A 288,358-nucleotide genomic window follows, 5' to 3' on the forward strand; every position below is an offset into this window, starting at 1 on the left:
ATCAACACTCTATTGCTCAAATTGCGGCGGAACTTGGCTCCCAATTCATCGTGAAAAATGCATTGCGAAGGGGAACACATGTAATAATTGCGGGCTACCAAACCACTTTGCGAAGGTCTGCCGTAAACAAAAGAACACGAATACAAAGCCACAGGACCCCAAGAAAAAGATGGTACGTAGGGTAGAAGAAGAGCCACACCCGGAGGACTCTGTTAATTTCCTTCAACCAGCTAAACTCTACGAATCGGACTACAGTATTGGAGAGGAGGACACTACAGTCGCGATGATTGAAACTGCTGTAGCAAAAGTTGAACCTCTCAACATGTCTCTCAAGATCGGTAATGTCAATACCACACTACTCGTGGACTCCGGGAGTGCATGCAGTATACTCAACCGCTCACTCGCGTCGCAGGTGGTACAAAGCAGCTCTCGTGCATTCTGGATCCATGAAACGACGCCTCCTCAACTACGGACCTTCTCAAATGAACCTATACAAGTCGAGGGGAAGATTCAAGCCCCAATAACAAGCAAAGGTTGGGCATGTGACTCAGCCACTTTCACAGTCGTAGCTGACGGTTTAAAGTCCTTAATAGGTCGTGATCTGTTTGACCAACTTGGACTTGCTGTAACTCAATCTACATTTCTGAAAGGTAACCGTGTCATTAACATTGCATCTCCTGAATTTAAAGAACAGATAGCCAAAACTTTTCCTGGTTTGGTATCACGTATTGGAAAATTAAAAAATCATGTAGCAAAATCTAAATTTCACAAAGACTTTCAACCTAGATATCAAAAGGTAGACGTATCCCTATTAACCTTCAAGACAAAATTAATACTGAACTTAGGAAATTGCTAGCCGAAAAACTAATCTTAAAACTTTCAAGTTGTCCCGACAAATATTTCATATCGCCCATTGTAGTTACGGTTAAGAAAAACCAAACGATAAAGCTTGCACTGGATTCAAAAGTATTAAACAAAGCCATTCACAAGAATAAATATCAGATGCCGAACAATGATACGCTAATTGAATCTATATCTCAACAAATAAGTGCTCCAGCGCCGCAAAGCACAACATATTTTTCTACAATTGATTCGAAATACGCGTACAGTGAGTTAAATCTGGATGCTAATACAGCTAATCATTGTAATTTCAATATCATTAGTGGTGATATGACTGGAACTTATAGATTTCAAACATGATTTTACGGACTTACGGATATACCAGCTGAATTTCAATAAGCTATGGATTACACTCTAATTGGCGTACAAAATACATATTGTTTTTTGGATGATATTCTGATAGTTAGCAAAGGCTCTTTGACTGAACACAAAATTTATGTAATGAAATGCCTACAACGATTAGACGACAAAAATCTTAGGATAAACCTTCCCAAATGTCATTTTGGAAAATTAAAAATTGATTGGCTTGGATATCATAACTCACAATCGGGTATCTCGCCCCTCGAAACTAAAACAGCTGCGATTTTGGCTCTTGAGGCTCAAAAACTCTAAAAAAAACTCCGTTCCTTTTTGAGATCAGGTCATTATATTGGAAAGTTCATTCCTAATCTTGCTCAAATAAGTCAACTTTTTCGTCCATTAGTGAAAAAGTCTTCAAAATTCCTCTGGACAGCAGAAGATGAGAATTGCTTTATAGAAATTAAGAATCGCATCGCGAACGCAACCGCAAAAAGCCACTATAACCCGCAACTCGAAACACGCGTAAAATTTGATGCGTCCTGTTCCGGCCTGGGTGCAGCTCTTGAACAATTAACTGTAGATGGGCGGAAACCAATTGCATTCGAGTCTCGGTTTTTAAATTCTTGCGAAGAACGTTATAGTGTAAATGAACTTGAACTTTTGGGTGTAGTCTGGTCAACAGAATATTTTAAAAATTATGTGTATGGAAAGCATTTTAAAGTGATTACGGGTCACCATGCACTTCTCTCGATGATGAAAGAGAACAGATCTAATAAGTCGTATAATAGTAGATTGACCCGCTGTGTCGACCGTCTTCTTCCTTTCCAATTCGACATTGAACACCTCCCTGGGGCGAAAATGGGTTTGGTCGATTATATTTCCCGAAACCCGTCTCAAAAAGCTAAAAAGGTTTCTGCATACGACGAGGAATTTATTGTTGAAAAACTAAAGTTAGTTTCAAAATCCATTAACGCATTAGAATTAAATATCACACATTCCGCATCCCATTTACATTAGTTGTTAGCAAACCACACTCTCGCTTTGCAAAATACACCTAAAATTGAGGCACATGATTCCGTATCGCAAATTAAACCTAAAGTTGAGACCAGCACTAAATCAATAAAATCAATTAGCACACACGCCGCTCGAGTAAGCGAACATGTCTTTAGCAATTCACTCGCTCCGCGAAAACAAGCCTCAAATATTATTTGTGAATTAAGCAATTTAAGATATGCAATACCCGCGTCGCAAAATCCAATTCACACTTCTCTCGCTCTGCAAAATACCAACAAAAGTAAACAATTAATCCAAATTAGGAATAAAGTAGCATTCACGCAGCGCGAGCCTCAAATTATTCAATCACAAATCCCACCAATTAAATCACATTCCACAAATATCTCTAAAAGTCATCACCCAAAATTAAAATCAGTGCTTTTTGCCTCTTGCTACTCTACAATTCAGTCGCATACTCTGCAATCTAAAAATTCAAATTTAAATCACTCATTGCCGGTCTTAAAATACATCAATACAATAAATAAAATGCCTTCTAAGAAGCGAATAACTCGTGTCCGATTTAATGATGCCTCCCGCGTAGCGGAACAGCAATCCACAAGTGGAAATGCAACTCGCCCCGCAAGTCAGCGATCAATTTCGCCAAGCACCTCCCGCGCGGCGAATTAACAAGTCGAATTTTCAAGTAATCCTCGCGAAGCAAGTTCACCACTCAACGTAAACCCGACATCCCCGACCCATTCATCAAACGCTAGCACTCCACTAACCCCAAGTCCGCATGTTCCGACATTGGACTACATAGTGTCGAAAATCTTCAACAATTCGTTAATCGCTTTTTTAACGAGTAAAGATGCCGTATTAAAGGAGGTATTAAAGGAGACTGCATCCTGACAAATAATGAGAGCCGCTTAAAAGCTCTCAATCCTTATATTCATTCGTACTGGAAGAACCTCCACGTGCGCTCCGGGTGCGTTTGCATTGACGAGAAAGTGGCAATACCAAACGTATTTTGCGAGGCGCTAATCGACGATATCCACGCAAGTCACCTGGGCACTTTGGGAATGATTTGTATGGCCACACATTGCTAGTGGCCATATATACACCGCGAATTAATCGTCAAAGCCACTGAGTGTAAACCCTGCACGGTAATTGGTAAGAATCTTAAATCTATTATTCCCGCCAAGCAATTCAATCCTCCCATACCATGTGTAGAACCAAATCAAGAAATACAAATTGATTTCGGGGGTCCAATTTTTTGGGTTAATGAAGTGTACTTTCGGGCAGCAATTGATAGTTTCTCTAAATACCTTACTGCATATATCTATGATAAAGCTAATGGACCAAACGTTTTGAAGTTTTTGGACATATACATTGAAATTCATGGAATTCCAAGATCCATTCATTTAGATGAAGCAAAATGTTTAGTCGGAAATCAAGTAAAGACTTTTTGTGATAAGAAGAATATCGACATCATTGAAGCTTTGGTGGAAAGACTTATTCAAACAATTAAGAATAGACTCGCATGTATTAAAGAGGAGAAATTGCCTACACGCGACATTCATGTAAAGCATGCATTAAAGATAATAATACACCAATTGCGAATGTGTAAACAAATAACAACAAAGACCTCTCCTTTCGAAGCACATTTTTGAAGAAAGCCTAACACCCCGCTAAGCGTGATCGCAACCAGGCCTAATTTGTTAAACCTAACGTATAAGAATATTATAAATCATTATTTAGACGAGGACACAGTGATGCCGGAAGAAATTCTCCCTGACGACAAGTGGGTGAATGGATATTGTAGTGATATCGAGGTGGAGATCGGCATGTCCCGGGCATCCACAGAAGCGAGGAATAGAGAGAGGGCCAGTACGGACGGAGAATCCCGGTTCTTGAAGACAAAGGCGATCCGACCCATTCCCCTGAAGGAACGTGCGGTGGAGCTAAATCTTGCACGGAAAGTGCATGGCAAGAGACGCTCCAAAAAGAACCTTGAGGGACTATATGAGGTACTTGCGCCGGGATCTCATATTTTAAAAGTAAGCCCTACAACATCCACTATCATGGAGTCCAGTAAACCGGTTGTGACGGTACGCAATAGCGATATTGCAAAATTCGGCACACAGATGGAACGACAAACTCCCCTAAAGGCCTATGCAGACCGAAGAGGGCCTCGATCCGGCGAAAAGATACTGGAAGAACTGATACACAGCCACATCAAGGAATTTACCCGCAAACAAAAAGGGGACAAAAAGATGAAACACAGGAAACGACAACCGGGCAGCGGGGTCTCGTCGACCAAATCGAACATTTCGCGCGCGATGCGAGGACGAGTTCCAAAAGTGCCCAATTTTCTCGCCATGCGAAATCAGCAACCGACAACTGTAACAACCTCGCATAGCGAACATCACGCATCGTCTTCATCCACTACTCCGGCCGCGGCAGCTCAACACACGCGCACTTCCGATCGTACCCGACGCAGCCCTTCCTATTACGGATTCAAAAGTTCTCCACCTAACTCCACTATTCTGCCTCCACCAAAACTACCCCGCCGAGCGGGAGCTGCGGAAAGCTTTCAACCACTACCCGAATCAATCGTAGAGTCAGTGCAACATATAGCTGAAAATCAGCCCGAAGAGCAGAATATATCTCCTCTCATTGGTCAAGTGTCACCACCCGCCCCTCGGAATCCACCATTAATTGAGATTGATACTCCCACTCTCGTACAATCAATGACAGCACTCGAGGCGGAAAAACAGCATTCGGACAATGATGAGTGGGATATGTAAACTGTACTCAAACTGCAAAACATTTCATATTTTATTAATCATCTGTTTTTTAGTTATGATAACCAGTAAATATATCGCTATTATTTATTTAACCGGGCACCTCGTATTAATTTGTAAAAATTGTTATTATTTATGCTTCGAAAATTGTTTTTTACAATTTTCTTTCTCGATGTAAGGGGTATGTGATACCTGATGTATCTTTATTTTATTAATTCCTTTGATGCAGTATATTTTATATGATGCCTTAAATTTAGTTCATTTATTTAACCTTCATATTTTGTTCAGTTCGTGTCTTGTGATCTGCCGTTAACTTTCTGCTTAGTTTCCCGCCCCGTGATCAGACATGTCTGATCACGCATTCACGTTGTTTATGAGTGTTCATATTTCCATAATTTCATTCACTGTAATTTTGCAATTCAAATCAGTTCACTAAATTCTCTTATTGAATTCCGCTCCGCAAGTAAGTGCAAGCAAATTGAATCAGGATTTCGCATCGCAAATCACCAAGTATTAATTTCTACGTATACTTGCACTACGAATCACTACTCTGAATAAGTAGAGTACGACAGGTGTCATTACAAATAATCCTTCGTTACATTGGATTTTAAAAAGTGTAGATTTTCATAACACCTTTAAAATCAATCAGTTTGCTGGCTCAATTTATTTATATCGACTAACTCAATTTACCTATATTGTCCGCCATAAAAAACTTACTGCTGCAAAGGCAATAATAAATGTTGTCTCTTAAACTTCTGGCAGAAAAACGGCTATCTTGCAGGATTCCGATAAAATTAGGACTTCGTTCCGGATGAGCTGTATTTATCATTTTCATGGTGATAAAACTTGAATATTGTTGATATGTTTGTTTTGCGCACTGTATTTTGCGCACTTTTTTGTTCAAGTTTCGTTTTCTTTTTTTTGCAATAAAGGCAGACGAACTTATTCTGGCTCCGATAAGGGAAACCCTTGAGTATTTAATGTTTATTCTTCCTTATTGCAAAATTTCTTAAAATAGATTCTGTCTCAATATTGTTGCGGGAATACTCCAAGCTCATTTAGGGCCAAGTTAGAAGACACTGATTAACTGTGACGAAAGGATTATATAACAAGGTTCCCTCTGAAAGACACAATTTGGACACTTTAGCAGACAAACTAGGCATGTTACAGAAAATATTTATTTTGCAGGAATATGATAACGTTAGCTTGTAGGAATCTGATCAACGCATGATTCACATAAGAGGGAATATAAACCATTACATTTTTATTGTTAATATTTTTCTACTATTCGTTCAAAAGATTTGATAATAATTTAATGTTCATCATTTTATTATTCGATAATAGGGTGTTTTGGAATTATTTTTGGGCAGCCTGTTTTTGGGCAGCCATGGTAACACGAGTTCTTACTAGAGACACTAAAGGCTCCCGGGTCCAATTTCCATCAACAAAATTACTTGTAAGATTATCAATGTAATCCGGGCAGGCTTCATATAGCATATTCAAAAGTTATTAGTATTATTTGTGGTTGAATTTGATGTGCGAGCAAACTGGGGATAATAATTCCTATAGGTGATAGTTACTCAACTAACTTTGTGCGTAAGATATAAGAACTGATTGCATACGGACATTCATAAATCTTAATTCTGGATTGTATTTTACAGCCCTCACTCACAGTCCATTCACGCACTAAAAGGGGCTTTCTACAGCATAAAAATACGAACACGAAACAAAAAATTGAGGGAAGTGCTGCCACCAAAAAACGACAAATTTTTACCATTTGAACAGATTAAAATGAGAAACGACAAACCTGCAAAAACTGACCGTTAAATAACAATTTTGTCAATTTTATAAAATTTGTTAATGCAAAACTTTAAAACTTTTGATAGATAGCAGAAAAATTAATTAACTCAAATTGCAACTAGAACAGATATTTATGTGTTACTTCATTTTGTTATCAACGAAAGGAACTAGATAACTAGTTGACCAAAATTTTCATAGGATAGCAGTTGTTTTTCGGTGGTCAGATCAAACTGCAAAACATTTCATATTTTATTAATCATCTATTTTTTAGTTATGATAACCAGTAAATATATCGCTATTATTTATTTAACCGGGCACCTCGTATTAATTTGTAAATATTGTTATTATTTATGCTTCGAAAATTGTTTTTTACAATTTTCTTTCTCGATGTAAGGGGTATGTGATACCTGATGTATCTTTATTTTATTAATTCCTTTGATGCAGTATATTTTATATGATGCCTTAAATTTAGTTCATTTATTTAACCTTCATATTTTGTTCAGTTCGTGTCTTGTGATCTGCCGTTAACTTTCTGCTTAGTTTCCCGCCCCGTGATCAGACATGTCTGATCACGCATTCACGTTGTTTATGAGTGTTCATATTTCCATAATTTCATTCACTGTAATTTTGCAATTCAAATCAGTTCACTAAATTGTCTTATTGAATTCCGCTCCGCAAGTAAGTGCAAGCAAATTGAATCAGGATTTCGCATCGCAAATCACCAAGTATTAATTTCTACGTATACTTGCACTACGAATCACTACTCTGAATAAGTAGAGTACGACAGGTGCCATTACAAATAAACCTTCGTTACATTGGATTTAAAAAAGTGTAGATTTTCATAACACCTTTAAAATCACTCAGTTTGCTGGCTCAATTCATTTATATCGACTAACTCAATTTACCTATATTGTCCGCCATAAAAAACTTACTGCTGCAAAGGCAATAATTAATGTTGTCTCGTAAACTTCTGGCAGAAAAACGGCTATCTTGCAGGATTCCGATAAAATTAAGACTTCGTTCCGGATGAGCTGTATTTATCATTTTCATGGTGATAAAACTTGAATATTGTTGATATGTTTGTTTTGCGCACTGTATTTTGCGCACTTTTTTTGTTCAAGTTTCGTTTTCTTTTTTTTGCAATAAAGGCAGACGAACTTATTCTGGCTCCGATAAGGGAAACCCTTGAGTATTTAATGTTTATTCTTCCTTATTGCAAAATTTCTTAAAATAGATTCTGTCTCAATATTGTTGCGGGAATACTCCAAGCTCATTTAGGGCCAAGTTAGAAGACACTGATTAACTGTGACGAAAGGATTATATAACAAGGTTCCCTCTGAAAGACACAATTTGGACACTTTAGCAGACAAACTAGGCATGTTACAGAAAATATTTATTTTGCAGGAATATGATAACGTTAGCTTGTAGGAATCTGATCAACGCATGATTCACATAAGAGGGAATATAAACCATTACATTTTTATTGTTAATATTTTTCTACTATTCGTTCAAAAGATTTGATAATAATTTAATGTTCATCATTTTATTATTCGATAATAGGGTGTTTTGGAATTATTTTTGGGCAGCCTGTTTTTGGGCAGCCATGGTAACACGAGTTCTTACTAGAGACACTAAAGGCTCCCGGGTCCAATTTCCATCAACAAAATTACTTGTAAGATTATCAATGTAATCCGGGCAGGCTTCATATAGCATATTCAAAAGTTATTAGTATTATTTGTGGTTGAATTTGATGTGCGAGCAAACTGGGGATAATAATTCCTATAGGTGATAGTTACTCAACTAACTTTGTGCGTAAGATATAAGAACTGATTGCATACGGACATTCATAAATCTTAATTCTGGATTGTATTTTACAGCCCTCACTCACAGTCCATTCACGCACTAAAAGGGGCTTTCTACAGCATAAAAATACGAACACGAAACAAAAAATTGAGGGAAGTGCTGCCACCAAAAAACGACAAATTTTTACCATTTGAACAGATTAAAATGAGAAACGACAAACCTGCAAAAACTGACCGTTAAATAACCTTTTTGTCAATTTTATAAAATTTGTTAATGCAAAACTTTAAAACTTTTGATAGATAGCAGAAAAATTAATTAACTCAAATTGCAACTAGAACAGATATTTATGTGTTACTTCATTTTGTTATCAACGAAAGGAACTATGTAACTAGTTGACCAAAACTTTCATAGGATAGCTGTTGTTTTTCGGTGGTCAGATCTGGAAACTTTTTATATCTATTGGGACAAATTTTGGAGGTATAAAACTGTAATTCGTCAAAAATGCCCAGGCTTTGCTGGAAGCGCCAAATAAATGACAAAAACTATGCAGTAATATCAGTTAATGAGGTAAAAATTTTTCAACAAGAGGCTAAATGCGCTGAAAAGAAAAAAGTAGCTTTTAAGCGTTTATCTCGCATAACTAAACGCTCAATATAGCGTTGACTTAAGAGAAAATTTTTGCTAAAATTTTTGAGTAATTTGGCAATAGTTGTACATAGTTAAGCGCTTAATTTAGCGTTGAATTACTCCATTTGTCCGCCTTAGAAGTGCACTCAGTAGTATGATTCATAAAGAAAACAATTTCATTGAAAGCTAAGGTTGAGTGACAACGTATTGGGTTTCAACCATCAGGACAAAAATGTAAGTTGACAGTTTTTCTGACATAATTGTTGAATAATACTTAAGCTCTGTATTCTCTGGCAATTATATTATTAAACGATAGTTCCTTATCTTACATTTTTTTCATAATGCTACCTGGGTAACCATTTCTGTAGATGAAATTTTTGCGAAGGTAAGATGATGAAAGTTTTGCTCGAAAGTATTTTGGTCCATAAGAAGACTATTCACCTGGAAAGTGTTGGTATTAACAATATCAATCGGCCGATCACCCACATGATACCAAGTTGCAATGTATCCAAAGTTAGCATCAAATTTTGGATCTTGTAGCTTGAATATTACAGTTGACAAGTCATTATCCGACATCCGTCGATATGAGACCTCGGCACCATCAATATCTCGTTTCTGTCGCGTACCCGAGACAAATTTGTTCTGAATCAAAGCCGGCGCAATTATGTACTCTCTCAAGTCGAAAAAATCTGAGGGAGTGATTGAAATTGCAGACGCATTTTTGCAATCAAGCACAACATAGCCATCGTTGCATATACAAACTTTATTAAATTGAATGTCGAATAATTTAACGTTGTTGCTCAGCTGGACAGGATCCGAACATATGCCATCAGTGAGTGGATTCAAACTATTACCAGCGTCATCACCAATCGGAAAATCAGCGCAGAAACTGTCCGGGTTAAGAGGTATGATTGGGTCACGTGATCCCCTTTGGTCCAATTCAAACAACCAGGTTCTAGTGTAATCGTTATTATTTGTTGTCGGCAAATGTGTCACATTCTCTGTTCCAGATCCCTTCACTTCCCACAGTGTTACTAAAAAAATAAGATTTCAATCAAACAAACAGAAATAGAAGCTCTCTAAAACTCTCTCGTGTAAAATCACACGATTTCTTTCGTGTGATCAAAATTCATGCAATTTTTCGTGCGGAAAAAGCGTCTTGTGTAATTTCACATGAAAAAATCTTCCACGTATGATGAAAAATTACATGAACACTTACTCTGCTTTAAGTGTTGAAATATCATTCCATTTGAAATGTCATTCCAAGTGCAACAAAATCTAAATCTCACAAAATACAAAGCAATCAGTATGCCTGCCCATAACAATTCAAATATCACACTACAAAACGACATTCGACAAACAATCCAACCACCCCAATCTGCAACAGAACTATTCTTGAAATTTTTCAGGTGGACAGCGAATGATCAGACACCGGAAAACATTTTTAATTGATGGAACGGAGGCCCATCTCCTCTATAAAACCGACGATTTAGATGACATCAAGAAAGTAAATGTGAAAGATATAACAAAAAAATAAGCGCAATGGGAATTAAGGGACTAGATAATTGGTGCTGCAAACTACAAAACAAACAGTTCAAAGTAACAATCTAAAACTTATATGATTGCTCACAATTTTAAAGAAAAGAGCAGAAAGAAAACAACGCAACCGGGTTGTTGATAAACAGCTTCACATGACATAATTGCAATAATTATGACAACTTTTCAGCCCGTTAGACCGTAACACTGAGTGTTATTTGACTACTGCTCACCTGCAGAAGAACACTGACTGCAGCCTAACTAGTTTCAAAAAGACGTAAGTTGTAATTTATCAAACTTTTATTTTAAATAGCATTAATAATTGAGTAGAAATATTAAGAAACGGTATTTACTGCTCTTCCGAATCAGTCAAAAACTTAGCTTTGCTTTTTTTGTTTGAAAACGTCAGCGCAATAATAACAGCGTCAAATCCATTATGCAATCTAACTTTTAAGTAATGAATTTGTTTAGAAAAACTAAATATTCACAGACGCATCTTACTTGAGTCTGTAACACAAATTTTTAATCTGAATTTTATTAGACATCTTCAACTATCTTTAATCCTGTTATCTACCATTTTTCTCCAATTACTTCAATGAAATAAATCAGTTATATTATTGTTCAACCCTTCCGTTTTTTTTACCCTGGTGGCACTTTATATGTTGTTATATAGCACACCCAGGTTAAAGTCCAGACCAAAATGGCCTCTGATCAGACCTTCCCAGACGAAAGCGACCTCTGATCAGACCGAACCAGACCGAATTGTCCTCTGATCAGGCTAATGTGCGCTTGAAAGTCACTCCCTGATCAGACTAGTGTGCGCTCAAAACCACCTCTGATCAGACTGAAGTGCGCTCGAAATCTACTCTAATCCGACTGAATTGCGCTTGGAATTGCCTATATGATCAGACTAAAGTGCACTAGAAATCGCTTCTTACCAGACTAAAGCGCGCTCAAAGTGGCCCCTCATTACACTAAAATGCATTCAAAATAGTCCGACCAGAGGATGATTTTGAACATGAACAAATCTGGGGCACAAAAGTTATATGCCCAATAAGCTGAGGGGCATATATATCCACTAGTCAACTACTGCAGCGTTTTTCATCTCATGTTTTTCTGCGTTCTACAGAAACAGATTTCAAGTACAAAATTTTTTGAACTAAAATTAGAGCATTCGATTGCAATGTTGCAGAACGTAACTATGTAACAACTGTTGAAAAAACAATTCTCAGATTGCCAAATTTAATCACATTTTTGTAAACCGTGAAACTAAAGTTTGGTGAAACAAGACTTCATTGTCGAGGCCTTAATAATTTTGCTAGTCCTAAAACGATATAAGCTGAAACATTGTCAATAGCTTGTTGATGTTATTTTTTTCCTCTAGAGTTATGAAACTAGTAAAACACGTGTTTTGACAATGCCATAAGATAGTGAACCAAACTATGATTCCCACATCCTCTGAGCTCATTGCAACTTTCGGCCAAGTTGCACACAGTATGCTTTCTAACAAATGTCCGAAAATTCATTGGTCGTGAAACCAATTTTTTTGCTCAAAGCGAAAGTATTTCAAAACGTCACTTTTCGGCAGCAATGACGGTTTGAGCGGTCAATCTACTTTTTTTTCAGAAAACATTTTTGTTTTTTCTGTTTGCTGTATCAAATTGAAAAATGATAAGATCAACTTTTTTTTAAAAAAATTGAACTCACTGGATCATATTAACAACCAATTCGGAATAGTTTACGCCAAAAAATCGTAGTTTAAAGTTTTGAATGAATCGCAACACCACATTTTTTATCAAAATATAGGCAGCAGTGTAGAAATAAGAAACGGATGTAAAACTCAAGTAAAATATTGCAAATTTTTTTGTGAATCACCTGAGATAGTAAGTTCACCCCAAATCACTTTTCAAAATGGCTTTTCAAAATGGCAAAATTTTCCAAGCCAAACGGTCGAGAAACTATTGACAAAACAGTGGTTTATAAATAAAAAAAAAGGTTATTGCTGTTTATTTTCAACTACAAAAAATTCATTGCTCACAATTTCATAATTAAGTGCTGTCATGGCTTTCCAATTCATTTTCAGTCGAACTCTAGAAGCTCAAATCATTTTAATTTAAAAATATGTTTAAAGAATTGAAGGTTTGCTGGAGAATCAGAAATAAGGATAGCTAGGAAAATACAACTTAAAAAATTATCTTGCAGCTGTTTTTTAATCCTTGTGGAAAAATTGACAACACTTTTTTCAAATTTCAAAAAAAAATAAGAAATTGTGGGAAATTTCTACTGGCTTCTTTGGATTTTACACAGTGTTGTTTTTAAAATCTTTGAAAGAAAATCTTCGGTTTCTTCTGGCTAAAAAAAACTATAAGTATACGCAAAACTGAGGGTTGATGTCGTACATAGAAGCACTGTAGATTTTCAATGTGCAATCTATAAAATAATAGAAAAAGGGACAAAAACTATTGTCTAACTGTCTGGTCCGTTCATTCCAAAGCGCATGTATTGTCCATTATCAACTATTTGGGTAAGGCTGGCGATATCGAACTCAAACAAGCACCTCTTCACGCCCATACCATCAGTGCCACAAGATATGAAAATTTGCCTGTTCCCACTGGTAAAATCCCACACAGCTCCGATCTCGAACCCGTAATTGTAACAAGGTATCGCATCTCTAAAGTAATTTGGATTGTCAATTGTTTTCAGTACAGCTGATTTGCTGTCATCCGAATCAAACAGAGCAGCCGCAATAACTGTGGTTGGAGGGTCCAGCAAATCATTTGGGTTCTTCAAATTGGCAGATTGCCCGGCGACTGTTATGTAGCCATCGTGGCACAGGTAGATTGAAGTTACAGTCGTGGTTCCCACTTTGAACGATTCCGGTAACACGTAAGGTTCCGAAGCACATCCTTGAGCGTTTGTTACAGTCGCTACAATTGCGTCGTCCGCAAATGCAGTAGCGATGACCAATGCACTGAAGGCCAGCTTTAGAAAATTCATATCGTTTCAGTTTATCAGCAATAATTTTCTTCAATAACCAACTTTTGCGTGCTTTCAAAAGCGTTTCTACGATGATTCTACAACTATTTAAAAATGCTTTAACTGCAAAATAAGTAGACCTGCTGTCTCAAAGTATTGTAACAAACTGGTTTTTCTCGAATGGTTTTTGTCTTTTTTCACAATTCTTCGTTTATCAAACTGCCGGCCAATCACATTAGTTCCAATTTCTGTAGTAAACTGATAGCTAACAAAAACGTTCAAATTTTGCATTATTTTCATGTTGATCAGAAGTATAATTTTACATATGGTCGGTCTGGTTTATGAGCAGCTGCCGGCATTAAAAATTAATTTGCTGAAAGTTTTCTGTTGTTTACTTAATTTTCAACCAAACGGTGAACTAAAATTTTTGTGTTTGTCGGCTATATCACAAGCCATGACATGACCGTGCAAAGATAAGAACACTTCTTTTTAATGTAAGTTGTCTTCAAATCGATAGAACGATAGAAAGTTTTCTCCTGTTTTCCTTGTGTTTTTTAAATCGTTTATATTCAACTTCTGAATAATGAAAAAAAATTAAATTTGTGTTGTCTTTGTCTCGAAGTCAAATTAATATTGTGGCGGAATAGGGGAGGGGATGAATTTCTTCTCATTGCCCATATTTTTCCAGTCAGCAATTGCTGTATTTCCCATTGAAAAATATAAGCAATATAAACTGAAAAGCATATAGATCAGATAATAATTAATTATAAGGGTTTTTTAGAAGAAGCTATCCAGGTTTTTTGAAATATTTACTACTGATCTGTTACTGGATTATCTGCACCAATCAAAAACTATCCTACTTGCACGCTCAAAAATGATAGTGAGTGTTTTGGAGACAATAAGGGCTACAGTTTCAGGTTCACTTCGTATTTCCTCCGACTGTGTCAAGCTAATTTGCCCGTTTGTTTAAGATATACTTCCCATTTAACTTATTTCGCGCAAAGCAGGTAAAAAAAACCAGAATTGAGGTTGTTCTTCAAACGGAAGTTGATAGGTTTCTGCAACTTTTCACCTATTTTGGTTAAAACTCATGCTGGTAGCACACACCATTAATAAATGTGGCAGGCAGAACATCTGGAAGCTCTCACTCAAGTATTCAGACGTGAAGACCGTTTTCCATATTGAGCTACTTACAAAGTTCAATGACATTGCTTTAATATGAACGAAGTGACTGTTAACTTTAGACCTTTTAATCTTTGGTATGGATAAGACGGAAAAGAAAAAAAGTTCATTTTTCGTATTCCATTCTTTTTTAAAAATCTTCAAAAATAAAACTGACAATATTTTCAGGAGAAAATGCTTGTTTTAAAATGTTTTTTCGTCCCCTTATTGTAAAATAGACATTCTACGGGTTTGTATACTCTGATTGAAGCCAAATAGAGACATGCATTACTACTTTGTCAAAAAGGTTAAGCAGCGGACGTCAAAATGGCTTGTTTTGTGACTATGTCGAGTAAAAAGATCTCATGTTCAGCACATAAAGTTGTAGCCTACAAACTAAAAGGTATCACAAAAAAACGATACCCGCTTTGATTACCTTAAGAGTTAAAAAAGATAGACAAAAACCAAAATTAAAACCCAAATTTAAAAAACTGTTCCCTGTCGGTGTAGAACTAAAACTAAAGAACTTCCAAGTGATGATATGCATAGATTTTTCATTGAATTGTGGGGGAAATCTTTTGCGTTATTTTTGAGTCATAGAAAGATAAATTAGACTAAACTATTCTTTTTAATACATAATTTAATTAGTCTGATCATCCGTCGTTGTGACATTGGAAAACGACCAATGGAAGCAACCTTAGTGTTTGACAGTGGGCAGAAACTGAGAGATTTTAATTTGGAAAAATTTTAAATCTCTCAGACTCTAAATTAAAAATCGGCAGCCTTTTCTTTTTTAATGTCTAATCAATCATTGACACCAAAAAATCTCACAAGTAGAAGTACAGCAAATTTATTAAAACATTTTTCAGTGACAAAAGTAGACAAACAAATCAAAAGCTATTTATTGAAGAGTTTTCGAAATTTACTTTTTGAAATTGTCTCCAAGTTAATTATTAACGTTATTGTGAACGTACAAAAAAATTTAAACCACGAATGACTTAGATTACAAAACCTAGATTAGACGCAGTATTACAAATCTAGCCAATATATTTTTGATGAATCAATTCTATGAGCACCAATCAAAAACTATCATACATGCACACTCAAAATTGATAGTGAGTGTTTTGGAGACAATAATGGCAACAGTTTGAGTTTCAGTTCGTTTTTCCTCCGACTGTGTCGAGTTAAATTGCCCTCTTTTTTAAGATATACTTCCCATTAATAAACTTATTTTGCGCAAAGCAGGTAGAAAAAAAACAGAATTGAGGTTGTTCTTCATCACTCTGTAACGGAAGTTGATAGGTTTCTGCAACTCTTTACCTATTTTGGTTAAAACTCATGCTGGTAGCCAACACCATTTATAAATTTGTCAGGCAAAGCATCTGGAATCTCTCAATCAAGTATTCAGACGTTGAGAACTTTTTCCATATTGAGCTACTTACAAAGTTCAATGACTTTGCTTAAATATGAATGAATTGACTGTTAACTTAAGACCTTTCAATCTTTTGGTATGGATAAGACGGAAAAGAAAAATTCATTTTCCTTATTCCATTCTTTTTTAAAGTCTTCAAAAATAAAACCGACAATATTTTCAGGAGAAAATGCTTTTTAAAATGTTTTTTCGTCGTCTTAATGTGAAATAGACATTCTATGGGTTTGCAAACTCTGATTGAAGAGAGACATGCATTGATATTTTGTCAAAAAGGTTAGGCCGCGGACTTCAAAATGGCTTCTTTTGTGACTATGTGGAGAAAAGATCTCATGTTCAGCACATAAAGTTGTAGCCTACAAACTAAAAGGTATCACAAAAAAACGATACCCGCTTTGATTACCTTAAGAGTTAAAAAAGATAGACAAAAACCCAAATTAAAAACCAAATTTAAAAACTGTTCCGTGTTGGTGTAGAACTAAAACTAAAGAACTTCCAAGTGATGATATGCATAGATTTTTCATTGAATTGTGGGGGAAATCTTTTGCGTTATTTTTGAGTCATAGAAAGATAAATTAGACTTAACTATTCTTTTTAATACATAATTTAATTAGTCTAATCATCCATCGTTGTGACATTTGAAAACGACCAATGGAAGCAACCTTAGTGTTTGACAGTGGGCAGAAACTGAGAGATTTTAATTTGGAAAATTTTTAAATCTCTCAGACTCTAAATGAAAAATCGGCAGCCTTTTCCTTTTTAATGTCTAATCAATCAATGACACTAAAAAATCTCACAAATTGAAGTACAGCAAATTTATTAAAACATTTTTCAGTGACAAATATAGACAAACAAATCAAAAGCTATTTATTGAAGAGTTTGCGAAATTTACTTTTTGAAATTGTCTCCAAGTTAATGATTAATGTTATTGTTAATGTACCAAAAAATTAATACCTCGTATGGCTTAGATTACAAAACTTAGATTAGACGCAGTATTACAAATCTAGCCAGTATATTTTTGATGAATCAGTTCTATGAGCATTCCTACTTCATTTGAAGTATATATATATATATATATATATATATATATATATATATATATATATATACAATTATAATAATGATAAGAATGATTATAATAATAATAATAATAATAAAAATAATAATAATAATAAAAAATAAAAAATATAATAATAATAATAGTAATAAAAATTTTTTTATTATTATTTTTATTATTATAGTAATAATTATTATTATTATATATTTTATTGTACATATATTGTAATCGAAAAAATTTAGCCTCTATAAATTTTTGGTTTGTGGGTACAAAAATTGTCTAGAACGGCGAGCCTCCCGCTCCCTCGCCAGCTGGACTGCCCATTTGCCTATCAGGCTCTTCCTGTTGCTATGCTGCAATCGGTTTCATTTCAGCAACATGCTTTACTTCGGAGTGAGAGCAATAGAGATCACTCAAAAATGAAGAACCAAAGCGTAAAAAATTCAGTTGAGAAGTAAAAAAATGTTCGAGAAGAAAAGCGCAGAAAGCTCAAGCAAAAAATTTGCATAAATAAGACCAACACGTTTAGACTAATTGCTACGAACTTGTGCGTTTCTTGATTTGTGCCGTTTCTTTTGACGCCATTCAAGTGCATAAAATTTATGTGGTATCTTTTTCTCAGCTAGTATTGAAGTTTCATAGCAATAAGCGAAGAAGGTGAATATTAGCTAAAGTTGCAGCTTCTGGAACGAAAGTTCAAACTTATCTGCCAGTTTCTACCTTCCGGTAAACACTAAGTTTGCATGAACACATTAGTCATTTTCTAAAGTCACACCTATGGATGATCAGACCAATTAAACCTTGTAATCAAATTCAAAAACGGTAAAAATTGAGCAAAGAACGCTCAAATTAAATTAATTATTTTTGAATTCCATGTTCTAAATTATTCAATTTATTTCAAACTTTCCATTATGGGCTCTTGTGTTTTTATTTCATGAAGGAGACTACGTTTTGTATTAAGTGGATTAAAATTGACCTAAGTTCTTCAAGTTTGCAATTTTTGGTACATTTCGTATCAATTTTAAACTATATCGCATTTGAAAGCTCTACAAGAGGAACAAATTTTGTTCAATTTAGAAGCTCTTGTTCGACAACTTCTGCAGCAGTTTGATATGAGGGCCTTCAATGAGAGGATAATGAAGAGATGGTTGCCAACAACTCACTTCAAATAACACAGTTCTTGCCTTTTTGTTCTAGTACCATTTGGTCAAATAGATTGCAGCAACATAGAAAACAAAACTTAAATTCGAAAAACCTAATTTGTAATTTTTCATCAAGTCTATCATCAATTTCAATTTTCTAGATATTACAAAATTCTAGAGGCTGGAAATTTCTTTTGACGGACGTTAGGGTTCTTTAGAAGGGTAAAAAGGTTCATTTGATGTTTGAATGTCATATTTGCCTAGATTCTAATTTGCACAAAGACACCACCAACAACACATCTTTTCTGAAATCTTCTAATTGTTTTAATTTTTTTATATGAGGCGAGAGATCAAAATTTTTTAGGTTCAACTTAATTAAATTGCACAAAAATGAAAACAATAAACTCATAATAACTGCCTCACTTATGTATTATGGGAGTTTATGTTAGAAGTGTAAATTTTTAGTTCTAGATACAGAAAGATCTATTTGGTTAGTTCTACAACACAATTAAAGTCACCTAGTAACAATTATCGCCCATTTTTTTTACCTCATTATCATCAATTCTGATCAGTTTTCAGGATAAGTTGAACTGAAAAGGCAAAAGGACGGCTTGTGAGAGACTGTACGTATTGTCGAATGTTCCAACATACGTCTCAAGTTCGTCAAAAATTATTTTTTGCTGAGATGAAAGTTTCTGTTGCAAAGTTTTTTCAAATTTGCAAAACTCAATTTAACCACTTATTCGGATTAAATTTGAGTACAATTTTCATAAAACATTTTTAAAATCAGAATTCTTATTGTGTCATAGTTTTCCCAGATGAAAAAACACATGGACTCACAATTATTTTGCCTTGTAAAACAACTTTTTACAGAAATTTAAAGCTCAATAAGAGCAATCAGTAACAGAAATTTTATTTTTAAAAATAGCCAGTAAGCTGCGAAACAAAATGCTTTGATCAGTTTAAAAGCTAGGAAACGCAGACAATTGAGTTATTGGACAAGATCTTAGCGATTCCGATAAGAGCTGAAAAAGAGTAATTGAGAATTAAAATCACAAAATTGAATAAATTTTCCGATTTCCTTTTTTTCATAGAAAATATACCATATTGATAAAACTTCGAATCGAGTGTAGCAGTGGAAATACTGAATGTGCACCTTCAACCAATCAGAGACTGAGAAGACACTATTCTCTTTTATATAGAGAGAACTGAACTAACTATAGTCAGTCTTTTAATTAGATACACCATGTGTATACCATTGAATCCGGTGCTATACTTCTTAACTACCGTATTAATAGAAGTTTACTCTCAGTGTTTTTCAGAGTCGGTTAGTCTTAGAGATATAGGTAAGTCTACGTCGCGGGCACAAATAAGTAGCCCTAGATCTTTATACTTTAAGGCTGTAAAAGGAGCCCACATCGGGTCTGCCTTAACTGGTGCGACCAGTGATATAACAAACTCTAACCGTACAAAGAACTCACACAGAACACCCCTTTCTCTCTTGAGAAAGAAATCTAGAACCAGATTACATAGATTTTTAGTCTTTAAATACTTAAAATTTAAGAAAAAAGGGGACACAATCCCAGCAAAACAAAAACAACTGATATTTAAACAACAATATAACCAAAATGGATCACTATAATGATCAGCCCTTCTACCACGTACAAACACACTGGGACGAAATACAACTAGCTGTTCTGACACAACAGAACAAACGCTTGACACGCGAAATTTTACCCTTTGAAGTTAAACACTATCAACACCAAGATGAGCTAAACATACTCTTAAATGCAGCAAAACAGCTTAAATACCTCTATTTTGCAAAAGAACAACAACCTCACCTTTCTTTACCAGAAAAAGCATCACAGGTTTCACGAACCGCCTTTCTTTCATACTTAGTTGAAATTTACGGAACTCAACTCACAAAATGTTCAGTTCTTTTCCTTTGTGATCCACTCACAAATAGTTATATCTCGCTAACATACGATACTCTGTTTCACCCCTTATCAGACACACTTTTTGAATTCGTTAACGGAATAAGGTCTGAAATACAACCCCCAGACAGAGGAGGAATATTTAAAAAATCTTCATTCTAATTTCATAAACGCCTTCACCCGCACTTAATACTAATGCTTTCCACTCTCGAAATGAAAGCATACAGAAAATTGCCCGGCAGGAAATAAAAGGATTCACTCAACTTCTCAAAATAAACATAAGCTCTGTCACAGATGCAGACTTAAATGAGGAAGAGATTTTTGACTCTCTCACACTTTTATCTTGGTATATACACAGATTTTGGAAAAGTCTGGTAAGACACATTTTTCCAGCCACCAAACTAATAGCAGAAATTTATCCACAAATAATCACTAAATTACAGGAAACACTTCATTATATATGACCCAAATTGGTTTCCACAAAATTTCGTAAACATCACGGAAATTCCCTCCGACACAGACAGAAATCCGTACATTTTAACACAGAACCCATCATTCTTAATAATTCAACTCAACCCACACAAGGGACTACTCAAAATACACAAATCACTCCACAACAATTAGTAAATATTGTTAGGCAAACAAATTCACAAAGTGCGCAATAAAGTACAAGCGCACCGACTCCTTATTATCTATAAGTGGCGTCTACACAAACGCCATCACTTGTAGTTCGCAGGAGTACACAAATGAAGTACCCCTACTTAGGCGGCTCGGTGCCAATGCAACTTTCTTTAAGCACATTTGACGGTACTGACCCCACTTACACTACAGGAGATTCTTTAAATGCTATCAGAGCAAATATGGTACAGACAGCAGGACCAGAGCAGACTGATTCACCATTTCATGAAGCCTGGATTTTGAAACGAATTGCCATGATCTAAACGGCCCTAATAGGACAAGCACAACAATGGTATTCACTTTTTGACCTAGACATGAAAAAGAATCGGCAAGCATTTTGCCGTGAATTTCAGAAAACATTCGATATCCAACATTCGCAAACACACGCAAAATTATTACTAGAAAGCATAACACGTGCTTCTGGTGAACAAATTAAGACGCTAGCACAAATGAATGACGCACTCGTCAAAGCACTTGATCCACAACTTGTTAGAAAAGCACTTAAAAAGATTGCTAATCACAAATCAACCGCATTGGAACCACAACTTCCATTCGCACAACTTGCTGAAAAAATACAGCAGGAAGACATTACATTGACAGGCACAAACTAAATACAAAATCTACTTTTTCACCCTCAATTAATAACCTCTCTCTTGAGATAGATAATCTCACCGTAGATGATATACACCAATGGAACAAGATATTGCCCACGGAACAAATGTAGTACAACACAAGTACTCAAACGACCCTAATTTTTTGAAGGAAAACCACTCTTCCTAAAATTTTGCGAAAATTGTTCCCGTTCAGGACATAGTATTTCTACGTGCCCTGAGAAAAGGTATACAAAACCACTTGATAAACCCAATTTTTAAAAACAAACTTTCAATCAAGCAATGAAAGGTAATCGAGACCTTCCTAACAGACAATTTACATCGAATAATATGACAAGTAAACCACTACTATTTTTATATCGCTCCCGTAGCAATAGCAGAGAAGATCGAAATCACTCAAGACACAGAAGTCCAAAAAAATTCTTACAAATTAATTCAAAACCCTATTACGGAAATAGCCACTTCAAACCACCCCGGAGAAACGGTTCACCATACCCAACACCAAATTTACAAACTAATTCACAATAAAATTCTAGACCACAATCACCTCACTATAATCGAGACGGAAATCGCTCACGACAACAGTTCTCACAAAATCGACTTCGTATTGTTGGAAACTATATTAGTTCATTACTAGAGCAAGAACAATCAGACAACACTATGTCAAATACCGAAAATACACACACTACAAATGTCTCCGAGGAAACACTCCTCGAACAACTATTTAATGATTTACTTTTAGAATTAAATGAAGACACACAAGATGAATATTTCAATTGCCATGAAGAATGTAATAATCTCACAGAAAAATACATTCTCTCTACCTCCTGTAAAAATAATATATGGGTACTACCACTCTTAATCTATACTCAAAAAAAACTTGATCATAAGAAAACAATCTCCCCACCACATCTAGAAATAGATTTTCTACTAGACTCCGGTGCAACACTTAATGTATTGAATACTGACACTTGGAATGAAATCAAAGACTACCACAAATTACAGCTGGAAGCATCAACATTTGTTCTCTCAGCAGCAAATAGTTCTAAATTACAGTCAAAAGGTACAGTAAAACTTACACTCTACCCAGTTGTAACTGAGAGTCCAACTCTCAAAAATACTTCGTTTACACTCATTTTTTATGCATTAAATACCAAATTTAATATTCTAGGTACACTTTTCCTTGAAAAATACGTAGATTCAATTAAATGTTCATCTCATACACTTGAGCTCAAACATAAAAATGATGTAAAGTCACTAAAATTCCACGATTCATCAATTTAACCACCCCTTATTATTCATGCTTATTTCCACTAATTGGAGATCACTCAGTAATTTTTACACCATCTGAACACCGTATTTTAACGTATTGGTTAATCGCATATGAATGTAAAAATAAAAAAGCAAGCGGTACCATCCTCTATGCATCTGATTTCTCATTTACATCACTACGCAAAAATATGTTTTTCTCTATAATGGATATAAACAATCTCGAATATCCCTATCAATCATTTATTCAAATTTTAATACGAAATCTTTTGAATCACCCATTAACACTCGTAAATGGAATAATTGGATATGCACTAAATGATGTATCACTCAACAACTACCAAACCATAAAAAATTGCATAAAAGAACTAACATAATTCATGGATGCTTATACTTTAAATTACCTCACTCAAGGTACGTCAGAAACACTTAAAAAACTTTATTGCTTAAATCTTAGTAAGCAAAAAGAGCGCGAATATAAATCACAACAGAAAAAATTCACTATACCCTTTGATGTCTCAAAATTCACCAAAACGGGTAAAGCATTTCTCACCATGTTTAATTTTGAACAAACACAATTAACACAAACACAATTTGAAAAATTGGCACCATTTCTCAAACAATTTCAAAAGTGTTATGCAACTTCCAAGTTCGATATTGGAAAAACTAAAATAGAACTAAATCTTCTTCTCAAAGCAACAGCTATCTTTAAAAAAACAAAGAGCTATTCGTTTTCCACTCCAATTACAAGATAGAGTACAACATTTACTCGACATCTTAACACACTTTGATATTATAGCACCCGTGAATACAGATTCTGAATCTGTATTCGTGAATCATAGCACCCGTGAATCACCGGAAATACATTCATTAACCCAGTAATCATCCTTAAAATGAGAATCCTTAAAAATTGTCCTAGACGCCCGTCAATTAAACACAATGATTGACAAAACAAAATGTAGTTGGCCCATAGAACCAATTCAGATTTTTCTAACACGGATTTACGGACCAATTTTCTCTATAGCTGATATGAACAGTGCATACAGTCAAATGCCACTTGATAAACCATCAGAAAGACTCACAAATTTTGTGATTGCTGGACAACAATACTGTTTTTAACGCCTATTCTATGGTATTTCTATTGGCCCAGCAGCTTTTTCATCCTTCATGAGAAGTATTTTTAAACCACCAGTTAGAAAAAACAACATAATCACTTATCTGGATGACATTTTCATCCAAGACAAAACAACAGACACAATGTTGCAAACAATTACTCAATATCACACTACTTTAGAGAATGAAAACCTCAAAGCGCTCCGGACAAATCGTTATTTTTCTTAGACTCAGTTAATTTTTTAGGACACCAAATTCAAAATAATCACATACACCCACTCAAATCAAAAATAGACGGATTTTTAAAACTACAACCACCCAAGAATAAAAAATAATTTCAAAATTATGTCGAATTTCTCACCTTTATTTCAAAATATATATACAACCTAAAAGTCATTCTTCGACTTTTTTTTATCTCCAACTCAGAGATACAGCAGATTTTAAATGGACTCCTGAATTACAACAAACACAAAGAGTCAAGAACGAACTTGCGGACGGAACACTCCGCCTCGCAATTCCGAATTCAGAAAAACCTTTCTATATTCTTTGCGATGCCTCTAACTGTGGCATTGGAGCAGCACTCCTCCAAAAAAAATGAATTTGAAAAAATGGAGCTAGTGCCGGCAAACTCTCGTCTATTTTCAACCACAGAACTTAGATTATCAACCATTCTTCGCGAATGTTCAGCCATCATATATGCACTTTCAGAATTTGAAGTCCTTATTCAAGGATCTAAACACCCAATAATATTATACACTGACCATATACCAATTTTATTCTTAATCATACCAAAGAATCAAAAGAATAAACCAAATCACAGAGTTTACAAATTTCATTTAATACTAATGAAATTTCCAAAACTACAAATAGTTTGGACGGAAAGAAAAAATCTTTCACTTCCAGATCTACTAAGTCGCTCACTGACAACAACAACACAAGACGAACACCATCATCGCACAGTCGAAATACCAGATTCTCTTAATTTCTTTATGACGCACAATCAAAAAACACAACCTATACAGTGTCACTACGCAGTATCAAAAGAATACATTAACACGATATCTACAGACACTCATGTAGAATCACTTTCCAATCTACTTACAGGTTGAAGATAATTATTTGAAAGTACAAATAGAAAATGATCTTTATCCCCCAGTCTCACATTATGAATTTAAAACCAAAGCACAGACCTTAGAGAATATGCACCAACAGAAACTACAACAGTTTAAAAATAATTACCCTCTCCTAGAAAATTATCCTATTATACAACACAGAGATGTCACACTAAACACAAACAAGACAGAACCTTTCATACAATTCAACCACAACGCAAATTACGCTGAATTAATATATAGTATAACACTTCCAATCCCAGCAATGGACGACTTTATACCAAAGTCCCCAACCCTTTACAATTACATCTACGAGGAACGAACTGAAATAAATGATACACTCCTCTATCAAACACAACAACAAGACCCTGTTCTAAGACAACATCTACTTTGGAAACACTACAAAAATTTCCCCCCAACCTCTTCACTAACTATACGAGCAAAAGAGGATTACTACATTATTATCGACGTTTTCAAAATCTAAGCATTAACGAAGACAATAATCTCCTGTATTACATACAAGAAACAACGTCACCAAAAATGTGCCTACCACTCTTCTCCTAGTTTTTTTTTATAAAGCACACTCTCATGATCTTTCAGGACACCCTGGTCGTGAAAAAGACACGCAACAATCAAGGAAAACTATTTTTTCCAATCATTAATACATGAATAGCAATACTTACACAAGATTGCTTAAGTTGCCAAACTAGCAAATCGATGCCAAATCTCTTAATGGCATCACAACAGCCATTCATTGAAGTTTCACCATACTTCAATCAACGTATTTCAATGGATACAAAAGGTCCAATCTCACCGCCTTCTGACGGAAACTCTTACTTCTATGTTATTGTAGACGCATTTACGCATTATGTTATACTCCACCCTTCTCCCAAAAATGATGCCACTAATGCACTCACAATTTTATTTGACCACTCGATTGTTAAATTCGGCATTTCAGATATTTTGGTGACAGATAACGGAAATGAATACATTAAGGGAGAATTCACGCATTTCTGCCGTACACATAATGTACAATTCAAACCACGTACGCCATACGCACCGTGGTCTAATGGACGGACACGTTGAAAACAGTAATCGCCAAAAAAACACATTTCCCCGTACAGTCTTAGACTCACAATATGACACGTGGTCACGCAAAGTGAAAGTTTTTTCGTTTGCATTCAATTCACAGGTCAGGACAAATTTGAACCTTCTACCATATGAACTTGTATTTGGTCAAAAACCAAAGAAACCTATAATGTTCAACCTATTTTCCACTACAGATAGCTTAGGAAACTGTAAACCTACAGACAATTCACCTTGTAATTCATTCCCTGATCATACACATAGTGAACACTTAGGCCATCACCCACAAATTAAAAAGTTACAGAAAGGAACCTTTGCACACTGATTTCTTAATCGTGAAAAGATGCACTCGGAAATTTATAACGAAGTACATAATTATTTAAACCAAAATAAACATTTACGCACATTTATAAATCGCCGCTTTGGAATGGCACAAACACTCAAAATAAACACTTATGTTTTAGTCGTAAATAAAACCACACAAATCGGAGTATCAAAAAAATCCAACCACAAAAAATTGGACGTTATAAAATAAAAGATACTCCCACATTGGTCACGTATAAATTAGAAGATATCTCTGGCAAGCAAATCACCCGTCATAGAAGTAATATAGTACCATATTATCCCAAAGAACTCTTCGTTCAAGAGCAAATGGAGAAATACTTCTCGGATAGTTCACTTTTAAAACTCCATCCAAAAAAGCCACCACTTACCAAGTCGAAGACTGTCTCGTTCAGTCTAGACAATTTAAAAGTACCATCCACAGATGACCTTCCCCCAACTACCTTGTAACCCGTCTGAAATACCCGAACACACTTCGGAAAACTACACTACAAGAAACAGTCGTCTTCACGAACAACGCACACTTAAAATTTCGGCTTCAGGAACAACGCACATTTAAAAGCATTCACACTTCACTAATAGAACACACGTTAGATCAATCTTCTCGCTTTATATAGCCAAATACAAGCTAGCATAACACGCTAAATATTTAAATCAAAAATTTCGGCTCCACAAACAACGCACACTTAAAAGCATTCACACTTCACTAATAGAACACACGTTAGATCACCCTTCTCGCTTTATATAGCCGAATACAAGCTAGCACAACACGCTAGATATTTACTAAAAATATTCACGATAAAAATACAATCCCCTCGTTCTCTTATACGAGAGGGATATTTCGAATAGTTCCTTCACCCCTCTCCCCCGTAATACATTACTTTCAATAGGAAAATTAATCAAACCTCTTAGCCCAGTAAACAAAGCACACGGACTTTCTCTTCACCAGCTTCCCTAGCAGAACCACAAAAACCCTCATTCAGGAAAAGAAAAAAAGGGAATTACAGGCCCTTCCCCACGATAATAATAAAAAGGAAAATAACTAAAAATTAAGTTAATAACCGACCTACAGCTCGGTCCGGGAAAAATTCCCCAATCTCATTTATTTGCCAAGATATTACTCGGTAATTTTTTGCACCCCACTAAAATGTCGTGGTCAGGCAAAATCATATCGTCTAAAATCACTTTTCAGTCCACCACTCTTGAAACTTAGTTGCTCCTCTCTTCTCTCTTATTCTTTCAACAATATTCAATAATCTACTACTGAACTTCTCTTCTTCACTCTTTTAAATTTTAAGTTAGAAAATCTCTCACTTTTGTAAGTAATTTTTATTTCTCACTTCTTCTCTCTCTATCAAGAAAAAACTGTCTCACAGTACAGTTCTTTAGCTCTTCTAAACTTTAATTTCCTTGACTTCACTTACAGCTCACAGAAAGCTCTCAAAAATCTGAGCAGGGAAGCAACAACGACTACAACACTCAAATCATAACTTTCAGTCTCACAGTACTGAAAGCATCCTTTTCGACAGATTTTTAACAGGTATGCACATAACTTCTCAACACAGACTAGAAGTACTATTTAAAAGAACACCCTACGCTGATACTTTAAGATGTATCCAAAATTTTAAACCTAGACAGGTCCGTTTTCAGGATATTTTGTATAACCCTGATCACATTCTATATTCGCATACTTGTTCTGAATGGGGTTTTACATTACAGATTTTAATAACGAACACATTTCTATTATAACGAAACTTTCTATCTTCCTATTTTTTCCACCATAAGCTACGCCAAAACTCTCTGAAATTCTATATACAGATATTGTCTGCACTGTTAATCTCGACGCTATCCCAGCCTCATATGATATTAAATACATTAAGGAACTCCTAAGATTGGATGAACAATACCAACAAATTGTCAAACAACAACAAATCAACAAATGAAATTACATATCCGCACGTTATTTTTTTCTTTGAACGAAAAGAATACCTAATTGCTGAAATCTTAACAGTTGTTCTGCTGATTTTTTAGATCTCATCTATCTCCATAATTTCATCCCACCAAAATCACCCTGCGCAGCAATCCAAGTAAGTATACCCACTATAAATCTCTTAATAATTGTTATACCCACATCTACTGATTATAAAATCTATTATTGCGATAATTGCCCCAATCTGGGCCAAAGATTATCGTCACAATTGCGTCCTCTAATCAACAATCAAACACTAACCCAAGTGCTCCCCCCGTCTCAGAATCGCCTAGTTGCTCATGCAGCGAAGCAACTAAACAATCAACAGCCAAAAAGTCATCATATAAACTCTTTAATAAAAAACCACAAACACAAGAAACCGAGGAGCCCTCATACTCAGTCATTACTACTGCCAAATCTACAGATAGACCTCGTCCTACTGGACACTCCCCCCACTTTTCCCCACAGTCGGTAATCCCATATCCCCCATCAAAGTCAAACGCAAATACACCAAACGCAAGCACAACAACAACAACAACAAATAACTGCACAAACTTTATTGCCATACACTGGTTTTCTTCCAAATACGACACTCCCACCACCCACACTTATACCAGCTCCTCCACGAGCACCACAGCCTGAATTACTAAATTATTCAAACATTCCACAGTTCTCCACTCAACCAATAAATTTTGCAAACACTGATAAAACTAGTAGCTCAGATTTGCCACAGCCAATTCAAACTGTCTCAAATATTCACGATACCCCACATGCTTTTAGCCTACTTTCTGACACTTCTAACTCTGATCCAATTAGTTCTCATTTTTCTTCACCGACTGCATCACAAAATGCGAATAATCCTTTTAATTCGCCACAAGGACAAATAACTAATTTTGAATGTTTGTTATCACAAGCACACTGGAACCACTCTTTTAATTTTTCAATTCATCACCTTCTTTCAAAACTCGCAGCCACCCAGTTTTCCGGGTACACCACTCATTATCACTTTAAGCTCAAATTCACCGACACCAGATCCGGAACAACATTCTCATCACTGTATTGGGAAACAACCCGACACAATACGAACTTATCCAACTCTACCATTTAAATTAGATCCTAAATTTATTGTTCCCCCACCCGCCCTCTTTGGAGACAATAATAACGGAGAACAATTACATAATTGGGCTAAACAAAAAATCTCTAAATCATAACATTTCCACACCTAAAACAGGCATACCAGATGTTGTCGTCACGCATTATGACTGTTCACCAAAGCATATCACAAATATGCAGTATTATAAACTCAATAAAATTGGCGAGTGTAAAATTAATCCGGCCGACTTCAAAATCCTCGCCGCCCAAGTACAAATTTTTCACAAATCCGAACACTACAAGTAGCCGCTTACGCCGTACACGCTAAACTTAGTGATAAGGAAAGCTTTTGTCACAAAATTGCACTCAAAAGTGGTTTTCGGTTTGATCACGATAATTGGAATGTTAATAAAATGGAACGAACTTTCTTTCAAACAGAAACTGAAGGTCGTCGAGAACTTGCACGAGTTGGTCTAATAAGTAAAACCCAATATCGCCCTCTAATGATACAATTCGACGTAATAGACGACCCCCGCTGGCAAGCTAATATAGAAGAAAAACATGTCCGTTTTTGTTTAGATCGTTATAGACCCTTTTCTTTCCAACACGGAGGCATCTTTTATAACCCACGTGATACTAATTGGATTCCTAACGCCACAAATAATCCCTGGGCTAACTGTCCCGGTAAAAACGCAGAACACGAATATCATGTCATCCACACACTAGGAGGGTCATTTCAATTAAATAACATCACTCACACCTGTGATTTTACCTCAGAACACATGTACTATGGCAAAATTCGCAGTAAGTGTGATCTAGAACGAGGTCACTGCCCTCCAAATCACGCTATTAAAGCCACAGTAATTTGGGAACCCGAACACCACTGCCGTATTTTTGATGTTGGAAGATCACATGCACGTATGATTAAATTTCAAAAAAGATACTTCATTGAAACACTCGAAAATAATGAAACTAATTCTGGTCATAAACACAATGCACACATGTATTGAAGTCGCTTTCAAAAACACCTTTGCGATGAATCCTCACTTTCTCGTTTTGAGGTTCTCACAAAACACCTCTACAAATGTAATGAAGACCACCCATATTACGCCACTCAATATCAAGACATTTTTATACAATAAAAAGAAGGTTTTAATTTTGTCTCAGGAAAACCGTCACCCGACTTTGATATTACACACATTACAGTCCCTGACGGACCACCCTCTTTAACACCTTACACAAAAGCAAATATCCGTGATGGATATTTTATTCCTCAAGAGTCACAATTATATCACAAATCAAAAAATTACGAGTTAATTAGAAAACAAAATTGGTTTGGCGCTGTTCACCTTGATGTCCAAATTGATGCAAAACATGATTACATCATCAGTCGAGTCTTGCTCGGAATGGATCAAACAAGTTTGAACATTTATAAGAAACTCTGCGACTTAGACCCGACTTGAACAAACCGCTTTCATTTTACTCACACAGAAATTTTCTTTGGTTGGTTATATAATTACAGGACAGCGACACACATTCGCTACACTTAGAAGTCAAAATATAATTTCACTCTTTCAATGTAAAGTTGTTTCATCACCCCTTTATGTATTAGAAAACCATTGCTTCGAACGTACTCCTATATATTATCAAAAAAAATTACAATTTGTAGGCCAAGTCACCCGAAAGACCTTCCCCTGGTCTAAAAAAGCATCGTGTAAATCTAAAAAGTTTGATCAACAAATCTCACTCGACGCAGACGGCGATGACACATATCGCTTAACACCCTATGCAATTAAGGCGCGAAATTGCGTTAAAACTTTTACGCCTGACGAAGTTGAAAACCGCTTCACCCACGCTGATTTTACCGCGCAACAACTTGAATTTACCGTCAACACGACTGGACTAAATCAATAGATAAGAAGAAATTTAATCAATTAGTTGATGACGCGGCTGAAAAATTTGATGTAGCACGCGCAGTAAAATTTGCAGATATTGCAAAACAAGCACAATTACAAGCACAATTCTCACAATTACACATAGAATATAATGATTAGTTTAACAAACTCTTTATTAACGGCAAAGAATTAACCCTCCGCCGACTCGATTGGCGTGACTTGATTTTTTACAGTGTCTTTAATTTTTAATTTTAGTGTGTTTTTAATTTTTTACAGTGTCTTTTTTGCCTATTTTGTAGTGCATTTAACACGTATAATCTAAAAAAACTTTTAGGACCCAACATCACATTGGCTAAAATTATAACCTCCGGATTTTTTGGAGTATTTTCACAAACAATATTCCATGTGCTACAATCCGATTCCACGCAATATAAACCACCATCACCTAAGAACGACGTAGACACTCAATTGACAGTTGCACTCCACACTCTCAACATGAATTGAATTTATTAAACAAAAAATTCGAAAATTTCTATAAGAAATTCTCGTCTCTTGTGCAAAATAACTCAAATAAATGATATACATCCACTCTTCCAGCCTCTATTTATCAATGCTATGAAACACCAATTGATTCTTGTACGAAACCAGACTTTCAATCTCTACACCTACACACCTTTCAACCTAATAAGCGTAAACGCTCACGTGTAATTTCTCTTTCACGCGACTCTCTTGACAAAGATCCTGACTATCAGGAAATTCCAGAGGAACTTTTCCTTAACCTCCCAAGTTCTCGTCTTTAACACCTTTTTGTTTTAGTAACTCCACTGCAGTTCCTACCCACCAAGAATGAGGCTCACCAATCCCCCCAAATGTCGATCCTACAGCATACGACCTCACCATGCTGGAGGTTGATGACGTTCTGCCATCACCCCTCACTCCATTGCTACTGGCACCCACAGTACCCGGACCAGTTTGCGAAATGCAAACACCAGCCCTCTTCACGATGGCGCAATTTTCCCCACAGCCACAGTCTGTGGACACAGTCAAATATGCGCGGGTGAACCCACTGCCTTCACCTGCCACTTCTTCCTCCACTCTTTTCTACTGCGCACACTGCAGTATCCACATCACAACCACCAATCCAGTCTACGAGCATTCCATCTTGGGCTGATGAAGTCGCCACAGCGGAGGAGTCAGGCAACTCCACACCAGAAACGGTTGTCCCCAACTGGGCGTACTCCGGTAGGCTTTGTGGAGCACGACCACGATCACAGCAACTGGTCTACACACCGCCAGTGATGCCAACACCGCATACACAACGCCCGCCGGTACCCTCACCGCGGTACGGCACGGCTTTACCACCTCTGAGACCACAACAATCTTTCCCTCAGCCAATCCCCTACAACAGACCCACGTCAACCGACAATTACCCGTGTACTGATCCCTCAACAAAGAAGCTCCCACGGCCAACAACACACGAAATATATATCCCGTTCGCTCTTCACCGATACAGGCTTCACAGTCGCCTGCTCGTCACACAACGAGCCCTTCCTGAGGCGCTCAGCCCTCATCTTCTCGCGGAAAGCCTAACCCATTCTCACCAACACACGGCATTCCACGCAGGTCACAACGACCAAATTTCAGATTCCACGAGTTTACAAACCCTCTCGGCATTAATACCATCCAGGGTATACAAGTGCCAGAGAGAATCGATTATACTTCCACTCCCCCTCAGCACACGCTGAAAGCAACAACCAGTTCCTGGACAATTGGAGAACGAATATGTTCAAGAAGGACGGAACAAGGATCTGCCCCTTGAATGCATGCACTTCCCTCTAAATCCTTGCTTCACGGAACAATTTCGGCATCTCTCAAAGTACTTCTTTGCACTTGCAGATCGACCAAACGATTACCTTAATTCTTTCTTTACTCGTGACACTGCAGCCTACAAAATATATGCCAAATACGACCCCCTCTATTTACAATTTGGTTTTTTACATCCCACAAAGTTGGATGTAAATAACACCACTCATGAAGTAAATCGGGTGAAAAAGCTCCACACGATGCACACCTACTTATTTGTGCAGCATCATTTTCAACACACAAACCCGATCATCCACATGAACTCGCGTCTTCAGTATGCTAACACAAAGCTGACTTCACCATATTATATGAATTACAGCTACATAATAAAACCCAACTATTGTGAAGGCACCCGTCGTAATTCTGACCCGATCAAAAACTATTTCTCCACTCTATGCCAAGACTATTCGCCCCATCCTCGTCCCAATCGAGTATCTACAATGTGTAGAAGGAAGCGCCACGAAGTGTGCCTATAGACACACTTTGAACCTCCTCTACAGGGACTGGATGGCCGATAAGCTCGACAATCGACAGCCTTCACCAGAAGAAACACAGATATTCAATCACCCTCTTGCGTTACAACCACACTGTAACGCTGATCTGTATCCCCGTGCCCTTGCTGCTTGTCTGGCACGTGATCCGGAATTCCTCGCCTTCTTCCGTGATCCAGACAACCGAACTCCGGATTTCGATTTCGAATACCGGACGTAGGCCACCAACCTACAGCACCACTTTGGGCTCACAGACCCACAAAACGAGACTCACTGATCTCAAAAACTCAATCTAAAATTATTTTTCTCTTTTTCTTATTTCTCTTTCTCTATTATCTATGTCTGAAGATCAGGATCAGTTCTTTTCTTCTTCTTCCCGGTCGGGACTTACAAAAGAAAGTATTAAATCTCACTAATAGATTTAATAGAAAAAGTAGCTCACGCATTAGCTAAATGATGGATTTCCACCAGAAGGTAAGCTGGTAAATCCGACTGGTTCAAACCTTATACCAGGTGGAGATAAACAGAAATTTCCTCGTGCAAACCAGACAGAGACTACGGACTACAAGCGATCCTCAAACTTGGAATAAATCCTCACTACAGGACAGTGAGAGCAGTTGGGCATACTCTCAACAGGACTGAAGTTACTGGCCAGCAGACCCTGTATCGGGCAGTCTTACTGGTTACACAAACGAACCTTTTTACTGACGACACTAGTCACTACTTCACTGACAGGGACTCCAGACGACGACACAAGTCACAATCCACTTCAGAGAGGACACAACTCATCACTCACTTCAACCTACCCTTCAACGAGGATGACACATTCAATGTATTTCTGCTGCACTTCACAAATTCGGATTTGAAACTCTCAACCCCGGATGGATGGAGCAGTGGAAATACTGAATGTGCACCTTCAACCAATCAGAGACTGAGAAGACACTATTCTCTTTTATATAGAGAGAACTAAACTAACTATAGTCAGTCTTTTATTTAGATACACCATGTGTATACCATTGACTCCGGTGCTATACTTCTTAACCACCGTAATAATAGAAGTTTACTCTCAGTGTTTTTCGGAGTCGGTTAGTCTTAGAGATATAGGTAAGTCTACTTCGCGCGCAGAAATAAGTAGCCCTAGCTCTTCATACTTTAAGGCTGTAAAAGGAGCCCACATCGGGTCTGCCTTACGAGATTCAGTTACAGACTTTAGTTTAAAAAGTGTTACCGAGTGCCAGAAATTGCACAAAAAGAGTTCAAAATTATAATGACTTTTTTGCAACAACTTTGTTTCGAGTTATTTTCAACTCGTTTGTCCTATATTCAAATAATTATATTTTGTTCATTTTCTAAATGAGTTACTGAAGTCTTTTATATACTCAAGCTGCTGGTTTTTGTAAATTGGTGTCAATCAAACGTGAATTCCATAGAGGAGGTGTAATTCAAATACGGTCAAACATAAGTCGACGAGAATGCTGCAGGGTTTTTCGATGACTGCGGTTTTAAAGGCAAGAAAGGTATAAATTGAAATTCGACATTCCTTTTCTTATTCAATTTATGTTTTTGATTATCCCCTAAAAGACACTCATATTCTGTTCATTTGCTGTCAAAATGAAGCTCTTAAATTTAGGAGACACTGTGACAAAGTATTTAAAAAGTGCTCGAAACAGTTCATCAAGAAAACTTGTTGTTACATTTCCAAGATTTTTTCCCTTCTGATCCGAGTTGTTTTAAAGCGGAATTGTACCGGCAAATTCATAATTTTCACTTTCAAATTAAGGGTAAGTACCCGGCTATTACAAATACAATTTTTTCAAACAACTGTTTTTTTTCCTTTTTTTTAATTCAAAGAAATTATAAAGATCTTCTGATAACCTTACAATTCAAAACAAAATTTCTGATCACGTTTTACCTACTAATTAGTTTAAAAAATCAGAGAGATCAACAGAACAAAGATAAAAAGGCTTCAGTTTTCGTTTGTTTCTTTCGCGCTCTCTAAAAATAATTGTATATCATTCCTTCATTAATTGTTTTTTCCTTTTGCTTATTTAAAATCTTTGTCAGTTTAGAAACTTCGATTCACAAATTTAATAAAAAACTGTTTTCTGTTTTGGTATTATGGCAAAACAATGAAAAAAAAACTATTTAAAAAAACTAAAAGAGAAACGACGTGGAAAATGAAGAACCTCAAAGAAAGTTTTTTTGCGCTTTGAACACTTTTTCATGGAGTTATATTTTAATTACCACTTTGTTTCAATTTTCCGCAATTTAGCGTAACTATGAATTCTTAATTTATTAACTTAATTTTAAAAAGTTTACAACAATTTTTAATATAAAGAATTTTTTTTACCCCAACCCCCCAAACACCTTCATGACTTTTTTTGTGTTATCCCGCCAATTTTTTTAAAAAAAAAAATCAAAGCACCGCTTTAAACCTGCAATAAAAATGTAAATAAACATCAGAAGTAGACTCTGAGGGCTACAAAATGATGCTTACCATTTTTGTCTACAGTTCGTAATCAAAAATGTTCGAACAAGGAGAACATAGCCGACAGATTGCCGGAAAATAGCCGCCGTTGACGCTATTGATGCATATCTGGATTGAAACCGAAAAAAAAGAAGAGATACACTGAACAAAATTTTTTCTATTTTTTTTTCAGTGTCAAAAGAGTTCCATTTCGGCGTGCAGTTTTGGTTGGATTCTAAAACTATACTTAATTCAGCTTCTAAACTAAAACCTAACAAGTTTAATACCAATTTCAGCTAGCAAACACTCTAAAGAACTTTGATAACCCAATTCTCAATGAAAAAATGACCGGGTTTCATTGGTTTATCCCGTCTCTTTTGATTTTGCTCTTTTGCTATTGAATTTATTCCCTATCTTGAGTATTTCAATGAGTGAATGGATTTAAACGACACTCAGTTGAAACAGTGAGTGAGGTAAGTCAGAAGTCAAACGTGAAAGTCGTGACTTATGTAAAAGAAAAAACGTGATCAAACGGTAAAGCGAAATAAAAAAACAAAGAAGGACAAGTCCTGAAATACATTTCAATGAATTGTTTTAATTTACGACCTGACAATCAGTTAGTCTGCTCTAAAAGGCAAATGAGAGCTGATAATAATGAGACTAATACAACAACACAAGAACAACAAATACAAGCAAGATTTAAAAAAGTTCAACATTTAATTTTTGAAAAGAAGTGATCAATACCAAAACACAATTGCTATGAAGTCAAACTTCCAACTATACCTCTCCACTTTTCATAAATCAGATGCCATTGAATGACAATGGGTCCTCCCACTAGTAATATTAAATAACAAGCCAAAAATAACCAAAAACCAAAAAAATTCGCCTACATTTTTTGAAAACACTTAGTATAAAGGTAACAGATCGGAACAGCTACTGAGGGATACAATTACACTAAATAGTTTAAATCCCAACTACCAACGTTGAGGCCTGTCATCAGTGAATTGAAGTGATAAGACAGCAATAACTACAACAAACACTAGCAAAACAAAAAAATCAGTAAGATTTCTTTTTAGAAAAACGAACCAGCGATCCAGTGTATAAATCACAAAAGGCAATAGCTATGAACTGAATTGATGAGCTTTAATTGAAACCCTTTTTTAGGAACCGATGAATTTCGATAAATATTTTTGAGAACAATTAGTTTCAATGTCATAGAAAGCTCTAGCTTTGAACGAAAACAATTAAATCTATAATAGTAATTCCTATTAGCAGCGTCAGATACCTGTCCCAATTAGATTACAAGATAAGACATCAAAAAATACAATAAATACTTGCAGAACCCAAAAAATCAGTCATGTTTTTTTAGAAAAAGTAGTGTCGAAGTCATGAAAACCACTAGCTATTAATTCGAGCCATTAATTAGTTTCTTTTATGCCTCATTGGCAACCAATCAGACCTGTCATTGATAATACTAAGTGATAATACAACAAATATTACAATAGTATTTTGATATAAATCACGCCTCAAACGTACTCGATTTTTCGCACCCTTTACTGTTTCAGTTTCACCAAAATCACCCATCTAATTTGACTTCTCACTGACGTGAAAAAGCCGAAAAAAGCCTGAACAGATCTTAAAAAACATACCAGGACAAGTCCTGGCGTACAATTCAAAGAATTTTCATTGACTAAACAAAAAATTAGACTAGAACGGACTATGATTGAACTGGAAAATCAGATCAAAGTTAAAAAAAAAACAGAAAATCAATTTCAAAATGCCGCATGTGAACAAAAAACCACCCGCGAGAAGTGGAAATTTGGTTCAAACTAAAAAGTAGACCCAAAATGAACTATGAAGAGGCTGGGAAAACTATTTAGAAAAAAAATCCGATCCAAAAAATCGAAAAACAGTAAATATCACAGTGAAATTGCCACACGTGAACAAAAAACCACTAGCGAGAAAGCGAATTTTTTTCTCACTCTATTTTAAAATTAGAGCGAAAAAATTACCGACGCAAAACCACTCGCTTTTTCGCTCCACTTCCTGTTTCGGTGCGACCAAAATCACTACTCCAATTTGACTTCACAAGTCTTGAAAATAAGTGAACAGATCTCAAAAAATAACAGCGCCCGAACACAATTCAAATTATTTCAATTGTAAAAAAGTAGCGCACCAATAAAATTCAAATTCTTTGAATTGTAAAAAAGGACAGTGCCTAAATAATAGTCGTTTGAGAGGCTGACGGCGGCTGTTAAAAAACCATTCACCTAGCAAACAGCAAAATCAAAGTGTTCATAAATTTACAACTGCAGCTCTATTCAATAAATAAGATCAGATAATGACCGCATAATCCATTCGATACTTTTATTCTGATTCTTACATGTAAATATCATCATAATTAATTATTATTAATCTTTACAGCGCATTTATGCAATTTGTACAGGTGGGCTGCCGCATCACACAATTTTTATCCCAATTTAATCATAACCACACCAATTATGGAAAGGAAGCAAGAGATCATCTGTGGTCTCATTTCTTCGACACCCGACGTGAACTTGTTACGGTCAAATCTGGCCACAGCTTCTACGTCATCACTCAGATGTTCTCGCAAATCCAACAGGAATATTCCAGTGTTTCCAGTCAAGTAGAGACTGATGTTTTCAGGCGGTATATTCTCAGGGATCAAGGTGTAATCGATTTCTGAAACAGTTTTAATTATACACAATTAACTTTACGTGTGACCCATTAGTTTGATTTTCTCAGAAGCATTTTTTTTCTGAAAATCAATTATTGCTTTATAACTATACAAAATAATTATCTTTGAGATAAGAAAACAATGTTAACATTAACAACTGTAAAGCAATTCTCATTGTGTGTGATGCGCTAAAACCATTATTTAGGAATTTGCGTAATTTTTTGATAACGTAGAGTTTTCTACAGCAGCTATACATCAGTAGCAAGGATAAATGTTACAAATCTGAAAAGCATCAACTTAAAACTGCCACGGTAGTTACAAGCAACTAATGTACCTATATAAACGTATTTTCAAAGAAAATTGTTGCAACTTACCGATCAATTAAGATAATTTAAGGTAAATAAGTGTAGTCAAATTTTGCAATGTATCAATCGGCAAAAGGGAGAAATCAGCTACAAGAGTTAGGAATTTATTCAATAAGTTGGTAAAAGGTACCGGAGGACGTTTTTAGCGTGAGAATTTGATTGCTTACTGTTTCCCGGTCCATTTATACCAGCAATGAGTTGTTCACCAGCTACAGTTTGAGTGTATCCCATTTCGAAGTAGTAAATTATGGCCACACAACGCTGTCTGTCAGTGCCATCATAGCCATTGTCACATACAACACTCAACTAAAATCATAGCCCGTGAAAAAACATGCTTTATCTTGCCAAGATCTTGCATGTTCCATGTCGAGAAAATATCAATATATGAACGAAAGGATCTTTTCAACAATCGCCCCCTTTTGTACCTAGTAGAGAATCTCCCCCTTCTCTGCTATACTTTTTACGACAATATTACTCGGCCTACGGTAATGTAGCCGAATATGGGTTTGAGCGCAACTGCGTACCGCTGTTCACGGCCATGCTTCTCATGCGCTGTGGGATGTAATCCGGAAATCGCCGGTCAGTTATCGCGGCAAAGCTACGACGCGCGTGAAGCGCCGCCACCAACCCACCAGTCGGAAATTCAATTCGCTTTGTATTCCAATTCGTTTAATTGGCATAGCATGGCGTCTTTTATTCTATTCGGTATAACATAGTATGCGCATACGTGGAAAGTTATTAGTTGTCTCTGTTTGGTTAATGAATTGCGCGCTTAAATTCCATTCAAAAATAGCCCCCCTTTTGCAAAAGGGGCCATTGTTGAAAAGATCCAAACAAACTGTAAGATCTCCCCATGGGTATGAAAAAAACTGGATCTCGGCACCATACACAAGAAATTTTACCTTTCTGAGTTGTAGACATTAATTTTCTTTTGCCAAGATTTAACAAGATTTTGGCACCATGAACTTTTCCTAAAATATCTTACCAAAATCTAACCAAAGTGTTCCGAGTAGTAATGTCCTATCAAAATAAAAAGTCCGAGAGATCAAAAGTTCAACAGAACGATGATCAAAAAGTTTCAGTTTTCTTTTGTCTCTTTCATACTCTATGTAAAAAAATAATTGTCGATTCATAGGTTTAATAAAACTGTTTTCTGTTTTGGAATTATGGCAAAACTATTTTTTTAGAATCTGGCCAAGATTTAACTAAGGCGTTCCGAGCATTTTTGCCCTATCAAGATCTTGGCAAAAGATTTCAATTTTTTGCCAGATTTATAATGATCTGGTATGAAATGACAAGGCATATCAAGTTTTGATTCTCTGACTAACTGAAGGGTTTTTGTCGAGCTTAATTCCAGAGTTTTTGTGTGAGTCATAGTAATAATTGAGATGCACGCTGTTTTTGCTCTCATTCTCCTGATATTTAATTTACCATTTGATAGCGATTTACCCTGTCCCTTTTGACACCAAAATCAAGCAAAGTTAAACAAAGGAGCTTTATAGTGTGGCATGGTAAGCCATCGTTTCCACGGTAAGTGACTCAGCTTGCTACTTGGTAGAAACAATCATTTTCACTCTAATAACTCCAGATGTTAAAAAATGTGTTGATCATAGAGGAAATGGAAATCTGTCCCTTAAGATGCTGAAATCATATAATTTTCGATTGAACGACTGCAGCAGCCAAAATGACACTTTTTGCATGTCAGTTTTGTATACGTCAGAAACATCTGCAACAAAAACTTTTCGAACTGATGGCTGCATTGAAAACATAGAATATGACAGGAAAATAGAAAGATTTAGTAGTTCCATTTGTTTTTCGGTTTGCGTGCTCCAGTGTGTCTGTTTTACATTACCATGGAAGAAGTTTGAGGTTCAACTGTTAACTTGAATGCAAATTGATTGCAAAAATTTTATACTCTTCGTGTTTGCATAGAATAATAAATTTGAGCAGCATGAGACTGTTTCCTTAGTTTCTAAAATCCACATTTTTGATCCCTTTGATCTGACAACGTGAGTTTTTATCATAAATAGCTATTTCAATGTGCACTTATAGTTTATTATACCTATTTCCTTGTGGATTGCGATCTAACTTTGCCAGCTTTTGGATTTATTTGCCAGAATAAATGATTTACTTTTTTCTACTCACTGTGCTCTTCAGACCTTTCACTGGACGTTACATGAACCGTGAAGGGTTAATTGCTGAAGTTTTCAGCGAATTTCATAAATTGTTCACTAGATCAGGGTGCCAAATAATTCGTTATTGACTGCCACTTCTTTAATAACCGGCAATCAATTTTTACAATTCAGCTAATCGGCAATTAACACTCCTATTGAATTTACTTCACTGATCTCCTATTCTCTTATTGGTTCCATTTTCAAGTTAGTTCGTAGTTTTTTCTGTTGGGTCAAACTCTAATCTTCAAAGTTTAAGATGCAACTTGTTTGGCTTTAAAAAATTAAGGAATGAGATGTCAAGTAATAAGATGAACTTCCTTCCAAAAAAATGGGTGGGTGGGTTCTTCGCAATACAGATTTTAATGCAATTTTTTCATTGATGTCGAGTTTCTATGGAAGGAATATTTACGGCCGAGCCTTAAATCTTGTCTTTAAGGCGATAATGTCCCAAAAAAAATCTCACTGCTGCTGCCGCAAGATGCCCCTTTCATCAAAAAAGAGAAATACAAGGAGAACGAAGAAAAAACAATGTTCATGCGGTTAAGTCCGGTTAAGTCAGTGAAAGTAGATTAATAAATGGAACAAAATAACGAAACTCCGATATTTTCCGTTGTTTTATCGGTAAATTTCAACTCTTGGTTTCTTTCTTCCAAAGCTACTGTTAAAAAACATAGGTCGTTTTATTGGAGCAAATTTAAAAAATCTTTTTTTTTTGAACTTCCAAATATTTCACAACAAAAATTGTTTAAATTAGGTTTCGGTGAGAAAACGGTGTTTGGACAAAAATTCGTTTTCTCGCTTGTGGTTCTTTGTTCAAATGCGACATTTTGATACTGATTTTTACTATTTTTCAATTTTTCTATTTGATTGTTTTCTAAATGGCGTTCCCAATCCATGCATAGTCCATTCTGGTTCGTTTTCTTAATTAATCAGTGAAAATCGTGTCAAGTTTGTTTAACTTCAGCTTTACCTTAAGTCACAGCTTGTTCAAAAGTTTGACTTCTCTAGTCTAGATTCATTCTCTGCTCAAAGTGTTTTTAAACAGCAGTTGGTTGCTCAGAAAAGCAATCTAAAGTGAACAGAATCAGTACCAGAAAACGAAATCAAAATGATCTCAAATTCTACAGTTTTTTTCTGCAATTTTCGGCAGGATTTTTTTAAATGGTTTTTTTAATGCACTCAGAGTCCTTGTCCTAGTCCTTGTCCTTGCTTCCGGATTTGTCCTGCTATGTTTTTACGTTTAGAACGAGAATTTTGAAAAGTCACATCATTAACACCCATGTGCAAACATATTTAACATCACATATCATCACGTCATTGCTATGGAAATTAACCTCTCTCTTACATCTTTTTGGTTGAATTTTTGAGGGGTCAATATTCTAATACTCGCTAAGTAAACGCCATTACCTGCGGCTCAATATCTGCTTGAACTGATTTTTCGGGTTTACCTTTTGAATAAGTTCTCCCTCATATCCTGTCCCTTATAAAATTTACTCACCTGAAAAGTGTTAGTGTTAACAATATCATTCGGCCGATCACCCACATGATACCAAGTCGCAATGTATCCAAAATCAGCATCAAACTTCGGATCTTGGAGCTTGAATATTACAGTTGACAAGTCATTATCCGACATCCGTCGATATGAGACCTCGGCACCATCAATATCTCGTTTCTGTCGCGTACCCGAGACAAATTTGTTCTGAATCAAAGCCGGCGCAATTATGTACTCTCTCAAGTCAAAGAAATCTGAGGGAGTGATTGAAATTGCAGATGCATTTTTGCAATCAAGCACAACATAGCCATCGTTGCATATACAAACTTTATTAAATTGAATGTCGAATATTTTAATGTTGTTGCTGAGCTGGACAGGATCCGAGCATATGCCATCAGTGAGCTGATTCAAACTATTGCCAGCATCATCACCAATCGGAAATTCAGCGCAGAAACTGCCCGGGTTAAGAGGCATGATTGGGTCACGTGATCCCCTTTGGTCCAATTCAAACAACCAGGTTCTAGTGTAATTGTTATTGTCTGTAGTTGCCAAAAGTGAGACATTTGCTGTTCCCGATCCTTCCATTTCCCAAAGAGTAACTAAAAAATTATATATAATCAACTACATTTTGGATAGAAAGTCTAGATCTTCTTGCAGTTGGTTAATTTCGATTTACAACACACAATTCTTTCAAAACACTTTTTGAATATTTGTTAAGAACTTAAAATGGAATTTTTTGTTACCAAGAACTTTGTGATGGAACTTTCACACGATACAAGAGGCTGGGTTATGTGTTTAGGAGTATTGCATACTTTCCTTAATTTTAAATCCAAATGGAAAAAAAATAGAAAAAAAAGGATAGCAGATAAATTGCAAGAGAAACAATACAAAAACAAAAATATTACAAAGTTATTGACGTGTAAGAACAGGCAAGTCTATGCCAAAACGAACATGTTCCTGCAATACAATCAATTAAGATATATAGCAGTTAGTCACTTGACTCGGAAGAAACTTACAAGTCAACATTTTGGTCAACAAGAGGCACACACAAAAATCATTTGACTCAAAGTACTAACAAATTTGTAATTTATCATGAGTTAGCTTTCTACTTTAAAGGAAAGTACGCAAGATATCTTTAGAACAATGTCGCCTTTTGAAAACAAAACCAAAGAGGCAATGCTCCACGTAAAAGATTTTGCTTTTGCAAAACCGCCAACTATCGACTTTTGCAGAATAAACAAAAAGCTGGAAGCGCACGATATCGTAAAAACATCTCAAGAACATCACTGATTACATACTCTTAGCGCTAAAAACAGAGTTCTAGCGGGTGTTGTCGGCAAAACATATTGTAATTTAGAAAATTTGAATTGACAATTAACTTGGTAAACATAACTATGTGCATCGATATAACAGATCAACAGTTTAATTAATCATCTTTCATCAGTCCATTTCAATTCTCCGCAAAAGAACTTTTGTTTTTAGTCTCCCCACTTTGGCCAGGAAAGATAAAAAGCTTGTGTTTGAAAAAATTAAAATATCCTGAGTGGTTTCTCTGGACTGGATCAACTACTGAAGTTCCACCTACTTGATCAGGTAACAACACAATGACAAGAACAAGTACTACGTTATTTCAGATGCCTTAGAAGAATTTTTCTTTCCTTTGGTGAGCTTGGAAATTCTCTCAAAATCAGCAAAGACTTTAATGGCGCCCGGGCTCGCAACATTACCGCAGACCCATAAATTACATTTACTGAGAAAAACCTTGACAACCTGTCGGGAGCAATAGAAAACACTTCCAATAGATAACTTCTGCTGCCTGAAACTGTGGCTATCCTTTCCAAAGTTTTTTAGAAGATTGAAAACAAACCATTTACTAAGAATTACACAGCCAGTAGCACAAATAGTTGACTGCCTTGACTTCTTAGCCCTATTTCAATGACGTTCAAAGAACTCAGCACAACACCAGGAGCAGCCGTACGGCTCAATATCTTTGATGGCAGAAAAATGTCTTCTGGTAAAGAAAAGCTTTGAGTCATAAGGTTTTGTTCTTCCAAAACTGGAGGCAATTTAGCCATTGAAAACGGTGTTACGATTCGGTCTCAATTTCTATCATGTGTTGCAATTGAGTGCTCCAAGTCCGTGATACACAACAGCATGGTCACTTAATGCATCCAGAGTTCTGTAAAAGCAATATAGGCATATTCTCTTAAAGTCTTAATTTGTTTTCTGCAAGTCTGTGCTTTACGCTTATCCCAAATTAATTGTTGGACAAAAAGAGACCTGAAGCAGGTACAGGAAATGCAGATACTCGTGCGCTGGATTGTGGAAGTGACAGCAACGAAAGTCTAGCATTCTCTATCACTGAATTTTGGTCATCTTTCGAGTCTGCAAACTTCTGAAGATCTATAACCTCAATTTTTTTGTTTCATAATAGCAGACAAAATGAATCAAAAGTCTCATAGGGAGCTGCAAAACCAGGTTCCTCTTTGTTAGACAGACCTGAGATTTTTGTAACCAAAGCACTTGATGCTGTGAGGGATCCCACGTAACAAGCTTGATGTTTCTGTTGAGGTTGTTTGATCCCTTAATAAGACAGTTTTCAGGAAGACATGCGTGCTGCCATGTGATATAGGAAAAAACTGTTCCAAGATATTAATCTAAAGTCTCTGTTTGAAAATTGTCGAAAATTTTCTTCAACACATCTTATTCAATTGTTGGTGTTTTTTAAGGGAGAGAAAACAAATTTTGCAGAACTCAGAGTGATGTCAAATAATACCCACTGACTTTTATATTGTAGAAGTAGCTCAATTTTTCAAGTATTTCTGAAGATCTTTAAAATCGTTTTTCTCAAACATGAAACATCGTTTTAGTTGCTTCATATTGCAGCCACAATACACTCAAAAACATGGCTCAAACCCAGTTGCACTTCCCATTCTAAAAATGGCTCATCGGTTTCCGAAAAACTTCACATTCGTCTTTTCTTAAAAAGAGACCTCTTTCAGGCCATCCTTTCAGGAGGATTTGTGAAGGTTGGTTAAGTTGGTCTCACACTACGGCAACTCCGTCATGTAACTTTCAGTTCTCTTTTGTGAGTTCGGTGTGCTGTGCAATGGAACCCACCCCGCACCCCGCTCGTCTTTTTTGGAGTGCAAGGTGGCACCTAAGAAATTTCCTCTGTAGTCTGCGTTTACAAATTGTTTTTTTAAATTCAACGCTGAGTCCGATTGATATAGGGCTGCGCATTGAACTCAGTGTCGTTAAACACTCAAAAATCGTTTTGCTGCGTCAAGCAGCAGTCTGTCTGTTGAAAGTGATATGTTTTTTGTAAACGTCTTCATAACTAAAATCAAAAATATTTGACACCAGATTGTTTGGGGATGTAACTGAAGGCAGAATGTTTTTTTTCTGTCGAGATGCTAGTTTATGCTAGCGGTTTAATTGTGGCTTTATTATCAAAAACGAGTCCATCAGACGCTATAAATTTAGCAGTTTTTTGAATATAAAATTAGAGGCACAGCTTTTTTGCTTTTAACCAATTGCTATAAATCACTTTCTTGTTTTCTTTGCGATTATGTCATGGAAGTTGCATTCGACCAAAGACCACAAAACTCAACGGTGCTCCAGCACCCTAAAAGTTTGGAACTAGATTACGTTTGTTTTTTTCCACCTCTGTTGCTCAATGTAAGAGTAAAAATGCTCTTTGATACTGAAAACAATTTTTGAGAATTTCAGGTGAACATCTGGACTCTAAACGCAGTCATTTTACTATAAGTGAAAAAATGCGATCACCTCTTTTGCAACTCTTCAGGGATACAGCAACAAGGCTGCACATATGTGCTCAATTTTTTCATTCTGCACCCCCGAAAAAGTTGGTCATTCTATCTTAAAATGAACGATGAAAACATCAGATTTCACTGAGAGCTCATCAATTTGAGCTGAATTTGCTTGAAATGTTTTTCTAAGTGCTCCTGGGTTGCTTAAAATTGGAGTACGCCCAAACTTGCATCAACTTAACCCAATAGACCTTATCTGAGCCCCATGACAGTGTATAAAATTCTGATATTTTCCTAAAATTTATAAGCACCCGCATTGTATAAAACTCTGCTTGGGAAAATTGTATTGTGCTTGGTATTATGTGATAACGATTATCGATGCTCACCACAGTTTCCTTTAAAAAACTGCAAATTGCTTGCATTGGTAATGTGCTCACTTTTTGAGTAGCTGTGATCGCCTGTTTACGTTGCCTTTAGATAGTATTTTGGGTTTTCCATCTGTTGAGTAGATCTCAAAAAAGTAATTTGATAACCTGGGATGATGAGGATAAGTAAAGAGTGATACAACTAGTTGTATATTGTTTTCGTTTCATCGTTACCGTTTTACGGCTCCACCCCAAAATTTTCGAAAAAAGATATGATTTATGGGGTCCTATGAGTTGTAAATTAAAATTTCTCAGTAATTTGTGTAATTGATTTAGTTAAATGCTGTATAGTTTGTCTTCGTAGCTTTTTGTGTTCTTTGTATGTCTCTTTGAGAGGAAACAACTTTTGCAGTATTCAGAGCGATGTCAAACAATATCCATTGACTTTTATATTGTAGAAGTAGCTCAATTTTTCAAGTATTTCTGAAGATCTTTGAATCGTTTTTCTCCAACATGAAACATCGTTTTAGCTGCTTCATATTGCAGCCACAATCAACTCGAAAACATGACTCAAACCCAGTTTCACTTCCTTTTCTAAAAATGGCTCATCGGTTTCTGAAAAACTTCACATTCGTCTTTTCTTAAAAAGAGACCTCTTTCAGGCCATCCTTTCAGGAGGGTTTGTGAAGGTTGGTTAAGTTGGTCTCACACTACGGCAAATCCGTCATGTAACTTCCAGTTCTCTTTTGTGAGTTCGGTGTGCTGTGCAATGGAGCCCACCCCGCACCCCGCTCGTCTTTTTTGGAATGTAAGGTGGAACCTCAAAACTCAGATAACTGCTCTGCAGTCTGCGTTTACAAATTGCTTTTTTTAATTTCAACGCTGAGTCCGATTCATCTAGGGCTGCGCATTGAACTGAGTGTCGTTAAACACTCAGAAATCGTTTTGCCGGGTCAAGCAGCAGTCTGTCTGTTGAAGGATATATGTTCTTTGTAAACGTCTTTATAACTAAAATCAAAAATGTTTGACACCAGATTGTTTGGGGATGTAACTGAAGGCAGAATGTTTTTTTTCTGTCGAGATGCTAGCGGTTTATTTGTGGCTTTATTATCAAGAACGAGTCCATCAGACGCTAAAATTTTAGCAGTTTTTGAAAATAAAAGTAGAGGCCCAGCTTTTTTTGCTTTTAACCAACTGCTCTAAATCACTTTCTTGTTTTCTTTGCGATTATGTCATGGAAGTTGCATCCGACCAACGACCACAAAACTCACCGGTGCACCAGCCCCCTAGAAGTTTGGATCTAGATTACATTTGTTTTTTTCCTCCTCTGTTGCTCAATTTAAGACTAAAAATGCTCTTTGATACTGAAAATATATATGAGAATTTCAAGTGAACATCTGGACTCTAATCGCAGTCATTTTACTATAACTGAAAAATTGCGACCACCTCTATTGCAACTCTACAGGGATACAGTGACAAGTCTGCACATATGTGCTCAATTTTTTTCATTATGTCATTAAAACACTGCAACCCCCGAAAAAGTTGGTCATTCTATTTTTAAATGAACGATGAAAAGATCAGATTCACTGAGAGTTCATCAATTTGAGCTGAATTTGCTTGAAATATTTTTCCGAGTGCTCATGGGTTGCTTAAAATTGGAGTACGTCCAAACTTGCATCGAATTAACCCAATAGACGTTATCTGAGCCCCATGATCTCAGTCCCATCCAGTGTATCGAATTCTGATATTTTCCTAAAATTTTTAAGCACCCGCATTGTATAAAATTCTGTTTGGGAAAATTGTATTGTGCTTGGTATAATGTGATAACGATTATCGATGCTCATCACAGTTTCCTTTAAAAAACTGCACATTGCTTGCATTGGTATTGTGCTCACTTTTTGAGTCGCTGTGATCGCCTGTTTCATTTGCCTTTAGATAGTATTTTGGGTTTTCCATCTGTTGAGTAGTTCTCAAAAAAGCAATCTGATAACCTACGATGATGAGGATAAGTAAAGAGTGATACAACTAGTTGTAAATTGTCTTCGTTTCATCGTTACCGTTTTACGGCTCCACCCCAAAAGTTTCGAAAAAAGATATGATTTATGGGGTCCTATGAGTTGTAAATTAAAATTTCTCAGTAATTTGTATGATTGATTTAGTTAAATGCTGTATACATTGACTTCGTAGCTCTTTGTGTTCTTCTAGAAAAGAGTAACATGCAATGACGAATCGGATAGTTTTCACAAGACAGGAAATCATTTTGTTTTCATCGCCCTGTGTGAACAAGTCACCCTGCGTGTTTTGCGCTAATATTGGTTTGCTGAGTCTATTAAGAAGAGAACTAGCCCAGAAGTTTGATACCGAATTTTATCAATGAGATGGGTTCATAACATTACTGAGACTAAAAAATATATCAGAAAATTGTATTCGCCAATACAACAGGTGAAAATCAAAACAATTCAATTTAGACTTACTTTCTGGTCCGTTTATTCCGAAGCGCATGTACTGTCCATCATCGGCAATTTGACCTAAGCTGTCGACGTCAACCTCAAACAAACACCTCTTCACGCCCATGTCATCAGTGCCACAGGCTACGAACACTCCTCTCTTCCCGTTGTCAAAATCCCACAGCGCTCCGATCTCGAATTCGTACGTGAAGCAAGGTACAGCACTAGCGAAGTAATTTGTGTTGTCGAAAGTTTTCAAAAAAGCGGAACCAGTATCATTTGAACCAATCAGACCACCCGCAATAACCGTGGTTGGAGGATCCAGCAAATCATCTGGCTTCTCCAAATTGGCAGATTGCCCGGCGACTGTTATGTAGCCATTGTGACACAAGTAGATTGAAGTTACAGTCGTGGTTCCCACTTTGAACGATTCCGGTAACACGTAAGGTTCCGAAGCACATCCCTGAGCATTGGTTACGTTTGCAACAATTGCATCGTCTGCAATTACAAAAGTAACTAACAGTGAGCTCAGGGCCAACTTTAAAGAGACAATCATTGTCATTTTCATTTGACTGAGCGTTAAAATTTATAACTTTTTTATAACTAAGCACAAAAAATGCATATGGTCCAATTAAGAACGTTTGTGGTCTCAAAGTTGAATAATAAGAAGCCTTTCGTAAATAGCTTCTGCTCTTATTTTGATTATTTTTGTTTATCAGTTGACCAAAATTTAAGAAAAAAATAACTTTTTGTTATGCAAATATTTAATCAATACTATTAAGTGTCTCATTATGTTTATTATTTATTTAGCAAAATTGCAATTTTATGTATCGTTGAGTTTATAAAGAGCTGACTGCTTGAAAATTGCTATTTAGAATGCATAAGACCATTTTTAATTAAACCATTCACACCTGCAGTGTGGCTTATTAAAGAGCCGTAGAAAAAACAGCCGAAGTAGAATACAGCTAAAAATGTTTGAAAAAAGGTGAGGTCTTTATGCTACACCAAGTTGTTCAGACATGTTTTGACTTTTTGGGAAGCATCACAGACTAACATGTATGGCATCAAATAAAAGCTCTACGCCTGCAGAATTTTACTAAAAAGAGTGAATTCAAGAACTTCTTTTATTTTTTAACAAAGTTTTTGAACAAAAATTGGTAGCTTTTTATGTCAATTTGGCCTAAAGTTTAGCAAATTTGAAATTAATTAGCAGTTTTTTTCTAAAGATTTCGACAACTTATGGCCTCTTTGGTGATCTAACAGACCAAGCACTTTGCTTCTTACCTAAAAAGTCTGCGTAAAATAGAAAAAAAAATTGAGCTGAAATTCATTTCAATCAGAAGAAAATTTTGACAGGTTTCTTCTTAAATGAGTTCCCTTTCCAATCAATGCCATCTCTAGGCAATACCTCGAGGCAATGTCTGCATGATAACTACGTCACTTTACCAACAATGGCACTATCTAGAAGTTTATAAAAGACGTAAAGACAATGCGTATTTGATAACAAAAAACATGGGAACAGAAATTTCTCACTTTTAGCTAATTGGGTTCAGTTTTTTCTTTGTTTTGCCGCTCCTTCTGCAACATAATTGCAACCTATTTTGTGACCTTGAAAAACAAGAAGAACAATAGCTGTGGCGCTTGTTCTTAAATAATTAATTCTTAATCAATTTTTGAGAAAAATCATGAAATATATGAAGATAAATTGTATCAGCAATTAATAAATTTAGAAAAATAGCAGACCGATGAAGAGAAATCGCTCGCTTGGAAACCTTCAAAAAAAATTTTGCTGCCTTTTAGATTTTTCAAACTCAACCTTGAAAATCGAAAAAAATTCGATAGAGACTTTTTCGTTTGGTCTTATTTCTTCAACATTGTAATTGATTTTTGTCAAAATTTTCTCTCCAGATGAAGAAACAAAAAGAATTGCAAAAATTGGCAGCCTTTCATGTTAATTTAGCCTAAATTTTCAAACTATAACATAAATTTGCAGGTTTTCTGAACAATTCTTCAAATTATGGCCTCTTCAGTGATCTCACAGACCAAAAACTTTGTTACTTGCCTAAAGATTTCTGTGTAGTGCAAATAGCATATCAAACAAAAGGAAAAAATTAATTTGAGCTGAAATTCATTTCAGTTAAGAAAAAGTATTGACAGATTTCTTCTTAGATGAGTGCCTTTTCCCATCAATTCATATATCTAGGGACTACCTCGAGGCAATGTCTGAACAATAAGTAAGTCACTTTTCCAACAATGGCACTATCTAGAAGTTTACAAAAGACATAAAGAGAATGCGTGTTTGATAACAAAAAAGTGGGAACAAAAATTTCTCACTTTTAGTTTTTTCTTTATTTTGCCTCTCTTTCTGCAACCAATTTGCAACATATTTTGAGACCTTGAAAAACAGAAGAACAATAGCAGTGGCCTTCAGTCTTAATTAATTAAATCTTAATCAATTTTTGAAAAAAAAATCAGGAAAAATATGATGCTAAATTGTATCAACAATTAATTAATTTAGAAAACTAGCAAACCAATCAAAAGGAATCACTGACGAAAAAACTTTCAAAAAACTTTTTGTTCTCATTTAGATTATTCAAACGCAACTCTGAACATCGAAAAACAAATCGAGAGAACTTTTTTCTTTTGGTCTTTTTTCTATAGCCTTGTATTTGATCTTTGTTAAAATTTTCTCTCCAGATGAAAAAACAAAATAAAATCAACAAAACTTTTAGCAAGAGGCGTCATCATTATTGTTGCCTAATATAGTTGTGCCAATTTTACAATACAAAAATTTGGATCTTGCTTCAACGTCCTTTTTTCATAGATATGATCGCACATCTTGTATTGTTTGCAGGTGGAAATTGAGGCGTGCTATAACGAATACAAATGTGCGAAACCATTTTTGGTTATGTGAGGTATTTCGGCTACTATTTTTACTGTATCTTTTCACTCGACCAATTCTTCATAGCTGTTATGAAAAATAATGATTAAGAATAAGATTTATCAATAATAGAATACGATTAAGAATTATCAATTAAGATGTATCATAACTGCAATTAAGATAAAAATTTAGATTAGGATTCATCAGTTACTCACTAAAAATGCATAAAATAGTCAAGAAGGTTCGGTTAAGATGTATCAATTATCAAGAATTCGGTTAAGAATTATCAATTAATATGTATCATAATTGAGATTAAGATAAAAATTTAGATTAAGATTTATCAATTACTCACTAAAAATGCATAAAATAGTCAAGAAGGTTCGATTAAATTCCTTCCATTGGGCGCCATTTGTTTTGCCTCTATTCATAGTTTTTCTTGTTAAATTGTTTGAAAATCAACCGAACAGATTTGCAATCATTCAACCTTCTGTTTGTCCACTTTTTTTGCAATTTTTATCAAATTTGATCACATCTGTTCTGAGAAAAATTTTTGTATTTTAGTTAATCGTGTTTTAAAACATATCTCAAGTCTAATCATTTGTTAAAAGAGCACGTCTAAGTTTCACGTTGTTGGACAAAAGAGTCAAGTTTTTGTTGCAATTTTGGCGGTTTTTGAATCATCTTGAAAGTTGCAATAACATTGGCAACATGCTGCAAGGGCACAAAAGGGGCATCAAGGGTTGTCGGAGGCATCAATTGATTGAAGTCTTTTGTCATCCTCTTTGAAATTGGCTCTGAAACTGCAGGCTGAAATGTTGTCAATATGGTCAGTACATCAATTTGTGGGAAAGTGGTAACTCACGTTGCCTAAAACCGGAGCGAGAAAAATCCAAAAGAAAAAAACTACGGAGAAAAAGCGCGTGCGAGACCGGAAACGGGGCAAACGAACGTGCCGTAAGCCGTTTTTACCTTTACGACTCGTGTTTCTCCATCTCGTCCTGGCGTTGCCTCCATGACTCTTCCCAGTGGCCAAATGCCCCTTGGGTGTTTGGTCTTCCAACACCCAAACAATGTCGTCCACTTTGAGAGGTCGATCGTTGTTGTTTGACCATTTCGATCGTCGGCTAAGCATTGGCAGATACTCTTTCACCAAGCGTCGCCATATATGGTTCATCAGCTTCTGCGTGTTCTTCCATGTCTTCAAGCTTGCAGGTTGCTGGTCTCCAAATTGTCCTGGTGGCAAGCTACTGAAGGGACGCTGGATAAGAAAGTGGTTTGGAGTCAAAGGTTCCTCGTTGGCAGGCTGCTCAGCAACGTTAGTCAGTGGTCTGGAGATGAGGATTGATTCTGTTTCCACCATAATTGTTAGGAAAGTGTCCAAAGAGAGTCTTCTGGATCCTAGAATGAGGAGGAGCGTTCTTTTGGCGCTCTGGATCAAACGTTCCCAGACACTGCCAAAATGAGGGCCGTATGGGGGATTGAATTTCCACGTTGTATTGGCTACTGCTAAAGCTTTGTAGATTCTGTCATTGTCCAAGTCTTTAGCAGTTTTCTTCAGTTCTTCAGAAGCGCCAACAAAAGTTTTGCCGTTGTCGCTGTAGAGAAGTTGGGGCTGGCATCGACGACTGTAAAATCTTCTTAAAGCATTGAGAAACGTATCTGTATTGAGGTCTGGACACGTTTCTAAGTGAACTGCTCGTGTCACCATGCATGTAAATATTGGAATATAATGTTTTTCTAAAATCCCTTTGGAATCTTCGATGTAGAAGGGTCCAAAGAAATCTACACCAGAATTAGCAAAGGGGAACTGTGTTTTTGCTGTTGGAAAACGAAAACTAGGTAATGGTGCCATAATTGGTTGAATGTTTTTCGTGTCAAAACGTCGACATAAAAAACAATGAAACCGTACGCTTGCTAACGCTTTACGAAGGCTAATCACATGGTAACGTTGTTGAATGAATGCTTTTGTTGGTTCTGTGGACTGGTGAATACATATTTGATCGGCATGTTCCAAGTACAAACGAACAATTTTGTCCTTGGCGTGCAAAATTACTGGACGTTTTCCCAAATCCAGTTGTGTTGGTGCATACTGCAATCGACCACAAGATCTGAGTAATCCGTCCTCATCCAACAGCGGATTTAAGCATCGTATTTTGCACTTAGAATCTAGTTTGATTCCACGTTGTAAGGAATTAACGGTCGAATGAAAAAAACTGTCCTGAGATAATTTCAGGAGATAATTTCTTGAAAATTGAATGTGTTCAGTTGTGTATTGGTGATTGTTCGTTCGCATTTTCTTTCGCACGATTAATTAAGTTGAAAACTGTTGCAACTGTCAGAAGAAGTTTGTTCCATGTTGAGAATTTACTCGGATCGACTATAGGTTTAATTGTCTTGGGACTTCTCGTGACTGCCGCACATGTTGCGCGTGGTTTGTTTATCTCATTCCAGGTCGACTCGCTTTGGCAAAGAATTTGGGGCGGATCTAACCATTTCTGCTGAATTTCGTTTGTCTCAAGACCGCGAGTTCCGTGATCGGCGGGATAGAGATAATTGAGATGTGACGCCAGTTCTGTGGTGAATAACTTTTATGAATTTCTCGCAATCTGTGTGAAACAAAAACGTTTTGCTTCTTATTTGAGGCTATCCAGTCCAAAACTACTTGACTGTCGGACCAGAGAAAAATTTGGTCGAATGTCAGTGTCATTTCTCTTTGGATCAGTTGTAGAAGGCGCACTACTTTAACAGCGGCTTCTATTTCCATTTTCGGCACACTTATTTGTTTAATGGGAGCAACTTTGCATTTTCCCATGAGAAAACATGCTTGTGGCGGAGTGGTTTGACTATTGGTTGTACGGAGGTAAGCAACGGCTGCCATAGCTGCCATTCATGCATCCACAAATATACGAAGTTGGCTTGTGATTTTACTGAAACTGTGAACAGTTCTTGGTATTCGGATTTTGGGCATGGCAAAGTAGCTGTTTAGAACTTTCTGGAGGTCATGGTGTAGTTCATGTGGTATCAAAGCATCCCATTTTCTTCCAAGTTTCCAAATCTGCTGCAAAACAATTTTGATTCTAATTGTCAGGGGAGAAAACAGACCGAAGGGATCGAAGATTGAAGATACCAAACTGAATATGTTCCTTTGTGTGTACACTGTTGCATCTTTAGGAAATTGTTGTAAAGGAAACGTGACAAAATCTTCAGCTGTTGTGTTCCATTTTTGACCAAGGACTCTTATGATCTCTTTTGTTTCGTCTTTGTCGTCGGAAGAGATTTCAGCGAGTACATCTTGTTCGTTCGAAACAAATTTTGTCAACCTGAAGCCACCATTTTTCAGGCATCTTGTTGTCTGTGATATGACTTTTTTGGCTTCTCAAATTGTTGGCAGGCACTGGATGAAGTCATCCATATAAAAGTGGTGTTTAATAGCGTTCAAGGCGGCTGGAAATTCACTTTTGTTGTCTTCTGCACATTTATTGAGCACATGAATTGCGCAAAATGGTGAATATGTTGTGCCAGAGATTAATCTAGTGAATTGGAATTGTCGAATGGAGTTGTCTATCATCCAAAGGAAACGAAGAGCAGACTGGTCTTCTTGTCTCACGGCAATCTGCATAAACATTCCTTCGATGTCTGACAAAACAGCAACCGGGTGATCTCTGAATCTCAACAGCACTCCAACTAAGTTATTTAGCAAATCAGGTCCAGTTAAAAGATTTGGGTTCAGTGATTCACCGCGGAATTTTGATGCTGCGTTGGCAACTCTTCTCACTTTTCCGGGTTTGTTTGGATTAGTGACTGGATGATGAGGTAAGTACCATATTGACTCTAGGGATGGTGCTTGCATTTCGACTGGCTTGACAAAATTTTCATCCAAGTCTGTTTGGAGTGTCTGGTTGTACTTCTGATTGACACCGGGATCGTTTTGTAGTCGGTTTTGTAGAATTTTTAGTTGACTGACTGCTGAAAAAAAGTTATTCTGGAGCTTCTTTACAGGTTTCCAAGGAAGGCCAATCTGATATCTTTCACCGTTGTGACAAATTGAGTTTTCCATTGTTTGCACTGCTAATTGGTCTAGTGAGCTGTCTTCATTCTGTTCGGGTAATGTGCATTCAGCTTCTATTTTCCAGAATCTTTGAACCAAATTGTCCAATGGTTCTTCTTCAATGTCTTTCCGGCAGACAAGGTAAATGAATGGTTGGCGAGGGGGCTTGTTTGCGTTCATTGTTTTAGGAGATAGCTCGTACTCTCCAGCGAGAGTCCATCCAAGCTTTGTTTTTACGCCAAATGGGCGCTTTTTGCTACCTTGGTTTTCGTCGACTGGATATGTGAAGGCAAACGTATTGACACCTATTTTAAGGGCGCCTATTGCACCGTTGGCTATGTCAGGGAAATAAATGTGACTAAGTTCCTTTAAGGTGTCGCATAATTGATTGAGTTCAAGAACGTTAGCGGGTGATACATTGAGACATGGCGTGCTATAGGCTCTTGTAATGCTGAAGTGTTGATTGATTTTGTCATAAGGCGTTACTGTCTCTGTTTCACTAATTTTGGACAGTGGCATTTCATGTTCAGTGTTTAGGTACTGCAGAGTTGTTGATGCTTGTGCTTCGCAGGGAAGCTTAAGAAAGCTAGCAACTTTATCCAGCAGGAAGGTGAACTGGCTTCCGGGGTCAATCAAGGCGTAGGTATCAAACACTTTACTTCCGTTTACAAATGAAACTGGTATTATTTGTAGTTGTTCATACCATTCAGTAGGAGGAATTGTATTTCGGTTGATACTGAAGCTTAGGGTCGGATACGAAGCATTTAAACGGGCGCATTGAATATTTTGTTGCTGTGATTGTTTTTTACCAGAAAACGATTGACCGTATCTTGTCTGCTGGCTCTTTGTACTGCTGACAGTGTCAGTTTTTTGTTTTGATTTTGTTGTTGAAAGGATGGCTGTGTTCGGGGGCTTGCTAGATTTTGTGTCGGCTGATTGGGATTGCTTGTTGAGAAGGCAGCGGTGGGCCGCTTAACTTGTTTCGAAGGATCTTGCAAAGTTGTGTGGTGAAATCCTTTACATGTTTGGCATCGTGTTGTGGACGGGCATGACCGCTTAAAATTTTTGTTGCTAAAACAGTTCGAGCAAAGATTGTTCTTGCTCACAATGTCATACCTTTGGTCTGGCGCACATTTCTGGTATTCAGGGCATGTTGCGAGTATGTGACTTCCGTTGCATTTCTCGCAAGACTTGTTTGACTGATCAGCATCTTTACGCGGAGGAAAGGGTGGTTGTTCATGCTGGTTTGCAGGGCGACTTGAGTGCAATGAATTCCGTTTCCAATTGTTTTGTGAATTATTAGAAAATTGATTCACAGCATTGCTGTTCCTATTATCATTGTTGTTGTTAATTTTGCTAATGCTATTACTGTTTTGACCGAAAGTGTTCCAATTATTAAACGGCTTATGAACATTTTCTCTGTTGATTTTGTCGTACACTTGGGCCTCTACTTCAAGCCACTTCTGAAAATGAGAGACGGTCTGTTGATTTCCAATTGATGTTATTGTATACTGGGCCCATTTTATCAGAATATTATGTGAAATTTTTTCTTTTGCCATTTTCATCAATGTTGAACTTTGCAAGTCGGCTTTGAAGCCTAAATATTCAAAAGCTTGCACTAATCGTTTGAGAAAAGAAGCAAAAGATACGAAACTCTGTTTGTTGTAGTCATTGTTCGGACGTCAGGCTTCCAGTTGATTGATGAAAGCATTCACAACAATGCTGGAAACTCCAAAATGATCCATGAGCTCTTTCAAAGCAATCGCGTAGTAAGCTGGGTCACACGAGTAGGCTTGAATTTTTTCTTTGGCTTTTCCTCCGACCGAGTTCTGTAAGTATGTTATACGGTGTGTATCCGTAAGGCTAGTATTATTGTGAACTAGTTTGAAAAAATTGTTTATCCACTCATGGTATTTCAGTGGGTTACCATTGAAATTTGATATTGTTATTGGTGGAAGTTTAATGGAATTTTTGTTTGTGGTTTGTAAATTAAAATTATTTTCAAACGGGATTGTTTCTGTTTGTTTTTCAGTTCGTGGCTGAAACAACTGCTTTCCAGAGAAAGACCAATTTGGAATTTGTTTCGAATTTCCCGAAATGTTTGGTTGGCTAATATGTTGAGTAAAGGGGGGAAGAATGGCTGTTTGGTAGTTTGTAAAGGGATTTTCCGGAGTAAGCGGAAAATTAGGTGGCTGAGATGATGTGCAGCAAACAAGGTTGGTACCTTGGTTGTTGAGTGTTGTATTGGAGGGGAAAACAATTCCATCTTTTGGTTCTTCCGTTCGATTTCCATTGCTAAAAAGAACTCCAAATGGGTAAACTGGGTTCTGAAATTGTTGGGAAACGTTTGTTTGCGCTACTGTTGGTAACGGCATTGCTGACGCCAATTTTCCGCTGTTCTGGTTTTCACATATTGGAACCGCTGAAAACTGAGTGTTTGAAACAATTTGAGCAGTTGCACTTTGATTGTTGTCAAAAAGTAGGGGATTGTGACGACTGTCTTCGTAACAATATGGATTTGGCGTGGTCTCATTTGTCACTCTGTTTGTTCCTTTTTTTGAATGAAATTGACGCTGAAGCATTTGCTCATTCAAATTGCACGAACTTGATGTTTGGTATGTATTGGTTTTGTTAACTGAGAAGTAATGTTGAAATGTGTTTTGTAAATCTAATGCAAGACGTTGTATGCTTTGATCTTCTCGTTTGTTATTTAAGGGAACAGAAGACTTTTCTTTTGGTCTAACTGTGGCATTTGCTGGTTGATTCATTGGCATTGCGGGCAATGTGATTAGCTTTGAACTAGAGAACTGGTTCAATTCTCCAGTTGATGAGTGAATTAATTCCGGCTGGTTATCAATAGATTCAACAGGAAATAAGACTGCAGTTTGATTCATTGGATTGGAGGGTTGTTGAATTGAAGCAAACTGGTTGAAATTGTTCTCTTGCTCTCTGAGAACAACGTTGAGTTCTGGGGATTGAGCATTACTCAGAACAAATCTGTCCTGAATGTTTGCTCTGGATATTAGGGTTGATGCTGGTGTTGGGGTTGCTAACAACGACATTGATTGATTTATGTGTTCAACCGTTGTAAAAATTTTTTACTGATTCTTCAGTCAATTCTCTAGTATCCTGCGCAAATTGTCTGTTGCTCTGACTGAATTTGGAGAGAAGGTTGGGTTTATTTTCTCCTTGCGGAAGGAAAAACGATGTTTCGCCGGTCTTGGGGCACTGGAGAGACATCGCTGGCAGGGTTCTTTACTGTCATGTTGTTCTGCTCTGAGTTTTGGGAAACCGGTGTCAATCGATGCGAACCGAGCTGTATTTTTTAGGACTGCGAGACGCTGCTGATGTCATCGCGCACTCGAGTTGATGATTGACTCAATTGACCATCATCGTCGAGACTGTTGACTTCTAGTTCCAATTTTTCTAGACGAGAGATCAAGTTCGATTGACGTTTCATGACTGAATTTATGCTACTAGAGCTTACTTTTTCCATCATAATGCTGTCAAGTTTTGTCTTCAGCTCTTCAACGCTCTCTTTGATTTTGTTGATCAACAAAGAAAGAGTGCGGAAGCTTTTTCTCTGCTCAACGGATGTCTGTAAGAGATCAAGCTGATTTTTCAAGTTGCAGTATGCTTTCCTAAGAAAACCCGACATTTACACTTATAGTCAGTAGTCGCAGTAGTCACCAATTCTTATGAAGTTAAGGACAACTGCTACCATTAAACTGCTTGTATTTGTTTCTGGATATTATCTGCCACCTATGAATTGCTCATCTTTACTTTGGTGACTACTGCGACTACTGACTATAAGTGAAAATTTCGGGTTTTCTTAGGAAAGCATACTACCCCATTAACTAGGCTCGCGGTTAGTCGTATGCAATTAAGATCAAAGAATACACAAACCTCTTTGTAGGTTTTTTTTGTCAGAATCTTTTCAGTAATTTTCTGTCTGTTCTTTTCGGTTTTGCAGAATGGTTATATAGTTTTTCAGCTTGTTCTGTAATGAACTGCGGAGGTATATAAAATAGCTCTTTTTTTGAAAATTGATTGATTTTTTTCTTTAATCAGAAAAAAAACGTTAGAAAAAACGTTTTTTGATTTTTATATAACAGAGAAACAATTTTGCCACTTTTCTGTTGCTTCTTTGCAGTTTTGCAAGGGGATGAAATAAATTTTCAGATGGTTTTCAAACAAACAGAAGGAGCCATTTCGAACGCTTTCTTGTTATCTACTGAAAATTTCCAATAAACATTAGAAAAATGTTTTTTGAGATTTTTAAGTAAAAGAAGCAAATTTGCAAACTTCAAGTTGCCTCTTTATAAAATTTTTACTGAAAAAGTTTTACTGAAGTGTTTTTTTTGTGTGGAGTTTTAGGAACAAATAAAACCTAAAACCAAACAAACTAAATCTATATTGATACTTCTTCAAAATAAGTAATTTTTTTTAGAATTTAAAATGCGGTGCGACCAGGCAACGTGAGCTACAGACAAGCAGAGAAAACTGGTTGCTTAAAAACTGGGTCTACTTTGAAGCTCTTTTCCAAAAAATTCTGTTTTGCGGTTCTTATGAAGTTAAGGACAACTGCTACCATTAAACTGCTTGTATTTGTTTCTGGATATTATCTGCCACCTATGAATTGCTCATCTTTACTTTGGTGACTACTGCGACCCAACGGAAACACACTCCTCTTCAGTGGGTGACTACTGAGACCAAAAGGGGAACAGGGACTTCTTTCGGCAACTTCTGAGACCGCGGACAAAAAAGAAGAGACGTTTGAGTTTTCCTACTTAGTGGGACTATATGCGTGAATGAATTTAAGTGGGGAATTATTCGAGAGCTTTTGATTTACTTCTTTTTGAGAAAAAAGGAAAATAGATCTTATCTTCTCTTTTTCTTTCTCTTGAGAAGGTATTTTCAGTGTATACTACTCAATTAACTAGATGCGCGGCTAGAAGTATGCAAAATGAAAACAAAATAAGTGTAAATGTCGGGTTTTCTTAGGAAAGCATACTACCCCATTAACTAGGCTCGCGGTTAGTAGTATGCAATTAAGATCAAAGAATACACAAACCTCTTTGTAGGTTTTTTTTGTCAGAATCTTTTCAGTAATTTTCTGTCTGTTCTTTTCGGTTTTGCAGAATGGTTATATAGTTTTTCAGCTTGTTTTGTAACGAACTGCGCAGGTATATAAAATAGCTCTTTTTTTGAAAATTGATTGATTTTTTTCTTTAATAAGAAAAAAAACGTTAGAAAAAACGTTTTTTGATTTTTATATAACAGAGAAACAATTTTGCCACTTTTCTGTTGCTTCTTTGCAGTTTTGCAAGGGGATGAAATAAATTTTCAGATTGTTTTCAAACAAACAGAAGGAGCTATTTCGAACGCTTTCTTGTTATCTACTGAAAATTTCCAATAAACATTAGAAAAATGTTTTTTGAGTTTTTTAAGTAAAAGAAGCAAATTTGCAAACTTCAAGTTGCCTCTTTACAAAATTGTATATTCAATCAATTGATTTTGAAGCTTATTTTCCAACAAAACCAGGGGGGCTAATCAATGGGTTTCTAATCAATGTTTTATTCAAAACGTTAGGAAAACGTTTTTTGAATCTTTGATTCAAAGAAGCAATTTTTGTCAAAATTGAGTTGCTTCTTTACAAAATTGCAAAATCGATAAACTGATTTTGAAGCTTACTTTCCAACAAACCCAGGGGGGCTAATCAATGGGTTTTTTGGATTTATTAAAAGGTTTTCCCTAAAACGTTAGAAAAACGTTTTTTGATTTTTTGTAGTCAAGGAAGCAAATTTTGTCAAAATTGAGTTGCTTCTTTACAAAATTGCAAAATCGATAAATTGATTGTGAAGCTTCTTTTCCAACGAACCCAGGGGGCTAAACAATGGGTTTTTGGATTAAATAAAAAGTTTTCATTAAAACGTTAGAAAAATGTTTTTTGATTTTTGACGCTGTAAAAAGCACTTTTGCGACTTTCTCATTTTTTGAGCAAAAATTTTACATAAGGTGTTCAACCAAAATAAAGTTGATTTTAAGTCCAACTGAAGTGTTCTATTCAAATGAAAATTTTACTTTCATGTAGAATTTTTGCGACAAATTGAGAGAATTGTTTTTGAGTTTTTCCGATGCAAAAAACGCTATATCGTTTTTTCGGGCAATTTGTGTTTTTTTTTCGTTAATTGCTGACTTGTAGTTGCTCACGGCTATTTCTTTCATAAACCATCTACCAAAAGCTCGTTGGGGGACAATTTTTGTGTGTTTGAGATTTTTTGTCGCAAAAAAAATCACGTTTTTTTTGGATACGTCTATTCGGGGAAAGGACTTCTAAGGTGACGTCTGGAACCTCGGGCGATCATCTCTTGGTGACGTCTGTAACCAAAAAAATGTCAAGCTTTCTTGATCGGGTGACGTCTGAAAACCCTTGAAAAAAAACTCTTCGTCTTTGGTTGGCTCGTCTGCAATAAGAAACTCTTCCTCTGTCGTAGTCTTGGATATTAGTCTTGGGGTGTGCTCATGCCCCCTCTTTGTTTAAAAAAAAATTAAATTTAATTCAGAAGGCTTTATGTCCTCATTATCAAGGCGGATGGTCGCCAAAATTATGTTTTAAAACATATCCCTAGTCTAATCATTTGTTAAAAGAGCACGTCTAATTTTCACGTTATTGGACAAAAGAGTCAAGTTTTTGTTGCAATTTTGGCGGTTTTTGAATCATCTTGAAAGTTGCAATAACATTGGCAACAAATCGATTTTTTTACAAAAACAGGTTTGAAAAATCTTACATATTGTTTTTTAATATCCCTCAGAACATAGACTAAAACTATAGCAATTTGGATATGTATTTGTTTACAAATGCGTGCAGTTTGTGAGTGGAGTGCGAAAATTGTGATATATGTGCTAATTGGTCTGATAATTGTTATACTATTCTATATAAAAAACTTAGAAATCGTGCTTTCTATTTGTAATAATATCAATTTGTTGAGTGTAAATCACAACGTAAATGTATTTTTTTTATTTTGACACCATTTTCCTCAAAAACCATACTGAGTTACTTCTTTCTTGCCAAATTTAACAGCTTTCAATTTGTACATTTATAAGAAGTTCAAACTGGCGCCGAAATACTTGTGTGTTCAAAGAGTTGGACAACATGAAAAATTTAAGAGGCAACGTGTTTCTTGTTATATTTTATGTCTTTTCCAAATTGTTATTGTTCGATATCTTTATTGCAAAATAAAAATCTACTTTTTTATTGAAATCAGCAGAAAATCTGCAAAGGTGTTTTTTTCTCGAGTCTCTTGAATTGTAACGCGAGAATTATTTCACAATGATTTGGGTGCCGTCAATTGGATTTTTTTTCGTTTTATTTGCTCCTTTAGCATACTGCTAGAATTTTTGAGCGTGTCAACAATCTAATTTCAGTCCAACATTTTGAAATAAATAAATTGCAGGCAACTGGGCAACTTTGTTATTACGTTTTTAGCTTGAGCCATAAATGAAAAAAACATAAAACTAACAAAACGAAAGTAATTGTTTCACTGTTGTATTGCTGTACAATAATCAAAACTTTGATGATGATGTCAAAACAATAATCAAAACCTTCCTTAACTCACCTTAATTAACTCTAACTTGCCTTAAAATTACCTTAACAATACCTTAACTCCCTTAACTTTGCCTTAACTAAGCCAGAAATTTACCTTAAAACTACATTAACTTCATTTAGTGTGTGAACACGTGGCTAAATACTAGTTGTTAAAACAACTTTTTAATTTTTTTTGGATTAGCAAGATAAACTTGAAAACTGTAGCACTCTGTTATACTCGATCGTATTGAATACTTTAGGATTCGCGTTGCGAATACTTGTGTCGAGATTACGATAGGAATTGCTAGGCGAATACACAATAACTTGTGTAATACGAATTCTGATTATTGGAGACGCGGCGCGAATCCGTTGTTAAGTCTAGCTTAAGATTATGAAGAGCGTTTACAGAGTAACTTGAATTCAGATAACTAAATGAAATTATGATTACTTATGATAAACTAGTATGAACAAAATATGAAATAATTTAGTAGACTTACGGGAATATTAATATAGGTGAATAAATAGAAGTCATAACTTTTAGTTATAAAACGCATGATATAATTATAGATATAGAGGATAAATAATTTAGTACACATAGAAGTTTCGATATATAATAGGTATCCATACGTATCACATTTCCCTCGTGACAAAAAAAAATTTTAATGTATTTACAATATTTTAGATTAACACAAAACATGTAACCGACTTGGATGAACAAAACTGAACTCAAAATTGTAGAAGTACTACGAATGTGAAATTTAAGAATAATTAACAATGGAAATTTTTAGCATATGCGAGGCTTATACCTCTAAGAACATTCAATTGCACATAAGCTGTGTGAGTTAATGCATATAAATTATCATCACTTGACGGATAATTACAGCACATAGCATTCTCAATGTTTTAATAATTTTGGAATTGCAAAGCGAATACGCTTCAAAATTCTGAACATGGAAACTGAGTACATGAAATGAAATAAATTTAGCGCACATACATTAATGAAAGGATTCACAGGGCAAATACTTGAATAAATGTAAAACTGACAATAGGAAAGCAAATGTTGTAAAATAAAGCAAAGTTAACATTAATTTTAGATTAAAAGTGGAAACAAGTTTAAATAATTGAATTGAGTTTTTGACAGTTTTGTTGAGTTTTTAACTTAAATCTCATTTTCTGCATCCCAAACAGATAGTTCTCTCTCTTGTTCGTATTCATGGTATCGAACTCCAGAATCTGGTGGCGAAACTTGGCCGATTTGAATTTCCGGTCTTGGGGGAGATGGGATTCTTGAATGTTCCGCATTTTGAATCATGGCTACTACTGTATTTGCGGTTGCTGCCTCTTGCTTCTCTTTTTTCGATTTACGTTTTTTCTGTTTACCGGAACTGGTAGAAGTCAAGGAACTTGTAGGCGAAATATCCGCGTCCGTGAAACCGTAGAATTGGGGTCGATTTCGTTTTCGGGTTCCTTGTTGTTTTTGTGGTTCGGGATGTGTGTCTTGAGACTGTTGGTTTTGAGAGGAAGACGTTTGCGGAGCGGGTACTATTGATATTAATTGTTGTTCCTGAACTGTTGCGTTATCATTGTCGTTGATTGGAGCTGCATTTCGACGACGTTTGGGCTGTGGTTTTGTAGGTTTGCGTACAGTGAGGGCTCTAGACACGTTTGAATTGACTGAGGAAACAACTGAGGTGGTGTCTCGATGCCGATGTCGAATTTTGATTTCCCCTCGCTTTTGTTTTTTGATGTCGTTGCTGTGCTTGGCAATCTTTATCTCAGTTGTCTGTTCATAAGGCGCAGGACGCCTTTGTGCGTACGTCCAGAGATTTGTAGATCTTTCAGCCTTGGTGCCAAACTTTGCCAGATCACTGTCTCTGACTTTGACTGGCGTTCGCCCCGGTTCATTAATTATGGTTGTCGTGGGGGAGGATTTAGTGACAAATGAACCGGGTTTTAAAACTTCATAAAGCCCAGCAAGTTGTCGTTTCGCCCTCTTTTTGTTTGGTATCTTTCTGGCCAGCTTCACACTGAATGATTTTTCTGTTCTCGGAATGGGGTTCGTAAGTTTGGGGTGGATTATGAACCGCGATTCCTTGTCGTCTGAGTCGCGGTACCGGAGGCCTGCGTCTTGTTGTTCTTTATTCATAGCCGTCTCAATTTCCAGATCGCTTCTCTCCGGGTTGACCCATCCAGCATCATCGAGGTATTTGGCGACAGGAACTGTATCAGCATCTAAATAGTGATTAATAATTTTTTCATATGTTAAATTTAAACTTGATGGACATGTGCTAATATTACGCAACGGAGTATTCACCAGACGACCAAAATGAGCTTCGAATGGAGTTATCTGTGTTGTTTTCTGTCTTGTTATTCGTAAGTCAAAAACTATCTGTTTAATTGCTTTAGATGTAGAAAATGAATCTTTATTTTCAGTTTTCATACAGGATAACCGCCGTTTAATTGTCTGTACCATTCGCTCCACTAATCCAATTGCTCTATGGTCTCCGACTGGCGCATCGAGAATGTTAATGTTATTTTCATTACAATAGTTTGTAACTTGTTTACCTACTAAACAAGTAGCTTGATCTAGGCGGATTGTTCGCGGGATCCTATGAGTATAAGCATAATCGCAGAGAAATTTTACTACATTTGTCCCATTTGCATGTTCAAAAATTCGAGCTGTTGGATACTTTGAATAACTATCTATACATGTCAGAAAGTAAATATCTTTATCTTTATCATTTGTTATCGGGCCCCCAAAGTCAATTTGAATTTCTTCATTTGGTTCTTGACAAGCCTTGTGAGGATACCATTTAGATTTTGGTATAATAGGTTTCAAATTCTTACCAATATCGGTACACGGACCGCACTCTGATGCTTTGGCGAGAATCTCTCTATGCATATATGGCCACCATGCATACTGAGATAATGAAATCATGCCCCAACTACCAGGGTGGGTCATGTGTATGGATTCCAGTACCGCGTCCTTTATCGAATTAGGTATGGCGACGCGCTCATCCACACACAAACAACCGGACCTCACATGAAGGTCCTTCCAGAACGAATATATATAGGGGCTAACTTCCTTACAGCGGTTCTCGTCGTCTTGGAGGACACAATCTCTAATTTCTTTTAATACTGCGTCCTTACTTGTTAGGACGGCTAAGAAGGATTTTGTGAATAGTTGGTTTAAGTTACTTTCAAAAATTTCCTCTTTGGATAATTCAATGTCTTGTATTTCGGGTGATGATGAAATTGGGGTGTGAATGTTAGGGCTTGTACTGGTTGTCGCTATAGGGGTTGATTGGGTGCGGAAAGTTACTTTGGGAGCAGTAGTAGGAGTTGGGGGGTTAGATTGAGGCACTTCTTTTGCGGACATTGTTATGTGGTTCACTTTATTTTCTGTTTTTGCGGCTGAATTACAATTAAATTTTTTTGGCTGGATTCGTGATGCGGATGCAGTAGTGTTTTTAATCAATTGATTTGCAAGGCAATTAAAGTTGGAAATGAATTCAGAATTGTAATTGTTTACTTGTGCTCGAGGAATGAGTGGATTAATTGAGGTATTTGAGTTATTCGTGCTAATGTTAGCAGGTTTGCAACCGTGGACGCGCGTCTTGTTTACTTGTTGGTTATAATTACTGGTTATGTGCCGCTTTTGGAAAGGAATTTTATTCGCGTGACTAAATAAAGATGTAATTGCGTCGCGAATACGGGAAATTGTTGCTACCATGAATTCCTCATCGTATTGATTGACACTTTTAGCGTTTTGATTTGGTTGACGCGAAATATAATCAACTAAACCCATTCTGGTACCAGGAATATGTTCGATGTTAAAATCAAATGGTAACAAACGATCAATCCATCGTGTTAATCTACTGTTGTAGGATTTATTAGAACGGTGTGATTTTAGAACTGAAAGAAGTGCTCTGTGGTCTGTTAAAACTGTGAAAGTCATCCCAAATAAATAATATTTAAAATATTCAATGGCCCACACCACCCCAAGTAATTCGAGTTCATTTACACTATAGCGTTCTTCGTTGCTATTAAGAAAACGAGACGCAAAAGCTACTGTTTTCCACCCTTCACAATCTAATTGTTCAAGCGCAGCGCCTAAACCTTGGCGAGATGCATCGCATTTGATTCGCGTTTCCAGTGTTGGATTAAAATGAGTGTTTTCCGTAGCATTTGCAATAACAGTTTTGATGTGTTCAAAATGTAATTGATGAGTTTCATTCCAAATAAATTTTTCGTTTTTCTTTAATAATGGCCGAAGGGGATGGCATATTTTGGCAAGATTGGGTATAAATTTGCTTAAGTGATGAACACTACCTAAGAATGATCGTAATTGTTTCAATGTTTTTGGAGCTTTGATTTCCGCAATTGCCGCTGTTTTAGATTCTATAGGTTTAACACCACTTTGTGAGAATGTGAAGCCAAGCCAGTTTATTTGATGTTTTGCGAAATGACATTTACTCAAATTAATTCGGAGGTTATCGGATTCGAGTTTTTGGAGACATTTGTACACGTATTTGAGGTGCGATTCCTTGGTACCTTTGCTAACTACAATTATGTCATCCAGAAAACAGTATGTGTTAGTTAGTCCAACCAATGTGTAATCCATTGCCTTTTGAAACTCAGCCGGCATATCCGTAAGGCCATAAAATCCCGTTTTAAAACGATATGTGCCAGTTGCATCGCCGCAAATGATATTAAAATTGCAATGACGTGCGGTATCCGGATGCAGTTTTAATTGACTATAGGCATATTTTAAATCAATCGTTGAAAAGTAGACATGATCTCCTAGGTTTGAATTATTAATATGTTGTGAGATTGAATCGATAAGACTATCTATATTTGGCATTTGGTACTTGTTTTTGTGGATCGCTTTATTTAATATTTTTGAATCAAGAGCTAACTTTACAGATTTGTCCTTTTTGACCGTGATTACAATGGGGGAAATGTAGTTTTTATCCGAACATTCTTGTAATTTTTCGATGTGTCCTTGTTCAGAAAGTTTCTTCAGCTCAGCAGATACTTTGTCTAGTAAATTTATAGGAACACGACGGCCCTTTTGGTGGGATGGAGTATAGTCTTTGTGGAATTTTGAACGAACTGTATGTACTTTGGACTTACCAATTCTGGAGATTAGATCGGGATAATCAATAGCAATCTGTTTTTTGATTGGGCAATATTCTTGATCTACCTGATTAATTGTTACATTGTTACTTGATTGATGTATTGAGAGTCCAAGAGCTGGAAACAAATCTCTACCCAATAGAGAACGATGTCCGTCTGCCACTACTTGAATTTCTATTGGATTTGCGTACCAATTACTGCTTTGAATTGAAGTTTGAAGAATGCCCACCGTATGAATAGGTTCGTTTGAAAATGTTTTCAATTGTTTAGGATTCGCTTCGCGTATCCACTTCGATTTTGAATCATGTGAAATGATGGAGTTTGCCAAGGATTCGTTTATTATTGTGCATACGCTGCCCGACTCCACCAAAACATTTGTTGATGTTTTACCAAGGATTACGGGAAGATTGATTGCATCCACTGAAGTTGAGGAATCTGTTGAAGATACTGCTGCTACACAATTATCTTCATCTGAAGAATAGTTTGATTCCAAATCAGGATCAAAATTAGTCGAAATCTGATTGACATCTTCATTTTGATCGTCCTTTTCTACGTTATTGACCCGCGGTTTAGGTTTTGGGTAGGAATTGGGATCTTTAGGTTTTCGGCAAACTTTTGCGAAGTGGTTCTCAATACCACAGTTATTGCATCTTTTTCCCCGAGCGGGACATTTATTTCGGTGGTCAGAGGTCCAATTGGATCCACAGAAATGACAGGTTGTTGGCTTTTTCCGTGCTGTTGTATTCATATTGGAGAAAGGGGTAGCATTTGCGATGCGCATCCGTTGTACTTGATTAACAGTTGAATGTGACTCGGTTTTGCTTGCATTCATTTTTAATTGGTTGAGCGTACCCATCTCGATATTGATCGCTATTGCCAATGCTTTTTCCGGGTCGACTGTTTCCTTAAGGAGCTCTTTTTGAATGTCTTCATTTTGCATGTTTGCGATAAAGACGTCCCGGATGATCGTGTCTCCTTTATCTCCAAGGTCACAGTTTTCCGAAAGTTCTTTGAGATGTCCATAGAATTTCTCAATAGGTTCTCCCTTTTGCTGTTTTCGGGTGAGGAAGAGGTATCTATCGAAGGTTATATTGTGGATCCGAATGAAGGTTGTATTGAGAATATCCCACAGATCTTTCGTTGAAATTGTTTCAAGATTGATGGTCGAATTCTTTGAGTTGAATACGCGCCGACCTTCCATGCCTAAGCTCAAGTACATCAAAGAGGATGCTTTCCGATCACATAACTTCCACGGTTTATCACCGCAAAGTATACCAACTGCTGTAACTCGTTGACACTGATTCTTCCACGCTGTTTTTGCTTGTTCATTGCGGGTACGTCGGTCTCGCTCTGATTGTGCCGTCGGGTTGTCAACTGCATCTTCATATGCTGGTTCAGGAGGTAAGAGGACATGGTCTGGGGGGTCCAATAAGAGGAGATCCACTTCAATTCCTTCTCGGGCGAGAATTGCGAGTTTCAATTGTATTCTCCAAAACTCCCAGCGAATTGGAGGTTCTAGTGTTGCCTTTTCCCAAAAGGGTTGAATTCCAAGTGGGGATTTGCCGCTGTCCTTTGTCGCTGACTGCGCCATGTTATACTTGATCGTATTGAATACTTTAGGATTCGCGTTGCGAATACTTGTGTCGAGATTACGATAGGAATTGCTAGGCGAATACACAATAACTTGTGTAATACGAATTCTGATTATTGGAGACGCGGCGCGAATCCGTTGTTAAGTCTAGCTTAAGATTATGAAGAGCGTTTACAGAGTAACTTGAATTCAGATAACTAAACGAAATTATGATTACTTATGATAAACTAGTATGAACAAAATATGAAATAATTTATTAGACTTACGGGAATATTAATATAGGTGAATAAATAGAAGTCATAACTTTTAGTTATAAAACGCATGATATAATTATAGATATAGAGGATAAATAATTTAGTACACATAGAAGTTTCGATATATAATAGGTATCCATACGTATCACACACTCTGTTAAAAATAAAAAAAATCACCGCATAAGTTGCAGGCGTTTTTGACCACAATGGGTTTCCTGTGAATGGACAGAGAGAAATTTGAGGGGGTTTCAATCAAAAATTCAAATTAAATTGTTTAGTTCTGAAAGTATGTTTAAAGTTTAAAGAAAGAGACAGGATGAACTGATGATGTAAAATTTATATGGGTGATGGCGAAGAGATTAACTGGTTTGTTTTGGTAATTTAGCCACAAATTTTTCACCCATTTTCATTTAACCCCCTATAATTTAAACCTGATTCATTCACCCCTGTATCATTTAACCCGTCTATCTTTTAACCCCTCTATCATTTCACCCCAATTTTAATCTTTCTAAGAAATAAGGATTAAATTAGCAATATAATCATTGCATCTGTAATGAAAAACTGTTGAGGCGTTTTTGCGCTTCTAAAACTCAATATTTCCCTCTTTCTTTCAACCCTGAGATATAAAACAAATGCCTATTTCACCGACGCTATTTTTCGTTAGAACACAAAATTAATTGCTGTTGTAAACATATCTGAATTATCAGTTCAAATGTGCGAATGTGATGAGCATAATGTTCTGACCCATTCATAATGCTCATTCAGATTTTAAGATAGGAAATTGTCAAAAATTCATGCACCGTTTGGAAAACAATTGTTATAAACTCAAAGCACTAAAAGAATAAAATAATGCCACATTAGAGGACCGACGAGATGTGCCATTAATCACCCTTCGGTAGTATAACAATGTGATACGCATAGATTTTAAGACACTGATGAAGGCGCTGAGAAAATTTAAGACTGATTGAAAAAGGCAGTGTGGTTCAAGATGAGAGCGCGAATTGTCAATCAATATTAGCAGAGTCACAGATAGATCTTGAAAGTTTTAATTCGCAAGTTTTAAAATCAGCCACAGTATAAAGGAAAATTTGGTGCGCGGGAGCTTAGCACTACGATTTGGCATTTATTCGAGATATGCAACTACGATTCAACATTAATTCCTGTCTCGAATTATTTTTTAGGGTTGTAAACGCTGAAAAACTGTGGAAAGCAACCTATCACGGCCAGTTACCCGGAAATTAGAGGAAAAACGGCAGAAGGCTCATTTTCTTAGTACAGATCCAAAAGTTGTTAAGTTGTGAAAGTATCACCCAGAGTGGTTCCACGCGTCCTCTATCGTTACACCAAATCATTGATGGAGGCTGTTACAGCCTCAATGGAATGTGTCTGCATACCTATGCGATGTGGTGTGCTCCCTTTGGATAGATTATAAACCTATCAAAAAACAATTTTTTTTGCTAAACTTTCAATTGTTCAAATTCTGTGAGCGTGTGTGTGCGTGTGTGTGTATGTGCGTGTGTGTGTGTGTGTGTGTGTGTGTGTATATGAGAGAGAGAGAGCGGGGGGTGCGGGGGCAGGATTAAAGTGGGTGGGTGGAAGCTCAAACTGTAAGAACCGCTCTTCAAACCATGAATTTATGTCTCCTAAACAATTTGGTTGGATCGCATTTGTAGAGAAGAGTAAGCCGTAAGGCTCTAAGCGGACATAATGCCCGCCAGGCTCTGCTTGTTTGTCCCGTTTTTCAGAACGACAGATCAAAATATCCAGAACAAAAAATGGGTTCAGCGGAAAATCTCATAAAAACACCTGGCAGATTGTCAAAAAAGAGCCGTCACAGATTCTCTTAACCGCGATCGGATTGAAAAAACAGAAAAAAATTTAGACTTATTGTGAACAAAAAACCTTTTAAAAAGCAAACTTTTAAAGTACTTTTAAAATTTCATTTTGAAGTTAGATATACCCCTGTTTCACAATCAAAAGATTCAATACCAAAAATCATTAGAGATGGTAACTGAAACGTATTAGAGTAAAGTTGCAGTAGCAAGCATCTAAAATTGGGTTTTAATATTTCATCCAATTTTGACTCTATTCAATTTAGATTGCTCTGCTGAGCAACTACTGCTTAAAAGCACGTTTAGCAGAATGAGAGAGGAGTAAATTTAGTTCAGAAAACTCAGACCGATTTTACGCAGAATGTCGAGCAAGCTGTTAACTAAGGTAATGCAAAATCATTTTTTATTCGACGATATAAAAATTTTTGATTGTTCACCTGAAATTAATTTAAGAATTTCTATTGAATAAAAAAACTAGAACTGAAAATTTTTTCGAACCTAGAGTTTTTTCTTACTCTGCTTTAAAATTAGAGTGAAAAATGGCTTAACTTTCTGTTTCGGCGTGATCAAAATCATCACTTGTAATACAGGATTTTTTTGCAACAAAATACTCCGAATGATCCACGATATAACACATTCGGTTCATAAAGAGAAAGCAGAGGAAATGGAACTTCAAAGATACCCGGCAGATTGCCGGAAAATAGCCGCCGTTGATTCTAATAAGCATGATTGGGATTGAAAGAATAGAAGATATTGAAAAAAAATATTATTGTACAAAAACATTTTTTAAGTCCGATTTATTTTGATGGCATTTCGTAGTTGAACATAACGTACTTCTGTTTCATAGAGAGAGGGTACAGGGGCTACTATCAATACCAATAAGCATTAGAGATGGTACCTAAGACTTATAGGAACGACGTTCAAATAGCGGGCATCTAAAATTGGGCTTTATGGGCTTATCCCTTTTCTATTTCTGACTTTAATTTTTTATACTGACTCTGTTCATTTTGAATTGCTTTGCTGAGCAACTGATGTTCAAAATCACTTTTAGCAGAATGAGAGAGAGAAACTAGCCTAGAGAAGTCAAAAAGATATCACGCAAAATGTTGAAAAAGCGGCAAAATGAGGTAAAGCGAAACATTTTTTTATTCGACGAAGTAAAAAAAAAATAGGAGCGCTAGAATAGCCGGCTGAGAAGATGAGGGCGGCTATTAATAATACAAAATCAAAATACTCATTTTTTCTATGAAAATCAAACTCAATTCTCTGCAAAACACTAAAATGGCACTTCCCAAACATTTCTTGGGGAAAATTTTCTTTACATCACAAAAGAAATAAGTGTAATTTTTTTCATGAAAAACTGTCCTGTCTAGATTTCAAGTGTCACCTAATAATAGCAACACCTAAAAATCCGCTGGAAAAATAAAAAAAACGATCAAGAAAAACGAGATAAATTCAGAAGCAATAAATAGGCAAAAAATCTGATAAAACTCATGATGTTCACTCTGCATTGCGACTCCCAAAGAACTGTTGGATACACACGTAGTGATAGAAGTTTTTTGCAACAAAAGACTACCAATGACAGATAATGTAACAGAATCGGTTCGTAAGGAAAAACTAGGGAACGGGAAATTTAATGAAGGACAAAATCAAAAAAAATGAATACAAAAAAACTGCTGAAAAACATACAAATCAAAGTAGTAAAAATAGCTGAAAAGTTACTAAAAGTGCATTTTTTGCTTCAGGTGGTCAGAAATGGTTCTGAACTCACAATTACAATTTAAGATAATTCAACGATACACCTTTGACTGTAAAAGTTGGTTTGAAAAACCCGCATGAGATCAAAAAGTTTCGCTCGCTCACCAAAAAATTATTGCACACCTTTTTCCCGCTCTCTCTCTGGACAGAAAATCACTGTCTCTTCGCTGGTTTTCGGTAATTTGACCCAAACACTTTTTTCACTTCCTATCTCAAATACACTCCGACAAAATTACCGATCACAAAAGGAAATGACAGCGCACCAATTCAATTTAAATTATTTGAGTTGTTTTAAATAGTTCCGCTATAATAGCTGGCTGAAAAGATGAGGGCGGCTATTGTAAAGAAAGACCGCTGGACTAATATAATGGCTAAAAACTTCGTTTGAGAGCAATTTATCCCAATAACCAAGGTAAAATTTAACAATTTTGCAAACTTTGGAGATATCGCTGGAAATCGTAATTGTTCTAGATTCTAAGAAAAAAACATTTCCCATTCCCTGTACTGAGTTCCAGAACCACTCATTTCTCCAAATGTCAAAATATTTTTTGTTTCCACTTCATAATCATCGGTAAACAGATTTCAAAACACTTTTTCAAACACTCAGCGAAAGCCTTAAGTTGTAAGTCCCGATTTCGATATTCACATTTTCGCCGAATATTGTTAATGGGTCAACAAAATCAGATACTCAGTCAACTTTGAGCACACATCATCGCACTCGAACTTTCAACTTAATAAACTGAAACACCATCACTCAAATTTATTCAACTGAAAAGCTTAAATACGAAGCATTTATTAAGCTAGTAGTGACTCTCTATCTAAAACACTTTACAGAATATTATGATTACGATAATAGATGTAAACATCAGCTTTAAAAAATTTATCTGCTCACTATTGTCATGGTCAAACCAGTATTAAAAGGGAAGTTCAATTTCACAGTTGCATTTGCATTACACGTCATTTTCAGTCGCACTATGGGAAGGGTTTGTTGCAAGTCGTTCGCCAGTTTCCTGGCCGGGATCCTCGCTACTTCTCTGACTACTTTGGCGTCTCTGAAATAAACCAATTCAATAGTAATTGACAACTGAACTAGATCTCCAGCATTATGATTCAGTCGTCGCATTAAATGACGTAGTACCTCATCCGGTGGTACATTTAGTGCGATAGCTCTAGTGAGATAAATGTAGTGAAGTCTTTCACTGTTGTCAAAAACTATTGCTCTAAACGTCTCCATCAAACATAAATCAAAGAAAACCCAATTTGTAAATAATTGTATTATTCAATTACTAATTACGTATTCAGAAGACAAATAGCTGTAGTCGATAACGTAGCGATTTTAGAAAGTAATCTCAATCTTTTCTGAAATAATTGAATATACCCGGCAGGTTACTGGGTAATATTTTGATGTCATTTTGGTGAACATACTCCTGTTTCGCAGTGAGATGACAGGGGTTAGTATCAATGTCAATAAGCATTAAAGATGGTAACTAAGAACAAATTTTGAATAACGGGCGTCTAAAATTGGGCTTTATGAGTTTATCGTTTCTATTTCTGATCTCCTTTTCTGATACTGACTCTGTTCAATTTGAATTTCTTTACTGAGCAACTGCTGTCTATAAACACTTTTAGCAGAATGATAGAAGATTAAAAGCAGAGTGATACAAGAGTAAATTAGCCTAGAGAAGTCAAAAAGATTTCAAGCAAAAAGTTGAAACATAACCCACTAAACGTCGGAAGAATTGCTCTCGAACTAGTGGGAGCTGTAATCAATTGCAGCCTGCTTCAATCGGGGGGGGGGGGAGGAGGAACCTAAATGGACTAAGAAGTTCAATAGGGGCTTCAAATAACATTAGAGGTTAACATATACCACTATTAAGATTTAAAGTGAAAACTGGCACCCGTTTCTGCGCACTTTTCATTCGACTTTTAGTATTAAAGTGCCGCCAATTGAGTTCAACTGTTTGAAATCGTGATTGAAAGAAAATTTTAGATCACGCAAAACGCAGAAAGTCAAGGGCGTAAAAGTCACTCGAAAAGTCAAAACGGCCAAGCAAAAATTTTGCCTGAAAAAAGACACGTTTACAATAATTGCTTCTCTACAAGAGCAATAAACAAGCCGTGAACAAAGGCAAAGCAATATTTTAATACAGTGGGGTTCAAATCGCCAGGTGGAGGAGGGTGGACGGGTGTGTGTGTGTGTGTGTGTGCGCGAGGGGACTGAGGGTAGCGGAGACTTAGGGGCTCAACTTTTACGATTAAGAACCACCCTTCGAATAATTAGAGACTAGTAAGTCAAAGAGAGCTGCTAGGTTATTTAATGCTTTAATGCCTCACGGCTTCACCTGTTAATCCCGTTTTTGACGACGAAAAGTTGAAACGGTCAAACGAAAAATCCGTGAAGCGAAAAATATTTAAAGAACATAGCCGGTAGAATGCCGGAAACAACTCGAAGAGCCGTGCAAAATAATTAGTAACCTAACCTCACTCAAATTAAGAAAAATCAAATAAAGGAAATAACGAAAAAAATAAACGCCTAATGAAGACTTGGTTGGTTTTCATTAAAGCCTAATGAAACTGTGAACATGGTTTTAAACATGTGGACACAGCTTTTAGCAGGGGTCTGGATAGGCGAGGTCGGGTAGGTGGAAGGGGTAGTCTTTTGGGGGGAGGCCGTAGTTGGGGGGGGGTAGGTGACGTGGCGGGGGTGTACTTGAGGTAGGGGGTAGGTGGCAGGCGTCTAGTGTTAATGAGAAGCCGGTGACTGAGAGCGAAGAAAACTTCTCATAATGACCTGTTCACCTTGAGTATTACCAGCAGTTCCTAATTTCTATGTATTAGTTCCTAAGCTACTGTTGAAGTCCAATGTTCGAAAACAAGTTAACGCTCTAAAACAGTAGTGAATGTTCGAAAAAAGTTCAAGTCATGAACAACTTGCGTCAGTTTAAAAAACCTGTAGAATCTCATTACTCCTCTTCGAATCGTATAAAGATCACAGGACTAATATTACCCCCCACATAGCAGTCACCGGCTTTTACAGAGAATGTTAACCCTGGAATATCAAAAGTTTTCAGTAGAGCCGTAAGCAGCAGTACTTGTCGGTTCGGGACTATTTTACTGGGTCATAGTGGGCGCCATCATTCTCGAGTTTCTCTCGATCATTTGTTAGCTAATGGTATTGATAGCAAATACCGATACATTTAGATCGATCATTTGTTCACAGCGTGGAATAAGACAGATGAAAGCTTTTAATTAATTTCAACTGTAACAAAACAACAATTACCTTATTCTTCGAACCGGCAGTTGTGGCATTTGAAGATTGGATGATGATGTTGGACTCCATGAGATGAGAGAACTCTTTTCTGAGAGCGGCTGTGATGAGAATGGTGGGCAAGCATATTGGTATTATAAAGACAAGAGCCGGCTGGGCAGACTGCATCAGGGTCAGAGAGATGTATACACAGGCGAAACTCAAACAATAGGCTGAAACAAACATCACATTCATGTTCTGATCATTTCAACTCACAGTTACCAACAATTACCTTGGAGCCGACAAGTTTGCTCGCACAAAAATCTACAGCAATTTAACAGAGATTTGGCCTATTTATGTTCAGGGTAACTTATAACTAAGTTTGTATATGAACACACATCGTCCAAATACTAAACTGTCAAAGACTGCTTGATAAATAAATCCTCATTTATCTCAAAATATATGCCAAACACGCAATAATTAATGAGCTAATAACAGAGCGTTTTAGATAGATGCATTGATGCCAAGAATGCCAATTTATAAGAAATGACATTGATGCCAAGTAAAAGGGATCCGATTTGGAACATGGTATATGATACTATAAAACCAGAGCAAAATTCTTCACTTACCAAGAACAGACACAACAACGTAGATCCAACTTGGTTTCAGTGATTTGACCAGACCAAACAGACCAGCGTGTACGACTAGGAACCCAGGTATGATGACGTCACCCATTCCCAAGATGTTGTAGGCAGTCACCACATCGCCCACACACGGTGACTCATTCTGCTTCCCGAAAGAGATAGGACGGGCCAGAAACAACATTGGAAGAAACTGAAACAGTGGTTATGCAGAGCTCCGTGTTTCAGAATTCTAACAATCTTTATACACTCCCTAAAGCATTACCTGATCATGATCGGCCATTATTATATTTTGTACTGCAGGTATTTTGGCCAGGTGAAATTATTATATTATAACATAACCGACTAACGTTGGGAGAATTCCTCTCAAACAACCGGCGAGCGGTTGGCTTTGGTATGGCTCAGGGATATAAGCATTGAGGTTGTGAGGGCTGGACGAGAGGGGGTCCAATTCGGCAGATGGGTGGACGGGCGAAGTGTTGGATGAGCGGGGGGCGGGGCTTGAGTGGGTGGGTGGGTGGGGGGACTGAGGAGGTAAACTTTCAAGATTAAGAACCGCCCTTCACACCACGAAATTAAAATGGTCAAAAACTGGTCAAGCAAAAAATCACAAAAAAAAGACCAGCGGACTAATATAATTGCTATAAACTTACTTTGACGTCAAATAATAAAAGAGAAGACAAAATGTATAATTGCCCAGGCTAAAATTTGCCACGTGTTACTGCACGGTCAATATATTACAAATCTTGACACCAGCAAAAAAGAGGTAGGGAAGATATAAAGTGAAAATAAACCATGAGCTTTGAACCAATATCTATCAACTTGCAAGTCTTGATTGCAGCACCATTACCTAAACCGATCGAACATACTTCAGGTTCTCGACTTCTGCCTTGTTCATCAAGACTTCATTGTAATCAAGTCAACGTCGACCAACTAGAGCCTTTCTTAATATCTTTCAACCTTTACCATAACGTTAAGACAATACCTGACTGGCGTCACTTTTGCTCTTAGAATTCCCTGATGTTCCATCCCCTCCCCCACCATCGTCCTGTGGACCAAGGGCAGCTTCCTCCATCACACTCTTGCCACTGTCAGTGAAGAGTGGAGTGAGGTAGACTGCTATTCCATCGTACACCAGGAACAGCACACACATTATTGTTAGCACCTATGGAACGCAAAACTTTAATTACTCCTTTTTCTGAGTGCCTCTCCAACAGCTCAATTCGAGTTATTATGATCGGTTCTGCGTTCAGTTATTGCAGCCGATTTCTAAGAACAGGTTTATAATGCCCTTGATAAAGATAAACATTGGTAATTTTCTTGATTAGCCCAGCATATCTTTTACACAAGTCTTCACTAGCCTCTAGGTCAGCTTCATAACATGGCACTGTGAGCAGAAAGAAGACTAATTAATCATGCCGATATTCATAAATGAATATAGAGATAAAACACCCAAAGAGACACACAAAGCACCCCAAGAATAAATCTGCAAAACATTCAATCCATGATATTGGCATATCAAACATCCAAACAGACACAGAAATTCAAGTAAAGTATCAGGGACAACACAGAAAACGCACATTTCAGGGATATGTAAAAAAATTGCAACTTTATGGAATGATGGAAACCTAACTGCGGGAGTAGTGAAGTATTGATACAGCGGAAAGAAAATGGGAAACATATCAATCTCAACCTTCGAATTGGAAACAAACACGGGTAAACAAACTCAAAAAGTCGGCGCCCTTCTCCAACAATCCAAAAAAGCCAATAGAAAACCAATCGCTTCTACTATGCGTCTTGGCTGTCTTAAAAAGCAAAACTAATCTGCTAAATCCTCGGAAATTTTTTTAAAAATACTGTAAGAGTCAACCAGCGATGTTCTACAATGGGTTAATGAATCAAGAATGAGCTTAACATGGACACGAAATGGGCAAACACCTTGTCGATCTACAGAGGCATTTAAAAGCAACTCAAAATGAAGTGCTATCACTGCAGAGGAATGTATATTCGTGAACAAAAACACACAGCCGTCAGATTGCCGGAATAACTGCGAAAGAATAGACTTGCCTGCCGTATGATAGAGATAGAAACAGATACAGATATCAGTTGAAAAAGTTATCGACGCCGCTCAAAACGCTATGTAAGAAACATTCAGCGACAAATTAATAAAGCTTGTTAAAATTCATTGCGCAGAAACCTTTTCATTACGCACCTTCATTACATATATGAGTTCCTTTGACCTTAAACTAAAAAAACAAACTTAAGTTTTAAAAGGCAAAAGTCATTTTATTGAATGAGATAAGTCACGTATGATCAAAATCTAATCAGGCAAATGACCAAAAAACGTTGGCTAAAGAGAGTGAGAAATGACGTCACGTGCGCAAATGCCGTCAGTGAAGTCATTCAGAAAAATTGACTTTTTCAGCTTTGCAGTGTGAACAAATGTAAAACGAAAAAGAGCGTCAGACGACGAAACAAAAAACATAACAGGACAAGTCATGAAGTACAATTCAAAGAATTTTCATTGACTAAACAAAAAACTAGACCTAGAACGGACTATGAGTGAATAAGGAAAGCCATTTAAAAACAAACAACTAGCAAGAAAAGGAAATTTAGTTCAAACAAAAAACGAGGCCAAGAATGAACTATGAATGGATTGGAAACCATTTAGAAACAAATCCGATCCAAAACATTTGAAAGAAAAAGTAAAAACGAAAGTGAAATTGCCGCATGTGAACAAAAAATCACTAGCGAGAAAGCAAATTTTTGTTCAAACACCGTTTTCTTTCTACTTTAAAATTAGGACGAGAAAATTCACGCCACAACAGCACTCGCTTTTTCACTCCACTGTTTCGGCATGACCAGAATCACTACTCCAATTTGACTTCAAAAATCATGAAAATGTGTGAACAGATCTTAAGAAACAGACAGCGCCCCAATACAATTCAAATTCTTTGAATTGTAAAACATAGCCCGTAGAATACCGGAATCGACTCGAAGCGTCGTGCATTATAATCTCAGCTCTTAACACACCGCAATCAAAACATCAAAATAGGAACGAGAAAAAACAAAAAAGAAGCCCAATAAAACACATCAAAAGTCTATTAGAAAATGCAAAACTAGAAACTATTTTCAGGTCAGGGGTGTGGGTATGTGGGAGGGGGGGGGGGGGGGGGTAGAGAGGAAAGGGGAGGTAAGTCGTGTAGGGGGAATGGGTTAGGTGTGGGGGAGGGTGCAGGTAGGTAGTTGGGGCAGTTACTTTGATAACCCCATGCCATGACTTAATGACCAGACTTTATAGGTTCATCTCGTTTTTAATTTTGCTCGTTTGACACTGTCCGTATTCACCACATTACGTAATCCCAGGAGTGACAGAAGTTAAAATCCATTCACTTGAAACAGTGAGAGGTATTTCTGGATTCAAGCGTGAAAATCATGACTTACGTTAAACGAAAAAAGTGATCAAAAGGTGAAGCAAATTTAAAAGAAATTATGGACAAAAAATGATAAGGAAAAACAACTTCAATAAAATCTGATCGAGACTTAGGAAAAAATTTGTTAGAAAATTCTTTTCTCACTCTGCTTTGCTATTGAAGTAAACAAATTCATACCACAAAAACAATTGCTCTTTCGCTCCACTTCCTGTTTCGGTGTAAAGAAAATATCACTTCTCCAATTGACTTGAAAAAATATGAAAATGCGTGAACAGACCTTCAGAAAACATACGACTCGAAGTAAAAAACTGAACATCCCACTGACCCTATACACATCCAACACAATTATACTCAATACTTTGTAACAACTCCAAATAAACTCTTGACAAAAAGACCTTTTGCCTCAGGTAATTTACAACTATCGGAAGACAATCATACAAAATGTGCGGAAAGAAAACCGAGAAAAGTAGATGAAGCAAAAAAGTTCTGAAACAGAGTTCTCTACAAAATGTTAAAATGCATCATTTCAACCCTTATTCTCAGGAAATTTTTATTAAATCTTCTGCTAATTCAGTCACTCTCCCAAAACACGGCAGAGAAACATTAAGCAACAATAAAAAAAATTAAATAGAAATGTGCATAATTCATTTTAGTAGTGTTTCCATATCTAGCATTCAAGTAGTCCCTTTCTAGTATCAACCCCTAGAGTAGCTCTTAATTTAAAACTGAACAAAAAACGAGATGCATAAAATCAGAAGAAATAGGCAAAACTATAGGAGAAGACAAAAATAAGCAAAAATTGTTCAATTTACTCAACTTTCTTCAATAAAAACAACTCAAAAAATTATCAATCGAACTGAAAGACCACTAAAATTTCTAGGACAATAGGTTTCAAACACTCAAATCCCCAAACGCTATAAAAAATTGAGAAAAAAAACAAAAGGTATTACAAGAACTGCTTTCCAATGCACTAGTACTAGTTTAGATAATTGAGAGAAACTTTTGACAGCAGAAATTGGATTAAGGCTAAAAAACTGCTTTAAAAAGTCACACGTTATCAAAATTTCGCACGCTTAGTCAAAATCTTTTCACGCTTACTTTTCTTGCTTTCCCTGAAAACCGACATGAACAGAAAACTACTCTCTCTTCTCTGCTCTGGAACTCGTTCAACCATTTCACCTTAAAACTTAGTTTTAACATGCGGCATTGACTTTTACATCCTGTTTTAAATACACTCAAAAAATTATCGATCAAAAAAGAAGACGCTTGACCACTACTCCTCTTGGAGTCCTAAAAAGATAGCGCTCAAAACAATTCTAACTCTTTGAATTGCAAAAAGGAGAGGACCTAAATAATAGCTGTTGAGAGACTGACAGCGGCTATTAATAATACATTCAATGAAAAACAAAACCCGAGCACTAAATGCGTGCACAGATTGCATTGCAAAAATATTAGTGTCATTCAATAGTAATTTTATGACGAAAACCTTAATGGTACTATTCATTCGCTATTAGCTAGAAATTTGAATGTAGAGGGATCATGAAAAGAGGCTATCGCAAAAATCATCACAACATGAGACGTTTAGTATTACCTTGAATGATGGAAGTCTAGATTGAGAGAGAACGTGCAGACACACTGAAAAGCTCAGCACATCCCACAAGATCCAAATCCACCTGGTAATAAACAAACAACTAACGTGCTATGCAAAATAAAGTGACCAATTGTTGATTAGCACCTTCCATAAATAACACTTTTTGATTTTAGAAAAAAAGTTCATACGAAAGCCAGACTGTCAGGTGACATGGAGCAGTTTTATTGCGCAAGAAAATTCAATCGATCATTTATTTCATAACACAATTACTCGCGGTTTTTAGATGCATCTTCACATGTCAGTGCCAATTTTCACCCAAACAGGGCCCAAATGATAAGCAAGCAAAATGATCAGTAATTCACTGATCAGATGTGCCCATAATTAGGAACGCATATAGGCCAAAAACAGGATTTTAGTTTTCGTACAACAGTATTAATTGATTGGTAAAAAGAAGTAACTTACTTTTTGTGGAGAAAGACAAGCCAAAGACTGGCAGCCGCAGCTCCTATCACACATCCAGGTCCGTATTTCATAACATTTATGCTCGACTTACTAAAACCATTAATGAAACTTTTAAGGATGTCATTAGCATAGTAACTTACTTGTTAACCAACAACAAAAGACACAATTGCGCTCGTCAAGAACATTGTGCTGTAACACTTCTGTTATCATTGAGCATGATTTTAAACGATGGGAATTTTCTGTTAAAAAAGAGACAATTGTTTAACCACACGTCTAGATAAGTATCTCAATTAATCTGATAGATTAGTTTGAAAACACTGAACAGATGCAATTTATATAGTTTGTAAGTTTCTAAAATAATCAACGAAGAGCAAGTTCTCTACTCGTAGCAAAAATTTTGTTTAAATAAACGATGGAGTCTTCCATTTAATTCACTGGAATTTACCACAATAAGCCCGGTATGGTTCAATGAAAGTTCCTGTTTGGGCAAGTTATACTCACTGGAAAGTACTGAGGTTCAATGCAAATGTGAATCTGTCGAACACTCGTGCCCCAAATGAGGAGAAAGCGAGACAGACCACTACGAAGTAGAGCACTACCATCACATACCCTGTAAAACAAGACATTGATGTTCACAACCTTTGATCTTAGTACTAATAATTTAGACGAAACCGTCGTAATTTTATATGGATCTTTAACAAAGAAAATAGCTGGCAGATTGCCAGAAAATAGCCGCAATAGCTTCGTAGATCTGCAGTCTCAAAAATACAGTAAAAAAGACAGACCAAGAAAATTTGTATTTTCATTGAATGCTGATATGTTATATTTTGATTTAAAATATGTATAAATTTTTGCTGCCTGTATTAGCTGCTCTCTAATAACCTTCATTCAGAGTGACACACACCCATTTGACCTTATCTCTTTTGTGGTTTTATCTCTCATCTATTTGAAGTCATATGGTCGTAACAAAAATCGCGACGACGAAATAACAAAAAAACAAGAGAAGGCCAAACATAGCTGGCAAATTGCCAGAAAATAGCCACAAAAGCTTCATAGATCTGTAGTCTCAAAAAGAAGGTAAAAAATACAGAACAAAAAAGAAATCTATTCTTTTCATTAAGGGCTGAGATGTTAAATTTTGAATAAGAATCTGTATAACTTATTGCTCCTCCTAAATATTATGCTCCTAAATAATATCCTCCTAAATATATTGCTCCTCCTTCTATTAGCTCCTCTTAAATAACTTTTTAAATAACCATTAGAGTGACAAGCACTCATTTGACCATATCTCTTTGAATAAAAGCAAAGAAAAGTCAATTTCAGAGTCAGGAAGTCATTTTTAAGAGTGAGGAAATCACGTGTGACAAAAAAATTAATCACGCGAATGAACAAAAAACTAGCTCCACTAAGAGTGAAAAATAACGTCACGCACGCAATTCAGTTGAAATTGCATGAACAAATGAACAAAAAGCAGATTTAAAGTGGTTGTAACGTCATATGGTCGTAACAAAAATCTTGACGACGAAATAAAAACCAAGAGAAGGCCAATATTAGCCTCAGCTACCGCTTCGCGGCTATTAAAAACTGAACTCAGATCCACATAACAACAGACCCATGTTCTGCATAGAACAATTAAAGTACAAGTCATAATTGATTAATTTCCAAGAAAAAAAACGTGTTTTTTTTCAGAAAGCAGACACTGATAATTCGGATCAGTTACAGAAATCATTCCGATATAACTCTACCTTCACCAGCTCATTGTATATAAAATTACTTAAAATGTGGAGATGAGAAATATGAACTTTCATAACAGCTCCTCAATAATCGTACTAGAACATAGTTGAAAGATAACATTTCAGGGGAAGAAAATGACAGCATTTATTTTTTTGATATCTTACATAGGACAGTGTGGAAGAAGAAAATGAGAATGAGAGCAGTGACAGCCACGGTGAGAGCAACCAGGACTGTCATCACAGAAGCTATCCTCTGTTCCGTCTTAGTGTCCTGCACGCAGCTGCATGATGATTTAAGACAATTGACAGTCGTTGTTGATGATGTCACTATTTCCTGTTGGCATGCTTCATCTTGTTGATTATGATCACATTGTGGAATTGTTTTTGTGCCATTGTTTGTTTCAGAAATAGGTTCAACATGGTGTTCCTGCAGATCTCTAAAAGCAACATCTTACATCGTATTCTAACACAAAAATTAATATTAATTTTGACTCATAAATAATGGATAAAAATGTGTATAATGGATAAACGCAAGGACTGTAGGCTAATTAAGATTAAGTCATTCAACCTCTGGTTCAATGAGTTGAATAAGTTGACATCTGTAGTTTCACTTCACTTGGATCTGACCATGGGAAAAAGAACAGTTGAAAAACTTTACATGAAGGAGAGTGAAATCGGGGCAAAGTAAAAATAGCAAAAAAGATCAACAGGACCTGTAAGATGGCAATCCTGTACAAGTATTCATACAAGGTTATAAACTTTGAGAGCGAATTAAAAGTTCTTACTGGTTAAGTTCTTCACTGGGAGAATCTTCATCGGGGTTCACAAGCAAAGCCGCTTGTTCATACTGGTCCCTAAAACATTCCAAAGACTATTTAAAGTCAAAAAGCCATTCACCACTGTCACCCAAATTTTTTGTCAAAAAACAGCCAGAAGTTTTGGCTCGTGTTCATGACGTGATATTATTTTAAAATATAAGATAAGTTTTGCTGAGAAAGTTTGTACGATCTTTAAAATTCCGGAATTCTGAAGTAAATTCAGCCTAATAAAATCTTACTTTTTGGCGGCAAATCTGACGTCATAGAGACTAAGGAGTACTGATGTAATAACATTGATGACTGCGATGACAGCCAACATCATAATTCCACTGAACTCCCAGGCTGTATCTGTGAAAACTGAGGCTCTTATTGTCATGTTAGAAGAGGTCTCGAATACACCCTGAAATCATTATCAATTTTTAAGCTCAACAACAATCAGTACTCTGATCTCAAATATTTCTGTGCAACTTACATCGCTAATAAGTAACTGAAGAGTCTTGTCATATATGATGATGGTCGGCAGAACAAAATCTTCTTTCTCCAGTGGAACTTGCAAAGTTGAATCCTAAAACAAAAATAACTGAGAATTAGAACATTAAAACGTGTATTTTGGAAAGCGTTTAATGGTTTTTAAAACAGTGAAGATGTTCTAGTTCTCCGGTGAATAAAATTTTCTTGTCAGCAGCTTTGCCTTCGAATAACCAAAATATTAATTTTTTATTTTAAAATGTAAACTATTTGCTCAGAAAGCCAAATATTTCTCGTAATATTTTTCTGCTCAATAACTCAAAACTTCTGCTCAATAACTCAAAACAAATGGTGGATACTTTCGCCTGATTTATTCAAATTTCGTCAATCAAGGACTATTTCTTGCCAAAATTATATACACTTATCGTTAAAACAAGTAAATCAGAAAATCAATCAAATAAATCAAAAGTGGAGTGAGTAGTCTGAACGTGAATTTCTGAGCAGAGTTATGGAAGTCTAATTCGCAATTACACTCTCCATAACTTTTCTCAATATTTGTGTAAAATCATCACTTTTTTGTTGCTATACTTTCTATGGCAATTGCCCTTAACAAAAAGTTTCCGCGAAAATCAATGTTAACAAACATATCGACTAACCTCGGTCGAATTGCTTTAAAACGACCGGCGAGCGGTTGGCTTGGATAGCAGCCAATTGGGGCTTCGGGATGCTATCACTGATGGAGGGTGTGAGAGGAGTGGTGTGAAGCGTTGAAGGGGGGGGGGTAGGGGTGGGCGGGCAAAATAATTGCTTCGTTTGAGAGCAATTAAAAATTTCTGCAAACATTTTCAAAATTGTTTTTGCTGACTTCATTTCTTAGTTCTCATTAGTCTTCAAACGGTTGGCCTGTTTCTAGAAAATAATTCTGCTATTTCCTCCAAAAATTGTAGATAAATGTTATGCGTGCTTTAATCTGATTGATTAACTGTATTCGCATTTATCTTGTATTTGCGGAGATAAGTTCGTCCTCAGTTTCGAATAAAAAATACTTTACTGATATTGTCATTTGTGTGCACCATCACCAAAGAGTGACTGCTAGACTTTGCAGATATCTTTTATGTTCGCTGCCTTTAAATATTTGCTGTTCATGATTCTCGTAGTTTGAGATTTTCAAGCGGTTAAAAATCTGACAAAGTTTAAGAGAAGAGGAAGAAGTCATTTAGAAAATTTGACCCTTCAGCTTTGCTGTGTGAACAAATGTAAAACGAAAAAGAGCGTCAGACGACGAAACAAAAAAACATGGCAAATAATTCCGGAAACTACTCGAAGTAGAAAAGTGACCATCCTCATCGACCTAATGCACATTCCACATAGTTATACTAAACATTTTGAAACAACAGGAAAAAATGAAAATATTATCTGACAAAAACAGATACCCAACCCGATAAAAAAACTTTAGTGGCAACTCCAAGAAAAACTATTGGTAAAGGAACTTGTTATATAGATAGTTTGCAAAAAATATTAAAAATAGATAGACAACCCAATAAAATGGCTTCATAAAAAACTCGATAAAGGGTTTCATAAAGGGAAAGCAGATGAAGGACAACACCGTACACAATTCTTTTTTAAAACTCTGCAAACGCTAAATGCCATTCCGAACCATTAACTTGGGAAATTGTTAACTGAATTCTCTTGTATTCAGTCAACTAACCGAAATTTACCCGAGAAGCAATAAACAACAAATAAAATATAAGAGCATAAACGTAAGATAATTAGAATATTTGTTTAATTTAACAAAGTGACATGTGCCCTGTTTAGCATTCACAATTCTTTCTAACCATTATTCGGTAAGCAATTTTTACAACCTTTTCTGCCAGATCAGTCACTCAATTAAAACGATGGAGAGAAAAATCAAATGACTGCTTGAAGCTACTAAGAACAAAAAACTGAAAAAAGACTTAAGTAATTCAAGTTTGAGAAAAATGTCAAAACTAGATTTGAAATGTCAGTTCATAGTAGCAACACCTAAAAAGTAACGCTCAACTTGAAACTGTTGAGAAAAAATAGAGCAGGTAGCGTAAGGTCAGAAGGAAGTCAAAAACCATAAAAACAATAAAAATTGGCAAAATTTGCTTGAATTTAGCCAAATTTCCTCAAAAATTAAAAACTTTCAATCATAACGAACAACCACCAAAACTGCCACAGCATCTAGTGTCAACAACACAACTCCGCGAAGGTCATAAAAAATTAGAGAAGACAAAAAATTCTAGAAAAGCTTAAAATAGGCAAAATAGGCTTATATGGTCAAAAAAAAATAGATTGAATCTTAGTATGTAATAGTTGCTTCAAATGATGAAAAGTGCTTCCAAACACACTAATACTAGATTTGATATTTAGGAGAGCTACTTTTGATTGAAAAGTTGGAATTAAAACGAAAAAATTTTTGAGAAAGTTGCACGTGATCAAAAAAATTTTGTTCTATTAGCAAATTTTTTCTTCACAACTGCTTTTTTTCGCCTTATATAATTAAAATGATTTCAACAATACTATTAGAAAAACATTCTCTCTCCCTCTCTTGTCTGCAATTCGATTAGTTCAGCAGTCTGACCTTAACACAGTTTTCACATGCGGCATTGACTTTTACATTGTTTTGAAATTGTAATTAAGAAACAAATTTTCCTTGGATTTCAAAGATTAGACGTCAAAACAGAAAACAGTTATTAATAAAACGAAATTGAACCACTGGCTCTGCTTAGAAAAACTTTAAAAACAAAATTAAAAAATTGGATAAAAATGCAAAAAACGGAGTAGTATGTGTACAATTTGATAAAATAAAAAAGAAGTCACGTTTAAAAGAGTTGTTCAATGCACGAATTGTTAATCAAACGATATCATATATATGAATTTTTCAGAAAAAAGATCTAAACAGGCAGAAATTATTAAATAAAAATCAAAAAATTAACTTAAAATTTGAGAAATACGAGCCCATTTTACACTTGAAAAATAATATTAGATTCTGCAAAACTTTGTGGTATCAATTCCATAAAATTATATATCAATACAGCATCGATCAAAAACAATTTCTCTCAAAACGAAATTACAAGTAAAAATTGAGCCAAATTCACAAAAAACCGGCCAAAAAAGGTTATCTATATGCGCCGTTCTCTCAAGAACATTTTTGAAAAACAGAAAGTCATTCACCGCACGCAGCGCATGATCAAAAACCTCTCCCGCTTAGCAAAAATCTGCTCACCATGGCATCTTTTCTTTTCGCTTTTAGGTCAAAATGCCGGGTGAATAAAACTACTTCCTGTAAAGAAAAAAGACCGAGAAAACAACATATACTCCTCTTCGAGTCGTAAACAACCAAGAACATCGCAATATAGCTCCGCTCAGCTTACAGCTTTGCAGCTATAAAAACGGAAGTATAAAAGCAACACAAACTCTGGACCAAAATTAGACTTACGTCAATTGTCAAAATGAGACTTGCTGCACCAGCATCATCCGCTAACGTCTCAAAGTTCCTCAAATCACAAAAACCAGTGTCATCAGATCGTGTCCAGTTGACATTGCTGGCGATACAAGATCCAGACAATTTCGAATCAAAACTCGTGCAATCTATGCTCTTTTGAACATTTTTGAATGTCAGAGGGGTCTGTTGCTCGATTTCGGAACCTTCTCCGATGAAGCAAAGAGTGCACATTTGCCAGCCGCTTGCATTTCCACTCCTATTAAGGCGAGGAAGAATATTAACCTCGCACACATCGAGATACGGAACCGTGCTGATATTTATGCCCCCATCTTTAGCAGATGAGCTCTGAAACAACACATGTAAAACAGCAATACTTTCAAAAAATGATTTCAATTGGACAAATTGCTCCCAAGCGACTGCGACTGGAGAGCGGTTGGCTTTGTCATTAGCTAGCTTCGGCTTTGCCAGGCTAACTTAAACTTGAAGGGAGAAGAGCGGGAAAGGGTGGGTGCGCGGAGGAGTGAAACGCCCTTCAAACCATGAATTCATGTATGATCAACAGTTTCAGCAAATCGCCTACATAGAGACTACTAAGATCAAGGCCCTGAGAGAACTTAATACCCTCCTGGGAATGCCTTCCTGTTAATGCTTTACTTGTTTATTCCATTTTTCAGGACAAAATTCAAATGGCCAGACGAAGAAAACTATCAGGAATAAATTCCGTAGTTCGAAAAATCGCATTAGAAAAAGACTAGAAGCACTAATATAATTGCTAAAAACGTTGTTTGAGTGCGATTAAAATTTCTTAATCAATTGCTTATCAATTAACTAAAAAAAGGACCGTGTACACCATCCGGCAAAGATGGATGTAGGTCGGAACATAAGGGATAATGAGTAGCACTTATCCGGATGCTGCACTCCAGACAGTGTAAAGACGGCCCAGTCACAAAAATAACTAACAAGTGGAGAGGAAAGCACCTATATATAAATAACACACATAGGGAACCGGCAAGGAAGGATTAAAAAAATAGGATATCAAGGCATGAGCAAAGGAATAAAGTTAAGCAGCCAAAAACTCAGTGCAGCCTTCCCTCCTCCACGACGGCGCTAATCGAAGTCTCACTGAGAACACGAGGCTTGAGGGCGCGACATCCCCTCAAGCAGAGAACACAGCTCCTCAGAAGTGCAAAGCTGATTTTCGTTCGGATGTAGCTTATAGTGTCGGCGTACGGCTCTCCGCGTTTTTGGCTGATCTTGGTTGCGAGTTGTTTCATAACGCGCGATGCTGATGGCCCAACACCGCCCGAGCAAGCAAAAACCAGTGCGTTGAAACTGCTGTGTTCGGTTTCGCACTTCGTACTTATTTCGCTGGATGCTCTCGTGATATTTGTATGCATCTTTTATGGTCTTAGGGCAGCTCTTCGCGTGAGGGTTGAAAATCTTCACATCGAAGAAAATTCGATTAAAGCGAGAGCCCCACAGACCGTTTGCCTTGATGTCCAGTCGAGCTTCATCATCAGTAGTGGTAGAATTACTCGAGAAAATTTCTCCATCGAGCGACTGAGGTTTTGGCTCTATCTGGACATCGTGGCAAACGTCATCCATCAGGTTTGCAAACACGTCTCTGATTTCGTTGGGTCGTAGGTGCGTATACCCTCCTTTGGAGCAATGTAGGGCATGGGTGAGGCTAAATTCTTTCTCGCATGGGCATATAGCTGGCGTATTCTTCGCTTCCCAGGTGTAGCGAAGTGCTATTCCATCACGGAACTCAGTCTTCGTGAGGTCAAAACCATGTTTTGATAACCGAAGCGCGTTAAGCCAGCTAGATGCCCCTTTCTCCGAGGCCAGCTGCATGGTATACTATATTTCTGGTAGATTGTTTTCGATTCTGGATTTTTTCGAGATGAGTTCACGTTGCATGTCTGCTTTCTGTCTGAGACTGATCTTGGTTTGTTCTAATTCACATTGTTGAATTTCGGATGAATCATTATTAAATGACGCCAAAGGAGTTGAGAGTTCAACTGATCTTTATGAAGATCTTGTGGGAGGGCGATGTTAAGCCCACCCATTCTGAGAGGGAGAAAAAAGTTATCTTTCCTCTTGGATTATTTCTTTGCGCTCCTCCACCTTGTCCAGAACCCCGTCCATGGAGGGTGTAGTACGCGAGAGGAAGCTCAACTTCTGTTGAAACCCCTTCGTCAAACATGCATAGGCATTCTGGGGAGAGGTGAGAGCAAATTGACCAAGTCTGTCCAAACTTTTTGTGTATTTCATTTCTGCATCTTTCAGGAAATTTTTACTGGCCTCAGCTACCAATAACTGATTCCAGGACTCGAGCGCCCTGCGTGATTTCCACATTTGTGCCTGCAAACTCAGTTGACGCTTGGCGCTCGCCTCCTGGCTTAATTATCAACTGACACTATGGAGGATTGACAAGATATCCGTACTTGGGACCATTGCTTATCATACAAAATTACAATTAAGCGGACAGATATAAGATCAGAATAAATCTGCTTGTCAGTCTGCCCTTTACTCTAACATTCACATACAGCAAGACTTCCCAATATACAAATAATCCTAACGAGATCAAGTTTTTAGGAGTAAATTCAAGCATTTAGTTTTGTGATAAAAATAAGAAATAACTTGACTTAGCTGAGTCCAGATCTGGTGATAAAAATCTAATTTGTTTGATGCTTGCATGCGATTGCATGATTTTAATGCTCGTCACGTCACAGAGAAGCGTCAGCTTTTTCTCTTAAATGAAGGCTCATTGGGCAACTTGCGATTTGTCGCCCGTGTAGTGTATCAATTTGACCATGTAGTGTATCGGGAGTTGAAATTAAACAGTTTAAAGCAAGAAAATGCTTAGTGTAGTTTTTTTACTCCTTTGAGGGCAACTTTCAAAGGCTCGTTGAGATGAAGCCCGGATACCGACACTATACAGCGCTTAAGATACAGATTAGCACAGCAATCCGTCCTTAGTGTAACTGAGAGAACTTATACAGACAACTAAAATGAAACGAATTTCGGCTCGCTTTTCATGCGACTCTATAGTCAGCCAATTAATTTTACTGCTTAATTGTGAATGGCGGAGCATGCTAGATTACGCAAAAATCAAGAAGCTAAGCGTAATGGAAGTCACTCGGAAAGTCAAATTGGTCATATGGTTACCCAAGCCTTAAAAGGTGCGGGCGGTTTGAATCACAACACATGCTCTCAAGTAAACAAATTCAGCGGAACATACCTGTTGGATTAATAGAAACAGACACAAAAGCGCCAAAATCATCTTCATAGCGGTCTCCGATCAAAATGGCGACTAGATGGCAGGAGGCAGATAATTCACAGCCGAATGGATGAATTCCGATTCAACCTTTCGCGAAAATTTTACGATGAAATCATTGTCTTCATAGCTTGGTTTATCACTTAGTATCTTCGGTTAATTAGGTTTGAATATGACCTCCACCATCAACTTATCTGAAATATTCAAATTACTTTATTATCAAACTATTTATTTGGCTTTAAGGAATTAGCCGTTATTTTGTTATTAATCATTTGTCATTAATGCAATTTATTACTTCTTATTTTAAATTATATTGGAAATTGGCAGAACCGAAGAAACAGAAACCGGAAAAGGGAAATGATTAGGTATCATTTCAACAACCCTCATTTTGTGCAAAGTAGACTAATAACCCACCCACTCAACACCATAACAAAACTAGTAAACTTTATAAATTAAAAACTTTAATTTATCTATTATTTTATCTGTAACAAATCAATGAAACACAAAAGGCAATAATTAAGAGACTTCTTTTTTGTTCATTTGCTATAAAGCTCACAAAATTTCTATAAGTAATCGGAATATTGAAAGCAAAGATCATATAGAATCTACTTCCTTTTAGTTGTGTATCAAAATATCTGCGAACCGTTAAAATAGGTTTCATTAAATTTTTTTTCACTTGTTTACAGATTATAACTTAACATATTAACATGACAGCGCGTAAATTGACCGCACAGATTATTTATATAACTGTACCATGACAACTCATATCATGACAAATTATCAGTTGTAACTACGATACGGTTTGATTATAATTAAAGGGATAATTTGATCATGCTCGGTTGTGATACATTAGGTGCTCAACTGGGTTTTTTTTCAGTCAATTTTGGCTGACCGATATATTCACCGTAGAGAGTTGTGAGAGTTACCATTAAAAAGCCGATAAAGCGGTAAATAAGGAGAGACATTATTAATTTTGTTTTTTCCAAGCAGTTTCGTCAATTTTGCTAAAATTTGTCAAATAGTGTTATTGTTGGTTTTGACTAAAAACATTGCGGAGTGATACTGAATTGTTTGGTTCGATAATTTTAATTCCAGTTTTTGCTATATTTTCAAAATTCCGACTTAAAATCAAAAATGGCACCAAGTATGCTACTTTAGCCCACTTCTGTTCAAATGTGCCGGAAGTAGAGACCTAAATCCTGCTGACACAATTTTAAACAAGCTCAAAATATCACTGGTTTCACTTCTGCTTTCTCTAAGTGTGTTCTGGAAATAAACTCGCCGGTTTTTCACTAACATTAAACAACCCTTATCCTATCTGCATCATTTGAATTGAAATTTTCTTTGGCAAATAATCTATGTCGGTAACTTTTGGATCAAAAACTTGTTAAAAAAGAACCCGCAGAAAAATCAAGGCTAGTTTTGACCTCATCGTGGTTTTTGACAATCAAAAACTGTTCTGATTTTTTTGAAAATTCTCTTAGCAACTTTTTTTCTTTGTTAATTAAAGAGCAGAAATATTACCTCTCAAAATTTTATTATTGACAGCTTAAATTCACGTGATAAAGAGGCCCAGTGATCATATATTGTTTTAAAAGAAAACCTCAAGAATTTTATGCATCCGAAAGTTTTTTTGTAAATTTCAATTGAATTCTTTTGCTTTATTTTTTGCCCCAGCTGTTATTTTTTGCTGTTTCATGGCTTAGTTTCTTGACTAATAAAAGATGCCGATGGCTTCCTTATATGACATAAATGAATCTATATAATGCTTTCAGTTGATACCTACAATGACTTTGAAAACATTTCTCAAGAATATCTCAATAAACTTTCAATTGTTGCCACATAATTCTTAATTCTGTCAAGTAGCCTAAGGTCAGTAAATACGGGTTGCAACTTCTTTACAGAGACTGACAGTTCAATATTTCTAGCGGTTATATTTATTAACTAACGGTTTTATGGCTTTGATATCAAGTGTTTTCATTAGCTTAACAGCAGGCAGCCAAATTGCTTTCACACAACTGGCAAGGGTTGGCTTCGGTAGTCGCGAGTTACATCTTAAGGAGCCTATGTTTACTTTTAGTGAGGCGGAAAAGAACGAGGTTTGGGGAACGGATTGCGCACAAAGGGAATAAGTGGAGGGTTACCCAAAGCATCTAACGTTGCGTTTACACCGTGAAGCTACAGTCAATATAGGGTACAAAAGAGTAGCCCTTCTCATCATTACTTAGTCTGCGTGACAGCCTCGTTACCTTGAGACTTGTAAGCCTCTTCGAAAATTGCTCAACGAATTAATACCCTCGGGCTTTACCATTGCATCCCGTTTATCAAGACGATAAATAGTCAGTCAGACGACAAAAATCCCTCGTTCAAAAAATGCTATCAAAAAGCTAGCCACAAGACTGCAGAAGATCAGGAGCGTCGTGCTAACTTAAACCTTAAAACCAAAACAAAGAAACCATGAGACTCGAATCACTTACAAGCAAATTGAAAGAGCAAACATTTACGGAAAAATAAAAGAACTGGGTAAAAATCCTCTTAACCTGACCTTTATCACCATGAATTTACCATTCGTCTGTCCGCAATTGATGTGGGTTAGTGAGTGACTTTTGTTTATAGATCAAGTGCGTTGACAAATTCATTTTCGTCGAAAACAAAACAAATCATTTTTGTAGAAAACCAATCCTCAGCTTTGGTTCCAAAGGAAGACCGACAGCCATACAAGGTATGCAATTGTTACAAACTTTGTTTAAAGCAATTAAAAAGCAAAAAACTCTCGAAGAAATAAACAAATACTGTTTGGAAAATACTTAATGATGAGCCGGCGACAAGTTTTGAAGTTCAAAATCAAGTTTTGAAGAACGACATGTTAAAACAGTAATCTTTTCAGCCAGTCGTTGTAGAAGGCTCGCAGAATAATTATTATTGCTTTTAGATGAAGTTCTTCTCTGTGCAAGCAAATAAAAAAAACTGACTTCTATAGCCTCAAAAAAACTCATTAACATCATAGACCTGAACACTATTAATTCAACTAATGAAATCAATTACTTTACGCTGTTTTTTCAAACAACCAAGCAACGCTTACTGTCAGCAGCAGCTGTCTTTATCGTGAAAATCCATTATAAAATTTGAATTCAAATGTATGAACATATTCACGTGCAACTGCTCATAGTCATTATACTATTATAATAAATATAGCTAATTTTGAACTGAGGTTCGGACAAATATTGAGTTTACATTACAATTTGAATGTTGTATGAAATCCATTTAATCAAAAATTGGTTTGGCGTGTGAATACAATGAAACAAGAATTGATCAAATGAGCATTAAAATGTATTTCTAAATCAAAGCACTGAAAGACACGAATCATAACATTAAATGAATTTTTAAGGATATAAAAAAACTGTAGAAATTTTTATAAGGGGTTGCTTTGACCTCCAATGTGTGTGTGAGTGCGTGTGCGTGGGGGGGGGGGGGGGGGGGTGTATGGTTGAAAAGAAAGCACCAATTTTAGTTTTCGATTAAAATTAATCAAAAAATCAATTTGAGACCAGCATCATAGCATTTTGTCGTAGTTTCTCTTCATTTCTGTTTGAAATCAAATACACGAAAGGGCATAAATTTGTTATTTTTTAAAAAATGCCATAGCTCACACGATAACAGATAATTTTAATCAGAACAGTTTTTGTCGACAATTTAATCACATATACAAATTTTGGTTCGTCGAAAAGCTCAGGGGTGATCTACATTCTCTCTCATCTAAGCAGCCGCCGGTTGTAGGTACGACGTGGGTACAACACCCCACGCACTCCCGTCAACTGTCGCGTTTGTCCAATCAGCGTCCGAATCACCTGTAGTGACTAAATCCCCCTTCTTAAAGTCCACGTTATTCAACTCGTCTCCATAATCGGCCAACATCATCACTGTAGAGAAAAATTGCATGGTAAAAACACAACAAACAAAACCAACTCAGAAATCCATTCATATAATTTTGACAAAATAACCTATAGCTGAAAGATATTTCACTTGATATTTCTCCTAGCCATCATTGTAGAGCGATTTCTTAACAAGGCTTCTGCAGTCCTGTAGTGCCCAAATAAGTGAGGAGAAAAATATTTCGAAGAGTTGACAACTGTCTATAGGTTGTCTCAGACAAAGGGTTGCGTTATATTGCAAGCCCTTAATCCTGAGTCATATATCGGTAAAGGTTGAGAGTACGCAAAATAATTTTGAATCACCAGTCATTTGTCATTGAAACAATATTAATACCAACAAGGAGGCTCAGTAATGTTCTATCGCACATAATGTTCCGACCCCGCTTATCCACAAGTTTGGATTAATTGTCCATCAAATGAGATAGAAAACTTTTAAAAAATCACACATTGATCAACAATAATTGGTGTATGAATAAAAAAATGCTTCCAACTCCAATCACTTAGTAATGTAAATGGTATAACCTAAACCAGACACAATAATTTGTATTTCACTGCAAAAAAAAACATGAGATCAGTGCTTACTGACACTCGGTAACAGATAGACAAGAAAAAAACGGCACAGTTAAAAACCGTTCATGTTTTCTTGAAAACAAATAAATTCAAATCATTAAAACAACTAAATATCAATTAAAAACTCTAGATAGATTTCAGCTCATTCCTACATCAAAATAAACACTTTGAGGCCTGTTTTTATTATCCAAAACATTTCGTAAGTCTAAAAAAATAAACAAAAAATTCAGACAAAAAAAAGATTCCCTTAATATTTTAAGAGAATGGCGTCAAAAACCGTTAAAACCGTTTTTTAATCCATAAAATTTAGGTTATGATCAACTGTGCCTTCTTTGAACAACAATAATGAGATATAAGACCTTTGATTACTGAGACTAGGTAAAAAGTATTAAAAACAAACAACAAGAGAAAAGTTAAAACATTTATATTTTTCAAAAAAAAAACAATTAATTTCAGACAAAATCATTAGCTAGCAACTAAAACCCATAAATAGCTTCTTCTATTTCTCGAAAAAGGCGCGCCATCATCACTGCCATTAATCACAATGTCATACGTCAACAAAAAGCAAGATAAACAGACAAAAATAAAAAAAATTATATTAACAGTTTGCGAAAAAACGGTATGGAAACCGTTGAATAAGCAATGCACGAAAAACCTTAAGTAAGGACAATTGTGTTTTTCTTCAACATCAATTAGTTGAAATGCGACCTGTAGATAGTAGATAATAAGAATAGTTGACAAGTCGACAAAAAAACCAGCAAAACAAAAAAACAGCTAAATTTTTATAAACCAATAGAATCCAAAGTCATGAAAAGTTAAGCTATCAACTTGATTCAGTTGGAATCCTCTGTTTTTCCATAGGACACCAACAAAATCTGCAATTATCCAGAATCTTTTATTCGACTACAAAAGGAACGACAAACCAAGGCAACAGTCGAAAATTAAATTAACCATAAAAAACCGGTATCGAGGTCGTTAAATCAATAACTGATGCACTAAGAACTTTTGACATGGTCAATAAATCTTTTCCTTGATACAAATAATTTGATATCAACTTGTAATTATTCAGACTAGGTAACAAGTAGACAAAAAACGAACAGTAAATTTCAAATTAAAAACAAACGTTTTTTAAAACGTTTGATTTTGAAGTAATTTAAAACTTTAGCTATGTACTAAAATCAGTAAATAAGTTCCTATATTTATCTATTAGAAGCCGCTAAGACCTAGAAATAATTAAAATATGTCAACGGACTACAGAAGAACGACAAACATTGACAAAAAACTTCATTAAATTCTGCTAAAGGACGGTGGCGTTGAATCAGTTAAAACGATAATCTTTTCGCTGAAATAATGCTGTGTTCAATTGTGTTATCCATTTAAATGCCAAAAATGTAATATGTGACATTTCAAGAATACGCCAAATGAACCTGAATTCTCGGGGAAAAAGTAATAAAATCTAAAAAAAAAATTGTGCGAACTCGTATTATCGAAGCAGAAAAACCTTACTTAAAACGTTAAACCGCATTGAAAACTAAAATTTAATTCCTTAAAAAGACGATGTGACCTGTCTTTTCCGACTTTGAGCCCTCAAGTTGGAAAAAAGTCGCAAAGCTTAATAATCCATTGTTTAATTTAAGGCACAAAAGTAAAAATGAAAAGGACCAAATTTTTTTTTACTAAAACATTAGATACGTTTTCTTGAATTTATATAGGAAGCCAATCGGACCACTCATTACTACGTTTTGATTTAAATTTCTCCTTTAACTAACGTAGGAAAAAGCACAAAATGCGACAACGATTTGAAAAAAACGTAGACTGATTACAAACAGATTTTTTTTTACTTTGAGAAAACTAGTCTTGCTATTGCCGTTGGTCTATTTGTAACACGTATTTGTTCCTAATGCTATGGATATGGGTAAATTGACAAAAAAATCAATTTATCTGAAATGAATGATGCATTTTGCAAAATTATCGAGATAAGTTAGCAAAAAACCGAAGACTGTTTAATTCAAGAACAGTCTCAAAGGATCCACGAGTAAAACTAGCTATCTTTGAGGTTAACGATGATTATGTCAGCAGTTTTTAGGAATGCTAAATCGGTGATGTAAACAAAAAGGACTAAAAAAGCTTATTTCGTGCCATTTTGATGAAAAAGGCTGAAATTTGAAAAATTTAGCCAAAATTTTAGCCAAAAAATAGGATCGATCAGTACAACAACACTCTTTTGTTTTTAAAGTAAAACCAATAACACTATCGTGAACAATGTTAACCCATTTCTTCAATCAAAATTCTAGAAAATTGCGTAAAACTATGGAAAATTTAAACAATAAGAACGAAAATCAGTCAGATGTTGACAAAACTTTAAAACTCGATAATTCAGTGGAAAAAAACGAAATTCGAACGAAATATTTTTAGTTATATACTCTACGCTGGAGCTCTTTCTAATGATACCACACAAAATTCGGTGCGATGAATATATCGATCGACGGAAATTGACTGAACAAAAAAAACCGTTTGACCATACTTCCTCCTACCACTGGAAGCAAAACAATGGAAGTTAGGATTAGTACTAAAATAAGCTAGCACTAGACCAATCAAACGCTACAGTTAAAAATATTCAGCTTCAAAAATAGATTGATTTTAATTAGCAGTGGTTTTTTATTAGTTTTAGTATTAACAATTGGTTTTTATGATCTCTTCAGCTTTTACATTGATTCTCATTCAAATTGCGTTCACTTCAGATAGCTTTGTTGAACAACTGAACCTGAAATGAGCACTAAGAATGTAGAAAAGAATAATCCAAAACGCGAAAATGTTATACACAACAATTTTTGTCATAACCAAATTTTAAATACAGAAAGATCCTGTTTAAGCTCTTCGGCCTAAGTCTTACATACCAAGACAACTTTTCAACAATTGTTTAATTTCTGTCATACTTATGGAAGCAAATCAAGCTCTATATATACGTTACAATTCGCGCCATGGGCACACAGATTCTGGTAAAAAAAACGGGAAATCTCTTACTATAACCAATATTCCAAGCGAAGGTCAACCACTTCTGATTTCTTCAACAAAGTCAACATGAATCAGGAAATAAAGTTCTGATTTACAAACATGAAAGGGTTTGGGAGACGGAAAAGTATAGAGGAACTTGGTTCCTTTACAGATCCGCTGCCAGGAAAGATTTTCTTACAACGAAGTCTCCAAACTTAATAACTATAAGGTTGTAGATGGAATGTTTAGCTAAGAGAGGTCGTTAGAAAAAAGACGTTTTGTTTTCAGAAAAAAAGACAAAAGAAGTTTTGTTTTCAGAAAAATAAAAAGCTAGTAGAGAACATCCGAATACGCTTTTTGACGACAATGATAAGCTAACAAATAAATAATTTTATTTTTGTGTGTTAAGGTAAAAGTTTGCCTTTACAGAACTCAGAGGGAACAGTTAACAAATTCTCTCAAAGCAGAAATTCATCGAGGTATTCGAAAACAGCAGTTTCTAAAAATTTCCAACTCGGAATTGATATGGCTAATACGTTAGCAGTAATTATAATGATTGCCATAACTACTTAGAAAGGGCTTAAGAAAAACTCACTTGGTTTGAGAAAATAAACAATAAAACGATCAAAGTTTTCAACAGATATTTCCAAGTGCTTTTTACGTTGAAATGGTGATAATATATTTTTGACATGTGCGCGTAAAATAATAATTCGTTAAGACACAATATTAAAATTGCTTCTTTTTATTTGATAATTGTCGAAATCAATAAATTTCATCAACTTGTAATGTTTTTGGGAAAGCTGAAAAATCACAAAATCACAAAAAATCAAATGAAAGTGTTTCATTTTAAAATTGCTCCGGTAAGCTATGATACTCCTGAAGAGTGACTTATTGTAATATTAAGAACAGATATCATCCAAAAGGGTAGGGTGGGCGTAATTTTTTTAAAATCATTTTTAAAACCCTTTGCTGATCTCTTACTTTTTTTCACCCTTCTTGGAATAACTTTTACATGAAAAACCATTTGACCACTCAGCCGTGGGTTATGAGATATTTCAGGAACAATGACATGTCAAGGGGAATCTACGAAAAAGCAGTAATAAATAATAGACATCTACTGTATTTTGTTTATTCAATTCGTTTCAAAGCTCATTTTCTTTCTATTCAAAGCCACGATAAGAAAAAATGTCATCTTGGCTTTTGTTAGAACTTTTTAAAAAGCTATTTACAGAGCCCTGATTATTTCGAAATAGTTGCTATCCTTGCCATTGAGCGAAAGCTCTTCTTTCAAAGCGCATCTAACTTTTCGGTGGGTGTGGGTCGGAGAGGATAAATGCATTCGGGGATTTGAGGTATCGTTGGGTTTGAGATATTTGAAATAAAACCAAATAGACCAACTTGCAAAAATTACACAGGAGAACGAACAGTTGGAAGACCTTAATCAATGGTATTTTACCTTCTATCCACCTTGAAAATAGAAGCACTATAGCCGTCTGACCAGCTGACGTGTCTACTAAAAACGCCAATTGCCAACAATATAACTTATTTTTGTAGACTGAACAAATAGATTCTTTCGGATACACAAAATTCTGAGAACAGAAAGTAGAGAAGCCCTATTATAACACTACAGATTGTTTATGCAAAGAAACAGTGTAATACTCCACTCCTGTGCTCTTGTTTAGTCGTGATTTCCTTGGTATTTCTAATTTTGTGTTTTAGCGGTCTTTTCACTTCGGAGCAGGGTCGACGATTCTCATTTGTTACTTTTCTAAGCCAATAAGAAAAGAAGAAGAGATTTATAGTTGAATTTTCTGAGGTCTTGTTTCTACCAGTGTTCTGATTGGAGTGAATATAGTAACTTCAGATATAGTAAATCAGAAAACAAAAGAGTGTACATAATAAGCATAAACAGGTATATCCGTGTGCACATCCTTGTATACATAATAAACAATAACAGGTACATTCGTGTGAACATCCTTGTATGGTCTATAGATATATATACTTTTAGAAGGTACTTTAAATAATAAATTTGTTCGGGCTAGATTTTGGGCGGAAATAAAGTAGAGTCAACGAGATTGTGGGTTTAGGTCAAGATACCCATATATGGGGTATCACACTTCCGCACTTAGATAAAAATTTTCGTAGGAAATTTTTGAAAGCTAAGAAAAATTATGAGAGCACCACCCAAGGAAATGAAAGATACAGGTCACTATTTTTTTTGCGCACTTGATTTTCCATAAAATATGATGAAGCAATCAATTTATATACTGCTCAAATAGGTAATGGTCGGTTCGGCTAGAATTTAGTAGCTCTAAGTGGTTGACTCGTCGATTTCGTCCTCTCTGTGACACGAATTTCGCCTGCTTGAGGCAATTGATGTAGGGCTTCTCGGGGTCAGGACTACGTGTCGTTGAATGGTGGTCAGAAACTGGGGGTCCTGTGCAATAGCTGCATCTACTGCGTCGATTGCAGCTATTGTCCCTGGCAGCAGGACATGAGCTGCCCTTTTTCCCGCGGTGGCTGCTGTTCCGGCCACAGTGGCGACCATACCTTCAGCAGGTGGGGCTGAGGGTCCGTCGTGTTCGTCCGAAGGCGGATTTGGCAAAAATTTTTTGACAAATTGCGGGGTGTACTTTCGCACGATCGCGAACCGATGATAGATGTACATCACCAGGATGTGCAGACCTAAACTGCCGATGAAAACTATCACCGTCAACATGAGAGACAGCTTCATGGGGACGTAGCTATCAAGCTTGTTGACTAGCGTGGGCTTCAGCATCTGCATTTGTACAGCAATCGGTTTCGCGATCTCGACGAGTTGGTTTGATTCCGTGATTCTTTGGTGCATCACAATCTTCCGTTTTACTTGTTTGATCATTGCGATGTTTGCATCAGATTTGGAATCGAAGTAAGGAAGAGTTGTGATGTCCGGTGTGGCCGACACTAACATCTGTAGTGGTTCTGGAAGGCGGACATTGATGCGCTTGGCGGGTATAAGCTCGCAACTTTTCATGTCTGGTCGGATCTTTATGTTCCTGCTGATCAACTGCAGGCCACATTCCAGTGTTATCAGACATACGTTACAACCTTTATGTTCCATATTGTGAGGGGTTGTGGAGTCTTTCACACTGTACTAACGAAGGGTAAAGGAGTCAGAAGCAGATGTTATGAGCCAAATTCCGTAGCCAAGGTTTGTCGCCTTCTCGGGTGTTGGTAGCACTACTTTCTCCGTATCGCACACTTGTACTGCCGGTAAAGTGTTGCTCAGGTATAGAGTTGCGAGGCATGATGATTGTCCCAGGTGAGTCTCCATGGTTTCGTGGCAAATTCGGTACTGCGCCGATCCGAGACAATTGCTGAATTGCCTTTCACTTAGGACAGTCGTCTCCATGGTGTATTGTGACACTGCCAGATATGGTCCTTCTGTGATCCACTGGATGGCCTCTGAGGGGTCCGGCTGTGGCATCGGGACTAATTGAGATCTATACACGTCGAAGGCTGTCTGCTTCGATGCTAGTGGTATCGACAGTGTCAACAGGAGTCCTTGCTCAAGCGATGATACTTCTGTCAGAAGCTGGGCGTCATAGTACGAAAGGAGATCTTTCATAGGTATCGCCAGTGACAAACGGTCAGTTGAGTGCTTCTGGCTGTCATGTACCGATTCTAGAATTGCTGTCAGAGAATCACGTGGTACCAATGACATGGGCAGTCTTTTGCTGAGAAGGATGGGCATCGAGTTCTGTACATTGATTTTATACGCGTAGAGTGCAGATCGATAACTTTTTATATCCGCATACAGAACTGCAAGAAGGGAGGCGACTGTGTTAAAATTAAAGTTGAGGTGCTGGTTGGAAAAGAGCATCTGACTGCAGTCCCGAAGAATGTGAAAATTCTTTTCGAAAACCTCAAACTGTTCTTCGACGATTCTCCAGTTTTTATTCTGTGTGTCTGCCATCTCCCTCTGTATCTTCTCAATTTCCTTCAGCTCGCTCGAAATGAGTTAGAACTTCTCATTTGCTTTCTCCGTGTATTCCAAGACGTGATCAGTAAGTACTGAGGTGAATTCCGAGAGCCGTTGAATGTTCTCTGCGTTTTTCCTCCCTACTTTCTGGCATCCTCCAAAGATTCCTGTTATTCCACATCCTCCTAATGCTTGCATGACAATTCCGGGTCCAAATAGTCCAATGCCTGCTAACAGCGAGGCTGCTCCAGCTCCGTCTGATGATCGTCTCGCTCTGCTCTGCTCTTCATTGGGGGTCAAAAATTGCGCGGTTTCACTTCGGATCAGGTCCACTTCTGTTTTCGCTGCGTCGGTTTCCTCTGTGATCTTCTTCACTAGCCAGTCAAGATTGAATTTTTCCGAAGAAGAGTTGAACCCGGTAGAGAAGGCCAGTGGGCAGAAAGCAGAAGGTAGTTTCCACATGTTCGAAAGTTTTTGAAGGAGCGTTGTAATCGCGTCCTTTTGTGTAAAGTTGTAGTTTGGGAAGGGTATTAGAAATTCCACATTAACAAACTTTTCAGCAAGTAGTATTTTCGTCTCTTTATGGAAGATGATTCCATCTGAGAGGTAATCGGGCGTCTCCGATGAGGCCGAAAAAGAAGCCGAGGTTACAAGAACCAAAAGAAGTTGCTCGAATATCATCGTGGTGAAGTTGAGTTAGTAATTTCATGAAGTGGGTCTTGGTGTGTTTGTGCTAGTTTGTGTTTGTTAGTTTAAATTTGTTAGTTCAGGATGTTTAATATTAATATTTGTAGTTAATAAATATATACCTAAGATGGTCAGTTTTCTCTATTGGAAAGTTCAGGGGGGTGTTCTAGTAGCATTGCCTAATTTGGCTGAAGATTTTCGGATCAGGTGTTTCGACAGTTTTGTTTTTGATGTCCTCGACTCCAACCTGTTGCCAGGTTGACAATTGGGTGAGCGACAGTGCGCGAAATTGTGTAACCGTCGCGGTGACATAGAGCAATTTTTTTTAACCTATCGTACCATATTCCATGTATTTTCACTTTAACTGTGTTAGTAATGTCTCGTTTATTTATATTTTAGTTTTGTCTCGTTGATTTATATTTTAGTTATATAATGTTCATAATAATTTGGCAACTGAATTTAAATATCACGCATCTCCATTTACTCAATGTTGTCTCAGGGTTGTTATTTAGGATGTTCATATTCTAACCATGATTGGAGATCTCTAGATCCGGGATGTGCATGAACATCACTTTTTTTGATTTTGTCCTGATGTGCTGCCAGAACGGCACCTGGTTCTCTGATTTGAACATTTGGACCAGCGAAAGAGCGCGTGGCTGTCCCGCTCTGGAAGAAAGTTTGAGATCAGATCAGGGGGCGAATTTGCTTTTTGACATATTTTTTCTGATCGTTGGTCTGATCTTCCTTTTTGGAGGAATCAGGATGATTCTCATATACCTTTTGTTCCGTGACTAGAGTGAGCAGAGTAAAGCAGTCGTTCCTGTGATCTAGCGATAGTTTGGGTACAGTTAGAATCAGCAGTTTTGCAGTTGGAGTACGATTCACAACAGCTTGAGATTTAGCCGTATTTACAAGTTTGTACTTATGTACTTATTGGAGCTTTCAGTGAATGTCTGTATGTTTGTTTTGATTCCTCTGCATGTGTGTTTAATTGATGTAGGGACGTAATTTAATGTGAAGAAATTTGTGCATTGTGTGTTTTTGTTTACTGAGTGTCATTAGCTGCACGTATCATTAGCTGCATGTTATTTTGCACGTGTGCACATTAACCGCTTGTTTGACTTTTCAGTTCAAATGTCTCGCGTTAGAGCGAATTTGAATTCGAAACACTTGTTGACTTCAACATTGCTTGCAATGGTCAGAGATGGCCGATTGGAATCGTTGGGCCTGCAGCCGCTGCCTCAGAAAGCTTCATGGACTTTTGCTGGTGACAGTTTTCCTTCTGAAGCATTCTATCTTCGTGGAGAGGAAGCCCACAGAGTCTTCCATTGGAGCGATCGTCTAATGAAGAAGTGGAACGATGGTTTGTGCGATGTGGACGAGTTTCTGCAGTCGGAGAACGCCTTCAACATGACGACGACTTTCGGCTCTGATCGCCCTGAGTTTGTGGAAGAGCTGGCCGATTGTAAAACCATCTCTTTCGAGTTGCCTCAAGACGATGTGTTTTTCGAAAAGTATCCAGGAGTCGACGTTCAAAGTGTCGCTTGTATTGCCGCTAGTGGTGCTTGGGTTACTGCCCCTCACATCGAGTGGGGAGGTGGCGAAAGTGTAGCAAAGCTCCTCTCTGGGTCGAAGTTATGGGTCATTGCAACCAGACCGAAGGCGGCAGAAGCACTCCAGAAGATTGCAACCTACTCTGGCATCTGTGATCTACTGCGGCAGGACAAGAAACGTTCAAAAGGAAGGAAATGGTCGTCGTTGCCGGAGCAGCTATATTATCACATCGGACAGGCAGGAGATGTGATTGTACAGCCAGGCTTTGCGACGCATCTAATCATCACCGAGCCTTCCTTTTCTCGTGGCAGGCGGAAGTGGGCATGTGTCGGCGGTTTTGAAGGACTTGACAACCGTGTTTCGGATCGTGGAAGGAGGCTGTTCAACCACTTCATTACTGGAGTTAATCGAGCTGTGTTCCAGAATGAGTTGCGTGTACATGGATTCGGATACCTATTGCGCTTGTTGAAAATTGAAGATTGTAGACGTTCATATGCTGAGTATGTGCCTAATGAAAACCACACCCTTGCGGAGAGCCGGAATGAAAAGGAGATCACGACACACTGCCGCGTACTGTACCAGAACGGTTACGATCGGCTCGAAAGCTTTGGGAATGAATCTGATGCCTCCGATGCCACCAGTTCCTCAAAGCGACAAAAGCTTACTTCCACATCTGATGACTTTCGGTCCCGGTATAGCGACATCACGAAGGAAGAGTTGAGGAATTGGCCCGAGCAGTGGATAAGGGATATTGACCATTCTGCCGCTCAGCGGACTTAAACGTGAGTATCTACTTTTTCCAATGTTTCATAGGCTCTTGTTCACTTTCCTTCTGAGATGCATTTTCTTGTAGTAAATCAGATTATTGGCTTCTAATTGGTCCCGTTGATGATGCAATGCAGTAGGCTTGTGTTTAGAACCGGATTACTGCCGGCTAACACACTTGTTCGTCTTAATTTCAACTGTGGTCAAATTTCGTGTTTAAGATTAAGTGATTTTATGTGCACGTTGAGGTGATTTTCTCCAAGACTACTGAATATTTTTGAACGATTCAAAATCTGTGAACTGTAGGAGGTTAATAGCGAGGTGTAAACGGGTTTGTGAGGTGATCGGGGCAAAATTGCAGAAAAAGGCCGACTTATTCGTTTTGGTGTCAGTTTTTTCAAGGGGGTCATTTATCCCTTTTGAAAGGTTTTCTCAAAGACGATTGCTCCAACGGGTCTGAAAATTGGCGTGCGTTCAGATCACAAGCAGTACAACAAGTTTTAGTAAGGGTTATGCTGCCGAAAAATTGCTTGGTTTTGAGTTATGGCTCGAAAACGGTCAAAAAACCTGTTTTTGGGGGTCAATTTCTTTTCGCGAAACGTTGACGGATTTTTTAAACAAATAACTTTTGGCAAAATCTGACCTAATAGTTCGGTAAACATGGCCAATATCTCGGTCGGAGCCAAATTCCGGACCTCCAAGTGCCCTAGAGCGCGAGTTTTGGCTCTGAGAAAAAAGGGGCTAAAAAAGGTCATTTTTCGACGTTTTTTTTGGAGTTTTACGCCCTTTAATCGGATCAAATCGGGTCGGGGATAACCTAACAAGTTTCTACAGCTTCCTAGCTCTCCGCCGGTACCAGAATTATTGCTCTATGACTCTTGGTTGAGTTTTGACACTTAATAGAAATTTGCTCGATTTTAGGGTCCAATTTTGACGTTTTTTGCACTCCCCAGTTCTTGATGTTTTACTACTGCCGGAGGGCACAAAATGGGTGCTAAAGTTGCCCCGGCTCATGGGATGAAGATCTGTTAGGTTGGTTTGGCCATTTTCTGTTTTTATCACTAAATTTGAGGGGTTCCCGGTTTCTGAAACTTTTGGTCGGTTTTTATCACTTTTTCGGGTTTCCTAATTCGGATTTCTTTCATATGATTTGCCTTAATGTGGTTTGAGGGGTACTTATGATTAGCTGGGGGGGGGGGGGCAATGAAGAGACTGGCATGCTAATTTTGGTAGCAGATGGTTATGGGGGTGTTCTGGAACTTGTCGAAAATCAGTCGGAGCGCTGTTCGCTCTCTGAGGTAATCGAGACCTTTTCCGACTTTTGGGAGCACTAGTTCCTTAATATTGTAATGTTCGAGGGTTGTTTTGAGCGTGGCTGGTGCTAAAGAAAGAGCGTTTTAGCTGGCTGTATCATGGAGGCAATTTTTTGTGACTAGAGTGAAGAAAAACTTTCGGGGTCGAAGTTTGTGATTACCGAACCAATTGGGTGATTAAGGTGATTTATTGGTTCAAAACCTGCATAAGGGTGATTCCTAGCTAACTGTGAGTTAAGTTTCGTGTAGTGGGTGCTATTGCTAGGTACACAGTGAGCAAGTGCAGTTCTCATGTTGTGAATGTTCCCTTTAAATTTAATGATCTTTGCTTTAGCTTTTGTGTGTAGTGCATTATTCTCAGGTGACCTGCTCCTCCTGTTTCTACTACTGTTTGTTTCTTGCATGTAGTGTGGTCTAGAGGTTCCTTGCTGGTGTCTAAGAATGCTTGCACGTACTTGGTCCAGTTTTGTGTCTCTAGTTGGAGTGTTAGTATTTCTGTTTCGCTGGAATGAACATGTGATCTGATCATGTTTTTGTTCTCTAGTTGTGTTTGCGGTTGAACTGCTTGATTGTGGCTGGTCTCGTGGTTGATACTCACGAGTTGCTGCCTTTGCAGATGGTGAGTAGTGTCTGCGTCGTATTTTTGTTGAGAATGACACTCTTCTTGGTATTGTGGAGCTACTAGCTTGTTCTTCGTTTTGTTGTCTAGCTCGGATTCTTTTACTTTGGCGTTTAATTGGCTGGTGAAGTGTCCGCTGACTTTCATCCTCGATGCTGCTGGAGCTGTCTGGGGCTCCTCCAGCTGGTGGTATTGGGGGGTCGTTGTTTTGTTCTCCGTCGGAGCTGGAATCTGTCATTGGAACATGTGGTACTCCTAAGTGTGGTGGAGGGGGTGGTGGAATTGGGGCTGCTATGGGCACTGGCGCTGGCGCCGCTGGGGGTGCTCCAGCTAGAGGAACTGAAAGATGTATTTGTGTTGCTGGTTTGGGTTCATTGGGTGTTGGCGGGGGTGCTGGTTTTGGGAAAATTAGATCTTCGATGTAGTTGTCGAAGAGCTCAGGTTCCCGTTTGTCGTCTCTACGCGATGGGTCAGGCGTGAACTGTTTTGGATCTATTATTTCGAGGTCTTCTGTGTCTGGTGGTTGTTTCACAGGTCGTAGTCGTATCCTGTGAACGCACTGTGTGAAATTTGTTCCAATCTTTCTGATAATGTAATTGGAGTCTGTCAGAACTTTTTCAACTCTGTAAAATGGAATCCATACTTGTGTAGCCTTGCTGATTTGTGTTTTCTGTGATGTTAGCTTTGGATTCAAAAGTAGGCAGTAGCTGTGTAATTTCAAAGGCTTTGCTTCTGCTTTCTTGTCATAGTAGCTGCGATATCTCTGGTAGGATTCAATTAGCTGAAGTTTGTTCTCTTCGAACTTGGTCATCATTGCGTCTTGTAATGCAACCACATAGTCTGAGTTCACTGCGACTGCTTCCATTGCTTTTCTTGCAAATCGCAAATCCAGTGGTTTGACAGGTTCTCGTCCATGGAAGAATGCTGTAGGGCAACATCCAATTGATGTATGATAAGATGTATTGTGTATGAAGGTTGCTAACGGTACATACTTGTGCCAATCTTTCCATTGCTTGTCTGTGTTCAACTTCAAGATCCTTTTCAATGGTCCGTGTGAGCGTTCAACTGCTCCAATTGTCTGTGGATGTTTCAGAGATGCATGCTTCAATTTGACTTCTAGAAGTTTCGTCAATTCATCCATGAGAGATGAGGTAAAAGACGTTCCTAGGTCTGAGACAATTGTTTCTGGCACATAGCTATGATTGAAGAAGAACTTCACTAACTCTCTTGCTACTGTATCTGCGCTTCCATTCGTCAATGGAACTGCGAATAAATATTTGCTGAACACATCTATTCCACTTAAGACATATGTGTAGACTGGAGAGTTAAAAGTTCCAACCAGATCAATTTGAAGTTGGTCTCCGGGGAAAGATTGCAGAGATGATATAGGCTGCAATGGCGGCTTCAGCGTGCCTTCTTTTGCTGTTTTCAGTTGTAAACATGTCAAGCAGTTTTTCACCAGGTCTACTAATTGTTCCGTGAATCCTGGGAAATAAAACCTTATTCTGAACTCCTGAATTGTTCTTGTTATTCCATTGTGTCCTGCTGTTCTTGAGTTGTGGATCCTATAGAGGACTTCTTTCCGCAAGTGTTCTGGCACGCAATACTGTTGATGAATCACTTTTCCTGCATCGTCGTAGAAGAGTCTGTATAAAATTCCATCTTCTACAATTAGTCTTTGCATGTGTTTGTAATACTTCCTCATGTTTCTTGATGCATACGTTAGACCAACTACTGTGTTGTTTTCTTTCCATTCAACAATCTTCCGTATTTCATGGTCTTTCATCTGCTCTGCTTTTTGATCGATTGGTTGACTTCTGTCAAAAATATCGTTTAGGGTGTCAGCTGGGTTGATGTATTCAACTGCATTTACTTCAGGCTTGTACAACTTCACGAATCCCTTGATTTCATCTTCAATGGTCTTCATTTTCTCTTGATATGAGTCGTATAGGCCACACTGCTTCAATTGATTAATGAATGCTTCAGTTTCGGTTCGGGACTCGAAAAAATCATCCACACAATCAATTGAATTTAGTTCTGCATTCGGTATTTGGGCTTCCGTGTTGATTTCAATGTCTCTCACTGGTATCTTTTCATTTAGTTTTAGAGACACAGTTGCGGCTCTATCTACTTCCACTCGCGAAAGAAAATCTGCTGCATAGTTTGCTTTTCCTGGTATATGAGCAATTACTAGATTGAAAGAGAGCACACGGTCCAAGCAGTTCCAAAGTGATGGGGGTATCGTTTTTGACTGGAAGAATTGAGTTAGACTTCTGTTGTCTGTAAGTACTACAACCCGATGAGTGGATTCCCAAATGAAATGTGCAAAGTGCTCGAGTGCAAAATAAAGTGCGAGAAATTCTTTGTAGTAGATTGAGTACTTGAATTGTGGGGTCGTGAAGGCTTGACTTCCAAAAGAAACTGGTGAATACTTCTTGGTTTCCTTTGTGTTATTCTCGTCCAAGTAGTCTACCATCAGTACAAATCCTGCGGCGTAGTAGCTGGCGTCACAAAGTAGGGTGTACTTCTGACCAGGTTTTGCGAGTCGTAATGTCATGGTTGTTGCCTTTAGCAAGTCGTCCTTCAATGTTGCCAGTGCTTTCACATGTGATTCGTCAGGCTCGAGTGTTGCATCTTTCTTCAACATTCGATAGAATGGTATCAGTTTCTCTCCCAATTTAGGTATGTAGTTCCGGAAGAATTGCACAAAGCCTATCAACCGTTTAACTGCCTTTGTGGATTTCGGGAGCCGTACATTGTTGAGAAACTTCTTAATCTTCAGTGACTCTGGAGAAATTCCCTCTTTAGTGATTACATTCCCCAGGAACTTCATTGAGTCAGTGGCAATTTCGCATTTCTGCGGTGACAATTTAAGTCCAGATCTACGGATGCAATCAAACACTTGCTTCAGTGTTGGTATCAGGTCTTCAAAAGATTTAACTCCACATCCATTGTCGTCCATGAACTGAGTGCACATGTCTGCTGCAAGACATGGATCCAGGTAATGCCTGATGAATGAACTGAATCCAGTTACTGACTTACTAAGTCTTTGAGCTAAGCATTTGTAGGCGTAGGTTCTTGACGAGAAGTTGAATGCAAGTAATTGTACAGATATGTCATCTGCCATTTGGACGCAGTGGTAAGCTTGTGAGCAATCTAGTTTAGTGAAATACGTCTTTCCTGCAAAGTGGTTCGTTGCGTCAGTCATGTTTGAAATTGAAAAGTTAGCATTCAGGTAATCGTTCTTGAGCAAGTGATTAATTCTTCTGAGATTAATCAGCAATCGGAGTCGTCCTGACTCTTTTCTATGTGCAAACAAGGGGCTACTGTATTTTGACTGTGGCAATGTTGTTATTAAACCGTAGTAATGCATTAGTGCAAGCTCTACGTGAAGTTCGTCACGCAAGTGAATTGGCGTTGGTGGACCTTGAACGTACATTGGCATTGAGTGCTCTGGTGTCAACTTTATTTTCATTTCTGTGTTGTATCCAACGTCGAAACGATGCTTTGCAAAAATATCATTGTATTCAACTAAAAGGTTTTCCACTTGCTGTTTCTGGTCACTGGTTAGCAGAGATCTTGTCCATGTGAACTGTGAAAGGAATTTCTCTCGATCATCGTAATTGTGTTTTGGGTCAATTGATTCTTTTTGTTGGAGCATCTCTATCTGGTCATGGATTTGTTTTTGAAGAGGTGGGAGAGACGATGGATTTTCACACGTTTCAGGAATTGGGAACCAAAGTGAGTCATAGTCAGGTTTTGGTCGAGGTGGTTGATTCCTACCTTTTCTGTCTGGATCTTGGATTAGTTGATTAATTTCGGGAATAAAGTTTTTGCTATTTTGAAATTTGGCAAGTGCTATTAACTCTGGGTCTACTTGGATCAACTTGTCTGCTTGTTCTGATGTTAAAATTTGAAAACGGGCTAGTTCTGTTCCTTTTGTCAGTGTTACGGGGTGGTCTGTAAAGTTAAGAGCTGCAATGAAAATTGTGTTATTTTCTCCGATTGTGCTAAGTGATGACGTAAGTGCTAGATCAGTTTCTCGTTCTAATGTTTCACAAGGGAGTACTAAACCACTTCTAAACTTAAGGTCCTCAGTGTGTTTTGAAAGAGTACACTCGACTATCGACTGTTTGTTTGGCTGTATCACATGTTTCTTTGTTGTGTAAATTGGAAGCTTTTTTGCTCTGACTGCTCGTCTTGGTTCGTTATGTGGCTTAATTTCATTGATTGAAACCGTTAGATCAGGGAACTCTATCAACGAACGTTTGGGGTTGATTGTAATATCATGTTTAATAAAGAAATCATTTCCGAGTATTATGGAGTTTGATTTTGGTAGCACAATAAAAGATTCAGTGAAAGTGACATGGGCTAGTTTAAATGTTAGTGAGACTTGTGCTGTTACTTCAACTAATTGGCCTCCTGCCATTTTTACATGTTTCCAATTAGGTTGCTCATATTTAATATGATTGTAAAGTTGTTTGTCTTTTTGTAGTTCTCCAAAGAGGCTTTTGCCGATTACATTTGCACAAGCGCCAGTATCGATTAACGCTCTGCGTGAAATAAGTGGTGAAAAGTTTAGCTTTACATAAGATAGAATATTACCTTTTGTTGGGGTTACATTGTTTAAATAAAGTGTATTAAGATGATTGTTATTTTTTTGTTTTTCTGTTTGATTATGATGATTGTTTTGTGTGCGACTTTTGTTATTGGGTGGTGCTTCTAGTTTTTTGGCTGACGTTGGAAGGGGAACGAGGTTCCACGGCTGTTCGGTCGATTGTACGATGAACATTGACTGGAAGTGTGGTTGGGGTAACCACAAGTGTAGCAGAACACTCGGCTAGCTCGTGTTACTGGCATATACGGTCCTCTTGGCATTCTAACAGGTTGTCTTGCTTGAAAGGTGAAGTATGGCGTCCTGGGTCTACCTAGGTCAGATTGGTAGCGTGGCTGAACCCAACGTTGTTGGTAACCCCCCTGAAACGCGGTTACCAGTTTCCTCTCTGCGGTCTATTCTGGTACTGGGGATAAGTTGAGGGTCTGGTTTCTCCAAATGGCTGCTGGAATCTGTACGGTTGGGGCATTTGCTGTTGACGAGAGTTAAAGTTCTGGTTGGCCGGGACTGCGTTTTGTGCTACGGTCTCATTTTCTGTGTTTTTGATTCGATCATCCATTGATTGTAGTCTGCGGTCCATTGATTCCTGCTGAGTTGACAATCTTGATAGCGCATTTACAAGATTATCTGATATCGTGGTGCTAACCTCGTTAAATCCATCCTCTGGATAGTCCTCTTTTCTGCACAGGTCCCTGATGGTCATCTGCTGTCGAGCCAAAGTACAGAGTTCTTGTACCGTGGAATGTGGTGGTTGCTCCATCAACTTTGATCGTAGCCATCCAGGCATGGCTTTTTGGAAGATCCGTTTCACTTGAGCGTTCTTGAAATCTTCTGCCGCTTGCAGTCTTTCGGCTCTCTGTGCTGTCTCCGTATCGAATCGTGTACGTTCTACCACTGGATCAGCGGTTGCTGCGTCTATTGGGTCTACTGCAGGGAGCACTGGCGTCGGGCATGCTCGTATTGCCTTTGTTTGTATGGTAACCAGGAAATTTTCTGGCGTGTCAGTTTTTGGGTCAAATCTTAGCTTCTCTAAATTTAGAACATGGACTTCTTGGAGTTGGACATTACAGAAATGGTCGCGTAGGGCAGTGAAACTTAAGTTCACATCATTTCGTGTCACTTCTGGCAGAGTTTGAAAAAATCGGAGGGCTGGCCCTCTCAGGTGTAGTTGGAGAAAATTTGCCTGTTGGTTTGCTGCAATGCCTGCTACGCCAACGAATCCTCTGAACAGTTGTTCGAATTGCCGAAAATTTTCCGTTTCTTCACCGCTGTATGGATCTACAGTGATTTGTGCTTGTGCAGCCATAGTTTAGAGCTACTTAGTTCTAGTCTAGTCTTAATGTGAGCACCGATTAACTTAATGAGCTTAAGGGAGAGCACTGAGTAAACGAATTAATAAGCACCGTGACCGATTTTGTCTTACTGTTTTCCTGAGTAGTCTCTTGTTCGGCACAGCAATCTTGTCCTGTGTTCTGCAGCTGGTGAAGTTCTCCCCGTCTTGTGGTTATCTTCTGGTTGTCAGGCCCTTCTGGTGTGTCGTCTAGTTAGTTGAGTCGTTGTCGGAATCATCATTATCGAAGTAGCAGAAGAAGTGGTTGTCTTTAATTTCCAACATCGCCTCAACTTCAGCTTGGTTAACGCTTTCAGTAAACTCAGTGGTATTAGAAAATCTGCTAATCACGAGAATTTTTCTACCAATGTCAGAAGAGAGAACATCAACACAATTAACGAAGAATAACAAATTTTCAAAGTGTACGAAAATATCCAGGATCTCGTAGGAGGAGCTTAGGGAATGCTCGTGTTTGTGATGTTCTTCTACATAAACGTCGTAAGGGAAGCAAAGAATGTGAACCGTTTTAGCTAATTCCACAATTTGGTCAGAATTTCGGCAGTTGTGAAGTAAGGTTTGATAAGTGGTATTCATTAAATCGTCTCCGCGACTCACCATGTAATACTCCACTCCTGTGCTCTTGTTTAGTCGTGATTTCCTTGGTATTTCTAATTTTGTGTTTTAGCGGTCTTTTCACTTCGGAGCAGTGTCGACGATTCTCATTTGTTACTTTTCTAAGCCAATAAGAAAAGAAGAAGAGATTTATAGTTGAATTTTCTGAGGTCTTGTTTCTACCAGTGTTCTGATTGGAGTGAATATAGTAACTTCAGATATAGTAAATCAGAAAACAAAAGAGTGTACATAATAAGCATAAACAGGTATATCCGTGTGCACATCCTTGTATACATAATAAACAATAACAGGTACATTCGTGTGAACATCCTTGTATGGTCTATAGATATATATACTTTTAGAAGGTACTTTAAATAATAAATTTGTTCGGGCTAGATTTTGGGCGGAAATAAAGTAGAGTCAACGAGATTGTGGGTTTAGGTCAAGATACCCATATATGGGGTATCACAAACAGAAACAAGCCAAATCAACCCAGGCAAAAAAAAGGTTGCAGTCCACAGGCGTATGCTTCAACAACGGCCCAACAAGTAAAAATTGCGGGTATAATTCAAAGTTCTAGCCAATTTAAAACATAAACCGGCTAATGTCGGAGGATTAATTGCCCTCGAACGACAGGCAGGTAGAAAATTTTTTGACCATGCAGGGATTCGAACCATTGACCACACGATCCCTATCAAAATACACTGCCCACTTGGCCATCAGACACACATTGTCTCTATGCTGCAACCAATTTATATTAGCAAAAAGCTTTACTTCGGAATGAGACTAATAGAGATCACGCAAAAATGAAGAATGAAAGCGTGAAAAAATCACTTTAGAAGTCAAAGGATGTTCAAGAAGAAAAGCGAAAATGGTCAAGAGAAAAATTTGCAGGAGAGACCAACACGTTTAGAATAATTGCTAAGAACTTCGTTTAAGACCAATTAATAAATTGATGAATAATAACCTCGGTTGCTTCATAAACATGTAATTCCAATATACCAATGGGGAAAACAACACCTAATGATATTAGCAAAAAGCTTTCTTTCAAAAATTTCATTGTAAAAATTTGAGTTTTTCTTTGTAAAACTAAGAAACAGTAAAACAAAACTACAAAACGTGTTAAGCAAAAAAGGGCTGAAAAATAGCCACCATCGACTCCCAAAACCCCGATTGGGATTGGAAGAGAAAAAGTTTTTGCAATAAAACCATTTTTGACGTGCGAACTATATTGATGACATTTCGCAGTTAGACATACTCCTGCTTCTTAATGGGAGTATAAAGAGTATTAATAACAAAAAGTACAAAGAGGCTGACTAAACACTTATAATAACAAAATTAAAGAAGCGGGCATCTACAATTGTGCTTCATGGTTCTGTCAGGTTCCTATTGGTATAGACCTAGTAGCACGGGTCCTGAATTACAAAGCAAAGAATTGAACAAACTAAATACAACAACATAAGTCTCCTTGAAAGAACATCTGATAGCAAGCAAACTAAATAGCAAGACATTCACGAAAAACAGAACACTACAAAAATCCAGAACTTATTTCATTTCTTTTAGAAAATAGGTTGGTGATAATTATCGGTTCTAACAACGTCCAATAAGTATCAAAGAGGCTGACTTACACTTATTTTTTTTATTTTCCTTTTAGAAAAAAAGGTTCGTGAAAAAAATTAGGTACAACGTCAAAGTCGAAACAACTTAACACTCTGGGACTATAGACAGGAAACACAAAATTTCTACACAACCAAACATAACCGACTAACGTCGGGCAACTTGCTCTCAGACGACCGGCGAGCGTTTGACTTCGGCAGTAGCAAAAACGGTCAAGCAAAAGTTTTGCATAAAAAAGACAGGTTTACAATAATTGTCTCAAACTTTGAGAGCAATTAAAAAACAGCCCTAAAATTCCAAAAACGTCTCAAAGAAAACAAAAAACTAGTACCTAAAAATCTACAAACCACTCACAAAAACTTTTAAAAAAAATTTGAAGACAAGTCATTAAAAACTAGCTCTAAAAACAATTAGAACTAGAAACTTTTTGAAAATAAGAGTATAAAAATGATCGCAAAATAAGCAAGTCATAAAAGGCCAAGATAATAGAGAAAACGAAAAATTGCAAAAATTTGGATAATTTGTCATACTCTTCAGAAAAAAAAGTTTTATACCAACAACCTCAAATTCCACTTAAGGCAGTTAAAAGAAAAGAATGCGCGAGATAGGCTAAAATTTGCCTATATGTCGGCGAAATAGAAGAAAAACCTCCAAACTAGCATAAAACTTATTATTATTATTTACCAAACACTTCAAGCCACTGTTGAAACAACCCTAACACGAACACAATATCATAACAACTGTTAAACATAGCAATTTGAAAACCTGCTTTCAAAAGACTCATAAGAACGCAAAAAATTCTCTCAATGGGAAAATTTTTGTCATACCAACTGCTCGCTCTCTTGAAAACAGAGGTATAAACAAAAAACCACTTCTCATTCTACTCTTCAACTTTGTTCCGGACCCAAACAACTTCAAATTTCTCACACGTTTGATCTCGTTTCAATATTTACTCCAATGAAGTTGATTTAAAACAAATCGCTTTTCCAATACTCCTCTTCGACTCGTACAAATCAGCGCACTAATACAATTCAAATTTGAACTGTAGTGGGCCACTAGAAAAGCCAGCTGAAAAGATGAGGGTGGCTATTAAAAACTTATAATCTATTTACAAGAAAGTGTCAACTATTAACTGCCCTTTTTGATAAATTCAAACAATACAACAATGCAAAATTAGCGCACATGTATGACCTGTTGAAAAGATTAGTTAAAAATGAGGAGAAAAGGCAAAATTAGAATTCAGATTTCGTTGTTGTACAAATACCATTTCACTTGAAAATGATCAATAGTTTGTATTATTTGTCAACAATAAGTTTTATGCCAACAAAACTGACTGCACACTCTTGGTATATAAGTATTCCGTGTTTTCAAATCCCACTTAAGGCAGTTAAAAAAACTAAGCAAAAAAATGGGTTAAATTTACCCATAAATCAGCAAAACACCTGAAGAACCTCCAAACAAGCATAAAACTCATATTTTTTACCACAGAACTTTAAACCACTATTGAAACAATCCTAACAAAAAAATATTCTAATAAGACCTGTTAAACAATCATCTGGAAAACCTGTTTTCAAAAGCCCCACGTGAGAATAAAAAAACTTTGCTCAAAGAAATTTTTGCTTTCACGCCCTCTTGTTTCACACTTCAGTTTTTCGCTCTCTCGGAAACACCGGTATGAATAAGAAAAACACTCTCTTCATTCCACGCACCAATTTTGTTTAGCACTCAAACAACTCCAATTTTCTCACGCTCTTCATTTCCTACTCCAAAATTTACTCCAATAAAGTTGATTTTAAAAAGACGCTTCTCCAATACTCCTGTTTGAGTAGTATAAATCAGCACACCAATACAATTCAAATTTATTGAATTTTAAAAATAGGGCCACAATAATAGCTAGCCGAGAACCTGAGAGCGGTTATTAAAAACAGATAATTTATTGAAAATAAGCAGTCTCTAAGTGGTATATACTTTTGATAAATTCAAAAAACACACCTAAGAATTATTAGAACGCATGTATGATATGTTGAAACGATTAGTTAAAAATATTGAAAAAAGAGCAAACACAGAATTTAAATTGCCTCACTCGAACAAAATCGCTTCCTAAAACCGAAAATTCGTTGTACAAATACCATTTCACTCCATTTAAAAAGTTACTTCAAAAAAAATCACGCCTCAAAGCTACTCACCTGTTCGCTCCCCTTACTACTCAAGCGTGATCAAAATCAAGACTCTGTTTTGAGTTCTCGTTGACAAAAAACTACAGCGCATCAAAAAAATCCAAATCTTTTGGATTGTAAAAAAAACAGGAACACCGCAATATGGCTACGCTCAGCTAACAGCTTCGCAGATATAATAACTTTCAACGTTATTTCTTGATGTTTAATGTCTTTTTAGATTTTAATTTAGAGAACAGCTTAAAAAAACGATGTGTAATTCCGCCAATGTTTATCTCATCTGTTTCATATACAATTCGATGTTAATAGCCCTGTTGTTGGTGGAGAGTGGGCGCCCACAATATAACAGCCATGTCAATACCATCATCAGACCGGTTTAATCGTATTTCTCCATTCTAGCATAAAACTGTCTCGACAGCCATTACACACTATTCAGTAGATATAGATTTAATTAATAGAGTCCAAATTGATTAGAAGTGCTTTCAACTACTATTAATATTAGTTTGCCATTTACTTTATATCATTATCAGTTGTGATCGCTCATTTCAGACAGAGAGACAAATAATAACCAAACTGATTACGACACGACTAAGAACGAACCCTCACCTTTTCTTCCCTCTTTAAACATAAATTTACAGGTATACAATTGTTTTGATACTGAAAACTTCAGCTATTCAGATGACAGAGACAAAAACTCAAGGTAGACGCATAAACAAGTTTTATTATTTTGAACTTTTAACTAAAACCGGCGATAAGTCTCTTGCACTTAATGGGGATATAAGCTGCACCTCTGCCATAGAAGTAAAAACTGGCAAACACAGCAGGCCAACTTCCGGCAATAATGAAACTCGGATTACAGTGTCGCAGCTACAAAAAAAACTAAAATTAATTTCAAAACATGGCTTTCAAAAATATCTTTCAAAATATCACCGTAGCTGCTTTGAAGCATGTACCAGTTTCTAGATCTTTTACTAAAACGGTCCTGTAAATTTTTCAGCTGTTTCCCTCCGAAAATCTTAATCCCTCCCTCCTAACACTTAAAATACTTGAAAAGTATGGAAAACCTATTTAAAACAATAACAAACGAAACCTAAAACTTTAAGCAGCGGTTCAGCAGTTATTAATAGCCAAAACGAGCATCAACACTTAAAGAAACAAACCTTTTTACAAAGTCACTTGTACCATGCTTCTTAGATCAAAGGTCAATTAGAGCTAACATCACATACGATAGCCTGATTAGGTTTTTTTTTTGTATGAAAATTGTATGATTACCGGGAAATCAAACAAATCATATATGACCTTGTATGATAATCGGGGATCATATATGGCCTTGTATGAAATCAAGGATGATGGGCAACCCGGGAAGTTGAAACGCAAGCGAACGCTCGAAAAACTCTAGGCATGCATATGAACATCGATACGGCGATATCTGCATGGTCTAAATTTGACCTTTCATTTTGAAATGACCACTATCGTTTTAACATTATGTTAGGGAATAAACATGCGTTGAAATCAGATGCGCAATGCAAGTTATCATTAATAGTCAGTTGACACGCATTATCATCATTTCAACAACAACAGAACGAACAACAATAAACATAGCCGGCAGTTTGCCGGAAAATAGCCGCGATAGACGCTTGTGGCCTTCCATGAATTGAAACAACTTAAGAAATATGATTGAGAGATCGACCACCAGTCCCTTAATAGACCACTAGACTTTTTGGGGTTAGATTCGGACGGTCAATTTATGACACATACGGTCTATAAGGAAAAAGCCCTAAAAGAGTCTATTAAAAAGCGGCTATTAAAAAGCAAAACATTTATGTCTCAACTGACTCAGCCTGCGTTTAAATTCAAGGGCTTTATTTGATTAACCTATGCCGTAGTTGCTTTGAAGCTAAACTATCGTACTCAAAGTAAACTGCTCTTGGATATAACGATATTATATTATTGAAGAGGTAGAAAGTTAAATTTAAAAATAAAAAAAAGTAGTGACACTCACTATACTGATACTCGCATTAACTGCCCAGTTTGAACATATCGGAGAATTTTTCGAACAAAAATTAGGGGGGTGTCAAAAATTTTCTTTGAAATTTTTCGAAAAATTTACACTGATTTTGTTGCAAATCATTCATCGGAAATTCTGTTAAGTCTTATATTACAGATTTACTTTCTTCGATACAAAATTACAAATATATTGCAAGATAGCTCCCCTTTTTACTCCCCTTTGATTTTGCTACCAGGTTCAACAGATGAGATACATCAATGAAGAGTTACATCAATTAAATGAAGAGATATGTTAACTACTTACTTTTAGGCATATCATTGTGCTCATCTTCGATATCTGGGAGAATCCCATCAGCTAAAAAATAATGAATTGAGTTACAGGTATACACATAGGCCGAAACTGCCTATAGGTGAACCATAAAGCAGGCTAAAGTTTTTGACTATTGCTGTTAGCAGCTAGCAAGCAAAACGGAATCAAACCATTTCGAAACATGGTCGATAGCTGCGCATTAGACGTAAATGCTATAAAAAACTTATAGCAGCAGGCACCGAAAAAAGCTAACTGTAAGATGTAAGCAACCTGGTTATTTTTAACAAAACGCATTTCATGTTCATATCAACTTTCACCTTTCGATGCATCTGGTGAGACTAAACCAGTTCGAATAACATTTCGTTTCGTTTCTTTTCAGGTTTAACTTAACTGTCTCTTTACAAGTAACAAAACGAAGTAGATAAGCGCAGTTAAATAAGGAGAAGCAAAACATCTCTAGCCAATAAAAATCGCTTGTAGGATCGATCCACGTCAGAAATGGATTAACAGAGAGCTCAAAATGTTGATTACTATTGATGTTGCTGATAGCAATGACGGTATCAGGACAACATGCCCAATACCAAAATACCCACTGTCATAATACCCAATTCCAAAATATCCAATGTGCCAAAATAGCCAATTCCAAAAATAACCAATGACAAAATAACCATTTTTATTATATCCAATGCCAAACTACTCTATTTATAATTTAATCGTTAAATTCTTGAAATCAGCGTCAATCCCACAATTAGGCAACCAGTCACAACTAAGTACAGATTAAATAATTAGACGCATTTTAAGTAAACAAGACGCAAAATTATCAGAAAAAAATCAAATTGTCCAAGAAATTTTGAGGGGTCACTCTACTCGTTAGATAAATTAGATGCTATATATGAGCAAAATTACTTGGGGCACGTCCCAGCCGAACCGATTAACTCAAATCCTTGATGGACATGAGTTTCAAAAAGTTAGAAACAAAGACTACTACGCAATGGAAATGCTCGAAATGTAGCTCTTATAAATGTGAAGTTAAGCAATTGTTATCAAAGAATAACTAGAATAATCATAAAATTGTTCCCGGACAAGTACAAGCATAACAGATTCTTCGTCAAATGAAAGAGACCGCATGAACGGATCAGAATCCACTCAATAATAAGATAATTGCCAGCAGTCTGTTACCAATCGGGTCTGATGTTGCAACGCAGCTGTCTTAACCATCCAGATCTTCAATAAATCGGACACTAAACCGTCAAAAAGCATCTGAAAACGTACAAAGGGCAGCAATTAGACAAATTTCTAAGTAGCCGTCATGTTTAAAGAAATCTGCCTTATGACCCGGGAACAAATGACAATGAGAAAATGCTTATTTTTGGAGCACACGAAAATCTAGAGTCGTTGAAAACTAATAAAGCGCTTTGGCACTGATGGAAATTTCAAAATATCTTCCACAAAATTTTAACAATTATTCACAATTCATATTCAGATAGCAGGAATTATCTAACTTGTATTTATGCTCTACTTAGCAACAAAAGAGACAACTTCTACTTTCAGTGGACGTATATCTGAGGTGAGAACAATAGCCAGCTCAGTAGAGAAGCCCAATATCTTTGGCCCTCTGGAAGCACAACAGATACAGCTTAAGGCTTAGCAAGAACTACAAATGCAGTTGAAGGCTGGCATTTGGGCGTTACGCCCCTTTTCAAGGCAACCTTCTTTGCATTTGGACTTTTCTTGAGATTTTGCTCGGAGCTGCCATACCAAAACTTCAACATTATCAAATCCTTATGCGGAAAGGAAAACAAGAGCCAAAAGAAATATAGAGTTCTGACTGAAAACGTCAAAAACCGTGCAAAAAATTTTGAAACTGACGATGTCTCATATTTACGTCCACTTGCTTACGATACACATTATTGAGCTTATTTAGGTGTTGCAAGTGCGCTTTGTGGTGTTATTAAATAAAGCTTTGAAAAAAAGCGTGTACTCAAAAACTAGAAGAGCTAATAATTTGACAGTGGATTCTCTGTTTGGTATAATTTTCTAGATCCCCCTCCGCAACCACTTCCAGCACCACCCATAGCTGGTATAGGCAGGTTTTCCCAACTTCCCCCCAATTTTTTGTTTTCGATCGTACCAAGCCAAATTTCAGTTTTTTGAGAAAAAATTTTTGATAACCGGAATTTAACCCGCCACCCTTTTTTTCGGTGAAACCATTAACCGCTGATCAAATTCCTCTTTGAACCTACTTTGATGTTTGCAGTGATATTTTGAGTAATCTTTCATGTGTTACGCTTTACACAAATTTGAACTAAAATGCGGATTAACCTAAAAGGTGCTTTAACCTAAAAAGCGGCTTGACCTAAACGGCGGTTTAATCTAAAAGCGGCATTTCATTTGACGATTTTTTTTCTCTTTTAAGGTTTTCTTAGCAAGAGTTCTAACAGTTGGTATATTGTGTACAATGGCATTGGTTATTTTGACATTAGTAGAATGGCATTGGGTATATTGTCATGTAACCAGCAATTACAACCAAACAATGCAGCGGCATAGCACCAGTAAACATTTTTTCATCACACAAACCTAATGAGCAAAAATTTTAAAGTTATAACAAAACGGTCTCTCGCGTACTGAGAGTTTTCTCACACTTAATTTTCTCGTTCTTTTTCGAAAACCGGTATGCAGAAGGCGGTTTATTTCTAACGTAATAAATTAACTTTATTCACTCCTCCAACTTCCGGCATCAATGTTCGCTGCACTTACGAATAAAATACATTGCCGAAAATTTTCAGAACCCACTCTAAGTGACAACTGACTCAAAGCACAGTCAATAATTCACTCACATGAGTACTCTAATAATTTCATTGTCATACTTGAACAAAAAAAGTAAAATGAGCAAAACAGTGATCACCGAAATCTAGTACGGATCCCGCATAACAGATCTAAACACATTTGTACGTTATATACAGCTAAGAAGACCACGCAAGAAAACAGAGAAAACTTCACAAATCAACAAAAAAGGCCAATCTTTGATTCCAATAAATTGATTTGCTCGCCTACCGTTGATCCCACGGCGGATAAGCAAATCAACGGCGCCGTTGATCCCACTGCCCGAAATTGGAATTGAAATAATTAGCAAAAAGGAGACAAAATTGGAAAAGTGTGAAAAAGTGTTCTACTTTGGTCCGCAGTTTGCTTAGATTCGGTAAGTTTGGCAAATACAGACTACATTGTAGAATTAAAAGCGTAACACTAAACCCAACAAGGAGGCTCGGTAAGGTGCGTTCGCACATAAAGTTCCGCCCCGCTCATATACAATCTTAACTTAATTGTCTACCAAATGAGGAAGAGATAAACATATCGTTCAACAAACTACTAAATGAAACATAGCCGGCATATTGCCGGAATAGCTGCGAAAGAATAGACCTGCGTGCCATATAATAGAGATAGAAACAGATACAGATCTAAATTGAAAAAAATCGACGCCGCTCAAAAAGCTAGGTAAAAAACATTCAGCGATAAAATAATAAAGCTTGGCAAAACTCATTCCACAGAAACCTCTTATTAGGGACCTTTAATGCACATATGAGTTCCTTTGACCTTAAACAAAATCAAACTAAACTTAAGTGTTAAAGTGCAAAAGTCGTCTTATTGAGTGAGGTAAGTCACGTATGATCAAAATCTAATCACGCATATAACCTAAAAACTTTCGCTAAAGCGAGTGAGAAATGACGTCACGCGCGAAAATGCCGTTAGTGAGAGGAAGAAGTCATTCAGAAATTTGACTTTTTCAGCTTTGCTGTGTGAACAAATGTAAAACGAAAAAAGAGCGTCAGACGACGAAGCAAAAAAACAGCAGGACAAGTCCTGACACACAATTCAAAAAATTTTCATTGACTAAACAGAAAACTAGACCAAGAACGTACTATGAATGGATTGGGAAAACCATTTCAAAAAAAAATTCGATCCAAAAAATCGAAAAAACTGTAAAAATCAAAGTGGAATTGCCGCATGTGAACAAAAAACCACTAGCGAGAAAGCTAATTGTTGTTCAAACACCTATTTCTCACTCTACTTTAAATTTAGAGCGGAAAAATTTCACGCCGCAAAACCACCCGCTTTTTCGCTCCACTTCCTGTTTCGGCGTGACCAAAATCATTACTCCAATTTGACTTCAAAAATCATGAAAATGTGTGAACAGATCTTAAAAAAAAAGACAGCGCCCCAATACAATTCAAATTCTTTGAATTGTAAAAAACCAAGAGAACCGCAATATAGCTACGCTCAGCTTACAGCTTCGCAACTATAATAAAACAATCTACCTTAGAGTGCCGATGAGACCTGTGACTACCACAATATGACTACACGAAAAGACGGTGATAAAAAACAAATAATTACAAATATTAATTACGACCAAAACCCGTTGTCCATTTTTTGATTACCACTAATTAACAAATCAAATTGGCATCAGATAACACTTATACTAAAGAAGATTAACCTTTACTTCATTAGAGAAAAATGTGGGACTTTTCCGCAATGCCAATTGGTAATAAGTCCACAAGAAATGAGCAAAAGGGCAAAGTTTAATAAAGCGTTGCTTTTTTGAAAAGAATTGATATCAAATTGATCAAAAACATGATGTATCAAATGAGAGATTCTTTTATACCTCCATAGAGAACGATTGAGACCTTTCGTTATTCAGGATATGTCATACGAAAACAACAACAACGACAAATACAGGCGAAAAAAATGCACGAAAAAACTTTAAAAAAAAAATGCATGAAAAAGTTTGCACGAAAACGATGTCCCAGACAATAAAACATTAAGCTGTTCACTGAAAACCTTGAAAAATTTGGTTTGCGTTTCTTAAAATGGCCAGAGGACCACCCCTTATTTTGATACTGTAAAAACTGATTCTACCGAAAACAAAGACCATTAGAGGAAAAAAAACCGTTATAAAGAGCAAATTGTAGTTCATTAGATAAGGCTTGTCACTTGTCTATAGAGCTGCTCAGCTAAGTTAACAGACATAAGATTGGCAAATCTCAGAAATCCATTCGTTTTAAAAAACAAATATTTTCAAAATTCGCAGCCAACATAAGCTTTAGACTAAAAGAGTAGACAGTTTATCTTGCAACGTCTTCGAAAACTAATTGCTCCTGTTATTAGTGAGACTAACTCATAGGACTAAAAAATAACAACAAATACAAGCTGGAATTTAAAAAATTTTAAGAAACCAGTATTGAAGCCATTAAATTTCACCGCGAGAAAATTAAATCTTCAGTTGCGTCTCCTTTGAACATCATAAAGTCTTTTTGTAAAACAACTATTTCAAAATGACAGCAAAAACCACAAAAATTGAAAAGTATCTAAATTTCACAAAATTATTCTGAAACATTGTCTAAGCCCTGAAGACATCAGTCAAGACGTTTAACCAACAGAAAATTGTTGTATGGTTCAATAAGACATTAAAGAGATCTCTAAATAATGAGGCGAAGTTACGAAAAGGATACGATATTTTAAAAACGAAAAAAATGAAAACCAGAAAACGGATGTCGAAGAAAAATTGAATTTTTTGAAAAAATTTAATTAGAAAGTCAATAAAACCATTAACTATATACAATAGCAGTAATTAAATTCATTTATGTATCTATAGTTGGCCACTGAGACCTTTAATTACCCAATATTTGGCATACAACAAAAATTACCAACAATTTTTCTAGAGAGAGTGAGAAATAACGTCACGCGCGCAAACGCTGTTAGCGAGAGGAAGAAGTCATTCAGAAAATTTGACTTATTCGGCTTTGATGTGTGAACAAATGTAAAACAAAAGAGCGTCAGACGAAACAAAAAAACATAGCAGGACAAGTCCTGACGTACAATTCAAAGAATTTTCATTGACTAAACAGAAAAACTACACCTAGAAAGGACAATTAGTGCACTGAGAAAACCATTTCTTTAAAAAACATTCAGATAAAATAAGAAAAAACAGAAAATCAATGTCAAAATGCTGCATGTGAAAAAAATCACTAGCGAGAAATGAAAATTTTAAATTCAAACAAAAAACTAGGTCTAGAATGAGCTGTGAATGGATTGGGAAAACCATTAAGAAAAAAATCGGATCCAAAATATCGAAAAAACAGTAAACATCAGAGTGAAATGCCGCATGTGAACAAAAAACCACCACCGAGAAACCGAGTTTTTATTCATATACCGTTTTCTCACTCTACTTTAAAATTAGAGCGAAAAAAATTCTTGCCGCAAAACCACTCGCTTTTCGCTCCATTTCCTGTTTAGGCGTGACCAAAACCACTACTCAAATTTGACTTCAAAAATCATGAAAATGTGTGAACAATCTTAAAAAAAGACAGCGCCCCAATACAATTCAAATTCTTTGAAATGTAAAAAACCAAGAGCACCGCAATATAGCGACTTACAGCTTCGCAGCCATCAAAAAAAATGAAAACTGACTACCGTTTTTTTGTGTTTAGGTAAAAATTACCAAAGCAAAACGGACAAGGAAAGAAAAATCACATTGATCGAGACTTCAAAGGACTAGGACCAACGTCTAATCAAGACCCAAAGAACTGCAAAAAAAAAAATTAAAACTGCAAAATTTGGGGGTTAAAAATTTCAACAACATAGCCGGCAGATTGCCGGAATAGCTGCGAAAGAATAGACCTGCGTGCAATGTAATAGAGATAGAAACAGATACAGATCTCAATTGAAAACAAAAATCGACGCCGCTCAAAAAACTAGGTAAAAAACATTCAGCGATAAATTAAAAACGCTTGTTAAATTCCACAGAAGCCGCTTATTAGGGACCTTTACTGCACAAATGAGTTCCTTTGACCTTAACTTAAGTTTTAAAGTGCAGAAGTCATTTTATTGAGTGAGGTAAGTCACGTATTATCAAAATTTAATCACGCAAATAACCTAAAAACTTTTGCTAAAGCGAGTGAGAAATGACGTCACGCGCGCAAATGCCGTTAGTGAGCGGAAGAAGTCATTCAGAAAAATTGACTTTTTCAGCTTTGCTGTGTGAACAAATGTAAAACGAAAAAAGAGCGGCAGACGACGAAACAAAAAAACATAGCAGGACAAGTCCTGACGCACAATTCAAAGAATTTTCATTGACTTAACAAACAACTAGACCTAGAACGGACAATGAGTGAATTGGGAAAACCATTTCTAAAAAAATCAGATGAAAAAAATAAAAAAAACAGAAAATCAATGTCAAAATGCTGCTATGGAGAACAAAAAACCACTAGTGAGATATGTAATTTTGATTCTAACAAAAAACTAGGTCCAGAATGAGCTGTGAATGGATTGGGAAAACTAATTAGAAAAAAAAATCCGATCCAAAAAATTGAAAAAACAGTAAAAATCAGAGTGAAATTGCCGCATGTGAACAAAAAACCAGTACCGAGAAACCGAATTTCTGTTCAAACACCGTTTTCTCACTCTACTTTAAAATTAGAGCGAAAAAATTTCACGCCGCAAAACCACTCGCTTTTTCGCTCCACTTCCTGTTTCGGCGTGACCAAAATCACTACTCCAATTTGACTTCAAAAATCATGAAAATGTGTGAACAGATCTTAAAAAAAAGACAGCGCCCCAATACAATTCAAATTCTTTGCACCGCAATATAGCTTCGCTCAGCTTACAGCTTCGCAGCTATAAAAAGACTTTACTTTGAATTTAGGCCTTCAGAGCAACTTCAGGGCACTATGTACTTGAAAGATTACTAAATGTAGCTATTGACTCTAATGATACTTATTGACCACTTAACCTGTTTAATCCGTAACAAACAACAGGACAAGTCCTGAAAAACGATCCAAAGAATTGAATGCAGAGGTAAAAAGCCGTACGTGATAGGAAAATGCGCTTGCAAAGCAAAGAAATTATCACGCAAACTTTTCTTTGTCTCTTTCAGAACAATGCTTGAGCGAAAATGACTTTAAATCTCTCCGTTTTTTTTTTACTTTTGTTCAGCAGATCGACCTAAACAATTGTTCTCACGAGCGGTATTAGACTTTACATTCTGTGAAAAGAAGTTCACGAATACAAATCGACTTCTTGATCACCATTTTTAACACGCCCCTTAATAAGAGGGGGACGCTAAAGACTCCAACCAATGATTACCATATAATCATTGTACTCAAAGATACACCAAATTTTACATTAAAAAGCCGCCGATAAGCATGTTGATAACAAATAACACCTCAGGAAAATTTCTCGTAATAAATAATCATAGATCTTCAATCATTATCCAGTTACACTTCAATTAAATGACAGAACTTCCATTGTTGAAAATTAATTCCCCGTCTAATTAAGAGAACAAGCTCTTAGACAGAACAATATCTGTGTAGAGAAAATGAAATTGGACAGGAAATTAAATACATGCTTGAAATTTTGCGTTTGACTTACGTCCCAAGCTAACAGGCCTCGTGAAATCCATATTCAATTGTGGTGGAACAGGAGGTGGCGGTGGAATTTTACCCCCCGTAGCCGCACCAGGTACAGGTGGAGGTGGACTTAGTGGAGGTGGTGGAGCTGTATGGGGCTTGGGTGGAGGGGGCGGAGGGGGAGCCGAAGTTGGGGGTGGAGGTGGTAATCGCGACTTTCTTGGTCCCTGAGCAGCTGTCATCAGTGGGGACGGTGCAGGAGGAAAGGACCCTTGCTGGTCTATTAACATAACAATTTTTATAAAATTTTTTGTAACCATTTAGAAATTATACCTTTTATTAGGATGGAAAAACGATTTTCTGCAAAAAAAAAATTCTGTAAATTTACTCAACTTCGTGAGGAAAAATTTGTTAGGCGAAAGATGTGTGATCATTACATTTAAAATTATTGCTCGTTGTGAGTTAAAATCTAAGGTTGGGTAAAACAGGCAAAAAAGTACCAACGTTCGTTAGAGTTGATGCTCCAGTTGGACTGTTGAGGTGAGGATGAATTCACAGACCCACCGGCAGCATTGTTCAAACTGCTGCCTGATGATGCGGTGTTAGTCAATGAGGATTGCCTTACAGATGGAGCATTGTGCAGTCCAGTGTACTTGTATCCAGCACCAGTTGCAAACTGTCCGGCTGCCGATGGCTTGTTGCTCAAATAGTTGCTCTTTATATTAAGACTCGCCATCTAAAACAGAATTTGCATAATTAGTTCCTAATGTTGTTTAACATATGCAGTTGAGTCTCAAAACGCTAATTGTAGACAAGCTGGGATTTCGGCTCCAGCTTAGACTCACAAGGGCCATATTTTATGTAACACTATCAGATATTATCTTTACCAGAGCCTTTTGTTTGATAATATTGCATATTCACAGCCTTAACTGATCTTCCATTATAGACCGAAAATGGTTACAGCCATAAAACCCCTGGCAGGGGCTCCCTATCATTAACAGTTTTACACCCCTCCAATGGTATGTCACTTTTACTGGATAGTTTTACCGTTTTCCAGGCTGTAAAAACCATTGTTAGGGTTGAAACACTAATTTGCCCACACCCACTTATTAAATGCAAACCAAAAAAAATATTCACGGGAAAACGATACAAATCCCAGTTGAACTTTAAACCCCCTGCATGTGAGAAATATTAATATATTCAAAAAATTAATGAAAAGTTGTTCCATGTTAGTACCAAAAGTGAAGAGAGTAGAATTAGATAAACCAGGCAAGTAAATTACCGCAAAGTACCCTTAAACCCCTTCAAGATTATCAGAGCTAAAAGATAGCGGAGCTGATTGTGTACACGATTGGCAGGGGCTCCCTATGATATGTCACTTTTACTGGATAGTTTCACCGTTTTCCAGGCTGTAAAAACCATTGTTAGGGTTGAAACACTAATTTGCCCACACCCACTTATTAAATGCAAACCAAAAAAATATTCACGGGAAAACGATACAAATCCCAGTTGAACTTTAAACCCCCTGCATGTGAGAAATATTAATATATTCAAAAAATTAATGAAAAGTTGTTCCATGTTAGTACCAAAAGTGAAGAGAGTAGAATTAGATAAACCAGGCAAGTAAATTACCGCAAAGTACCCTTAAACGCCTTCAAGATTATCAGAGCTAAAAGATAGCGGAGCTGATTGTGTACACGATTGGCAGGGGCTCCCTATGATATGTCACTTTTACTGGATAGTTTCACCGTTTTCCAGGCTGTAAAAACCATTGTTAGGGTTGAAACACTAATTTGCCCACACCCACTTATTAAATGCAAACCAAAAAAAATATTCACGGGAAAACGATACAAATCCCAGTTGAACTTTAAACCCCCTGCATGTGAGAAATATTAATATATTCAAAAAATTAATGAAAAGTTGTTCCATGTTAGTACCAAAAGTGAAGAGAGTAGAATTAGATAAACCAGGCAAGTAAATTACCGCAAAGTACCCTTAAACGCCTTCAAGATTATCAGAGCTAAAAGATAGCGGAGCTGATTGTGTACACGATTGGCGGTTTAAAGTTTTCTCTGTAGCCATTGAGATAAACATAGCCCGCAAGTTGCCGGAAAATAACCACTGTTGACCCTCTTGACACACATTGGGATTGAAACAGAAAAAGAAAAAAAAATAAGAGAGAAATTGACAGATTTTTCTAGGTGTCAAAACTTTTTTATTTAGCGTGCGAATTCGGCTATATTCTAAAATTACACTTAACTCACCTTCTAAGCTGAAGACTCTTAAGCATAATCCTAACGCCAGCTAGCAAACGCTTTAATGAACTTTGATAACCTAATGCATTATGACCTAATCACCGGGATGTATATTTTTATCCCCATTTCTTTTGATTGTGCTCTTTTGACTTTGACAGTATTCACTACATTACGTAATTCAATACATGAAAAAATTTAAAATCCATTCAGTTGAATCAGGGAGCGAAGTCAAACGTGAAAATCGTGACTTATGTACAACGAAAAACGTGATCAAAACGTAAAGCCAATTTTTAAAAAAGGCGAGAGCTTAAATAATAGCCTTTCAGACGCTGACGGCGGTTATTAATTACGCCGAACATTCGCCAATTTCGACACAATCAAAAAATATTTCGATTTCTATAGATTTTACTATGCTTACTCTACTCAAAAATGTTAATTCAAGATATATAAAGCGAGAGAACACTCCGAAAGTTTTTCAGATCTAAATTACCGGGCAAACCCATAACTTAGGAAAATTTTCTTAAATTTATAAACGCTTTGTTCAGCACCAAGCAGGCTACAGGAAAATAGGTTTTGCTGACCCAATTGCCCGGCATTCGGACTCACACAGACGTTACGAACTGATCTGAGAACAAACCCGGCAGATTGCCGGAAAATAGCCGCCGTTGATTCCAATAAGCATGATTGGGGATTGAAAGAAGAGAAGATATTGAAAAAAAAAAGATTTTTGCACAAAAACATTTTTTAAGTCCGATTTATTTTGATGCCATTTCGTAGTTGAACATACTTCTGTTCATGTTGAATTGCTTTGCTGAGCAACTGATGTTCAAAATCACTTTTAGCAGAATGAGAGAAGAGAGAAACTAGCCTAGAGAAGTCAAAAGATTTCACGCAAAATGTTGAAAAAGCGGCGAAATGAGGTAAAGCGAAATTTTGTTCGACGAAGTAGAAAAAAACATAGCAGGACAAGTCCTGACGTAAAATTCAAAGAATTTTCATTGACTTAACAAACAACTAGACCTAGAACGGACAATAAGTGAATTAGTAAAACCACTTCTAAAAAAATCAGATGAAAAAAACAAAAAAAATCAGAAAATCAATGTCAAAATGCTGCTATGGAGAAAAAACCACTAGTGAGATATGTAATTTTGATTCTAACAAAAAACTAGGTCCAGAATGAGCTGTGAATGGATTGGGAAAACTATTTAGAAAAAAAATCCGATCCAAAAAATTGAAAAAACAGTAAAAATCAGAGTGAAATTGCCGCATGTGAACAAAAAACCACTACCGAGAAACCGAATTTTTGTTCAAACACCGTTTTCTCACTCTACTTTAAAATTAGAGCGAAAAAAATTCACGCCGCAAAACCACTCGCTTTTTCGCTCTATTTCCTGTTTCGGCGTGACCAAAATCACCATTCCAATTTGACTTCAAAAATCATGAAAATGTGCGAACAGATCTTAGAAAAAAAAAAGACAGCGCCCCAATACAATTCAAATTCTTTGATTTGTAAAAAACCAAGAGCACCGCAATATAGCTTCGCTCAGCTTACAGCTTCGCAGCTATAAAAAGACTTTACTTTGAATTTAGGCCTTCAGAGCAACTTCAGGGCACTATGTACTTGAAAGATTACTAAATCTAGCTATTGAGTCTAATGATACTTATTGACCACTTAACCTGTTTAATCCGTAACAAACAACAGGACAAGTCCTGAAAAACAATCCAAAGAATTGAATGCAGAGGTAAAAAGCCGTACGTGATAGGAAAATGCGCTTGCAAAGCAAAGAAATTTTCACGCAAACTTTTCTTTGTCTCTTTCAGAACAATGCTTGAGCGAAAATGACTTTAAATCTCTCCGTTTTTTTTACTTTTGTTCAGCAGATCGACCTAAACAATTGTTCTCACGAGCGGTATTAGACTTTACATTCTGTATTCATATCCGGTTTGCAAGTTTCTTGGTGTTCCTAAAGTACATATACAAACTGATATTGACATCTTCTTTACTTCACCAAGTACTTAATTTCTTCGTTTCAGTATTTGCGGGAACTTCAGGAATCAAACAATCAAAATTTGCAATTTAAAATTTCTAAGTGCATTTCAAGTATCACCAGGTTTTCTAATTTAGTCGAAATTAAATCAAATAACATAAATCTGCTGAACTCAATCTCAAAACTGTCGGACAATAAGCTCAACACTGATTAAACAAGCCATGAGCAATACCCCAAAACTCGCTGATAACTTAATGCATAAAGACTTTATCCGTTGATCCCAATTTTCAGTTTTTACTGAATTCAACATTTAGCTGAAACCGTGATAGAAAAGTATTAATTTTTTAAAGAAAAAGAAAAAAACTAAAAAAGCGTCCAGTAAATTCACAACTAACAGAAAAAATACTTCTCAACCCAGAGAATGGAAAGAGCTAAAGGCATGACAGCCAGCCAAAATACAGGAAAAGACGCTTAGGGTCATCAAATCATGTCCCTACGTACACGTAAGTAAAATAACAGCCCGGTTTCGGAAAAAAAGCCCACGGAAAGAAACCCCCAAGGAAAAAACCCCAGGGATATAAACCCGCAATTGACTGTCAAAGAGATATAAACTCAATCAAAATTAATTAATTGAATAATTAAATGAATTAAATATAGATTTACACAGATTCTAACAGAATTACACAGATAAAAAGCAAAAGATTGAAACAGTTTCTCAAAATGACATGTTTGAAGAAATTGCTCCCAAATAATCTAATGGTTGATATTCATGTGCAGCACAAAAATTCGTTTTATTCTGCCATGATTTTCATTTTCTTTCACTATCTGCTTCCCCCTTTTTGTTGTGCGACGGTAAACTCTTGAAGCGCTTGTTGTATGTGTAGCGTCTCCAAAAAACTCCAAAAACTGCCTGTTTTTTGTCTGGCAACAGAGCGTATATGCGTGGGACTGTTATTCCATTGTCGAGGCAATGCACAGTAAAAATCTGATAGTTGTCGGGACAGCTTTTGAAAGTTCCATCAACAAACCATTCTTTGTTGTCGCTGAGCAATTGCAAACTGTATTCGGTTCCAAAGATCAGAAACCTCTTTTCCGACTGCTGAACATTTCCGTCTTCAAAGAGGAAGTCATCGCCTTTCTTCGTAGTTAGATATTTCTCGGGAATTTCAAAGTCGTCCGTCTTTGGAATTGGCCCAGATCCTCTCTGTTGCTGTTTGATATGGCGGATCCGTCTTTTGATGTGCGAAATTGTAGGCATTTTAATTGCGCATTCGGCACTGGCGGTCAGAACATTGTTCGATAGAATCCATTGAGTTGAAGCACATTCTTGTACAATTGCGTCCACTTTAATCCGGTTGTTAATTTTGTAAACCTCAATTAGCGTAGAGTCGGGTGCGTGTGTATGTTGGTAGGACGATTGCCAAATAACTAGGTCATTAAGTGTCCAAATTTCGCGCTTGCATTGTGCTTTGTTTCTTCTTAATTCGCACTCCCAATTAGTAGAATTCTTGAGTTCTCTCTTTTTAATGTAAGCGAAACCTTGATATATAAGTTTTGTTCCGCCTTTGTTGGTTTTAATGTAACACAATTTGTTAAACTCAGAGGTTTCCATTTAGTTGGAACTTTGGTTGTTGATTTCAAATTTAATAAATTAGAGAATGAGCTTAGTTTGAAATTTTGTTGCAATAATGTCACAATAATTGGATTAAGATAACAAAATGATTGCTGTTGATTGTATGTAGACGCATTTGATACAGCACGTCCTAAAAGGTTGATTGAAAACCAGCCAAATAGGCTTAAAAGTTTGGTTTGTTCAGTACATCCACCACAAAAATTCTTTCTATTACCTGAACGGTGTTTGTCCCCTCCCCCACCGTAGGGCAAGAGACAGCACCATGACTGTGGTTAGGTACCATAGCACGGAGGATGGGTTGTCAACCCTTTAAGCACTGTCCCTTATTGACTGCCCATAGGAAGCACAAATATGAAAGATTGGTAAAGTGATTTAGACGGTACTATTCTGAGTGATTTTTAAGTCAGGGGTAGGTTTCTCGGGGGTGGCAACGCTTTTACCCCCCCCTTTTCTGAGTATGAACCTTATTTTTTTATAGAGGCCTAAATATGAAATCTTTTGAAATAAAACTGACTGATTCATATCCCATTGCTGGCACTGAAATGCATATTTTATAAAGTGAAAGCGTGATTTCGTCATGAAGAACGTGAAAAATCACGTGATTTTTTTAGGCGTGCGTGTTTAAATTTTTGTTTTTACTTTTAATTGTAGTCTCATTGTCTTTATTTCAATGATAAAATGGGGGTTTTTTTCCTTGGGGGTTTATTTCCGTGGGGGTTTATTTCCGTGGGGGTTTATTTCCTATTAAAATCAAGCTGGGGTTTTTTTTCCGTGGGGGTTTATTTCCTGGACCCTAACAGCCAAAACCCTAAAAACTCCATTTAAAAGGAAATTGATACGAGTAAATAGTGGTTTGAAAACGTTCACATTACGAATCTATAAGAAGCACGATGAAAAAGAATGCACTAACAAATTGAAGCAATGGAAAATTTGGCATCATTGCTAACGTTTTTCGTCACTAATGTTTTGTGAAAAATGTTATCAAAGTCATTGAAATAAAAATTTTTGATCCCCAACCCGATAAAAGTTTCCAGCAAACGAAACATACCATATTTATTAATACCAGTAAACGAGAAAATAGCAAAATAAAATCAAAACCAATGAATCGATCAGACGAAAAAATTTGAAAATGCACTATTAGAAAGCGCCAAGTACCTGTCAATAATGCGATGAAGTGTACAAAGTATTAAACGGAACCCAAAAAGGTTATAAAACTCAAAAATTGTCTGATGTTGCTAAAAACAAACAGCATCAGTGTCATTAAAAACATAGTTTGCAAACTGTCCAAAAATAACCCCCTTTGACTGAGATTGAAATATACGAACATAACAGACCAACGTCGGTCGCATCTCCCTCAAACAAATGGCGAGCAGTTCAGTTAATCAGCAGCTGGCCGCAGCTTAGGAAGGTTAGTTTTATTAGCACAATTGAAGGTGTGCGTTGAGCGAAGGTGAGGGCAGGTATCCGGGGTTAAGGTTGTAATTAGATGGAGTGGGCAGGGTTAAAAGGGGAGATGTCAAACTTTTAGAACCTCCTTTCACAAAATGAATTTACGACTCTCAAATTGCTTCAGTTAACCGCATATCTTTAGAAAAAAATAAGCCTAAGTCTCAAAAAGAACTTATTGCCCTCCGTCCTTGACCTGCTTATCCCGTTTTGAGGCCAAAAAGTCAAGACGAAAACTTGGTCGAGCAAAACATCGGATTAAAAAGACCACAGTACTGATATAATTACTACAAACTCCGCTTGAGATAGAAACAAATAAAAATAGCCGACAGATTGCCGAAAAATAGCCGCCATAGACGTTTGTGGCCTACCATGAATTGAAACAACTGAAGAAATAAGATTGACAGATCGACCAACAGCTTTTTAATAGACTACTAGACTTTTTGGGTTAGATTAGGACTGTCATTTTTATGAGACACATTTGCTCTACAAGGAAAAAGCCCTGGGGGAAAATTGGAGCTTTCCAAAATTAATATTTGATATTAAAACTCAAGACTCTATTACTCCGGAATTAGGGCATATAAGTTCGGCACTACTTAGATGCACACTAATTGACCTTTAATTAGTAAATATTCATAAAAATTAAAGTTCCATAAGTGAGTTCAGAAGTTATTTTTTGAGTGAGGTAAGTCACGCAACTGACCTAAAAGCATAACTGACGTCACGAACACAAATTGTAACTGCAAAGTCACTGAAGTCATTGAAAAAGTCAATTCCAAGAAGTCAGGGTAAAACGAAGCAAAAATCTGTTAGACGAAGTAAAAGAACATAGCAGGACAAGTCCTGACGTACAATTCAAAGAATTTTCATTGAAAAAACAAAAAACTAGATCTAAAACGGACAAAACAGTAAAAATCAAAGTGAAATTGCCGCATGTGAACAAAAAACCACTAGCAAGAAAGTTAATTTTTTTTCAAACACCATTTTCTCACTCTACTTTAAGATTAGAGCGAAAAAAAAAATCACGCCGCAACACCACTCGCTTTTTCGATCCACTTCCTGCTTCGGCGTGACCAAAATCACTACTCAAATTTTACTTCAAAAATCATGAAATTGTGTGAACAATCTTAAAAAAAAGACAGCGCCCCAATACAATTCAAATTCTTTGAATTGTAAAAAAAATTAGGAGCGCTATAATATAGCCCCTGGAATTGCTGACGCGGCTATTAAAGAACTGCATTTAAGAATCCAAAAAACAAACATATTTATAGTTCATTAAAGAAAACAACAGTAGCGATGAAGACAAGCTCTAGATTCAATGCAAACCAATAAGAAGTTAACGCAAAGTATCTGTATGAAAAAGCTTCTTGAGCTTGGACCCCACAATCTTTGTCAACATATGCAAAGAGTTGAGGCAAATAAATGAATGCTGATGGTATTTACATTAATGGATCCCTTTTGCTGAAGAGGGCTTCCTCCAGCAGGACCTCCATTCTGCTGTGGAGCATTGACAGTTGGCACCTGCTGCTGTGGACTGGGAGGAGCACCACCACCACTCTCCGCATCGTTCTGCTCCTGTTTCGACTCTTCTTTCTCAACCAAGAAAGAGTGGCCAATCTTTTGCATATCTAAAAGCAAATAGCTACACTGATTATGAGAACCCATATATTTCCATTAAGTGTTGAATCCCTCAACTTTTGAAAGAAATAGAGACCTCGTCTATATAAATATGTTTGAGAGAGAGATTGACAACAAAATCATAGCTTAATGAATCCACCAGAACAGGCCGTTGAAAATGTGTGAATAGGGAATCGTGCGAAAATTACTTCTGCAATGCAAGAATTAAGTTTCATTATCGAATAAAACATAATTTCACTTTTCCGAAAACCAAAATTAATTCAAAAAAATTCTTTGCAGCCAGAGGAAAAGCCGCAAACCGAGGAACCAGCGAAAAAAAACATTTTCAAATTTGCCATATCAAAATTTTCGCTCCTAAGTATGAGCAACGAATATATTTTCTTTTCCAAAAAAATAAAGTTCAGCTAAATTTACAAAAAAGCATTTGCAAAGTTGAACAAAAAAACCGACGCTTCTTCTACTTTTAACAATAACTGTTACCAATTCAGTACAACTGCCTTATATTGTAACGAGAGAGCAATTTAGCTCATGCAAAATGCATACCAAGCGTCAAAGTCATTCGAAACCACTCAAAAAGCATTATTCCAGAATATTCTAGAACAAAACCGTGAACCTTTTTCAGAACAAAAACAGGCGGGACTGCAATAATTGCTTTAAACATCGTTCCATAATTGTAAAAATAATGGCAAACTATACTGGAAATTGATATTTTTTTAAAAAAAATTGAAAACATTGAAATAATAAAAAAAGATTCAAATTAAATTCTATTGGCAATCTGTTATAGCCTTCGGTGATCTGGTTCAAAAATATTTTTCAACATCCCGTGAAAAAACATCACTGAATTTGAAAGTCTCGCGTTAATTTGAAAAAATTGAAAAAGATCGGAAAGCAGCACAGCACTGTGGAACCTTCTAAAAAATTAAACTGCGAGAAAAACAAACATTAAAAAAATCGAGTGAAAAGGAAAACAAAGTTTCTAGTCTTTCACAGCACTTCATGCTACAACTAACAGTTCTTTCACCATGAGTAGAGAGCAAAATCGTAGCTAGCTGAGGTGAGTAATCTCTGACTAAAAATTTTTCTCGAATAATCAAAAATCAATAAACAAACATAACCGACAGATTGCCGGAAAATAGCCGTCGTTGATTCCCATAACCAAGATTGGGATTGACACAAGAGGAAAAAAACAATAAAAAATGATTGTTGAACAAAAACAATTATCAAGCGCTAACTATTTTGATGTCATGTTGGAGCTGAACATACTGCTGTTTCGTAGCGAGACAACAGGGGCTAGTAGCAATACCAATAGGCATTACAGATGGTAACAGAGAACAAAGTTCGAGTAAAGGCCATCTAAAATTGGGTCTATCCCGCTTCTAATTCTTATTCCGTTTTTTTAATACTGACTCTGTTCATTTTGAATTGCTTTGCTGAGCGACTGCTGTCTAAAAACACATTTAGCACAATGAGAGAAGAAGAAGGAAACTAGCCTAGAGAAGTCACAAAGATTTCACGCAAAATGTTGACAAAGCTGTGAACTAAGGTAAAGCGAAAAGGTAAAGCTAAGGTAGTACGACGATGAAAAAAAAACATAGCAGGACAAGTCCTGACGTACAATTCAAAGAATTTTCATTGACTAAACAAAAACTAAAACTTAGAACGGACTATGAGTGAATTGGAAAATCAGATTTAAAAAAACGAAAAAAAAAACAGAGAATCAATATAAAAATGTCGCATATGTACAAAAAAAACCACTAGCTAGAAATGAAAACTTGGTTCAAACAAAAACTATGCCTAGAATGAACTATGCATGGGTTGGGAAAAGCATTCAGAAAAAAATCCAATCTAAAATATCGAAAAAACAGAAAAAAGTGAAATTGCCGCATGTGAACAAAAAATCACCACAACGAGAAACCGAATTTTTGTTCAAACACCGTTTTCTCACTCTACTTTAAATTTAGAGCGAAAAAATTTCACGCCACATAACCACTCGCTTTTTCGCTCCATTTCCTGTTTCGGCGTGACCAAAATCACTACTCCAATTTGACTTCAAAAATCATGAAAATGTGTGAACAGATCTTAAAAAAAAAAGACAGCGCCCCAAAACAATTCAAATTCTTTGAATTGTAAAAACCAAGAGAAGGCCAATAATATCACGAGCTATCGCTGTGCGGCTATTAAACAATAAAATTAACTCTAATAAAAAACGAGTCGATGAAAATGTATTCTTTGGAAATATGCAGAATTGCAATGTTGCTCTAAACTTCAATTGAATTCTCCCTTTAGTTTTGAACAGCAAAACTGAGGCCTAAATTAGTTAGAGAATAGTTCTGGGAAGCCTTCAACATTCGAGCTCTAATTGTCTAAGGCTTCCCAGAACTATACACGACCATATACATAACCCATAACCGAGCAGAATAATGTTCGAGAACGATCTAACGAAAAAGTCAAAACAGTCCAGCAACCATTTTTCATAAAAACAACATAACCGACTAAACGTCGGAAGAATTGCTCTCGAACAACTAGTGGGGGTTCTAATCAATTGCAGCCTGCTTCAGTCGGGGGAGGGGGCCTAAATGGGACTAAGCAGTTCGATAGTGGGCTTCAAATAACCACATTAGAGGTTAACATATACTACTATTAAGATTTAAAATGGAAAACGGCACAAGTTTCGGCGCATTTTTCAATTGACTTTTAGTATTAAAATGCCGCCAATTGAGTTCAGCTACTTGTAATTGAGAGAGAATTTTAGATCACAAAAAGTCAAGGGCGTAAAAGTCACTCGAAAAGTCAAAACGGTCAAGGAAAAATTTTGCCTAAATTTATGTTCAAACACCGTTTCCTTACTCTACTTTAAAAGAAGAGCCGAAAAATTTCACGCCGCAAAACCACTCGCTTTTTCGCTCCATTTACTGTTTCGGCGTGACCAAAATCACCACTCCAATTTGACTTCAAAAATCATGAAAATAAGTGAAGAGATCTTAAAAAAAGACAGCACCCCAATACAATTCAAAGTCTTTGAATTGTAAAAATAGGAGCGCTACGATAGCTGGCTCAATCCTCAATGAGTTAAAAAGACAATATTCAGGAAAACTGTCTGAAACGGCAATAAAAAGTTAAAGGAAAACCTTATTTGAAGCTGGAGCGTTAACAAGAGGTGCAAAACATTTCGGTGACAGGGATATGAAAGACAGGAAAATTTAACGGAGAACTCAACTGAACGAAATAAGAGCGTTGACAAAATGACGCTTTGGTCAACATGAACTCTGCGGGAATACTTCACAACACTGATTGGGTGCAGAGACATCCAGTAACAAAAATCAAGCATTTACTTCATCATATTATTGATTCGATAAAACGGAGAAAATTTAAAAAAAAACCCGGCGGATAGTGATTGACTGGAACAAGAAATTGATCCTTTCACAAAAAAACAGAAAAATATGCGCTATTTCGATCAGATTTTGAAGTTTGTACACTCCCAATTATTCATGTGAGGACACAGTGAACATCTTTATTAGCGGTATAAAATTAAACCTGGAAAATAAGACTAATTAGAACAATGTCAAAGATTGGTCAACTAAAACTGAGCTTTACTTGTTTATGCCGGTCTTATTTTTCATTTCGTTTTTCGATACCGAAAATTTTCATTTTGGATTACTTTGCTGAACACTTGCTGTTTAAAAGCTCTGCGCGAAGAATGAAAGTACCGTGAAGAAAGGGGAACAAATTCAAGCAAAGTATCGAAAAGGGGCTCAATTAGGTAAAGCTAAATAAATGTTTGATTGACGAAGTAAGAAGGAAAAGGAGCACAACAATTAATAACAGGCTTAGAAGAAACCGGCAAAACTAAACGTAAACCAACTAACCTCGGAAAAATTGCTCTCGAATGACAAGCGGGGCAACTTAGTTCAGGGGCTGTAGCCTAGATACCTTTTTCTTTATGGGTGCAAAAACATCAGACTAAGGTCGGACTCGAATCGCCACTTCCTGAGTCCGATTCCATCACCTGAACAGAGGCATTAAACACTCGGCTATCAAAGCCCTCTAGCAATTGGTTTTTTTGACCTACAAACTTTTTATCGGATTAAGAAGAACTTTTTATCTGATTCACTCAAAAATCAAGAAGTGTGTGAAAAACTCACTTGAGGGGTCAAATATTATTCTTGAAGAAAAGCGCAAATACGGTCAAGCAAAAAATCTGCAAAAAAGACATGTTTACAATAATTGTTTCTCAACTTAATAGCAAGCAGAATATGATCTTTCAAATTTTTTGAGTGGCGACTCCAAAGCAGCTCAACAAACCGCGGGATATTATTTCCTTCAACCGATGAACAACACAACAATAGGACAAACTAATAGTACTATACACACCGAGATAACAAAAGAGAAATTAGGAACACAAGCTCACGTAAAAACTCGCCAAAAGTTGTTGCAATGTCCCAAAAAAAATTCTGCAACAAAAGCCAATTCTGTTCAATCCGTGACTACGCAGGCGAAATACTAAGAACGAAACAACAAAAATTATGCAAACCAGCAATTCGACGAGCTTGACACAGCAGTTTATAAAACAGCGCGTCAAGAAATGTGGAAAAAAGTAAACATTATCCGTCGAAAAAACCATTATTTAAATAAAATATCACATAACTCAAAAATTTGATATCTTTTCAGCTATGACTCACTAAGAAACCATAGGATTTTAAAAAATCAAAAACTGAAATACGCTCATGCATAGAAACACTTCTACGAAGCTGACAACACCATGCAAAATCACTATCATGCAGAGATAATAAATTTACCTGTTAGAGCAAAGCCTCTGAAATCACGGCCAAGCGTCAATCAATTTGAATGAAAGTTGCTCGAAAATTTCAGGAAGGAAACGATCTTTGCCATTTATGAAGAATAATAAACTCTCACCTTGCATGTTGTGCGGCATAAAGTGTTGACTTCCAATGACACTTGTGAGAGCAGGATCGTTCTCAACTAACACGATTTTCCTCGGTCGCCTATTGGCTCCTCCTAAAATTTACATTTACTAATTACGACTCAAAAACAGCCATCCACTAATTTTGAGTCGTCGGTTAAACTTAAGACCGACTAGTTGACCTTAAGACTATTGACTTTAAATTGGTGTCAGGACAATTTACACAATTCTATTTTACCCAATGCCATTATACCCAACCTGCCATTTTACTCAATGCCAACTTTAACCCTATTGTTAAAATTACCAGAATAACTATATAGCCGACAATAACTATATACCTATAATTAAATGGCCTGTGGGACTTCATAAGAAACTATCACAACCGACCATCGGATAATTGAACGAAAAGATCAAAGAGCATTGGTTAAGTTGGCATTGGGTAAAATGGCAGGTTGTAAAATGACTTTGGGTAAAATGGAATTTGGTAAATTGTCATGTAACTCTTTAAATTAATTAAAAGACACAACTGTATTACGGCACAACGTGTGGGTGGCCCAATGAGCGTGGGGCATTAAGTTCACTAGTGGGAAGTCAGCAGTCACGTGCGAAAATAGAGTAACTTGACTAAAACGAAAAACGTGAACAAAAAGTAAAGCGAATTTAAAAAGAACAAAACTATTCACAAAATGCTAAAATCCTATTTCCCAACCATTATTTTGAGAAAAAAATCGTTACTGCTTACCTACGCAACTGGTAGAAACATTAAACGACAAAAATAGACACAAAAATCGGAAAAAAAATCTATCTAATGACCTGTTTAGCTTTAAATGCCACCTTTTAGGAGCAAAGCCTACTCAATAGCTCTCATTGGCCAAGAAAAACAACAGCAAAAAACACATCAATCAAAAGGCAGCCAAAGAACTAGAAAAAACCAATTTAAACCAGAGAATCTCCAAATGCTATCAAAATTTGAATACATGAACTGCTAAAAAAGCATCGAACACGGAAAAACGGTTAAAAAAGCTCAAAATTGAATGTTAACGTTTAATATTTACTTCATGTACGTCACAAATACATTCAAACGCCCTATTGCTAGATTAGATAAACGATGCAAACACCTTTAACCGAAACCAAACATTATGCCACGAAGAGACTTGAAAAATAATTAGCAAAAAGAAAAACTGAATGAAAATGCTACATGAAAAAGATTGCCACAAAATCCTGCTCCAAAAAGACAGAAGACCCTAAATTGAGAAGTCAACAACGAGTTGTACTCAACACCTGGATCAAACGCAAAATGAGGACAGATGGAGGATTAGAAGAGGAAATTCTGATTAACTGCATCTTCCAAACATTCAAAAGTGCCTAAAGATCACCAACACCGGAAGAGCTTGTTATAACCCTATAGTTCATTCGACGCCTGTCTAGGGAAATAAAAAGCTAAAACGCAGGAAAACAACCAGCAGCGAGTCCTATTACCACAATTGCGATTAAAATAAGAACAGAGATTGATTGATTTAGAAAATAGGTTAAAAGTGTGTTCTAATTTGATTTGATTTCATAGTTAGGCACACTAAACTTCTTCGTGAGAAAAACAGCATCATTGCCGAAGAGCAGTAGACTTGAAAATTAAGGCCAACTTGAACAAAAATTAAACAACGAACATCCAAAACTGGTCTTTACAAGTTCATCCCGTTTCTTTTAATGATTTAATTTATGGACGCTGAAATTGTTCAATTTAGATTGTATTTCTCTCAGGAAGTGTGAATATGAATTCATTTACGCAACACAATCAAAACTTCATGAAAAGATCACATTTGAAGTGAGCGTGACGTCAAATAGTCGTTACAAAAATCTTGACGAAAATAATTCAAAGAAGGCAAATGATAGCTCACTATTGCAGCTAGTAACAACTTTAGACCCAGTTTTTCGATACTGAACCTGTTCCTTTGCAATTGATTTGCTAAGAAACTACTGCTTGAAAGACTTTGAACACAATGAGCGAAGAATAAATGTAGCTTAGATAAGTGAAGATTTCACGCAAAATTGTGAAGCAGCGGGAAAATTAGGTAATGCCTGACAAATTTTGATTGAAGGAGTAGAAAACAGAAGCCCAAAAATAGCTAAATGAGAAGCTAATAAAAATCAATTAGAATATTGAAAAACAAAAAACGATAGAACAAAAAACCAACCGGAGAATAAATGGTCAATAAAACATTCAATGTCACTTTTTCAATTAATGAATTAAGACATATTAGCTTAAAATTGAAAATTGTAATGAAAACAGCGCAAAACTTCTACCAAAGGGCGAAAAAGTACACAGCAAGAAAAAATACACCCTAATAAAAAAGACACTAACTAATAACAGCAAATATGTTTTCGAGCGACAGGACGAGTAAAATAATTCAGAGGGCACTGTTACCTAGTTAGTTTCTAAATGGGTGCAAAAATTTGCCCCCAAAAGAGGGGTTCGAACCTCTGATTTCCGGCCTAAGACACTGAAGCATTAACAACTTGAAGATCATCGCTCTGTAATAGCTTATCTCACACTACCGGCGAGGAGTTGGCTTCCGTGTTACCCAGCTAAATCTTTGAGATGCCGGCATTGGGTTGATTTCAAGCCCTGGGTGGAGGGGACGGAAGGGACTGAACAAGAGGGGGTCCAAATCGACAGGTGGAGGAGGGCGTGAATTATACGGGATGAATTATACTTTTAAGATTAAGAACAGCCCCTCACACAATGAAATATCAATTGTGCAAAAGTCACTCGAAATAGTAAATGCTCAGAGAAGAATCGCATCAATAAAATGCCCAAAGATTATCAATATCGGAAGAGCTTGTTCTAAACCTATAGTTCATTCGAAGCCTGCCTAGCAGGACATTAATATACAGGAAAGCAACCAGCAGCGAGTCCTATTACCACGATTGCGATTAAAATAAGAACAGAAATTAATTGCTTTAGAAAATAAGCTAAAAGTGTGTGTTATTTAGATTTGATTTCGTAGTCAGGCACACTAAATTTCTTCGTGAGAAAAACAGCATCATTGCCGAAGGCAGTAGACTTGAAATTTAAGAACAACTTGAACTAAAATTAAACAATTTACATCTAAAACTGGGCTTTACAAGTTTATCCCGTTTCGTTTATTGATTTAATTTTTCGACGCTGAAATTGTTCATTTTAGATTGTATTATTTTCAAGAAGTTTGAAAAAAATTGAAAAATATAATGAAAACAGTACAAAACTTCGACAATTCTAACAAACGCTGAAAAATAGACACTAAAGAAACAAAAGACACTAAGAAAAAATAGACACTAAGAAAAACAGACACTAACAACAGCAAAATTGTTCTCGAACGACAGGAGGAGCGAATTAATTCAGAGGGCACAGTCACCTAGTTAGTTTCTTAATGGGTCTCAAATTTGCCAACAAGGAGGGGTTCAAACCTCCGACTTCCGGCCTAAAACACTTAAGCATTAACAACTCGGCTATCATCACCCTGTAATAGATTATCTTACACTACCGGCGAGCAGTTGGCTTCCATGTTACCCAGCTGGATCTTTGGGATGCAAGCATGGGGGGGGGCTCATGCCTTGGGTGGGGAGGGGACGGAAGGGCGTGGACGAGATGGGGTCCAAAGCGCCAGGTGGAGGAGGGTGGACGGGGTGAGTTATACTTTTAAGATTACGAAAAGCCCCTCACACAATGAACCATCAATTGTGCAAAAGTCACTCGAAATATTAAATGCTCAGAGAGAAATCGCATCGATAAAAAACAACATGAATCTAAATAATCGCTGAAAACATGGTTTGAGAGCAATTAAGTCCAAAGGAGCCTACGTTCTTTAACTTGAGCAAACCATGGTTAAGTAGCGCGACTCGGCCCCAACTATTTTAAATCTCCGCTAGAAATAAAAGAGGTAAGCACTTCTTGTTGGAACTGATAACTGAGTGACGATCCCTACGTGTTCATGCGTCATTTTAGTGACCAAATAGCTGACATAAGTACGACAATTAGCTTCTACTTACCATAGACGGACGTAACAGGCTAAAACAAACGGAATATTCATTATTCTCATTTTCAAAATGTACAGGAACACTTCCTCATCACGAATATCAGCTCTTACGGTTTTATTAATTTCCAACATTCTGGCTATATGTTTCAGAAATTACTTAGCATTACAATACCCACTGTTATTCATGGAGCGTTTGGTTTGGATGCTTCGACTTCAAGAGCTGACTTAAAAGAGCTTTTGAACAAAAGTAATAACGGTAATACAAGAAGAACATACCATAGAGACTTCGTTCATGGCTCGCAAGCAGCGTATTCTTTCCAAGTTTTGCAGCTCCTGCAACATTAATTTACCTAGCACCCATCCTTTCTTCACCCGACAAAAAATGCGATTTAGAACTACTCATAAAATTTAATAAATTTTGGACATCAGACTGCTAATTGCACTTCGCTCTTTTCCTCCGCCATATCGGTTCAAAACTTCTCGGAAATAAAGAACAGATTTTTGACACAAAGAATACATTTTTCTGTCCATGGTCATTTATGGCATAGAAGTTTCAAAATTTTCTCTTATTGCCAATATTTTATGATTAGCCAGACAATGAAAAAAGGACTCACTGCTAATACTTTCCCACTATCTCGATCTAAGCCCTCAAAACTTGTAACTTCAATGTCGGTCAGCTGGGTCAAAAACTGCTCTGTCGTCACTTGGATATTAGACGCAACTCTACACAGGGCATCGATGGTCATAGCCCTGGTCTCCTGCAGCCATAGATACTTCATGGCATTAGTGGCTTGGGCCTCGCTTCCCATCTCTCGTATCAAAGCATCGTCTGGATCGTTGGCCTGTTAAAACACGGTTCAAAATATCTCTACCAAATGTTCAAATCAAATAGTATTTGCCATCCTTGTGCAAATAATGCTGGTTTTTGGTTGTAAATCATGTATCGAATTATGAAATGAAGAATTCTGATTTAAGCCTGTAGTAGCAATAATAACGATATTTTTCACCCCTGAAGACCAACTGAAGACCAACATCACAAGTTATTTCGAACTCTTTTAAAATAGGCATTATTAAATTATTGAATCGAAAGCTTCAGAACCGTTGAATAATCACAAAGCATTTAGGAACCATCAATTAACTCGGTAAAACATTGGGTTGCCCAACGTACACTTTAAGCGAAACGTTCACTTTGAGGCTTTCGCATACAACAGTAACAAAAGCCTAAATCAGCCTGAAATTCGTTTCTCAAAACTTTGTGAAGAGAACCGTTGGGCAACAGTGACAAATTCGAGTAAATTTACTAGATCAAATGTACCTTTTTACAACGTAATTTTGACGTAATGAAGTTTGACAAAAATGCAACTTACATTGATCATACTCCTGTCTTCAGTCAACTCGAGAAGAGTCTGGCCAAATGCCTCCATGTTAGACACCAGATCACTAATCGACGCTCGACAATTCATGTCCAATCTGGAAGAGAACAGTTAACAAAACATTGCACATTGATTGAGGTCATTTAAAATGACAACAACATTATCGTAAACATTCCTTGTGTCATTTTTCTTTTCACATTTGTGCATTCACTCAAACAAGTGGAAAGGATGCTTTTTCCATTGACCTTATCTTCATTACAAGCCGAGTCAATATTGTACAAAAAAGAGTTTAAAGGCTGAACAAAAACATTCGTTATCAACTAATTGGTCCATTAATTTAAGCAGACTTGCTTAAACAAATTTTGCTGTAGTAGTCTGTCGCCAATCTGTGTGCAATTATGAACATCAAAAGCGGGATTTTGCTCACGTAAAATTCGCGAAGTCATTCGTTGATTTACTCGAAAACGACAAGAGGACTAACAAGAAGTAAACACTGATAATAAATCACATGTCCGCATGTTGGCTGACATTTCTGACAAATCTCAGCCAAGCAATTAAAAATCTCAGGAGCAATTAAAAAAGACTTATTTTTTGTATTGCTTTCCCTTCATTTCACAGTCCGAAAAATGACCAAAATTTCAAAAAAAATTATTAAATTTTGCAGATTAAATGTATTTTGCAGATTAAGAAGTGTGACTGAGCACAGGGAAGAAACGAATGATTTCAAAGATTGAAAACACGACATGTATGGCATCCGCAATGAAAACAGTTTTCCTCAATTGCTCAAAAAAATCAGGAAAGTGAAACATTCGGACAAGTTAGAATCTATTCTAACACCAGCGTTTTAGAATAGATTCTCTTCACAAGAAGTAATTTGCAGCAATGACAAACAAATGGTAAGAGAATAAAAAATGAAAAACGGACTGAAATTAAATGCATGCACCATAATCAAAGGATTTCAAAAACGGCGAAATCGATAAATTTATTGCCCATAACACTTTTTATAACAATTGAACAGTACATAAAAAGTAAACAATGGCGAGAGTAGACAAGGTTGCTATTCGTCATGAAGAAGAAGTTGCGCCTCCCTATCGTACTCTCACCCAAAACGCAATCAACATAACTTAAAAACGCTCTTACCTACCGTAATAGTCCGTTAGAATCTCTGTTTGGGGTGCAAATAAACGTTAAACATAACCGACTAACGTTGGGCGAATTGCTCTCAGAAGACAGATGAGCGGTTGGCTTCGTCAGTAGCTAGCCACGGTTCGGTGAGGCGAGCTTTAGCTCAATTGAAGGGTCGTGAGGTCAGTGTAATAGATGATGACATCACACCACATAACAGCAGCTGAAGTGCGGCTTCAACAAAAGAGTCAAGAGAGAGAGAGAGAGAGAGAGAGAGAGAGAGAGAGAGAGAGAGAGAGAGAGAGAGAGATAGATAGATAGATAGAGGGAAGGATAGCTAGGAATATTTTTCATAATGATTTTCGACTCTGCAACTTCTAGTTTTCTAGCCTTGTTAGTAATTAAATCATATAGAAAACCTGAGAAGTGCAAAAGTAATTAAATCATATAGAAAAACTGAGAAGTGCAAAATTAAAAGAAACGTTTCCATATTTTGCAATAAAAAATTTTCAAAACCATTTTTTGGCTCTGTAGATCTGTCATGTAGCTCATCTGCAAGACTTAAAAAGTTTTGTTAGCCTGTAATGATCGTTTAACTTAGAAAAAATCAAAATTCAAAAATTTTTAAATATTGCTAATTTTAACAAAATGTTGCAAAAATTTGTGATATTATTATCTTCAAAAACATTTAATTGTCCGAAGAGACTATCCAGTATACCTATTTCAAGCCTTAAACAGTTTCACTGGCTCAACCATCCATAAACTTAGAACATGATATTTTGCAAAAAAAAATTGTCAAACAGTTGCTAAAACTCGAGTCATTAAAAAATTGATAACCATTCCATTAACTCCAAAATGTGCCACAGCTTAAAGTCAAACCTTAGAGGGGGTCCCTTGACCCCTGTCGCCGGAAAAAAATCAAAATTCAATATTCAGAAAACTTTAAATTGCAGTTTTTTAAGAAAATTGCTTAAATTCGTGATATTAAAATCTTGAAAAACATTCGATTACATTTGACAAAAAAATTCAAAAAAATTTGACAAAACGGCAAGTTGTATTAAAAATTGCTAAATTGTGATAATACAATATTGAAAACTAATCCATAGCCAAAAAAAATTTTCAGTAACTTCTTATCAAACCCCAACGAAGGTTTTCTTAACCCTGACGCTAAAAAATTTGAAAACCATTCCATAACCACAATAAACTAAGCCGTAACCTATTATCAAACCCTAGCGGAGGTTCCTCGAAACCTATGGCCGGATTAGTATAAATTTGCGTTTGTGTTTGGATTACCAAAACATATAGCTCTTAAAATGGTCATAAAGTGCTTGTGTCTTGCAAAAAACCGTTATCAATTTTAGCCAGCCTCAATAATTTTAGACTGGTCGAACAAAAAAAATGAAAAATAACGAAAAACACGAAAAATTGCAACATTTTGGGCAAAAAATGATCTCACCTTAAACTACGGCATTCCCAGTAGCTTCACCACACTTAACACTTGATGAACTACTAAACGCGGCTAAGGGCTTCTAATGAAACTTACTGCCCGCTGGTCGCTACCTGTTTATCCCGTTTTTAAGGACGAAAAGTCAAATGGGTCAGACAAAAATCGGTCAAGCGAAAAATCGCATAAAAAAGACCAACAGGACAAAAATAATTGCTACAAACTTCGTTTGAGAGCAATTAATAAATACCCGACGCAGCACAAAAAAACTCAGCGTATGTTAAAAGTTGTAAAATGCTTTTCCAAAAATTATTTCAAGAAATTTTTAACCCTCAGATATTTTCCCGATTGCTTCTTGAATATCTGATGCAGAAAAAATACCACAGAAAGCTGGCTATTTACTGCTGACCATTAAATTTCAAATATTTTATGATTTTTGTTACAAATACAGAACAGGTGCCAGATTCTCTTGAGATTGGGGTGTTCTGTTCGATACCTGCATGGCGACCGCCTAAACTACCGCAATTTTTGAGCACCAAAAACAGAAACTAGAAGCCTCAAATCAATCGTTCAATAAGACATCAATCTTATCCCTCTATGATACCTTCAAACAATGGCTTACCAAACTTCCCAAAATGCGCATGTACATTGATCGCACAAAATTTGGGCCGAAAACCCCAAATATCATTGAGATACGAGGAACCATCCATAAAAATGGCTTCCACAATATACAGATAATAAAAGGACAGACTACCCGTCCCCCCCGCAACAAAAAACCGTTGTGACAACAATCTATGATTGGTGTGATTATCATGATGATGATCTTAATGATTATGAGCTACGTTACTCAGAAGGATGACAAAAGGTACAAAACTCTAACACATAAATTTTATAGATAAATTACATCATAATTTATACATCTACTACTGACCACAACTTGAAATTGTTTGTTTGACAGAACGAATATCAAAAATGTGCTATAAATGATTCAAACTGCTCACAGAATGAATGACGCATAAACAGCTAACAAGAATAGAACTGTAATAGCTATCAATGTAAAGGTTGTCGGTGGAGTAAACAAATGTCTGTACGAAAACCTTAAATACCACAAAACCAACAAAAACACAGCAAACAGTAGAAATAGCAAATTACTCAAATCAATATTCTCTGAATGAAACGTATCTTGCGAATTGAAAGAGACGCCATTTGAAGTCGCAGAATTTGAACTTAATTGACCAGCTTGAGTCAAAACTTGACAATGAACCACACAATTCGATAAGATGCCACAGTCAACTAAACATTGAGTTTCGTCTCTGAGTAAACCACCGGCAAATATCAGACGAACTTGACCACCGTCTGAAAGGACATTTCTGAAAACCCTCGATTTGAACTCCGATAATTTCTCAGAGGGTAAAACTTCGACTTCAGCTTGAAGGTCATTTAAAAACTTGAGTTTGATTGTGTAACACGATGATCGCTGGTCAACTATATGACCCGGTAATTCTAGGCAAAGTGTTGATAGTGAAAATTGATTACTATTTCCTTCAACAGAACTTGTCGAACTATTTGTGTCGTTTGTATTTGAAGCGTTGCTATTGTTGTTGTTGTTTGTTTCAGATGCCGAGCCATTGTTTGGGTTGTTCGTGTCTTCCCTATTTCGAACTCGCCTTTGTCTTAAAGAAGACAAACTTTGTGGAACTTGGCTTGCAAAAGACCTTAAAGACGACCTGAAACATTGAAACACGTAAATTCAATTTTAGAATATTGGTATTTGAAAATCGGTAACTAAATCTACATGCCTTTGAGACTTTTGGAAACCTCGGTCGAACACAAAAATCGGTAATTTTTATTTGCTATTTCTAGCCTAAAGTCTATATTTAATCTACCCCCCCCCCCCAATTAAAAGTTATAAAAAACAAATAGACAAATAGCGCGCTCGTATTAGTTTGTAACACAAAAATGCATGCAAGAAAATGGCCACGTAAGCAGGACAGAAAACAAACAACAAAGGAAACTTTCCGCTCCTATTTTTTTTAAATTTCAATACTACATAGATACTTTTAGGTTCATCAGAACAGGAACTCATTTTAGTCTACTTAGCATTGAAGCATGATAAACGCAACGATGAAACAATATACCAAGTAAAATAAAACGAATGACAGAACAGTGCAGTAATTCTATTTAAAGAATGCAATGAATCATTAGCTGTTTGAACTCAATGACAATTTAAATAAAATAATATCAGAGAAATACAGCTAATAATTATTATTTACTAAAGTCAGCAAGCCTATCAATCTTTTGTATGTTAACCAATGCGATGGTTTTAGTAACGAGATAACAGAGAAACTAATAAATTGTTGAAATGAGATTATTATTAGGACCCTAAATGAGATGCAAAACGCAAAAATCAAAATTGTCCAAAAAATGATGACAACAGTGTCTAATATAGTTAGAAATGCAAGATATCAACTTAGGGAAAATTTAGCAAAAGTTTACGAGCAGCTACTAAGCAAGCCGAAGAACGTTACCGTGAATCTCTTCGCGAGAAAATCTGACTGTTAAAATTTCCGGCATAGTTGTCTAATATGTGTATTACCTCAAAATACATTGCTGGTAAACAAATATTGGTTTAAAAGACTCCTCTAGATATCTGGTTTTCACTATTATCTTACTTAGCCAGAAAATGAGAGTCGAAAAACGACTAAGAGATGACAGTTACTATATGCAAAAAATTGATTAAAAATTATTTCAAAAACCTAACTAATAGACGCGAACAAATGTGTATCACCAATGTGGGCATAGTACTATAACAAGGAGGCTCGTTAATGTGCGTTTGCACATGATGTTCCTACCAGAGCTCATCTAAAGTTTTGACTTATTTCTCAACCAAATGAAGAGATAATCAAAAATAGATCTTTGAGTTTAAAAAAATCGTTACAGATCCAAACTACTAAATTACATAAAGCCGGGCCTCACTACAGCACTCACGAGATCTGCCATTAGAAAGCCTACGAGAAAAAGCAAACAAAAAATAAGCAAAAACAAAAACTTAATGGCAAAAACTCAATATCTGAATTTAGCACCTAGTAACTCGAAAGCAGTCAGATAAAATTTTAACTACACAACTTAAATTCTTCTTTACTATGCAGCAGATGGGACTTTTCCTTAATGAGACAAAGTAACAAGTCGACAAAAAGCCAAAATAATACAGTACCAAGATGAAATTGAAAAATTAATCAACATTTTTTAAGCCAAATAAATTTAATAGTAATCAATTGTTCTTTATACTAATTCAGCTAGAGCAATACTGAAAGAACAAATTACTTCATTTGGGCCTCAGTTGAAAATAATTGGGATCGGTAAGTAATCGAATGTGCTAAGAGAAGAGAAAAAGGAACACAATATTGATTAATCACAAAATATTTATGGAAATGCAGTGTCCAACAAACAAAACATCAATTACGACATAAGATCAAATTTGATTTCTGAATTAAAAGGAATTGGATCGGACTTCTCAATGTTTGGAATAAGTTACAAGGTGACGAAAATGACAAAAACTGAATAGTTTAAAAACTTTATGAAAAAGATTAATATCATAACTTTAAGACTATTAGCTATAAACGGACTGCATTGATTACGATCACTGGGTTAATCCTCAATTAGAATTGTATGGGACCTCTCAGCATTTTACGACTACATAAATTATAAAGCAGACAAAAACAGCAAAATCAAAGAAAAACTGCCGAAGCCATTAAAAAATAAACTTTTCAGAAAATTGTTTCTAAATTTCAATTATTTTTTAAACAGCAATGGGTTTTTTCTCCTTTAACAATTTGACTTAAGGCCTCAGAAACTCACCCAAAATGAGCAAATATTAAACCCAAGAATTTTGAGAAAACCCGTAGCAACAACATTAAATCCAATAGCTTTCAACGGAAGTCAATAAATACGAAAGAAAATGTCAAAGCCATTTAAACCATAAGCTTTGCTCTAAAAAATTATATCAATGATCCATTTAACGTCTTCTCAAATCCAATAGGAACTATTAGTTCTAAGATAATGTGATAAGACTTCAAAAGGAACCAAAATTATGAAAATGTCCAAAAATTAAAAAATATGAACACTCGAGGCATCGAAGTCATAAAAGCAACAGTTTGATGATAAAACCGCTAGCCAGAAAAATTTTGATTGCAGTAGAAAAGGAAGTGGGCCCTGTCATTAATGAGACCGACTTAGAGTTCTCAAAAATAAGTTTAAGTTGTCCACTCCAAGCACTCGATAGGCTAACCTAATGCTCATTAGGAAGCCTATTGCATTTTTACTCAACAATTCTATGCCATAGGACTGCCAAAAATAAGTAAAATCTCAAACAAATTTCAGCAAAAATTACGAAAACTCAGAGTCGAAGTAAAAAACAAACACGAACGATTCCTTGAGAAAAAATTTTTTATTCATTAGGCATCAATTGACTGAAACTGAGGTTTGTCCTTACAAGAAAATCGATATGAAAAGCGACTAGTCTCTAAGTGACTTGAAAACAAACAAAAATATGAAAAGTTCAAAAAACAGCTCTCAATTAGAATTCGATTTTTTGTAGTAATTTTACTTATAAGAACAGAACTAGCATTTTACTCGCCCTTCGTCTATTAGGAGCATCAAATTGATTCATTTTGTAGGCTGAAATATAATTTTGAATTAGTATTTTGTTAATAATAATTTTGAATAAAAGTTAATTTGAACAAAATTTATGCTAAAAGTGAACAAAATGATGCCACTTATCCCGTGTTCACAAAAAAATTTTAACCTCGATAACTCCTCGGAAAAAATGAAATTCAAAAAATTCCAATTCTACGCTGGACGAGCTTTTTAATGATATCACTCACATTTCTCCACACTTAAAATATCGATCGACAAAAACTGACTGAACAGAAAAACCCAATTGAGCTCTTCCCCCACAAATGGGTTTGGACTAAAAATGCAACTACTGAAAGACGGAACAGCTTTGGTAACCAACTTTGAAGTCAAAAAGTCACACCAAACAGCATTAAAAAAGCCATGGAATTCTTCCATCTATAAATTGAACAAGAATTTAAAAAGTATAGAGCTAGAGATGAGCTCTGATGCGTCATTTTTTTCCATATTCAAAAAACGAGGCGGTTTGGTAATGTGATTTTGCGCATAATGTTCCGACCACGCTCATTCATTCTTGGCTTCACTGTCTACCAAATGAAGCAGACAGCAAACTTTTATAACGAAAGCGAATGGTTTACAATTCTGATGATTTACAACTTTATTGATTCTTAAATAAAGAGAGGTGTATACGAAAAAGGTCAATTTCACTGGAACGAACAACGACCACAATATAATACAGTAAGAAGTCGAAAATTAAAAATTAATCAACGTTTTTTAAACAAAATAATTTTGAACGTATTAAAAATCATTAGCTTTTACCTGAATAATTATTGATCGATTTATTAAAGTTCGTTACAAAACTGATAGCACCTGTCTTTGGTTAAACTTAGCCAGAGAAACGGACTAAAGATTCACAAAAACTCGAAAAATAACAACAATTTGCGAAAATACAAATTACAGAAGCCATTAGAATCATTAGCTATTATCCAAATATTGTTTTTTTTTCATTTGTTATTTATACTAAGTCAGCTAAAACTATACTGAAAGAACCAATTACTTCAATTGGGCCTCAGTTGAACATTATTGGGATCTGTTAGTACGCGAATGTGCTAAGAGAAGAGAAAAAGGAACACAAATATTGATTACTCACAAAACATTTATGGAAACGCATATTGTCCAACAAACAAAAAATCAATTACAACATAATATCAAATTTAATTTCTGAATTACGAGGAAATGGATCGGATCTCTCAATATTTGGAATAAGTTACAAGGCGACGAAAAAACCACTTAATAGTTCAAAAACTTTTTGAAAAAGAATACACTGAAAGACTATTCGCTATAAACGGACTGCATTGAATACGATCACTGAGTTAATACTCAATTAGAATCTTATGAGACAACTCAGCATATTACGACTACAAAAATAATAAAACAGGCAAAAACAGCAAAATAAAAAAAAATAGAAAATTGCCGCAGCCATTCAAAAAAGCTTTCAGAAAAACGGTTTCCCATTTTCAATTATTTTTTAAACAGCAATGGGTTTCTTCTTTTTTAACAATAGGACTTAAGGCGTCAAAAAATCAACATAAATGAGCAGTTATTAAACCCAAAAAATTTTTGAGAAAACCTGTAGAAACAACGACATTAAATCCAATAGCTTTCAACGGAAGTCAATAAATACGCTAATATAATAATAAAAAAACCATGCCTCGGTGGGACGTTAATAATGTTTTCTATCCATAAGTCATCAATGAGACATCACAATAGGTCTTATGACTATGAAAACTGTGGTGGCTGAATCCACCTGGACGGAACCAAGTATACTACGTACTAATATAAACACTGCTAAAGTATATTACATATATATTACAAATTCCAGTTGGAATAAAACTCGATTAGTATGTTATTTCACCAATCAACGATGATCAGCGGTTGTAAAGATTTGATTGACCTTTTATGTTGCTTGTTAGTTGTTAAGAGCCAACTGGTACCATGCCGTGTTCGCAAGGTTCGAAAGCACTTCTTTCGCCTGCCTAAAGCGATTTAACATTGTAAGCGAGTTGAAATTCAAGATTCTTTCTTGCTCTTTCGCACGTGCACAAACAGCACACAACATGGCGCAGTCAACAATGGCTCGCTCCCCTCTCGGAGTAAACTTTTTTGAGATAGAGAAATCAACATTCAAACACTCAACATTACAAAATTCGAGAAAGAAAGCAATAATACGTAAGACTATTTTCCCCCAGTAAAAATCACATCAGACAAACTCATAATAACATTTCGAGATAAAAACACAACAGTCCTTAACACAAAGAAACAAGTAGCACGCAAAACATTAGCACGCAAAGCACACGAACCTCGGGGTATACTCAATCCACTCTGGAACATAATACCAGATGGTTCATTCACGAACTATTCACCGACAACAATCACACTAGACACTAATAATCGCAGAGACACAGTAATAAAAAAGAATGAGCTAGCAGTCGTCACCGAAACGAAACCAAGATTAATGCACTTCATAGCACGTAGGACCGTACGCAAGTATAATAGAAACCAAGAAAAAATAAAACAATTTCTGTTAAGAGAAGAAGCTAAACAAGCAAGCCCAGGCAACAAGCTCATCAGCAACAGTATCCAACCCGGGACCACCATGCCAACTGGATATCCCAGGACCTAGCTCAAGTAAACAAGAAAGACAACCACCCAAGTCATCAAAACCCCAAAGTAAAACTCAACCGCAGAAACGAAAAGGCTCAGCACCGACTAAACGAGTCCAACAAATAGGCAAAGATTTCGAGAAACGATCCAAAGAAGCAGCACTGGCCCAAAGCAAATTGGCCAAAACCAAACAGCGACAACGCCAAATTTTTAATTTATACCGCATCCGACTTGACACGTCACAACTTCACAAAAGCAAATCTGTGACGAATAAAAATTTGGCCTCATCATCAAGAGAAAAAAAAGGACTCATCACAAGGAGGCCCTATTACAATCTTTGCATCGAATGATCCAGCTATATTCATAAGATCCACAGCAACCAATCACCCCAACACCCCTGCACGTACCAACAGGAAGATTGACAAATACATAAACAAGATCACCAATTCCCCGACAAAGAAGACGGACAGCAACACGGAACAACTGAAAACAATTATCCCAGAATCATTATCAATACCGATTGAAGACAACAACACTCAAACAGCACCAACAACAAGCATGCATCCTGACAACACATCAGAGGAGCGCCAAAACACAGATGACATCCCAGAAACGATCCACATGGAGGAAGGCATGGCAGACATCGAATCAGCTCTCAGCACTATATCATCGCTTAACACAGCCGATATTGAAGCCCTCGACAAAACTTTTGACTTCAGCAAAAATTCCAGGGAGAGGAAGTGCGGTGGACGAATCCACCTGGCGGAATCAAGTATACTACGTACTAATATAAAAACTGCTAAGATGTATTACATATTTTTTAGAAATTCCGGTTGGGATAAAACTCGATTAATATGTTATTTCACCAATCGGCGATGATCAGTGGTTGTAAAGATTTGATTGACCCTTTATGTTGCTTGTTAGTTGTTAAGAGCCAACTGGTACTATGCCGTGTTGGCAAAGTGCGAAAGCACTTCTTTGCAGTTCTGCCTTAAGCAATTGAACATTGAGTTGAAATTCAAGATTTTCTTGCTCGTTTCGAACGTGCACAAATACCACAAAACAAAAACAATAAACACAGGCAAGCACCGAAAACTCAATAGAAAAATGCGAGAAGAAAGCCTAGAAGCCATTTAAGCCATAAGCTATTCTCTAAAAATTATATCTATGATCTATTTAATGTCCTCTCAAAGCCAATAGGAACTATTAGTTTTAAGATAATGTGATAAGACTTCAAAAGGAACCAAAGTTATGAAAATATCCAAAAATTAAAAAATATGAACACTCGAGGCATCGAAGTCATAAAACCAACAGTTAGATGATAAAACCGCTAACCAGAAAAATTTTGATTGCAGTAGAAAGGAAGTGGAGCCTGTCATTAAGGAGACCGACTTACAGTTCTTAAAAATATATTTAAGATCGGTTAACGTTCAAAAAATTTTCGAAATAATTTTAAAATCTTAACAGCCAGTAGCTGTCAAGTCAAAGCAATCGATAGGTTCACTTAATGCTCATTAGGAAGCCTATTGCAATTTTACTCATGCCATTTTTAACAATTCTATGCCATAGGACTGCAAAAAATTAGTAAAATCTCAAAAAAACAAATTTCAGCTAAAATTACAAAAACTCAGAGTTGAAGTAAAAAAAAACAAAAACGAGCAATTCCTCTAGAACTAATTTGTTATTCATTAGGCATCAATTGACTGAAACTGAGGGTTTTCATTACAAAAATATCGATATGAAAGGTCCAAAAAAACAGCTCTCAAAAAGAATTCGATTTTTTTTATAGAAAACTTCCCTATGATACCAGAACTAGCCTTTTACTCGCCCTTCGTCTATTGAGAACATCAAAGTCATTCATTTTGTAGGGTGAAATGTAATTTTGAATTAATATTTTGAAAATAAAAGTTTTGAATAAATGTTAATTTGAACAAAAATTATTCTAAAAGTGAACAAAATCATGCCTTATATCCCGTGTTCACACAAAAATTCAAACTTCTATAACTCCTCAAAAAAATGAAATTCAAAAACACTTTTAAATTTTGAATTCTACGCTGGACGAGCTTTTTAATGATATCACTCACATTTCTCTACGCTTAAAATATCGATCGGCCAAAAATTGACTGAACAAAAAACACAATTGAGTATATAGTTCTTCCCCTCCCCCACAAGTGGGTTCAGATTAAAATGCAACTACTGAAATACGGAACAAATTTGGAGACCAACATTGGAGTCAAAAGGTCACACCAAAGAGCATTAAAAACATGCCATCGAATTCCTCCATCTATAAATTGAAAAAGAAATTTAAAAAGTAAAGTGCTAGAGATGAGCTCTGATGCGTCATTTTTTTCCATATTCAAAAAACGAGGCGGTTTGGTAATGTGATTTTGCGCATAATGTTCCGACCACGCTCATTCATTCTTGGCTTCACTGCCTATCAAATGAAGCAGAGATAGCAAACTTTTATAACGACAGCGAATGGTTTACAATTCTGATGAATTACAACTTGATTGATTCAAAACTACAAAGACGTGTATAAGAGTTTGATCATCTTCACTGGAACGAACAACGAACACAATATAATACAGTAACAAGGCGAAATTAAAAAAAAATAACGTTTTTTTAAATCAAATAAATCTAAACGTCTTAAAATCATTAGCTTTTACCTAAAGAATTCTTGATAGATTTATCAAAGTTCATCACAAAACTGATAGCACCTGTCTTTGGTTACACTTAGCCACAGAAACGGAACAAAGATGCACAAAAAGTAGAAAAATTACAAACTATTTGCGAAAACGCAAATTACAGAAGCCATTAGAATCACTAGCTATTATCCAAATATTGTTTTTTTCATTTGTTATTTATACTAAGTCAGCTAAAACTATACTGAAAGAACCAATTACTTCAATTGGGCCTCAGTTGAACATAATTGGGATCTGTTAGTACGCGAATGTGCTAAGAGAAGAGAAAAAGGAACACAAATATTGATTACTCACAAAACATTTATGGAAACGCATATTGTCCAACAAACAAAACATCAATTACAACATAATATCAAATTTAATTTCTGAATTACAAGGAAATGGATCGGATCTCTCAATGTTTGGAATAAGTTACAAGGCGACGAAAACAAAAAAAACTTAATAGTTCAAAAACTTTTTGAAAAAGAATACACTGAAAGACTATTCGCTATAAACGTACTGCATTGAATACTATAACTGAGTTACTCCTCAATTAAAATTTTATGGGACCTCTCAGCATTTTACGACTAATAAATAATAAAACAGGCAAAAATAGCAAAATAAAAAAAGAGAAAACTGCCGAAGCCATTAAAAAAACTTTTCAGCAAACTGTTTCCGAATTTTAATTATTTTTTAAACAGCAATGGGTTTCTTCTCTTTTAGCAATACGACTTAAGGCTTCTGAAAATCACCAAAAATGAGCAAATAATAAACACAAGAGTTTTTAGAAAACCCGTAGTAACAACGACATTAAATCCAATAGCTTTCAACGGAATCCAATAAATACGCTAATAATATAACATAAAAAATCAAGCCTCGGTGGGACGTTAATAATGTTTTCTGTCCATAAGTCATCGATGAGACAGCACAATAAGTCTTATGACTATGAAAACAATAAATACAGCCGAGAACCAAAAACTCAGTTAAAAAAATGCGAAAAAAAGTGTCGAAGCCATTTAAACCATAAGCTTTGCTCTAAAAATTATATCTATGATCCATTTAACGTATTCGCAAAGCCAATAGGAACTATTAGTTTCAAGATAATGTTATAAGATTTCAAAAGTAACCAAAATTATGAAAAATCCAAAAATTAAAAAATATGAACACTCGAGGCATCGAAGTCATAAAACCAACAGTTAGATGATAAAACCGCTAACCAGAAAAATTTAGATTGCAGTAGAAAAGAAGTGGAGCCTGTCATTAAGGAGACCGTTTTACAGTTCTTGAAAATAAATTCAAGACCGGTTAACGTTCAAACAAATATCGAAATATTTTTAAAGTCTTAACAGCCAGTATCTGTCCACTCAAAGCGCTCGATAGGATCTATTAATGCTCATTAGGAAGCCTATTGCACTTTTAGTCAACAAATCTATCCGATAGGACTACAACAATAAGTCAAATCTCAAAGAATAACAAATTTCAGCAAAAATTACAAAAACTCAGAGTCGAAGTAAAAAAACAAAAACGAGCGATTCCTTGAGAACTAATTTGTTATTCATTAGGCATCAATTGACTGAAACTGAGGGTTGTCATTACAAAAATATCGATATGAAAGGTCCAAAAAACAGCTCTCAAAAAGAATTCTATTTTTTTTATAGAAAACTTCCCTATAATACCAGAACTAGCCTTTTACTCGCCCTTCGTCTATTGAGAACATCAAAGTCATTCATTTTGTAGAGTGAAATGTAATTTTGAATTAGTATTTTGTTAATAATAATTTTGAATAAATGTTAATTTGAACAAAAATTATGCTAGAAGTGAACAAAATCATGCCTTATATCCCGTGTTCACACAAAAATTCAAACCTCGATAACTCCTCAAAAAAATGAAATTCAAAAACAATTTTCAATTTCGAATTCTACACTGGACGAGCTTTTTAACTATATCACTCACATTTCTACGATTAAAATATCGATCGGCCAAAATTGACTGAACAAAAAACCAATTGAGTATTTAGTTCCTGTCCCCCCACAAGTGGGTTCGAATTAAATATGCAACTACTGAAAGACGGAACAACTTTGGAAACGAACTTTGGAGTCAAAAGGTCACACCAAACAGCATTAAAAACTTGCCATCGATTTCCTCCATCTATAAATTGAACAAGAATAAAAAAAGTAAAGAGCTAGAGATGAGCTCTGATGCATCATTTTTAAAAAACCAGGCGATTCGTTAATGTGATTTAGCACATGATGTTTCGACCCCGTTCATTCATTTTTGGCTTCACTGTCTACCAAATGACTGTCAACCAGCAGAGATAGCAAACTGTCTACCAGCAGAGATAGCAAACGTTTATGACAGCGAATGGTTTACGATTCTGATGATTTACAACTTAGTGTGAGTCGAAGTAGAAAGAGTCGAAGTAAAAAAACAAAAACGAGCGATTCCTTGAGAACTAATTTGTTATTCATTAGGCATCAATTGACTGAAACTGAGGGTTGTCATTACAAAAATATCGATATGAAAGGTCCAAAAAACAGCTCTCAAAAAGAATTCTATTTTTTTATAGAAAACTTCCCTATAATACCAGAACTAGCCTTTTACTCGCCCTTCGTCTATTGAGAACATCAAAGTCATTCATTTTGTAGAGTGAAATGTAATTTTGAATTAGTATTTTGTTAATAATAATTTTGAATAAATGTTAATTTGAACAAAAATTATGCTAGAAGTGAACAAAATCATGCCTTATATCCCGTGTTCACACAAAAATTCAAACCTCAATAACTCCTCAAAAAAAATGAAATTCAAAAACAATTTTCAATTTCGAATTCTACACTGGACGAGCTTTTTAACTATATCACTCACATTTCTACGATTAAAATATCGATCGGCCAAAATTGACTGAACAAAAAACCAATTGACTATTTAGTTCCTGTCCCCCCACAAGTGGGTTCGGATTAAATATGCAACTACTGAAAGACGGAACAACTTTGGAAACGAACTTTGGAGTCAAAAGGTCACACCAAACAGCATTAAAAACTTGCCATCGATTTCCTCCATCTATAAATTGAACAAGAATAAAAAAAGTAAAGAGCTAGAGATGAGCTCTGATGCATCATTTTTAAAAAACCAGGCGATTCGTTAATGTGATTTAGCACATGATGTTTCGACCCCGTTCATTCAATTTTGGCTTCACTGTCTACCAAATGACTGTCAACCAGCAGAGATAGCAAACTGTCTACCAGCAGAGATAGCAAACTTTTATGACAGCGAATGGTTTACGATTCTGATGATTTACAACTTGATTGATTCTTAAATAAAGAGACGTGTATATTAGTAATGTCAATTTCACTGGAACGAACAACAAAAGAACTGATAACATAGCCGGCAGATTGCCGGAATAGCTGCGAAATAGACTTGCGTGCCGTAAAATACAGATGGAAAAAGATACAGAAGTGAGTTGATAATAGTTATCGCCGCCGCCTATAAAACTTACAAGTTTATTTCAAAGGAGGTTGTTTTTGGGTGCAAAAAAAATTTCCCTGTCGCGTCTCGAACCGGCGATCTCCGGATTAACAGCCAGTCGCCTGAACCACTCGGCTGTCGGACCATACAATCTGTTTTCTTACAATCAACTTTGTTTTAGGAACAGATTCTGTTTCTGAATAACCGCAATTTAGGTCACGCAGAAAGCGTGAAGTCAAGCGCGAAAAAGCCATTTAAGCAGTGACGAGACAGAATGTTCTAGAACAAATGTAAAACGAAAATAAAGCGTCAGACGAATAGTCTGTTTCTTAGAGAGAGGCTACAGGGTTACTATCAATACCAATAAGCATTAGAGATGGTAACTAAGACTTATAGGAACGATGTTCAAATAGCGGGCATCTAAAATTGGGCTTTATGGGTTTACCCCGTTTCTACTTCTGACTTCAATTTATACTGACTCTGTTCATTTTGAATTGCTTTGCTGAGCAACTGATGTTTAAATTCACTTTTAGAAGAATGAGAGAAGAGAGAAACTAGCCTTGAGAAGTCAAAAAGATTTCACGCAAAATGCTGAAAAAGCGGCAAAATGGGAAAGCGAAAAAAGTTCGACGAAGTAAAAAACATAGCCGGAAGAATTCCGGAAGCGACTCGAAGCGTAAAAATTTGACAAAACCATAATTGCAGCTGAAACCATTACCTTTTTTAATAAATCATAAACTCATTGGTGAAATTTAAACCACTGTCACCAAGAGAAACAAAATGCCGCAAAAATATTTATTATTGAAAACGTTTGGTAAGGATAAGTGCAAAATAATTGTCAAAACACTGATAGTTTGAAAAAGCTGACAGGGCTATCAACTGCCCTCAAACAATTCATGATTCTAATCTCAAAAAGATCGCTAAAGCAAACGGCAGATAATAATAACTAAATTAAATTTTACAAAAAATAATGCTCAAAGTTAAGAATCAGAAAACTACTACAGTTAGATTTCTCATTACTGCAATTAAGACAAAAACAACATACTTTTTTCTTCTTGTATATATAATAGACAACATGAACTAATTGAAAAATTAAAATAATCATAGAAAAGCAACCGAGTAATATTTAAAGCCAAAAAAATGTTTAAGAACAATACCAAGGTCGGAAAAAAATACAATAAAAAGTAATATGTGGAAATTCTGGAAAAAGCTTTCTAGTCAACTCTTAGTACTGCCCTATGTTGAATGAAATCAATTGCAACCCAAAGAAATGACGAAAATCTAAGAAAAAGCCGAAATCATTCATTTTGTTAATAACTGAAAAAATCAATATAACCAGTATAAATGTAGGTGCCAGGACAGAGCTAGAATGATACAAGCTAGAATGTGAACAGTATGGACACAATGTAAGGAACACCATAACAAAGACTAATTCTTGATTTTTGAAAGTTCAAATCAACGTTTAAAAGTTTTGAAACTTTAAAAATCAAATTTAAAAAAACAAGAAAAACTAACACCATCTCATTTTTCAGCATTCGAGACGTAGAAAATAACGATTCATCCGAGACACAAATCTATCCTTCTGAACAGATCAAAAAAAGAAAAAGCAGAAATCAAACATACGAAACATTGAAACATTTTGCAAAAAAAGGTCAAAAAATTTTTAGGACTGCATTTAAAAAAATTTAACTGTTTTTCAAAAAAATAACGCTAAAAAATTATTGTCGTTTTTTGAAACAAAATTAACGCCCCTCATGTTGCACAAAAAGAATATTTCTAGTAATTAAAACCAAAATAGACAAAAAACTGAGAAAAATAGGAAAAAAAACTACCAAAATCGGATTAGCATATGTACAATTTTATAAAACAAAATTATATCGAGGTAAAAAAGAGGCATTGAGTATATGAATTGTCAACGGGAAGTTGTCATATTGACTGATTTTTGACAAAAAGACGGCTAAAATATCCAAAAATGAAGAAAATAATAGGAAAAAAAAGCCAAAAATTAACTAAAAGTCAAGAAATATGTGCCCATTTTCAACTTGAAACGCATTTTCAGGCTCTGCAAAGCACTGTGGCATCAATTTCCGAGGTTTACATTTCAATATAGCATCGAATAAAAATCATTTCTACAAAAAACCAAATTACAAGCAAAAAAAATGGGCCACTTAGACGAAAAAACGGCTAAAAACGGTTATCTATACTTTTCAAACTAATTTTCAAAGTCAAAAAGTCATTCACTAAACGCAGCGCATGATCAAAAAACTTCCCTCGCTCAGAAAAAATTAGTTCACGTGGCAATTTTTCTCACTTTCGTTTTTAGGTCAAAACAGCGTCTGAACGAATAGTACTTCCGGTAAAAAAAAAAAACCTTAAGAAAGCCAATACTCCTCTTCGAGTCGTAAAAAAACCAAGAGCACCGCAATATAGCTACGCTCAGCTTACAGCTTCGCAGCTATAAAAAAACATTTGCTTGCAAAAAAGGACATAGCCGACAAATTGACGCACAGAGATAGAAACAGAAAAAAGAGAAGATAGAAATTAACACCATTTTTAAAAAAAATTCTTACTCAGTATCCAGTTTCAGTTATATTCTAGAACTATACTTAATTCAGCTTCTAAACTTAAAGCTATTAAGCTTAATACTAATGTCAGCTAGTAATCGCTCTAATGGACGTTGATAACCTAATGCACTATGACTAAATGACCGGGCTTTATCGATTTATCTTTTGATTTTCCTCTTTTGACATTGACCGTATTCACTAAATTGCGTAATTCACTGCGTGACAGAATTTTAAATCCATTCAGTTGAAACAGTGCGTGAGCTAAGCGCGAGTCAAACGCAATATGATCAAAAGTTAACGCGAATTCAAAAAAGGAGAGCGCCTAAATAAAAGCCGCTGAGCATAAACAACTAACGTTGGACAAATTGCTCTCAAACGACCTGCCAGCGGTTGGCTTTGTAGTAGCCAGCTGGGGCTTTGGTAGTAGCCAGCTGACAAGCCGCAAAAAGACCACATGGCTAACATAATTGCAGTGAACTTGGTTTGAGCGCAATTAATAAATTTAATACAGCATCTCGAGCAGGAAACTATTTATCAAGTAAACACAATTGTAACAAAATTGCAAAAAATCAGATTCTGCATTCATATTCTGTCCCATTGTCAAACCAAATCTCAAACAGTAATATCTTTCATGTAACACAGCCTTATACTTACAAGATTGGGAGACCTCAATTTACTTGCAAAATTCCAAGTTATGTATGCTCGGCAGAGACATTTAGTGGCTGCACAGTAGAATTCACCAGAAAGCGTCGCTTTCCGTTTTCTCTGAGCTTGAACAGATGGTTGTAATAAAATGGAAGAGGATGCTCAAGTCTATAAAAGAGACGGAGGTGTATGAATGTGGCCGCAGCTCTAAAATACAGCTCAAAAATTCTCCTACATCTTATACACCATATTTACAAAATTCATACCTTCATTTTAATGTAAGAAGTCATTTCGAGGGCGAGGTTTAATCATTTAAGATCAATAAAGTAATAACGGAATGTACATTGAAATTTACTGTTAATTAGTGCAGAAAATGAAGCCAAGCACAAGCACTTCAAGGGCGACACGAAAAGATGCATAAAGCTAAGCTCTTTCATCTTTGCGCTTAAGACATTAAAAAATAAAAACATCGCAGCACTCCGAATCGTAGAAAAGACAGCGCCCTAATAAAGCTTAAAAAACGATGTTATCATTAATTCCATCGCTCGGCGGCAATTAACACTTTCTAGTAAAATTTGCCGTATAAATAAGACCAAATTACAGGACCTGAAACCATTATTTGCAATACTTATGGTAAAACGCTTAAAAATGAAGATAAAACCCATAAACATTGATGCAGAGAAAGTACAACTTCACATGCTACATTTGTGCAGTTGATTAAAAAAGATAGCTCTCGGATCAATCAGATATTCTGCTTGTACTTAGACTTCAGAGATAGCCAACAGATGGCCGGACAATAGCCGCGAAAAATGTCAATAGACCGCCAAGAGCGGAAAAACATTACCACCGTTGATTCCCACAACCAAGATTGGGATTGAAAGAAGAGAAATTAACAAAAAAAAAGATTTTCGTAGTGAGACGACACAGGGACTAATATCAATACCAATAAGCATTAGAGATGGTAACTAAGAACAAATTTCGAGTAACGGGCATATGCCCGTTACTCGAAATTTGTTCTTAGTTACCATCTTTAATGCTTATTGGTATTGATATTAGTCCCTGTGTCGTCTCACTACGAATTTTTTTTTTATTAATTCCTCTTCTTTCAAGTTGGGCTTTATGGGTTTAACCCGTTTCTATTTCTAATTTCGTTTTCAGATACTGAATCTGTTCATTTTGAATTGCTTTGCTGAGCAACTGCTGTCTAAAAACACTTTCAGCAGAATGAAAGAAGAGTAAAAATAGCCTTGAAAAATTAAAATAAAACAAAACAGTAAAAAAATAAAGTTAAATTGCCGCATGTGAACAAAAAACCACCACCGAGAAACCGAGTTTTTATTCAAACACCGTTTTCTCACTCTACTTTAAAATTAGAGCGAAAAAAATTCATGCCGCAAAACCACTCGCTTTTTCGCTCCATTTCCTGTTTCGGCGTGACCAAAATCACTACCCCAATTTGACTTCCAAATTATGAAAATGTATGAACAGATCTTTAAAAAAAGACCGCGCCCCAATAGAATCCAAATTCTTTGAATTGAAAAAAAAATAGGATCGCTATAATAGCCGGCTGAGAAGCTGAGGCGGTTATTAAAAAAGGATTCAAAAAATGTTAATCTAATTACAAATTATCTTTATTTTCAAACCAAATTTCAAAACAAAAGGGTCTTCTATATATTGTAACAATATAATTTTACGATTAATTAACTTAGGTTCACTGTTTTGAATTTCTTTTCTCTAATTAATTTCATTTACATTTCATTACATTCTGTATTTCGATTATATAGGTGAGTGCAAAAAAATTATTCAGTGAAGTCATTTGTATTCAAAACCCACACAAATTGAAATGAGAAACTACTTCACGCACACAAACTCAATTGCTGACTGCGGTGGTAGGATTCACCGCATAAAGCTGCTGTTTGACTTATATGTGAGTGATAAAATGTGTACCGAAAAAAAGGCGAAAAGCTGAAAAAATACTTTTGTTTTCTAACTCTACTTACAAAATAGAGTCAAAATATTTTACGCGGCAAAACCAATCGCTTAACCGCTGTTTCGTTGCTGGCGTTTCATAAAAATGTAAGAACAGATACTAAAAAACGTAGCCTGAAGATCCAAAACAAATTATTAATTTAAAATAACCGACCAACGTCGTGCGAATTGCTTACGAACGACCGGCGAACGGTTGGCTTCGTCAGTAGCTAGCCACAGTTTTGTGAAGTTAGCTTTAGATTAACTGAAGGGGCGTAAGGTGAGCGCCGCGCGAGTGCACCGCAGCGGGGGTGCAAAAGTGGATTGCGGGGACTGATGTGGGGCCGGTGGATGGGTGGGGTGTGGGATCAATTTCTAAGAACCGCCCATCACACCATAAGTACAGGTCTCCAAGACTATTTCTGGTAATCGCATACTTGACGACTCGTGGGCTGAACGCCTCTAAGAGAACTTAATGCAAACTGGGCGCTACCTCTTTATCCCGTTTCTGAAGACAAAAGTCAAAAAGGTCAGACGAAAATTCGGCCAAGCGAAAAAATGCATAAACGAGACAAACAGGATTAATATATTTGCAACAAATTGCTTTTGAAATCAATTAACAACAATTTCCTAAAAAAGGCCTGTTAAGTAATGTATGACAAAAATATTTCTGCTATAACTCATTGTTAATGAGGATCAGAGATGATGACATTACGCCGCATAACAGCAGCTGAAGTGCAGCATCAACAGAGAGAGAGAGAGAGAGAGAGAGCGACAGTGATAAAACGTGAAAGAGAAAGAGGGAAAGAAACCCTAGCTGACAGAGAGAAAGAGAGAAAAGTATTTTCCATGATGGGATGTAGCTTCTAGTTTTCTAGCCTTGTAAATAAATCATAAATTGAAAGCAAAATTTAAAAACAGTTTTCAACTTCGCAGTAAAAAGAAGTTCAAAACCAATTTTTTGTCTCAAAATTTCTGTCAAGTAATCCATATTCGAGAGTAATGGTCGTTAAACTCGGTCGAAAAATTTCGGAAACAATTACAAATTTCAAATAAATCTTGCTAAAATTCAAGATATCAAAATCTTAAGAACCATTTCAGTGTCTCACGAGACTATTCAGTATTCCTGTTTCAAGCATGAAATAGTTTCACTGGCTCATAAAGACCCATACACCTGGAACATAAAAATTTCCAAAAATTTTGAAAAAAATTTTTAAATATTATCCACAAATTACTAAATCTGAGCCATAGAAAATAATGATCACCAATCCTTTAACTGTAGAAACTATGCAGCAGCTTGTTATCAAACCGCGGAGGAGGTCCATAGCCCTTGGTGCCGGAAAAATTCGAACACATGAAAATAATTTAAAAAATTACTTAAATTCGTAATAAAATAAAATTCGTACTTTCAAAAAACTTAAAAAATAAGTTTTATAAAAAAAAATTGCTAAAACTTGCAATATTAAAAAGTTGAGAATTAATCCATGACAGAAAAAAAAAATCCATTAATTTATTATCAAACCCTACTGGACGTTTTCTGACCCTTGAGGCTCACAAAACCTGAATAATGACAAGGTGAGAAAAAACTGAAAAAAAAATAGCAAAAATTGCCAAAAAATGCTAAAATTCGCGATGCTAAAATTTTGCAATACATCCCATTACATCTAGAAATTATACATTAACCTATTTTTAAACCCTAGATGAGGTTTTTTTGGCTCTTGAGGCTGAAATAACTTTGAAAAAAAGACAAAAATTTTCAAAAAAAACTTGAAAAAGCAAGTTTTATAAACAAAAATTGCTAAAATTTGTGAGAAAAAGTTGAAATATTCCATGGCCAAAAAAAATTGTCAGTAAATTACTGACAAACCCCTTAGGATATTTTTTGCCCCCTGGGTCTGGAAAGACCTGAATAAGGGAAAATAAATGTCAATAAATTTAAAAAAAAAATGCACGTTTTGTCAAAAAAAATTCTAAAATTCATGATGTAAAAATGTTGAAACCATTCCATTACCACCAGAAACTATGCAGTAACCTATTATTAAAATCTAGAAGAGGTTCCTTGACATCTAGTGCTCATAAAAAAAAGTCAAGAATTGTCAAAAAAGCTTGAAAAAATTTGCAAAATAGAATAAAATTGCGTGTTTTTAGCGAGAGACGGGGGAGGGGGGGGGGGAGTGGAGGGGTCTTCAACCTCCAAGAACCACCCATCACACCATAAGTATAAGTCGCTAAAACATTTTGAGCTGAAGCAGAGCTGAAATCCTCTAAGAGCACTTAATGCCCGCTGGGCGCTACCTGTTTATCCCGTTTTTCAGGACGAAAAGTCAAAAGCGTCAGACGAAAAATCGTTCAAGCGAAAAATTGCATAAAAATACCGACAAGACTAATATAATTGCTACAAACTTTGTTTGAGAGCAATTAATAATACACACCACCTTAAACAATGGAGAACATTGAAAAAAACTCTGTAGAGCAGATCCTGATAACAATTTTTTGTTTAAAAAATCTTCATTACGATATCAACTACAGAATAATTACCATAATTAAAAACCAAGAGTACCGCATTATAGCTCTGCTCTGCTTATACATTCTCAGATATATAAAATACATTGAACTTGCCTGAACAATTTTAAAGACAAGTATTATGTTTTGAAAAGCGCAATCAACATTCATGTCACTGTGTAACTAGTGAGATAATACTACCCCGGAAAAATTTTCAAGTCAATTGAACGTTGACTTTATTACAAACAAGTATTAAACCAGTACTAAACAAGTATTAAAAAAGTAAGTGTTTCAAGCCTTAAAAACTGAACCAAAACACGTAAGCGATTTGATAATCAAACATCACTGATACAAGATTTCTCAGTATCAGAACAGGACGTTCTCCGTGGCTTATCTTGAATACATTTGCATTCCAAAATTCGGATTAGTTTGGATAAAAGTCATCAAAAATCTCACTCTCAGTCACTTGAAAACGTTTGCATTCCCTACTTACACAGCTACGTTAAAAACTGTCCTTCCATTGCTCACTCCACCGTTACCCGGACTCCTCAGGTCTCCGTTATCTGAAGACAAATCGTCGTGGTTTTCAGCAGTATCATGCTCACTATTATCGTGCACAGGCGAATGAGTCAAGTTTACGCTTGAAGTTGACGATGGACTCGGGTTCAGATTTTCGTCGGGATCCGGAGGCATTGGAAATCGATTGAAGCCCTGAAGTTCAAAAAAGATCCAAATGTCATTAAATCAAGTTGGAACTGAGAAAACTATCACTGAACAAATAAAAATCCGTTTTCCCTGTAATTATCACAATTTTCAAATTACTAAGGGTGCAAAAGAGGACAATCCGATTCCTGCTGTAGCGTGAATTTAACGTGAATGTAATTTTGCAAGTGAGACAATCCTTTATATCCGTCAACAAATAAAATAAACATAGCTGGCAGATTGCCAGAAAATAGCCAAAATATGATTTAGATCTGCCGTCTCAAAAAACAGTAAAAAAAAAGACAGACCAAAAAAATTCGTCCATTCATTGAAGGCTGATATGTAACATTTTGATTAAAAATCTGTATAAGTTTTTGCTGCCTCTATTAGCTGCTCTCAAATAACCTTCATTTAGAGTGACGCACAACCATTTGACCTTATCTCTTTGAATTGAAGTAAATCAAAGTCAATTTCAAAGTGAGGAAAAGTCATCTTTGAGAGTGAGGTAAGTCAAGTGCGACCAAAAAACTAATCACGCGAATGAACAAAAAACTCGCTCCACTAAGAGCGAAAAATGACGTCGCACACGCACTTCAGTTGAAATTGCATGAACGAATGAACAAACAGCAGATTTGAAGTGGTTGTGACGTCATATGGTCGTAACAAAAATCGTGACGAAAAAAAACATAGCAGGACAAGTCCTGACATACAATTCAAAGAATTTTCATTGACTAAACAGAAAAATTAGACCCAGAATGGACTATGAGTGAATTGAGGAAACCATTTTTTAAAAAAAATCAGATCAAAATAAGAAAAAAAACAAAAAAACAATGTCAAAATGCCGCATGTGAACAAAAAAAACCACTAGCGAGAAATGAAAAGTTAATTCAAACAAAAAACTAGGCCTAGAATGAGCTGTGAATGGACTGGGAAATCCATTTAGGAAAAAATCCGATCCAAAAAATCGAAAAAACAGTAAAAATCAGATTGAAATTGCCGCATATGCACAAAAAACCACTAGCGAGAAAGCGAATTTTTTGTTTAAACACCGTTTTTTCACTCTACTTTAAATTTAGAGCGAAAAAAATTCACGCCGCAAAACCACTCGCTTTTTCGCTCCAATTCCTGTATCGACCAGACCAAAATCACTACTCCAATTTGACTTCAAAAATCATGAAAATGTGTGAACAGATCTTAAAAAAAAACATAGCCGGAAAAATTCCGGAAACGACTCGAAGTGAAAATCCATTTAAACGCCTTCCAACTACTCATCAAACAAAACTTGCTCACTATTTTATGATTATCTTGAAACAAAGGCATCAAACGAAGTAAAAACAATAAAATCAAATCTGTTAAAATATGATAAAAACTCTAATCAAATTTTGTTATAAATTGAGATCCCGAAAAAAACGATCTCTGCCAAAATACCTTCATCAAACCAACTAGTTCTTACAAAAACCACTTATTTGAATTTTGAAAAAAAATACTTTAGTCTAAATTATGAAAAAAGCTCTTAAAAACAACTTTCACTGAAAAATTGGAAAAAGTTACTAATTTTTTTTAATATTTCAAAAAACATATAAATCCAAAGAAAAATTCCCTTCAACCAATAGGGTATCCAGATCCTCACAAAACAATAGACAAGTCATAATAGGCAAAGAAACTTAGCTAAAAACAGAAAAACTGCAAAAAATTAAACTAGTTCCAATTTTCACCATTTTTTGTCATATTTCTCAACAAAAAAAATGATTCTTCGCCACAAAACAGTAACCAATTGTTATCATAATATTGCTCAAGTAGAAGGGGTTTTTTCAATACCCATTTGAGCCAGTTAAAACAAAATAATCGTCAAAAAAAACGCAATAATTAGCCCGAAAATCAGCCAAATACATTAAAAACCACCGAATTATCATAAAATTCATATGAATTTCCAGAAACCTTCAAACCACAACCGAAACCAGCCTAAAAGTAAAACAAAATCATAACAAAACCTCTTAACAAAAACAAATTAAAAAAACTGCTTTAAATTGCCGCACGCGAACAAAAAAATTTCGCTCGCTGAGAGAAAATTTTTTCACACATCAAATTATTAAGTTTTCGCTGCCTCTATTAGCTGCTCTCAAATAACCTTCATTTAGAGTGACGCACACCCATTTGACCTTATCTCTTTGAATTGAAGTAAATCAAAGTCAATTTCAAAGTGAGGAAAAGTCACTTTTGAGAGTGAGGTAAGTCAAGTGCGACCAAAAAATTAGTCCCGCGAATGAACAAAAAACTCGCTCCACTAAGAGCGAAAAATGACGTCGCACACGCACTTCAGTTGAAATTGCATGAACGAATGAACAAACAGCAGATTTGAAGTGGTTGTGACGTCATATGGTCGTAACAAAAATCGTGACGAAAAAAAAAACATAGCAGGACAAGTCCTGACGTACAATTCAAAGAATTTTCATTGACTAAACAGAAAAACAAGACCTAGAATGGACTATGAGTGAATTGAGAAAACCATTTTTAAAAAATCACATCAAAAAATAAGAGAAAAAACAAAAAAACAATGTCAAAATGCTGCATGTGAACAAACAACCACTAGCGAGAAAGCGAATTTTTGTTCAAACACTGTTTTCTTACTCTACTTTAAAATTAGAGCCGAAAAATTTCACGCCGCAAAACCACTCGCTTTTGCGCTACAATTCCTGTATCGGCATGACCAAAATCACTACTCCAATTTGACTTCAAAAAAAATGAAAATGTGTGAACAGATCTTAAAAACATAGCCGGAAGAATTCCGGAAACGACTCGAAGTGAAAATCCATTTAAACGCCATCCAACTACTCATCAAACAAAACGTGCTCTCACTATTTTATGATTATCTTGAAACAAAGTCATGAAACAAAGAGTAAAAACAATAAAATCAAATCTGTTAAAATATGATAAAAATCTCATCAAATTTTGTTACAAATTGAGATCCCGAAAAAAAAACGATCTCTGCCAAAATATCTTCATCAAACCAACTAGTTCTTACAAAAACCACTTATGCGAATTTTGAAAGAAAAAATACTTTAGTCTAATTTATGAAAAAAAAGCTCTTAAAAACAACTTTCACTGAAAAATTGGAAAAAGTTACTAATTTTTTTTAATATTTCAAAAAACATATAAATCCAAAGAAAAATTCCCTTCAACCAATAGGGTATCCAGATCCTCACAAAACAATAGACAAGTCATAATAGGCAAAGAAACTTAGCTAAAAACAGAAAAAAATGAAAAACTGCAAAAAATTAAGAAAACTAGTTCCAATTTTCGCCATTTTTTGTCATATTTCTCAACAAAAAAAATGATTCTTCCCCACAAAACAGTAACCAATTGCTATCATAATATTGCTCAAGTAGAAGGGGTTTTTTCAATACCCATTTGAGCCAAATAAAACAAAATTATCGTCAAAAAACGCAATAATTAGCCCGAAAATCAGTAAAATACATTAAAAACCACCGAATTATCATAAAATTCATATGAATTTCCAGAAACCTTCAAACCACTACCGAAATCAGCCTAAAATTAAAACAAAATCATAACAAAACCTCTTAACGAAAACAAATGAAAAAAACTGCTTTAAAATGCCGCACGCGAACAAAAAAATTTCGCTCGCTGAGAGAAAATTTTTTCACACATCAATTTCTCGCTCTCTCAAAAACAGCGGTATGAAAAAAAAACACTCTTTTCGCTCAGCTCTTTGCTTTTGTTCAGCACCAAAATCACTCCAAATTTTTTCACGCGTTTCATTTCCCGCTCCAAAAATCACTCCAATAAAATTGATTAAAAAAAGGACTTCTCCAATACTCCTCGTAAAAAAGACAGCGCCCCAATACAATTCAAATTCTTTGAATTGTAAAAAACCAAGAGAAGGCCAATAATAGCCCCAGGTATCGCTGTGCGGCTATTAATAAAAGTTCATGAAAAATAAGCATCAACGAAAAATGCAAAAAAACAGTATTGCATAACAGCTTCTTAAAATTGATCACAGCAGAATAAATATTTCATTTAATTACAACATAAAGAAACAATTTTGTAGCGTATAATCTAAAAAACTCCGCTGAAAAAGAGCGTACCATTGTGTGAAGACTAACTTGCATGTCCGCACCGCTGAACGGCGGACTGCCGGGACCAGTGCTCAACTGTGCATACAATAGAGGTCTGTCTGGGACATAGGTTGACATCCAAACCAGGTACAGTACAACTACTATCACTGTTGTTGACAACAGCAATGTCACTTCATCTCCGAAGCCCTCGATCAGAGTCATACTAGATCTAAAAGCATTCATTTAAATTTTTACTAGCAGGCCCGCAAAACCTTTACAAGAAAATCATTTACAGGAATAGAAGGTTTAAAAGAAATGATTTTTGTTTCACACAAACTCGGGTTCGAACGCAGGCCCCTCGTTTAAGGCCCCTAGGTCTTAGCACTTACGCTACCGATGTGTATTCCACTTGTCCTTTGCCCTTTCTACATCAGCAAATTTTTGGACAATGGTGTTCGGGACCCGCTTGCTACGCCGCACGCTTAATAAGCGCAAAAAAAGCAGATTTAGAGCTGCAATATGGCGGTATAGCGCTTCGTAAAACGCATGTATTACGCTTGCTCCATGTTTAAGGACCGTTTGTGCCTCCCCAGCTTAGTGAATGTATATTACTTGCAATCCCCCGAAGCACGTCCATTTTTTACATAATGATTTACCATGCAATGACACGTGCTCTGTAATCGGGGGGATCATAACTGAGGGGAACAAACGGAAAAGATCCGAATAGATTAAAAGAACGAAAAAGAATATATGAAAAAGATACAAGGAATTAAAGAGAGACGAGAGAAACACAGACAGACAGGAGTGGACGAAGAACAACAATTACACATTTTCCGTTTTGGGCCAAGAATACACGAGCCTTTTCTGGCACCAACTCGTCCCTGAATACATGCCCCTCGCTTAACAGCAATAGGTCCTATCCTTTACTCTCTCGATCAGTACGTATTGCTATTGTCTACTTCACATTGTTCATCAGCCAATTTTGATCACTGTCTTTCTGGACGCTTGTTTTTGCTATGCCGCATGCTTGATGTACGCTAAACATGCGCAGATTAGACGTTTAAGCATGGCAGCATAGTTCGTCTCAAAGGGATAAGTTAGTCTCCATAATAAAGAACCTTTATCACATGAAGATGGTAGCGCTGTTAGCTAATGCGTTCATTTAGTATCATAGACAGATAGAGGGAAAATATCAAATAACACAAAGATAAAGAATTAAAGACAAAGAATGAAAGGGCGCAAACCCAAACCCCGAGCTTAACAGCCACAGATTTTATCCCTTACACAACTGATGCGTTTTGCTATTGTCTATTGCATTTTGCACATAAGCCAAAATTTGGTTAAGGGCTTCTTTGGCTTGCTTGCTTTTGCAATACCGCACACTTACTGAGCGCAAAAACATGAACAGATTAGGAGCCTAATTATGACGGTTAAATGCTTCCCAAAAAGCGTGGATTACGCTTGCTCCTGATACACCATTGCTGTTAAGTCCCACTAACACTTATTATAAAAAAAAGAAAAATAGAAAAAAAAGAAAAAGATAGGAGAGCGAGAGAGTGAGAGAAAAAGGAAAAAGAGAGAAAGACAGAAGAAAGAAATAAGGAGTGTGTGTAAAATTATTGCTCAACGATTGGTTTCGGAGCAGCAATAATACCGGAAGAAAAATTCCATCGGTTTTCACGAAAAACCAAGGCCCATGAAGTTGAAATTAAAGCACACAAAAAAGCTCAAGAAACATGAAAAAGACTCGCTACAAAGAAATGAACAACTGCCATTTTACAATCTCCCAAAACATGCACACACAACCGAGAACATTAAACAACTAATGTCGCAAGAACTGCTCTCAAACTCCAGGCGGCATGGTTTAAATCAAACTTTTATGGCTACAAAAATTAAGGTGCCCGACACGGGTTTGAACACACGACTCTCAGATTAGCAGTTGTCCATCTTACCAACTGCGCCACAAACGCTACGAGCTACTGTTTCTCACAATCGGTTTCACGTTATCGATATACATAAATCGAGGGCAACTGATATCACGCAAAAATCGAAAAGTAAAGCTTGAAAACCTTAAGCGAAAGCAAAGAATGTTCTAGAAAAGCGCAAAATCTGTCAAGCTAAAATTTTGCAAAAATCATACTCATGTTTACAATAAGTGCTTCAAACTTCGTTCGAGAGCAATTTAAAAACACTTAGAAGCCAGGACAGTAAATCCTCACGATGGCGACCAGACTTTCAATCCCCCATAGCCTTGTGCTAACTTCACCTGACTAACAGTCTTTCATCCCGGGTTTGGTTCTCGCCCATCTATTTTGAGCCTTCTAGGTCCTTGACCTCTCTCAATATGTTCGCTTTACCATGTTGCTCAGTACGGCTCTTAAACATGTGCTTCGAGAGGCCCCTTAACTATAAATTTTCTCCCATTTTAGAGCTCACGCGTTTAATATATAGGAATTTGAGTCGTACTCAATAAAATTCGTCAATGCTTGCTCACTATTCTTGGCAAGAGGCATAAAACTGAAACAAACTTCCCTTTCTCGACAAACCCTAGATACATATTTACTGCTAATTTGGTTGATTCAATGATTGTGTGTTTAACTCGCGCAGTTAGGTTCAGCTCCTCAAAATGCTAAATGAGAGTAACTAATAAATTACGTAAAACTTGAATTACTAACATGAAATGGTAAGTGAACATTATCTGAATAACGAAAGATGAATTGATCTCGAACGACGACAGCCGCAGCAATTTAATTTTGAGGGGGTCTGTTTTATAATTTTTTATGGATGCTAAAAAACCGATCTCAGGAGAGGTTCGCGCAGTCCACCTCCAAAAAGCCAGTCTGTGACGCAGAAACAACTGCGCAAAAAAAACTATCACAACGAATTTCACTAAACTGCTACAAACACTTTGAGAACAATTTAAAAGTTTTCAAAGCAACTTAAAAATCCCCACATGGGGAATAAAAAACCCAGCAAGATCGGACCTAATTCTCCAAAGAAACGGGTGAGGGCTGATAGCTGAACAGAACCACTTAAAGAAGCTTGCTAAAGTCGTGGTGGGAGGGTCAAACTCTAAGTATGCTCTTCACATTATGAATTTCAGTCTCAACAATTTTCGGTTAATCGCATACTTACAGACTGGCAAGGCTCAAAGGGACCTACTCAGCGACTTAATACCCTCAAGGCTTCATCAGTTTGTGAGGACGAAAATTCATCTGGTCAGACAAAACACTGTAGAAGAAAAGTCGGTAGTAACAAAATTGCATCAAAAAGGCCAACGAGACTAATATAATTACTAAACTTCGTTTGAGAGCAATTAATATGATGGCCCGCTGCACTTCAATTTCCACCTTGATTGCAATTTGGGGTCATTCCTCTTAGAATACAAAAAGATTAACGCAACTTCACCTTAACTTATTAAAAGATTAAAAGATAAATTCAAAAAAGATTAATTGAAGAACAAATTTAAAAAATAATATCAAAGTCAGAACAATTTCCACTTCGTTTGGTAGAATGCCGTAATTTAGTTCAGCTGTATTAAGGTCTAAAAGAAAACAATTTCTCAAGCAACTATCCAAAAACCAATATCAAAGTCACGCGAAAAGTGGTCACTCCAACAAAGGTCAGACGATACTACGAAAAAACATGTAAGAACAACAAGACTGAAATAATTGTCACAAACATTGATTGAGAGCAATAGACAAACAGCTATAACCAAGTTAACAAGCTATCGACGAAAAAGATCTTTGACCATAATTGAATTTAAATTGGTTATGAAGAAAACAGCTGGATATACCAAGAAAGGGACTCAGAAAGGTTTGTCCGAGGTAAAACGTTTTTGCGTTTTGAGACATTTTAGTAATAAAGTACAGGAAACTTCAAATCTTCCTGCAATTATATTCATTTTAAACTTTTCAAAAACCTAGTTACTACTAGAAACCAGTTACAAACCACTATTTCAAAAACCTATCAAAAACCAGTACTTTGAATTTCTGTTTCTATGGAAAAAAGTGTGAAATTTTAAAACTTAGCGGTGCTGAAAAGACCGAAATAGTTGCTTGTCTGATAACCGGGCTCCCTCTTTCAAAAAATGTAGCTAACTATTCTGCGTGGCGCGGTACTTGCAAAAATGATAGACTTCCTTCATTTTTCTCCAATACGACTACAGTGACCCGTGACCTTTTTTGCTCCAAAAATTGTCTTCAAAGAATCTTGCCATTGCAAGAAAAATTTTGGTGCCAAGGTCTTGGATTTTGAGAGATTTGTGATAAACTGAAGTGTTAGCGATTTGGCGACAAATTCGAAAACTGTATGAAAAAATGATGGGGGAAACAAAGCTCTAAAATGAGCATAATCGGAACGAAATTGGACAAAACAATGCCTTGACGTCGCAAATAACGCCCTCACTCCATTTCTTTCAGTGGCCCATGAAACTTGTAGAAAATCAATAGCTTACGTTGTGAGCCAAACATTAGCAACAATTTGTCTTTCAGATCACTTTAAACAAACCTTTTACATGACTTCAATCGAAGTCAAAAGGATACGGTGGGTGTTTAGTTGACATGAAAAACTAACCAGGGAGCCTATCAGAAAAGAAAACCGTTAAGCAAACGAGCGGTTGGCTTTCGCTGTAGCTAGCTTAGGCACAGGGAGGCTTGCCTCAGAGTGCGAGCCTCAAATCGTTGGGGGTGGGGGTTAAAACGATGGAACGAGGAAGGACAGACTAAGATAACCATTTGAATCACATCTGCAGCTTAGGTAAAACGGACACTTAGAGCCTACTAAAGCTCTATCTTAGAGAGCTTCTCAGAGACAAAATGACCTGGGCTTTAACATGTATATTGTAAGACCTCAATTTCGCTGTAAATAAAAATCAACAATAAAGTTAGGCTTGATCACTAATTTAGAAAGCTGATCACGCAAAAAGTCATTATACTTTTTAAGCGTATCACATTTTTTTTCAAGATTTCACGTTTGATATCACAATTTCGAAGTTGTTTTGCGGTCATTTGTCACACCGCCTCGTTGAAATCAAGCTGGCTGACAAAATGGCAAAAATGAGTAATCAACTGAGCAAACTTCTTGGAAGCATTAAGGCATTCTTGGAATAATTTATTGGAAGCCCAATTTTCCCCCAGAGAAAAAGAATTCACTTTTCAATTTCAAAGATAATTAAGTGGATAGCTAACATAGGAGAGAGTCACAAAAAACAACTTTGCAAACAGAATTTTTGTTAAGGTCTATAGTTGATTCAATAAAAAGAAATAATATCATAGTCTGTTCATTTTTTAAAACCATAAAGAGTAACATTGAGAGTGACACAACAGAGCCTGCTGGAAACTTATGCGATCCCTTTCCTCCTAAAAAATTATCAAACGATTATTGGATATTAGCGAAATTATTGAAGATCGTCAAAAATTCCGAAACGAAGAATTAATGCGAACAACGAAAAACTGTCAACGAAAAATTGGATGCGAACAACGATTTCGACTACGATTGCGATTTGGAACGAGAACTGGTTTTGTTTGACGAGTAGGAAGAGGTTAAAGAATTAGAAAAAGAAAAACATAGCTGGCAGATTGCCAGAAAATAGCCGCAATAGCTTCGTAGATCTGCCGTCTCAAAAAACAGTAAAAAAAGACAGACCAAAAAAATTCGTCTTTTCATTGAAGGCTGATGTGTTATATTTTGATTACAAATCTGTATAAGTTATTGCTGCCTCTATTAGCTGATCTCAAATAACCTTCATTTAGGGTGACACACACCCATTTGACCTTATCTCTTTGAATTGAAGTAAACCAAAGTCAATTTCAAAGTGAGGAAGTCATTTTGAGAGTGAGGTAAGTCAAGTGTGACCAAAAAATTAATCACGCGAATGGACAAAAAACTCGCTCCGCTAAGAGCGAAAAATGACGTCACACACGCACTTCAGTTGGAATTGCATGAACGAATGAACAAAAAGCAGATTTGAAGTGGTTGTGACGTCATATGGTCGTAACAAAAATCGTGACGACGGAAAAAAACCAAGAGAAGGCCAATAATAGCCCCAGCTATCGCTTTGCGGCTATTAAACAATAAAATTAACTCTAATAAAAAACGAGTCGATGAAAATGTATTCTTTGGAAATATGCAGAATTGCAATGTTGCTCTAAACTTCAATTGAATTCTCTCTTTAGTTTTGAACAGCAAAACTGAGGCCTAAATTAGTTAGAGAATAGTTCTGGGAAGCCTTCAACATTCGAGCTCTAATTGTCTAAGGCTTCCCAGAACTATACACGAACATATACATAACCCATAACCGAGCAGAATAATGTTCGAGAACGATCTAACGAAAAAGTCAAAACAGTCCAGCAACCATTTTTCATAAAAACAACATAACCGACTAAACGTCGGAAGAATTGCTCTCGAACGACTAGTGGGAGTTCTAATCAATTGCAGCCAGCTTCAGTCGGGGGAGGGGGCCTAAATGGGACTAAGAATTTCGATAGTGGGCTCCAAATAACCACATTAGAGGTTAACATATACCACTATTAAGATTTAAAGTGGAAAACGGCACAAGTTTCGGCGCACTTTTCAATTGATTTTTAGTATTAAAATGCCGCCAATTGAGTTCAGCTACTTGTAATTGAGAGAGAATTTTAGATCACGCAAAACACAAAAAGTCAAGGGCGTAAAAGTCACTCGAAAAGTCAAAACGGTCAAGGGAAAATTTTGCATAAAAAAGACACACGTTTACAATACTTGCTTCTCTACGAGAGCAATTAATAAGTTTACAGTAATTGTTTCCGAACTTCGTTCGAGAGTAATTAACAATACAAAACTCGTTACCGATAGACAGCTGATTATGTACTTATTTCAGCGCCGCCTCCCATAAGTTTCTTATGCTGCGTCAGGGCAGTCTATATCTTCTGTATTCTAGCTGAAAATGATAGTACAAACAAAGATTTATTAGCAGGAGAGAACATCGAGAAGAAATAACTCATTAAAAGGCAAATCTCAAAAAAGAATTTGGGTTACATAATTGACATATTAACCGTTTAACATTTTAACCGGCACAAATCAAAAATCCATGTTGAACAATTTTTGACACGCTTGGCTGTTCAGAATACGCTGAAGTAGACATCAAATCAAAAGATCCATATAAGAGTTTTTTTCAGTTGTTGCAGTTAAATTAACGCCACAGATTTAAAAAGCTTGTCAACGATAGCACAAATAAAGAAAATTAATTTTTGAACCTCTCCATTGATTCGTTCAGGTGTGGCGACGATGTTTTGAGGCAAATATCAAATATGGACCCCTAAAAACAAAAAATAAAAATGTCTGGGTCGCTTATCTTGCTGGGAATGAGGTCTAAATATGTTAATGAACCCGTGCCAAAAAGGTGGCTTATATAATCCTATGAACAAAATAATACAGGCGTGTTCATTATTGGTTAAAAGTTTCATTATTATAAATAGGTATTAATCAGATATTAACGACAGCAAAGTATTACTACACGCAAATATATAAAATTGTTCGAACACAGTGACTGCCTCTCTTATCGCGACATGAATCGCCCTCTGTCAACCAATTCAGTCGATGAGCTTTCATGGCTTCTGGCGCCGTTTGAATCGTAATAACTCCTCGAGTTTTGTTGTCCGTTCTAAACACGGTAGAAAAGAATAACCTCACATTCCATTAATTAATAGTAATCGCTTTAAATCAGTTTCGAAATTAAAATGGAAGTAAATGGGAGAAAATATAAAATGAAATCTTCCCAATATTGTTAATTACGGCGAAATGTAAAGATTTTCTAAGCGATTCAAGTCTGTTTCAATTCTGTTTGGTAAAAATTACATTGTATCCTCTCGATTATTAACATCGATATAAATGTTTTTAAAAACCTGTTTACATCGAGTCTGCAAGAATCAATTAATGAAAATCTAAAACTGTTCCGTTCATTTTGTGGGACAAACCTGGGGTCCGAGGTGTTGAGACAACTGCTGCGAGACTGCTTCTGCCATCATCTTAGCCATCGTGCTCATCATAGCCTCACTGCCTGGAAAGCCACCAGATGATCCCCCTCCCATTGCACCTGACTGGCGACCAGCTGGCAGATCCCCACGATCACCATAACCTACAAACCACAAACTATCATCATACCACAATAATGGTAAAAATGGCCCACAAACGAATTGTTAAATGAACTATGAATGGATTGGGAAAACCATTTAGAAAAGAAACCGATCCAAAAAATCGGAAAAACAGTAAAAATCAAGGTGAAATTGCAGCATGTGAAAAAACCACTACCGAGAAACCGAATTTTTGTTCAAACACCGTTTCCTCACTCTACTTTAAATTTAGAGCTAAAAAATTTCACGCCGCAAAACCACTCGTTTTTTCGCTCCACTTCCTGTTTCGGCGTGACCAAAATCACCACTCCGTTTTGAATTCAAAAATCTTGAAAATGTGTGAACAGATCTTAAAAAAAGACAACGCTACAATTCAATTCAAATTCTTTGAAATGTAAAAAGATAGCGCCTGAATAATAGCCATTGAGAGGCTGACGGCGGCTATTAACAACAAAAACAGACGAGACTCAAAAATCAAAAATATTTTCTTGAAGCCAAATAGTTTAAAAATCATTAAAACCACCGGTATGAACTTAAGTCATTAATTAGAGTCAGTTATTCATTACTCATTAGCAACAGATTACCATTGCCAAAAATAGTATGACAACAAAATGATCAAAAAGGGTGCAAAAACCCGCTACTATTTTTAAAAATTTTATGTCAAAGTCAAAAAAAGAATTAGCTATGAATTAAAACAATTCAGTCAATTATTTAAGCATTATTAGAAACCGATGATTGAACAAATTGAGTTACACTACAACAAACAGTAAATTATACAAAAGCATAGGTAAAAAAAGAATTTGAAAAAATAGTCATGAGTAAAAGTCATGAAAAACATTATGAACTCAAACCATAAACCGAAGTGACAAAACAAAAAAAGGACTACATAACTGAGCGAGCAAGAATAAAAAAATCACGATAACTTTTGAAAAAAAAGTTGTGAAAAAGTAGTGAAAAAGTCTTTAGATATCAATTAAAACATTCACATAGCTTATATTACGCCTCATTAGGGGTTCAATGAGACCATTCCTTAATGAGACCAAGAATTGGACAACAAAACGAACTACAAAAACGGGTAAAACATACAAATGCTCATTGATAGATACATATATGATCCTTTGAAACCATTAATCAGTAAACAAGATGGAAAACGGCGAAAATAGGAGTAGACTTGCCTCACGTGAAAAAAATCTCGGCTGGTAGATGGAGGTGTGTAGGTGAGGGGAGGGGGGTGCTTTGGGTTCGAAGGACGTTATGGGATAAAAATTTTTCAAATTAACCTTTTCATCTTATATTTTACCATTCTAAATGCTGATGACAAGCGTTCGAAGTCAGAAGTAAGTGTTCAAGAAGAAAGAAGTCGAACTTGAGCAGTAGATCAAATTTCTTAGAGCTATAAAACTCAAATCGAAAAAACTCAAGTACGGGAATGAAGCCAACATAAGCTAAATGAATTAGTTGTCAAACAAGCAATGATTGTGTCCGTGGCTGCTATAGGTGTCAAAAGTTTTTATTGACGATTTCAAAAATTTAGTATGAGCCATGAAAGTTCCAGTAAAATCTATTTTGTTTTTCAAGAGTTTTTCGAAGATACCACTCCAGCATATTAGCACAAAGGTTTCCGGACGACTGAAATTCACTAACAAAGAAATCAAAAACAGAAAGGCTCGCTTAATATGCAAAGTTGATGGTGGTCAGCTGTCTGCATTGCTCTTCACTTCACAAATTTATGTCTACTCGGCAGTTTCGGTGAGTGGCATAATTCAACTAGTAGTGGTTTTATAGAACTTATCAGCTACTTAATGTCCTAGCCCTTTGCCAGCTTATTCTGTTTCTCAAAACTCTCAATACCAATATTAGAAAAATCCAAAAACCATCAAGATTAAAATAATTGCAATATATTTCGTTTGAGAGCAGTTAAACAGTAAGTGTTATCTATAATTTGATTGATGCGTTCTCTTCGACTGAAGTTAAATATTGTCTCAAGTGGTAATGCATCGTTGTTCCTAAGTCCTCAAAATTGCGATGAAAACCAATTATAGTTCAATGCACTCCACTCCGTTGGCCACACAACATTCTACAAATTCCACCACTAATACAAATATCCTCGTAACTATAGTAAGAATGCCTTTCGACCACGCACTACAGGGTTGAGAAAAATACAAGAAAAATACGCCTGGCAATCAATACATTAAACAACACACAATTACCGTAACTGGAGTAAGATCCAGGCATGCCAAACTGCCCATAAGGCGACGAGAAACTCCCACTAGCTGAGCCCATGCCTCGTCTGGCGTCATCCCACTCAAGTCTGTCTCGAACTGGGGTCGAGGACGCCCCACTATCACCACCACCCGATGTTGATTGCTGGTTTTTGTTTCTGGGATCTGCAGTTCGTATCACGACGTGTTTACCCTGAATATAGAGCATATGTAAAAAGGTTGCTCTTAAAAGGCTGCAAGACGATAACGCGAACATTTCGAATTGCATTTCATTAATTTGGTTCTATGTTACCCGTGAGTAAAAAATTAATTTCATAGAAAACGGACGCAAATAACCAATTTTTAGATGTTAAAATATTGTCATTTTACTTCAGAAAAATTTGAATGAAAAACATACCATAACAAAACATCCACTTGGTTCCATCAGTAACTGTATGAATTTGTTTCAATTAATTTAGTGCTATGATCAATAATTTACTTAAGGACAATTAATTGACAATCTCCACCGATTATTTATGTTTAACGCATTATTACCCTTATGAAGTGCGACTTCTCGTGCAGCACAGCCTTGGCTATTTCAGGGTCCTCGAATTCCACAAAAGCGTAGTTCTTTTTGCCTGCTTCGTAGAAACAAGAGTTGATGTCACCAAACTGCTCGAAGTAGTCCATCAGCTCAGTCTTACTCACACTGTCGTCCAGTTGTCCAACAAACACCCGTGAGGAACCAAAAGTGCTTTCCTAAACAGCTTCATGATTTAGAGATATACATCAGTGGAAATATCCATCATCGCTTTATGGTTCCGACCCCACTTAGTTCGCTTTTCTTTGTTCAATCAGTTTTGGCCGATCGATATATTTATAGCAGAGAGGTCTGAGTGGCAGCATATGAAAAACCTAAAAGGCAGCATATGTAATTAACACAGGTGGCAGATTGCCAGAAGATAGCTGCAATAGCTTCCTAGATCCGCAGTCTCAAAAAAAAAGACAGACCAAAAAACTTATTCTTTTCATTAAGGGCTGAAACGTTATATTTTGATTAGAATCTGTATAAGTTATTGCCACCTCTATTAGCTGCTCTCAAATAACAGTCATATTGAGTGACACACATTCGCTTGACCTTATCTCTGAATTAAAGTAAACAAAAGTCAATTTCAAAGTGAGGAAGTCAATTTTGAGAGTGAGGTAAGTCACGAGTGAACAAAAACTTAATCACGCGAATGAACAAAAACCTCGCTCCACTGAGAGTAAAAAATAACGTCACGCACGCAATTCAGTTGAAATTGCATGAAAGAATGTACAAAAAGCAGATTTGAAGTGATTGTGACGTCATATGGTCGTAACAAAAATCTTGACGACGAAAAAAACATAGCTGGAGGAATTCCGGAAACGACTCGAAGAGTCGACTTTTAAAAGAACTACCTTTTAAACTAACTGGTTCCCACTAAAATGACTACTAAAAACGTATAACAAATCAGTCAAAATATTAAGATAGCCCATAAAACCAATTGAACTAAAAAAATACATTACACCTTTATCAAAAAACCAGCCAAATTTTTGCACGCAATTGAAAAAATTAAAGTACACGAGCAGCAAATTTCAAGCCATGTTAGCCTCCCAAAACTTTATTTTAGAAGAAAAAATGAATACTGCAAGAAACGGCCGAAAACAAAGTTTATCAATTTCATAAGTTCTCTCAATCGAAACGCTATTTTGCAATATAAAACAATAATCAATTGGTAACTAAATTGAGTCTTTCGCGTTAAAAATAAACATTAGTTGTCGCCTTAATTCAAAATGAACGCGATAAAATTAAACAATAACCACTTTATCAAAAATTAAACAAAACAAAATTAAGCATTACTGAACAATATTCAAACGGAAAAATTTGTATGTTACCAAAACCAAGCCCCTAGAATATTCTCTGAAAGAAATCTTGTTCAAAATTGGCAAAAGTGAAGCCAGCAAAACCTCAGTGCCATAATATATTACATAAAATCAATTGCCAAAAAAACTTAAAAAGCTTGAAAGAAAAAGACAAAAATTATTAGTTCAAATCGATTATTTTCAATTCAACAAAGGCAAGGCTAATAAAACTATAGGTCTAAGGAGAATGCTAGAATGAAACATGGTAGAAGAGTATGCTCTTTGGAAACACATACATTCTGAAAAAGATTAAAACATTCACAATTTCAGAAAAATAAAAAACTATATTGCAAGATAATTAAAAATCGAAATAGAAATAGAGGTAAAAAAATCTGGATGTTTTGTCATTAAGCAATCCAGGTTTAACAACATTACATAGACATGCTTATGTCTCAGTAGGAAGTGAAAACAGCTCATTTACGAAACAGTAAAGAAATTTTTTTAAAAAATGTTCAAATATGTTTAACATTTTCACTGAATTTTAGATAGTTATCGCCAAAAACAATTCAATTAGCAACAAAAGGGGAATTAAAAACAACTCCGGTTCAAATAATTTTTATGGTAAATAAACTCAATGTAGAAATAGAAAATTTAGAAAAATTTGACAAAAACCGCCAATACCAGATTAGTATGTGTACAATTTTATAAAATAAACAATCAAACACCTCAAGTCAAAAAAGGTATCCAAATTGTGAATTCTCAAAAAAGGTTGTTATATTTACCAAATAATAAATGTCAGCTCAAGGAGCCAAAAACGAAAAACCAATAATAAAAAAGCCAAAAATTGACAAATTCGAGAACTATGCGCTTGATGAGATCAATTTTGCGCTTGAAACGCATTATTAAGCTATCAAAAACATTGTGGTATCGATTTCAGATGGTTGTATAGTCATGCGACATCGATCAAAAATTACTTCTACAAAAAAACCAAGTTACAATGAAAACAAAAATGGGCCAAATGGACGAAAACACTGCTAAAAACCCATCTATAAGCGCCAATCTCTCAAAAAACTCTTTTCAAAGGCAAAAAAGTCATTCACTGAACGCAAAGCATGAACAAAACACTTCTCTCGCTTAGAAAAAGTTAGTTCACAGGGCAATTTACTCATGTTCACAATTACGACAAAACGCCGCTTGAACAAATAGTACTTCAGATAAAAAAAGAAACCCTAAGAAAACCAATACTCCTCTTCGAGTCGTAAAAGAACCAAGAGAAGGCCAATATTAGCTCAGCTATGGATTCGCGGCTATGTAAAAAACTTTCTTTTGAAAAACAGATAGCTTTTGAAAAACAGATTTTGAGGAGTTATCGGGGTTTGCGGTTCTAGTGATTAATGGGCGATTAATGAGCAAACTTGGTCTTATTTTCCTAAAATTAAAACATGCTCCATGAAAATAATGCTTTCATTTTTTTTACGATAAGACAGGGTATTTGCACCCTTTGATTTGGTATTTTTGCAAAGATTTCGATAATTTACTCTTTACGACTTTTCTGCTAATTTACCCCTTTTTTTCAAAACCAGAACCAAATAACAAATTTTAGCAAAAAAGTGCATGATTTTGCTTCTCTTCGGCAAAGATGATGATTCTCCAGAGCACTGCTATAAACTCTGTACAATCAAACTTTATAAACTGATATGAGGGCTAGTTGAACCTATTTGCAATTTGGTACAGCATTTTTGACACAAGAAAGATCTGTTCAAATGTTTTTGACATTTTGACGTCAATCAAAGATTAAGTCTTAGAAGGGGTGTCAACCACGCTAGAACAGTAAAAGGAGCGTCAATGTGAGTAGTCTGAGATCTTAAATCTTTCACACTTTTTTAAACTGGACAGTAAAAGGAGCGTCAATGTGAGTAGTGAGTAGTCTGAGATCTTAAATGTTTCAAACTTTTTTTTAACTGGAGCAAGATATTGGTGTTTGATGATTTTTCGGTTTCAGATTTTTTTACGTGTAGCAATTTAACTTGTTTTTGCAGTTCTCTCCGTTGATATGCTCACAAATGCTACCTACCAAAAATTATTACATATGATTCAATGGTGCATATATGCTATTGTTGGATGCTACCGATCGGACGGCCGCTATTGATTTCTATAACTTTGACACTAATTTTAATAAAATATCTAGTGAAGAATAATTGAGTTTTCTGCGTATTTTTTGTTATCATATAGTCTCAGAAATGTGAGGTTCTTATTGAAGGTACTTGTGCCTAGGACAACCTATTTACTGTTTTCAGTAAATGACTTATGGTTTTATTGCTTTTACACTGTACAGAAAGTTTCGAACTTAAGCTTGACCGGTTGATCTCTGTCATTTTGTTTTTAGTATCATCTGTGACAGATCTCAATGAGTTTGCAAAGCACCATTAGGAATTATATATAGGGATTTTAGTTGAGTTAAAATTTCATTTGACATTAACTTTTTAATCTTGCATTCTTTTTGACCCTATTGGTCGCTCTTTTCGTATACATCTATCTTAGTTTCATGAATCACATGTCCCAACTTCTTTACATCAATATAAAATCGAATATTTTTGTGGTTTCACTTTAAATTAAATGGTTTTTGACAGTGATAATGTTTGTTATAAAGAAATCGAGAATTTTGCAGTACTTGGTTTTATGATGTCTCAAAAAACAAGATTATATCTCAATAACAATTCTCATCTGACTTTAGATGTGACATTTTTTGCACAATTAGGGTTTTCAGTATATACCTGACGTTTTTCTTAAGTGATCTTGCATGGCAGCCGAACAAGTCGAATCTTGCGAAGTTTGAAAGGGTGCAGGAAATTGCTACCAAGTGGATACTGAATGCAAGTTTTGAATACAAAGATCGACTTCTACAGCTAAAGCTGCTGCCTCTCAGCTTATATGTCGAAATGCACAATCTCCTGCTTCTGATATCATTGGATAGAAACGAATACGACGTTGTTGTTGATCTACCTAGAGTCACCGAAGATAAAACTCGACAGCATACAAGAGGAGAACTGACGATCGGAACGAATCGACTCTACAAAACCGATGAAAACTTCTTCCATCGTACAAAATTATTATACAATATTATTATCAGAGTGTACACCAGCTACGGAAAATATCTCAATAAAGACACCATCTCCAAAATCTACTGGGACTACTTTCTGAGAAAATATGACAAGAGGGACAAATGCACTTGGCGAATTGTTTGCAAATGTGACCACTGCAATAACTGGAAAAAACTAGACTAAACTAAAACTACCTTTGGACTGAACTCATGTGGGTCTAACAAACCCTTGGATTTATTTATGTTTAAATCCTAAAGCCTTTACTACTACTACTACTACTACTACTACTACTATTTGCTAACCTTGACCACATTTGTTATTATTTGCACGCCTTGATGGTTTTTCTCACTTTGTTTTTAAAGTAAAAAAAGAACAAGTGTCAGGACAACAAGATACGATCGGATGACTTTGATAATTTTAAACATAGCCGACTAACGTCGGGCAAATTGCTCTCAAACGACCGTTGGCTTCATCTGTAGCTAGCTACGGTTTGGTGAGGCTACCTTTAGTTTGAAGGGGCGTGATGTGCTGGGGTGGGGATTGGGGGGGGGTGCGAGATGTAGGTGTTGTGGAGGGGGGTTCAAGCTCAAAGAACCGCCCTTCACACCATAAGCATAAGTCTCCAAAACAGTTTCTGTGAATCGCATACTTGGAGACTAGTGAGCTGAAAAGCTCTAAGAGCAATTAATGCCCGCTGGGCGCTACCTGTTTATTCCGTTTTTGAGGACGAAAAGTCAAATGGGCCAGACGAAAAATCGCATAAAGACCGACATGACTAATATAATTGTTAAACTTCGTTTGAGAGCAGTTAACAATATTAGTATTCCATAAAGGTAATTGATTACTCGTCAAATACTTCGTCTTCCTCGATGCATGTTATCCGACCACACGCAAGAAACTAACGAGCCTCTTTTTTCGGTGATATCTACCAATCAGCAGCTACATTTGTTCTGTATAAGTTAGGTTAAATGGTACTGTACTCAATATGAAGACTTTTGAAAATTGTGTGATAAGTTTTTTGAGCATGCATGAATTACCTCATTCAGTTAAATCTACCTTCATTAACATCTTCAGAGGAAGTTACATCTTCCTCATTCAGCAATTACATCTAAATTAAGAACGTAGTACCTATGTGTCGACGTTGAATTAATATATAGATTAATGAAGCTTTCTAGCAAAATATAATTGAATCGATAAGGTGGTTTTATCAATAACTATCAAAGCCATCATTAACACAATAAAGTATGCCTCGTAATTCATTAACTCTTGTGGTCAAGCCGAGAGAATTGACTGTAGAGAACACCCAATTCTCAGGAAACGACCCCACTAGCCAATCAAGATAACATTCATCAACTCAAAATAAACTCAGATTTGCCTGCGCAAAATTAATTTTGTATTAATAAACTTCGTTGGTAATCAGAATCATTCTCTTGATAGCTTTGTTTACACGCAGTCATTGGCTTCACATGCAGTGAATGACCAAATTCGACAGTGCTCAACTTAATAGCAGCTCAACTTTTACAAAAACTTCAGAAATCAGTTACAAATTCTGTTGCTAATACTGTGTAACAATCTCTGGTGGCCCAATCGCCAGCTAACATTGTTCCTTCAACAACTTATCATCTTAATCCTCTAATATCCCACCCGTATTCAAAACTAAAAGCGATCTTTTGACCGACAAATCATTTTTGAAAATTATTCCCTATTAATTTTACATGTCTTTAAAAATGCGTCCTTTTACCCCTATGAAAGGGATACAAGTTGCAGTGGTTACACCCTTCAAACGGACATCGGACAATTCAGGCAATAATAGCCGAACTGTAACAGTGGACGTTGAGCCGATAGATAAATATTCCGAATATCTACAAGCAAACGGAGCTAGTGGAGTATTTGTGAATGGAGTTACAGGCGACTTCTCTGTTCTTACTTTAGACGAAAGACTCCAACTTCAGGAACTGTTATTTTCACCCAATTTAAATTTGAACGTTTTTTGTCCTCCTCAAACCTAAAGACCGCTTTTTATGGGAAATTTTAAAAGAATTTGAATCTAGTTTTCCAGATGAAAGGACATTATGAAAGGAAAGCATTTCGATTCACGTCTACGGAGAACAAATTTAAGATTACAGGCTTCAGTATAAATTTGAAAGCATACCTTGCACAGTTAAGTAAAGTGCCAAATATTAAGAGTTCTTATTTGAGATAGTTAAATTTTTGTTTGTTAGCGATCTTTCTCAAATCAAATAATAAACAGTTCCTGTTCTTCATTTATAGTCAGCATGGTTAGCGCCTTCAGTTCGAAGTAAATTCCAACACGTAATAACACACATCGGTTCCCCCCTTTGGGAAGATGTGATCAAACTAGGGAGACACGCAGTTGAGCACTGTGCATCAGCAGTTGCCATCACTTTTCCTTCCTTTCCACTTCACTCACCACAAACTGAGGCCCACCTGATCGAATATCTTGCAAACGGTGATGTTCAAAATGGTTTACAAAATAAGAACTAGAAGTATTGTTTCACAGAATGTTCTCAAATGAGGCTACTAAAATCTATTAACAGTCACAATGAACCATTAACGAGACAAGTTTATGTCCTCAAATTGTGAATCTATCTATTAATGAACATGAAATGAGGTGTTGACAAAAATTCTTTGATATAAAACATGGGAATGTATAACGACACTCAAGAAAACCAGAGAGAGAGAGAGAGAGAGAGAGGAGAAAAACAAAGATGGTTTCCAATAAACTAATTTGTCAATGTAGATTATCAACCCCCGTTCTCAAGTTTTCGTAATGCACTAAATCGGGTTTTCAGATGCATTTAAAAGCTTTTGATCAAACATCACCGTTTGGAAAAGTGAGCAAATCACTGCCCGAAATTCCTCTTCTTATCTACAACATCACAGGCACCACCCCACCCTCATTCCTTAACAATTTGCTCCCTGTGCTACAAAAAGCCATCACTCAGAACAGAGTCCCAACACTCGTCGGACTGAAATACTCGTCGGCCAACTTCATCGACGCTTTCGAAATTATGAAGCAACTACAACTAGATATCTCAATCGGCTGCGATGAGCAAATGCTTGCAGGCTGTGTTATGGGTTTCCCGAGCTTTATCGGATCAACTTATAACATTTTCGGCACTAAGTTTAACCAAGTTTTAAAACTCATGGAACAGGGGCAAGTGAAGGACGCGCAATTGTTATCAGACAGGTTATTTGAAGCGATTCGGTATCTAACATCTGGATGTTATAAAATGACTCTTAGGATGACTCTTAACCGGATTCTTCAGACTTCGTTTGATGTAACGATTGGAGAGGACACAAAATATCAGTTTCTTTCGGAAGACGATCATAAATCATCGCAAAAACTTGTAAATGAGTTTATGAAAAAATACCAGGACTTATTAGATTGTTAAAAACTAATTATGTCAACTAATGTTTGAATAACATTGATGTGAGAAAGTATATTAATGAAGCAAAAGCCACCTTTTTAAAATTAACTTTATGTTTCCACTTTTGAGCAATTTGGCCAAAACTGTTTTATCAAACGTTTGCTGGGAAAACAAAGAACATTAAAACAAAGACTGCAACCAGACTCAGTGAAAGTCGCGAAAAATGTGTTATCAGTGCTCGAACGAGCAAACATATTGGCTCAAAAAATTAATTATCGAAAGAATTTGTTCCTTTCCAATATCAATTTTATCGTCCTTTCACGTTATTTGATGGAAGTTAGACTAGATTTAAACCTAGTCAAGAGAACAAAAGTGGAACACAAAAATTGCAGATTTCAATGGCAAAAAGTTATTCCAAAAAAAATTCCAAAAAAGTTTATTCCAAATTATTCGATTCTTTATCATCTTAAGTTAATGGACGCATTCGTTGCTAGTGAAAATAGCAGTTGAACAGCATAAGTCATCTTTAAGTTGAAAAAAAACAAGGCGGCTCGGTGATGTGCGATTGCACATAAGGTTCCGACCCCGCTCATCCACAATTTTGGCATAATTGTCTACCAAATGAGGAACAGATGGAGAAAATTCAAGCAGAGTATGAACGAAAAGATAGCCTCCAAAGCAAATAACTCAGTGGAGTACAAAATGATGAATTAGATTGATGAGATATGCCGATATTAAGAAAGCGAGCGAAGACGAACTGCAAAATCAAACAACAACAAACATTAATTACATCAAAAAATTTATGTCCGTTTTAAAAAACAAAACTTAATAACAAAGTCAAAATAGCGTCAGATAAAACTGAAAATAAACAAAATAACTTGTAAATCACCAGAAAAATGGTTATTCACCAGTTCATAATAAAGCTTGGTAACAATTAGACAAAAAAAAACAGAAACTTTAAAGTTAGAAAATTCGCTGAATTTTTTTAAAAAAAAAACTAAATTAATTTCAAAGTAATTAAAACCATTAGGAATCAACTAAAATATCCCATAGGTTTACAATTACCAATGCTTCTATAGAAGGGAATTAAGAACTCTTGGTATTCAATTTTTTATGCAGTTACAAAAAGAACAACAAATAGACAACAAACTAAAAATCAATTAAAACTTGCCAGAAAATGCTTTGGAAGCCGCAAAGTCATACTTTGGCCCCCAAAATATGTTCGATTGCACCTTCATCGAACACCGATAATGTATAAATTGGCCAATCATTATTGAAAATAAGCATCAATTAGACAAAAAAGAAAAATGCAAAATTATGTATACTTGTTTTTTTTTTCGAAAAAAAATTTTTTCCAAAGACATAAAATCCATTAATTACAAAATGAAAAATTCGAATAGGTTCGTCCATTCTTCCAAAGGAAGCCCTTCAGAACTGCATTTATCCAGAATACTTATAACGTCTACAAAAAGAACGTCAAATATGACAAAAATCAAAAATTCATTAACTTTTTTTGTGAAAGACCCATGTGGAAGCCAGTAAAGTCATAACGAATTCTCTTAAAACATTACATTTTGTTACACCAATCCCTTTTGACAACTTATCTCTAAACGTATTATGTGACCTCTCATTAATGAAACTAGGTAACAATTAGACCAAAAAGAAAAAAAGCAATATTATGTAATACTTGTTTTTATCGAAAAAAATTTATTTCCAAAGACATGAAAGCCATTAATTACAAAATGAAAAAAGTGAATAGGTTCGTTTATTCTTCCAAAGGAAGCCCTCGAGACCTGCAATTATCCAGAACAACTCTTACGTCTACAAACAACGTCAAATATGACAAAAATCAAAAATTAATTTACTTTTTTTTGTGAAAAACCCGTGTCGAAGCCAGTAAAGTCATAACGAATTCTTTAAAAACATTAGATTTTGTGACACCAATCTCCTTTGACACCTTCCCGTGACATAAATAATGTCATATTTAACCTTTAATTAACGAGACCAGGTAACAAACAGACAATAAAAGGAACAAAAATGTGAAATGTTCTGTTATTTAATTAAAATAAAAAAGATTGAATTTTTATATAAAAAATCGACTGATGACAATCCGAAAAATTTTTGGATTGTAACGGTCCAAGATTGGTATAAAACTAGTCCTGCTAATGCCGATTATACATTAGGAATGTTTAATTTTTCGAATGTCATAGATATAGATATTTTGTTAGTTAAAAAATCAAAAAAAAAAAAATGCTGCGTTTTTGATAATCAACGAATAAAGTTAGCAAAAAACGGCAAAGTTTTAATTACAGAGCACTCTAAACGGAAGTTGAAGTAGAATTAGCCCCCTTTTCAGTCTACAAAGATTGTGTTAGTGGTGTTTGGGTGTGCCTTTCCTGCAAATTTAATCAGAGTGGACTAAAGAAACTTATTTCGTGCTTTTTTTTTGATGAAAAAGTCTGAATTTTGTTGAAATATTTAACCGGAATTTGTGACAAAAAAATTCAATGAAAATAGCCGAAAATATATTTTGTCTTTAAAAGTAAAATCAACAACATTTTCTTGAAAAATTTTATTAAATTTTATCAAAATTGGCGAAATTTTAGTCAAAAATTCCGAAAAAAGGCGAATGAAATCAACGGAATTCACTCTATTTTCTCAAAAGTCTAAACCTTGATATCTCCCTGTCAAAAGTGAAAATCAAAAAAATCTTTTTAATTCCATATTCTACGCTGGACAAGCTTTCCAATGATACCAGTCTCAACTCTACGATGAATATATCGATCGGCGAAAATTGACTGAACAAAAAAAACCCATTTGAGTATATAGTTCCTCCCCCCTCAAGAGGGGTCGGAACAATAAATATTAAACATTTAATCTCTGTAATCTGCTTTCGCAAGATAACTTGGGTTTGTTTTATAAAATGCAGGCTAATTTACCGTGTTGTTGTTTTTGGGTTTCTTCACCTCCACCCGTCTTCCTTCAACCATGAACATATGGCCCTGGACCTTCTTCTGGTCCTCGTAGTTCATGTACCTGATGAAGCCATAGCCACGTGACTTCTTGTCATTGTCTCTCTTGATCTGCACAACAAGCACTATCACAGCAATGTATTTTGTAAAAAGTTTCGTTCATTCGGTTGACAAATTATTTGCTGTTTCGGTAAATAAATTAGCGTTCATATCTTACTGCCAATAAATTTCAACGCTAGACATTTGTATTATCACGGTGATAAAAATAAAAAAATTCCAATGACGACAAAAATTGGAATTAAACATGCAAAAACACACCACACGTAAACAAGACGACATCGTTGACTGTCTGACTCCGCGATAACACACTGTGTCAATGTTCCAGTTGACTAGCATACACATTTTGAACTATTAAGTGACCAACAAGTTTCGGCCAAATTTCCAATTTCAATACTTCAACTTATCATGCATAATTACATGTTACATCACAATTCTCGCGATAACCCGTATAGTATGAGCGAAGTACAACAAAATTCCGCTTGATGGTGTTAGCGCGCCTCGCTCATCTGAACATATTTTTGTTCGTTGAATATCGTCGTCTTGAGGGGGACACTTGCTTGTTGTAACTCTTCTTTCACCAACTCTAAAACACGATAAAGTTGACGGCCATGATAAGAAGCCCTTAAAACAGAAGTCTTGATAAGAAATTTAGATTTCATCACAAAACAACTTATTATAAAGTGGTTGTTAAAAACTGTCCGACATCTGTTCCAACCTCCAAAATTATTTGGGGGTTAGGAACTTCGTGCTACCCTTTCCTTTTCTGTTCAGTCAATTTTGGCCGATCGACACCTTTTACGGAGATGAACAAAAAAGTTATTACTGAAAAGCCCTCGAAAAAATGAAAAAACCATTGGGATATTTTCAATTTCTTGATTTCACGCTATCCAGAACGCATATAATCCATTTTTATTTTAAATTGTTCTCTGTCAGCTTTTATAATGGCTGAGTTCATCTGCAGAGCTATTATTCACATTCACTTGGTTCTGTTTTATTCACGTTCATTTTTTCAGATCTGTTCATACATTTTTGCAGACAAATTTGACTGATCGAAGTCAAATATGTGTGATGATTCTATTCACCCCAAAGCAGTACCGAGAGCGAAAATTCAGAGTCATTTTAGGGCGAGACATGATTCTTATCGATGTCAAATTAGGGCGATGAAACAGTTTTCGGACTGCTTTTTTTGTATTTGAAGAGCGAGTTTTTTTTTGTTAACGTGCAGCCATCTAATCTTTTTATTCAATAATGATACCAACAACGATACAAATTTTTCATAGTGCATAGTTTTAATTACTTGAGTCCCTCATTGAGCAACTAATGGTTTCTTTTTTACTTACTATTTGCTTTCACAAAAAGTTCGCAAGTTTTTTCGAATATTTCCCTGTCTTTGTTCTTTTTCTTCATAATTAAGGTTAGGTCACATATATTTCCCAATGAGACATTGTTTCAGTTGTTTACTTTCTTTTTATCTGCTTTTTAAAACTTTTCCAGATGTAATTTCATAAAATATGGATTACTTTTGGAGTTTTGAACTTATTTGTTGTTCTGTTTGTTGTCCCAAAACGTCGTGCCCAACAAAGACAGTTCACATTGACTATTAGTGAGGCATCAGTTTAAACTGTTTCATGTTTTCAGTAGACTGGTTCTGGTTGTTACAACTAAAACTTTGTTCCTCTTCAGAGTTCTTACCTATTTTTACTGTTCTTACCCATTTTTTGTTCCGACCCCTCTTGAGGGGGAAGGAACTATATACTCAAATGGGTTTTTTTTGTTCCGTGAATTTTGGCCGATCGATATATTCGTCGTAGAGAGTTGAGACTGGTATCACCAGAAAGCTTGTCCAGCGTAGAATATGGAATTAAAAAGATTTTTTAATTTTCGTTTTTTACAGGAAGTTATCGAGGTTTGAATTTTGAGAAAATAGAGTGAATTCCGGTGAGATTTTATTCACATTTTCCGGAATTTTTGAATAAAACTTCGCCAATTTTGCTTAAATTTGTTTTTTGTTTTAAAAAAAGTTGTTGATCTTTATTTGTAAAGAGAAAAAAACATTAAGTTACTTTTATTAATTTTTTTGTCGAAAAAAGCTGGCTAAATATTTCAAAATTAACTTTTTCATCAAAAACAGCACGAAATAAGTTTTTTTTAGTCCAGTTTGATTAATATTACAGGAATTACAGACCCAAACACCACTAACACAATCTTTATAGACTCAAAAAGGGGCTTTTTTCCTTCAAATTCTGCTGAAAATGCTCTGTAAAAAAAACTTTGCCGTTTTTTGCTAAATTTATTCGTTGATTATCAAAAACGCAGCATTTATTTTTGATTTTTTAACTAACAAAATATCAATATCTATAACATTCGAATAATTAAGTGTTCCTTACGACCAAATAGCATTAGCAGGGCTAGTTTGGACGAATCTTGAAATGGAATAATCCAAAAATATTTCGGATTGTAAACTGTCGATCTTTTTTATTAAAAAAATTTGATCTTTTCTACATTAATTAAATAATAGAACATTTCAAACTAAAGCTCACTAATGATAGATCCAATTGGCTTCCAAATTAGCTCCACATTTTTGCATATAGTTCATTACTTGAAAGCTTCTGGTCCTTTTATGGTCCTTTTAAAATACTTTTAAAAGTATTTTATTTTTTAAGTAAATAATGACTTATTGAAATTTAGCTCCATTTTTCTCTTAATTTGGTCAACTTGTAGCTTATTGCCTGCAATGACAGAATGCTTTTTCTTTCTATTGAAATCAAATTTTTCTGGCTTTGATACTACTAGAATTCACATTCTTTTTTAACTTAAATGTTTTTGCCAATTTTTCACGTTTTCTAGTTTTGTCACATTCTCACGTTATTAACAGTTCACATGTAAAATTATTGACTTTCAAAATAAAACAAAATTGATAATCTTAAAATCCTTTAAGATATAGATTATGATTTTAAAGTCTTCGACACTACTTTCTCGAAGAACTTATTTGAATTTTTTCGTTAACTGTCGGTTTTACTTTGTCTTTTTAGTCGTATGAAATTTCCTGTTCATTGAGCTGGTTTCATTGGTATTTAATAGAAGAATTGATTAGCCAATATTCTGATATTGGTAGATAGCTGATGGCTTTCATGACTCTGAAAACAATTGTTTTCCAATCTTAAAAAAAACAACACTTTTAAACTTCGCAATTCTGTTCCTTTTATTGTCTGTTTGTTATCTAGTCTCGTTAATTACACGCTAAATGTGTCAAATTTGTTGCAAAGGAAGGTTTCAGAAGAGATTGGTGTCACACAACCTAATATTTTGTAAGAATTCATTGACTTAACTGGCTTCGACACGGAAAATAAAGTAAACTAATTTTTGATTTTTGTCATGTTTGACGTTCTTTTTGCAGACGTAAGACATATTCTGGATAATTGCAATTCTCAAGGGCTTCCTATGGAAGAATAGACAAAAACTTTTTTTATTTCGTTCTGCAATAAATGGCGTTCATGTCTTTGAAATTTTTTTTTCGAAAAAAAATTAAAGTGTTACTTAATTTCGCATTTTTTTCATTTTTGTCTACTTGCTATTTAGCATCATTTATGAGAGGTCACATAATACAGTATCGGTGCTCGCAAAAAGTGTAATGGAACATATTTTGATGGAATGGCTTTACGGTTTCGAAAGCTTTTTCTGCCAAGTTTTAATTGATTTTTTGTTCGTTGTCTATTTGTTGTTCTTTTTGTAACCGCATAAAAAGTTGAATATCAACAATTCTTAATCCCTTCTATAGAAGCATTGGTAATTGTTCACCTATGGGATATTTTCATTGATTTCTAATGGTTTTCATTACTTTGAAGTTAATTGATTTAAAAAAATTAAGCGAATTTTTCAACTTTACTGTTTTTGTTGTTTATTGTCTAATTGTTACCAAGCCTTTTAATTGACTTCTCCCATATCTTTTCTGGTGAATTACAAGTTATTTTGATTAATATCAGTTTTATCTTACGCTATTTTGACTTTGTTATAAAATTTTGTTTTTTAAACCGGATATGAAGTTTTTGATGTAATGAATTTTTGCTGTTGTTGTTTGATTTTGCTGTTCGTCTTGACTCGCTTTCTTAATTTTTGCACATACTATCAATCTAATGCACCATTTTTACTCCACCACTGAGTTAATTGCTTTCGAGGCTATGTTTTCTTTCATACACCAATTTTTTTAAACGTACTTGAATTTCTGAGTTTTTCTATGTTCCTCATTTGGTAGACAATCATGCCAAAATTGTGGATGAGCGGGGTCGGAACCTTATGTGCGATCGCACATAACCGAGTCGCCCTGTTATTGTATTATGGCTCAGTCTCGTTAATGTTAGTTCCCGTTAGCTCATTCCTCAGGCCTAAATCAACTCACATATATTTAAAACCTCCAGTTTACAACTTAGGGTTATCAGTAACTTTTTTACATGGCATTTTCACAAAGTATTAGTCAAATTATAGTTTTTACTTTACTTATTGTTCTTCTTGCTTATGGCTGATTCTCAGTAATGATAGGTCGCATTTGCATTCTGTTGAGACCCAAGGGAACCTACTTCATCATTCACATATTGATATTTGCTGGTTCAATTGATATTTGCGGGTTTTTTTATAATGAAATGATTTAATTTGAAAAACACTGGATTTAACTAACTTTGCCGATTTCCCCTCTGATTTCTAGTCACTTAGTCTCACTCAGACCAGCACCATTACGCTTTCGCTAAACTAAATTGAACATGTTTCTCGGCATTATCCTTGATCTGAAGATTCTATGACTGACACAAAATATTTTTTACAAAAAATTGCGGTACTTGTGAATTGAGAAATCATTTTTTCCTGTTCCACACCTGGAATTCGAATTATCTCCTCTTTTCTCCTATCACCTTGCAGAGAATGGATATTTACTAGGGTGGAACACTTCCTGTGTGTAGTACACCTAGTGCCAATTCCCGTTGTTCTATTATTAGCAACTTTCCACAAATGCTTCACAGCAAAAGATCCAAAACATTATGCAACAAAATCTCTTAATCGTAATGACTGGGAGAGCAAAAAGCTTACACATTTTTATTTTAGTTGTTTTGACAACCTGATGTTTACCGCTAGTGATGACATTTTATCTTGCTTTTAAGTTAAAATAATTTTTTTTGTTTCTTGACATTAATCTTATTTCAGAAGGGCCAGTCTAAAAGGGCAATAATGTAGCTGGTCCTTTGTGGGCAAATTTTTGTTCCTGCTCATGTTTGTACTTAAAATTGATGTCAACTGGAATTCTTAAAAACTTATTTAAAATCAATTTTAATGCATGAATGCTTTTCAATAGTTTCAGAATGCGTAGTTTCGCAACGACTAAACGGACCATAATGGACCACGACTACTATCAAAACAATGATGACCGAAGTTTCCAAGCAGGTACTTCAAGCTGAATAATTGTTCCGAATAACTTGTGGGGGGAGGAACTATATACTCAAATAGGTATTTTTTTGTTCAGACAATTTTGTCCGATCGATATATTCATCGCAGAGAAACCTTAGTGGTATTATTAAAAAGCTCGTTCAGCGTAGAATTTGAAACTTTAAAGATTTTTTTGAATTTTGTTTTTTTTCGAGGAGTTATCGAGGATTGAAGTTTTGTGTGAACACGAGATATTTTGTTCACTTTGAGAGTATTTTTTATTCAAGTTCTTTTTTATAAAAGATATTAATTCAAAATTACATTTCAGCCACAAAATGAATCAATTTTCAGTTCCTAATAGACGGAAGACGATAAAAAAGACCAGTTCTGGTCTCATAGGGAAGTTTACTATGAAAAAAATCGAATTCTATTTGAGAGCTCTTTTTTTAGAAAACATTTCATATTTTTTGTTTCCTAGAGTCCCCGAGAGACTAGTCCATTTTCATATCGAGGTTCCGTTAATTAAAAACCTGATTTACAGTCTAATGAATCCCAATGAACAAAATAATTTGTTTTCAAGGAATCACTTCTGTTTTTTTGGCTTCGAGTTTTTGTTAATTTGAATGAAATTTATTTTCTTTTTAAGGTTTTACTGAATTTTTTTAGTCCTATGGCATAGACTACTGGCATATTCATTGACTAAAAGTGCAATAGGTTTTGTGGTAAGCATTATGAGAACCGAACTAGAACTTTGAGTGGACAGCTAATGGCTGTTAAGACTTTGAAAATGGTTTTCGAGGAAGTTTTTTGAACATTGAACGATCCTAAACACATTTTTGTGAATTCTATGTCAGTCTCAGTAACAACAGGACACCCTTCCTTTCTACTGCAACCAAAATTAATCTGATTAGCGGTTTTATCTTCTATTTTTTATGGCTTCAATTCCTCAAGATTTTAAAATTTTATAAAAGTTTTGGATATTTTCTTACTATTGGTTAATCTTGAAATCTTATCACATTATCCTGATATTGATATCTCCCATTGGCTTAGAGGACACGTTCAATGAATCATGGATAAAATGTTCACCTAAAAACTTGGTTTAAATGGCTTCGACACTTTCTCGCACTTTTTTACAGAATTTTTGGATTTTGCTTGTATTTGTTTTTGTTTCCACAGTCATAAGACTTATCGTGATGTCTTATTGATTAAATATGCATGACAAAGTTCCTTATCCTCCAATACAGGCATTCGTGAGCGTATTTATTGACTTCTGTCGAAAGCTATTGAAATTGATGGCTGTTAAGACTTTAAAAAATGACTTTTCGAGAAGATTCTAACATTAATCGATATTATACTAATTTCTGTGAACTGTAAGTCATTTTCAGTAATGACAGGACCCCCTCTAAGTCAGCCGAAGCTAATCTAGCAAGCAGTCTTATATTCTAACTATTGGTGTTATGACTTGGATGCAGAGTGTTCCTAATTTTTGAAAAAATTTTGGAAATTTTTTATTCGTAATTTTGATTACCTTTCGAATCTTAACAAATCGTCTTAAAAGTGATATTTGCATTGACTTAGAGAAGAAGTTCATTGAATAGTTCATACACTTTTCAGAGAAAAGCTTATGTTTTAAATGGCTTCGACACTTTCTTCTTGCACTTTTCTACATTATTTTTGGATTTTGCCTGTAATTGTTGTTTTTTTTTCATAGTCATTGACTTATTGTAGTGTCTTGTAAATAACTTATGAATGACAGACGTCCTTGCCGTCACATCTAGCCATACAGTAGCGTATTTATTACCTTCCGTTGACAGCAATTGAATTTAATGGCGTTGACACAATGGTTCTATAAAAAAATTTCGTGGTTTTAATGTATTTGTTCATGTTTGTTGATTTATTGGACTCCAAAACTAAAAAAAGAATCCAATTGCCAAAAGAAATTGAATGTAGACTACTTTTTTTCAAAAAACTCATTTTTTTAATGGCTTCGACACTTTTCTCGCTCAATTTTTTTTATATAATTTGCTGTTTTTGCCTGTTTCTTTTACTTTTTATGTAGCCGTAAAATGATGCCCCGTCTCATAAGCTTGTAATTAAGAATTGAATGAATAATTTCACTCAAAGCAGTCAGTTTATAGCGAATAGTCTTAAAGTTCATGCTATCTTACATTTTAAAATTTAAGGACTTTTCAATTTTTTCGGTTTTTGTTCTTTTCGTCAACTTGTAACTTATTCTCATCAATGAGAGGTCCCATACAGTTACTTGTATTTTAAAAAGAAAAATGTTTACTGATATTATGACGTAACTGTTGTTTTGTTAGTAGGACAATGTGCGTTTTCATAAAAAGTAATGTGTGTGGTGTATTTGTTTCTTTTTCTCTTCCTTTAGCACAATCTCGTAATAACAGATCCTAATGATTTTCAAATGTGGCCTAATTGATATTGTTTATTCATTCAGAAAATTTTTAGCTGAAATATTGCAAATAGAAATTGAAATAAAACCTAATATTCAGATAATAGCTAATGATTTCAATGGTTTCATTAATTTTTGTTTTCGCAATGTTTGTAATTTGTTTTTCGTAATTTTTTGTTTTTCTGCATCTTTAAACCGCTCCGCTCATATGGCTCAGTCTAACCAATGTCAGGTCCTACTGATTTCGTTCTGACATTTTAGTAAATTTATCAAGAACTATTTCGTTAAATGCTAATGTTTTTAAGACTTTTGAAATTTTTTGGTTTGAAAAATTTTGATTGATTTTTGAATTTCACCTCATCATTTCTTCTTTTCGTCAACTTTTTACCTAGTCTCATTAAGGAACAATCCCATCTGCTGTGTTGTTAGGAGAAAGTAAATTTGTATAGCTAGGGTTTTGTCTGATTGCAATTTGACGTTGTTACTAGGTGCTTTTAAATTTAGATGAGTTTTTGCCGTGAAATTTTTGCTTGTTTTTGTTGTTGCTGTTGTTTTCTCGTAATCTTTTTAATGGTAGATCTCGTCGTAATGAGGCATGGCATTATTTAATTCAATTATTAGTTGGTTGTGTAACGATTTTTTTAAAAGTCAAACATCTATTTTTGATTATCTTTTTGTCAAAAAGGTATGTCGAAAGAGAGTTAAGTCAAAAATGTAGATGAGCGCGGGTCGGAATATCATGTGCGAACGCACATTATTGAGCCTCCTTGTTTATCATTAAAATGAGAAGTGACTCCAATTATTTATCGAAAAAGTCGAAACTCACTAACCAAACATTTCTGCAGAAAGAATTGCATCACAGCGTAGCATCGACAGGAATCCAGACACCATCCGTCATAATCACCATCATCAGCATCATCATCATCATCATCATCATAATACCATTCAATACATCTCACAATATACCTCATTATTTGATACCATTCTTCATCAAATTAAATCGACAAAGTTATAGAAACACACGAAACACGCAATACACTCAACACAAAATTTGAAAGAAGAAGCCATTTCTCAATTCTAGGTGTTTCTTTGCCTTGCCAATTACAACGATCTCTTTGTCGTGGTTTGTTTCCAGGTTTAACACCCAGGGTACTGACAAAGCGGTAGGAAAACAAATTATTCAGCTTCCGTGTTTAAAATGATGTGCCATTGCTTCGCCTTCGATATCAACAATATATCACATTTCATGAATAACACCGTACGGTTGTTATCATCATAAGGAAATTATAAATATCCGAACCGAAGCTGAGTTGTTGAATAGCTTCAAGAGCGCGATAATAACCAATGTTTTTTATCAACTCTCGTTGCGATTACAACAGTTGCATAAATTACGCCACACCTCAGCTGATTACAGTCTCTTTTTCCGCCATTCATCATAAAGCAACAGTGGCGAGAAGAGAATGGCGGATAAGGATAGTCTAATCAGCTGCAGTTTGTCAAAAGGCAGATGCAGAGTCTAGTCCTACAGCAGAGTTTTGGCACTGTTTGAGATTTTCGACGTCTTCATTGGGGGCATTAACAAGTTATTTCATCGGGACGAAGAACATAACCGACTAACGTCGGGCGAATTGCTCTCAAACGACAGGCGAGCGGTTGGCTTCGTCAGTAGCTAGCCACGGGGGGGGGGGGGGGGGTGTCTCAACCTCTAAGAACCGCCCTTCACACCATAAGTATAAGTCTCCAAAACAGTTTGAGCTGAAACAGAGCTGAAAGGCTCTAAGAGCACTTAATGCCCGCTGGGCCCTACCTGTTTATCCCGTTTTTGAGGACGAAAAGTCAAAATCATCAGACGAAAAATCGGTCAAGCGAAAAATCGCATAAAAAAGACCGACAGGACTAATATAATTGCTACAAACTTCGTTAATAACATCCTCGCAATTACTGTCAAATAAATTCAAAAATGCTCAATTCGAAATCTGCACATACCCTCATTCACAGGCTGCCTTGAGCGCAATAAATGAAATCTAATAATGCATACACATATACGGGCACAACACACAAACACATGAACAACGAAAACACCACACAACATAACATGTAGTTTTTCATGAAAAGAGAGAAACACCAGGTTTAATACACCTTCCCCGCCGCACATTAGAACACGCTTAAAAACTGTTTATATTTGAGAGGTACAAAGTACGTTGAAAACCATCCTCTCACCCTCTTACACAGAATCAAGTCACAACGCAAATTCCAGTACATATTTGCAATATTCATTAAAATCCACTGGAGTAACTTTTTGAAAAAAGCCTATAGGGAAAAAGTCGTCCCAAGTAAATTGACACACTAACATAGCAGATTATATGGTTATATGTTCATATTATAACTCATACTCACTTCACATAGGCAAAGTTGCCCAAACTCTTCGAACTTCGACTTGAGGTCTTCATCTGAGAATGTGTATGGCAGATTCAACACAATCAGGTCACTGCAAATTGAACTTAGGATTCGTTTTGCGTTCTGCTTAGACACCAGCTCTATTGGCTCGTTTGAGGCCTCCCGTTTTCTCGACTTTTCATCAGCTATAACGTTCCAAAGTTAAAGATCATCGCCGTTTTAACTTCAATGTTAGTATGAGTTAATTGATCACAAAATTGTCATTCATTATATTAGACCTCTGTTTGAATCATTTATTTTAGATTATCTGAGCCAGATATCAATGTAGGTAACTTTCTTCTAAGTTAGCAGAAAGTTACCTCACAAACCAGAAAAAAAGCAAACTTTGCTAACAGAAATTATACCCAAAGATTCCTACCAAAAGAGCACTACAAACAATATCTCAAGAAGGATAGTCGAATAACACACTTAAATTTTCTGTTTGTCCCCCCCCCCGTTACAGCGCTTATGCCATTACATAGAGTTTCTCTTGGTGGTTGCAAATAATATGGAACCACTGAGCTGGAGTACAGACAGAAAAGATCAATTTTCAAAGCTACGAAAATTTTTGTGACAAGACAAGTTCAAAGAATCTTATCATGGCAAACAACTTTAAATTACAAGTCTGTTAAAAATGTGCATTATACCATGGCGCATCAAGATCAAACTTTCCGCAACTCGCTTTTGAATCAAACTTACTGCTCTCAGCGCCATTCGGATAAGTCATAACGACAGGTGTCGCTGCGTTGACCACATAAACCAAATCCTCTTCACCCCATCCGTTCTCTGAGCTCGGTGGGTAGAGTATGTTGTCGCATAATTTCACCGCTCTGAAGGCCCGGGTGGCCGGGTTTCGGAATTTAATTCCAATTGCCTGGAACAGGCGAAAAGACCATTACAGATCCGCCCTTCAACGTTTCAAATAATTCACGCTATATTTACATTATTTCGAAATAATACATTTATGACCCATAAATTTGGAGATCATTTCATCCGTCAACTAATCAACCACCCCCCCCCCTCAACAGACAAAATACATAGGGGTTCGGTACTATGCGTTTGCATAGATGTTCCCATCACGCTTATCCACATTTTGAAGAGATGCGAACCTTTCAAAAATTTGCATAATTTCCAAAAAACAATTGGTTTACGACGAAAAAATTGTTATAAACTCAAACCACTGCAAGAATTAAATAAAGCCGAATTAGTGGACTGATGTCATCTGCCATTTTTGAGCCTCGAAGACAACAGCGAAATAAAACAACAAAAACTATTAATTACGGGCAAAACTCGACATCTACTTCTTTTTATGAAAACGGAACTTAGTAAAAAGCCAAAACAGTATCAGATGAAACCTAATAAAAACAAATTAACTTGAACTTCACTACAAAGAAGATAGGGCATGCCTTGATGAGACCAGGTAAAAAGTCGACAAAAAGAAAAGCGACAAAGCTAGACTTAAAAAGACATAACAACCTGCTTTCAAATAAAAAATAAAAAAAAACTTGATAGCCAAACAAGTAACTCCTTGGGAAGCCAATGGGACATGCCATTAATGAGATTAAGTCAAAAGACTACAAAACAGATACAGGCAAGACTCATCAATCCAAAAATAATTAGGTAAAAACAAAGAATTGAAGCCATTAAAATAGTAAGCTATTGGCCTCATTTGAACATCAGTAGGCCAGTTTTATACTGTCTACAAATATAGACCAGTATAAAAAATTCAAAAAATTTCTATAAAAACTCACAGTGTCTACGTCATGAAAACATCGGTTAAAATGCAAAACCAGCAGATAAAAGTTTGCTTCACTGTCAACAAAGTTACATGTTGACAAAGAACAAAGAAGTGAGAAGTTCAAAAACCGTAAGATTTTTTTGAAAACAAATAATATCAAAGGCATTATAATCGATAGATATCAACTGACAATATTTTTAAAAAGCTTTTCTTATACCTCAGGAGCAAGATATTGAGTCCTGCAATCATTTAGAATATCTCATATGACTACAATAAGATCATTAAAAACAAAAATCGAAAATTCAATTAAAATTTGCGAGAAGTGGCTGAGCAATTAAAGCCATAAGCTTTGCACTAAAATGTGTCTAATTGAGCTTTTTTAAAAGGCCAATGTCTCCTGTGTTGACCGGGATAATTTGACAAGAAACTAAGCAAGAAGACAAAAGTAAGTAAATATCCCAGAGTCAAATTTTTTTTTTTTTATGGAAACCTGTAGTATCAGTGAGAAAAACAATAGTTAAAACATAAGGCAGCTAAATAGAAAAACACGGTGAAAATTCAAAGAAGATGAGAACTGTGATCAATGAAATTGATCTACAGAAATGACCACAATAAGATAGAGAAAGTATGAAGTTCAAAAATTCACCGACATTTAGAAAACAAATAAATTCAAAGTCATAAGAGACATTAGTCAAGACAACACCTCTATACAGATGACTTTTGTTTCATGAGATAGACGATGGGAAACCTTTTCTTGTAAAACATAAGACTTGTTCATCGGCCCTCATTCTAACGTAAATTGGATCTCGCCATTTGAACATCTAAATGAGAACAGACTTGTTTATAATTGTCATGAAAAAATTGCGCAAAATGGCAAACGAAAATTTTAATATATCAAAAAAAACTATGCACAATACTGATTTATATAAGCGAAAGCCGGACAAAATTGTTGTTCCTGAACGCTCTTTTGAGGAAGACGTCGATAAAAAAGGCTGAGTTATAAGGAAACTAATTTCGCAAAAAATGGATAAGCAGCTCTTTAAACGTTTATCGTTCAAACAAGAACTTAAAATACTAGCGTCACAATTTTAACATTCTTTAACGTAATATTGATCAAAAAGTGAGCAAAGATTACGTAATATGTATACATAACCATGAAACATTTTAAAACAAAACTTTTTAAAAAATCCCAAATCGTTGCAAAATAATTGGTTATGATTTTTGAACACTTAAAGAATTAGATAATGTCACATTAGAGGACCAATTAGAGCTACAATAATGAGACGAGAAGACAAGACAACAGCAAAAACAAACACAGTAGTTACGGCCAAAATACAACATTTTCATTAAAAAACAAATAGTGACAAATTCAAGACAGTATGAGATAAAACTTAAGCAAAACAAGACTAGGTAACAAATCGACACGGTTTTATTACGCGTAGCATTGAATTCTACATCTTGTTTCAGAACAAATCAACCGAAAAAAAGCATGGCCCATGACTCCGGAACCGACTCGAAGTACAATTCAAAATTAACTTACATCCCAGCCAACTTACTGACAAAAAAATTATGACCATTACACCAATCAAGTTGAATTAAAAACTGAGGAAACAAATAAACTGCGAAAAAGCAGAAAAATATTTTATTGGATAATATGCCGATGAAAAATTGTCTGGCATGACTTAATTTTGTTTTACGAATGAAAATCAGAACATAAAGGACAAAAAATTCGAAACCTCAAACACTTTTTTAATTTGTAATTTTTAATAAATCACCTAAAATTTGCGAGGTCTCAAAAACTGTACTCAACAAACTTTAGGAAACAGTCCTGCTGATTCACTGACCACCCATACGACATCCAGACGCATTGGAAAACACTAACTACAAAACACTGTACAATTGGTTGTTAATGAAAAGATGTGCTATCAAACCTTTGTATTCACTTTGTAACAATAACCCTGCTATCAACCCAATTTAAACAATTGAAGATTATAAGAAAACGTAAAACAGAAGAATTAGGCGAAAAAACTACAAAAACAGAAAAAATTGTTTAAACTTAGCCCGCTTTCTTCAAATAAAGCAAACAACTAAAACAAATGATAAAGAAATCAAAAAGCCACGAAAGCCACCATAAAAATTCATTTCTACCAAAAATTACCCAAGAAACTCAAAACACGTGAAAAAGTACCAAAATTGCTAATAACGGTCTAAAACGGCGAAATCACAAAAATAAATCCAGAATGCATATAAAAATCTAGTATATGATAGAGATGGTCACAGCTACTCCCAAACGTACAGATACTTGTAATTGTGGTTTAGACAAACCAATTAACTAAAAACAGTAAAGTAAAAATTCAAAAAAACTGCTTGGAAAAAGCGGCACATGATCAAAATACTTTGCTCTCAGCTGGAATATTTTCAAGCGTATTTTTCTCGCTCTATCTTCAGCCGTTTAACTTAAACACATAGTTTTCACGCCATTGAATTTCACATCTTAATTTAAATACACTCCAAAAAATTATCAACAAAGAAGACGATCCACAAATAATCACTTCGAGTAGTAAAAATAGATGTCCATAAACTCCTTTTCGAGCCGTAAAAAATATAGCAAGTCAAAAAAATCCAGATTTATTGGACTGTAAAAACGAGAGCGCCAACATAATGGAAGTTGAGAGACTGACTCGTCTATTAATTCGCATCTCTAAAACTCTAATTACGGTCGCAGAAAGACAGCGACTCAATACAATTCCAATTGTCTGAACGGTAACAAATCCCGATGCGACCAATAATAACCCCGCTATCGCTGCACAACTAAAAACATAGCCGGCAAACTGCCGGAAAAAGCCACCGTTGACGCACTTGATGCACATCGGGATTGAAACAGAAAAAGAAGAGAAAAAAGGATTTTTTTCTGTTTTTTTTCAGTGTCAAAAGAGTTCTAATTTGGCGTTCAGTTTCAATTAGATTCTAAAACTTTGCTCAATTCAACTTCTACACTTATGAAGCTAATGAGCTTAATACCAATATCAGCTAGCAAACACTTTAATGAACTTTGATAACCTAATTCTCAATGACTTAATGACAGGGCTTCATCGGTTTATCCTGTCTCATTTGATTTTGCTCTTTTGACTTTGACCGTACTCTCTATAATGCGTAATTCAGTGTATGAAAGAATTTAAAATCCATTCAGTTGAAACAATGAGTGAAGTAAGTCAAAAGTCAAACGTGAAAATCGTGACGAAAAACGTGATCAAAAGGTCAAGCGAATTAAAAAAAACATATCCGAAAGAATTCCGGAAACGACTCGAAGAGTTGCCTAGGTGAAAAATCGCCTTTTAAATCAACTGGTTCCTAAAAACTAAAGACAAAAAAGATTAAACCAAAAATGAACATAGCACAGAAAACCAACTGAACTAAAAAATTACATTACTCTATTATATCAAACTCTATACATTACTCTACTATATATCAAATAACCCAAATTTTTTGTACGCAATTGAAAAAATCAAAGTACGCGTGCAGCAAAAGTCAATTCATGTTAGACTCTCAAAATTTTATTTTGGAAGAAAAATTTGAATACTGCAAGAAATGGCCAAAAATTGTTGCAAAATTAACGTTAGTACTCTCAATTAAAACACTATTTTATAATATAATAACAGTAATCAATTGGTATTTAAATAAACTTTATCGCTTTAAACATTATTTGTCTCTTTAAATCACAATAAACGCGACAAAAATAAACAATGACAAAAATTAATCACATCGAAATTAATCATGAAAAGAATAAAGAGACAGAACAATATTCGAACGCAAAAATTCGTATGTTACTAAAATCAAGACCCAAGAACATTCGCAGAAAGACACTTGTTCAAAATTTTTAAAAGTGAAGCTAGCAAAAGTTCGGTGCCATATCTTAAATAAAAGTAATTGCAAACAAAAAAACTTTACATACAAAATTCCAAGGAAAAAACAATAATTTTTAGTTAAAATTGATAACCTTCAATTCAATGAAGTCAGGGCGAATAAAACTATAGGTCTTAGAATGTAACTATAGGTTTGGAAAAGAAACATGCTAGAATGTGGAGAATTGGAATTTAAATTTTTTTGAGGTAAAAAACGCTGATGAGGTAAAAAAAAACGCCGATTTTTTGTCAATAAGCAATCGAGGTTTAAGAAAATTATATAGACATCTTCCTGTCTTAGTTAGAATTGAAAACAGCTCAATTGCGAAACAGTAAAACAAGTTATAAAAAATGTTCAAAATCTCGTAAAAAGAACTGAACTTCCCTTAGTTATCGCCAAAAACAAATCAATTAGCAACAAAACGAAAAAAAACGCCAATGGTGCACCAAGACTTAAGCTCAATGTACAAACAAAACACTTGAAAAACCTTGACAAAAACCGCCAAAAACGTATTAATATGAGTACAAATTTATAACAAAGCTGGCAGATTGCCAGAAAATAGCCGCAATAGATTCGTAGATCGGCAGTCTAAAATACAGTAAAAAAGACTGACCAAACAAATTCGTCTTTTCATTGAAGGCTGATCTGTTATATTTTGATGAAAAATCTGTATAAGTTATTGCTGCCTCTATTAGCTGATCTCAAATAACCTTCATTTAGAGTGACACACACCCATTTGACCTTATCTCTTTGAATTAAAGTAAATAAAAGTCAATTTCAAAGTGAGGAAGGCATTTTTGAGAGTGAGGTAAGTCAAGTGTGACCAAAAATTTAATCACGCCAATAAACAAAAAAACTCACTCCATTAAGAGCGAAAAATGACGTCACGCATGCAATTCAGTTGAAATTGCATGAACGAATGAACAAAAAGTGGCTGTGATGTCATATGGTTGTAACAAAAATCATGACGACGAAATAAAAAAACATAGCAGGACAAGTCCTGACGTACAATTCAAAGAATTTTCATTGACTAAAAAAATAGACCTAAAACGGACTATGAATGGATTGGAAAAACCGTTTAGAAAAAAATCCAATCCAAAAAAATCGAAAAAACAGTCAAAATCAAAGTGAAATTGCCGCATGTGAACAAAAAACCACTAGCGAGAAAGCGAATTTTTGTTTCAAACACCGTTTTCTCACTCTACTTTAAATTTAGAGCGAAAAAATTTCACGCCGCAAAACCACTCGCTTTTTCGCTCCACTTCCTGTTTCGGCGTGACCAAAATCACTACTCCAATTTGACTTCAAAAATCATGAAAATGTGTGAACAGATCTTAAAAAAAAAGACAGCGCCCCAATACAATTCAAATTCTTTGAATTGTAAAAAACCAAGAGAAGGCCAATAATAGCCCCAGCTATCGCTGTGCGGCTATTAAAAACAAAGATACCTCACGTCACAAAGAGGCATCCAATTCAGTAATTATCAAGAAGACGCTGATGTATTTACTTATTTGGTTAGAAAAAGTCCGCTCAAAGAACCAAAAATAAAAATTGAAAGCCAAAAAATGACAAAAAATTGAGAAATATGGGACACTTTTGCACTTGAAACGTAATATTAAGATCTCAGAAACATTGTGCTGTCGATTTAAGATGGTTGCATATTCATGCGGCATCGATCAAAATTCACTTCTACAAAAACCAAGTTTCAATAAAATTGGGCCAAAGGGAAGAAAACACGGTAAAAAAACTGTCATCTATATGCGCCAATCTCTCAAAAACTCTTCACAAAGGCAAAAAGTCATTCACTGAACGCAGCGCATAAACAAAAAAACTTCTCTCGCTCACCAAAAGTTAGTTCACACGGCAATTTTACTCACTTTCACTATTAGGTCAAAACGCCACCTGAACAAATAATACTTCCGGTAAAAATTTCAAGAAAACCAATACTCCTCTTCGAGCGCCTAAATAATAGCCATGTGATAGGCTGACGGCGGCTATTAATAAAATGGAATATTCCATTGTCTATAAACGTACCTGTGGATACTGGCTCTGGATGCTGCTGAGCAGAACAGTTCCATCTGATTCCACTGGTACTTCAACAGGCTCCCCATTTTCTACTAGAGCCACCAGAATGTATTGATCCATGAAGGCCATTCCACTATCTTGAACCATGTAAGAGGACGACATAGCGAATTTAACTGAAATGTTTTCTTAAAAAATCGACTGAGATTTGACTGTTACCTAGTCTCCAATCAATTATCAAACCCGCACTGCCAATGAAACATTCGTGTTATAAAAATCAATGCAACAAGGAAGCTAGCTCATTTAAATACAAATTTTTATCCGCCAAACACAAATTATCCAGCTATGAGACAAAATAGAATTTCCAAAACGTCGTCTTAACTAATTTTTTCCTGATCAACTGAGTGGGAACTAATTCTTAACAATTTGAACAGAAAACACTTTTCTTTTTACCATTTCTAAAAGAAGCGGTTATGGTATGCGATGCGAAAGCTTGTGAGCCTGCGTGTTGCGTATTTTACTATGTCAAAACGAGCTCAACTCAAAATACGTCGAAAAATTCCCTACACATTGCTTGAAAAAAGTAAGTTTTTTTGATGATGTATTGAACCGCATGTGTATACGAACAACAACATATTTTCATTCCAATAACAAGAAGGAAACTATCAACTATCTCTATATTAGCACGCAGATTATAGTCACAAAACGTAAACAGCATCATTGAATATGCATTTCACCTTAAAAAAACAAGCTATTATTTTGCTATCAGTTCGTTTTCGTTCTCCAGCCGGATTTTCCTATTGTTAACGGTATTATCCGTTCAGATTCGAACTCGAATTATTGAGTTTTTAAATTTAACCGATTTAAGCGACTATGCAAAAACTAAAGGTTATGAGATAGAAAATATGTAGATTATAGATGAGCATATAGACGAGTATAACCAACAAATTACATGCTTTCTTTGGCTCGTCCTAAATCAAGAATGGTGCCGTGCAACAGAAAATACTTGATAGAAATAAAACAAATATCCAGAAAAAAAACTAATGATTGATTTCGTCAACTCGAGTGATTTGATTTGGGGTACGCGAAGAAAACCTTATTGGAAGAACTCTGGCCTAAAACTCGAATGAACTATGGGTGCAATTCAGAGAAACTAAGTATTGCTAAGCCAATAACTTTTATGATGCAAACTTAAGCTACATTTAAATGACCGATTTTCTGCATTGATCGATTGGAAGACATCTCTTTGACTCGGAGTAACATTCTCCATTCTCTCAGCTACTTCACTTGGAATGTGATTGCCTACAATATCGCTTCATTAAAGTCAACCGAAGGGTTCCATTTAAATTACAAGTTGGTGGTAGGCGTTCAAAACACCTAGAAACTAAAAAAAATCAGTTTTCAGTTTTTGTTAAAAAAAAATTGCTGCTTTGGGTAAACAATTTCTATGGAATTTGTACGCCAATAGGAATTAAATTTCAAAGCAAATCCACGATTAATATCGAAGTCGATCGAATTGCTTTAACAATAAAATCATTCATTTTGTGCCAAACTTTACCACAGCATTGACCGGTCTGATGTTTCTAGGTCAGAAGAACTTATAAACGTTCTTTGAAATTCTCTATGTACTGTGTGCTCAGAGACTGTCTTAAAATGAGGTCAAGGAACGAAAACGAACAATTTATAATAGCACTGTGATGCAACTGCGCTAGTACATATTATTATAGGGGTCATGCGGCGGCGATCTGTAAGGATTAGTCATGGCGACTGTCGGGTATCTGTATGCCCCAGCACCACTGGCGGATGCAGCCGAATTTTGTGGACTCTGATGTTGAGTTGGCATGCTTGAACTACTCTGATGTGAGACTCTAAACAGCATACAGCATCTTATTGGCGCCTTAACAAGTTCTCAAATTAACAAATGATTCTACTTTTTGTTGAAATTTCGCATTTGCAGGACTGGGCTAATATTTAGTTGTTATTTCAAGACGTTCGGAATTTCTCACGATAGTTCACTTGCCTTAGGTTCCAAAAAGGCAGCCGGAATTTAAATAGTTTTCTGGAGCAAAATCCAGTGACATGCCAAAAATAAATGCATCATATAAGATCATTAGCTATGTTAGCTCATCAAACGATTGTCGTCGCTGTACTGATTACTCTCAACATTCGTCGCCTAAAATGATCGATATCTCACCTAAATGTATGACTACTATGACTATCGTAAGAGTTCATTCTGGTGGCCCCCATTGGCGGCGGAGGGTGTGGGTGGGGTGGTGTCTGATGCTGGTGCTGATGATGAGGGGTGAGACCCATTGCACCAGGTGTCTGCTGCTGGTGATGCACGTTTGCATGGGATACAGCCGAATTGAATGCTCCTGTAATAAGGGAAAAAGTTTAGGACACCAGAAAAAGGAGAGTATTTGAGCAGCGTCGACAATATATAAATCCAACAGCATTTTTGATCTAAAAATCAACCTGGCACTTTCGGTGAGGCAATTCTTTTTCCGTTACAACACGAGGAAGCACATGAAAGACACGATTTTACTCTTTCAATCATGTTATTTTCTGCTGTTATAACTTCATTAAACATAACCGACTTAACATCGGGCGAATTGCTCTCGAACGACTGGCGAGTGGTCGCCTTCTTCAGTAACTAGCTGCGACTTAGAGAGTATAGCCTTATTTCGCTTAATTAAGGGGTGGTTGGCGGGGTTGGGGCGAGCTTGCGAGGTTACGGGTGGATTGCCGTGGAGGGGTCGGAGGGGGGTGAATCGCATACTTGGAGACAAGTAAGCCGAAAAGCTCTAAGGGAACTTTACCTGTATCTCGTTTTTTTTGAGGACGAAAAGTCAAATGGTCAGACCAAAAAAGCGATCAGACCAAAAATCGGAAGTGTGAAAAATTGCATTAAAATGGTCAGCAGAATTAATGTAATTGTCGCAAAGTTCGATTGAGAGCAATTACAATGGAGAAATATACCAACCAGTTGACATAGCAGTGGCCATCATTTTAGCCATGGCAGTCAGCATCTCCTGTCCAAACACGCCTGGGTCAGCAGGCGGAGCTCCAGTGCCAGGAGGGTGCGAAGGCGGCATGTGCATGCCAGACGGACTCATAGGCTGGTGGTTGATGGGAGGCAAGGGAGGGGGCTGTGGTTGGTAGCTGGGTCTGGAAGTTGCTAAAGGAAGAATAGAATATCAACCTTGAACAAAAAGCAGTTACGAAACACCCATTCCAGCAAATATGTTCGTATTTAGTTGCTTCATCATCAAAATTCTATTAAATTTTTCAACTAATTAAAACAAGTTACTTCTCGATTAGTTTTGCCACTCGCAAGACTGTGGCAAATTTTATTAATGTTCACCAAAAACCAACCTTTTTTTCCCAATTTTGCTTAAATATACAGAGTAGCTTAACTGAAGCAACCACAAGTCTGATCAAGCCGATTTGTACAGCCGATATCACAGAACTTACCAATACTGCTGGACGTGCTCATGGGACTAGGCACAGAGTAACCATCGTAAGGACTGGGCGGTGCAAACTTATCAGATGATCCGTAGCCAGACGGGTGGAAGGGAGGTGGCTGGGGTGGCGAACTGTAGTAGGGGCTGGCATTGCTGTTATGGTGGGGACTAGTGTAGGGAGCACTGTGGGTGATGCCACTGTAGGGGCTGTTATTGCCGGTTACGTTGCTGGTTGCTGTTGTTCCTGATTGCGGCGATTGTTTGCTCTTGTCGACTGGCTCTGCCGGTCTGACTACTACATGCGTATCCTAAATTGCACAACCTAAATGTTTATCTGGAAACAAAATATCTTTATCTGGCTCAAAAAATGATTTTATTGAAAGATTGATGTTCCGTTCTCTTTCAGTCGTTTCATTCCTGAGATTCAGCATAGTATCCCCTCAAACGGTGACAGTATCTTTTGCGTTGACCCCCTCCCTCCGACCTTTACGCTTTTAAATAAAAATGAATGCGCGCTAGTATTGTACGACACGCCCGTTAACGAGCCGGGGTATTATACTAACAGAAACGAAATGATTCATAACTTAAAATAAGATATGATTAACAAACGGATCACTGTAAATTTAAAATCCAGCTATGGTGGTAATTCCATTTCTATAATCACATCATAAAATGTGACAGCATCACAGTACAGATTGTTAAAATAAGTATGAGGTATTCGCACTTGGCAGGCATAAGACTTTTTCGGCGACCAGTCGGTAATGAACGAATGTACGTTTTCTAGCAACTATCACAGATTACACCCATTATAATATCACCATATGGTAGCAAGCTCGCCATTTTCAAGAGGTCCATATTCATTAATATGGAAGACGGAATGAAGCGAAACAAATAGAAGCAAACCAATTATTGTTCCGACCCGTCTTCAGGGGGGGAACCAAATGGGTTTTTTTGTTCAGACAATTTTGACCGATCGGTATACTCATCGTAGTTTAGAGCGTACTGAATTTTTTATTCATCGCAGTGAATTTCTTATTCAAGAGCGGGTTATCGATGTTTAAATTTTTGTGAACATAAGACCGATTTGCGTTATTTTTATTCACAATTTCAGCAAATTTTGCCTATAATTTTGTTAAAATATGTTAAAATTGTCAAAATAGTGTTGTTGATTTTAATTTCGAAGACAAAAAGGTATTGTTGAATATTCTGATTAATTTTTGTGGCACAAATATTGGCTAAATGTTTCAAAATTCAGCCTTTTCATTAAAAAGAGCACGAAGGTTCTTTAGTCCACTTTGATTAAATTTGCCGCAAGCACACACCCAAAAACCACTAACACAGTCTTTGTAAACTCCAAAGGGGGCTAGCACTACATCAACTTCCATTCCGAGTGCTCTGTAATATAAATTTTTCCGTTTTTTGCTAACTCTACCCGATGATTATCAAAAACACAGCATTTATTTTTCATTTTTTATTTAACAAATTATCTATATCATTCGAAAAAATTAAGCGTTCCTAATGGACGAACAGCATTAGCCAGGCTAGTTTTGGACCAATCTTGGACTGCTACAATCCAAAAAGAATTCTGATTGTTAAAAGTTCGTCGTTTAAACAAAATCGTTTTTAATACTGATTAAAGAACAGAACAATTGATATCAAAGCTCACTGGTGATAGGTCCCTAATGGCTTCCAAAACAGCTTCACATTTATAAAAAAAATTTGGCATTAGCCCATTTTTAACGTTTTTCTCGTTTTGTCGAGTTATTGAGAGCTCACATATCACATTGTTGGTCGTCAACATAAGGCAAAATTGAACATATCAAACGCTTCAAAGGTATAGATTATGGTTTTAACGGCTTAGACAGCCCTTTCTCAGAAATTAACTGAATTTTTAAATTTTGTCTTTCACTGTCTTTCTTACTTTGTCTTTTTAGTTGTACGAAACTTCCTGGAAGATGATAGGTATCGTTGGCATTTTATGGAGGAATAGATGAGCCAATCATCTGATTTTAGTAGACAGCTGATGGCGTTCTTGACTCTGAAAACAGTTGTTTTCAAATATAAAAACTTTTTAATGTCTCAGTTTTCTCTATTTTGTCTATTTGTTACCTAGTCTTGTTTTATAACAACTCATATATAATATTATTGGCGTCAAGGTAAGGTGAAAAATCAAAAATTTCCAAAGAATTCGTTGTGACTTTACTGGCTTCGACACGGTTTTTCGCAAAAAAAGTAAACTAAATTATCTTTTTCATATTCGACGTTTTTTGTAGACGTAAGACATATTCTGAACAATTAAAGATCTCAGGGGTTTACTTTGGACTATTGAACGATCCTATTTCGCCTTTCAATTTATAGCTAATGGCTTTCAAGACTGAAAATAATTTTTGTTCGGAAAATACAAAGTATTATTCAATTTCTTCTTTGTCCATTTTGTCTACTTGTTAACTAGTCCATTAATGGGAAATCACATATCACATTATCGTCGTTCGAAGAAGGCGTAACAGAACATTTTTTGAGGGGCAAAGTATGGCTTTACGGCTTCGACCGCATTTTCTCCTGAGTTTTAATCGAATTTTTGTGTATTGCCTCTATTTGTTTTTACCTCTTGTAACCACATTGCCTCTATTTATTGCCTCTTGTAACCACATAGGAAATTGTATGATGACAGGTCTTAATGCCCTCCTATGGAAGCATAGGTAATCATAATTCTGTTGGATGTTATCACTTGATATCTAATGGTTTTCATTACTTTGAAAAAATATAAGCCAAATTTTTACTTTGCTGTTTTTTGTTCTTGTTTGCCTGATTGTTACCAAGCATTATTTTGGACTGGTCTCATATCATTCTAAGGAAATACAAGATGTTTTGTGTAGTTTCAGTTTTTATCTGTTGTTAGATGTTATTAGGTTTTTTTTAATTAAAATGCACACAAACTTTTGGATGTAATTGATGTTTGTTGTTGTTTGATTTTGCTGTTCGTCTTGACTCGCTTTTTTGATTGATCGCAGGTCTCATCACTCTAATGCGGCATGTTTTACTCCAGTGAGTTGTTTGCTTTGGAGGCGATCTTCTACGTACATTTTTTTAAAATTAAAATTTTGGTGGTTTTCTATCTGTTCCTCCTTTGGTATAGAGTTCTTGCGATAATGTGGATGAGCAGGGTAAGAACTTCTTAAGCTATCGCACATTACCGAGCCTCCTTGTCCTAATTTCAAAATCATAGCAGGACAAAACCTGATTTACAATCCAAAAAAATGGTAAGATTTAGACAATCGTTGATTTAGATGTCCAATAAAACAATTAGTTTGACACCATTGAGCTCAAGGAATTTCACCACAAAAACAAAAAACAAGTAAGACCAAAAAATCATATTAGTTTGACACCATTGAAATTAAGCAACTTTATCACAAGAACAAAAAACAAGTAACACTAAAAAATCGGATTTAATTTTTTAAGACATGGTCTAAATCAAGAAACAACTTTTAAGAACTCATTTCACCAATAAAATTCCCTTATTTCTCATTATCAAGCGATGAAACCTGCCATAAATACTTGCAAAACTCAAAATTTCACTAATTTTTTTAAAAACGGGCAGCGTATAACTCAAAGAAAGCAATAGATATGAATTGAAAAGCAATTAAACAAAAAGAAAAGCTCTTTAGAAACCAATGAAAACGGTCTATAATGAGACAAAGATACAAAATAATAATGTTAACAACAAAAACTCGCAAAACTCAAAAATTCTGCAGTTTTTCTTGAAAACAATTGATAGGAAAATATCATTGAAGGCAACGGCTGTAATCAGAAACAATTTAATCCACTAAAACAACCCCTATTAGCAAACTATGAGTCCTGTTATTAATGAGAATAAACGATAAGACAACACAAATTACAAACGTACAACAAACTCAAAAATTAACTCATAATTTTTTGAGAAAAAGTAGTGTCATAGTCATGAAAACTAAGATGCTATTAACTCGGACCATTAATTAGGTTCTTTTTGGACTCATTGTCAACCAGTGACACCTTTCACTGATGATACTAAGTGATAAGACAATAGAAACAATTTTTGAAAGAGGGCAAAATCCAATACTCTTTTATGTTTTTTGACAGAAAAGTGTTCAGGTCATACAAAGTTTCAGCTGCCCCTTGATGAATTCTAGCAACTTCAAGTAGGCGCAATTAGAACACGTATGTATCATACTAAAAGCACTCAAGGAAATATAACTCTGAAAACAGAAGCAAAATTGACGCACGCGAAAAAAATCTCCCTATCAAAATCCGAAAAATTTCTAAAACACCAATTTCTGACTCCACTTAAAAGGTACTTTGAAAATCTGGCCTTAAACATAATTTGGATAAATTTGTGCCTAAATTTTTGCTTCCTTGAGTACATCATCGTGACTAAAACCACCGGCCTAATTTGACTTCTCGCTGACGTGAAAAAGCCGAAAAAAGCCTGAACAGATCTTAAAAGACAGCACATCAATACAATCCAAATCCTTTGGATTGTAAAGATGGATGAGTGTACTTCTGTGCTCTCAAAGAATGGCGTTACAAACAACCGGTGCTGATGACAATAACAGGATAATTTTGCCAACTGACCTTAATATAATGAGCCTTCTGCAAAAGTGCCCTCTCAGCTGTGCTGCTCTCATCGAATGTCACGAAGCCATACTGTTTGCGGCCCACGTCATAGAAAATCTCGGAAACTGGTCCGAATTGCTCAAAGTGCTCCATGAGGTCTTCTTTGGTGATTTTGGCCGTCAGACGACCCACAAACACCTTGCAGAGCTCAGGGGCCTAAAAACTATTTAATTCTCAAAAAGAAACAGATAAATTTTAAATCTTCGAACTCATGTTCAAGTTCAAGAACTGGACAGCACTCTGGGATTGAAATACCCGGCAATTTGACCATTTCATGTTTGAAAAAGGACGAGAAAGAGCGTTGCATGTTTACTCAATAGGGATTACCGGAAAATGTTTAGACTTCATACGTGGAAATTATACTAATTTTAACTAAATCATACAAAATAACTGGAGATCATTTCTACAAGCGAATTTTCAATATTTCAGGAAAAAATTGTTATCTTTAGCCAACAACTACTATAGTTCATCGTCAGCCATATGAGCTAATTTCTATGACTAAAACGAGTATTTAGAAAGGAAGAAGAACACAATACACACAAACAAATGCCGGTAATGTATTGTTAAATACATGGTCTTCCGTTCTGTTAGAACTCAATTGAGTATGAAAAATTTAATGAAAGGAAAGAGCAAGCGGTTTCCGGTTAGAGAAAAATCAATTCGAGCAGTTCCTGATCCGTACATTAAGAGCTTAATTACACTTCATGAAAAAAGTTGTTCTACCTCATGTAAAAAGAACGAAAAGGTATTTAGGTGAGCTCTCGTTGAAATGTCGACAGATTTTCAAACATACCCGCCAGATTTCCGGAAAATAGCCGCCGTTGATTCCCATAACTCTATTGAGATTGAAAGAAAAGAAAATATCAATAGAAATTGATTTTTGTACAAAAACATTTTTAAGTGCGATTTATTTTGATGTCAATTCGTAATTGAACATACCCCTGTCTCTCAGTGAGAGGCTACAGGGTCTAGTATCAATGCCAATAAGCATTATAGATAGTAACTAAAACTTATGAGAACAAAGTTCAAGTACCGGGCATCTAAAAATGTGCTTTATGGGTTTATCCCGTTTCTATTTCTGACTATGATATTTTTATACTTACTCTCTTCGTTTTGAATTGCTTTGCTGAGCAGCTGCTGTTCAAAAGGACTTTGAGCAGAATGACAGAAGAGTGAAACTAGCCTAGAGAAGTCAAAAAGATTTCACGCAAAATGTCGAAAAAGCGGCAAAATGGGTAAAGTAAAAAAAAGTTCGACGAAGTAAAAAAACATAGCAGGACAAGTCCTGAAATACAATTCAAAGAATTAAATGAAAAACCCAGAAGTAATCTTATCTTACCAGCAGCTCAATTGAACAATGCCAGCCAAAACATAAACAAAATCATCTCAAAAAAATTGAGAAACTAAAACATTCAAACAAATTAAATAAAAAGTAACTCATTGCTAAAACTCTCAAGGTTTTATACCTAGGGCAAAATTTGATCAATTTAAAAAACCTATTTCAAAAAAATGTTCAAGTACAATTTTTGTTTCTCAAAGTGCATATATAAAAACTGCAAGACCTGAAAAAAATTCATTGGCCTTTGAAGATCGCTTAACTCAAAAATGACCAAAAACTCAAAAAAAAGAATGAAACCCATTTTATTGAAAAGTTGCAGAAAATTGTAATCTTAATATCTTCGGAATCATTTCTGTGTCTCTGAAGACTATCCAGTAACGCAATTGCAAGCCTTAAAAAATAATTCGCTCAAATATCGATAGGCAAAAATTTTTAGAACTCTGAGGCAAGGAAAACTGAATAAGACAAATGTTTTGAAAAAAACTTGAAAAAAATTGCAAATTTTATCAAAACAATTTTAAAATTCGAAAGCTTAAATTGTTGAAAACAAATCCATTGAAACCAACAACCAGGCAATAACTTTATATCAGACCACGGAAAACGTTTTCTGGCACTTTCGATTGGACAAACATCAAAAATGGACAAAAAATATAGGAAACCTTAAACTTTGTCAAAAAAACTGCTGAAATTCGAGACATTAAAAAGTTGAAAACCAATCCATTGTTATCAGAAACTTTGCAGTGCCATATTATCAAATTATAAAGGAGATTCGCTGGCCCCTGAAGCCGGAAAAACTCAAGAAATGACAAAAACTTGAAAAAAAATTCAAAAAATTGTTTCGTTTTGCTCGTTTGTGTTTGTAGTACCAAAACAAATAGCTCATAAAATGGTCATAACAAATAATTTTGTCTCGCAAAAGGCTGTCATCAACTTCTAAAAACTTCAACCTAAGACTAATCAAACAAAAAACTCAAAAAATTTTTAAAAAAACATGAAAAATGCACCAATTTGAGCACAAAAATTCCTTAAAAATGACCTCTTAACCTTAAATTAGGGCCATCCCAGCAGCTACACCACTCTAAGCACTTGAGGGACTACTAAAGACCACTTTGGGCCTCTAATGAAACTTAATGCCCGCTGGGCTTTACCTGTTTGTCCCGTTTTGAAAGGTCAAAGTCATTGAAAAATGTGTGAACACATCTTAAAAAAAAACACAGCGACCCAATACAATTCAAATTCTTTGAATTGTAAAAATAGTACCACTATACTAGCCGGCTGAGAATAGGAGGGCGGCTATTAACAACAAAGCCAACAGATTGCCAAGTATCATACATAATCAGCAAGTATAAATGTATAGATATAGCCGGCAGAATGACGGAAAATAGGCGCCGTTGACACGCTTGATGAATATCCGGCTTGAAACAGAAAAAGAAGAGAACAATTAACCAATTTTTTTTCTGTTTTTTTCAGTATCAAAAAGTTCTAATTCGGCGTGCAGTTGCAGTTCGATTCTAAAACTAAACTTAATTCAGCGTCTAAACTGAAAGCTAATAAGATTAATATCAATTTCAGCTTGTAAACACTTTGCAAACGCATGTCAGCTAGCAAACAATTAGCAAACACATGACTTATGGACCGGGGTTTATGGGTTTATCGCGTCTCTTTTGATTTTGCTCTTTCGCCATTGACTGTATTTACTATCTTGCGTAATTCATTGAGTAAATGGACTGAAAAACCATTCGGTTAAAATAGTGAAAAAAATCAAAAATCAAGCGTGAAAATCGGGGTTTATTTAAAACGAAAAACGTGATCAAAAGGTAAAGCAAATTTAAAAAGGAGAGCGCCTAAATACTAGCCGTCTGAGAGGCTGACGGCGGCTGTTAATAACAATGAAGATTAATATCATAAAGAAAAATTGGTCATAATAAAAAAAATTTACGGAAAAGGGCAAGGAAACATTTATCATACCTGGAAAACTTATATACCGTAGCAGTTCAAGATATGCATGAAAATTTGCTATCATAATACCATCGCATAATTTGCATACAATTTCGTGGATTTAATCAAAATAATTCCACGTCAATATCAAACACTATGTGAAATCGAATGCTAAATGTGCCTGACAGGTGGTGGTCCATCTCTTTGGTAGGATCTCAATACTCCATACCTCAGGTATTTAATCTAACAGAACTTCGAGGGGATATATGCAAGTTCACTCTGATGATTTATCAGTCAGAAGGTCACAGTTAGACTCCCGGTTTAGAGCTTGTGCTCGCCGGGTGCCTCGGCAAGGGTAGATGTGTTTTCAGTCTCTCTACCACGCTTAGCTTGGTTTCTTAAATATGACCAATCACGCACGTACAGTGGTTTTGTTGACTTTTCTCGACATTTCAAGTCTAAGCAGAGCAAGCAACTAAATACCTCTACTATCAGTTTCCATATCATTAGGAACGACATCAACCTGGGCTGGGAAGACCTCTTTTGTAGTTTTGATTTAAAAGTTTCATATATCAGGGCTGCGCTACCCTCACCTGGGACTGTGCACTGTGGGCTGGCACTTCAAGTATCTTGTCCACCATCCCATCCTACTGTCCTGCAGGTCTTACTGCACCCGATCAATGGACATTGACATTCCCACTTTTAATCGTTTTAGGTCAACCTTTGGCGTAAGTCTTTCTTTGCTTGTAGACTGATGTTAGTTCATGGTCATTCAGTCTCTTTATACTAATCCACAGATTGGCCCATCGAAAAGCCAGATAAGTTCTTATGTTCTTTATCGGGACTTTTTAATCGAGGTCGATTATTTTAACCCCTGATTTGCCAGTGAGCTTTAGCATTATTCGTCTAGCTTTAGTGAGCACAGCATTTAGCTTGTCAATGTCTACTTTTCGTGTGATTAAAGTCTTTAAGCAGTAGAGAAACACAGGTTTGATGAACACTTCTACAATCAACACCTTTGTGTTCATCGTCAGTATACTACTTGTCAGTACCGGTCTCGGCTTACATAGGGATACTTTTGCATTGTCACAGTTGCTGACACTGCTTTGGAGGGATCAGAGTCTGTTGAGATCACAATACCAAGATATTTGCAGTGTGTGACTGATTTCAGTGCTTTCCCACCCAACTCTACGACTATTTGTCCATCAGATATAGCGAAGACCTCGATCTTTGAGGATGATAATTCCATCTCGGCCGACTCAATTTCTCCATTCAGTTTGTTGAGCTTTTCTTGTAGCAATTGGCAATTTCTTTCCATGAGGACCAGATAATTTGGATAAGCATATGATCGAAGCTTGTGCTTTGTAGAGCAAAGGTTTGGTCCTTGTACGCAGCCTTGACGTACGGCCCCTTCAAATTCAACACCGTTTTCGCCATCACTCTCGTCTATTGCCCCTTATTTATGTCCCATATAAAACGTTTGATGGGGTTTGAAATGTCATAATCATCGAGTGCCTTTGCCAGAGCTCCTATATCAATAGATTCGAAAGCTTTGACAAGATCAATGAAGACCATTATCCGGTTCTTTCTTCTCTCTCGCGCTCCGATTTATGTTTCTGAGTAGCTAGATAGCTATCAGGGTGCTCCTGTCTTTTCTCAACCCAAATTGCCATTTGCCAATATTTTTGGAAATTTTAGTATGTATGTATGTATGTATGTATGTATGTATATATGTATGTATGTATGTAGGTATGTATGTATGTATGTATGTATGTATGTATGTACGTACGTATGTACGTACGTACGTATGTACGTATTCTAATCTTTCTCACAGAATTTTGCAGATCAATTCCATGACAGGTATCCTATCAGATAAATTGTTCTGTGGTTTAATGCTAAAAACTGACTATTTGCATTCGCCGAATAGATTCAAGCCAATCATTAATTGAACGAGTAGGCAATTTATTTGATCCATATCCAAGTCCTTTACTATGTACATATTAGAACATTTAGGGATATCGGCTTCTATTTACCACAGTGGCTTTTAAGAATTCTTTAATTGCCTTATCTCCATATCGCTTGGATTTTCCTTTCATATAACATACGCGAAACATTCTCATTTCGCCTAAAGTGCAATGAATGCCCAAAGAAAGCCCAAACAAAAAAGCGTGAGCGAAATCCGTTTCGAAACTCTCTCGTCCATGCTTTAGGATTAAAAATGAAAGTCATACATATACGAGAGAAATTACTCGCCTCTTAAAACATAACCGGAAGATTGTCGGGAAATATCCGCCATTGATTCCCATAACACCGATTTGGATTGAAGGAACAGAAAAATAATGATAAAATGATTGTTGTACAAAAACAGTTTAAAGTGCGATTTATTTTGATTGGATTTCGTAGTTATGCATACTCCTGTTTATTAATGAGAGGATGAGCAGCAATGCCAAAACGGATAAGAGATGCTACCTAACACTTACAAGAACAAGGTTCAAGTAGCAATCATCTAAAATTGGGCTTTATGGGTTTATCCGGTTTTCATTTTGATTTCGTTTTTCGCTACTTATTCTGTTCAGTTTAGATTGCTTTGCTGAGTAACCAGCATGTGAACAAAGAACCCCTAGCGAGAAGCAAATTTTGTGCAAGCACCTTTTTCTCACCCCACTTTAAAATTAGAGCAAAAAATGCGAGCAGATCTTAAAGAGAGCGCCCCAGTACAATTCAGATTCTTTCAGCTATAATAGCCGGCTAAGATCAGCGCGGCTATTAGTGACCCAATAATTACATGGTAACGGAAGAGTAACGTATTATCTGCTCACCTGTGAAGCTGGCTTCTTAACATGCACCTTTCGACCATCAATAACAAAATGACATCCATTCACTCGTTTCTGGTCATCGTAGTTCACAAATCGAATAAAAGCGAAGCCCCGTGACTCTCCAGCTGTGTTTTTCATAATCTAAACAGAACACCATGAAAGCGGAATCGCTCAGGTTAAACGAATCGCTTTTATAACTGTGCTGTTCTCGGATTTCGGTATTTTCCCAGTTGAGTACGTTGACAATATTTGTCTGATGTGTATCCTGGTTGCCTGAAACAAAACAAAGTGTCAACAAACTATTCGGATAAAGAATATTTGAAATTGATCCCACCATGGGAATTTTTTTTGCTTATATAAGCTAGTATGAATAAAGTAATGCGTACTTTTGCACTACTGCATAAGGTGGGATTATCGATTACGGCCAATGCATAGAATTCCAGTTTATGTAAAAGACTTAATTATAGCCATTCCTTTTGTACTGCTGGACATCCAGTTAATGAACTGAACGCCAGGATGTCAACAAAGCAAAGCACAGAACAATATAAATGAGCTCTTCCTTCTTTTCACATTAGACTGTCATATCAAATCAACATTCTCACGAATAAATATTCAGAAAAAAAAATTACACGCAGCTTTTAAAAAAGCCCAAAAGAATGGAAATGACTACAATACAAAACAGCTTTAAAAACAGATTTAGGTTAATTAGGACTTCTTATTCACTATTCGTGGTCAAAAACATGAACTGAAAGTTATTTTGCAAAAAAACGGCATCCAGTATCTGATCATTAGGCGCCAAAAAGGTCCTTAATCTTCATTACTCACGCGTTCTTCGAAACTCTAATTCTTTTGATTGAGAACCAACTGAGATGAGCTATCAAGTCAAATTTCAACAGAAAAAAATCGAATCTCTTTTGATCTTAAGCTAAAATAGTGGGACTCAGAATAGATTTCAATAAAATTACTTCCCAACAAAATTCGTCAAACAAAACCGCCTGATGTTGGGCGAATTGCTCTCAAACATCGGGCTTCGTCATTAGCTAACTTGGCCTTAGGAAAATTACCTTAAGCTTGATAGACATTGGGGGAAGTGAGTGGTAGAAAAGGGTATTTCCCGATAAATTTCTATATTCATGATATAGTTTAATACTGAGCGTAAATTAATGTTTGCTTTGCATACACTTCTCGTGTTAATCAACCTTGAAATTTGTATTCATTGAAATACAAATTAATATGCAAATATTGAACGCAGCAATTATGTAGCATGCGAATTAAATAGGAATCGAAATTTTCTACTTACAGGGTATGGTATCGGGCAAGTTGTATCCATTCGGCACCAAATTCAACATCACTCTTCAGCAAAAATCCACAGCGCAAAAGTTGAACAAATCATCGCTACACTTAACAGTTATGGTACGCGAAATAACAATTTTATCAGACACGTAACAACCTGCAGCAAAAAGGAGCAGATACTCATTGAAGTTCAGCAGCAACGAAACATCAGCTTCATAAGAGGGTCAGCACAGGACTCACACCTGCTAGCATGTTAAGATATAACTCCACCACTGTAATCTACAGACGTTTCAGATGAATCAGAAAATTGTCACTTACAATATCGACGCATCATCAGATAAAAACCAAAAAAAATATCGTCCAGGACGGAATTATCTGCAAATAACGAATACCGCGAAATTTTAGGATTTTCATCAAGTCTTTCATCAGTTGGTAAAGATGAGGTTTCTGTACACTGCATATCATAGCAGTGAAAACTATAATCATCCTAAAACTACGTTCCCGTGGAACCAAAGATACATCTTCCCTTCCTCATGTTACAGCGTCATATATATGACCTAAATAACGCCCGTTTTCTCTAGCGAGATCACTTTCAATAATAAAAAATACGCAGAACACTGCATTCTAGGCAAATGACAGCAATTGTTCTATTCGGGCTTTTTAATGAACATTTGTTATTGCATCAAAACGGGCAACGTGTCAGGATGAAAGACATAGCGTAACTAGCTTCGTAGACATGCAACATCAAGATGCTGATGATACAAATTAAAGCTTCCTAAAGCGGGCCAAACAAGTGTCAAGGTTTAATTAATGTCTTTTTGCTGTGATTTCCATAGTTGAATTAAAATTGAAATTCAGAAATAAACATGAACAAAACAATTAATATATTTGAGCATAATTGGCGTCTCAGATTGACCTTCAGACTTCCAGTGCTTCGATGGAGCATATAGTTAGGGAATAGCAATGCTAAAAGAACTGGGATCATTATGGTTTTGGCCCCAACCCCTACCTAATGGATTACTATAAATTGCAACCCTCTAGTTCATGGGCCATAATTTTATATAATGATTTATCATTTAATGGCATGTGCTATGTTACTGCAGGTGCGTTAACTACGGGGAGACCGCAAAAAGAAAAGATGAGAATTCTGCAGCAACTTTGTTACCTCGGGATTGAGCAGCTTGTCCAGTTTCTGAGGACGTAAAGTGAAGATCAGAAGAAAAATCGATAAAGTGAAAAACCGCAAAAAAAACAACAAGACCCAAATAATAGCCTAATACATTGTAGCAAAGCAATTTAATATATAGACCCTGAAGAACTACTTCTGGGGAATCGTTGGAAAAAATTAAACCCTATCCTACAGTATCGAAAGCTAGTTAAATATAGTAAAAAAAAACTTCCTCTTCTCGCCTCTAGTCACTATTTTTTGCAGCCAAACAGCTGAATGATAATCGCCAACAAGATGAAACAGTCATATTTGCTCGTTGTTCATACGAAAATAAGGACGAAGATAAGCTGCGCTCTACTGCAAAGCTCAATCATATGCATTCGCGGATCTCGCACGCTTAGGGACGCGCGACCGTCGATGCCTCATCGATTGGAACGATTGTTGAGTAGCGGAGATTGCAACTTTAGGGGCACAGTGCTTCTCACCTATGGTGCTTTGTTTGATTCAATCAACCCCTTCATAAATCTCGAGGGTATTTATCAATTTTCTACAAGCCGTTCTATAATTTGATGCTCTTTCGATGTTGACTACTGTCATCTTTGATAAATGCATACAGGAGTTGATTTGTCGCGACTACCCAATAAGGGAGAAATCATTTTGAAGAACTTTTATTTAACTTTTGCAGTGAAGTACAGCCAACTGAGCTAAGCTGCTAAAAAACCAAATGCGTTGCAGTATGATCCGTCGAAACTCAAGAGCGAAGTAAAGATCTAAGAAGTATAACAAGTCAGACAAAAAGCATAAAAATACAAGGACGACTTAAAGTGATTGCTACAAAATTTTCTCGAGAGCAATTAAGAACAGTATGTTCTACATAAATCATCTGACAACATAATTTCATCTCGTTCAAACCTAGTTCAAAACTGCTTCTAACAGTTGCTCTAAAAATTGCTGTCTCCTGTAAAACAAAACAAACAAAACGTTAAAGATTCTAATATCGAATATATACAAAGATTTAAAAGCAACTTTTTTAAGGTCGTCAACCCGATATGGGTACATTCAACCAAAGCATATTTATGATCAGAACCATCAGCAAATTACGCTTAGACTCGTGCTATTATTAGAGCATATGAATTCAAAGCTTTTCTCGCTCATATTCGCTCATTAACAGAAAACCCTTGATACACCACGAATCAAATAAACGAGCAGAAATTGACATCCAAGGTTCAACTAGTTAGTTAAAAGGTGGAAAATTGTCTATCCAAATATGTATGCGTAATTCAGAGCAAGCAGGCAGATGTGTCATAAAAATGAGAAGCTGTTCTCACCTGAGCAAAAGCGATATCTCCATGTTTGGAGAAGTAATCGATAAGATTCTCTTTCGAGTAATGGTAAGGTAGATTCAACACCACTAGATCCGATGACTGTGGAGTAGGTCTCTTTGTCTTGGAGACCTCTGCTTGAGCACTATCCTCCATTTTGCGTTTGTTGTCTGAAACGAACAAAACTCTATCGCTCAATTTGTCTACCGACATGCTTCACTTGAATATTATGGGAACATCTTGAATTGAGGAGTTTTCTTAACTTTGATATCTTGCGGAATATTATGGCGTATCGGCCCAAATGTAATGCAGAAGCCATCATTTTCATTGTCGAACATATTGCTTTCTTCACATACACTTTGAAAACAGCACATGAAAAAATTAAGAAAATTGATTCACGCTTCTTTCACTGTTAAAAATTCGCATCTTTTGAGCCATAATCAGTTTTGATTGCCGATTGCAGGGAGACACAATTGCACACGATAACACTGTTTTGAACTGATGACTGGAGAACACGTTGTTTACCTGTTTGTGTCTTGGCAGTGTTGACCAGATACACCATTTCACCCCACCCTCCTTCTGGAGGATACAGTACCCCTTCAGCCAGTCTGACACCCCTGAAGGAGCGATTGGAGGGGTTTCTGAACTTCAATCCCACTGCAGATGGGAACTGGGATTGGACTGATGTAAGGAGGAGTCCACCATCATGTTCGATTGGGACCTAGAGCACCATCGAGATAGTCACGAACTGCTCTAGTACGTTTTAATATTTTATTCAAAATCCTTTTGTTGAGGGTTGAAAAAGTACCAATATCGTATAATTGGTGACCATCGCGGAGACGAACGAAAACTTCACTCAATTCTTTTATTAATTGCATATGATTGCAGCAAGTATCAGTGAAAAAACTCCACATCGAAAACTCGTCGTCAACTTTTATATCAATTGCACACCGACGAAATTTGCAACTGATCCAGAGAAAACTGCAAAACCAAAAAGATAAACAATTCTGGTTATGCTAACGCCTAATCCGATTTCTCATTGTTATCCTTTTGGGGTCAAACAATTCAGCAAATTGGCTCTGACATTATACTCAGCTACAATTGGATGACCGAAATCTAAAAACGCCCCTTGTTTTGCATTATTTTGGCTTTCTATAATTAATTAATGAATTTCTCAATTTCCAGGTGCAGTCTAATTTTGATCATATCACTTCACTTCACTTTCATCAAAATACTTGATGAGAAGAATACGTCGTAATTTTTCTTATTTCGATCATTGAAGAGATCTCACAAATGGGACAAACCTCTATTGGATCTTCTGTTTCTGATTCTGAAACTGCCACGTATGAACTGTGGTCCATTGTAGAATCCACCTCCTCCGCCTTCATCATCGACACCACACCAGATGAAGAGGACAGCTCCTCTATTGCTCCCATGTCTTTTGGCAGAGACATATTGAAATTATCAGAAACTCCGACTGAGTTGATGTGGCGTAGAATCTTCCAGTTCTCAACCCAATGAACGCAATAAAAAAGAAACACCAAGTGTTGTCAATAATTATGTGTCAATAATTTGAGGTTCAAACAGCTAGAACTATGCACGCAGTACAATCTGAAATTTGAAATTATTTCGTAACTTTTATTTCGTAAAATTATTTCGTAATAATTATCTTATCATTATTTGGCTAATTATTGAATAAAAATTATTGAATTATTACATTATTACATGCCAAATAATTATGCGGCGTGTACAATAGCAGCTTTGGAGACGCATACTACTCCTGAGTCTTTATGACGGTAAATTTTAGCATTAGTATCTAATACCAATATTTAGAAAATAACATGCATGTACATGTATTATATTAACTGCCAATTATTAACACATGCACCAAATAAATTTAAATTAATTCTATGGCACATAGGAGTTTTTGTTTCTGAAATAATTGCCGTTTAGCTCCTCACAATGATGTTCACATTGATTGTCTGCCACAAAATTAAACAGTCCCAGCCAAAGTCATAAAAGCTGAACACTAGCCATACGAATCGGTTCAGAAAAAAAAGATACATAAATTTTCAGCCATCAGTACAAGAAATCCCTTTAAATTCTATCAAAAATAAAAAGATCGCCGAGTTTCAGAACAAAGAACACAAGTACAGCTCTCTCAAAAAAGAATGCATGAAGTCAAAATTCTGCCGTAAACGATATGTTAAAGGTCTTTATTGCTTACAATTCAGAAAATTTGAGCCTCGATTTTTCGATAATTGGTTGGGGAGGTATAGGTTATATGACTCAGGGAGGTGAAATCACTTATAAAACGTGAAAATTAAAATTCCGAAGGTCAACAGTTGTAGATTTTCCTTTCTTGTCAAATTTTATAATGCCAGAATCAATCAACAATAAGAAAGCTGCAAAATGCGTGTTCCAAGCAAAGTTATGTGACCCTGATAATATCGCTCTGAAAGTTGCAGCCAAAATGTTGAAACCACATTCTCAGATTCACGCAATGTGGTTAACACCATCAACTTGCAATTTTCCAAAAGTCTGAAGATCCTGGAATTTAAACTCTTACAAATATTGGAATATCTGGAACTGATGGCATTCTAAACTTGCATTTATTGTTTTTTTTTAAACTATAAATTTCAAAAACAACCAAAATTTTTATCTGTCCAGTTTCCCAAAACCGGAACTTCTATTCGGCTGAAACTTAAGATCTCTTGAATTCAAAAATCGCTTGCAGACAAAAAGCAACAAAAAAGATAAACAAGGCGGTCAAAGAAATGAGGACTGCATCTTAAAAAACCAGCATTAGGCGGTAGAAGTGTTGAACAAATCCAGCTACCATAGTAAAACTCAAGGGAGAAAACCAATGAAATTATTGAGAGCCCATAAATTGTCCCACAATCCACAAAAAAACGGAAAAAGATGGTGTGCTCCACATAATGAACGAAACACTGAAACTGCACCAACAGCCAATTTAAATTTACCGCACACACATTGTATTTAAAACCACGAGCAAAATGCTAGGCTCTAGGAGCCGCGTCAAAAGTTTGATATATTACAGTGCTAATTAGCTGTCTAGCCTCCCTTCCCATACAAAAACACCCAACCTCAGTATTATCAACCTCAGTTACATGTTAGGTACCACGACAACCACAGAGAGATAATCGCGCTGCGTAGGAGTGCGAAACTCACCTTCCTGAGAAAGTATTATTCCTTCCTCCGAGTATCAGTGGTCTTTACTTTCAAAACGTCTGTTGCTAAATGCTTTATGTTACGTGTTGCAGAGGGCCCTGCGCCTCCCATGCAGGCAAACACGAGCAGAACAAAACCACTTTTTACTTTAAAATTCGTTGAAAATTTTAGATTTTTCATTGCCTCGCAATATTTGCAAGCGTCCTTGCGTTTTTTTGTTCATGGCTTGGCCAACTGATTAAAAATTTCACGTCGAAGAAAGTTCTGCTGAATCTCAACCCTCACAAGCCGTTTGCTTTAATGTCATCTCGAGCGTTGTCATCACTTCTAGTAGATTTATTGGAAAAGTGTTTGCCTTCTAGCAGCCGAAGTGATGGCTCAACATCGACGTCAAAGCATACGTCATGCATTATTTTCGCAAAAGTGTCTCTAATTTGATTGTGCAGCATGTGGGTATAATTCCCCATTGCACAGTGTAGAACAAGAATTAAAGAGAAATTTTCTCCATAAGGACAGTCGAAAAGTTTTTCAGCTTCAAGATTGTAAAGAATGCTCAAACCGTCTCGGAATTCCAATTAAGTCAACAGAAAACCTCACCGTTTCCGTGGCAAGGCAGTTAGCTAGTTATAGGCTTCTTTTTCTGATGCTAAGGCGACAACGTGACGTTTGTCTTTTTAATGTGCGAAGAAGATCCTTTTTATCAGCTTCCATCTTTGCGTTGCGTACGTTGAAGTCAAGCGTTCCGTTCGTCAAAAGTCGAAAGATTTTGGGATTGAAAACTCTGACAATATTGGAATATCTGCATATATTGTTTGAGAAACTATCATCTAAAAATTCCATAACAGCCAAAATCTGTCTACTTTCCCAAAACAGGAGCTTCTATTCCGCTGAAACTTAAGAAATCTTGAATCGGAACTTTGATTGCAGACAAAAAGCAACAAAAAAGGAGAACAAGGCGGCCAACAAAAGAAGTGCAATTTTAAAAAATTAGCAGTAAGCGGCATGACTGTTAAACAAATCCAGCTGCCATCATCGTAAAAACTCCAGGAGAGAACCAATGAAAATTCAATTGCCCCACAGACCACATTGTAAAGACCCTAAAAAACAGATAATTCGCAATATATACGGCAGCAGCCTCAATGTTTTCAGTTTCTTTCTGTTATATTGTGTTCAACTATGTTCTTCAAACAATGAAATGCTAAAAGGGACTATTCTTCTTGGTTAAGTAACTGATACATTAGCAAAATTATGAATTTCCCAAACACTCCGACTGAACAGTAATTCATTATATCTCACTCGAAAAACTCAGGCCAAGAAAGTAGAAGTCAGGCATTGTGATGCAAAACTTACATTCACTCTAATAAAAATTACTCGAATTTGTAACTGTTGTCCACAATCGCGATTTACAACGTATCGATAAGACATAAATCAAAGAGCCTAAATGGTAACATAGCCGGCATATTGCCGGAATAGCTGCGAAAGAATAGACCTGCGTGCCATATAATAGAGATAGAAACAGATATAGATCTAAATTGAAAACAAAAATCGACGCCGCTCAAAAAATTAGGTAAAAAACATTCAGCGATAAACCAAAAAAGCTTGTAAAAATTCATTCCGCGGAAGCCTCTTATTAGGGACCTTTACTGCACATATGAGTTCCTTTGACCGTAAACAAATTCAAATTAAACTTACGTTTTAAAGTGCAAAAGTCATTTTATTGAGTGAGGTAAAACACGTATGATCAAAATCTAATCACGCGAAAAACTTTTGCTAAAGCGAGCGAGAAATGACGTCACGCGCGCAAATGCCGTTAGTGAGAGGAAGAAGTAATTCAGAAAATTTGACTTTTTCAGCTTTGCTGTGTGAACAAATGTAAAACGAAAAAACAGCGTCAGACGACGAAACAAAAAAACATAGCAGGACAAGTCCTGCCGTACAATTCAAAGAATTTTCATTGACTAAAAAAACTAGACCTAAAACGGACTATGAATGGATTGGAAAAACCATTTAGAAAAAAATCCGATCCAAAAAATCGAAGAGTAAAAATCAAAGTGAAATTGCCGCATGTGAAAAAAAACCACTAGCGAGAAAGCGAATTTTTGTTCAAACAATGTTTTCTCACTCTACTTTAAATTTAGAGCGAAAAAATTTCACGCCGCAAAACCACTCGTTTTTTCCCTCCATTTCCTGTTTCGGCGTGACCAAAATCACTACTCCAATTTGACTTTGAAAATCATGAAAATGTGTGAATAGGTCTTGAAAAAAACATAGCCAGAAGAATTCCGGAAACGACTCGAAGTGAATATACATTTAAACGCCATCCAACTACTCATGAAACAAAACGTTCCTTCACTAATTTATGATTATCTTGAAACAAAACCATGAAACAAAAAAGTAAAGACAAAATCAAATCTGTTAAAATATGATAAAAAATCTGATCAAATTTTGTTATAAATTGAGATCTCGAAAAGACTATCTCTGCCAAAACAACTTCATCAAAACAACTAGTACTTACTAAAACCACTTATGTGAAATTTGAAAAATACTTTAGGCTAAATTATGAAAAGAAAGCTCTTAAACAACTCTCACTGAAAAACTGGAAAAAGTTATCAATTTTCTTAAAAATTCAAAAGCCTACAAAGCCAAAGAAAAATTTCCATCAGCCAATAGGGTATCCAGATAATCGCACAACAATAGGCAAGTCATAATAGGCTAAGAAACTTAGCTAAAAACAGAAAAAACCGAAAAACTGCAAAAAATTAAGAAAATTAGTTCCAATTTTCGCAATTTTTTGTCATATTTCTCTACAAAAAAATGCTTCATATCCACAAAACTTTAACCACGTGTTAACTACTAAAACCACTTATGAGATTTTTAAAAAACAATTGAAGCCAAATCATGAAAAAATAATCTCTTACAAACAACTTTGACTAAAAACTGGAACAAGTTAATATTTTTTAATATTACAAAAGCACATATATCTAAACATAAATTAATTTCAGCCAATAGGGTACCCAGATGCTCGCAAAATAATAGGCAAGACATAATAGGTTAAGAAACTTGTCTAAAATCAGAAAAAAACCGAAAAACTGCAAAAAAAATTAAGAAAATTAGTTCCAATTTTCGCAATTTTTTGTCATATTTCTCAACAAAAAAACGCTTCATATCCACAAAACTTTAACCACGTGTTAACTAAAAATTGCTCAAGTAATAGGGGTATCTTCAATACCAATTTGAGGCAGTAGAACAAAACAATAGTAAAAAAAATCAAATCTTTTAAAATATGATTAAAAATCTGATCAAATTCTGTCATAAATTGATAACCCAAAAAATTATCTCTGCCAAAATAATTTCATCAATACAACTAGTAACTACTAAAACCACTTTTGAGATTTTTAAAAAAACAATTGAAGACAAATCATGAAAAAATAATCTCTTACAAACAACTTTGACTAAAAACTGGAACAAGTTAATATTTTTTAATATTACAAAAGCACATATATCTAAACGTAAATTAATTTCAGCCAATAGGGTACCCAGATGCTCGCAAAATAATAGGCAAGACATAATAGGTTAAGAAACTTGTCTAAAAACAGAAAAAAAACCGAAAAACTGCAAAAAAATTAAGAAAATTAGTCCCAAATTTCGCAATTTTTTGTCATATTTCTCTACAAAAAAACTCTTCATATCCACAAAACTTTAACCACGTGTTAACTAAAAATTGCTCAAGCAATAGGGGTATCTTCAATACCCATTTGAGGCGGTAGAACAAAACAATAGTAAAAAAATCAAATCTTATAAAATATGATTAAAAATCTGATCAAATTCTGTCATAAATTGATACCCCAAAAAATTATCTCTGCAACAATAATTTCATCAATACAACTAGTAACTACTAAAACCACTTATGAGATTTTTAAAAAACAATTGAAGCCAAATCATGAAAAAATAATCTCTTACAAACAACTTTGACTAAAAACTGGAACAAGTTAATATTTTTTAATATTACAAAAGCACATATATCTAAACATAAAATAATTTCAGCCAATAGGATACCCAGATGCTCGCAAAATAATAGGCAAGACATAATAGGTTAAGAAACTTGTCTAAAAACAGAAAAAAAACCGAAAAACTGCAAAAAATTAAGAAAATTAGTTCCAATTTTCGCAATTTTTTGTCATATTTCTCTACAAAAAAACGCTTCATATCCACAAAACTTTAACCACGTGTTAACTAAAAATTGCTCAAGTAATAGGGGTATCTTCAATACCAATTTGAGGCAGTAGAACAAAACAATAGTAAAAAAAATCAAATCTTTTAAAATATGATTAAAAATCTGATCAAATTCTGTCATAAATTGATACCCCAAAAAATTATCTCTGCCACAATAATTTCATCAATACAACTAGTAACTACTAAAACCATTTATGAGATTTTTAAAAAAACAATTGAAGCCAAATCATGAAAAAATAATCTTACAAACAACTTTGACTAAAAACTGGAACAAGTTAATATTATTAAATATTACAAAAGCACATATATCTAAACATAAATTAATTTCAGCCAATAGGGTACCCAGATGCTCGCAAAACAACAGGCAAGACATAATAGGTTAAGAAACTTGTCTAAAAACAGAAAAAAAACCGAAAAACTGCAAAAAATTAAGAAAATTAGTTCCAATTTTCGCAATTTTTTGTCATATTTCTCTACAAAAAAATGCTTCATATCCACAAAACTTTAACCACGTGTTAACTAAAAATTGCTCAAGTAATAGGGGTATCTTCAATACCCATTTGAGGCAGTAAAACAAAACAATAGTAAAAAAAAATCAAATCTTTTAAAATATGATTAAAAAATCTGATCAAATTCTGTCATAATTGATACCCCAAAAAATTATCTCTGCCACAATTACTTCATCAATAAACTAGTAACTACTAAAACCACTTATGAGATTTTTAAAAAATAATTGAAGCCAAATCATGAAAAAATAATCTCTTACAAACAACTTTCAACTAAAAACTGGAACAAGTTAATATTTTTTAATATTACAAAAGCACATATATCTAAACGTAAATTATATTCAACCAATAGGGTACCCAGATGCTCGCAAAATAATAGGCAAGTCATAATGGGTTAAGAAACTTGTCTAAAAACAGAAAAAACCGAAAAACTGCAAAAATTAAGAAAATTAGTTCCGATTTTCGGCATTTTTTTTGTCATATTTCTCAATAAAAAAAATGATTCTTACCAACAAAACTGTAACCAATTGTTATATAAATCGTTATCATAAATTTGCTCAAGTAGAAGGGGTTTCTTCAATACCCATTTGAGCCAGTAAAACAACATAATCGTCAAAAAACGCAAAAATTAGCCCAAAACTCAGCAAAAATACATTAAAAACCTCCGATTATCATAAAATTCACATGAATTTCCAAAAACCTTCAAAGCACTACAAAACCAGCCTAAAATTAAAACAAAATCATAACCAAACCTCTTAACCAGAATAAATGAAAAGAAAACTGCTTCAAAATGCCGCACGTGAACAAAAAAATTTCGCTCGCTTAGAGAAAATTTTTTCACACATCAATTTCTCGCTCTCTCAAAAACAGCGGTATGAACAAAAACCACTCTCTTTTCGCTCCGCTCTTCGCTTTTGTTCAGCACCACAACCACTCCAAATTTTTTCACGCGTTTCATTTCCCGCTTCAAAAATCACTCCAATAAAATTGATTAAAAAAGGACTTCTCCAATACTCCTCTTCGAGTCGTAAAAAGACAGCGCCCCAATACAATTCAAATTCTTTGAATTGTAAAAAAAAACCAAGATCACCGCAATATAGCTTCGCTCAGCTTACAGCTTCGCAGCTATAAAAAAATTGCACAACTATTTGCAAACTCCCGCATTACTAATTGACGTTTATCGCAAAATTCTACCTTTTTCAACATAACGGTCAGAGATTATAAATGCCGTTTTGTGCTCTTCAACGCAACCATATATGGTCGCAACAAAATTTTATACAAACGACGCACTACAATTGACCAGAAAGTATAAACAGACTCAGCCATGGTTCATAATCCTTAACGACGTTCAAAAAATAACGTAACCGAAAATCATAACTTCCACTGAAATGAATTAAAACACAATGAAATATTAATTTAAAAACAAAGAATTTGAAATATTTTATTCAAAAATGAACAATAGCAGCTGCTTCTAATGGCGGTAGCGGTAAAAACAATCGTAACAACACTGTGCTACCATTAGCATCAAAAGAACAGTAACAGCGAATCGGGCGTATTTAATCAGTCAAATATATAGAGTAATTTATGCAATATATATTCAGTCTTGAAAACGAAAGATGAAATTATTTCAAATCTACTCTGTTCGAACACATTTCTACATACACATATGATGTAGACATCTTAATATTACCGGACAGATAATAAGACATGATCATAAAAAGTACAACAACGTTTTGACCAATGCTGCTGACAGATCTTCAAAAGCATCATCAAATTTTGATCAATCAGTTGTTAATTTGTTCAACTATGTTCAACAAGCATTGACATTGAATCATCAAGGGAGCTCTTAGGAATATCAATTAATGAGAAATTTAACCGATTTGAGATCTTGTTCCAAAAACTTGCATAAATTTGATCAACGGATAACAGATGCAGCTTTTGCTTGTACAATCTCGATCTGGGTTTTAAGTATTAGAGAAGTGCTGAGATCACCATCGTATTGAAATGTGTGAATAAATTGGGTTCAAATTTTTATTACGACAAGATCCCAAATCTCAGCACCAGAAGCAAAAAGTGAACGCCGATTAGATTGACTCTAAAGATAACAGAAGTTTGACTGAATTTTTCATTATTTTAGGAACATGACTCTTGCATAAAAGACTTTCATATTAAGGAATCGGTCTAACTTCTGTCAATTAAAAATTGATTGAAAATAAATTGAGGAATGCTAAATTTGGAGAAACTGAAGAGATTAAATACGACCTAGAAATAATAGTAACAACATTACAACTGAACTACATATTTTATAGTTATCATAACACATCATTCTGATAAATTGGACATTAATAATTTGTGATAAAAACCGAAAGAGAAACTATCAAAGCGAGATATGAAATATAAATTGCGCCACAAAAATATTCCAACATGGATGAACAGTCAACTAGTTCAAATTTATTTCAACGGGGTAGGAGGGTATATAAATACATGAAATTTACACCATGGTGGGTCAGGGTCAAATGACCAACCATAATTGATTATAACAGGTAGTGGGGTGGTTTTAGGGTCACTAATGGGGGTTACACAGAGTTTAGGGTAACAACATTGATATTAACTGGTCTGAAAGAATCCGTGAAAAGTTATTAATTCATAATGGAAAACTACATTCTATACAGCTATATAACTGAGCAGTCAATAAAATTCAATTAAAGAAAAGTGGTGGTAATTCCTGACTCATTCTCGTTCACTTTCTGTACCCATAAAAAAATTGAACCTCAAACTATTTGACCAGCATTACCTTTGAATTAACCTTTTAATTTGATGTTTGAAAATACTTTAACCAAAATCCGCAAAAATTAAGCGTGAATCAGCCTATATAATTTATAGTTTACATTTAACTTAAACTTTCCCGTCGAGCTGATTTTGATTACCGTGCATAGATACGTCTTGCTGTTCTTCCTGCTTTAAATATTTCAAATGATATCTAAATTGAACGTGACGAAAAATTCGGAAGTTCTTATCACACATCCGTGGGAGGCAAATAGTTTCAGAAAACGAAATTTCAAAGTTATCAAATAACAATCAGGATTCAGTCTGTTTATACATTTTTAAATTTGTTCTTCACCTGTTTATTCAGAAAAAGGGCGATTATGATTTACATTCTATATTGTTAGTTATATGTTGTACTTGCTGTTACTGTGGATTATCTCCCTTTTGAATGGGTGGGTATGTGAGTGTATTATGCCTGTGTTGTGTATCTATCTACATATGCACCCTGAGGCCTTAGCACCCTCCTCCTGCCCCGTGGGTTTCCGTAGGTCTGGCCTGTTATTCCTCGATTGGATTCCACTGTCCACGGCATTCAAGTCCAAACTGTCAAAAAAGGAATTTCATAGTCCAGTTGGTAGCAAAAAAAGTACTCGTGTGATTTCTGACTATTTTGTACTACAAACAGACTCAACGCAAAACTGATTTTTATGCTTAGATTCTATCAGAATTTGTGAGCTGTTTCGTTTTCATTCATAAAAAACGGCACGAAATCTACAACCAAAACTTGAAAACAGCATAACGCTGTTTGGACAAAAAGGCTTGCCCAAATGTTTTGAATATCCTTTCGCGAACTAACACAGGCTAAAATATATCTTTGAGCGCATTTATCAACATATAAAACTAATGAAGGGCACAACGGATAGAACGGTTTTTCATCAGGAGTGGCTGAGAGCACTGTTGCATCAACGGAGGGATTGTCCATTAACGAGTATTCAAAGCAACTCAATCCAAAAAAGAAGACAAAAAAGTTTCTGAAAGCAGTATTGTTGCAAAAATGGAGTGAGACAGTTTTTCTAAAAATTTGATTTTATGCATAATGAGGATTCACTACGATCAAAAACTTCAGATATTAGACCATTATCAACGCAAAAAATTATAATACATGACAGGACTGTTAACAATTTGAAGTTCAATAAATATGCAAGTAACAATTTTCCCTATTCAAGTAGTTAACAAAATTTTAAAAATTGAGCGTGGTGCATTTCTTTTTTGCAAAAAAATGACCACTTAAATATCAACTCCCCCACAAGACAAATTAAAACATCAGGTTTTCACAAAACTGAACAAACCGATACCAAAAGAGAAGGTGGTCTAATGGTGTTAAAACCAAGACAAAACTCAATGAAAGACAAAACCGCGATTTTGAAAGCAGAACCAACAAGGCGGCTCGTTAATGTGCGTTCGCACATGATGTTCCGACCCGAGCTCATCTACATTTTTGACTTAAGTCAACCAAATGAAGAGATAACAAAAATAGATGTTTGAATTTAAAAAAAAAATGCTACATTTTAAGTTAATTAAACACACTAAATTCTGCCTCGATGAAATAGCAATCATAGGTTTCATTCATGTGACATCAATAACTCATCACAATAAGTCGTATGGCAAAGAAAAATACATCAAAACCACGAAAATTTTGAGAAAACCCATAGTATCAAAGTCAAAATATTCTACAGCTTTCAACGGAAGGCATTTAATACGCTAAAATATGCCTAGATGATGTGACGACTAGGATGTTTGTCATTCAAAATTTATCAATAAGACATTACAACAAGTCATTAACTATGAAAACAACAACAAAAACAGGCAAAATCCAAAAGTTCGGTAGAAAATTGAGAAAAAGTGTCGAAGCTATTTAAACCATAAGCTTTTTTCTCTGAAAACTTTTTCAACGATCCATTGAACGTCTTCACTAAGCCAATGGGAGCTATCAATATTAGGATAATGTAGTACGATTTCAAAAGGAACCAAAATTACTAAGAAAAAAACCAAAAATTATAAAAATTATGAAAACTCGTGCACCGAAGTAAAAAAAACCAATGGTTAGAAGACAAAACCTCTAACTAGATAATTGTTGCTGATGTAGAAAAAAAGCGGTTCTGTCATTACCGAGACTGACTTACAATCTACGAAAATAAGCTTAAGATTGATTTATGTTAAAAAAAAAAATGAAAAAAATTTTTTAAAGTCTTAACAGCCATTAAACTCAAAAGCTTTCATAGGAAATCAATGAATACGCTCAGCTATGCCACGATGTGAATACAAGGATGTTTATGATGCCTAGGTAATCAATAAGACATCACAATATGTCTTATGACTATGAAAAAAAAACAACAAATACAGGCAAAAACCAAAAATTTCTTTAGAAAAATGGGAGAAGAAAGTGTTGAAGCCATTTAAAACATATTATACATAAATATAGATAAAACTTTACAGAAAGTTTTATCTATGATCTTTTGGAAGTCTTCACTAAAGGAAGATGTAGCCATCAAAATTAGGATGACGTGATAAGATTTCAAAATGAACCAATAAAACGAAATGTCCAAAAAATTTTTTAAAAAATTTGAAATCTTGTGGCATTGAAGACGCATAACCAATAGTTATTTGACAAAACCGCCAATGAGATTAACATATGTTGCAGTGGTATGAAGGAGTTCAATCCTGTTTTTACTGAGACGAACTTACAGTTCACAAAAATAAGTTTATGATTAACTAATTTTAAAAAAACTTTCAAAAATTTATTTTCTAAGTCTTAACAGCCATTAGCTGTCCACTCAAAGCACTAGATAGGTTCACTTAATGCTCATTAGCAAATCTATTGCACCTTTAGTTAACAAGTTTATGCCATAGGATTATAAAACTTTAGTAAAACCTCAAAAAATAAAGCAAAATTTCATTTGAAATTACGAAATTTGAGCGATCCCTTCGAAACAAATTTTTTGTTCATTGGGCTTCATTTGATCGTAAAAAAGGTTTGTCATTAACGGAACTTCGATATTAAAAGTGTCTAGTAGTCTCTAGGTCACTTGAAAAAACAAAAAAATTGCAAAATTTTCTAAAAAAAAAAAGCTCCCTAACCTAATTCGAATTTTTTTTATATATATTAAACTTCCCTCTAAGACTAGAACTAGTCTTTATTATCTCCTTTCGTCTATTAAAAACCTAAAATTGATTTACTTTTTGGCGTGAAATCTAGTTTTGAATTAAATTTTTCGTAGAAAAAAACGTTAATTAGAACGAAAATTACGGTAAAAGTGAACAAAAGTGAACCAAATATCCAGTGTTCACATGAAACTTTAAACCTCGATAACTCCTCGAAAAAAACGAAATTCAAAAAAATCTTTTTAATTTCGAATTCTACGCTGGACGAGCTTTTTAATGATACCACGCACATTTCTCTACGATGAATATATCGGTCGGCCAAAATTCACGGAACAAAAAAAACCATTTGAGTATATAGTTCCTCCCCCCACAAGTGGGGTCGGAACAAAAATTGTGAGAGTATATGGGTTTGTTGAACTCAACCCAACACCAGAAAGCAATTCAGAAATAACCTGTACTGTCCCAGTAAAACTATTGCTACTGGAAAAAATGGTTAGAATTGAGAGCAAAACTTACCAGGGATTGTAATTTGATACTGATTAAAACACTCCGGTTGATACTATTATTGTTGCTTACAAACTTCGTATTAACAAAAATTTTATTAAAAAATTTATATTAACTATAGCGTAGTTTAAACAAATTTAATCTTGGTTTTGATCAACGACCATAAAAATTAAATCTATACTTCGTATTAACTGTGTCAGAAGCAAAAAAAGAAAGAAGGATTAATTATATCAACAAAATTGACACTCGTACTGAGAAAATTTAAATTTTTGATAGATTGATAAAACGTGACCACATTGCAAGGCTAAGTTCGGGATATTAACAGTTGCAAAAAATCATCCATTATAGTAACGAATATTCCGACAAAACGAAATTTAATATATATCAGGAATCAAATTTCTAATTGGAATTCGCCTCATCAATAATTCAACGCTTTTTTGACCACATGCAAAAGCACCGTTTTTGTCGCAACTACACTTCAAGTATTTGTAAAACAACGGGAAAGCACTTTCCACGTGCGCTCGAAAAATTCGTCATTTCAACAACCAGACAACTGCAGCTTATAAAAAATTACTGTCAAACAAAAACTTTGAGAAAAATACATAATGGTAAACTTTTGTTGTATCAAAAGATTCCGACAAATTCCGGAAGTAGTTAACTGAATGGTTTCATTAAGCATTTAAAACTTTGAACAGCGAAACTCAAAACAGCAGAGTAAACATCGACTGTATCTTCCACTTCATATTTCAATCTGAATTAAAAAAAACTACTAAGTAGGTCTGTAAAAGTTTGCTATTGAACAAAAATAGACTCTTTTCATGATCTGAATATCACTAACATACTACCAAATAGATTTTTGACAGAATATATAGTAGCACTTTCACTAGTAATTTTCAACAACAAAGCCAGCTTTCAATACAGATTCCTGCACTCTACCAGCCCCTAAATTATTTCTTCGCCGTCAAACAAATAAACTGGTCAACACTATCGTGGCTATATCTCAGTAACTTGAACACAGTATCATTAATAATGGTGAACATATCGTAAAATCAAATTCCATTCTCGAAGGGGAAACTTCTCAAATCTTAAATAACTGCAGAAAAACGGTACAAATGATATTTTCTAGAAAAATGTAAACTGCACCCCGATCTTCGATTCGGTCAATTGACATGGCTCGAATTCAAATTTGATTTGTTATGCTTTCGTTTTAACAATTTACGAATGACTTTTTTAATTGATTGTTAAATAACATTTAACTTAATTTATCTCACGAAATCAACTGTTTTGTTCATTATGTTCTCCCAACCGATTATCTCCTTATAACTGAAAACATTTAAAAAACTAACCAGCTGTTTTTTCATGAAAGCGTGAATGACTGTTCCAAATTCGCGTGTTTTTTGAGGTCTTTTGACAGAGTAATTTCTCGGCTTTTAAAGTTCAAATTAACGATTTACCATTCGGACCTTGCCCATATTTAGTATATCTAACTTTGTGCAAAAAGTCAATCGAAAAGCGTAATACAAATAAGGAAGGCTTAACCGCTCGCAGCGTGAGGGGGTCAGATAATTAAGAGGAAAGGCGCTGGGCGAATGCCCTTCCCACTATAAATTTGCGGATTGAAAACTATCTCCTCCCCAAATGAACTTAGGCGTTCTCGTCAATTTCTTCAAACAGTACACTTAGAAACGAGTGAAGTTCTACCGATGACCAAATTGATCACGTGAAAAAAAGCAAAAAAAAATTGCAGGAAAAGAACAGATCAACTCAAAAATTTGGTGCAAATTGTGTTTAAAAGCCATATGAGTCAGAATACTGTATCCGACCCGCCTTCGAAAGAAATGAGCTACAAAACTAGCTCAGACGAAACAAAATCCTTGCAAATAAACCCGACTGAACATTGAAAAACAGAATGAATCATTTTCTCAAATTAATTCAGCACTGTACAAAAATTTCAATTTGTTGACATGAACAAAATTATCACCAAAAATGATTCCCAAAAGCGCAAGAAGAGGACATTATCATTACTCCCTAATCTCCGGATCGCAGAAAAGGCTGTTATAAATCAAAAATTTTTCAAGGTTTAATCTTATTGCCAAGTTACGCAAGCTAACCTTCCATCCAAAATAGTCTGGTAGATTTTCTTCGCTGTTTCAATGAACGCATCTTCAACACAGTCACCCCTGAAACACGCATGATCATTATCATTTGCAGAAAAAGTGGAATGTCCATCGAATGTTCAAACGCTTGAGCGATAATCAACAGCTTCGGTGAAACATACACCTACTAAAGCTCTAAGAGAGCTGCTAAGACACTTAATGCCATCGGGCTTTCCAAATTGACCCCGTTTTTTAAGATTGATAGTCAGATAAAATCGCTCAAGCGGTCAAAAAGATTTAAAAAAAAAGACAAAACAGTCATGCAAAAATTTTACATAAAAAACACGTTACAGCAACTGCTTCAAACTTCGATAGGGAACAATATAAATGGTAACGGTCAAGGCTGACTAACGTTTTAGCGCTGGTCTCTATGAAGAGGAGACCATTCTCGTCTGCAAACTGTTTGGCCTCTTCATAAGTAACGTCTCTGCTCTCCGAGAGATCCGACTTATTGCCGATTAAAAAGATCACCTAAACGACACCCCAATCTCACACATTCTATATTGCCTAACAGCACAAGTGTGTTATCTAATAATTGATACGAAAGTCTACAGCGGGGTTCATTTTTATGTACACATGAAAGCGAAAACGCAAGAACTGAGAGCCAAAGACATTTGTGCATCATTTTGCGCAACATTCCTTGACAGAAAACTCTTTCAATCTGTTTTAATTTTGAAATTTTGGAAATCGTACGGTGTTTGGGTTGGTGAGGTTTCTGGCGTCTGAGAGCCAGCTGTTGAGGTGGTTGTATGTGGATCTCCTTGTGATGTCATACACCATGAGTGCACCTGCTGCCCCTCTGTAGTAACTGCGAGTCACAGCTCGGAATCTACACATACATGCACATGCCAAAGTACATTCCACTTCCCCTGGTAGATTAAACTCCCCGATAATTGATAATTTACACCTTTACAATCGCATTTAAAATTTTGCAACCTATTAACGAATTGTGCAACCTATTTGGCTATTCAAACCATTTACAGAAAAAAGACTGATTTCAAGACACTATAATGAAAACTAAATTTTTCATAACATGGAAGAAGAAAGAAGGTTCCGATAAGTCTTCTTTAATCTGCGAACCAAAAGCTAAGTTTGACCAGAAACTAGCACTCAAATACTCTCTACTGAGGTTTTTAGAATCTCGATGATGAGATCTGACTTGAGTGAAAAGTTGCAGCTACCTTTCTTGGCCGGCAGTGTCCCAAATCTGCAGTTTGATCTTTTGGCCTGAGACCTCAATGATCCGAGTGCCAAACTCTACACCGATTGTGTGTGGACAGTCGGACATGACTAAAAGAAATAAAGCAAACGTTCGTAATATCACTACAGACAATCGTATCTTGATTTTCTCTCGCCAAACTGCATTGCTCAAACTTTCATAATTCGCTTCATTAAAGCTCTGGACAACAATTGAGCTTACAGCAAGCGAGGTACGATTTTAATGCTGGTGGGGAAACTTTAACGGGACAGAGTTAGCTTACATTTCTTTTCTGTGAACTGGTGCAGCAAACAAGACTTCCCAACTCCCATATCACCTGAACAGAACATCAATCAATTACCAATCTCACTAAAATATGGGGCAATTGTAGGATGCCCTTGAGACACTTCAAAGCAACCAAATTGTTGATCAATATGCAGTTCGAATCTTTGAAAATATTCCAATTATTTAGTATTTGACCATAATTAATTCCAGGAATACCGCTCTCGACTAGTTCTCAAATGCTTCCATTTTTAACGGTTCCATTCTATTCATATAATACAAAATTCTGCGACACAAATTTACCTACAGAATAAAAGAGATCATCAATCAATTTAGTTTACTCCACGCATTATCTGTTTTAATGTACCATTTCAATCGATAATGTTTATACGGGCAAAGACGAATACAATACGCCAAATTAAACTTATGATTTTAAAAATATATCACTTAATCCTTTGCAGTTTAAAATTTTTAACCCATTTCAAACGCGATGGGGTAACAAACACTTTCGATACATTCATGGAAATTCTTCACTATTTGACGTTTATTCACACACTTCAAGTTCACTTACATGCTTTTGTCCATTTTAACGTACCTATAATGATATATTTGAAAATGTAGCTGTAGTTGTAGGGTCCCGCAGCTGCTCCTGCCATGGCTATTATCTGAAAATCATTAGCTATTACATCCAAGCTCAAAAACATCCAAATCGTATCAAATAAGAACACTTTGAAGGCAGCCAGTAAAGGTTTTCTGAAGACTTGATATATTTTATTCTGTTAGTTGACGAGTCTCAACGCAGTTATTATCCTTATTATTTCTCATTTTTTTTTTACTTCCGCTATAATTTAATGATCTTCATTTACTCCGCAGAATGAAAGTAGAAAAAAGCTGCCTATATCGTAGCTTACACTAAGTTTAGAGGAATCACCACTATATTGTACAATGTGGCAGCCCGTTTATCATTGGTATTTTCATAAAGTTCAGTAGCGTGCCGTATCACCGAAGAGACAGTCAGATTCTTACTCTCCAAAAGAGAAGACTTAATATCCGAAAAAGCGGCCGCAGCAATTCGAATCTTGATTTAAGATTTAAGTATAACAAAACCAACTAGCGTCGAGCGAATTGCTTTCAAACGACCGACGTGCGGTTGCCTGCGTCAGTAGCTAGCTACGGTTTAGTGAGGTCAGCTTTAGCTTAATTGACGAGGCATGAGGTGAGCGCAGCGGGGGAGGAGGTGCACCGAACCGCATTGAAGGCTCTAAGAGAACTTAATGCCCTCTGGGCGCTACCTGTTTATCCCCCTTTTTGAGGACGAAAAATCCAATAGGTCAAACGAAAAATCGGTCGAGCGAAAAATCGCATAAAAAGACCACTTCGTTTGAGAGCAATTAAATAGTATAACAGTTGATAAAAAAAAATTTGGCGGCACCCAAAGATTGCTTTCCACAGACAAATTAGTCCCAGTAAATGGTTTGATTTTTATAAGATTCAAAAACATTGAAGAAACGGTTGTTAAGGAAATGGGTCTGCAGTTGAGTGAATCTGCGGTGTAACTTTTAAAACGTCTCTGGAAATTTCATACCTTTTAGGTCTGTTCAGTCACGCTCAGAGTTAGATTGCTATTTCTGATTTTCAAAACGGGATATTTCAAACATACTGTTAAAATTTTTGCTTTAAGTACCGTGTTTTCCGAATCTAAGACAAGCTAATTACGCAAAACAATTGTATTCAAAAAAGAAGACTGAATAGCTCAAATGAATCGGCCAAAATTCAGGTACGATCCTCATTCAACAAAAAAAGCACTACTTTTAAGAACACTACTTTCACAGATAACCCAAATTCCAAATCAAACTGAAAGGTAAGCACACAATAAGCTTAGTAACAAACTATACATTTAGAACTAACAAACGATTTTTCAACGCATGTATTTAGACAAATTATTTAGCTAACAAAACTCAAATGTCACAGTATTAACTAGGCATTACTCTTCATCAAGTAAGAAGCCAAGAACATCGTCATCAGCCATCTTTCTTGACTTAACAGGTAGCACTGAGTGCTGACGCTGGCTGAGCATCGCAGTTGATGATTCCTGTGAGTTTATGAGCTGATCTATTTCATTGATTATATCTTGCTGGCTACTCACTAAAATGTTTATCATTTCCCCAATAAAATTCTTCAGATTGTATCATAAAATAACAAATTGTTTAACGTCAAAAAAAGAAAAAAACATCACCTCAGAGTAGACGATTCAGATATTGAATATTTCTTCAATCAAATTTTTTGTACAAAAACAATTTGTACAAGAATTCGTTTCATAAAAAAATCTGGCTAGATCCAGATTTAAATTTTCTGGCACCGTGTATTCTAACACTAAACGCCTGATCTTTTACACCTGTATTTTTACATGTAGAAACTGCTTGAATTTTAAATGCTTTCCGTTTGCAGCTTCTATTGAGACATGAGGTTGAGGAGTGCTTTAAAGAGGATAAAAAGGTCAATAATTGAAGCAAAGTCTATTCATATTAAGGGGCACTGAAATTCAAAAGAAATCCCGAAGGAAATACGCCCATGAAAGGTACTACAACGCGCCGTATCCAAAAACAGAAAAGCCATAAGAATACATAATATGCATGCATTGTGTCTTACTAATGATACTGATGAATTGATTGTCCAGCAGTGGTTTAACATTTCTCACATTAAAATAACACTACGCTCATTGTAAGAACCTTAACTCTATCTTTCCTCCAATCATCACGAACCAACTCCCAGAAAATTCTAACATTGCACCTTGTGAGGTAAAATATTTTCAATGTGTAGCAATTTTATAGATCTTGCATCTTTGAGATTGTAACAGAGACGTCAAATTAGTACAATTAAGGTACCTTTGGGTGCTGATCCCAAACTCATTTGGCTTCTTGAACCTTGACTCTGACTGTTTCTTTTATCTTGACTGCCTGTCAACTTTGGCAGCAAATCCTGTGACTGACTTAGAAGCTCATCCACGGACGCTACCAACTCCTCGGCTGTCTTGAACGGTACACTATTTGACACTTTAGGAATATCGATAGAATTTGACGGAAGCGTATCGGGAATTTCAGAGGCTTTCGAGAATCCAGGAACTTCCTGTATAAGTGCAATATTGGAGGCTTTGGAGAAACCCTCAGAAGCGTTAGACACTTCGCCTCTTTCAATTTCTGAGGCTTTCGAGAATCCTGACATTTTGGCATCCTGCTCCGATGCTTTGGTGAATCCCCACGCCGCCTGAGAAGCCTGGTTCATTCCTTTTTCTGAGAATTTCGAGAACCCCGATGTTTTTCCAAACATATCTATCGGAACCACTGAAGCCTTCGAAAACCCAGGTCTTGACTCATTCATATCACATATCTTTGGTTCTACTTTGTTAACAGAACCTTGCGATCCCTGTGATTCGTTATTTAGAGGCACGATTGGTAAGCTAGAATGAACAACTTTTTGCTCCAATTTTGATTCACTTTGATTTTCGCCTTCTTGACCAGTCAACGCATTAGGCTGGCTAGATGGCTTTGTGAATCTTGGAACTTTGAATGCGGGCTTCTTGAATGCTTTATTAGAAGGCTTGGTAGATTTTTGAGAGGTTACTTTGACAGCTGCGAGATCTCCAGATTTCCGTTTGGGAGCTTCCGAAACAATCAGCGATGCAGAAGCTTCCGAAGGCTCGCCTCCTCTTTGCTCTTCATGTTTTTCGTCAACCCTGGAAGTTTCCGGCGACCTTTTGAACAGGCTTTTTGCACCAGGAAGTTTGGCGACATTTCTCACTAAACTTTCTGTCGTAGCAGCTAACTTCGGCGTTGACATTTTTTGGGTTTTTGGCGACTTTGTTGAATTAACCAAATTCTTAACATGCGTGCTTTTCTGAGTTTTAGGTGACTTCGCCGCACCCACATCCAGTGTTGAAGTTTGAAGCGAAGGAGTTGATTTATTGCCAGGTGAAGGTGAAAATTTTTCTTTAGAAGTTGGAGTCACTTTCTCTTTGGTAGACAATTTCATTTTTCCTTTGGCGGGTGCGATGACTTGCGCTTTGCCATTTTCAAGAAGCGGACCCACTTCCAAGTTATTTAAAGTTAAATCATCAATGCATGTAGCTTTTCCAATCGAAGAGACTTCTTCACTATCGTTACCATAGGTCGAAATGTTTCGCGCAAAATTAGAATCAACATTTCCGCTATTATTCGGACTACTTTCTTCCACAACAGTAGCTTCTATCTCGCTCTCGACTAAGATCATTTGACTTTCAGGCAAGCAATGACCTATTTGCAACTCTATGCTCTTGACACTATTTGAAGCCAAAACGGTAGGTGCACCTATTTGTAAGCTTTCTAGTTTGACACTGAACTTAGCTTATATATTCATAGTCGTCAAAAGTAAATTAAGCACACCCCGCAGACTACCGGAAAACAGCCGCCATTGATTCACATAACAACGATTAGGATTGAATTAACAAAAACTGAAAAATAATTAATGGACAAAAACAAATTTAAAGTGCGAAACTATTTTAATTTCATTTTGTTATTAATTATACTCGTGTTTCTTAATGAGAGAACACAGGGGCTAGTACAAATAACAAAAAGCATTAGAGATGGTAACTATGACTTTTAAGAAAATTCAAATAGCATGCATCTAAAATTGGGCTTTATGGGTTTATCCCTTTTCTATTTTGATTTCGTTTTTCGATACTGATTCTGTTCACTTTAGATTTATTCGCTGAGTAACCGCACGTCACAAGCATTTTGAGCAGAATGAGCAAGGAATGAAACTAGCCTAGCGATGTCAAAGTTTTGATATTTTTTGTAGTAAGAAAACTATTACATTGCTTCTATCGCGCCTCACTAATGTGCAAATGAGGCAATTCCTTAATGAGCCTAAGAACAATGACAACAAATACAACTGCAATAACTCAAAAAAATCCGTACATTATTTTAACTGTCGAATTAAAGAACCATTATCTTTTGAAACCATTAGCTCAGAAAGTAAAAAAAAACATCACAAAGTCAAAAAGCAGCACGTGAAAAATTGCTTTCGAAAACCGAAAATTTCATCAAACTCGAATTTCTCAGCACTTTAAAAACAGCTTGAAGAAAATCTTGCTGAAGACTTAAACCCTTTTTCTTTCCTTGTATTACTCCGGCGTGACTGAAATCCGAGCTTTAATTTTGAGTTCTCACAGAAACCAAAAAACAAAGAAAGTCTGAACAGATCTTAAAAAAACGTAGCCGGAAGAAATCCGAGAACGACACGGAGCCTTCTTATCCCCACGAGTAATCCCTACAAATATTTTTCTTATGGCACACAGCATCAATGCAGAGAAAATAACAATCTTAACTCATATAAAAAAAATTGCTCAAACTAAACCTACAAAAACGCAGAATTTTTAATCGAATTTTTGTATGGTAGAGACACATAAAGACCAAAAATTTGGCCCCGGATAATTCTAAGCAAGCCATAGTATGCTCACAAATATCAAAATGCGAAAACAAAATAGGAAATTGAGTATAAATGTAACAATTTTCAATATTTCTGTCAAATTTCAAGAAACACCTGCTTTGTATGTGAAAAATATACTCAATTTGTAGTAGCAATTGTCTGCAAGCATTAGGCATCAATTATAAAACAATGAGAGCAACAAAACGACACTATAGTCCAAAAATTGCTTCAAAAAAGGCCAGCAGAAAATTTGAATAACCATCAAATTGGCGTAAAATTTCCTTTAATAGCCAAATATCTTCAAAACGCGACCCATACAATTTCACTAAAACAAACTTTGTCTAAAGACACTTTAGACAACATAAAAAATTTGAAAACAAAAAACATCTTACACCCTAGCAAGCACTAACCGATAAAAACTAATTATTTCATTATGGCATTTAAATTCAAACAACAAACTAACGAAACAAGTTATCAGGGAAAACAAATTATAATTTTTTCTTGGAAACATTCAATACATTAAGACTCCAAAAGCACTGTTAAAACTGCATTGTTTGGTATGATTTCATTGTAATCAACAAAAGAATATCAAATGAAGGGAAAACCTAGCGAAATAGACATCTCTGAAGAGAAAACACGAGCAAAAAGAAAAACATTAAGATGAAGTTCAAATAAACCTGTTATACTTGGCGAACTCTCAATAACTAGTCTCTATACCTCTTGAGAAACAGTTCCTGCATATTCATTGAGCGCCCACACGAGAGTCAAACGAACTGAGAAACAATCAAAAGAAAAAAAATCAAAAACTACCGAAACGAGTATTTAATTCCTAAAAATATGCGCTATGAAACCTAATTGCTTTCATTTAGAAACAATAACGCTACAAAAAAAACGCAGGAAAAAACAAACAAATTAGTCAAAAAATCTTTAAACCCAAAAATAAAACATAGCTGGCAGATTGCCAGAAAATAGCCGCAATAGCTTCGTAGATCTGCAGTCTCAAAAAAAAACAGTAAAAAAGACAGACCGAAAAAATTCGTCTTTTCATTTAAGGTTGATATGTTATATTTGGTTAAAAATCTGTTAAGTTTTTGCTGCCTCTATTTGCCGCTCTCTTCGATTCACTTTGATTTTCGCCTTCTTGACCAGTCAACGCATTAGGCTGGCTAGATGGCTTTGTGAATCTTGGAACTTTGAATGCGGGCTTCTTGAATGCTTTATTAGAAGGCTTGGTAGATTTTTGAGAGGTTACTTTGACAGCTGCGAGATCTCCAGATTTCCGTTTGGGAGCTTCCGAAACAATCAGCGATGCAGAAGCTTCCGAAGGCTCGCCTCCTCTTTGCTCTTCATGTTTTTCGTCAACCCCGGAAGTTTCCGGCGACCTTTTGAACAGGCTTTTTGCACCAGGAAGTTTGGCGACATTTCTCACTAAACTTTCTGTCGTAGCAGCTAACTTCGGCGTTGACATTTTTTGGGTTTTTGGCGACTTTGTTTAATTAACCAAATTCTTAACATGCGTGCTTTCTGAGTTTTAGGTGACTTCGCCGCACCCACATCCAGTGTTGAAGTTTGAAGCGAAGGAGTTGATTTATTGCCAGGTTAAGGTGAAAATTTTTCTTTAGAAGTTGGAGTCACTTTCTCTTTGGTAGACAATTTCATTTTTCCTTTGGCGGGTGCGATGACTTGCGCTTTGCCATTTTCAAGAAGCGGACCCACTTCCAAGTTAATTAAAGTTAAATCATCAATGCATGTAGCTTTTCCAATCGAAGAGACTTCTTCACTATCGTTACCATAGGTCGAAATGTTTCGCGCAAAATTAGAATCAACATTTCCGCTATTATTCGGACTACTTTCTTCCACAACAGTAGCTTCTATCTCGCTCTCGACTAATATCATTTGACTTTCAGGCAAGCAATGACCTCTTTGCAACTCTATGCTCTTGACACTATTTGAAGCCAAAACGGTAGGTGCACCTATTTGTAAGCTTTCTAGTTTGACACTGAACTTAGCTTATATATTCATAGTCGTCAAAAGTAAATTAAGCACACCCCGCAGACTACCGGAAAACAGCCGCCATTGATTCACATAACACCGATTAGGATTGAATTAACAAAAACTGAAAAATAATTGCTGGACAAAAACAAATTTAAAGTGCGAAACTATTTTAATTTCATTTTGTTATTAATTATACTCGTGTTTCTTAATGAGAGAACACAGGGGCTAGTATAAATAACAAAAAGCATTAGAGATGGTAACTATGACTTTTAAGAAAATTCAAATAGCATGCATCTAAAATTGGGCTTTATGGGTTTATCCCTTTTCTATTTTGATTTCGTTTTTCGATACTGATTCTGTTCACTTTAGATTTATTCGCTGAGTAACCGCACGTCACAAGCATTTTGAGCAGAATGAGCAAGGAATGAAACTAGCCTAGCGATGTCAAAGTTTTGATATTTTTTGTAGTAAGAAAACTATTACATTGCTTCTATCGCGCCTCACTAATGTGCAAATGAGGCAATTCCTTAATGAGCCTAAGAACAATGACAACAAATACAACTGCAATAACTCAAAAAAATCCGTACATTATTTTAACTGTCGAATTAAGGAACCATTATCTTTTGAAACCATTAGCTCAGAAAGTAAAAAAAAAACATCACAAAGTCAAAAAGCAGCACGTGAAAAATTGCTTTCGAAAACCGAAAATTTCATCAAACTCGAATTTCTCAGCACTTTAAAAACAGCTTGAAGAAAATCTTGCTGAAGACTTAAACCCTTTTTCTTTCCTTGTATTACTCCGGCGTGACTGAAATCCGAGCTTTAATTTTGAGTTCTCACAGAAACCAAAAAACAAAGAAAGTCTGAACAGATCTTAAAAAAACGTAGCCGGAAGAAATCCGAGAACGACACGGAGCCTTCTTATCCCCACGAGTAATCCCTAAAAATATTTTTCTAATGGCACACAGCATCAATGCAGAGAAAATAACAATCTTAACTCATATAAAAAAAATTGCTCAAACTAAACCTACAAAAACGCAGAATTTTTAATCGAATTTTTGTATGGTAGAGACACATAAAGACCAAAAATTTGGCCCCGGATAATTCTAAGCAAGCCATAGTATGCTCACAAATATCAAAATGCGAAAACAAAATAGGAAATTGAGTATAAATGTAACAATTTTCAATATTTCTGTCAAATTTCAAGAAACACCTGCTTTGTATGTGAAAAATATACTCAATTTGTAGTAGCAATTGTCTGCAAGCATTAGGCATCAATTATAAAACAATGAGAGCAACAAAACGACACTATAGTCCAAAAATTGCTTAAAAAAAGGCCGGCAGAAAATTTGAATAACCATCAAATTGGCGTAAAATTTCCTTTAATAGCCAAATATCAAAACGCGACCCATACAATTTCACTAAAACAAACTTTGTCTAAAGACACTTTAGACAACATAAAAAATTTGAAAACAAAAAACATCTTACACCCTAGCAAGCACTAACCGATAAAAACTAATTATTTCATTATGGCATTTAAATTCAAACAACAAACTAACGAAACAAGTTATCAGGGAAAACAAATTATAATTTTTTCTTGGAAACATTAAGACTCCAAAAGCACTCTTAAAAGTGCATTGTTTGGTATGATTTCATTGTAATCAACAAAAAAATATCAAATGAAGGGAAAACCTAGCGAAATAGACATCTCTGAAGAGAAAACACGAGCAAAAAGAAAAACATTAAGATGAAGTTCAAATAAACCTGTTATACTTGGCGAACTCTCAATAACTAGTCTCTATACCTCTTGAGAAACAGTTCCTGCATATTCATTGAGCGCCCACACGAGAGTCAAACGAACTGAGAAACAATCAAAAGAAAAAAAATCAAAAACTACCGAAACGAGTATTTAATTCCTAAAAATATGCGCTATGAAACCTAATTGCTTTCATTTAGAAACAATAACGCTACAAAAAAAACGCAGGAAAAAACAAACAAATTAGTCAAAAAATCTTTAAACCCAAAAATAAAACATAGCTGGCAGATTGCCAGAAAATAGCCGCAATAGCTTCGTAGATCTGCAGTCTCAAAAAAAAAACAGTAAAAAAGACAGACCGAAAAAATTCGTCTTTTCATTTAAGGTTGATATGTTATATTTGGTTAAAAATCTGTATAAGTTTTTGCTGCCTCTATTTGCCGCTCTCAAATAACCTTCATTTAGAATGACACACACCCATTTGACCTTATCTCTTTGAATTAAAGTAAATAAAAGTCAATTTCAAAGTGAGAAAGTCATTTTTGAGAGTGAAGTAAGTCAAGTGTGACCAAAAATTTAATCAAGCGAATGAACAAAAAACTCTCTCCACTAGGAGCGAAAAATGACGTCGCACACGCGCTTCAGTTGAAATTGCATGAACGAATGAACAAAAAGCAGATTTGAAGTGGTTGTGACATCACATGGTAGTAACAAAATCGCGACGACGAAATAAAAACCAAGAGAAGGCCAATAATAGCCCCAGCTATCGCTGTGCGGCTATTAAACATATTTGTTTAAAGTTAGCCTATTTTATTCAACTAAAAACAAACCGAACAAAGTCGGACGAATTGCTCGTGAACAACAGGCGAAGGCAAGTTAATTTAGGGGTATAGCTTAGAAACCTTTTGGGTGCAAATACTCGGACCTGCTAGGGACCTCCACGATAGCAGTCAGATGCTCAACCGCTAACAATCATTTCTAAAGTAGCAACAAAACTCTTTTCTGAATGAGAGCAATTGAACTAACTCGAAATGAAGCTTGAAAAAGTCACAGAATATTCTAGAACAAAAGCGCTAAAATGGTCGCGCAAAAAATCTGCACAAAAAAGACCAACAAGTTTAAAATAATTGCTTCAAACTTCGTTCGAGAGCAATTAAAAACAAATTTAAATTTATACTAACGAAATTAAAAGGCCGCGAAACCAACATAAAAATTAGTTGTAACCAAAAAATACCCGAGATACTAAAAGCATCAAAAAGAACAGAAACCTCTATAAAAGCATCTAAAGAAGTCAAAAAATACAAACGCACAGTTACCTGTTGCTATGCGAATCACTTTAGAAAAAGCAGATTAAGAATTAGAAAAGTGCTTCAAAACAGCCACGAAGAAAATTTTTCACGTCTTTTCTCGCTCTCTCTCAAAAACAGGGCATGGACAGAAAATCAACCTGCTCCTCAATTCGTTCAGCCGTTTGACCTAAACAATTAGTTTTGATGTCAGGCGTTGACTTTTACTACCTCTTTTAAACACGCAAAAAGAATTATAGATCAATAAAGACGTTCCACAAATACTCCTTTTCGAGATCCTGTGGATTGTAACAAATAGGGCCGCTATAATAGCCGACTGAGAGGATGAAGGCAGCTATTAACCAATCTGATGAACTGATGAATAATATATTAACAGCCGATCTTAGGCGCATCCCACATAAATGACAGCTGAGGTGTTTGCAAATGGGCCCATGGAATGCGTTCTTTCAAGTCATCATTTGAATAACGAAGACACCCAGAAAAAAACTGGTCATCAAGAAATCAGAAAGTTGGCGCTTTTCTCCAAAATCAAGTAATCAGACAAGGGGAAACAGAGAACCCGTCCAGTCTAGCCACAATATTCTTTACCAGTCGGAGACAGTTAAAAACATAAAAAGACTAAGATAAAACTGAAATCATTCAGTAAAAAAGATCAAACAACCAACAAACGTGAGCGAACTACTTTCAAACAACTCGTGAACAGTTGCCTACTTCAGGAGCTAGCTACGGTTTAGGCCGGGGAGGGAGAACACGCTTAATGCCAAAACCAGTTAGCTCTAAAGAACTATGATAACTTTATGCACTAAGTCGACTTTAAATATAAAGACTTAGTGCTCTGACTTTATTGGTTTATCCCGTCTCTTGATTTGGATTTTCCAGCTTCACAGTATTCCTGTGAAATCGCCGAATGAATTCTAAAATCTATTCAGTTGAAACAGTGACTGATGTAAAACAAAAAACGTGAGCCAAAACCAAAGCTTATTTTAAAACATACATTTTAGCCGAGGATTTAAAAAAAACTTAGGTTGTAGTAGAGGATTTGTAGGACAACTCCTCAACTAAAGTTCAAAGAATTTTCATTGACTGAACAAAACAAGACCCACAAAAAATTTTTAAAAACGGACTAGAAAAAGACTAAACATCGAAAGAACGACGAGCGTTTGGCTTCAGTCAGTAACTAGCTACGGTTTAGTGAGACTAGCTATAGATGAATTGAAGGGGTATGAGGTGCGCGCAACTAGCGGGTGCACCGGGGGGTGGGCAGTTGCGCTCACCTCACACCCCTTCAATTCAGCTATAGCTAGTCTCACTGAACCGTAGCTAGCTTCTGAATGAAGCCAAACGCTCGCCGTTCTTTTAAGAGCAACTCGCATGACGTTAGTCGGTTATGTTTCTAGTTTTTTTTCAAGTCCGTTTTTTATTTTCTGTGGGCCTAGTGGGGACGGGGGTCAGGCTCCAAGAACCACCCTTACACTATACCACCATAAGTATAGGTCATCAAAACAGTTTCTGTGAACCGCTTACTTGGAGACTAGTGATCTGAAAGTCTCTAAGAGAATTTAATGCCCGCTGGGCACTACCTGTTTATCCCGTAGGAGGAAAAATCAAATAGGTCAGACGAAAAATCGGTCAAGCGAAAAATCGCATAAAAAGACACCAACAGGTTTACTATAATTTCTACAAACTTCGTTTGAGAGCAATTAAATATCCTTTCCCCTTATCCATTACCTTGTTCCCCACTGCTACCTGTTGTAACGCCTGATACATTCATTGCTTGACTAGGTGATGCTTCATTTTCAACTGAATTAGCTTTGAATTCGCAAGAAGCGCTATGATCACCCTTCTCAATTACAATTTGATTACCCGAATCTTCAGAAAAGCTTTTTCCGTTAGCGGATGTTATCTCTATTTCAGAGCTCTTGACTTCAAGTTCTGTTTCGGAAACAGTTGAAGCAGTAACATTTTCGTCCCGTTCAGACGCTGCAACATGAAAATCACACATTTGCCAAATAAAACTGTACCGTAACGGGTTAAACTCAACAAACGCTGACAATACAACATTGGCTAGGACAGAACGCTTCTCAATTCATCATAACCAAAATGTTCACATTTTTGAAACTAGATTATCAAAAGGAGAAATTTACCATCTAAATCAGTATCGGGAACAAGCAACGAATTATGTTCCTTTGATATTTGACCAGCAGGATCAGTTCCGGAATTGGGCGCAATCTTCATGACTACAGATTCTATGACCAGCTCGAGATCTGCTACCGATGAAAACGACTTGCCAACTAAAAATTACATCAGTTTTACTAATGGTCATTAAAAATATGACAGACAATATTTTGATGAAAAGGCTGAGCCAAACTCGATCTAAACTGATCCAACCTTCCCCAGAATCACTTTTCCCTCTGCGAGAAACTTCAGTTAACTTGGACCTTTTGCTACCGCCATTGCTCTTCTTCTTGACCTTTTTGGGTTTTTCTTGCTCACAAACTTGACCCTTAAAGTCGTACAGCTCAGCTCTATTTGTATTTCTTCGCATCGATCCCAGACTTTCAGAGGAAATTTGAGATACGATTTCCTCAATATCACTGTCTTTATCCCTCTCCATTTCGCCATCAGAAGAATCATTCTGAAAGACTATTCGGCTTTGGGAGGGCTTGCTTGACACAGTTGCACGGGAACGATTGCTAGCAAAGCTCGATTTTGAACATACACTTTCTTGATCAAAACTTCGCGATCTATTCTTCACGCTAGATGACAATTCAGCTATAATTATTTAGAAACACTCAAACGTTTGCTCGTATATCCAAAAATAAAGATGAAAGACCTAAACCTTTAGATGGACAAGCATTCTCAAATATTTTCCTTTCGCGCATCAGTGATCTCAAAAGACCTGCGGAGCAACGTTTCAGGAACCCAAATTTCTCCAATCTCTCAGCTTTTGACATTCGCAGAGCTTCTGTGTACATCATGAAGATGCTTTGTTTCCCTTCTCTGTAAAACATTTAAGCAAAATTACAGAAGAACAATTTGCTGAAGTGCAGAAAGGCGGAAAATACTCACCTTTGGTCACGTGGTAGATACAATCTTGGACAATCTGCACTTTTCTTGATTTGGGTTTCAATGCACCATGTTCTCTGCACAGGATTGGAAAGCAGAGTGACGTGGTAGCTTGTTATATATCTCTTCTCCATTGGACGCGGCGTTATGTGGAAATACAGATTATCCACAGGATTTGGATCAATTATGCAAGGCCACCACGGAAACCCTATGAAATTGGTCTGACTGCTATGTTGCAGTTTTTCAGAACATTTAGAAAACTACATGAGAAGTAAATGACTTAGAAAAACGATGCAGTGGGGATTCTTACTCTTACTAAGCTTGGCTCTTACAGAGAGAACGGAACAGGTACTACAAAGAATGACTCAATATAAAAGCAGTTTACTAAGCCTTGAGGATAGACTATAAAGTAGAAGCTCCGACTATTTTATTTTGAACTATAGTAGAAAGCTGGGAAAGACGAAAAATTGAGCAACAGTTAACCATCTATCTTTACAGCAAGTAGGTCTCCTGGCTGATACTCTTGATAAGTACATTTTGAATTCCACCATTTATTTTTGCTTTCCGGAACCTCGCAACTCCAAGTATCTCGTTCACAGCATGTCCAACTCATGCCATTCACTTGATAAATACACTCCGACTCCAAAATATCACGCCATTTTTGACAACTCAAGCACTGTACCCACTGGGCAAACTCTTCTTCATCCGATGAAATCTCATGAACATCTTGATTGCTAGTTTCAGAAGTCATACTGGATAACGCAGAATCCCAAAGTACCAAAAAGAAAAGTTCCTATGTCCTCTTACAATTTTAAGCTGACTGCCCCCTAAGAAAATGTTTTTACTGAGTAGTAGTAAAAACAATATTTCATTATATTATCATTGCTGCGAAGCTGTAAGCCGAGCATAGATATATCGCGAAGTTCCTGGTTATTTACAATTCTCATACTTTTCTTAACCATTTTACGTCAATATAAAGTCAAATTCGAGTAGTGATTTCCATCACACTGGAGTATTAAGAGGAGCAAAAAGCTGTAGTTTCAAGGCGTGACTTTTTCAAACTGCCTTTAAAGTGTTATAAGATGGTGTTTCAGAAGTTTTTGTTTTAGTAATATTTTATCGTGCGGCAATTTGACTGTTTTTTCATTTTCTGAGCAACATTTTTAAATAGTCGCGTGCGCCTAGTTTCAATAGTTTAGCCCCTCAAAAGGCAAATAATTGTTTTAAAGACTCAGACGCTATTTGTCTTCACGAAATACATGTTTTGGATTTTATTGTTTTTTCCGTGACCAATTTAGTAGTGGAGGAATTATATACTCAAATGGGTCACTGTCATATACAAATTCCCAATCCAGATTTGATATGAATTACACTTTTCTATTGGTTGAAACTCTGATATGGTAAAATGAATTTGTAGATATTTAGAAATGGATTGTGATTGGGTTATTAGATTGACTTACAAAAACAATTGAAGAAGTTGCATGAAAGAGTTAGAAGAGATAGAGTGTTAGAATAAAGTTGCAGAAAGATGTTTTGAAATTGAGAGAATTAGAGGGAATCTGCTCAGAACCTGCATCTGAAATAGTTAGAAAAGATAGAAGTAATAGTGATAGAAGATGGTGACAGGAAAAAGAGCAGAAAGTTAATATACATTAAACAATTCAAAAGTTGATTAATTGGTTCAAAAGAACGCATAGCTTTATGAATTTTTTTTTCAAAAATGTTTTAAACCGTGAGCGTGAGGCGAAAAAAGCTTAGAATTCGAATTGGCGACAAAGAAGGTCTATTAAAGTTACATAATCAATTCTACCTCAACAAACTTGCATTTACTTTATACAATTGACAATCGTAAATGCTTCTACTTTACAGATAACACCTGCCCGGATTTTAATTCAATTTTATCGGGACTGGATTTAGCGAACATAACAATTCATTTAACCCCCAAATATGCTTCAAACTTGATTAATTATTTTTCCTTACTTATCAACTTTCCATAATTTATATTGGTTTCCTATATACTCTATACACTTTTTGATATCATTAGCTTACATCCTAAATTATCCTTACATTGACCCATCCCAGAACTTTTAGAAAAAAATTTGTCTTTTTGAGATTTAAGTTAATATCTTGACAAAATGGCAGATGTTGCAGCAGCTGCAAATGCTATTGCAACAGCCATTCGAGGATTTGCTCCAACTCCACAAGCAGCATTTATTGGAGCTGTTACAGAAGACTTTAGAGTATTCCGCGAGCAACTGGAATCTTCCATCGCCCTCGCTCAAGTACCAAACGCCCAACAGGTTGGATTTTTAAAACTTCATTTGCAAGGCGGTCCTCTAAACTATTTTTTTGGAATTACCAGCGGCCAGCAAAAACACACTTAATAATGCGTTATTATCACTAGAAAACCGATATTTGAGCGCAAATAGAGTGGAGCTTTACAAATTAAAGTTTCAAGAACGAAGGTTTAATCAATCAAAAGAGACGCCAGAAGACTTTCTGACAGACATCACAAGATTTGCTAATATAGCATTTGCAGACTATGGAGGAAACGACTTTTCAGCAGAACGAACAAGGCGAATAAGGGACGCATTCATTTCAGGAATGCCTACGCATATAAGATTGAAGCTTCTGATGCAACCGGAAACAACAACTGTGAATGATCTATGTGCATCAGTCTCAAAAAGACTTGCATTAAAAAGCATCTTGCCTGATGAAGACGCTCAAGCAACAGGATTCAATTCTATTACTGACAACAGCTCAAGTAGCCTTGCAACAGCATTGAACAACATCGCGGCTGCTAATAAAAGTTTAGCGTCTGGTCAAAGAGAACTCGGCAGGCAAAAGAATAAAATGCAAAAATCGATCGACCGGTCAAACAACGGAGGGTTTCATAGAGGTAACTTTCGAGGCCGACGACAAATACAGTTCAATTCAAACCGCGGAAATAACAGACCCTCGAACCACCAAGGTTACCAACGAAAACAAATCGTTCATACTGGCAGTGGTTTCTATAACCAACGCGGCCGTGATCACAGATATAGCCTGATTATTTGTAGAAACTTTGGTAAACCAGGCCACATACAGAGACAGTGAGGAACGCATGTGCCATTCGCTACAATCCCAAAAAACTAATTACGCAGCAGCAACCTTTTCTTACAGCACTAGCTAACAGTAGTTATAATTCAGTGCCGATAGCGGGTACAAATCTTTTTTATTTACCATTACATTTTCGCGGATATTGCTTTAAAATATTAATTGGCACTGGGGCATTCTCAAGTGCACTTTCAAAAACTATACTACAAAAATTTACACAAAACAAACCAGCGTGTGTTACTAAATTACTGAACAATTTTCCTGAAAGAGTTTATGTGGCTGATGGCAAAAAAGTTAGAATACTAGGAAAAGTACTTATCGAACAAAATGTTAGTTTGAATACATATAGCGAAGAGTTTCTCGTTCTTGATCAAATGAGTACTGCAATTCTTGGTAACCCATTCTTTATCAAAAATCTAATTGTTATTGATCCGTAACAGAAACTATTATATTTTCCAGATGTTACCTTGAGTCTCAACTCCATAGGTAACTAAGAAAACTCAAGACAGCAAGTACTTATTACAGTAAGTAAAACAAGACTGAAACCAAACTATCAAGATATTGTCGAAGTATCGATTCTCAAACCAGATATCGCATTTAACAATGCCATTGGAATAAATGAGCCGTCTTCTTTATTCGAGAAAAAATCGAGCCTATGTGTCACTTCTTCCATAAACAAACTTGATCCACAACGAAGAACGATAATTGGAATTTTAAACTTGAATCCTTTCACTGTTATCATTTCAACACGAACTCGAATAGCAAAGTTCATTTTCTTGACGCCAAACTAAGCAAACTATATACATCCTATTGAACCATCAATTATATCGTCAATTACAGTAAACAAAATTTTCAACGAAAATAACAGAACAAGTTCTACAACATGGATACCTACAGATAACTTCTGGTTCCCAACACCTGAAAATTGTCATGAAAATTCAAAACTTACAGGGGTATGGAAAATAATTTACGACACTATTGTGAAATTACGACGGGATGAAAAACTGGATACGACAGTAGATAAAGAAAATAGAACTAAGTTTCTTTCCAAATTTGATTGGACTGACTCAATATTTTCGCATGGACAAAAGAAACATATGGAAAATTTATTGGTCAAATACCATAAAATATTTGCTAGACATAGATTGGACCTTGGAAAAAAAACGGACTGTCCAGTTAAACTGACACCGGAGCACAATAGACCAATCTACTCACCAAACCCAGCAACACCAATACACCTCAGAGACGAACTGATTGTAGAGTTAGCTCTTATGCAGTACTACGATATTATTACTACTCTACCTTTCTCACGTTACTCGTCTCCAGTATTTGCTCAAAGAAAATCTTCAGGAAAACTCAGAATTTTAATTGACTTTAGACGTATAAACCACTTGCTACGCCATGATTATAACAACAATAATTATCCTATACCAACAATGGCCGACGCGACAGCGCATCTAGTAGGAAAAACGATCTTCGCAAAAATGGATTGCAGCCAAGCCTGTTTCTCAATGCTAATGGCGGATAATTTGGGTGTGCAACTACTGTCATTTAATTTTGGAGGTAGAATTTTTGCGTTCAGGAGACTAGCACAAGGACTCAGCCGATCACCAACAGCATTCAGTTCTTGTGTGAGTAAGCATTTACAGTCTTGTGTTGCTAGTGATATATGTTTTGTTTATTTCGATGACTTGGGAAGTGGTGCAAAAGATGGAAACACGTTGATCGATAATTTAGAACAAATTTTCCGCTGCATTCAAAAGTTAGGTTTTGAACTCTCAATCGAAAAATGCCAATTTGGCATTGCAAAAATACGATCTCTTGGACATGAAACATCAGCCGCTCGCATTAGTCCTAATAAACCGTAAGTTGAAAATTTCCTTGCAAATGTTAGAATGCCAAAAACCATAAAACAAGTTCGTCGATTAATTGGATTCATGCAATTTTTTCAAAAATTTATACAAAATCTTGCACTTAAACTTCATCCTTTCTTCAAATTACTACGAAAAGAAAGTTAATTTAACATTACGAACAACCATCATGAATCTCTGGCTACTCTCAAATATGACTTAATTAAAGCTTGTTCAATGTCGTTGAAATTAGCTCAACCAGGTTGCCAGTTCATAATCGTTTGTGATGCCAGCTTTTACGCAGCAGGTTTTATCTTATTAATCGAAGACAATTTAGAATCTGAAGAATTAAACAAGGATAAAACTTACGCACCTGTTTCTTTTGGCTCCCATTTGTTTTCGCCAGCGCAACTTAAACACACAATTTATGCCAAAGAATTCCTCGCAATATATTAGTCTTTGAGTCTTTCGAGCACTACATATGGGGAGTGTCAACAAAACCAGTAATACTCCTAACAAATAGCAAAAGTGTCACACGTTTCTTTCAGACGAAGAAATTACCGGGAAACTTATGGAACGCCGTTGAATATGTATTATCTTTTAACTTTGTATTAGGACATATTTCTGGAAAAGCTAACACAGTCCCAGACTATCTATCACGCATTCATGTTAACCCTAACACCAAATTAAAGCTGAAGCTAAGCGATTGAATTCCCATAAGAGACATTGAAGTTGAAGTACTAGCGCAAACACCAGATAATAGTCATACAACATTAACAACAAAAGTTCACGTTCCTCTTGTAACTATTGACAGTGAGGAAACTTGTAGTACAAATGAGTTGAATTCCTTCATTGAGCCGAAAGATCAGAGTATCAACAAATTATCGGAAGAAAACCCCTTAGATAAATTTGAATTGAGTGAGTGCTTAAAAGCAATTGATAAGTTCAATGAACAGTCGAAGGACCAAGATATTCAAAAAGCGTTGAACTGGTTAAAAAAGAAGGAACCACCATCAAGCATGTATGGTTCGTACGACTTACAGAACTATCATAAGCAACTTAGTCGTTTAATTCTTGATGGAAACATACTTTGCCGAAAATTTTATGACCATTCAGGAAGAAATTTTATCAAACAGATTGTCATTCCAAAACAACTGAAAACAGAACTTATATACCAGATTCATAACTTTAAGCTTAAGGGGCATTTAGGCATACAAAAGACCATTCACGAGTTCCGAAGGAAATTCTATTTCCCGGGCTACACAGAATTTTTGATTACCTATATAAACAATTGCCTCACATGTTTACAAGCTAAATCGCCAAAACACGAAACACTAACTATGCCGTTATCCCCCGTTAGTTCTAATACAAGCCTACCCGCAGAGATGTTACAAATTGACATAGTTGGCCAATTACCAAAGTCTGGAGGCTACTCGTATATACTAAAAGGAATGGACGTGTTTTCTAAATATATGTTTGCACAGCCCTTAACATCAATCTCAGCTGAAGCAGTCTGTAAATTCATTATGCAATGGTTTATGCGACATTCCTATATACCATTAGTCATACTTTCAGATCAAGGCACACAATTTACTTCGCGAATGTTGGAAGAGCTCTCAACGCTTTTAGAATTTAAAATTGAACATTCTACTGTAAAAAACGCTAAAACAATCGGAGCTTTAGAAAGGTCCCATGGCCCACTGAAACGCTATTTACGAATTTATGAAAACCAACTGCCAAGGGATTGGCATAAATATGTAGATTTCGCAGTGTTTCAACACAACACTAGTTACCATTCTAAAATAGCTTGCCCTACAACTCTTATCTTCCACGGTAGAATACCGGAAAATCCATTAGATTTAAGCTTCAGTAACAAACATATATACCACCAGCAATGCCAATATGACTATATTTCCGATATCCAAAGCAAAAGGGCGACATTATTCAGTCAAACCAAAGAAAACTTAGTTAATTCTTTCAACAAATATCGGGAATACTATGACAGAAAAGCCAAAACTGCACCATTAAAATTATATGATTATGGCATGTTGCTCAACCCAAAACTTTCTACAGAATACGAAAAGATTAGTAACTTAGAATGCAAATGGACGGGATTATTTAGAAATGAAAAAGTTCTTACTCGAAGTAACTATTTAATAAGAAAACTAAATACAAATAACACGCAAATCGTTGATAGAGTTAGACTCAAACCCATTAAACCACAATATAAAATTCAAGATCTGCGGTATATTGATGAAAAATTGTTTACAGCAGACCCTATGATACCTGAGAAACTGCGTGAACCAATCCTCTTTGACCACACGCTTGAGGAATTAACTTTTTCTTATGACAAAAATCGACAAGTGAAAGTCCATTCAACAATAGCAGCAGAAGCTAAGTCAAACCGTAAAGCGGAAATTGTAAGGAATAGGACTGTAGAAGATTCGCCAAAAACACTTAATACAGAAAGTACAGCTGATACTTCACCATTTTATACACCCGAACGGTAAAAACAATCCGGCACATCACATACTCCGCAGTCCAGTCCTAAATCTGTGCAAAATGAACACAATATTACAGACATTCCAACAACATCTAATATACCAGTTTCAAACCTAGCTAAACTGTTGAAGGAAAAGCGACATGAACGTGAGTTGGCAAAGCAACAAACAGCAAACACAACACCTGCAGTTCAAACACGCATACCACAACCACAAAAACCGACAACATCAGTTCCCCCAAGTAGCACAAACAGTCTAGCGATACGGTCGCGTACGTAAGCAAACGCAGCATTTCCAATCTTCATAATTGTTTGCTTTTCCTTAATCTTAATTACAAAATTAAGTGTCATTCATTATTTCTTCAACATTCATTCTCCGCTAATAAATTACTCCATTTACGAGTCAAAAGCCAGTTCAAACAGTGCCATCATGCTTGAATGAGCAAATCATTCCAAATTTGCCTTAGGTTAGTTTGGATTAAACAGATTCCAGACCAAACCACAACCCAAGTTCATGAATGTTTAGGCATGAACGACAAGTTCCCTAATGTTAATACATCAATTAATCAAAACCTGCTAATTATTCAAAATCAAAATCAAAAATCAAAAAAATACATCTTGAGCGCTTCTTGGCTGAATCTGGCCTTTCCACTGATATAACTTTTGTCTATGTACCTTTACACACAGACAAGGGGATTTAGAATTACTTACTGTAACAACTATTCACAAGCTGAACTTCCCGTCCAACACTGTTGATTCCTGCCATTTTGGAAAGGCCATATGGATGCTTCTTTTATTAGCAAGCGCAGTACAGTACTCAGTACAACTCAGTTGAGCAATTTCTAGCAGTTCAACGAATTGCGTTGACTCACAATTACGCCAACTGAATTTCTCTATGTGCTTCTTCCATGAATCTAAATATAAAATCCTATTTTAGAAAGAAATTAGTCACCTAAACACAAAGTTATGAACCTGCTCTTTTTGAAAAGTCCTCCAGATACTTGCGTTTATTGTTGGGAAACCTAAAGCTACGTTTCATCCAGATATACCAGCTTTGCGATCACACTTTCTTGTACTATTTTCTGAATACTGTTGCCCAGACTGCTTAAACGCGTACAAATGTTCCGATAAACCACTGTAACCAGCGTTACAAGTTTTATCCATTTCTTTAGTAATCTGGAGAGCGCCTTCTAACCCAGCATAATTCAACAGACTTTTATAACCACCGTGTTTGATACCAGAACCATAATAATAAAGTGTGCGATTAACTCTTTCAGAATCGCGTAAATTACAAGCTTCCCATCCCCATACAAAAGATACGCCTAAAGTTGACGTTAAAACAGCATGGGAAGCCAAACTGGGCTGACAAAGGATTAAATCTGGTTGTGGAATGTAAAATTTGATATTAGATTTAACAGCAGAACTCTCGGGATCAGTTTCAACAAACGATATAAAATCATCAACATTTCGAACTAATTTTTCAAATTTTACGGAGTGTGTTCCAGGAGCGCAGATAAAATAAAGTTTTTCGCCAAAAAGTGTTACTGAAATTGAGTCGTCGCCACCGGTTTCAATATCACCATCTGTAATCCAACTACTAAACTGGATAATTCCATCAATTTTTGTCTCTTTAAGAGAATTTGGAACAGAATAGTTTACTAAACCATTTACTGACAAACACCAGAAAAATTTATTAAAATCAGAATCGGGACAATAAAACTTCTCGTAAATTCGAGAATCTCGACCATTTGAAATAATATTTGAAGGAACGTGAAAATAATTATCAATTTGTTCAGTAAACTCGATTTCATTATTAATTTCACTTAAAGTATTTACAAAATTATTATCAAACTGAAAAAGCCGGTGAATTGCTAACGCAATTGGTTTGTTAACACAGTCGTTAATTATAAAACGGGAATATCCACTAGACGCAATTTCATTTGTAGCTTCAATCCACGAAGAAGAACAATTTACATCAACAATTGGGACATCCTCCCAACCGAGCTGTTTCAATGCTTCTGGATTTCGAAAATTACTATTGAAAGCTGTTATTCTTTCATGAACGCTTGCTAAATTTGATTTAGCCCTTGTTTGTGCCATTATCTGAAAATAAATATTGCTATGTTAAGTTTTGCAAAATCAGAAAACACTGTTACTCGAGAACTTAAACAAAAAAAAGGAAGAGTTTTACCAACATCTATCAAAAGTTTCCCACTATTACAAACGCTATTAATCTATTACAAATGCCATTATAAATGCCATTAAACGTGGCCAGCAACAAACACCAGAGTGACCGAACGACAGCAGAACGACCCAAACTATTATCATAGTAAATTGTCTCCGACTCAAGGCAAGGATATTCCACAGAAGTCGCTTCAAATACGATTACTCCATCTTCCAAGTACATCATTTTACCGGAACAAAAAACTATTTTAGTCAGTTGAAACTTGCTTTTGTATACAACAGTAACTCAAAGTGATGAATAAACACACCTTAATGATAATCTTTCTCGAACTCAAAGCATTCATACCGTGTTAATCCACAATTGGATTTTGAAAATACATTACCAGTATGCAGATTTACATAGAACACAATTCAAGCGCACAACATTACTGCTCCTGAACAATCAAAACTACTTGCATTATTTTATCAGTGAGTAAAACTCAACAATGTGCCTTCCAAAAAAATGCGCCTCTATTAGAAAAGTTTTAGTTCAAGTTTTGCAAAATACGTGCAAATTCATTTCAAAGTTGAGATATTACCAGCTCATAAAGTTAGAGATCCTCAAGATAAAAAGGTGTGGCTTGAGATCTTGTGACGTCTACATGTAGCGATGTCTTAGACTAAGTTATACAGTCGATTAAATAACGACAAAACATTCCTAAGGAAAGTAAATTTGGCTTGACAGTAAAGACTGCTAGAACAACATCTTCAGAGTTTTTGTCTTTCAAAAACACTTCTTTCGCCGCGGGATTATTATTGCACCGAGCAGCAGTCAAAAAAAGCTTCTTAACATTGCCTCAAAATGTTCACAGCCATGAAACTATTCGACATTTTCGCCTATTTATTATTTAATTATGTCTATTTCTGCAGGCATAAAGTATTTTTAGACTGGTCACCTGAAAATAATAGTAAGCCCTGCAGCTTTCAATCTTCCGAAAAGAAACCTCCAAAATGATTTCATGGAAATACCTAACTTTTCTCACACTTATAATGCGCATCTGCTATAATGACAACAAAATCGAATCACAGAAAGGAATTGATTTCATATATCAACAAAAGCTACTACTAGCTGAAAAATTCGTGAACACCCAATTTCTCGTTCCCTTTCCAACATTGAATGTATCGTTGGAAAATCAATTCAGAAATCTTTCGTTACTTTTAAAAAATTCTTGGAATGACTATTCATTTGGTTGTCAACTTGATCACATGATAACAAATGAAACCAGTTTAAACTTTGATTATCTTCTTCATCACACAAAAAACGAAATCAAATCAGTTCAACTTGACATATTAAACATGAAAAGCAAGATTCGGAGAACATTTGGAACAGAAGAGCAAACAACTAAGCAGACTGATAGCGAACGAACAAAAAGAGGAGCCGGCTTAATTGCTTTAGGAGCACTTACAACGGTTACTGCTGGACCAGGAATAGCGTGCTCTCTTGGCAGCATTTTCGGAGCCTGCGGAGGGTCCAGTCGAGATCGTGAAGACTTCGACTTGGCTTTATCGCAGATTGAATTAAACAACCACCGGTTGGCGGAAGTTAAAGGCAAAGTCAACGCAAAAATGTGTTTCATCGCTGATCAACTTCAAGATGTAAACTCAGTGCAAAAGCGAAATATTCAGACGCAGAAAAATCACTCAATGGTGTTGATGCAGGCAGTGGACTTTATCCAAAATAATTCAAGTTTGTTGAAGGCATGCTCTCAACTATTCTATGCATGGGACCAAATGCTTCAAGTACAGGCGAGTGTTCTGGGATCGTTTTCAGCTTTGCTAAACGAACTTAAAATGTACCGTGTTGCAATCTACAGTTATAAGCTAACAATCTTGAACTCAGTGATGATTATGGTAAAAAAATTGATTCCAATGGCACTCCTGCCAAGATCAGACTTAGAAGAAATTCTTCGAGATGTAAACCATTGGCAATCAGACACGAACGAACGTATTTCATTGGCTATACCAATAACATAAATTTTAACCTACTACGAAACAAAAATACTGAGAAATGTCTACATAGTTGACGATGGGATGTACTTCACATTAGCCATTCCATTTGTCACTGCAGCGACTGTCTTAAATTTGTATAAAGCAGTACCTATACCGATGCCTAATGACGGAACAGACGGTCATGTATCACAATATATTATTGAATCCGATTTTATAGCAGTTTCTTCTACTCAAAAAATAGCGTTACTTTCACAAGATGAAATCAATCGATGTGTCGGATCCAGCAACTTTTCCGTGTGTATAAACGGTTTCTCTCTAGAAACAGCTCAGGATACATGTCTCGGATCACTATTGATCAACAATCACCTGACTGCTCTACAAAAATGCGAAATCAAAACCGTAAAGCTGCCACTGAAAGAAAAAGCAAGAAATTTGGGAAATGGAAAGTGGTTGATAACATCAGCATCATCGAATTTCAAAAAGTACATAAGCCAAATAATAAACCATGTTCCATTGAAAAGAACACCTTTACCAGGAAGCCAAGTCTGCATCATTGAACTTCAATGCGGAACAAAACTTGAAACCACATTTTTAGAAATCAGAGCAGATATGTTTTCATGCCAAAACACAACGCTTCAAAAACTGGACATTAAACTAACTGACCCTTTGAAAAATCTTCTATCAAAAGTTCCGGCAATTGACAACCTGCCACATTTTGCAACCATTGCTCAAGCAAGACAACAGTTCATTGAGGAAATACAAATCCAAATGTCAGAAATTCCTGACCACCAAAGCCCATCGTTGAACAAATTAGATGAAATCGCCCAACCAATTTTAATGAATATGCAGTGTATTCAACCTAGCTTAAAGAATCGTTTCACGCAAATTTACACTTGGAAAATTTCTGTCCTAATTGGCACAATCTCTTTTATAATCTCAATGAAGTTACACGCTCTCAAAAATTACATTTGTTAAAAGTATAGTCGACGATTTTTAAAAATGCGAAAGTTTGTTGTGGGCTCATTCGGAATTCACCCACGACAATTACTAGTGGTAACAGAAGATGAAAGGCAGACACTTATGCTACAACCTGGAAACCGACTAACAGCAGAGAACATTGTCATCACGAACAAACAATTGTCAAAGCTTCTTGGACCTACAGCTCCACAACGAGAGGAACTCCAAGTAATGGAACCATTATACGACGTCGACCTGTTTCGCCAGCACTTGGCCAATAATCTCAAATCAGCTTAAAAAAAACAAAAACGGTTTAATATAATTTATATAGCTTGCAGGAAGTAAAGGTTGCTGCAAGGCGCTTTCGAATTTAAACCTAAAGTTCGCATGAAAATTCTATAGAGGCGCAGTGATCTTTTTGAGAGGCACATTGTTCTTTTAAAAAGACATATTGCTATATTGTTCTGTTAAAAGAGTCACGTTGTTCTTTTTATAGAGGCGCAGTGTCATATACAAATTCCCAATCCAGATTTGACATGAATTACACTTTTCTATAGGTTGAAACTCTGATATGGTAAAATGAATTTGCAGATATTTAGAAATGGATTGTGATTGGGTTATTAGATTGACTTACAAAAACAATCAAAGAAGTTGCATGAAAGAGTTAGAAGAGATAGAGTGTTAGAATAAAGTTGCAGAAAGATGTTTTGAAATTGAGAGAATTAGAGGGAATCTGCTCAGAACCTGCATCTGAAATAGTTAGAAAAGATAGAAGTAATAGTGATAGAAGAGTCACTTTATTTCGATTCATTTTGGCCAATTTATATCTTCATCGTAGAGGGTTGCGAGTGGTATCACTAGAAAGCACGTTCAGCGTAAAAAAAATTTATGAGTTTTTGAAATTTAGTTTTTTTCCCACTAATTTTTCCGTCGATTATAGGTGCAGAAACATATTTGTCAAATTAAAGTTCATTTCGATATTTACGTTTTCGAACTTTGAAATCATCCCCAGTTTAAAACTGTTTCACAAATTGTTAAAGGATAAAATGAATGAATTTAAGTTTGACTTAGAACATAATTTAATCAATTCTAGGAACTATCTTTAAATGAAATCGAAAAATTTTCATTAATACAATATTTAGCCTATTTACAGCTCATATTACAGCTGTTATCATTTTCTTTAAAAAACATTCCTTTTCCGCTTTTTTTTTCGAATTTGGCCATAATTTCCCTTTTTTAGAGGTTTTGGAAATTTCCTAAACGGACTAAGTCAATAATAATTAATTATATGAATTAAACGTCTCGCTATAACTAGCATCATCAGGTTAAGAACTTTTAACAACTTAAAATTGGAGTATTTACAACTAAAACGATTTCAACTTATCATGTGAGTTTGTCACAATTTCATATGTAAAAAATTTGAAATTTAAATTAAACAAAATTTTTCTCTCAAGTTGTTTCCCACTTTGCAAGGTTTTTGCTATCTTTCATTCCTCTTACTATGTCATTCCACCTTTTGACTGGCACTCTCTTTCTGAAAAATTTGTAATCGACTCCAATTCGATTTTATAGACATGTAAATTTTGAAAAAATCCTCGTTGCACTGACCAATGACACGCCACATAAAATCCCCCGAAGAGCCGCAACATTCACTCACCTGTTGTTCAACTGGGAAGTCCGTTTTTTGATGTTCCGAAATCCTTGTGGCAATATGTCTGCAGGCAATATGTTCTCGCTTATCTTTTAAAGCTTCAAAAGTGAGCTCTAAATTGGGAGGCAAATCTTTGACCTCTCGAAGCAATTTACTGGGATCGTTCTTTACGGTACAAATAATGTCATCTACATATCCTTCAGAAAGTTTTCGTTTTCCGCCATAGTTACCTACTGGCATATTTTTGCAGCTCATACATATCCAAACGACCTCCCCCGATTTTTCGAATTGCTTTTTGTCTTTTTTTTGGCTTATGATATGGTACCAGTTCTCGCATTATTCACACTCGACAGCTTTGCTGTTCCAAAAATTTTTCCGATGGCAATCTGGACATTTTTCAATAGATTCTTTAATTCTCACACTCTGTGTCTGATTTATGTCACTCAACTTTTCATAGGACTTCATACAAATGTTAGCCAAGACAACTGCTAAGGATTCATTCATTGCCAGGCCGTCTTTCTGACAGTACCAGTTATCAATACTTTTGAAATGAACCTTGGTGACTGCCAGTTTCAGTAAGATCTTGAGAGTGGATCGTTCGATGTCAGGTGCGTTGTCACTTGAGTATAAAGATCGCAGAGCTACTTCAATGGCCTCAGAAACCTGTACTTTTGTATACAAACTTTTTAGATCTAAAAAAAAATTTGCTCGTTTTCCTCAAGTTCAATATTTTCAAGTTTTTCTCTCGCCTAGAAACTGGAGGTCTCGATGTTTGCCCCAGGCACTCATTCAAAGCGCAGAGTTAAAAATTCATTCAAGTTGTGGTAGGGATTTCCTGGTATTGACAGACCAGGCTTCAATGGCGTGTATTTCTTCTGCACTTCAGCCAGACCATGCTGATTATGCTGATAAACAATTTCGCGTATTAGGTCCTGTTTTTTTTTCATTTTCCAAGTGCTGTTGATATCGTTTTCGATCTTTGTTACGATGTCATCACTTGCGTCTACCTGTGAATACTGAGGACAATCAGAAACTTGGTCAAGTTTTGTTCGGTATGTCGACTTTCTCATTAAGCAAAAACCATTACCTTTATCAACGGGTACTGTTAGGAGGTCATGTCGTTTATGATACTTGGTCACTTTTGACAGACCTCTCTCCACCGCTGTTTTTCTCTGGTTCTTAGCGTATCATTTAGCAGATGCTTCAATCTCACAGAGTTTCTTATAGCATTTACTTCATTTAGCTCAGATTATTCGCTAATTTATCAATATCCGCGAGAGAATATGAGTTTCATTAAATTTGTCCTTAACCGGGTGCTTCGGCCAGGAAGAAAGAAGATCTGCAACAAAAACAGGTAATTCCAAGTTGTCAAAAGATTTTATTGTGTTCATATCCTGGAGTTTTGACAGTTTTTTTAATCTTATGATTCTTTTTTTTCGAATTTGCGTCCATTGTGTGACAAAGTTTTTTGCGTGGGGTAATAATGGCGCGAAAAATTTTTTGTCTACGGTTTTTCTCAGTTCAGACCTGCTTTCATCAGTTTTTGAAACTGTATACCTTTTTTTTCGCTTTTTTCCATTCCTCTTTGAATAATCTACACTCAAAATTTTTTGCGGCTTGCTCAGTTTTTTTGGAAAACGAAACTTCAAGAAATCTGAAATCAAATCATTACCTATACATTTTGCAAATGGAAAAAAAAACTCTTGAAACACCGTTCTCTCGTTTTTCTAAGTTTTTCAGTTGTCTAATGTATGTTCTCCATGCACCGTTCTTTCGCATCAATGTTAGACGTAACCAACACTGGGGCGCTATCGGGCAGACATTTTTGGGAATCTCACTCGAACTACGGACAACTTCGTCGCTAAGTAACAAGTCGGTCTCCCTAACAAGACTCCTCTGTCTGTTTGTACGTTGCTTCTTACCCAATTTTGGTTTACCTTGACTTTTTCTTAGCAAACTTCGAAAGTTGTCTTGATGCGCGTGGTTACCTGTATGATTAATATCCCGGTATTAAGGAGTTCGGGGAATATTTAAGAGCATGTTCTCTCTGACAAAAAACAATCGCCCGAAATCTATATTAATTACTCTTCAGGTACTCATACAGGTCATGGGTGCTGCACGACCCTGACTTTGATCTGGGCTTTGTTAAAAAGTTGTTTATTACATCGTGCCAGATGATCAAGACTCTCCGTTTGTTGAGTGTTCTACTGGATCCAATCAGGTTTCCGCTTGCTGTCATGTGTCACAGTACTAATTGCATGGAACAGAGATTTTTCATTATGTCCTAAAAAAACAACACATTTTCAAAGGACATCGTTTTTTGCCTTTCCAGGGCTTTCATTCCTGCTTTTGAGTTTACAGGTTATTTGCTAAAAGGAATAAGTCAACAATAATTAATTATTTAAAACAAACGTTTTCGCTATAACCATATCAACAGCTTAAGAAATTTTAACAACTTAAAGTTGGAATATTTACAATTAAAATGATATAAACTTATCATGTGTGTTTGTCACGATTTCATATGTACAATATTTGAAATACAAATTAAACGAAATTTTTCTCTCAATTTGTTTCCCGTTTTGAAACTTTTTTTTTCTGTTTTTCGTTCCTTTTTACTATATCGTTCCATCTTGTTGAATGGAACTCTCTTTCTTAAAATTTCGCGATTGACCTGAATTCGATTTCACTGAATTTCGATTGTAAGTTTTGAATTTTTAGCCCTATTTATCTTTCCCAAGTCAAAATTAGCACAATGCCAAGACTAATGTTTTAGCGTCAGTTCGCTCCCCCTATTTTCATTGAGCTTGTTTAGTCCCCATTTCGACATTGTTGATGTATATAGCTTCGATAGTCATGAGTTTCTCTACTGTGCGACAGGCATCTAGAATTATCCATTCAATGTCATTTGTGAAGCCACTACATTCAACAAGATGTTGACCCAACTCTGAGTTTTTGTTTTGATGTTCTGATATGCTAGTTTTAAGATGCCGGCTTAGCTGCCCAACATAGATGGATCCGCATCCATTACAATTTATCTCATATACCAAGTGGGACTCCAGGTCACTAACGAAAGATGATTGCAGGGCGGGGAGGCATGATCCTAATTTTCTTGTTATGAGTGCCACTTGCAATTCAAATATTTTCTTCAATTTGCTTTTAAAGTTCTCAGTAAGTTTGCCACTGCAGTATAGAAAAATAATCGGACTATCTTGAGTTCTGGTCTTGCATTTTGTGATGCTCTTTTGGTTTTTTTTCAATTGATCTTTACTGCCAATTAATATCATTTCTGAAGTCATTTTTTTAAGACCATTCGTCTGGATACTGATTTTTGGTCCAGCATGTTTTGTTCTTTTTAAGCGCCTGATCGAAGGCCAACCAATTAGATGTTGCATTAAATAACTTGTGAACCGCCCCTTGAATCACATTTATCTTATGCTGCTTGTTGTCCTATTCCTAAATTGTTATCTTTTGGCGTTTTTCATGAAACCAGTTTTTGCATGACACATTTTCTCCTCCTTGCAGTCTTTGCAATTCCCGTTTTGACCAGATCTAGAAATATTTTCTCTGGTTTTCGCAATGTCTCAAACGATTTCATCTACACAGTTGCTAGTATTACAGCCAGTGATAAACCCACAGCTAGATCATCTGATTGTACATACCAAATCCCTTTACATTTAAATGGAACTCTGGAGCTATGTTGCTTGAAAAGAGTTCTCCTAGAGTAATTTTTATAGTCTCTCCGACCGGCAATTTGGGGTACAGAGTTCTTACGTCAAGAGATCTTATCTGTTCATTATCTTCAAGAGAGAGTAACTCTGAGGCCTTTCGAGCATCTTGCTTATTGGTTTCAATGTTTGCGCCCAGTAGTTTCTGCAAAAACGGTGCCAGAAATCTCTTCAAGTTTTCATAACTGCTACCGAGTTTCGAAAGAACAGGTCGGAGAGGTGTATCTTTTTTATAAACATTTGCTGGCCATAAGGCGTTGCTGGTTATGAATCAGTTGACCTGAGTCTTTAATTAATTTTGTCACTAATTTTCACAATTTCATCTATGTATTTATTTTTGTCTGCCATGTTTTTGTTTTTGAAGGGTAATTCCGAAATTGCCCCTAACCTAAGTATTTGGCTCCATTGGTTTTTCAAAACATTAAAAAACTGAAAACTTTTCTAAGTATTTTGCAGTTAGCCCTTCCTTAGGCTCTGTTTTCAAATAAATGACAAATTAAGAAATGTACTTTTGCTGTTGAATTTATTGCCACAATTATGAAGGTTCTAACGCTTTGATCTTTCAATTTGCTGCGCTTAAAGAGTTCGGCATTTTCCCATTAAAGCATCCCCTCCCCTGAAATTACAGCCCCCAATTAGGGTATGTTTACCGTGATTCCGGCGGCTATAGGTTATCTGACCACTAAAAGCATTTTCCTTATTTTTACGTCTATTTGTTTCTATTTTTTCTTTATTTCTTTATGTTTTTCTAATATTGTTAAATAAAAATTATCATAAAAATTGTATAGATAGTGTTTTCGTTTTCACATCTACAAATAAAAGAGGGTTATTATCTGATTTTCGGCTAATTTGTTTGTTTTTCAACAATCGGGCATTTTGAACCAAAACAGCACAAAAAACACTTCTTTAAACTCTTTTTTTTTCAAATTTGCGGGCTTAACGCATCTAAAAAATGACGAAAAAACTTTCGCCAACTCAAGAGATTTCTGATTTTACTTATACTTCCTTTGAGATTGTTCGTAAATAAAGATTTGGCAGTTTTTGTTGACTAATTAACCCCGATATTTGCCAAATTTACCACTAGCAAGGCTATATTTATTCTAGTTGCTTTTTTTACCGTTCAAAACCAATTCGGATTTTCATCATTTACTGTCATTTAAAATAATTTTTATACTTTTTTGTTTTGTTTTGTGTTAAATACAGAACTGAACAAATTATATCAAGGCTCACTAATGACAGGTCAAGCTGGGTTCCTAAGGAGTTGAAAGGATGCTCGTTTGGACTTAAAACACTATTTTCAAAATCAACAAAGGATTATTGAGCTTTGAAACACATTTCATTTTTGATCATCTTGTAGATTAAGCAAATCAAATCCAGGTCGTATCGCCTTGATAAAGGATTAATATTTAAATGTTTTTGCGGTTTCACGTTTTTAGTAATGAATTTTCAGCTTTGCTACCAAGAACTTTCACAAAAATCTTTTATGGGACTTTTTTCTCAGCAGTCAGGTTCCTACCTTTTCTTTTCACAGTATTGAGAGGTCAGATATCACTTTCTTAGAGTTCAAAAAAAATAATATCATTTTAAACAAATATGAGTTGATGATGATTTTAACGACTTCAGCACCGCCTTCTAGCAGAATTCATTGGAGTTTTTAATTTAGTCTATAATTTATTTTCTTTTTGTAAATATATGAATAAATGTGTGCATTTTTGCAAGACTTTGAAATCAATTGCTATGAAAATTTTACAATTGTATTTTTTTACTGTGCACTTAATTGACTACTTGATACCTAATCTTGTTAATTACAGGTCTCATATCACACTATTGTCGTTGGGGAAACACTGTTGAACATATCTAATGTTTTTAGGGTCTTTATAGTTGTTTAAACTGCTTCTATACATTTTTCTGGCAAAAACTAATTGCGTTTTTTTTCTCTATTTTAATTCTTGGTTGTAGAGGAACGACATATTACTATTCTCGATATTGACAACTCTTA

The 288,358-nt window shown here is 35.9% G+C and overlaps 12 protein-coding genes across 14 annotated transcripts in view; 1 reads left to right on the forward strand and 11 right to left on the reverse strand.

Moving 5' to 3' along the window:
• LOC142348598 (uncharacterized) overlaps positions 1-13,906 on the reverse strand; it is a 20,124-nt gene extending 6,218 nt beyond the window's left edge. Inside the window, exons 1-2 of the mRNA XM_075399996.1 lie at positions 13,235-13,906; positions 9,669-10,261 (exon numbers count right to left, since the gene is read on the reverse strand). Coding sequence (XP_075256111.1) covers positions 9,669-10,261; positions 13,235-13,760 — 1,119 coding nt within the window. The 5' untranslated portion in view covers positions 13,761-13,906. The remainder of the gene's footprint in view (positions 1-9,668; positions 10,262-13,234) is intronic.
• Positions 13,907-38,736: 24,830 nt separating this feature from the next.
• Positions 38,737-50,489, reverse strand: LOC142348599 (uncharacterized). The gene is made up of 4 exons (XM_075399997.1): positions 49,792-50,489; positions 43,186-43,778; positions 39,681-39,819; positions 38,737-39,153 (listed from the first exon to the last, which is right to left on the reverse strand). Exons 1-4 carry the CDS (start codon positions 50,330-50,332, stop codon positions 38,921-38,923), a joined length of 1,506 nt encoding a protein of 501 aa, XP_075256112.1. The 5' UTR covers positions 50,333-50,489; the 3' UTR covers positions 38,737-38,920.
• Positions 50,490-53,378: 2,889 nt separating this feature from the next.
• LOC142348041 (uncharacterized) lies at positions 53,379-54,353 on the reverse strand. The gene is made up of 2 exons (XM_075399208.1): positions 53,615-54,353; positions 53,379-53,452 (listed from the first exon to the last, which is right to left on the reverse strand). Exons 1-2 carry the CDS (start codon positions 54,351-54,353, stop codon positions 53,379-53,381), a joined length of 813 nt encoding a protein of 270 aa, XP_075255323.1.
• Positions 54,354-56,021: 1,668 nt separating this feature from the next.
• LOC142348042 (uncharacterized) lies at positions 56,022-57,903 on the reverse strand. The gene is made up of 2 exons (XM_075399209.1): positions 57,810-57,903; positions 56,022-57,370 (listed from the first exon to the last, which is right to left on the reverse strand). Exons 1-2 carry the CDS (start codon positions 57,901-57,903, stop codon positions 56,022-56,024), a joined length of 1,443 nt encoding a protein of 480 aa, XP_075255324.1.
• A 17,729-nt stretch (positions 57,904-75,632) lies between these two features.
• LOC142348164 (uncharacterized) lies at positions 75,633-94,212 on the reverse strand. Its single transcript, XM_075399395.1, has 13 exons — positions 93,963-94,212; positions 90,713-91,063; positions 87,254-87,346; positions 87,021-87,181; positions 86,749-86,817; positions 86,129-86,400; positions 84,732-84,840; positions 84,231-84,320; positions 83,769-83,850; positions 79,729-79,908; positions 78,732-78,936; positions 78,136-78,335; positions 75,633-75,907 (listed from the first exon to the last, which is right to left on the reverse strand). Exons 1-13 carry the CDS (start codon positions 94,008-94,010, stop codon positions 75,806-75,808), a joined length of 1,962 nt encoding a protein of 653 aa, XP_075255510.1. The 5' UTR covers positions 94,011-94,212; the 3' UTR covers positions 75,633-75,805.
• Positions 94,213-97,110: 2,898 nt separating this feature from the next.
• On the reverse strand, positions 97,111-150,845 carry LOC142348165 (uncharacterized). The gene is made up of 10 exons (XM_075399396.1): positions 150,722-150,845; positions 149,969-150,196; positions 149,631-149,687; positions 149,368-149,386; positions 145,335-145,436; positions 140,226-140,410; positions 131,965-132,196; positions 131,483-131,740; positions 123,053-123,103; positions 97,111-97,918 (listed from the first exon to the last, which is right to left on the reverse strand). The coding sequence occupies exons 1-10, from the start codon at positions 150,815-150,817 to the stop codon at positions 97,755-97,757; spliced, it is 1,392 nt and encodes a 463-aa protein (XP_075255511.1). The 5' UTR covers positions 150,818-150,845; the 3' UTR covers positions 97,111-97,754.
• Positions 150,846-154,162: 3,317 nt separating this feature from the next.
• On the reverse strand, positions 154,163-179,439 carry LOC142348601 (uncharacterized). Of its 2 annotated transcripts, none has more exons than XM_075400001.1 (3): positions 179,238-179,439; positions 174,908-175,125; positions 154,163-155,023 (listed from the first exon to the last, which is right to left on the reverse strand). In XM_075400001.1, exons 1-3 carry the CDS (start codon positions 179,430-179,432, stop codon positions 154,294-154,296), a joined length of 1,143 nt encoding a protein of 380 aa, XP_075256116.1. In that variant the 5' UTR covers positions 179,433-179,439; the 3' UTR covers positions 154,163-154,293. The 2 variants fall into 2 exon arrangements, with proteins under 2 accessions (XP_075256116.1, XP_075256115.1); XM_075400000.1 differs by having other exon boundaries at positions 179,220-179,439.
• Positions 179,440-186,121: 6,682 nt separating this feature from the next.
• Positions 186,122-219,015, reverse strand: LOC142348167 (TAR DNA-binding protein 43-like). Its single transcript, XM_075399398.1, has 8 exons — positions 218,844-219,015; positions 211,868-212,042; positions 211,130-211,314; positions 200,818-200,961; positions 190,057-190,260; positions 189,511-189,715; positions 187,145-187,305; positions 186,122-186,831 (listed from the first exon to the last, which is right to left on the reverse strand). The coding sequence occupies exons 1-8, from the start codon at positions 218,994-218,996 to the stop codon at positions 186,727-186,729; spliced, it is 1,332 nt and encodes a 443-aa protein (XP_075255513.1). The 5' UTR covers positions 218,997-219,015; the 3' UTR covers positions 186,122-186,726.
• Positions 195,700-198,006, forward strand: LOC142348602 (N-acetylneuraminate lyase B-like). Its single transcript, XM_075400002.1, has 3 exons — positions 195,700-196,436; positions 196,756-196,956; positions 197,343-198,006. Exons 1-3 carry the CDS (start codon positions 196,202-196,204, stop codon positions 197,900-197,902), a joined length of 996 nt encoding a protein of 331 aa, XP_075256117.1. The 5' UTR covers positions 195,700-196,201; the 3' UTR covers positions 197,903-198,006.
• A 1,442-nt stretch (positions 219,016-220,457) lies between the features above and the next one.
• Positions 220,458-238,428, reverse strand: LOC142348168 (uncharacterized). Its single transcript, XM_075399399.1, has 9 exons — positions 238,126-238,428; positions 237,347-237,542; positions 236,828-236,991; positions 233,042-233,179; positions 226,904-227,101; positions 222,306-222,603; positions 221,815-222,009; positions 221,026-221,206; positions 220,458-220,699 (listed from the first exon to the last, which is right to left on the reverse strand). Exons 1-9 carry the CDS (start codon positions 238,273-238,275, stop codon positions 220,540-220,542), a joined length of 1,680 nt encoding a protein of 559 aa, XP_075255514.1. The 5' UTR covers positions 238,276-238,428; the 3' UTR covers positions 220,458-220,539.
• A 7,749-nt stretch (positions 238,429-246,177) lies between these two features.
• LOC142348172 (ras-related protein Rab-14-like) overlaps positions 246,178-288,358 on the reverse strand; it is a 419,162-nt gene continuing 376,981 nt past the window's right edge. Inside the window, exons 1-8 of one of the 2 annotated variants that reach the window (XM_075399405.1) lie at positions 275,503-275,514; positions 255,416-255,485; positions 254,822-254,875; positions 254,522-254,630; positions 254,034-254,169; positions 253,693-253,811; positions 253,296-253,364; positions 246,178-248,121 (exon numbers count right to left, since the gene is read on the reverse strand). In XM_075399405.1, the coding sequence (XP_075255520.1) occupies positions 248,007-248,121; positions 253,296-253,364; positions 253,693-253,811; positions 254,034-254,169; positions 254,522-254,630; positions 254,822-254,875; positions 255,416-255,476 (663 nt within the window). In that variant the 5' untranslated portion in view covers positions 255,477-255,485; positions 275,503-275,514 and the 3' untranslated portion in view covers positions 246,178-248,006. Of the gene's footprint in view, positions 248,122-253,295; positions 253,365-253,692; positions 253,812-254,033; positions 254,170-254,521; positions 254,631-254,821; positions 254,876-255,415; positions 255,488-275,502; positions 275,515-288,358 lie in introns of those variants that run through there. The other variant, XM_075399404.1, reaches the window with a different exon arrangement.
• LOC142348043 (uncharacterized) lies at positions 256,705-269,770 on the reverse strand. Its single transcript, XM_075399210.1, has 10 exons — positions 268,891-269,770; positions 268,411-268,615; positions 268,181-268,341; positions 267,730-268,113; positions 267,486-267,632; positions 267,070-267,321; positions 261,919-262,256; positions 261,409-261,736; positions 257,706-259,199; positions 256,705-256,965 (listed from the first exon to the last, which is right to left on the reverse strand). The coding sequence occupies exons 1-10, from the start codon at positions 269,156-269,158 to the stop codon at positions 256,805-256,807; spliced, it is 3,738 nt and encodes a 1,245-aa protein (XP_075255325.1). The 5' UTR covers positions 269,159-269,770; the 3' UTR covers positions 256,705-256,804.

The sequence above is a fragment of the Convolutriloba macropyga genome, chromosome 10 (genome assembly GCF_964194025.1).
Source record: "Convolutriloba macropyga chromosome 10, txConMacr16.3, whole genome shotgun sequence".
Lineage (NCBI taxonomy): Eukaryota > Metazoa > Xenacoelomorpha > Acoela > Convolutidae > Convolutriloba > Convolutriloba macropyga.

Excerpts from the sequence above, each read along its gene's own strand:
- LOC142348041 (XM_075399208.1), bottom strand. The coding sequence starts at position 54,353 with ATGGTGACACGAGCAGTTCACTTAGAAACGTGTCCAGACCTCAATACA. Across the intron at positions 53,453-53,614 it reads GAGAAACACGAGTCGTAAAG|CCTGCAGTTTCAGAGCCAAT; the intron begins GTAAAAACGGCT and ends ACAACATTTCAG.
- LOC142348167 (XM_075399398.1), bottom strand. The coding sequence starts at position 218,996 with ATGTCGTCCTCTTACATGGTTCAAGATAGTGGAATGGCCTTCATGGAT. Across the intron at positions 211,315-211,867 it reads TCCGAATGGCGCTGAGAGCA|CTGATGAAAAGTCGAGAAAA; the intron begins GTAAGTTTGATT and ends GGAACGTTATAG. Across the intron at positions 187,306-189,510 it reads TGGATCTTACTCCAGTTACG|GTTATGGTGATCGTGGGGAT; the intron begins GTAATTGTGTGT and ends TGTGGTTTGTAG.
- LOC142348043 (XM_075399210.1), bottom strand. The coding sequence starts at position 269,158 with ATGACTTCTGAAACTAGCAATCAAGATGTTCATGAGATTTCATCGGAT. Across the intron at positions 268,342-268,410 it reads TATCTACCACGTGACCAAAG|AGAAGGGAAACAAAGCATCT; the intron begins GTGAGTATTTTC and ends AATGTTTTACAG. Across the intron at positions 262,257-267,069 it reads AGGTAGCAGTGGGGAACAAG|GTGCACCTACCGTTTTGGCT; the intron begins GTAATGGATAAG and ends GCTTACAAATAG.
- LOC142348042 (XM_075399209.1), bottom strand. The coding sequence starts at position 57,903 with ATGCTGATCAGTCAAACAAGTCTTGCGAGAAATGCAACGGAAGTCACA. Across the intron at positions 57,371-57,809 it reads AAATGTGCGCCAGACCAAAG|TTTCATTTGTAAACGGAAGT; the intron begins GTATGACATTGT and ends AAATAATACCAG.
- LOC142348601 (XM_075400000.1), bottom strand. The coding sequence starts at position 179,432 with ATGAATGCTTTTAGATCTAGTATGACTCTGATCGAGGGCTTCGGAGAT. Across the intron at positions 175,126-179,219 it reads AAGTTAGTCTTCACACAATG|GGCTTCAATCGATTTCCAAT; the intron begins GTACGCTCTTTT and ends TTTGAACTTCAG. Across the intron at positions 155,024-174,907 it reads ACAGTTTTTAACGTAGCTGT|GTCGTCTTTAAGGTCTTTTG; the intron begins GTAAGTAGGGAA and ends TCAATGTTTCAG.
- LOC142348168 (XM_075399399.1), bottom strand. The coding sequence starts at position 238,275 with ATGTCTCTGCCAAAAGACATGGGAGCAATAGAGGAGCTGTCCTCTTCA. Across the intron at positions 222,604-226,903 it reads AGAAGGCTCATTATATTAAG|GATACGCATGTAGTAGTCAG; the intron begins GTCAGTTGGCAA and ends TGTGCAATTTAG. Across the intron at positions 220,700-221,025 it reads CATAGTAGTCATACATTTAG|AGTCTCACATCAGAGTAGTT; the intron begins GTGAGATATCGA and ends TATGCTGTTTAG.
- LOC142348602 (XM_075400002.1), top strand. The coding sequence starts at position 196,202 with ATGTCTTTAAAAATGCGTCCTTTTACCCCTATGAAAGGGATACAAGTT. Across the intron at positions 196,437-196,755 it reads AGACGAAAGACTCCAACTTC|AGTCAGCATGGTTAGCGCCT; the intron begins AGGAACTGTTAT and ends TTCTTCATTTAT. Across the intron at positions 196,957-197,342 it reads GATCGAATATCTTGCAAACG|TGAGCAAATCACTGCCCGAA; the intron begins GTGATGTTCAAA and ends CGTTTGGAAAAG.
- LOC142348165 (XM_075399396.1), bottom strand. The coding sequence starts at position 150,817 with ATGAATTGTCGAGCGTCGATTAGTGATCTGGTGTCTAACATGGAGGCA. Across the intron at positions 150,197-150,721 it reads AAGACAGGAGTATGATCAAT|GCCAACGATCCAGACGATGC; the intron begins GTAAGTTGCATT and ends GTGTTTTAACAG. Across the intron at positions 97,919-123,052 it reads GCACAATGATATGCCTAAAA|TGATGATGTTGGCCGATTAT; the intron begins GTAAGTAGTTAA and ends TTTTCTCTACAG.
- LOC142348599 (XM_075399997.1), bottom strand. The coding sequence starts at position 50,332 with ATGAAAATGACAATGATTGTCTCTTTAAAGTTGGCCCTGAGCTCACTG. Across the intron at positions 43,779-49,791 it reads CGGAATAAACGGACCAGAAA|TTACTCTTTGGGAAATGGAA; the intron begins GTAAGTCTAAAT and ends ATAATTTTTTAG. Across the intron at positions 39,820-43,185 it reads TTAACACTAACACTTTTCAG|TTGAGTGTTGTATGTGACAA; the intron begins GTGAGTAAATTT and ends CTATGATTTTAG.
- LOC142348164 (XM_075399395.1), bottom strand. The coding sequence starts at position 94,010 with ATGAAGATGATTTTGGCGCTTTTGTGTCTGTTTCTATTAATCCAACAG. Across the intron at positions 87,347-90,712 it reads GTCTCATTTTGACAATTGAC|GATTCAACTTTGCAAGTTCC; the intron begins GTAAGTCTAATT and ends TTTTTGTTTTAG. Across the intron at positions 75,908-78,135 it reads CTGCCGGTTCGAAGAATAAG|AGACGCCAAAGTAGTCAGAG; the intron begins GTAATTGTTGTT and ends GGTTTATTTCAG.